The 245,000-nt window shown below is 45.8% G+C and overlaps 1 protein-coding gene across 3 annotated transcripts; it reads right to left on the bottom strand.

The window, feature by feature from the left end:
* Positions 1–70,514: 70,514 nt before the first annotated feature.
* LOC115118172 (2-(3-amino-3-carboxypropyl)histidine synthase subunit 1-like) lies at positions 70,515–215,306 on the bottom strand. 3 transcript variants are annotated; one of them, XM_065000362.1, is made up of 12 exons: positions 215,238–215,306; positions 214,446–214,595; positions 199,948–200,011; positions 165,655–165,776; positions 146,205–146,359; positions 143,805–143,926; positions 116,803–116,871; positions 110,911–111,067; positions 108,725–108,825; positions 96,131–96,209; positions 73,322–73,456; positions 70,515–72,983 (listed from the first exon to the last, which is right to left on the bottom strand). In XM_065000362.1, exons 1-12 carry the CDS (start codon positions 215,287–215,289, stop codon positions 72,885–72,887), a joined length of 1,305 nt encoding a protein of 434 aa, XP_064856434.1. In that variant the 5' UTR covers positions 215,290–215,306; the 3' UTR covers positions 70,515–72,884. The 3 variants fall into 3 exon arrangements, with proteins under 3 accessions (XP_064856434.1, XP_064856435.1, XP_064856436.1); XM_065000363.1 differs by having other exon boundaries at positions 70,515–72,980; XM_065000364.1 differs by lacking the exons at positions 70,515–72,983; positions 73,322–73,456 and adding an exon at positions 99,053–99,290 and having other exon boundaries at positions 96,130–96,209.
* Positions 215,307–245,000: the final 29,694 nt, after the last annotated feature.

Below are 245,000 nucleotides of genomic sequence, written 5' to 3'. Positions count from 1 at the left end.
AGAAATTTGTGGAGTGGTTGAAAAACGAGTTTTAAAAGCCAGTATATGCATATAAGCCAGTATATGCATCAGAAGCCAGTATATGCATATAATTAGTAGATTTGGATAGAAAACACTCTTAAGTTCTGTGAGTTTAACAGAACTGATTTGGCAAGCAAAACCCAGAGGACAAACCATCCAGGAAAACATTTGAGGTCACTCTCTTTTCAATTACTTTTCAATGGAAAGCTAGAATTCTGAGGCAGTTGCTTGTAGTTCCTATTGCTTCCACTAGATGTCAACAGTCTTTAGAAATTGGTTGATGTTTTTCCTTTGAGAAATGAAGAAGTAGCCCTGTTCAGAACGAGGGTCGAGTGAAGTGTACTGTTGTGGTTGAGGCTCACGACCTGAAAGCACGCTCCACTTTGTTTTCCTCCGGTATTGAACACAGTTTATTCCGTCTTAAATTTTATCGATTATTTACGTCTAAAAATACCTAAAGTTGGAATAGGAAAGTTGTTTGAAATGTTTGGATCAAATTTACAGGTAACTAATTAGATAATGTGTAGTCATGTTGCGGGAGTTGGAACTGGTGTATTTTCTGAATCAAACGCGCCAAATAAATGGACATTTTGGGGATATAACGACAGAATTCATCGAACAAAAGGACCATTTGTGATGTTTAATGGACATATTGGAGTGCCAACAGAAGAAGATCTTCAAAGGTAAGGCATATATTATATGTTATTTCTGACTTTTATGTTGTCCCTAGTGGGTTGAATTATGATTTTCATGTGTATGTTTGATGGGGTGCTGTCCTCAGATAATAGCATGGTTTGCTTTCGCCATAAAGCCTTTTTGAAATCTGACACTGTGGCTGGATTAACAAGAATTAATCTTTAAACCCATGTATAACACTTGTATGATTTATGAATTATTATTACGAGTATTTCTGTTTTTGAATTTGGCACGCTGCTATTTCACTGGGTGTTGTCAAATCAATCCCGTTAACGGGATTGGGGCGGCAAGGGTTCACTAAGAAGTTAATGACTTCAACCTAAGTGTATGTAAACTTCCGACCTCAACTGTATATATATATATATATATATATATATATATACACATATATATATATATAATATATACATATATATATATATATATATATATACACACACACACACATACACATACACGTGCACATATACACAAGCGTTACTGAGCGTTACCTACACACGGTATGACCCTGTGTGTTGAGTGTTATATATATATACACACATACACACACACACACACACACACACACATATATACACATACACACACGCGCACATATACACGACCGTTACTGAGCTCCACATCCTGCTGGGGTCGAGGCCAACAGTGGAGCAAGTGCCCAGACACTGCTGCCAGCCCCAGGGATGGATGGAGAGAGAAAAATAAGGAAAATAAGGAGACAGGGAGAGATGGAGGGAGGCAGGGGGCCTGGTGCTAAGAGACTGCTACCAGCTGGGGTGGACATTCTACATTCTGGACATTCATCTCTGACCTGAGCATGACCCCTATTATCCATTAGCTGATTGGACAACCAGCACTACCCATAATGCACTGCTGTACACCTGGATTCTCCTATGATTGAGTGTAGTCTGGCCCAGGAGTATGAAGGTGAACGGAAAGGCACTGGAGCAATGAACCGCCCTTGTCTCTGCCTGGCCGGTTCCCCTCTCTCCACTGGGATTCTCTACCTCTAACCCTATTACAGGGGCTGAGTCACTGGCTTACTGGTGCTCTTCCATGCCGTCCCTAGGAGGGGTGCGTCACTTGAGTGGGTTGAGTCACTGACGTGATCTTCCTGTCTGGGTTGGCGCCCCCCCCCCTTGGGTTGTGCCATGTGGGGGCTGAGCTTTAGCAGTGTGGGTGGGGTTTATCCTGCCTGTTTGGCCCTGTTCGGGGGTATCGTCGGATGGGGCCACAGTGTCTCCCGACCCCTCCTGTCTCAGCCTCCAGTATTTATGCTGCAGTAGTTTATGTGTTGGGGGGCTAGGGTCAGTCTGTTATATCTGGAGTATTTCTCCTGTCTTATCTGGTGCCCTGTGTGAATTTAAGTATGCTCTCTCTAATTCTTTCTTTCTTTCTCTCTCTCGGAGGATCTGAGTACTAGGCCCATGCCTCGGGACAACCTAGCCTGATGGCTCCTTGCTGTCCCCAGACCACCTGGCCGTGCTGCTGCTTAGGTTCCAGCTGTTCTGCCTGCGGCTATGGAACCTGTTCACCGGACGTGCTACCTGTCCCAGACTTCTATTTTCAACTCTCTAGAGACAGCGGGAGCGGTAGAGATACTCTGAATGATCGGCTATGAAAAGCCAACTGACATTTACTCCTGAGGTGCTGACCTGTTGCACCCTCGACAACCACTGTGATTATTATTATTTGACCCTGCTGGTCATCTATGAACATTTGAACATCTTGGCCATGTTCTGTTATAATCTCCACCCGGCACAGCCAGAAGAGGACTGGCCACCCCTCAGAGCTTGGTTCCTCTCTAGGTTTCTTTCTAGATTCTGGCCTTTCTATGGAGTTTTCCTAGCCACCGTGCTTCTACACCTGCATTGCTTGCTGTTTGGGGTTTTAGGCTGGGTTTCTGTACAGCACTTTGAGACATCAGCTGATGTAAGAAGGGCTTCATAAATACATTTGATTTGATTTGATATGTTCCAGGGTTTATTTGTAGCAGTACAACCATTAGAGGACAAAATCACAGCAAGTATAAAATTTATAATAAACCTAAATAAGTCTGAAAGCAAATGTATCCACTTAGTCACATGATTGCTAGACGTAATCAGCCTGACGGCACAACTGTGTGAACATTCACTGGTCGAAGACATACAGTGCATTTGGAAAGTATTCAGACCCCTTCACTTTTGTCACATTTTGTTACATTACAGCCTTACTCTAAAATTGATTAAATTATTTGTTTTTTCCTCATCAATCAACATACAATACCCCATAATGACGAAGCAAAACCAGGTTTTAGACATTTTTGCAAATTTACTGTATAAAACACAGAAATATCACATTTACATAAGTCCTCAGACCCTTACTCAGTACTTTGTTGAAGCACCTTTGGCAGCGATTTCAGCCTCAAGTCTTCTTAGGTATGTAACTACAATCTTGGCAAACCTGTATTTGGGGAGTTTCCCCCATTCTTCTCTGCAGATCCTCTCAAGCTCTGTCGGGTTGGATGGGGAGCGTCGTTGCACAGCTATTGTTAGGTCTCTCCAGAGATGTTCAATTGGGTTCAAGTCCAGGCTCTGGCTGGGCCACTCAAGGACATTCAGAGACTTGTCCCGAAGCCAGTACTGCGTTGTCTTGGCTGTGTGCTTAGGGTCGTTGTCCTGCTGGAAGGTGAACCTTCGCCACAGTCTGAGGTCCTGAGTACTCTGGAGCAGGTTTTCATCAAGGATCTCGCTGAACTTTGCTCCGTTCATCTTTCCCTCGATCCTGACTAGTCTCCCAGTCCCTGCTGCTGAAAAACATCCCCACAGCATGATGCTGCCACCCCCATGCTTCACCATAGGGATGGTGCCAGGTTTCTTCCAGGCGTGATGCTTGGCATTCAGGCCAAAGAGTTCAGTCTTGGTTTCATCAGACCAGAGAATCTTGTTTCTTGTGTCTTTTGGCAAACTCCAAGCGGCTGTCATGTGCCTTTTACTGAAGAGTGGCTTCCGTCTGGCCACTCTACCATAAAGGCCTGATTGGTGGAGTGCTTCAGAGATGGTTGTCCTTTTGGAAGGTTCTCCCATCTCCACACCTCCCTACACACGGTATGACCCTGTGTGTGACCCTACGACCACAGTATGACCCTACACACACACACACACACACACACACCCTGTGGTGGTTCCCTATTTTTGAGAGAGGAACCAGCACTGCCCGGGTGGTGCCAGTATGTCTCAGTGTAGCAGCTATGAAGCTCATAACCACCCTCACCCTCTCTCCCTGCCCAGACCCAAACCACAAGCCAATACCCACAAGCCAGAAAAGCATGGACTGAAACCCATCACACACACACAGACTGCTGGCATACACACACACACACACACACACACACACACACACACACACACACACACACACACACACACACACACACACACACACACACACACACACACACACAGTCTAACCACACATATCAAAGACAGAGGTAGATTTATGGAAAATGAGACCAGTGAGTATGGTTTCTCTCTCTCTTCTTTCTCCTTTTTATTCATCCACCCCTTTGATGGCACTGAGAGTTCAGCTGGGTCACAGCAGGCTGCTGGGGGGTGCTGCTGCTGCTTCACTACAGATATGAGACAACAGGCACACACTGACATTTTGTATTTTGTCCATTGACTGCACAACACGACCTAGGGATGGGAACTGGAGATGATGACTGGGCTAAAATGTCTTCTGTCATATGGTGAACACACAGATGCGTGTATGTGTGTGTGGGAAGACTGGCTTGCTGACCACCACTTTCTACAAGTGTGTCGAGTCTGTTCAGGACTCAACACACAGGGTCATAATGTGTATGTGATGTGTCTGTGTTCAGGGCCTGAAGCTAGGTTTGAGCCCAAAGCAGGCCCTTATATAGAGCGCTGGAGCTGTTTTCTCTCCCTCCTCTCTCTCCTAAAGCGCTGCAAGGTCAGAAGAGACCATCCCTCCAAGTCAACATATTTACATATTTGTAGCGATGCAGGATATTTCGCCGAGCGTTTGGCAGGCTGTGGCCAGTGAGGGGCTGTTGAGAGTGGACATCTGTGGCAGGCTGTGGCCAGTGAGGGGCTGTTGAGAGTGGACATCTGTGGCAAGCTGTGGCCAGTGAGGGGCTGTTGAGAGTGGACATCTGTGGCAGGCTGTGGCCAGTGAAGGGCTGTTGAGAGTGGACATCTGTGGCAGGCTGTGGCCAGTGAGGGGCTGTTGAGAGTGGACATCTGTGGCAGGCTGTGGCCAGTGAGGGGCTGTTGAGAGTGGACATCTGTGGCAGGCTGTGGCCAGTGAGGGGCTGTTGAGAGTGGACATCTGTGGCAGGCTGTGGCCAGTGAGGGGCTGTTGAGAGTGGACATCTGTGGCAGGCTGTGGCCAGTGAGGGGCTGTTGAGAGTGGACATCTGTGGCAGGCTGTGGCCAGTGAGGGGCTGTTGAGAGTGGACATCGGTGGCAGGCTGTGGCCAGTGAGGGGCTGTTGAGAGTGGACATCTGTGGCAGGCTGGGGCAAATAAGGGGCTGTTGAGAGTGGACATCGGTGGCAGGCTGTGGCCAATAAGGGGCTGTTGAGAGTGGACATCGGTGGCAGGCTGTGGCCAATAAGGGGCTGTTGAGAGTGGACATCGGTGTCTCAGCTCTACTCTGCTCTCTCACCTTTACCACCCACCAGACCACTGCTCATCTCTTCTCACTCAACCCTACAGAGGTGCTGATCAATTAGACACACAAATAAGCAATGCCAAGCTCACTTATTCTGTTGATGTGGGATCTCTCTCTAGTCATCAGCATCATCATCATTCTCATTCTCATTATCCTCATAATCATCATCATGAAAAAAACGAAAATGTAATTCATTCAGTGACAGGATACATGGACTGAAGGCCTACATCAACTTCTTTAAAAAAGCATCATAAATCCAGTGGAGGCTGCTAAGGGGAGGGCGGCTCATAATAATGTCTGGAAAGGATTAAATGGAATGGCATCAAATACATGGAAACCATGTGTTTGATGTATTTAATACCATTCCACTAATTCTGCTTCAGGCATTACCATGAGCCCGTCCTCCTCAGTTAAGGTGCCACCAACTTCCTGTGCATAAATCTATGGAGCCCGATTTAGTGTTGTAAAGTACTTAAGTAAAAATATTTTAAAGTACTACTTACATTGGCAAGAAAAATAATGTGAACCCTTTGGAATTGGAAATACATTTTGATCTGATCTTCATCTAAGTCACAACAATAGACAAACATAGTATGCTTAAACTAATAACACACAAATTATGAAAATGTGAGTTTGCTTTTTTCACAAGAAGCATTGCCTGATGTGAACCAGGCCTCGAACAAAAGAGATCTCAGAAGAAGAATTGTTGACTTGCATAAAGTTGGAAATGGTTACAAAAGTATCTCTAAAAGCCTTGATGTTCATCAGTCCACAGTAAGACACGTTGTCTATAAATGGAGAAAGTTCAGCACCGTTGCTACTCTCCCTAGGAGTGGCCGTAAGGGAGACGACTGCAAGAGCACAGCGTAAAATGCTCAATGAGGTTAAGAAGAATCCTAGAGTGTCAGCTAAAGACTTACAGAAATCTCTGGAACATGTTAATATCTCTGTTGACGAGTACGATACGTAAAACACTAAACAAGAATGGTGTTCATTGGAGGACATCACAGAAGAAGCCATTGCTGTCCAAAAAAAACATTGCTGCACGTCTGAAGTTTGCAAGGGGTTCACATACTTTTTCCACCCTGCACTGTGAATGTTTACACAATGTGTTCAATAAAGGCGGCAGGGTAGCCTAGTGGTTAGAGCGTTGGACTAGTAACCGGAAGGGTGCAAGTTCAAACCCCCGAGCTGACAAGGTACAAAATCTGTCGTTCTACCCCTGAACAGGCTGTCATTGAAAATAAGAATTTGTTCTTAACTGACTTGCCTAGTTAAATAAAGGTAAAATAAAAAGACATGAAAATGTATAATTGTATGTGTTATTAGTTTAAACACAGACTGTTTGTCTATTGTTGTGACTTAGATGATGATCAGATTAAATTGTATGACCAATTTATGCAGAAATAAGTAATTCCAAAGGGTTCACATACTTTTTCTTTCCACTGAATTTTTTTGTGCTTTACTTACTATTTATATTTTTGACAACTTTTACTTCACTACATTCCTAAAGAAAATAATGTACTTTTTACTCCATTTTCTCTGACACCAAAAAGTGCTTGTTACATTTTGAATGCTTGAATGCTTAGCAGGACAGGAAAATGGTCCAATTCACGCATTTATCAAGGAATAATCTCTGGTCATCCATACTGCCTCTGACTTGGCCGACTCACTAAACACAAATGCTTAGTTTGTAATGATTGTCTGGCTAACCATAAATAAAAAACAAGAATTGTGGCGTCTGGTTTGCCAAATAAGCATTGTGAAATCATGTATACTTTTGATACTTAAATACAGTGAGGGGAAAAAGTATTTGATCCCCTGCTGATTTTGTACGTTTGCCCACTGACAAAGAAATGATCCATCTATAATTTTAATGGTAGGTTTATTTGAACGGTGAAAGACAGAATAACAACAAAAAAATCCAGAAAAAAACCGCATGTCAAAAATTTTAAATTGATTTGCATTTTAATGAGGGAAATAAGTATTTGACCCCCTCTCAATCAGAAAGATTTCTGGCTCCCAGGTGTCTTTTATACAGGTAACGAGCTGAGATTAGGAGCACACTCTTAAAGGGAGTGCTCCTAATCTCAGTTTGTTACCTGTATTAAAGACACCTGTCCACAGAAGCAATCAATCAATCAGATTCCAAACTCTCCACCATGGCCAAGACCAAAGAGCTCTCCAAGGATGTCAGGGACAAGATTGTAGACCTACACAAGGGTGGAATGGGCTACAAGACCATCGCCAAGCAGCTTGGTGAGAAGGTGATAACAGTTGGTGCGATTTTTCGTAAATGGAAGAAACACAAAAGAACTGTAAATCTCCCTCGGCCTGGGGCTCCATGCTAGATCTCACCTCGTGGAGTTGCAATGATCATGAGAACAGTGAGGAATCAGCCCAGAACTACACAGGAGGATCTTGTCAATGATCTCAAGGCAGCTGGGACCAGAGTCACCAAGAAAACAATTGGTAACATGTTCCACTGGATGTCATAAGGTGAAAGCACCCATTTGTAAGTCGCTCTGGATAAGAGCGTCTGCTAAATGACTTAAATGTAAATGTAAATGTAACACATTACGCCGTGAAGTACTGAAATCCTGCAGTGCCCGCAAGGTCCCCCTGCTCAAGAAAGCACATATACATGCCCATCTGAAGTTTGCCAATGAACTTCTGAATGAATCAGAGGACAACTGGGTGAAAGTATTGTGGTCAGATGAGACCAAAATGGAGCTCTTTGGCATCAACTCAACTCGCCATGTTTGGAGGAGGAGGAATGCTGCCTATGACCCCAAGAAACCATCCCCACTGTCAAACATGGAGGTGGAAACATTATGCTTTCGGGGTGTTTTTCTGCTAAGGGGACAGGACAACTTCACCGCATCAAAGGGAAGATGGACGGGGCCATGTACCGTCAAATCTTGGGGAAGAACCTCCTTCCCTCAGCCAGGGCATTGAAAATGGGTCATGGATGGGTATTCCAGCATGACAATGACCCAAAACACACGGCCAAGGCAACAAAGGAGTGGCTCAAGAAGAAGCTTGGGGAAGAACCTCCTTCCCTCAGCCAGGGCATTGAAAATGGGTCATGGATGGGTATTCCAGCATGACAATGACCCAAAACACACGGCCAAGGCAACAAAGGAGTGGCTCAAGAAGAAGCACATTAAGGTCCTGGAGTGGCCTAGCCAGTCTCCAGACCTTAATCCCAAAGAAAATCTGTGGAGGGAGCTGAAGGTTCGAGTTGCCAAATGTCAGCTTCGAAACCTTAATGATTTGGAGAAGATCTGCAAAGAGGAGTGGGACAAAATCCCTCCTGAGATGTGTGCAAACCTGGTGGCCAACTTCAAGACACATCTGACCTCTGTGATTGCCAACATGGGTTTTGCCACCAAGTACTAAGTCATGTTTTGCAGAGGGGTCAAATACTTATTTCCCTCATTAAAATGCAAATCAATTTATAACATTTTTGACATGCGTTTTTCTGGATTTTTGTTGTTGTTATTCTGTCTCTCACTGTTCAAATAAACCTGCCATTAAAATTATAGACAGATCATTTCTTTGTCAGTGGGCAAACGTACAAAATCAGGAGGGGATCAAATACTTTTTTTCCCTCACTGTATATTTGTGCAATATTTACTTTTGATACTTAAGTATATTTAAAAACATACTTTTAGACTATTACTCAAGTAGTAGTTTAAAGGGTGACTTTCACTTTTACTTGAGTAATTTTCTATTAAACTACAGTATCTTTACTTTCACTCAAGTATGACAATTGGGTACTTTTTCCACCACTGGCCTTTCCTATGCACTTCTCAGTAGTTAGTATTCAGACTTACCTTCTGCAGGTGTGTAACAGCCTTTGCAGGCGTGGTTGGTTTGCATGGAATGAATACATTGGGTGTGTTCGAGTGGCCAGCCTAACGAAGCCGACTGTAGACGAAAGTCGGCGAGTTAAATCAGGCGAGGTGCATCTTCAACAGCAGAAAGTCAGACACCAACAGCAAGGCTCAGATCAACATGGTAGTGTCAAACATAGCTACTATTGTTTATAAACCATTTTCTTTATTCATGTCCAAATAAATGTGTCTACACCACCATATCACACACTCACAAACTGAGAATGTAACAAGTGTGCAATGAATTGGTTAGTGAGAGGTGTCAAAAACACTTATTTGTTATCCCCTGTACCTTTAGAGTCACTCCAAAGTTGGTTCCTGTCACGTCTTTGGACACCTTTGCGTGGATAAAACAGCGATTGGTTGATAGATAATAGGTAATGGCTGCATGGTACAGTGGGGAGAAGCAACTGCAGCGATCACATGATTTTTGTAAAGTTCATGTGGTCAGGATTTTTACCCATAATACAACACACATCTTGACAAAAGTGATCTGCTCAAATGCGCCCATTTACAGCAACCGCTGAAAACCCTCCCACTTGCGGGCCAATAGGTTCTCATGGAGTTTTTATTCAATAGGGTTTTCAGGACATTTGTCTAAAGCCATCCCTTTTAATTTGGCATACCTTAAATTCTAATTTTCTCAACACTTACTACAACAGGGCTCTCCAATCCTGTTCCTGGAGAGCTACCCTCCAACCCTAGTTGTAACTAACCTAATTCAGCTTATCAACCAGTTTATTATTAGAATCAGATGCTCTAGATTGGGGTTGGAGTGAAAACCTACAGGATGGTAGTCCTGCACTAGAATATATGGAGAGAACAGTTCAGAATATTAGGCATCTGTCACATTGTTATGAAGAGATTCGGGAGACAGGCGCAGGAATGCGTATTGTTTTTTTTATTAAGACCAAATTACAGCGTGCCGTGTAAAGGCACTGGGACGAAGACCAAACAAACACGTAACAAAACACAGGGTAGTAACCCTGTTACGCTCGTCGTCTTATGATAAATGACCTGACCAAGGTGCAGCGTGGTAGGTGTACATTCTCTCTTTATTTGAAAACGCAACACTGGGAAAAAACAATGAACGTCACATTCTGACCTTAGTTCCTTTATTTTGTCTTTATTTTAGTATGGTCAGGGCGTGAGTTGGGGCGGGCAGTCTATGTTTGCTTTTCTATGTTGGTTTCTGTGTTCGGCCTAGTATGGTTCTCAATCAGAGGCAGGTGTTGTCAGTTGTCTCTGATTGAGAATCATACTTAGGTAGGCTTTTACCACCTGTGTTTCGTGGGTGTTTATTTTTCCGTGTTAGTGTTTGTGCTACACGGGCCTGTTTCGGTTTTGATTACTTCACGTTTATTGTTCTGTTCAGTGTTCGCTATTCATTAAAAAACTATGAACACATACTACGCTGCGCATTGGTCCTCCGATCCTTCATACTACTCCTCTTCGTCAGAAGAGCGAGGAGTACCTCGAATGCATAACACATGGGGACACCTGTAATCATCTGCGCAATCCACAATGGCATGAAAGCCAAAACACACAGCACAGATACTCACACGACCAACGGACATTGTAACAATAATGGACGGCCCAATGGAAACCAAAGGGCACACTTATACAAGTACTAATCAGTGGGAATAGGGGACAGGTGTGCGTAATGAAAGTTCCGGCGGGATCCGTGACAGGATCAATGAAAGAAAGCCATGAAAATACACACATATTTGTCTCCTTTTCAGCACCAATTGGTAGAAAAAATACTCTTATCTGTATATTATTTAGGGTTAGGAAATTATTTATGAATAATAAAAAAATTGGTTTGGAAAGCCTTTATGCACAAAAATATTTGTGAATGAAAAATACAGTGGTTGTAACGATCTTCTTCATCTGATGAGGAGTATGAAAGATCGGACCAAAGTGAAACAATGAACATCGAAACAGTTCTGTATGGTGAAACACAGACACAGAAAACAACTACCCACAAACACCAGGTGGGAACAGGCTACCTAAGTGTGGTTCTCAATCAGAGTCAACGATTGACAGCTGCCTCTGATTGGGAACCATACCAGGCCAAACACATAGAACTATAACACACAGAACAAACATAGAATGCCCACCCCAACTCACGCCCTGACCAAACTAAAATAGAGACATAAAAAAGGAACTAAAGTCAGGACGTGTCAGTGGTTTGATTCATCCTGAAAGTTGCCATATTCAATTGTTCAAGTTTGGCGCTATACTGTCATTTGCGCATGGCTACAGAAGCCCACAGCCAAATTTCATCCCAAGTTATAAGGCCAGCATTTCATAAACTTCATTGTGGAAAAGGTGATACGTTGATATACTTCAGTTTGCTGCCATTTGACTGATTTCACATTTGTCTCCAGCGATCACAAGGTAAAATTGATCTAAAACAATTGCACTTTCTATTTACAATCCACGTATCCAAATGGCTTACTCTTTTACCTAGATCTTATCAATAGCTCTTATCAAGTTGTAAATTACAGTGCATGGAGAATGCTGTTATTTCAATCAGGAAAAAGAAAGTAGACACTGTTCCACTTGGAACCGACAGGTTGCTAGACCTTTTTAATTGTTTATTTGCCGGTAAAGATGGTGGAATTATTAGGGAGTTAAGTTAAGATCTCAACCCCAATGAATAGTATGAATGGCATGCAATTATCATGCTTAAATTCAAGGTCAGAATATGCGTTGAGAGGAAAATGCATAAAAAGGCAATTATGTTCCATTTATGCGCTTAACTCGGGTAAGAATCGGCCCAAAAGAGCGTATCTTAGTTTCTAACATTGAATGGAGATATAAAACATGATGGAGTGGACCCTGTATGGTAGTGACACACCATGTCACATCTTGCCATATCAGCTAATAGGACCTTGGAGCAGGCCCAAGGAGGTGCCCTGGGGAACACCACACAGCCTCGCCTTGCCCTCCCTCCCCGCTCCCTTCACCCTCATAGCTCTCCCTAAGAACATAGCTCCATGTTGCTCTTGGCAGAACTCTGCAGGCAGTCCCTGCGTGCCTGAAAACCAGCGCTCTCCTCTTCACCTAGCTCGGCTCTGCAACCAACAGGCACACATTTCTCACATTGATGCTTTCTGTGAACAGACACACAGGCTCCCAGTCAGTCAAAGGACAGGGTGGGACAGATATGTCCACTCACTTACAATACACTCACATCCTCCCTCTCTCTCTCTTTCTCTCTCTCTCCCTCCCTCCTCAGTCTCAAACTTTCTCTCCTCCTCTCTCCCTCCAACTCTATCGCTCTCTTTTACTCTCTCTCCCTCACTCTCTATCCACATCCGTTTCTCTGGTGGTTTCTTGCCCTTTCACTCTGAGTGCGAGAGTCAGCCAGCGGCGAGGGGTGCAGGTGTGTGTAACTGTGGCCTGATCAGGGGGAACTGAAGTCTAATCTGAGAGTGTCTGAACTAATGGTGAGGAAACCGGGTGTCTGGCAGGGAAACACTGTGTCACTGCACAGTGTCAGTTAGAGGGCACAGAGATGACACAGCCAACAGGGCAGACACATACACAGTATCCTTCAGAAAGAAAACTGTTTCAGTACAAGTGTAAGTTAAGGACAACGTCAGAGGGCAGTAGTCACTCACTAACTATGCAAGCATGGGACGTTGCCATGGTAGACGCTGTGATAGAAAGGGTGTCCCTGTGTGTATGGACAGGAGAGAGAGAGTAGGACAGGAGGGGGGGGGGGTATGAGAGAGAAAGGGAGAGAGAAAAAGAGAGAGATTGAATGCACACATGTAAGTGTGTTGAGTGTTTATAAGACGAACTAGGTTCAATTCAACCAGCAGGAATTGAACCCATTTGCCTTCAACAACAGAGGATGGACGTGTAACCTCTATCCCACACACCGGGATATTTGGCACAAGGACCATTTATATTTATTCTTTCATTTATTTTTTCTAAACTTTGATTTAGACTTTATTTCCTCTGTGAGTCCAGGGTCTGGGCATTTCAACATAAATGAACGTTCTCAGAAAATAGAGGGAAGGAGGGAGAGAAAAGAACGGAGGGAAAAAAAGAGAAAAAGCAATCTGTCTCTTGGGTGCCCTTCTTGCCATCCCATTTCCTATGCATCTGGTCTGTGTTTGTGCGGAGAGCGAGAGGGGGAGAGGGAGGGAGGGCCGTCTGGGGCCGATTAATAACCAGTGATTTATAGCAACTTTTATAGAATAATACAATAAAAATGTGTGAGTACGTGTGTGAGCGCAAGTGTGTGTGCATGTGTGTGTGCGTGCATGTGTGTTTGTATGTGTGTGTGCTCGCCCGAGCGAGAGTGCACACAATGCTTTTCTAATTCCAGGGAATCAAAAACAAATTATCAATGAAAAAAACAGAGCATGATCGGGGTAAATTGGGCACAGATGGAGGCAGGAAATAAAAGGAGAGAAAGAGGAGAGTAGCGGAGGAGAGGAGAACCATGAGGAAAGAGGGTTACCAGAGAGTGTGGAGGGCAGGGCAGGGTGAAGATATGATTGAGGGAGGGAGGGCAGAGAAGGGGGGGGTGAGTGAGAGGACAGGGGCACATTGGGGAGAGGAGAGAAGGAAAAGAGGAGAGTGGGAGGAGAGAGATCAGGGTTCTCATGCCCTGTGCAGAGGAAATGGGCTGAAAAGGGGGGTGAGTGTGTATGTGTACAGTACGTGTGTGTACAAATGTGTGTGTGCGTGTGTGAGCAGAGTATCCTGGTGGGCCATGAGCTGAACAGACCCTTTGGCACAGTGCTGTCAGGGCCCCTCTCACAACACAGTTCCAAAACACACACACACACACACACACACACACACACACAGCTGGCCTGGCAATGCAGCTCCGGTGATGGACCACTCTCACATCCATCAATCCATCCAAAGACATGGCTTTTACAGTTAGCTCATTAGGGTTAATGTTGTAGCATCAGCTCTCCTCTTCCATCCACATGTGTGTTTTTAGTGTCTGTGTGTGTCATACTGTACTCTGATACTCCCCCAAACCCTTTGAGCTAAACTACAGGCTGAACTCTGAACATTAAGACTGAGGCAATGCTGAGGCACTGTGGGCTACATGGGGTGCATTTACAAGCAATTAGACCACCCAGCAAACAGGGGACGAATTAAGGACATCTTGGGGACCATGACACAACCTCCTGACGTTTCGGGGATGCCCTAATGACTCATTTTTGTTTGCAGGGCCATGACCTTCCAGAAATACTGACAGGGTGTGTGTGTGTGGTGTACATACATACATACATACATACATACATACATACATACATACATATACATACATACATACATACATACATACATACATACATACATACATACATACATACATACATACATACATACAGACAGACAGACAGACAGACAGACAGACAGACAGACAGACAGACAGACAGACAGACAGACAGACAGACAGACAGACAGACAGACAGACAGACAGACAGACAGACAGACAGACAGACAGACAGACAGACAGACAGACAGACAGATTACAGCTGTTGAATGGGCAGGAAGTTACATGGTTCTTGTTAAGGTATGAGGCTAACCCTACCCTGGAGAGACAGAGAGGACAGTGGGATCCTACTATAAGCAAAGCCCAGTATGAATGACTTCCTGTGCCGAGGGTCTGGACTGTGGCATCTGTCAGAGAGGGGAGCCCTCCCTTCATCCCTCGACCTGTTTCCCAATCCCCTCTGACCGTGGGCTGAATCACACAGTGTCTCAGCACAGTATACTGGCAGATCCACCCATTCACTAGGCCCCAAGTGCACCCTCCCCTCCTCTCCATCCCTCCCTCTATCCCCCAATCCCTAGGCACTGCCACCCACACACCAGTTCCCGTTGTTGTCCATGCCCCCTCGCCTGGCCCTCTCTCTGGCCCCGTAGGAGGGTAGGAGGGGACTGAGAGGAGGAGTGGAGGGGGTGGGTAGTTATTGGCAGAGAACGCCCTTCCTTCACTGGAAACTCCATCAGTGGGTGAATCACTCTCATCTGAGCCCTCTACTGAACCAGAGTGAATGATAGCAGAGCACAAGTTTAGCTTGCATTCTCTCTCTCATTGTTTTGCCACCTCTCTCTCTCTCTCTCGCTCTCTCACACACACGCACACGCACACACACACACAGTGACATTCATACCGACACTAGCACACACAGATACATGCATATGCCTATACATCCATAAAGTGTCATACAGTACGTCCCCAATATTACACCCAGTTTCACAATTACAATATTTTCTCTTTCACTCATAGAAAACTGACAAACAGTTGCGCTTTAAGTTCTCTCTTTCCCACACTCTCAGTTCTCTCAGCTCTCTGTTACACACTGAGAGAGGGGCCCATGGCCATATCATGTTCCCACACACAGGTCTCAGCTAGACATTCACACTGAGTAGACCGTCACACATTATACATGTACTGTCACTGAAAAGGCACCAGCCTTCACATGGGCATACAGTATAATGATTATTCAACAAAAGCATATTAACAGGTGTGTGTGTGTGAAACAGAACACACATTTATTCTCAGGCTCAGGTGACCACAATGGTTGCATGGGGCGAGTACGTGCCGATCTGCCCGTGTGTATGTGTCTAAGAGCCCTGAGTGTGGCTGCATATGGCTGCGTACCTGTGACCACACCAAAGCAGACGTGCTGCCATGAAGAGAGAAAAAGAGATAGATAGAGAGAGAAACGGAGAGAGGCAGACATTAGAGGCGCTGAGGGATATGGGTACACACACCCACAGGTTTCACTTCTGCCTGGTGTGGCAGCACAGCACACTCTCGAAACACTTTGCACCCGGGTTAAAGGTTCACACACAGGTCAGGGCACACACATATATGCACATACACACATACAAAACGATGCACAAATATACCCACCTAAACCCATCCGATTACATGCAGTGTATAGTATGCACACAGTATGCACACCTGCGCTTATCAACTATAGAATCAAACAAGCACCTATATGCATAGGTAATAACTATTCAAATAACATATGCATATAGGTGCTTGTTTGATTCTATAGTTGATAAGAGCAGATGTGTATACTCCGCGTATACTGTGTGTATACTGTGTGTGTACTGTGTGTATACTGTGTGTGTATACTGTGTGTGTATACTGTGTGTGTACTGTGTGTATACGGTGTGTGTATACTGTGTGTGTATACTGTGTGTGTACTGTGTGTATACTGTGTGCATACTCTGTGCATACTGTGTGTGTAGTGTGTATACTGTGTGTGTGTACTGTGTGTATACTGTGTGCATACTCTGTGCATACTGTGTGTGTATACTGTGTGTATACTGTGTGTGTACTGTGTGTATACTGTGTGTGTACTGTGTGTATAGTAAGGTTGGGAACTGCTCTGGGATTGATACCACACAATTGAAGAGTGACGAGAAGGCCTTTAGGACACACACACACACACAGCTCTGGGTAGCAGCAGAAGGAAGATGTGACTGTGCCAGTGTCTACAAGCTTGTTGCTCATTATGCAGTGGGAGAACCAAATCTGTCACAATCACAGGCAGAGTTGGGGAGAGTCCACATCCACAGAAGGGGAACTAGACCCTGGGAATTGTGCAGGGTTGTTAAGGAGGAGGGGCAAGGGGTGAGTGTGTGTGTGAGTTCAGTGCCTGATTACCATGAGTTAACATTAGTTTGAGTTGATTTCTTTCCACTTCCTGAATGTTTGAGGTGTGTTGAAATGCTGTGAGCACATGCCTGCCTTGGTAACTATGAAACAAGTCAGGTGGATAGAAGAACACTGTCTGCCTTGGTAACTATGAAACAAGTCAGGTGGATAGAAGAACACTGTCTGCCTTGGTAACTATGAAACAAGTCAGGTGGATAGAAGAACACTGTCTGCCTTGGTAACTATGAAACAAGTCAGGTGACTAGAAGAACACTGTCTGCCTTGGTAACTATGAAACAAGTCAGGTGGATAGAAAAACACTGTCTGCCTTGGTAACTATGAAACAAGTCAGGTGGATAGAAGAACACGGTCTGCCTTGGTAACTATGAAACAAGTCAGGTGGATAGAAGAACACTGTCTGCCTTGGTAACTATGAAACAAGTCAGGTGGATAGAAGAACACTGTCTGCCTTGGTAACTATGAAACAAGTCAGGTGGATAGAAGAACACGGTCTGCCTTGGTAACTATGAAACAAGTCAGGTGGATAGAAGAACACTGTCTGCCTTGGTAACTATGAAACAAGTCAGGTGGATAGAAGAACACTGTCTGCTACACATGTTGCTATTTGTGTCTCTGGGAAAGGGTTTGTTTTCTCTGTGAATTTGACCTAATTTCTGTGTGTGTGTGTTTGTGTTTAACTATCCTTGTGGGTGCCAGAAGTCCTCACAAGGATAGTAAAACAAGGAACATTTTGACAAGTTGGGACATTTTGCTCGTCCCCATGAGGAAAAATGCTATTTTAGGCTTAGAGGTTAGAATTAGGGTTAGAATTAAGGTTAGGGTTAGGAGTTACGGTTAGGTTTAGGAGTTAGAATTATGGTTAGAATTGAGATTAGGGTTAGGAGCTACGGTTAGGTTTAGGGTTAGGAGTTACGGTTAGGTATAGCTTTAGGGTTAGGGGTTAAGGTTAGGCTTAGGCTTAGGCTTAGGGTTAAGGTTAGGAGTATGGTTATGTTAAGGGTTAAGATTAAGGTTAGATTTAGGGTTAGGGAAGATAGGATTTTGGATGGGAATCAATTATTTGGTCCCCACAAGGTTAGCAATACAGGCTTTGGAGTCTGGTCAGACTGGCCAGACTTCAACAACCTGTGCAACCCGACTGGAGTGGAGCTCAGGTGGACACGGACTGATATGTAAACTGAGCCAGTGACGGCCTCTGATGCAGTTGTGGCAGATCGCGGTGTTGTTGTGGAGACTTCTGTCACCCATGATGGAACATCTCATCCTACATGCAGGACAACACTCCTCGGTAGCAGACGGATACAGCTACTATAACACTGGACTGGCCTGAGGCTGCAGGGGAAACTCGCTGCTCGGGACTGTGATGTCCACTCTGTCTCCCATTCCATGTACCAGAATGCTGCCATTGGCGAGGACATTCTCGCAGTGGGCTGCTCATTGGACGGCTAATAGAGCAGGCCTTTGCATAGAAGCTGCTTAAATACCAGCCCCTCGTGGCGCTTGGACAGCCTCAGGTGGAGGTACAAGCTGGTGGTGCTGATATTTGGAAGTCTCGGCCACGTACACAGGCTTGCAGTACGTTGCTTCCAGAAGTCCTCACAAGAATAGTAAACCAACAAAACATTCGGAGAAGTGAGGACATTTTGGCATAGGGGTTAAATTTAGAGTTAGGGTTGGAATTAGGGTTAGGATTAGAATTAGGGGTTAGGTTTAGGAGTTAGGGTTGGAATTAGGGTTAGGATTAGAATTAGGGGTTAGGTTTAGGAGTTAGGGTTAGAATTATGGTTAGGATTAGGAGTTAGGGTTAAGGTTTGGTCCCCAAAAAGTCCTCACAAGTATAGTAAGACATAGTTGTGTATGTGCATACATATGTTATAGGATGTATGTATTGAAACCGACCCTGAGTGTGTGTGTTTGTTTGAGTGTGTGTGTCTGAGCGTTGGCCAGGGTGAGAGCAGCAGTGGTTGTGGAGGGGTGAGGGTGAGAGAGGCTATCCCTTTCTCATGGCCTCTTAGTCCCCTCTGGTCCCCATTCCAGCTCTGCTATTGGTCAACACTCAGACACTGTCACTGAAACCAACCGCACACTGCACACACTCATCCCCTCAGGGGAGGCAGGGAGGGAGGGGAGAGAGAGAGAGGGGGAGAGAGAGCGAGAGAGAGAGAGAGAGACAGAGAGGGAGTGGGAGAGAGAGAGAGAGGGGGGGGGAATAGTGTGTGAGATGAAAGAAGGAAGGTGAGCTGCACGTCAGTGTATCAGTCAGTGTAGTGGTGGATGATGTATATGACCATGTGTCTGTGTGTCAGAGAGTCAATGTGTCAGTGTAGCCTGAGAGCCGCTCACAACCATACCCTCTGTCTCTGACAAAGGAAGACCATGCCATCTGCTGGTGAAAGAGAGAAACTACACCCTCATGATTCTCATCAAACTGTATGTAAAACTCAAGAGGCCTCTTTTGGATGGCCATTGTATCTCAATGGGTTTAAAGCAGAAGTAGCAAACAGAAAGAGAGAGACCTGTAGATCTTACAGACCCAATGTCTGGTTTCAGACAACCACTGACTGAGGAAGGCTAAAGTGGTGTGAGGAACGCAAAAAAAGAACATTAGGAAATACAAACAGTAACCACAAATTATGGGGCAAATTTAGAAAGATGACATATAGTGAGAAAGCATCAGGGGTCAAATTGAGGGGGAAATGTGTGGTAACTGAAATGTTCGGAAAAACACATTTTATTACAGTATGTATTCTGTATGTTCGATTTGACTATTTGCTGGTTTAGATGGCAGTCAGTGCTGCAGCCTGTAGCTCTAGGGATGGGTGTCTTAGGTGACTCACATTAGTCATTAGAATCCACTTGTAAGTGAAATTCACTAAGCCCTCAGCACATTAGAGGCAATAAGTTGGAGTGTCTCTCAGGGTGTATGGGCACAGCCATTACTCAAGGCTAACGCTTAACACAGTATTTAATATGCACAGTCATATCCCTAGACATTACCACAACACTGACTCAGACCAGAGAGGATGAAAACAATAGCTTACACAGTAGCCTCTCCTGAGCCACCATAAATCACCTACAGTATCAACACAAGATAAGAGGGTTTCCATATACTATACACATACTAGTAGGGTGTATATAGAAGCACTCAGACAGCAGTATTATAGCAGTGTTCTGCAGTGTTAGTACAAGGGCCCAGGTTGTATATACCTATAGTCACCTGTTAAATCCCAGGGCTGAAGTGTAAAACTAACATGACTCAATAATCCACGCCTTCTGGGAATTATATAAAATCCCAAAATTATGGGAGGAGTTCGAAAGTTGTCTGTCAGAGGGATCCAACTGACAATCTCTTAGAAAAATATAAACTATTGGAACCAAGACTTAAAAAGAACTGATATTGGCACAAGATGGAGGGAATGATGGAGCATAACTAACTAAATGACAGTTTACAAAAATGTACGTTTAATCCAGTATAAACTCATGTATATAATTTATTATAAAAGAGATCAAATTCAGAAATGCTAAAGCATAAGTGTAAAACTAACAATGACTCAATAATCCATGCCTTCTGGGAATGCTATGAAGTCCAAAAGTCATAGGCAGAGTTAGAAAGTTGACTGTCAGAAGTATTAGAATGTAAACGTACTGTTAATCTGTCTGTCTGCATATTTCAAGACATGAGAGAAAAGACATGAGGGTGCAGTGACATACCCGATGGGCTGGACGATTCTCTTCCAATCACTAATCTTGAAAAAGAACAAAGTAAAAAGTTGGAAATGTATAAATCTGTCCTTCAAACCATCACGTTCCCCTAATAATCCCCAGTTTACAATTGGCTCATTCATCCCCCTCCTCTCCCCTGCAACTATTCCCCAGGTCGTTGCTGCAAATGAGAACGTGTTCTCAGTCAATTTACCTGGTAAAATAACGGATTAAAACAAAACAAAAACAGCTTCACCTGAAATGCTTTCCCAACAGTCTTTAAGGAGTTCCCACATATGCTGAGCACTTGTTGGCTGCTTTTCCTTCACTCTGCGGTCCTGTCTCATCCCAAACCATCTCAATAGGATGGCATATTGCTGCAAAATGCTGTGCTAGACATGCTGGTTAAGTGTGCCTTGAATTCTAAATAAATCACAGACAGAGTCACAAGCAAAGCACCCCCACACCTCCTCCTCCATGCTTCACGAATACATAAAAACTATGAAATAACACATATGGAATCATGTAGTAACCAACAAAGTGTTAAACAAATGAAAATATATTTTATATTCTTCAAAGTAGCCACCCTTTGAGTTGATGCCAGCTTTGCACATTCCTGGCATTCCCTCAACCAGCTTCATGAGGTAGTCACCTGGAATGCATTTCAATTAACAGGTTGCCTTGTTAAAAGTTAATTTGTGGAATTTCTTTCCTTCTTAATGCATTTGAGCCAATCAGTTGTGACAAGGTAGGGGCGGTATACAGAAGACAGCCCTATTTGGAAAACAAGTCCATATTATGGCAAGAACAGCTCAAATAAGCAAAGAGAAACGACAGTCCATCATTACTTTAAGACATGAAGGTCAGTCAATACGGAAAATGTCAAAACCATCAAGTGCAATGATGAAACTGGCTCTCATGAGGACCGCCACAGGAAAGGAAGACCCAGAGTTACCTCTGCTGCATTCATTATAGGTACCAGCCTTAGAAATTGCAGCCCAAAATAAATGTTTCACAGAGTTCAAGTAACAGACCAGTTACAACTGATTGGCTCAAATGCATTATTAAGAAGGAAAGAAATTCTACAAATGAACTTTTAACAAGACACACCTTGTAGCGGGGTGCGTAATTTGCGGCAGAGAAGTCAGGCGCAGGAGAGCAGAACTGGGTAATAACCTGAGATTTATTAAGCAAAACCAAAGGCATTAAGAACAACAAGATCAATGGACACAAAATTAACCCGTTGTGCGCTCACGGGGAACGTGCACAAGCACTACAATAAACAATCCTACACAAAGACATGGGGGGAACAGAGGGTTAAATACACAACAAGCAAATGAGGGAATTGAAACCAGGTGTGTGGAAACACAAGACAAAACAAATGGAAAATTAAAAGTGGATCGACGATGGCTAGAAGACCGGCGACGCTGACAGCCGAGCGCCGCCCGAACAAGGAGAGGACCCGACTTCGGGGGAAGTCGTGACACACCTGTTAATTGAAATGTATTCCAGGTGACTACCTCATGAAGCTGGTTCAAACGTTTGAAGGAAAAGCAGCCAACAAGTGCTCAACATATGTGGGAAGTCCTTCAAGACTGTTGGAAAAGCATTCCAGGTGAAACTGGTTGAGAGAATGCCAAGAGTGTGCAAAGCTGTCATCAAGGCAACGGGTGGCTATTTGAAGAATCTCAAATATAAATATTTGTTTAACATTTTTTTGGTTACTACATGATTCCATGTGTTATTTCATAGTTTTGGTGTCTTCACTATTACGCTACAATGTAGAAAATAGTCACAATAAAGAAAAACCCTTGAAAGAGTAGATGTTCTAAACCTTTTGACTGGTAGTGTTTTTATAGATATATACATATATATATATATATATATACAGTGGGGCAAAAAAGTATTTAGTCAGCCACCAATTGTTCAAGTTCTCCCACTTAAAAAGATGAGAGAGGCCTGTAATTTTCATCATAGGTACACTTCAACTATGACAAACAAATGAGGAAAGAAAATCCAGAAAATCACATTGTAGGATTTTTAATGAATTTATTTGCAAATTATGGTGGAAAATAAGTATTTGGTCACCTACAAACAAGCAAGATTTCTGGCTCTCACAGACCTGTAACTTCTTCTTTAAGAGGCTCCTCTGTCCTCCACTCGTTACCTGTATTAATGGCACCTGTTTGAACTTGTTATCAGTATAAAAGACACCTGTCCACAACCTCAAACAGTCACACTCCAAACTCCACTATGGCCAAGACCAAAGAGCTGTCAAAGGACACCAGAAACAAAATTGTAGACCTGCACCAGGCTGGGAAGACTGGCATATGTGGGTGCATAGTGATACACGATTGGCTGGACGATGCTCTTCTCACCCATTATCTTTAAAAAATGAATACTTAATAACTAGCAATCAACACAATGGAAAAATCATATGCTTCACCCCCCCAAAAAAAAAATCCCGGTGCTGGGCTAAGCACTGGCCCAAAAACACACTCACTGAGAATAAATCATGGACCATTCAATGTATTCCTCACACATTCTGAAAAGTGTAGCGGCCTTGCCTTTGTGCGAGTGCAAGTGCTGACGAGAGGTGGTAACCATGGCAATGGCCGGCATGGAGCTGCTGTCTCTCTCTCAGCTAGGGAGAGTATGAGTCATGATGCTTATCAGCTTCCTGCGGACACCAACAACTTACACTGACCCCCCCACATCTCATTAAATGTTGTTTGTGTGTGTGTGTTGAAAACATGTGTAACCATCTATGTGATAAACAAAATTACAATAATCGTTATAACAGTTTTTATTCCAGCTAAGATTACACTGTATAGTGGTTGACACATTCTTGTGGTAGTAGAAAATTGGCAGTGTGCTGACAGACGGTTTACTCAGAGCTGATATGAAATTCACAGCATAGCATGATTTTTATGCAGTGAAAGCCATGTCCTTTTCGATTTGAGAGTCTGTTCACATGAGATTGACCAGATGCAGGGAACCTTCGCGATGCTCAGAGATAACCTAACCTCAAACATCCTATGAGTGTGTGAAATGACATCTAAGACACCCGTTTCACATTAAACTGTCTGCTGCTGTCCTGTGTAAGTGGTGGAACTAGTCTAAAAGTGCTCATGTGTGTATTTCCAGCCACCCACACATCAACACACACAGAACACACCAGACCAGGTTGTGGCTAGATGGACCACAAGACCATCTTCCAGTCAGCTAGCCATTATAAACCCTTGTGACATGAGACAGACTGACTAATACTGCCACCACAACACACACTTGAAGGATCATCTCTGTGTGTCTCTGTGTACAGGTGAAGGATCATCTCTGTGTGTCTCTGTGTACAGGTGAAGGATCATCTCTGTGTGTCTCTGTGTACAGGTGAAGGATCATCTCTCAGTGTCTCTGTTTACAGGTGAAGGATCATCTCTGTGTGTCTCTGTTTACAGGTGAAGGATCATCTCTCAGTGTCTCTGTGTACAGGTGAAGGATCATCTCTGTGTGTGTCTCTGTGTACAGGTGAAGGATCATCTCTCAGTGTGTCTCTGTGTACAGGTGAAGGATCATCTCTCAGTGTCTCTGTTTACAGGTGAAGGATCATCTCTCTGTGTGTCTCTGTGTACAGGTGAAGGATCATCTCTCTGTGTGTCTCTGTGTACAGGTGAAGGATCATCTCTGTGTGTCTCTGTGTACAGGTGAAGGATCATCTCTCAGTGTGTCTCTGTTTACAGGTGAAGGATCATCTCTGTGTGTCTCTGTGTACAGGTGAAGGATCATCTCTCAGTGTGTCTCTGTTTACAGGTGAAGGATCATCTCTGTGTGTCTCTGTGTACAGGTGAAGGATCATCTCTGTGTGTCTCTGTGTACAGGTGAAGGATCATCTCTGTGTGTCTCTGTGTACAGGTGAAGGATCATCTCTCAGTGTGTCTCTGTTTACAGGTGAAGGATCATCTCTGTGTGTCTCTGTGTACAGGTGAAGGATCATCTCTCAGTGTGTCTCTGTTTACAGGTGAAGGATCATCTCTGTGTGTGTCTCTGTGTACAGGTGAAGGATCATCTCAGTGTGTCTCTGTGTACAGGTGAAGGATCATCTCTCAGTGTGTCTCTGTTTACAGGTGAAGGATCATCTCAGTGTGTCTCTGTGTACAGGTGAAGGATCATCTCTGTGTGTCTCTGTGTACAGGTGAAGGATCATCTCTCAGTGTGTCTGTGTGTACAGGTGAAGGATCATCTCTGTGTGTGTCTCTGTGTACAGGTGAAGGATCATCTCTCAGTGTCTCTGTGTACAGGTGAAGGATCATCTCAGTGTGTCTCTGTTTACAGGTGAAGGATCATCTCTGTGTGTCTCTGTGTACAGGTGAAGGATCATCTCTGTGTGTCTCTGTGTACAGGTGAAGGATCATCTCTCAGTGTGTCTCTGTGTACAGGTGAAGGATCATCTCTGTGTGTCTCTGTGTACAGGTGAAGGATCATCTCTCAGTGTGTCTCTGTGTACAGGTGAAGGATCATCTCTGTGTGTCTCTGTGTACACTTGAAGGATCATCTCGGTGTGTCTCTGTGTACAGGTGAAGGATCATCTCTCAGTGTCTCTGTTTACAGGTGAAGGATCATCTCTCTGTGTGTCTCTGTGTACAGGTGAAGGATCATCTCTGTGTGTCTCTGTGTACAGGTGAAGGATCATCTCTCAGTGTGTCTCTGTTTACAGGTGAAGGATCATCTCTGTGTGTCTCTGTGTACAGGTGAAGGATCATCTCTCAGTGTGTCTCTGTTTACAGGTGAAGGATCATCTCTGTGTGTGTCTCTGTGTACAGGTGAAGGATCATCTCAGTGTGTCTCTGTGTACAGGTGAAGGATCATCTCTGTGTGTCTCTGTGTACAGGTGAAGGATCATCTCTCAGTGTGTCTCTGTGTACAGGTGAAGGATCATCTCTCAGTGTGTCTCTGTTTACAGGTGAAGGATCATCTCTCAGTGTGTCTCTGTGTACAGGTGAAGGATCATTTCTGTGTGTCTCTGTGTACAGGTGAAGGATCATCTCTCAGTGTGTCTCTGTGTACAGGTGAAGGATCATCTCTGTGTGTGTCTCTGTGTACAGGTGAAGGATCATCTCAGTGTGTCTCTGTGTACAGGTGAAGGATCATCTCTGTGTGTCTCTGTGTACAGGTGAAGGATCATCTCTCAGTGTGTCTCTGTGTACAGGTGAAGGATCATCTCTCAGTGTGTCTCTGTTTACAGGTGAAGGATCATCTCTGTGTGTCTCTGTGTACAGGTGAAGGATCATCTCAGTGTGTCTCTGTGTACAGGTGAAGGATCATCTCTCAGTGTGTCTCTGTGTACAGGTGAAGGATCATCTCTGTGTGTCTCTGTGTACAGGTGAAGGATCATCTCTCTGTGTCTCTGTTTACAGGTGAAGGATCATCTCAGTGTGTCTCTGTGTACAGGTGAAGGATCATCTCTCAGTGTGTCTCTGTGTACAGGTGAAGGATCATCTCTCAGTGTGTCTCTGTGTACAGGTGAAGGATCATCTCTGTGTGTCTCTGTGTACACTTGAAGGATCATCTCGGTGTGTCTCTGTGTACAGGTGAAGGATCATCTCTCTGTGTCTCTGTGTACAGGTGAAGGATCATCTCAGTGTGTCTCTGTGTACAGGTGAAGGATCATCTCTGTGTGTCTCTGTGTACAGGTGAAGGATCATCTCTCAGTGTGTCTCTGTGTACAGGTGAAGGATCATCTCTCAGTGTGTCTGTGTACAGGTGAAGGATCATCTCTGTGTGTCTCTGTTTACAGGTGAAGGATCATCTCTCAGTGTGTCTCTGTTTACAGGTGAAGGATCATCTCTGTGTGTCTCTGTGTACAGGTGAAGGATCATCTCAGTGTGTCTCTGTGTACAGGTGAAGGATCATCTCTCAGTGTGTCTCTGTGTACAGGTGAAGGATCATCTCTGTGTGTCTCTGTGTACAGGTGAAGGATCATCTCTCTGTGTCTCTGTTTACAGGTGAAGGATCATCTCAGTGTGTCTCTGTGTACAGGTGAAGGATCATCTCTCAGTGTGTCTCTGTGTACAGGTGAAGGATCATCTCTCAGTGTGTCTCTGTGTACAGGTGAAGGATCATCTCTGTGTGTCTCTGTGTACACTTGAAGGATCATCTCGGTGTGTCTCTGTGTACAGGTGAAGGATCATCTCTCTGTGTCTCTGTGTACAGGTGAAGGATCATCTCAGTGTGTCTCTGTTTACAGGTGAAGGATCATCTCTGTGTGTCTCTGTGTACAGGTGAAGGATCATATCTCAGTGTGTCTCTGTTTACAGGTGAAGGATCATCTCTGTGTGTCTCTGTGTACAGGTGAAGGATCATCTCTGTGTGTCTCTGTTTACAGGTGAAGGATCATCTCTCAGTGTGTCTCTGTGTACAGGTGAAGGATCCTCTCTGTGTGTCTCTGTGTACAGGTGAAGGTTCATCTCTCAGTGTGTCTCTGTGTACAGGTGAAGGATCATCTCTGTGTGTCTCTGTTTACAGGTGAAGGATCATCTCTGTGTGTGTCTCTGTGTACAGGTGAAGGATCATCTCAGTGTGTCTCTGTGTACAGGTGAAGGATCATCTCTGTGTGTCTCTGTGTACAGGTGAAGGATCATCTCTGTGTGTCTCTGTGTACAGGTGAAGGATCATCTCTGTGTGTCTCTGTGTACAGGTGAAGGATCATCTCTCAGTGTGTCTCTGTGTACAGGTGAAGGATCATCTCAGTGTGTCTCTGTGTACAGGTGAAGGATCATCTCTGTGTGTGTCTCTGTGTACAGGTGAAGGATCATCTCTCAGTGTGTCTCTGTGTACAGTTGAAGGATCATCTCTCAGTGTCTCTGTGTACAGGTGAAGGATCATCTCTGTGTGTCTCTGTTTACAGGTGAAGGATCATCTCTGTGTGTGTCTCTGTGTACAGGTGAAGGATCATCTCTGTGTGTCTCTGTTTACAGGTGAAGGATCATCTCTGTGTGTCTCTGTGTACAGGTGAAGGATCATCTCTGTGTGTCTCTGTGTACAGGTGAAGGATCATCTCTCAGTGTCTCTGTGTACAGTTGAAGGATCATCTCTCTGTGTGTCTCTGTGTACAGGTGAAGGATCATCTCAGTGTGTCTCTGTGTACAGGTGAAGGATCATCTCTGTGTGTCTCTGTGTACAGGTGAAGGATCATCTCTCAGTGTGTCTCTGTGTACAGGTGAAGGATCATCTCTCAGTGTGTCTGTGTACAGGTGAAGGATCATCTCTGTGTGTCTCTGTTTACAGGTGAAGGATCATCTCTCAGTGTGTCTCTGTGTACAGGTGAAGGATCATCTCTCAGTGTGTCTCTGTTTACAGGTGAAGGATCATCTCTGTATGTCTCTGTGTACAGGTGAAGGATCATCTCTCAGTGTGTCTCTGTGTACAGGTGAAGGATCATCTCTGTGTGTCTCTGTTTACAGGTGAAGGATCATCTCTGTGTGTGTCTCTGTGTACAGGTGAAGGATCATCTCTCAGTGTGTCTCTGTGTACAGTTGAAGGATCATCTCTCAGTGTCTCTGTGTACAGGTGAAGGATCATCTCTGTGTGTCTCTGTGTACAGGTGAAGGATCATCTCTGTGTGTCTCTGTGTACAGGTGAAGGATCATCTCTGTGTGTCTCTGTGTACAGGTGAAGGATCATCTCTGTGTGTCTCTGTGTACAGGTGAAGGATCATCTCTGTGTGTCTCTGTGTACAGGTGAAGGATCATCTCTGTGTGTCTCTGTGTACAGGTGAAGGATCATCTCTCAGTGTGTCTCTGTGTACAGGTGAAGGATCATCTCAGTGTGTCTCTGTGTACAGGTGAAGGATCATCTCTGTGTGTGTCTCTGTGTACAGGTGAAGGATCATCTCTGTGTGTCTCTGTGTACAGGTGAAGGATCATCTCTGTGTGTCTCTGTGTACAGGTGAAGGATCATCTCTGTGTGTCTCTGTGTACAGGTGAAGGATCATCTCTGTGTGTCTCTGTGTACAGGTGAAGGATCATCTCTGTGTGTCTCTGTGTACAGGTGAAGGATCATCTCTGTGTGTCTCTGTGTACAGGTGAAGGATCATCTCTCAGTGTGTCTCTGTGTACAGGTGAAGGATCATCTCAGTGTGTCTCTGTGTACAGGTGAAGGATCATCTCTGTGTGTGTCTCTGTGTACAGGTGAAGGATCATCTCTCAGTGTGTCTCTGTGTACAGTTGAAGGATCATCTCTCAGTGTCTCTGTGTACAGGTGAAGGATCATCTCTGTGTGTCTCTGTTTACAGGTGAAGGATCATCTCTGTGTGTGTCTCTGTGTACAGGTGAAGGATCATCTCTGTGTGTCTCTGTTTACAGGTGAAGGATCATCTCTGTGTGTCTCTGTGTACAGGTGAAGGATCATCTCTGTGTGTCTCTGTGTACAGGTGAAGGATCATCTCTCAGTGTCTCTGTGTACAGTTGAAGGATCATCTCTCTGTGTGTCTCTGTGTACAGGTGAAGGATCATCTCAGTGTGTCTCTGTGTACAGGTGAAGGATCATCTCTGTGTGTCTCTGTGTACAGGTGAAGGATCATCTCTCAGTGTGTCTCTGTGTACAGGTGAAGGATCATCTCTCAGTGTGTCTGTGTACAGGTGAAGGATCATCTCTGTGTGTCTCTGTTTACAGGTGAAGGATCATCTCTCAGTGTGTCTCTGTGTACAGGTGAAGGATCATCTCTCAGTGTGTCTCTGTTTACAGGTGAAGGATCATCTCTGTATGTCTCTGTGTACAGGTGAAGGATCATCTCTCAGTGTGTCTCTGTGTACAGGTGAAGGATCATCTCTGTGTGTCTCTGTTTACAGGTGAAGGATCATCTCTGTGTGTGTCTCTGTGTACAGGTGAAGGATCATCTCTCAGTGTGTCTCTGTGTACAGTTGAAGGATCATCTCTCAGTGTCTCTGTGTACAGGTGAAGGATCATCTCTGTGTGTCTCTGTGTACAGGTGAAGGATCATCTCTGTGTGTCTCTGTGTACAGGTGAAGGATCATCTCTGTGTGTCTCTGTGTACAGGTGAAGGATCATCTCTGTGTGTCTCTGTGTACAGGTGAAGGATCATCTCTGTGTGTCTCTGTGTACAGGTGAAGGATCATCTCTGTGTGTCTCTGTGTACAGGTGAAGGATCATCTCTCAGTGTGTCTCTGTGTACAGGTGAAGGATCATCTCAGTGTGTCTCTGTGTACAGGTGAAGGATCATCTCTGTGTGTGTCTCTGTGTACAGGTGAAGGATCATCTCTGTGTGTCTCTGTTTACAGGTGAAGGATCATCTCTCAGTGTGTCTCTGTTTACAGGTGAAGGATCATCTCTGTGTGTCTCTGTGTACAGGTGAAGGATCATCTCAGTGTGTCTCTGTGTACAGGTGAAGGATCATCTCTGTGTGTCTCTGTGTACAGGTGAAGGATCATCTCTCTGTGTCTCTGTTTACAGGTGAAGGATCATCTCAGTGTGTCTCTGTGTACAGGTGAAGGATCATCTCTCAGTGTGTCTCTGTGTACAGGTGAAGGATCATCTCTCAGTGTGTCTCTGTGTACAGGTGAAGGATCATCTCTCAGTGTGTCTCTGTGTACAGGTGAAGGATCATCTCTGTGTGTCTCTGTGTACACTTGAAGGATCATCTCGGTGTGTCTCTGTGTACAGGTGAAGGATCATCTCTCTGTGTCTCTGTGTACAGGTGAAGGATCATCTCAGTGTGTCTCTGTTTACAGGTGAAGGATCATCTCTGTGTGTCTCTGTGTACAGGTGAAGGATCATCTCTCAGTGTGTCTCTGTTTACAGGTGAAGGATCATCTCTGTGTGTCTCTGTGTACAGGTGAAGGATCATCTCTGTGTGTCTCTGTTTACAGGTGAAGGATCATCTCTCAGTGTGTCTCTGTGTACAGGTGAAGGATCCTCTCTGTGTGTCTCTGTGTACAGGTGAAGGATCATCTCTGTGTGTCTCTGTTTACAGGTGAAGGATCATCTGTGTGTGTGTCTCTGTGTACAGGTGAAGGATCATCTCTCAGTGTGTCTCTGTGTACAGTTGAAGGATCATCTCTCAGTGTCTCTGTGTACAGGTGAAGGATCATCTCTGTGTGTCTCTGTGTACAGGTGAAGGATCATCTCTGTGTGTCTCTGTGTACAGGTGAAGGATCATCTCTGTGTGTCTCTGTGTACAGGTGAAGGATCATCTCTGTGTGTCTCTGTGTACAGGTGAAGGATCATCTCTGTGTGTCTCTGTGTACAGGTGAAGGATCATCTCTCAGTGTGTCTCTGTGTACAGGTGAAGGATCATCTCAGTGTGTCTCTGTGTACAGGTGAAGGATCATCTCTGTGTGTGTCTCTGTGTACAGGTGAAGGATCATCTCTCAGTGTGTCTCTGTGTACAGTTGAAGGATCATCTCTCAGTGTCTCTGTGTACAGGTGAAGGATCATCTCTGTGTGTCTCTGTTTACAGGTGAAGGATCATCTCTGTGTGTGTCTCTGTGTACAGGTGAAGGATCATCTCTGTGTGTCTCTGTTTACAGGTGAAGGATCATCTCTGTGTGTCTCTGTGTACAGGTGAAGGATCATCTCTGTGTGTCTCTGTGTACAGGTGAAGGATCATCTCTCAGTGTCTCTGTGTACAGTTGAAGGATCATCTCTCTGTGTGTCTCTGTGTACAGGTGAAGGATCATCTCAGTGTGTCTCTGTGTACAGGTGAAGGATCATCTCTGTGTGTCTCTGTGTACAGGTGAAGGATCATCTCTCAGTGTGTCTCTGTGTACAGGTGAAGGATCATCTCTCAGTGTGTCTGTGTACAGGTGAAGGATCATCTCTGTGTGTCTCTGTTTACAGGTGAAGGATCATCTCTCAGTGTGTCTCTGTGTACAGGTGAAGGATCATCTCTCAGTGTGTCTCTGTTTACAGGTGAAGGATCATCTCTGTGTGTCTCTGTGTACAGGTGAAGGATCATCTCTCAGTGTGTCTCTGTTTACAGGTGAAGGATCATCTCTGTGTGTCTCTGTTTACAGGTGAAGGATCATCTCTCAGTGTGTCTCTGTGTACAGGTGAAGGATCATCTCTCAGTGTGTCTCTGTGTACAGGTGAAGGATCATCTCTGTGTGTCTCTGTTTACAGGTGAAGGATCATCTCTGTGTGTGTCTCTGTGTACAGGTGAAGGATCATCTCTCAGTGTGTCTCTGTGTACAGTTGAAGGATCATCTCTCAGTGTCTCTGTGTACAGGTGAAGGATCATCTCTGTGTGTCTCTGTGTACAGGTGAAGGATCATCTCTGTGTGTCTCTGTGTACAGGTGAAGGATCATCTCTGTGTGTCTCTGTGTACAGGTGAAGGATCATCTCTGTGTGTCTCTGTGTACAGGTGAAGGATCATCTCTGTGTGTCTCTGTGTACAGGTGAAGGATCATCTCTGTGTGTCTCTGTGTACAGGTGAAGGATCATCTCTGTGTGTCTCTGTGTACAGGTGAAGGATCATCTCTGTGTGTCTCTGTGTACAGGTGAAGGATCATCTCTCAGTGTGTCTCTGTGTACAGGTGAAGGATCATCTCAGTGTGTCTCTGTGTACAGGTGAAGGATCATCTCTGTGTGTGTCTCTGTGTACAGGTGAAGGATCATCTCTCAGTGTGTCTCTGTGTACAGTTGAAGGATCATCTCTCAGTGTCTCTGTGTACAGGTGAAGGATCATCTCTGTGTGTCTCTGTGTACAGGTGAAGGATCATCTCTGTGTGTCTCTGTTTACAGGTGAAGGATCATCTCTGTGTGTCTCTGTGTACAGGTGAAGGATCATCTCTCAGTGTCTCTGTGCACAGTTGAAGGATCATCTCTCTGTGTGTCTCTGTGTACAGGTGAAGGATCATCTCAGTGTGTCTCTGTGTACAGGTGAAGGATCATCTCTGTGTGTCTCTGTGTACAGGTGAAGGATCATCTCTCAGTGTGTCTCTGTGTACTGTTGAAGGATCATCTCTCAGTGTGTCTGTGTACAGGTGAAGGATCATCTCTGTGTGTCTCTGTTTACAGGTGAAGGATCATCTCTCAGTGTGTCTCTGTGTACAGGTGAAGGATCATCTCTCAGTGTGTCTCTGTTTACAGGTGAAGGATCATCTCTGTGTGTCTCTGTGTACAGGTGAAGGATCATCTCTCAGTGTGTCTCTGTTTACAGGTGAAGGATCATCTCTGTGTGTCTCTGTGTACAGGTGAAGGATCATCTCTGTGTGTCTCTGTTTACATGTGAAGGATCATCTCTCAGTGTGTCTCTGTGTACAGGTGAAGGATCATCTCTGTGTGTCTCTGTGTACAGGTGAAGGATCATCTCTCAGTGTGTCTCTGTGTACAGGTGAAGGATCATCTCTGTGTGTCTCTGTTTACAGGTGAAGGATCATCTCTCAGTGTGTCTCTGTGTACAGGTGAAGGATCATCTCTCAGTGTGTCTCTGTTTACAGGTGAAGGATCATCTCTGTGTGTCTCTGTGTACAGGTGAAGGATCATCTCTCAGTGTGTCTCTGTTTACAGGTGAAGGATCATCTCTGTGTGTCTCTGTGTACAGGTGAAGGATCATCTCTGTGTGTCTCTGTTTACATGTGAAGGATCATCTCTCAGTGTGTCTCTGTGTACAGGTGAAGGATCATCTCTGTGTGTCTCTGTGTACAGGTGAAGGATCATCTCTCAGTGTGTCTCTGTGTACAGGTGAAGGATCATCTCTGTGTGTCTCTGTTTACAGGTGAAGGATCATCTCTGTGTGTCTCTGTGTACAGGTGAAGGATCATATCTCAGTGTGTCTCTGTGTACAGGTGAAGGATCATCTCTGTGTGTCTCTGTGTACAGGTGAAGGATCATCTCTGTGTGTGTCTCTGTGTACAGGTGAAGGATCATCTCTGTGTGTCTCTGTTTACAGTTGAAGGATCATCTCTCAGTGTCTCTGTGTACAGGTGAAGGATCATCTCTGTGTGTCTCTGTGTACAGGTGAAGGATCATCTCTGTGTGTGTCTCTGTGTACAGGTGAAGGATCATCTCTGTGTGTCTCTGTTTACAGTTGAAGGATCATCTCTCAGTGTCTCTGTGTACAGGTGAAGGATCATCTCTGTGTGTCTCTGTGTACAGGTGAAGGATCATCTCTGTGTGTGTCTCTGTTTACAGGTGAAGGATCATCTCTGTGTGTCTCTGTGTACAGGTGAAGGATCATCTCTGTGTGTCTCTGTTTACAGGTGAAGGATCATCTCTGTGTGTGTCTCTGTGTACAGGTGAAGGATCATCTCTCAGTGTGTCTCTGTGTACAGTTGAAGGATCATCTCTCAGTGTCTCTGTGTACAGGTGAAGGATCATTTCTGTGTGTCTCTGTGTACAGGTGAAGGATCATCTCTGTGTGTCTCTGTGTACAGGTGAAGGATCATCTCTGTGTGTCTCTGTGTACAGGTGAAGGATCATCTCTCAGTGTGTCTCTGTGTACAGGTGAAGGATCATCTCAGTGTGTCTCTGTGTACAGGTGAAGGATCATCTCTGTGTGTGTCTCTGTGTACAGGTGTAGGATCATCTCTCAGTGTGTCTCTGTGTACAGTTGAAGGATCATCTCTCAGTGTCTCTGTGTACAGGTGAAGGATCATCTCTGTGTGTCTCTGTTTACAGGTGAAGGATCATCTCTGTGTGTGTCTCTGTGTACAGGTGAAGGATCATCTCTGTGTGTCTCTGTTTACAGGTGAAGGATCATCTCTGTGTGTCTCTGTGTACAGGTGAAGGATCATATCTGTGTGTCTCTGTTTACAGGTGAAGGATCATCTCTGTGTGTCTCTGTGTACAGGTGAAGGATCATCTCTGTGTGTCTCTGTTTACATGTGAAGGATCATCTCTCAGTGTGTCTCTGTGTACAGGTGAAGGATCATCTCTGTGTGTCTCTGTGTACAGGTGAAGGATCATCTCTCAGTGTGTCTCTGTGTACAGGTGAAGGATCATCTCTGTGTGTCTCTGTTTACAGGTGAAGGATCATCTCTCAGTGTGTCTCTGTGTACAGGTGAAGGATCATCTCTCAGTGTGTCTCTGTTTACAGGTGAAGGATCATCTCTGTGTGTCTCTGTGTACAGGTGAAGGATCATCTCTGTGTGTCTCTGTTTACATGTGAAGGATCATCTCTCAGTGTGTCTCTGTGTACAGGTGAAGGATCATCTCTGTGTGTCTCTGTGTACAGGTGAAGGATCATCTCTCAGTGTGTCTCTGTGTACAGGTGAAGGATCATCTCTGTGTGTCTCTGTTTACAGGTGAAGGATCATCTCTGTGTGTCTCTGTGTACAGGTGAAGGATCATATCTCAGTGTGTCTCTGTGTACAGGTGAAGGATCATCTCTGTGTGTCTCTGTGTACAGGTGAAGGATCATCTCTGTGTGTGTCTCTGTGTACAGGTGAAGGATCATCTCTGTGTGTCTCTGTTTACAGTTGAAGGATCATCTCTCAGTGTCTCTGTGTACAGGTGAAGGATCATCTCTGTGTGTCTCTGTGTACAGGTGAAGGATCATCTCTGTGTGTGTCTCTGTGTACAGGTGAAGGATCATCTCTGTGTGTCTCTGTTTACAGTTGAAGGATCATCTCTCAGTGTCTCTGTGTACAGGTGAAGGATCATCTCTGTGTGTCTCTGTGTACAGGTGAAGGATCATCTCTGTGTGTGTCTCTGTTTACAGGTGAAGGATCATCTCTGTGTGTCTCTGTGTACAGGTGAAGGATCATCTCTGTGTGTCTCTGTTTACAGGTGAAGGATCATCTCTGTGTGTGTCTCTGTGTACAGGTGAAGGATCATCTCTCAGTGTGTCTCTGTGTACAGTTGAAGGATCATCTCTCAGTGTCTCTGTGTACAGGTGAAGGATCATTTCTGTGTGTCTCTGTGTACAGGTGAAGGATCATCTCTGTGTGTCTCTGTGTACAGGTGAAGGATCATCTCTGTGTGTCTCTGTGTACAGGTGAAGGATCATCTCTCAGTGTGTCTCTGTGTACAGGTGAAGGATCATCTCAGTGTGTCTCTGTGTACAGGTGAAGGATCATCTCTGTGTGTGTCTCTGTGTACAGGTGAAGGATCATCTCTCAGTGTGTCTCTGTGTACAGTTGAAGGATCATCTCTCAGTGTCTCTGTGTACAGGTGAAGGATCATCTCTGTGTGTCTCTGTTTACAGGTGAAGGATCATCTCTGTGTGTGTCTCTGTGTACAGGTGAAGGATCATCTCTGTGTGTCTCTGTTTACAGGTGAAGGATCATCTCTGTGTGTCTCTGTGTACAGGTGAAGGATCATATCTGTGTGTCTCTGTGTACAGGTGAAGGATCATCTCTCAGTGTCTCTGTGTACAGTTGAAGGATCATCTCTCTGTGTGTCTCTGTGTACAGGTGAAGGATCATCTCAGTGTGTCTCTGTGTACAGGTGAAGGATCATCTCTGTGTATCTCTGTGTACAGGTGAAGGATCATCTCTCAGTGTGTCTCTGTGTACAGGTGAAGGATCATCTCTCAGTGTGTCTGTGTACAGGTGAAGGATCATCTCTGTGTGTCTCTGTTTACAGGTGAAGGATCATCTCTCGGTGTGTCTCTGTGTACAGGTGAAGGATCATCTCTCAGTGTGTCTCTGTTTACAGGTGAAGGATCATCTCTGTGTGTCTCTGTGTACAGGTGAAGGATCATCTCTCAGTGTGTCTCTGTTTACAGGTGAAGGATCATCTCTGTGTGTCTCTGTGTACAGGTGAAGGATCATCTCTGTGTGTCTCTGTTTACATGTGAAGGATCATCTCTCAGTGTGTCTCTGTGTACAGGTGAAGGATCATCTCTGTGTGTCTCTGTGTACAGGTGAAGGATCATCTCTCAGTGTGTCTCTGTGTACAGGTGAAGGATCATCTCTCAGTGTCTCTGTGTACAGGTGAAGGATCATCTCTGTGTGTCTCTGTGTACAGGTGAAGGATCATCTCTGTGTGTGTCTCTGTGTACAGGTGAAGGATCATCTCTGTGTGTCTCTGTTTACAGTTGAAGGATCATCTCTCAGTGTCTCTGTGTACAGGTGAAGGATCATCTCTGTGTGTCTCTGTGTACAGGTGAAGGATCATCTCTGTGTGTGTCTCTGTTTACAGGTGAAGGATCATCTCTGTGTGTCTCTGTGTACAGGTGAAGGATCATCTCTGTGTGTGTCTCTGTGTACAGGTGAAGGATCATCTCTCAGTGTCTCTGTGTACAGTTGAAGGATCATCTCTCTGTGTGTCTCTGTGTACAGGTGAAGGATCATCTCTCAGTGTCTCTGTGTACAGGTGAAGGACTGTAAAGACCCAGCGGTTTGATCCAGAAGCTTCCAGCATTAGATATGAGCAGCAGATAAAGGCAGTATGAAAGACTAGCTGCTCCAGCCAGCCAAACCTCATCCACACCTCAGCTACAGTACAACTGGTTTGGTAACCACACATCCATCCCTCAGATCGAACTCCATACCATGGCAGCACAAGAATGAAGAGTAGTGATAAAATCAATATTCATTTGATGCCTGTTTGAAACATGTACCATCAGACTGCTTGTAATACGTATGGGTTTTACATGTTCTCAATAACTGTTCATGGAGAGAACATACTTAAGTAAACACGTACACACTAGCATTCATCCTTTGCCACACCATAATCCCCACCTCAACCCATCCATAAGAGTCCAGAGTGGGGTCCACAGAGAGGTCAGTCTGTGTGTGTGTGTAATGGTACAACGAAGTCTCAGCACACTCGGAAGAACAGCTAACCACAGAGAGTTAAAGCAGGTCACCCTGATAAGAGCACAACCAGTGGACCAGATAAGGATGCCAAAACACAGCTCCACTTCTCTCTGCTCTGATACAGAGAAAAGATAACAGAGCACAAGTCTACTGCTGCTCAGCACATGACTCCACATCCATGTCCTCACTAAAGATACCTTCCAGCCACCTCTCTATGGGCCCAGCAGCAGTAGCTTAGCTCCACGGAGGAGTCAATTGCAGAGGTTTTGCAGTAAAGATTGGAGGTGTCCATGTCAACTGGTGAGGTAGAGCACAATGGTTGTTAGGCCAGCAGTAGTATTCTAGTCTAATTAGCTTCATGACCAGTGCTTCAATGGCCGCACAGCAGGGCCAACTGTGGTAGGGAGAGTTAGAGGACGAGGAAATGGTATCATAGTCAGTCTAACAACAACGCATTTGGGATTTCATAAATGTCCCTGTAAAATGTACTGTAATTCATTAAAGCAGGTAATACTCTGAGTTGTGACACAGCCTGTTTGATGAACCCAACAAGGATCAAACTCAGAGTCATCCAGCGTTATCATACATACAGTGCCTTGCGAAAGTATTCGGCCCCCTTGAACTTTGCGACCTTTTGCCACATTTCAGGCTTCAAACATAAAGATATAAAACTGTATTTTTTTGTGAAGAATCAACAACAAGTGGGACACAATCATGAAGTGGAACGACATTTATTGGATATTTCAAACTTTTTTAACAAATCAAAAACTGAAAAATTGGGCGTGCAAAATTATTCAGCCCCCTTAAGTTAATACTTTGTAGCGCCACCTTTTGCTGTGATTACAGCTGTAAGTCGCTTGGGGTATGTCTCTATCAGTTTTGCACATCGAGAGACTGAAATTTTTTCCCATTCCTCCTTGCAAAACAGCTCGAGCTCAGTGAGGTTGGATGGAGAGAATTTGTGAACAGCAGTTTTCAGTTCTTTCCACAGATTCTCGATTGGATTCAGGTCTGGACTTTGACTTGGCCATTCTAACACCTGGATATGTTTATTTTTGAACCATTCCATTGTAGATTTTGCTTTATGTTTTGGATCATTGTCTTGTTGGAAGACAAATCTCCGTCCCAGTCTCAGGTCTTTTGCAGACTCCATCAGGTTTTCTTCCAGAATGGTCCTGTATTTGGCTCCATCCATCTTCCCATCAATTTTAACCATCTTCCCTGTCCCTGCTGAAGAAAAGCAGGCCCAAACCATGATGCTGCCACCACCATGTTTGACAGTGGGGATGGTGTGTTCAGGGTGATGAGCTGTGTTGCTTTTACGCCAAACATAACATTTTGCATTGTTGCCAAAAAGTTCAATTTTGGTTTCATCTGATCAGAGCACCTTCTTCCACATGTTTGGTGTGTCTCCCAGGTGGCTTGTGGCAAACTTTAAACAACACTTTTTATGGATATCTTTAAGAAATGGCTTTCGTCTTGCCACTCTTCCATAAAGGCCAGATTTGTGCAATATACAACTGATTGTTGTCCTATGGACAGAGTCTCCCACCTCAGCTGTAGATCTCTGCAGTTCATCCAGAGTGATCATGGGCCTCTTGGCTGCATCTCTGATCAGTCTTCTCCTTGTATGAGCTGAAAGTTTAGAGGGACGGCCAGGTCTTGGTAGATTTGCAGTGGTCTGATACTCCTTCCATTTCAATATTATCGCTTGCACAGTGCCCCTTGGGATGTTTAAAGCTTGGGAAATCTTTTTGTATCCAAATCCGGCTTTAAACTTCTTCACAACAGTATCTCGGACCTGCCTGGTGTGTTCCTTGTTCTTCATGATGCTCTCTGCGCTTTTAATGGACCTCTGAGACTATCACAGTGCAGGTGAATTGATACGGAGACTTGATTACACACAGGTGGATTGTATTTATCATCATTAGTCATTTAGGTCAACATTGGATCATTCAGAGATCCTCACTGAACTTCTGGAGAGAGTTTGCTGCACTGAACGTAAAGGGGCAGAATAATTTTGCACGCTCAATTTTTCATTTTTTGATTTGTTAAAAAAGTTTGAAAAATCCAATAAATGTCATTCCACTTCATGATTGTGTCCCACTTGTTGTTGATTCTTCACAAAAAAATACAGTTTTATATCTTTATGTTTGAAGCCTGAAATGTGGCAAAAGTTCGCAAAGTTCAAGGGGGCCGAATACTTTCGCAAGGCACTGTATGTCAGATGTTGATCTGTCAATGAGGGGGTTTCATTGGGATGTGATAAAATAACATAGAACATAATGAGAGTCAGTGTGAAGTCAGTCAGTCAGTGTATGTGTGACAGATAAACATATATTTCCATATAGATCTGGCTGTGAAAACACCAGGATATGTTACACTGGATGGTGTGCGGGGACGTGCCTTACTGCTATTCTCACACACACACACACACACACACACACACACACACACACACACACACACACACACACACACACACACGAGGCAATAAACATGCAGGAAGCCATGCATTTACAATGATTGTTATATAATCTCACACTCAATAATCTCAATCCTTATACTGTCTATAACAATTAACACACAACATCCGAGCTGGTATTTTCATCAATGATAAACCACACATTACTCCTTCCACATAACCGGGCCGTCCAGATATTCACAAGACCCCTTAACGAGCTATGATACAGTAGTATCAAGCAGCAGATTAAATAGCAGATAACCACATTCATCTGCATAATACCTCTCAGATATAACATTAACACTGAACCACTCAAATGTCCAACACATGGTGATCATTTAGACACACATACAGGGAAAAGGTTTCTAGCCAGAGGAAGATTGATTCTGATGACTCATAGAAAATAAATATTTTATCACTGCAAGCTTCACAATCACGACTGTTTTCAATGTGGATTTCAGGAGACAATATTTTTCAACCAAATACTGCATTTCTCATTTGTGTCATCTATATCATATTCAAGTGTACACATATTCTAATGATAATGTAATTCACATAGACTATGATCAAGAAGGCAGACTAATATAGGTCTTCATCTCTCTCTCTAAAAATAAGCATGTTTACCCAAGCTTTTTTACCTTTTAAACACACAGAAGGAATGTGAATAACATCGTGTATAATAGATGATTAGGTAAAGATATGATAACAATCACCCCCATCCCCCCATGGAAAGAGACTGTAAACCTGAGAGATACAAGGCATGAAGCAACGCAGGCTGCTGCTTTTAGATCCCATCATTTGACTCCATACATTCATATTTCTTGTTAAGGAGGCCCGTGACATTTATGGCAGGAAGAGGGCCTTCCAAGGGTTTGAGGGCATGGCAGCAGTAGTGGGGCTGAGGCTAGGGCCAGGACTGGAACTGGGCCCTTGGGAATCGGTACGACGCGCTGGAGCCAGGAGCCTCTGTCCTGACACTCAGACACATACTCAGACAGCTATACACACACACACACACACAGACGCAAGCACGAAGTGCATAGATGCACATACGCACACACCATCTCCCTGCCAATCACAGTGGGTTTCCTCCGGACCATGAGGATCCAGCAGTTATTCCAGACAAACAAAACAAATCACAGCTTAACTATGACGGGGTTACACACATTTCTTAGGGCGGAATCCTCAACATACAGCACGCTGTTTGGCAAACACAGTCACACTCTACAATATCTCCCTCTGTGAATATGTGTATGCTAATCCTAAAGCCTACTTTTAGCTTCCTCATTTGATAGAAAATGGGACGTGTCATATATGACTTACACTTGTGGTACAGTAGTGTCCCATAGACTATAATGATGCAGAGAACATCCAATCATCCCACCACTGATTGACTTGGTATCTCTTTTAATGACAGTTGGCTGGGGCTGCAACCGACCGTGTGAGTGCACTGACAGGGCAGAGGCCAGAGGTACTTCCACATTGGCAACAGCACAGCACTCGCTAACCACACAACACCACTTCTGCTACCTCTTCTGGGACAAAAGGTCTCCTTCGCAGACATGCTCTCATACCTACTTTCACTTCTATCAATTTGACTCTGCATAAAGTGTTTACACTAGCAGATACAGACTATATATTTTGCTTCAGTGTTCTCGTTGCAAAAGTATGACCTTTGGTTGACATTACTGCAGTCTTTAATGGATCCCATGCTGTCACAGGGCAGTGGTCTCATCATCGGTGACAATTGTTAACCATACTACTTCATGACCAAGAACCAATCCACATCCTCACAAAATGTTATCTTTTAAAAATGGTATAGTAGTGCGTCACATCTAGGCTTTCCATCAGACAAACATACTATGAATACAACCTTAGGGTTCAGAAGAGGCTGAGATCACTGAGGGAAAACTGATGAAGGAACAAAGTGGCGTTTTGCTCCTCTTTATAAAATGCTTATAAAAGCTTTATCACAGGATACATTAATATATTCACACCCAAATAAAAATCACCCCACTTAACAAATGTGCTTTCATAAGAGAAAACATATTTTTGACTCTGTGTGTGCATCAGGTAAGTGAAACTGGTCACAGGGGCTACTACACTACACCACAGAAGCCAACAGCTAAAGGTCTTGACCCTTGGTCAGCTGAGAAGCCTTGTGTGTGGGACTGAAACAGCAGCAGCATGCAAGAAGAAAAAACCCCAGGCCTCTGCTGGTCGCTGGCTGCCTGTGTGGCTTCCCCCTCGGTCTCTGCTTCCTTGTCTGCAGGGGAAGTGTGATGGTGCCAGGGTGCAGTAGTTTATGAGTTGGTCTCAACCAAACTCACCACATTCCCACCGGCTGGAGGCATGAGGACGTGACTCTGGCCATGCTGCAGAAGCAGCCAGACCACAGGTCACGTGCAGTTGTACACACACACACGAACGCACACACACCCACACAGTAATTTCCTCATAACGCCGGCACACTGGGAGACGCAAATACATACATGAACTAATACCGTAAATCATCCTCTACATACTTCATATCAAACATGAACAATCATTTATGTCAACATATTCAATGCCAAAATATTGGTAATATTGGTGTTACAGCGCCAATGAGAGGAGCCATTGGATCACTCAACAACTGTCCTTCAACAACCACCTCCATCTCTGCCTCTGCCCACCAAACCCATTCCAACTGGTCTGGCTCAGTAGAGGACATTGCGACTGTATTCCAAATGACACACTCTGCCCTATATAGTGCACTTCTTTCAACCAGAGCCCTAAGGGTCCTGGTCAAAAGTAGTGCACTATATATGTTATAGTGTGTCATTTGGGACACAAAGGGATTAGAGAAATGTTGACCCCTCCATATTCAAATCTCTATGTTCTCACCCTGGCCAAATCATGTTTCCTAACTGCAGTATATTATCATGAGATTTATGGAGGATGGACATAGCGAATTCCAGTGGCCGATCATATATGGCTCACAGACAAGGGGTGGTTGTTTGAAAGCGTCATATTTGTAAGATAGACCCACATTTTTAAAGAAAATTACTTTACCAATGTGCCCCACATGTGACCACAATGATCATCAATAACTGTCCGTGATGCCAAAAGTCACTTTGGTGATTCAAATAATTTCATGATTTCCTCATTTCAATACCAAAGAAAATAGCAGAGCTTGAGAGACACCATAAAGAGACGCACTCCTATAAAGGGTGTGTTGGCATATCCTTCCTGTGAAGTTGTGAGGTTGACCACAGGGTGATTACACACCCAGGACTGGTGGTGTGGTGAGAGCTGTGCGGCAGCAGCCAACCAGCCAGCCAGCGATGGTTTGGATCATAACACTAAATCATCTCCTATCACAGCCATATCTGATGTTCCCATGGTAATTATGCTATCTAGCCACCACTATCTTTAAGACCACTGTCACTAAAGGAATGTGCTACAAGATGGATTCCATTTCAACAAGTGGGCAAATGCAGTACAATGATTCACAGACAATCACAGTAAAAATGTAGATGTTTTCACCCCCCACAGAACCTTTAGGCCCAATGTTAAGAAGTATTACATTTCATATTTGTCGCCAGTGTTAGAGCCAAATCATAAGACAGTGGTTAGTGGGTGTTGGGGGTGTTTGTTTTTTGCCCTTCAGCGCGGATAGAACATTAGCATTTGAATCTGTAGAGCCCACGTTATCAGGAAAGGTGTTATGTTGTGTAGCAACAGCAGTCAGTCGATAGTGAAGTGTAAGGACAAATCTGGCCTCCACTCCATGTAGATCTGAGCTCCTGGCCTTAAGCTATCTGAGTCAGGCTACAGAGGACTCCTAGTTGGGTGCTTCTGGAGGAGAGGAAATCGAAATCGTATCAATAATTCAAGCAAGCCAAGGCCAATGAATCTTTTTGAATTAGTTTGGTTTGCAAGTGTCAAAGTAAACGATCCTCCAGTTTAGAACGTTCCTTCAGGCCTAGACTGACACCTAATGGTGAACTAAGTAAATCTCACTTCAAAAAGAGGAATATGAGCCTAGGCACACACAAAGTACTGTTAGAAAACTAATTCAATTATTGAATCAATCAATCGGATTAAGTTGTCTAAAATGGTCTATTTATAAATACATACATACATACATACATACATACATACATACATACATACTGTACATACATACTGTACATACATACTGTACTAGTCAAAAGTTTGGACACCTAGTCATTCAAGGGTTTTTCTTTATTTTGACTATTTTCTACATTGTAGAGTAATAGTGAAGACATCAAAACTGTGAAATAACACATAAGGAATCATGTAGTAACCAGAAAAGTGTTAAACAAATCAAAATATATTTTATATTTCAGATTCTTCAAAGTAGCCACCCTTTGCCATGATGACAGATTTGCACACACTTTGCATTCTCTCAACCAGCTTCACCTGGAATGCTTTACTAACAGTCTTGAAGGAGTTCCCACATATGCTGAGCACTTGTTGGCTGCTTTCCTTCACTCTGCGTTCCAACTCATCCCAAACCATCTCAATTGGGTTGAGGTTGGGTGATTGTGGAGGCCAGCTCATCTGATGCAGCACTCCTTCACTCTCTTTCTTGGTCAAATAGCCCTTCCACAGCCTGGAGGTGTGTTGGGTCATTGTCCTGTTGAAAAACAAATGATAGTCCGACTAAGTGCAAACCAGATGGGATGGCGAATCACTGCAAAATGCTGTGCTAGCCATGCTGGTTTAGTGTGCCTTGCATTCTAAATAAACCACGGACAGTGTCGCCAGCAAAGCACCCCCACACCATCACACCTCCTCCTCCATGCTTCACGGTGGGAACTACACATGCAGAGATCATCCGTTCACCTACGTCGTGTCTCACAAAGACACAGAGGTTGGAATTTAAATCTTAGATTTGGACTCATCAGACCACAGGACAGATTTCCACCGGTCTAATGTCCATTCCTTGTGTTTCTTGGCCCCAGAATGTTTCTTCTTATTATTGGTGTCCCTTTAGTAGTGGTTTCTTTGCAGCAATTGAACCACGAAGGCATGAATCACACAGTCTCCTCTGAAGAGTTGAAGATGTGTCTTACTTGAACTCTGTGAAGCATTTTTTGGGGGTGTCATTTATGAGGCTGGTAACTCTAATGAACTTATCCTCTGCTGCAGAGGTAACTCTGGGTCCTCCTTTCCTGTGGCGGTCCTCATGAGAGCCAGTTTCATCATTGCACTTGATGGTTTTGACATTTTCCGTATTGACTGACCTTCATGTCTTAAAGTAATGATGGACTGTCGTTTCTCTTTGCTTATTTGAGCTGTTCTTGCCATAATATGGACTTGGTCTTTTACCAAATTGAGTTATCTTCTGTATACCAATCCTACCTTGTCACAACACAACTGATTAGATCAAATGCATTAAGAAGGAAAGAAATTCGACAAATGAACTTTTAACAAGGCACACCTGTTATTTGAAATGTATTTCAGGTGACTACCTCATGAAGCTGGTTGAGAGAATGCCAATTGTGTGCAAAGCTGTCATCAAGACAAATGGTGGCTACTTTGAAGAATCTGATATTTAGATTTGTTTAACACTTTTCTGGTTACTACATGATTCCATATGTGTTATTTCATAGTTTTGTCTTCACTATTATTCTACAATGTAGAAAATAGTAAAAATAAAGAAAAATCATTGAATGAGTAGGTGTCCAAACTTTTGACTGGTACTGTACATACATACATACTGTATATACAGTACATACAGTAGATACATACATGTATACAGTACATACAGTAGATACACACATATATACAGTACATATATAGTACATATATACAACAGATGGAGGTGTTAGAGAGAGAGAGAGATCACAGTGCTTTATAAAAAAAACAGCACCTTTCTGTTTCTCTGTCAAGGTTAGCCAGGGAAGATAATAAATACATTGATGTGTGAGCATGTGTTTGTGCATGTGGGGAAGGAAGGGGGAGGGGTGACTCATCAAGATGAGTCATGTGCTGTGTGTGTGGAGGGCGAGGGGAGGGAGGAGGGGAGGGTCACAGGTCCAGCATATACAAAAGGAGGAAGTGATGTGTGACAAAGGAACAAAGGAACATTGAATGATAATGGCCTGAACAGCTTCCAAGGGCATAATATCTGGTGACCATATTATGCAGATCAAGTAGACATTAATCAGAGACATCCGCAGCAAATCTCATTTCATTTCATGAATCTGAGGCTCCTGTACACATCACATCCAATTTGTAAGTCGCTCTGGATAAGAGCGTCTGCTAAATGACTTAAATGTAAATGTAAATGCATATGAGAGGAACCCTAAATGATTTCACCTCAGGAACTGAAACTGGGGACTGGGACAAGTGAAAGCAAAATGTCTGGGGCCCCTTACATAACAGTTTGATAGAAAAACCCAGGTGATGTGTTTATGTCTTGAGGCACTGTGTGTGTGGACAGTGATATTTATGGTTCGATGGAAACAATTAAATACATTTTCATCAAAGCATTTCATACACACACCACACTCCTGCCTTTCACTCAGAGCTTTCAATCCCTCCCCCTCGCCCTCCCTCCCTTCTCTCTTTCCCCTGGAGAATAGGTGCAGATGAAAGGCTGACGTATTTCCCTGATGCCAGTGCTCTCACTTTCCATCTCCCTCGTCTCTACATCACTCCCTCCATCTTAAGCCAGAAAGTCACCCACCCATCTACATGACAGGAAACACATCATGATTTCGTGCTCTATACATTTGACTATATAGTCCCATAGTGCAAAAATAGTGAAACATTGATGTAGTTTGGGTCTGAAATATCAGATATACTATATAGACAAGCGAAATTAGAAAATGTGATTTGAGGAGACATTTTCTAGTTGTTGGAGATCAGAGAGCATCGCTACATGGTTTCAAAGTTATTACTTGCTAGGCAATAATTTGTCATAAACTAAGTCAGACTTGGCGACTACTTTCTCCAAATGTAACTTTGTCTCGTCGTGAGTCGTGAGTCAGTGGTAGGAGGGAGTCTACCCTTAGCAAAGGCGTTTCTGTCTTACATAAATGACACCAATGACAAACACACCTACACAGTTTGGCATTGCTAACGGTCTATGCTGGCTGTATGACTCAGTGACAGGTGTTAGCAACATGAAGGTACAGCAGCCTTCTAATCTACCCCATATGGAATACTGACAAGTAGTGGGGCGATGATGACTAGCTACAGTACACTGACTATGGTGTTTCTCTCACCTCTCCTCAGTCAGTCACGTCTTTTACATCCAGGCTGCCTGCCTTCAGGTGATCCTTGTTAATTCATTATCACTCACAAAAAGAACAGTGGTATTTCAGAGGAGAGAAGAGGAGAGAGGAGCTGTGGGAAGGAGAGGAGCTGAGGAGTGGACAGGGTGGCAGAGAGGGAAGGAGAGGAAAAGAGAGGTTGGACTAGGGAAGGGGAGGGAAAGAGGTTGGGGTAGGGAAGGAGAGGGAAAGAGGTTGGGGTAGGGAAGGAGGGGGAGGAGAAGAGAGGCTCTTAGGAGAGGGTAGGGTAGGGAAGGAGACAAGAGGAAATGAGAGGGGAGGGGAGGATAGGGTGGGAGAGAAAAAGAGCGGAATGGAGAGGAAGGCAGAGAGGAGTTGAGGAGTGGGTAGGGAAGGAGATGAAAGGAAAGGAGAGGGGAGGAGAGGAAAGGAGAGGGAGACAGAAAGGAGCTGAGGAGAAGAGAGGGAGAGAGGGAGGCAGAGAGGAGCTGGGGAGAGGAGGGAGAGAGTGAGGTAGAGAGGAGCTGAGGAAAGGAGAGAGAGGCAGAGAGAAGAGGGAGGCAGAGAGGAGCTAATGAGAGGCAAGGAAAGGAGAGGGAGGCAGAGAGCAGCTGAGGTGAGGAGAGGAAAGGAGAGGGAGGCAGAGAGAAGCTGAGGAGAGGAAAGTAGAGGGAGGCAGAGAGGAGCTGAGAGATGGAGAGCGAAGGAGAGGAAAGGAGAGAGAGGCAGATGAGCAGGAGGGAGGCAGAGAGGATCTGAGGAGAGGAAGTTATAAATGAATGGTTGATCTTTCTCTCACTGGTATCTGGATCTCCTGATGGGCTGCCCCCAGGTGGTGATGGTAGGCAATAACACATCTGCCATGATGACCCTCAATACGGGGGCCTCTCGGGGGTGCGTGCTTAGTCCCCTCCTGTACTCCCTGCTCACCCACGACTGCGTGGCCACGCACAACTCCATCATTAAGTTTGCTGACGACACAACTTTGGTTGGATTGATCTCCGATGATGATGAGACAGCCTATAGGGAGGTCAGTGACCTGGCAGCGTGGTGCCAAGACAACAACCTCTCCCTCAATGTCAGCAAAACAAAGGAGCTGATCGTGGACTACAGGAAAGCACGCACCCCCATCCACATCGACGGGGCGGTAGTGGAGAGTTCCTCCACATCACTAAGAAATTATCACGGTCAACACACACCAACAGTCGTGAAGAAGGCACTCCAACGCCTCTTCCCCCTCAGGAGACTGAAAAGATTTGGCATGGGCCCTCAGATCCTCAAAAGGTTCTACAGCTACACCATTGAGAGGATCTTGATTGGCTGCATCTGACTGCAAGGCGCTACAGAGGATAGTGCATACGGCCCAGTACATCACTGGGGCTGAGCTCCCTGCCATCCAGGACCTCTATACCAGGTGGTGTCAGAGGAAGGCCCTAAAAATTGTCAAAGACTCCAGCCACCCAAGTCATAGACTGTTCTCTCTGCTGCCACACTGAAAGCGATACCAATGCACCAGGTCTGGAACCAACAGGACCCTGAACAGCTTCTACGCCCAAAGCCATAAGACTGCTAAATAGTTAGTTAAATAGTTAACCAAATAGCTACCCAGACAATCTGCATTGACCCTTTTTGCACTAACTTCTATGACTCATCACATACGCTGCTGCTACTATTTATTATCTATCCTGTTGCCTAGTCACTTTATCTATACCTATATGTCCATATCTACCCCCTGTATATACAGTATAGACAAGTTATACTACTCACTGTGGATTTATTTCTCTATCTTTCTCTCTGCATTGTTGGAAATAGCCCATAAATAAGCATTTCACTGTTAGTCTACACCTGTTGTTTATGACGCATGTGACAAATCAAATCAAATAAATTACTTATTGATACAGTATATCCCTTGGCTATGTTTTGTTGCACTACTCTGCAGATAGAGGGGAACAATTGTCAATGTTTTGCTTCAATGTAGGTAAAGCTACAGCTCCAGAGATTTGATGTGCGTGTGTGTGTGAGAGAGAGAGCGAGAGATGGAAGGAGGAGAGGCAATGCAGAATACTGATGAGTGATGTTCCGTTCTGTGTGAGTGACGCGATGAGGGAAGGTGGAGATGAGGGGAGGTGGAGATGAGGTGGAGATGAGGGGAGGTAGAAATGAGTTGGAGATGAGGGGAGGTGGAGATGAGGGAAGGTGGAGATGAGGGGAGGTAGAAATTAGTTGGAGATGAGGGGAGGTGGAGATGAGGGGAGGTGGAGATGAGAGGAGGTGGAGATGAGGTGGAGATGAGGGGAGGTGGAGATGAGGGGAGGTGGAGATGAGGTGGAGATGAGGTGGAGATGAGGGGAGGTGGAGATGAGGGGAGGTGGAGATGAGGGGAAGGTGGAGATGAGGGAGGTAGAAATTAGTTGGAGATGAGGGGAGGTGGAGATGAGGGGAGGTGGAGATGAGGGGAGGTGGAGATGAGGTGGAGTGGGGCAGCAGGAGCTATGCTGGTGAATGCTGAGCCCTGTAGGGTCCCTCCCCTCTGCAGATGATGTGCATGTAACCAGCAGCAGGGAGGAATGAACAGAGCCAGGCTGGGGGGAGAGAGAAAGAGAGATTCACTAGTAATGCGGAGAGAAAATGACACAGGGGATGGGGTGGGTGCTCAACACGTACAGAAAGTGGCTTCCCCAATCCTTGCCTCTCTCTCTTTCTGACAGCTAGATGTGACTAGTGCTGCATTGGCAAACATTCTGTTGTAAGGAAATGGGGGGGGGGTAAAGGTACAACCTGCATTAAGAGAAAAGGGGGAAGAGATATATGATGCTGAAGATCACACAGAGAGATTGGAGATGAGGTCCTAAGGAGTAGCAGGGAGGCAAAGCAGACCCGGTGACATATTTCCATTATGCTTCATTCATAATCCCCTTAAGAGTGAACGTGTATATGTACAGTGGGGCAAAAAAGTATTTAGTCAGCCACCAATTGTGCAAGTTCTCCCACTTAAAAAGATGAGAGAGGCCTGTAATTTTCATCATAGGTACACTTCAACTATGACAAACAAATGAGGAAAGAAAATCCAGAAAATGACATTGTAGGATTTTTAGTGAATTTATTTGCAAATTATGGTGGAAAATAAGTATTTGGTCACCTACAAACAAGCAAGATTTCTGGCTCTCACAGACCTATAACTTCTTCTTTAAGAAGCTCCTCTGCCCTCCACTCGTTACCTGTATGAATGGCACCTGTTTGAACTTGTTATCAGTAAAAAAGACACCTGTCCACAACCTCAAACAGTCACACTCCAAACTCCACTATGGCCAAGAACAAAGAGTTGTCAAAGGACACCAGAAACAAAATTGTAGACCTGCACCAGGCTGGGTGATGATGAAAATTACAGGCCTCTCATCTTTTTAAGTGGGAGAACTTGCACAATTGGTGGCTGACTAAATACTTTTTTGCCCCACTGTAGGTATGAATAAGAGAACTGACCAGCAGTACCGTTGATATAGCATGACTTATTAAAGGCTTCAACTCATCTACAACATCTTAGGTTTCTCTCTGAGATAGCTATTACTGTAGTTTTAGGAGGGATGTGTTATATGCTCCATTGAGAATGGGGGAAGAGGGGTTAACTGTTAAGATATCTCGGGTGTAGGAAATGAACAATTCCACTCGGACGGCGAGAGATGGTAAAAGAGGGAGAGAATTGAGAGACGGAGTGGAGAGATGAAAGCGATGGTGTGAATGAAGAGGACAAATGAAAGGATGTCTATCCACCATGTCAGAGCTGACTAAGCAATACTACTACACACTGGCCCTGTTCAATTAAACATGTAGGTTAACTACATTTCCCCGAAAGTTTTCTTATAAAAAAACGCACAATTAGATCCATTTTCTTACAGTATACAATGTCAGTTCTGACTAAAACCGTCAGAATGCACTTTGGTTAAATATGGTTCACATTGATCTGGTATACAAAGTAGAAGCATAGCTCTATACAGTTCTATAGCTTCCCAGAGGTGCCTCTAGATATTAGATGGCATTATGTGATATCTGCAGGGCTGAAGAGGGAAAAGAAGAGGTGAACTCAGTGACTTTACATATCATTTTCTTAACCACTTACCAGTGCTTTCAAGAACTTCCCTTTACTCATCTATCGTCCCTATTTCGCTGTTATAAGACTTCACCATATATAGTGTCAGTGTATTTTCTACCCCTCAGTATCCCCTGCACTTTTACTCCCTCCCTGTGTCGCTTCCTACCTTCATTACTAATGAATCATCTGTCTCTTCCTCCATCCTCTCCCCTCTTTTCTCAGACACTGCAGACTTTCTCACTAAAACTCATTACAGACATCAGCAGCCAACCAGAGTAGGAAGAAAACACAAATGATCCTAGATATGTAGAAAGAGTGGTGGTGAAAGTGATAGATAGAGAGAGGAATATACAGATAAAGAGGAGATAAAGAAAGTGAGAGCGAGAGAGAGAGAGAGAGAGAGAGAGAGAGAGAAAGTGACAGAGAGGTGTCAATACCAAATGAAGAATATAATAAAAGCTTGGCAGTCTGGTTGACAGCATTATGAATAAATTACTAACAAGTGTAAAATATCACATGTACAAGTAATGAGAAGATTCTTTACTAAATACAGTTTCCGACAAGATCTCAAATCCAAAATGCTGGAGTATAGAGCCAAATGTACTATTTAAACACCGTTGTCCAAATACATAGGTTGGGGAGGATAAATGCAGAGCTATCTAAATGGTCATTTCACTTTTGAAATGTGCCCTGCCCTTTGTGAGTTTCCGAGGGCTGGCCTGTCGGTAAATTGCATTTATTAAACACACTTGTAAATATCTGGCATACAGTATTTCAATTAATGAAGCCAGAACACATATTCTACAGTAAATATCTAATTTAAGATTATGACTGAACTTGATTTGGTCAGTGACAAATACAGGATACGCATTGATGATCTGTGTTGTTTACCAATACCTCCTCCCCATAACAAATACCATCATCACAAATAGGTCAAAGCCAGAGGGATTATTAAGGATCCCACTTGAGGGATATCTCTTCTGAGTAATCCATGATTTCTCAGAGCTGTGATCTACAGAGGAGAACAGGCTGTGTCCCAAATGGCCTACAGGCCTGCTCAAAAGTAGTGCACTATATAGGAAATAGGGGGCCATTTGGGATGGTTCCATGGTTTTTGAGAGGTGTAATGAGAATAAGAGGTTTTACCCATATATTGATTGGTGATTGGAGAGGTTGGTGCTAGTTAAATCTACGGCTCAGGTTACAGACACGGTTTACTATCACATAGTCACTTTACCCATCTATGACAGTTGAATAGCCTGGATTAAATAACATTTAATGGGAATCCAATGAGGATGGTTCATGTTAAATGGTTCATGTTAAAATGACCTGTAAAACAGTGTTCATACTGTTTATTGTTAATTCTTCATACACACTTATTAATGTTATGCTTCAGTTTTTGTTACAATTACACAGCAATGATTCATGTTGTTACATATTACCTGTAAATTAAACATGATGACTTCCTGTTATATCACAGGATTTCGTGTCTAATTAATTACAGCTTGCTGATGAGACAACACTACCCCCCACAAATAATTCATTTAAAATAAAATAAAAGGTTGGGGGCCACCAGATATCATATGAACACGTCATAAGCAATGGCAAAATGTGTAGAATTGCAGGAAATTAGCTTTAACAGGCAACTTTGGCTCAGAAAAACAGTCCAACTTCACATCTTTCTCATTTGGGGTGTGCCCTTGGTTGTTCATCAATGTGTCATTCTGGTCATGCACACCACGACCGATGTAACCAGTTCATTAGCTAAGCAAGCCACTTGTAGCGAGCCAGTAACTCCTCCAGTGTGATGTACTGTATAGGCAGTAAGTCAGGAAGCAGGTTGAAAAAGAGAGTTTAATAATAAGACAAGGTAGTGTACTGAATATGAAAACAAACCAATACTGCATGAAGACTGAGGCTACTGAGGGATAAATAAAGGGAATGTAATCAAGGTGATGAAGAAGTCCAGGTGTGCGTGATGATGGTTGCCAGGACCGGTGGTTAGTAGACTGGTGACGTCGAGCGCTGGAGAGGGGGAGTAGGCGTGACAGTACCTCTCCCCTACGCGCGGGTCTAGCCACAGGACAACGTCAGCCAGGAGGATGGCCACAAGGGCGAGGAGCGGGCCGGTTCAGACAGCGGAGATGGGACCCAACAGCGTTCCTCTGGACCGTACCCCTCCCAATCCATCAGATACTGAAGCCGACCCCCACAACGTTGGGAGTCCAGTAGGGACCTGACAGCATAGGCAGGGGTCCTATTGATGTCCAGGGGAGGCGAATGTGTATTGCAGGGGACGGCATCAGCCAGGGGACAAGGATCCACTGTCTTGACGAGGGAAACATGAAAAGAGGGTGAGATCCTGTTGTTGTTGGGGTGTTGCAAACAGAAAGTTACCTCGTGTTCCAAACCTCCTGGGGCCGGAACCACTTGTCCACAACAGGGGCTTCGGTCTGGCTCGTTGTCCATGGGGCCAGGGCCAGCTGATATCCCAGGACGCACTGGAAGGGAGTCAGACCGGTGGAGGAGTGACAAAGTGAGTTCTGGGCGTACTCCCCCCCCCCCCCAGGGAAGGAACCGGGCCCACTCCCCCTGCTGGTCCTGACAGTAAGTTCTAAGGAACCTCCCCAACTCCTGGTTGGTCCTCTCCACATGCCCGTTGGACTGCCCGTTGTACCCGGATGTGAGGCTGGCCGTGGCCCCAGCTTCCTCCAGGTTGGAGACAACTTCCTCCAGAAGTCCATAGTGTGGGAAAACCTTCTGGAACAGTTCCTCAGCGACCTGGAGAGTGGTAGGGAGACCAGAGAGAGTGATAAAATGGCAGGATTTGGAGAATCTGTCCACAACAACCATAATAGTGGTAAATCCATCAAACGGAGTGAGATCAGTGACGAAATCAATGGACAGATGAGACCAAGGCCTCTGAGGCACCGGAAGGAGTTTCCCTGCTGGAGAACTTTGGGGAGATTTGGTTTGGGAGTTGACATAATGGGTGACGTCCTGCGCCAAGGTGGGCCACCAGTACTTATCACAGATGGATTGAATTTTGTGGGTGATACCTGTGTGTCCAGCGGAGAGCGATGTGTGTCCCCAGGTCAACAGCTGATCTCTTACTCCCGTGTGGACATAGATGCGTTCGGGAGGGCAGGTAGCAGGAGTAGGTTCCCTCTCCAGAGCCAAGCGGATGTCCACATCTACGTCCCAAAGCACAGTGCCAACGATACAGGAGGCCAGGATGATGGGCTGGAGGGCACTTACAGGACTCTAAGCGGACGTAGAACAACAGGGTACGGGAAAGCAGGTCTTCCGGCATCCTGGTGCCCAGGCGGTGATTTTCATCCTCGACCAGGAGATGGTGGGGTTATGATGTTGGAGACACGGGAGGCAGAGTTTGACTTTGTGTATGGGTGTGGTGATGATGAGGAAGGGAAGGCTTTTCTGGTGCTTTGGTCCCACGGTGAGGGTGAGGGGTGCTGTGATGTGTGTGATTGTGCCGGATCCCAATGGTCGATTATCCAGGGCTTGGACTGGAAAAGGAGAGGACAGCGTATACGAGGTTATGTTCAGGGAGGAGGCAAGGGCCTGGTCAATGAAATTCCCCGTGGACCGGAGTCCACTAGAGCTGTAGAGACAACACCTGAGGGACAGCCAGCCAGTGAAATGGAAACCAGAAAGGGTTTGGCGGAAAATGATATTGGAATACTCATGCCTACCCTGGGAGAAGGAAGCTCACGGGTCCGCCCCTCAAATCAAATGTTATTTGTCACATACACATGGTTAGCAGATGTTAATGCGAGTGTAGCGAAATGCTTGTGCTTCTAGTTTCGACAATGCAGTAATAACCAACGAGTAATCTAACCTAACAATTCCACAACAACTACCTTATACACACAAGTGTAAAGGGATGAAGAATATGTACATAAAGATATATGAATGAGTGATGGTACAGAACGGCAGAACAATATAAACATATGAGTGGAATTGTTTAAAGTGGCTAGTGATACATTTTTTACATCAATTTCCATTATTAAAGTGAGCTGGAGTTGAGTCAGTGTGTTGGCAGCAGCCACTCAATGTTAGTGGTGGCTGTTTAACAGTCTGATAGAAACTGTTTTTCAGTCTCTCGGTCCCTGCTTTGATGCACCTGTACTGACCTCGCCTTCTGGATGATAGCGGGGTGAACAGGCAATGGCTCGGGTGGTTGTTGTCCTTGATGATCTTTATGGCCTTCCTGTGACATTGGGTGGTGTAGGTGTCCTGGAGGGCAGGTAGTTTGCCCCCAGTGATGCGTTGTGCAGACCTCACTACCCTCTGGAGAGCCTTACGGTTGTGGGTGGAGCAGTTGCCGTACCAGGCGGTGATACAGCCCGACAGGATGCTCTCGATTGTGCATCTGTAGAAGTTTGTGAGTCTCCTGAGGTTGAAGAGGCGCTGCTGCACCTTCTTCACGACGCTGTCTGTGTGGGTGGACCAATTCAGTTTGTCCGTGATGTGTACGCCGAGGAATTTAAAACTTACTACCCTCTCCACTACTGTCCCATCGATGTGGATAGGGGGATGCTCCCTCTGCTGTTTCCTGAAGTTCACGATTATCTCCTTTGTTTTGTTGACGTTGAGTGAGGTTATTTTCCGACACCACACTCCGAGGGCCCTCACCTCCTCCCTGTCTCGTCGTTGTTGGTAATCAAGCCTAACACTGTAGTGTCGTCCGCCAACTTGATGATTGAGTTGGAGGCGTGCATGGCCACGCAGTCGTGGGTGAACAGGGAGTACAGGAGGGGGCTCAGAACGCACCCTTGTGGGGCCCCAGTGTTGAGGATCAGCGGGGTGGAGATGTTGTTACCTACCCTCACCACCTGGGGGTGGCCCGTCAGGAAGTCCAGTACAGTACCCACAGGGCGGGGTCGAGACCGAGGCTTGATGACGAGTTTGGAGGGTACTATGGTGTTAAATGCTGAGCTGCAGTCGAACAGCATTCTCACATAGGTATTCCTCTTGTCCAGATGGGTTAGGGCAGTGTGCAGTGTGGTTGCGATTGCGTCGTCTGTGTACGTATTGGGGCGGTACGCAAATTGGAGTGGGTCTAGGGTGTCAGGTAGGGTGGAAGTGATATGGTCCTTGACTTGTCTCTCAAAGCACTTCATGATGACGGAAGTGCTTTGAGAGACTAGTCAAGGACCATACGTCTAGACAACCCTCTGCCCTAGAGGACCAGGGCTGGGACTCACCAGATAACGCTGAAGCTGGTGGCCCTCCTGGCCGCAATAGGAACTAAGCCCCAGCTGTCTCAGGTGACGCCGCTCTGCCGTGGAGATGTGTGTGGCTCCTACCTCTATGGGTTCAGGCTCTGCCTCAGTACAGCCAAAGGAGGATGATGAGGAGAGAGGTAGGCGCCGGCGCTCCCGAAGAAGGTTGTCTAGACGTATGGCCATCGCGATGAGCGTGACCAAGGAAAGGTTGTCATCCAGGCACGCTAACTCTGTCTGGACCTCCCCGCACAGTATGGAATAAACCAAATCAAACTGTATTTGTCACATGTGCCGAATACAACAAGTGTAGACTTTACCGTGAAATGCATACTTATAAGCCCTTAACCAACAGTGCAGTTCAAGAATAAATAAATATTTACCAAGTAGACCAAAATAAAAAGTAATAATAATAATTTTAAAAAAAATAGTAACACAATAAGAAAAACAATAATGAGGCTATATACAGGGGGCACCGGTACCAAGTCAGTGTGCAGGGGTACAGGCTAGTTGAGGCAATCTGTACATGAAGGTGGGGGCGAAGTGACTATGTATGTATAGTCACTTCGCCCCCACCTACATGTACAGATTACCTCAACTAGGTAACAAACAAACAGCGAGTAGCAGCAGTGTACAAGAGGGATGGGGGGGGGGGGGGGGTCAATGTAAATTGTCTGGTGGCAATTTTTATGAATTGTTCAGCAGTCTAATGGCTTGGGGGTAGAAGCTGTTGAGGAGCCTTTTTGGTCCTAGACTTGGCACTCCGGTACCACTTGTCGTATGGTAGCAGAGAAAACAATCAATATATTAAGTGACTGGAGCCTCTGACAATTTTATGGGCGTTCTTCTGACACCGCCTATTATATAGGTCCTGGATGGCAGGAGGCTTGGCCCCAGTGATGTACTGGGCCATTCGAAGCGAATCTCTGTAGCGCCTTGCCTGTCGGTGATGCAACCGCTCAGGATGCTCTCGATGGTGCAGCTGTAGAACCTTTTGAGGATCTGGGGGCCCATGCCAAATCTTTTCAGTTTCCTGAGGGGGAAAAGGTTTTGTGCCTTATTCACAACTGTCTTGGTATGTTTGGACCATGATAGTTTGTAGAGTGATGTGGACGCCAAGGAACTTGAAACTCTCAACCCGCTCCACTACAACCCCGTCAATGTTAATGGGGAACTGTTCCACCCGCCTTTTCCTGTAGTCTACGATCAGCTCCTCTGTCTTACTCACATTGAGGGAGAGGTTGCTGTCCTGGCACCACACTGCCAGTTCTCTGACCTCCTCCCTATAGGCCGTCTCATCGATGTTGGTGATCAAGCCTACCGCTGTTGTGTCGTCAGCAAAATGAATGATGGTTTTGGAGTTGTGTTTGGCCATGCAGTCGTGGGCGAACAGGGAATGCTGTTGATGTGAGCCGTGACCAGCCTTTCAAAGCACTTCATGGCTACCAACGTGAGTGCTACGGGGCGGTAATCATTTCGGCAGGTTACCTTTGCTTCCTTGGGCACAGGGACTGTAGTGGTCGGCTTTAAACAAGTAGGTATTACAGACTCAGTCAGGGAAAGGTTGAAAATGTCAGTGAAGACACTTGACAGTTGGTCCGCACATGCTTCGAGTATACGTCCTCTTAATCCGTCTGGCCCAGCGGCTTTGTGAATGTTGACCTGTTTAAAGGTTTTGTTCACATCGGCTACTGAGAGGGTTATCACACAGTCATCCAGAACAACATTGCTTGCCTCGAAGCGAGCATAAAAGGCATTTAGCTCGTCTGGTAGGCTCGCATCACTGGGCAGCTTGCGTCTGGGTTTCCCTTTGTAGTACGTAACAGTTTTCAAGCTCTGCCACATCCGACGAGCATCAGAGCCGGTGTAGTAGGATTCAGTCTTAATCCTGTATTGATGCTTTGCTTGTTTGATGATTTGTCTGAGGGCAAAGCGGGATTTCTTATAAACGTCTGGATTAGTCTCCTGCTCCTTGAAAGCGGCAGCTCTAGCCTTTCGCTCGATGCGGAGGTTGCCTGTAATCCATGGTTTCTGGTTGGGATATGTCACTGTGGGGACGACGCCATCGATGCACTTAATGATGAAGCCGATGACTGACGTGGTGTATTCCTTAATGCCATTGGATGAATCCCGGAACATAGTCCAGTCTGTGCTAGCAAAACAGTCCTGAAGTGTAGCATCCACGTCATCTGACCATTTCAATATTGAGTTAGTACTTCCTGCATGTAAGCAGGAATCAGGAGGATAGAATTGTGGTAAGATTTGCCAAATGGAGGGCGGAGGAGAGCTTTGTATGCATCTCTGTGTGTGGAGTAAAAATGGTCTAGGATTTTTTTCCCCCTGGTTACGCATGTGAGATGCTGGCAAAAATTTGGTAAAACTGATTTAAGTTTGCCTGCATTAAAGTCCCCGGCCACTAGGAGCACCGCTTCTGGGTGAGCATTTTCTTCTTTCCTTATGGCCTTATAGAGTTGATTGAGAGCGGTCTTAATGCCAGCTTTGCTTTGTGGTGGTAAATGGACGGCTACGAATAATACTTATTTAAAATTAGACACAAAACAAATCATAAAATTGCACAATTGGTTGAGAGAATGTAAAACGTCAGCCATGTTCTTCGGCGCCATCTTGTAATAGGGTGAAGAGCGCCGGCACATTCTATCCGCTTGAGGCTGCCATGGTCCGGAAGGTGAGGGTGTACTCAGCAGCAGTCTGGGCACCCTGCCGGAGTTGGAATAGTCGCTCACATCCCTCTCTGCCCTCCGGTGGATGGTCGAAAATAGCCCTGAACAGAGCCACGAACCTCTGGTAGGAACCCAGCTCTTCCTCTCCTCTCTCCCAGATGGCTGAAGCCCACTCCAATGCCCACCCGGTGAGCAGGGAAATGACCATGGCAACTTTGGACCTCTCGTGGTGGGGGCTTCCATCTGATGGGCAAAATAGAGGGAGCACTGGAGTAGGAAGTCAAGGCATTTGGATGGGGTGTTGTCATACTTGTCCGGGAAGGCCAATCAGGCATCGCCTCCCTGGCCAGACTGCTGGGTAGGCTGGGGGACTGGCTCGCTGAGACGGCTCGTGCAGAAGGCCCTCCGCTAGTTGAAAGTGAAAACTCTCGGGTGGTTGAGGCGGTGGAGGTTCACCGTGGTGGTTGTGGCGGTGAACCTCTTCCGTAGCCACACCCAGTTGCACCAGCTGATCGTGGTGTTGGCGGAGTAGGTATCCCTGATCACCAATCGTCTGAGGACTTTTTCTTCTGCTGCTTCCATAATACTGAAGCAGTATTCTGTAATGTATATGCAGTGAGTCAGGAAGCAGGTGCTGAAAAGAGAGTTTAATAATAAGACAAGGCAGATGAACAAAACCGCCTTGATTCAGTCTTATGTTGCAAAATAATTTAAAATTGTGTTTTTTACATTGGATAAAAGTAGAAAATGGTATATCAAACAGTTGAGGAACAATGGGAAAGTAATTCTGCTTTGAAAATTGATAAACTTTGATCCCCACTTTTGAGAAAATGGACCTTGAATGTTTTGGTACACTGTACCGGAGAGCTCTTCTTTGTCTACGTCCATTCAGCATCGTTTACACCCTTTTAAGCCTTAGCCCCACCCATCTCTTTAAGGATTCACATGTGAGGCTATGTGCTTAACAGAGTGAGTAGTTTAGTAAACAACCAAAGATTTCAAGACTAAAAGTGATAAAAGTAGTAGCCTACGATAAGGACAAACTCCAGGTAAAAATACACATTATCTCATCCTTGGCCCATATCCTAATCTGACTTTGGTGCAGGTAATGTTGTTCTTCACATTACCGTCTCTGCTAAACACACACTATATCAAATAAAATCCAAGATTATTTGTCACATGCACAGGATACAGAAGGTGTAAATGGTACAGTGAACTCGCATAGTAGCAATATCAACAACAGAAAGTGTCCAGCAAAACAATGAACTGGCATAATTCCAACTCAAACTACTATCAATACAAACATTGTCATAGCTGTAGTATGAATCTCCAGGTAGCTAAAGCTAACCAACTAGGTTCAATGTTGGCTAGCTAACATTAGGCTATAACTTGCAATGCAAATGGATTTCTGAATCTAATAATATTACTACACAGATCATACATGTAATGTTAGTTAGCAAGTCAGCTAGCTAATGTTCGCTAGCTAACTAACAGTACACTTTAACTTGCAATGAAAACAACTTTCTGACAAAATTAGAAATGTATAATATCTGAAGATGTAGCTAGACTCTTACCCGTATGGATGATTACTTCACGGCAGACTGGAACCTTTTAACTCTGCTTTGTTTGTAGTTATATCCCTTTCACACTGACCGTGGCGTATGCAGAAAGTAGCCCATCACTTTTTCCAACTGATCTGTTGATAGCGCCTGCTAAATTCAGGGCATCCATGTTGTTGAGAAAAGTAGCAAAACTTTAGTAGTTCTCAATGGCTAACGTTATATATTTCAAAATGGCGTGGTAGAAAGGATTATCAACACATACTGAGCAGCTCACGTTGTAGACAGAAGCACGCTACATGGCAGACCAATCCAAAGTCATCTCCTGACATGCCCAGCCCACCAATTATCTCAGCCAATCACGACTAATGGGAAGGTTCCTGGCTTTTTCCGTGGCTAAACCAACTAGGCTCGTAATTGAACAATATTTACAGATGGAATACAAAGTTTGTCATTAAGGCACATGAAAGTTCACATGTTTTAGATGGCATTTCTACCACAAAACACGTTTTGATAAATAAAATGTAAAAAAATTACATTCAAATGCCTCTCCTGTGAAGTAGTAAGTTAAACAGTTTTCCTTCTGAGTTTTTAAAAATAAGTATGTTAAAAAGCAGCTTTTCTATGTTGGAATGGTGTGGGCGTACCCCAACAACAGAACGGTGTGGGCGTACCCCAACAACAGAATGGTGTGGGCGTACCCCAACAACAGAATGGTGTGGGCGTATCCCAACAACAGAATGGTGTGGGCGTACCCCAACAACAGAATGGTGTGGGTATATACCGGTCATTCAAAGTATTAATGCGAGTAGACCACTGACTGGCCAGCTCATCCTCCTCAGAATGATGACATCATCCTCTATGAGGAAATAGCAAGCATTTTTGAGTTTGTGTTTTTTTTTAAGTGTTCGTTCTCCAATTGAAGCTTTGGCTACAAATATGAGTATAGGATGAGTTAACGTTCTTTGTGGATGAGTTAACAGAATGTGTTCACTGGACATTTATTTTAAAACTGCTAAATACATTCTCAGCCTCATGGCAACATGTGAAGAGCAGCAGGAAATGTGCATCATATTCTCCATCCTCATGGCAAAATGAAAAGAATAGCATGAGGTGAGCTATAAAACAACACATTTTTATCTCTGTCCTATGGCAAAATGTGTAGAATTGCATGAAATTAGCTGCAAAAATGTATCTCAGACTCATGACTAAATGTGTAGAATAGTATTATAAAACTGCAAATATTTCTCTCTGCCCCATGGCAAAATTGCTGAAATGCAGGAAGTTAGCTGTTTTCCCAACAAACAAAAACAATCCCCGCCCCAAACTTATCCTTCCACTTATACTGTGATTTTAAAATACCCCTCCATATACACCCACCCCCAGAGAGGCATAATAAGTCATATCAAACTGTGTAGAATGTCAGGAAATGCGTTTTAAAATGTCCAAAATGTATCCAAGGGAGGACATCTGGACACAGTCTACTGTTTGTCCCCCCCAATATCTACACCCCAATTTCTCCCCTGCCTCATAGTGCTCATCACTGCCTTTCTAAAAGTGCAAATGAAGGTCCTTACTACACCCCATCCGCCATTCATACCTCTCTCCCTTCCTTCCCTTCTCCTAACGGAACCCTAAAGCGTCCTCCTGTTGACTACATTTCCTCAGTGACGTAGGAGACTACGTACATAATCCATGTAGGTGATGCTTTTCGATGAATGAGTGCCCCCTCCCATCCCCATCACTAGTACTATGGCTTGTCTATAAAAACAGAACGCGGGGAGAGCCCACTTATTTTCACCGGTAGGCTATCCACGATGCAAGGGGGCAATGCATGTGGATCAAACAGAGAAGCTTTCACCTATTACAGATGATCTGAATTTCTGATATTCATAATGATGATGCCTATGGTTTTTATCTAATGCAGTTACATTTCAATTGGTGAGCTACGACCATAAATAGAAGCATAGTTTTCAGCAGAATTGGGTCGGTTTCTACACAAGATGGGTAAGTGGCTTATTTTTGTCAGTGGTTGTTTGCATAATATTTTATATTGATTGTCACAATTGAAATAGTTTGTCAACCACGTTTTAAACAACAACAAATGTAAATCATTCACGACGGTTTAAATCAAGACTAATTTGCAAGCAAAAAGTACTTTATTTCTTCGTGCGAGCCTTTTCCTAAAACTGCGGTAGATATAGAGGCTCAAAGTTACTGCAGTGTGAGTCACTTTGGCGCACATGTGCAGTGACAGTTGATAAAGAGAGACGAATTTCCTGCGTGTGCGCTGACTGCACGTTATTAACCAGCCAGCCAGCATCCCAGACCGACCGCAGATAGCAAATCAATCCCCAGTTGATGCGTTTCTGTTGTTTGGGTACCACCGAGTTAAGGCTATCTGTGTAAAACCCTGTTATTCATTCCCAATATTCAGAGTAGGCTACCACTTCGGTCTTGTTAAAAAGGTAAAGTAGACTAAACAGGAGAATGAGAGAAATATTCAAAATTGCTTTTCATCAACAGGCCAATCATTATAACCTGTAGCCTATACATTAGATTGTAGGATACCAGGCTATTTTACATGTTGACACGACAGAATCGCATCAGAATGTCATTGAGTGCATCATCCTATGTCATTCTACCTGTGCCCGAGTGTTCATGTGATATTCCAGCAGCCTATCTATCGCTTAGGCATTAAGGGACTCTCCATCTCTTCGCCAGGTTTTTTCTCTCACGTTGACATGACATCGTGACGCGTTCTCAATTCTGCGTCATTCCTGCGCACACGGAGACAACTTCCAATCACCGATCAGAAGTCTTTAAAGAGACAGCGCGAGGCGTGACTAGGTCCGCATGCTGCAGTGCGAGCTCACCCTGCTCTGAGTAGAGCGCGGGAGAAGAGGGGGGGTGGGAAGGAGCGCCAGCGCCTGGGGGTCCTTTGAAATCTCCCCAAGGTAACAACTGTAAAACTGCACGGAATGACGACGACTTTGGGTCGAAAAACTATTCTCTCTGCTGATTACAGTCTTCTTCCTGTTGCTGGCTTATATCCACAACAGGTACAGGTGATATGACATTGTAGGCTACTCAGAAGAATAAAGTCCCTGTCTATGCTCCAGTGAAAATTGATCACTAGCTACAGTATCTCTATGGAAAACCGAATAGACAGGATACTTTGAGGTAGACTTCCATTTGATCGTAGCTGTCCATGGTGCTGAAAAGTTACCTAGCCTCTTGCTACTAAAACATTCAATGTCTTCGAAACAAGATATAGTAAACCCTAAGCAGCAAGTGCCTCTGTATGCTCAAAGAAAATAAATGAGTCTGTCCTGTGGAAAACAAAACAGGCTACTCGGACTGAGGTAGCCTCCTGGAGGGGAGCTGAAAGACCAGTACTCTCTTGCTAGTGTCTTGAAACAAGAGGTGTACTATCGAAAAGAAAGTGAGCATTTATAACTTTGAGTTCTCTCTTATCTTCTTAGATAAACCCATATTATATATTCAGTGAAAAACAAATAAAAATAAATACCAATGAACTTTCAAACCATTGAGTCTAAAAATATAAGATAATGTGGGTATCTTGGTCATTATTTGTTCACTACTATGTTGTCACATAACATATTCTCTAGACACAACAGGAGCTATGGCCAGAGTAGGACAAGACAACTACATCAGCACCACTAAGAGCCAGTACACTTACACAGCTTTTTAAGAATGACTTCAAGCTTATTTCTAAAATACCAAAAGTATCAAGTAATTGATAATGTTGCATGGGTTTATGTTTTTGTTCCTATATGTTGTGATATTTCAGATGTAGAAATGCAATGTGATTGCTATTACAGTCAGTGCATCAATACCTTGGCTCTAGACTGCTTACTGCTTAAAACTCATTGTAACAGTCTACAGTCATGGCTACTGACGTCTGGCAAATCTCTACCCCGTCTGCCCACCAGGCCCGTGCAGCTGTCTTCATGTGTATCCCTGGTGGATTGAGTGTCAAAGACAGAGAGCTAACATGTGTAGTTAGATCAAGTGTGAAGGTTCTACTGCAAAGCCCTACTCTGCAGTCTGTGGGGTCCCTCAACACACCAACAAGCCAATCCTCATTCACTATGCGTTTCCACAGTAAATCCTGTTCTCCCGCTGTCTCCATGGTGACCGTGGCATTAGATTGTTACTGTAGCAACAGCACCACTGGTAACAGTCTACAGCCATGGTCGCTAGGGGGCAAACCCGCATCACATTGACAGGGGTGTGTAAGGAAGGCTGTGTGATGAGTTCCTCAGAGAAAGACTGGAAACGTCATCACCTGCAGTGATGCGGTGACCTTTGACCTTAGAAAATGGGTATATTGTTTGAGATTACGAGGTTGTGATGAGGGCACATTGTTTATTACCAGCACTTTGGTGCATGTGCTGACTAGTGTAACACGTCTGTTTAGAATACTGTGATGTGCTAATGAAGCAACCAAGAAATGCAGAGATCTACATTTAGACAAATAGATGGCTTTGTTCAGGACAAGCCTGACATTTCAGCAGTTAGACAGTGCAGAAAGAGCCCAGCCTATTTGCAGTAGCATAATACAGGACATTGATTCCCCCGGCCTGTGAAAGAGAACAATGTGAACTTGATGACTTGTGAATGAAAACAATGGTGTTATCTGGATTCTGATGTATTCTGCCTATTGAGATATTACCCGTAATCATTCAAGGATCCGTCACTGATATATATTAAACACATATCCTTGAGGGGAGAGGAAAGAAGTGCCAGGATCTGATGAAGGAGATGCCTGTAGTTAGTGAGTGTTTCTCATCAGAGCACAGCCCTGGGTTAGGTACACACGTATAAGCTGAAAATGAAAGACAGAGTGAAGCACAGGGAGTACACTGAACTCTAACATGGCATCTATTTTTCACCAGCCCACATAAGCCCTGATAGGAACAGACAGAGCAGTTCTGTAGAATACAGATCACTTCAAGAGCTACAATCATTTCTTCATGAGGATATTGAAGTATGTTTTTATCTCCATTATGTCTGTAGATCTTTTTCTGACTTCCTTCTTTATACAGGTGGTTCTGATCTTCTATTTCTGGTTGTCCTGCTTTTTCTTTACCTAAAAGCTACACAGTTTAATATAAATAAATGTTATGTATTCAATTAGCATTTTATAAAATGATGAACATGCATTTTGTCTGTCATTTTTTAAATGTTTTAATTATTTTTTACTCCTGTTGACCTTTCTGCTTTGGAGTAACGGCATATACAGGTCAAAATAATGGAAACACGAGTAAATGAGGGGTACAAAGTATATGCCCCCATAGGGTGACAATGCCCCCATCCACAGGGCATGATTGGTAACTGAATGGTTTGATGAGCATGAAAATGATGTAAACCATATGCCATGGTCGTCTCAGTCACCAGATGTCAACCCAATTTAACATGCATGGGAGATTCTGGAGCCACACCCGAGACTGCGTTTTCCACCACCACTAACAAAACACCAAATTATAGAATTTCTCATGGAAGAAAGTTGTCGCATCCTTCCAATAGAGTTCCGGACAATGCCAAGGTGCATTGAAGCTGTTCTGGCAGGTTATGGTGGCCCAATACCCTATTAAGACACTTTATGTTGGCGTTTCCTTTAGTTTGAGACCTGTATATGAAGCATCTCAGAGTAGGAGTGGTGATCTAGGATCAGGTGCCCTTTATTCATTGTCATCTAAAAGGCAAAACCGATCCTAAAATCAGCAATACTACTCTGAGACGCTTGATACATAGGGCCCTTGATAGGATCTGCATTACGTACACCTTTAGATGTGGTGTGAACGTCCTCCCAAGGCTGCTAGGCTGAGTGCAGTCCTCATGATTAAGAGTGGCCCTACTCCCTGTACTGTAAGAGGCTACATGCTGACGCTCCACTTTGACAGCACATAAAGTCTTACTGTTCAAAGAGGAGAGATCAGACTGATGGTCGAACAGACAGACAGGGGATTGATGAGCACCAATTCCTTCTACACAGACTATATATACAAAAGTATGTGGACACCCCTTCAAATGAGTGGATTTGGCTATTTCAGCCACACACATGGCTGACAAGTGTATAAAATCAAGAAAACAACCATGCAATCTCCATAGACAAACATTGGCAGTAGAATGGCCCTTACTGAAGAGCTCAGTGACTTTCAACGTGGCACCGTCATAGGATGCCACCTTTCTACAACTGTAAGTGCTGTTATTGTGAAGTGGAAACGTCTAGGAGCAACAACAGATCAGCTGCGAAGTGGTAGGCCACACAAGCCTTAGAACACCATGCACAATGCCAAGAGTCGGCAGGAGCGGTGTAAAGCTCACCGCCATAGGACTCTGGAGCAGTGGAAATGCCTTCTTTGGAGTGATGAATCACGCTTCACCACCTGGCAGTCCGACCAACTAATCTGGGTTTGGCGGATGCCAGGAGAAAGCTACCTGTCCGAATGCATAGTGCTGACTGTAAAGTTTGGAGGAGGAATAATAGTCTGGGCTGTTTTTCCATGGTTCGGGGTAGGCCCCTTAGTTCCAGTGAAGGAACATCTCAAAGCTACAGCGAACAATGACATTCTAGATGATTCTCTGCTTCCAACTTTGTGTTTGGGCAACCTCCTAACAACCTTCCTTTCCTGTTTCAGCATGACAATGCCCCCGTGCAGAAAAGTGAGATCCATACAGAAATGGTTTGTCGAGATCTGTATGGAAGAACTTCACTGGCCTGCACAGAGCCCTGACCTCAACCCAATTGAACACCTTTGGGATGAATTGGAATGCAGACTGTGAGCCAGGTCTAATTGCCCAACATCAGAGCCCGACCTCACTAATGCTCGTGGCTGAATGGAAGCAAGTCCCTGAAGCAATGTTCCAACATCTAGTTGAAAGCCTTCCCAGAAGAGTAGAGGCTGTTATAGTTGCAAAGGGGGGGACCAACTCCATATGAATGACAGTGATTTTGGAATGAGATGTTCAATGAGCAGGTGTCCACTTACCTTTGGTCATTTAGTGCATCTTCAATACATGACAACTTAGGACACTGTGGGTGCATCCCAAAAGGCCCTCTATGGGCCCTGCCCCTGGTCAAAAGGAGTGCACTATAGGAATATGGTGCCATTTGGGATGCAGCCTGTAACAAAGTGAATGGCAGTAGCCTGAATGCCAGTAGTGTCTTCTTACCAGTCCTGAGATAGGCTGACCTTTCAATTGACTGAGGGGCACGACAACCACATGGCAGTAATGCTGTCGACTAGGGATTCCCTGTGTGGACTCTCCATACTTCACCTAGGGGTTGTGTGTGTGTGTGCATTTGCATAAATGCAGGAAAAATCCTTCTCCAATTATTATTATTACTAATGCACTATACCAGTTTACACTATGTCATGTCAGCACTTCAATAATGCCCTAAAGACACAGTTTGTCACTAAGGAGATTAAGTGTGAAAGAGAGTGTGAGGAAATTATTGAATTAAAGAGAAACTATGAGAGAAGAACACAGACAATGAAGCAGTCTTTTTCTACAGGTATTTAAAAGCACTAGAGAGATAATCCATGGCAGCATTGTGCTGGGCTGGCATTTGGCAGGCTGATAAGAGACAGACTGACCTCCCACACAGAATTACTCATATCTTTACAACACTTCATTTTTCCTCCATCAAAGTATTTTATCCAACCTCCTAGCAACCTTCCTTCATATTCCTATCTATTCTGTCCGTGCCCACACACATTCTGCCCACACCCACCAGCTTTTTCTCACATTAACACTTACAGATCCCGGTGGAGCTGAAAACACTGAATAATCATTAGCATTTATGACAATAAACTTCCCCCTCAGTTAACTTCCATCTGATTGTATGCTGATGATACGTGTACTAATTATTTGGAACTGCAAATAAGTTAGGCCAAGATGGTCCTTTTACATTGTATTCTTCCTTGATCAATGTCATCTGACATATCTTACCACTGAACTCTGACTCTGTCTAATTCCATCGTTCCTCCCCTCAGGAATGCCCACATTCAGCTGTTTGTTTTCCTGCCAATGTGGCAAAGGCCTCACCCAGCCCTCAACCTCCCAACCACCCTATGCCAGCCCTCAGCCTCCCACCCCCCCTCTCCCTCTCCCAGCCTCCCCCTCCCACCCCCAAGCTCCCATTAACATTGGGGAAAGTAGACGATACTGGACAGTATTACACATCATACAGTAGCAATCTAATTTGACAGCAATACTCTTCTTTGTAGTGGTATAATATTCTAAATGGAATATACTGTCTCCGGCCACGCTTGCGCTCCTCCAGCCGTGGCTGGCCCAGTCACATTGTCTGGAGTCCACACACACAGCCTCCAAGTCACTTTTGCAGAAAAACAACAAAAACAGAGTTCTCCCTTTGTTGTTGTGCAACTTGTCAAAATAGCAAAAGTGTGTCTGACGTTTGTAGATCTGTTCATATGTCTGTGTGAAAGAAAATAACTTTAACAACCCAGAAAAGAGAAGGATGACAAAATGAAAGAGGTGGAGGGAGGATGGCGCAAATGATAACCAGTCCCTCTAAAGATGTCAGACCCCTGAGTGAATGTTCTGTACACAGGAGGGCAACAGGGACTGATGGGGTCATTGGAGATGAAGGGAGAGCGGAGGGGAAGGAGGCTACTGTGACTCAGCTTCTCCGCTGTCATGAAAATAAATGAGTAGATGAATACATCAAATGGAGTGTTGCCTCTTCCCTAACAGGTGACAAACACACACGACCAGACCAGTTGCGGTCGGTGTCATTTATGATAAGGGAGGACACATATTTTTTTCATGTGCTTATCTTATTTCTATTACAGCATATTGGATGACTGTCATTCATATTCCATACACCCAGCTCAATGTAACAGTGATAAGTTTAGGCTACTACATGATTCTTGAATTTCCCCTATACCCATCATAAGGTTGCTACAACCTAGCCTATGAATGAACGTTTACAATGTAGGTGCATACAGGTCCAGGGAAAATGTTAAGGTCACATTCAATACCCCTTTGCACACTCTTCCCTGTATCTAGCTGATCTAGGGTAGAATCATTAGTCCAACAGTTGCAAACAAGTTTCTATTGGACAAATTCAGTTGTTTATCCCAGTTACGCTCCGTTTGCTTCCGTTTAAGAAACGTTTTTCCACAGCGGAATGAATACACACCTGATCATGAGTAAACATGGTTCACTTTCATAGCAGCCACATTGTATCCCTTCTCGCATCTATGTGCTCCCCTCCTCTCACCTTTTCCCTTCACTTTTGGACTTGAATGCACAACACATCAGCTGTATGTGACCAGGTGAAAAAACCTATACGAGCCAAACCATATCATAACCACTACACACAGCCTACATTGTGGTCACCATATTAGTTAAAGTAACGTCATAGTCAACATAGCTAATAGAACTAATGTGTTAGTAAACCCGCTACAATTATGCAGTAAAGTTAGTGTACAATCAGTAAGCAGTTAATTCATTATCTGATCCTTTGATTGGGTGGACAACATGTCAGTTCATGCTGCAAGAGCTCTGATAGGTTGGAGGACATCCTCTGGACGTTGTCATAATTACTGTGTAAGTCTATGGAAGGGGGTGAGAACCATGAGCCTCCTAGGTTTTGTATTGAAGTCAATGTACCCAGTGGAGGACAGAAGCTAGCTGTCCTCTGGATACACCATGGTGCTACCCTACAGAGTGCTGTTGAGGCCACTGTAGACCTTCATTGCAAAACAGTGTGTTTTAATGAATTATTTGGTGACGTGAATATATTTAATACAGTTTTATCTGAAAAGGATCACTTTTGAAATGTTTTACAATTTTATTTGCATGAAATTCACTGAGGAGAATGGTCCTCCCCTTCCTCCTCTGAGGAGCCTTCTCTGGACCAGAAAAACAAACAAACAAACAAACAAACAAACAAACAAGCACATACTAGGAGTCTGAAAGTAAGTGCAGTTGGTGCAACACATCTTTGGGTTTTACAAAAGTGTTATTTAAGATATACTACAGTGGAGGCTGCTGAGGGGAGGACGGCTCATAATAATGTCTGGAACAGTGCAAATGGAATGGCATCAAACACATAGAAACCATGCGTTTGATATATTTGATACCATTCCACTGATGCGGCTCCAGCTGTTACCCTGAGCCTGTCCTCCCCAATTAAGATCCCACCAACCTCCTGCGATACACTATGACCTATATATTAACACATATATTAAGAGGTCTCAAATGTTTTATTTTATTTGGGGGATATCAATATAATGGTTTTGGGTGACCAACATAGGAACTGGGTTACAATAAACACCAGCTGACCGTACAGCGCAAACTGATAGCAGTCAAACGCCTACGTAATCCATGACACCTGTTGTCTTTGAGAAAGGAAAGGGAAATACCTAGTCAGTTGTACAACTGACTGCATTCAACTGAAATGACTTAGTCACGTGACACATGTGCACAGGAAGCTCATAAGCAGTCAAAAGCAGTCATAACCCCTCCATAACCCCACCCTGGCCATTCCTGCCCTAGGGACAGGAAACGGGGAGCTGCTGGCAGAAGAAACATGATGGCAAAAACATTTGGAGAGAGAGAGGGAGAGGGGGAGGGATGCCAAGGGAGATGGAAGAGAGTGGAGTCACATTCCCCAAACATCTGGAAACAATTACACACACTGAATACAAAAAGCACACAGGGTTCTTGGAAGGACACCCCCAAGCACACTCACCCACTACACTGCCATACAAAACAGTGATAAATCAATCCCCCATGAGCTCTGGTGATTTAGCAGCACTATCAGAGTGGGGCTAAAACACACTGGCTATGCAGATTTCTCCATCTAGTGGCCACTGCCTCCCACTTCATCTCTGGTCCAATGAACCTGTGGTGCAAAATGTCTGACACAATACACCACAGATCATACGGGGAGAATTTTCTCACATAACATGTTTTTCTGCATTTGGCCATATATGTGCATTGGATCAGAGTCTCTGTGGAAGGCAAGTCTGAGAGTAGAGGTGGTGCAAATACTTGGGTTACTTCAGTTACCAAGAAAAAAAGCAAATAGTTTGAAACAGAGGAAGTACTACCTAGACATATTGGTTTAGCATGCTCATTTCTGTCTCCATTTAAAAACATTATTCCGTGCCTGTGCTTAATAAACATATCCCAGGGCTGTGGACAGGTACAGTGCTATAGTGTTTATGTTTTAAAAGATGTAGGTAGGGATTGTCTGTGGGTAAGGATCCAGACACTGGACAATAAAGAAGTAAACAGCGAAGAGAGACACTAGAGAGGATATTCCGTTTGGCTTTGCAATCCACAAAAGTTCTCAGCTTAATTAAGTTTGATATTTTCTCTGCAGATCCTACAAGCATTAGGGAGTGAAGATTCTTTATTTATCTGTTGAATGCAATCTCCTGCCAAATCCCCACCTCCCAATATGTCAATTATACCTCAACTGAAAGAACTCTGTTTTCCAATGCTTCTATTCAAACCAACAAGACAACAGCCAGTAAACAAACACCTTTATAACTCACTAGCTAGCCTTGTGAGGGAAACGCTGAGGTGTCGAGCATGGTGTAATGTGATATTATATACAGTGACGTAGCACATTACCCAATACAACATCGAGGACCTGGGCATCTGGTGGGACCAGCAGTATCTAGCACCTGTGCTTGTGATTCGAATGAGATGTGGCTGTGACTGATCTGAGTAGAAGCTGCAGCACAGCAGGCCTTATCGGGGGGGGGGCTTGTGACATCAGAGAGGTGCCGTACGTGTGACATCAAAGAGACTGTGGTAGATAAAGTAAGGAGATGTACTCAGGGAACCAGCCTAGGCCACATCTCACACACACACACACTGAAAGACTCCTGTCATTAATAAATAATGAGTGGAGAGCAAGTAGTGACTGACTAATACACAACCAGGAGCTCCTGTCTGACACACACTTCTAACTGCTACTGATTGGTAGACATGTTGGTTAAAATATTAAATCTCTCTCTCTCAAACTTTGATGCAGTAAGGTCCATTCCATCAGGACAGTAAATATAATGGAGGGGTATCTGAGGTGAAGTGTCTCTGGTTCTCTGTACTGCTCTCTGTCTCCTGGGGGAGGTGAGGTGTTGAGCAGGGCTCAGAGTGAAAGCCCTCCAGCAGTGGAGGTGTACATGTCATTCTCCCTGACAGCCAAAAGGGGCGCACTGGTTCTGTCCACACAGTTTAGACTGCTGTGAGGGAATGGAGATAGGGGCTGGCTGTGAGCCAGTCTTCTGTAGGGAAACAGTGGGAGAGAGTTAACATTTGGAACTGTGACAGTGCCTACCCCTAATATTACCTACTCCTGATACAATGACAGGAAAACTCACAAGGAATGTTCATAGCAAGGAAATATTCCTCCAAAGGGAATGCATACATTTGATTGTTGATCAAAGAAGTCAAAGAAGAAATGTGAAATCATGAAATGTGTTCTGTTGTCAGTGTACCGCTGGGTGTCACCATGGTGACGCGCTCCCTCTTAGTAAGCGCGTCCATTTAAGGCACATGACACACACACACACACGAGAGGCTTCAAGCATTTTGGACACACTTGGTTTCACCCCCCCCTCACCTGTGTCTGTTTGCGGGTGGGCCGAGCTGGTTGGTTGTCGGGGTGGTTGGGCGCCCATGGCCCCAGGCTCTGATTGGAGTAGAAGTCCATGGGGTACACCTCCTGCCAGCCCACCTGCTGCAGAGCCACAGCTGCCTGGTAGAGGAGAAGAGGGAAGAGAGATCAGAGCAGAGCAGAGAGGACAGGACAGCAGAGGGGAAGACAGGAGAGAAGACAGAGGATAAACATAGATAATCTGCACACACAAACAACACAACCAAGAAAGAGGGCTTCCAGCAATCCATTCATTAGTCCTGTCCTTTTACTACTGCCCAACATACTGCCCAACATACTGCCCAACATACTGCCCATCATACTGCCCAACATACAGCCCATCATTCAGTACATACCGCCCAACATACTGCCCAACATACTGCCCATCATACTGCCCAACATACAGCCCATCATTCAGTACATACCGCCAAGCATACTGCCCATCATACAGCCCATCATTCAGTACATACTGCCCATCATACTGCCCATCATTCAGTACATACTGCCCATCATACTGCCCAACATACTGCCCATCATACTGCCCAACATACTGCCCATCATACTGCCCATCATACTGCCCAACATACTGCCCATCATACTGCCCAACATACTGACCATCATACTGCCCATCATACTGCCCAACATACTGCCCATCATACTGCCCAACATACAGCCCATCATACTGCCCATCATACTGCCCATCATACTGCCCAACATACTGCCCATCATACTGCCCATCATACTGCCCAACATACAGCCCATCATTCAGTACATACCGCCCAACATACTGCCCATCATACAGCCCATCATTCAGTACATACTGCCCATCATTCAGTACATACTGCCCATCATACAGCCCATCATTCAGTACATACAGCCCATCATACTTCCCAAAATACTGCCCATCATACTGCCCAACATACTGCCCATCATACAGCCCAACATACTGCCCAACATACTGCCCATCATACTGCCCAACATACAGCCCATCATTCAGTACATACCGCCCAACATACTGCCCATCATACAGCCCATCATTCAGTACATACTGCCCATCATTCAGTACATACTGCCCATCATTCAGTACATACTGCCCATCATTCAGTACATACAGCCCATCATACTTCCCAAAATACTGCCCATCATACTGCCCAACATACAGCCCATCATTCAGTACATACAGCCCCTCATACTGCCCATCATACTGTAGATACAGCCCATCATACTGAACATACAGACCATCATACTGTACATACAGCCCATCATACTGTACATACAGCCCATCATACTGCACATACTGCCCATCAAACATCCCATCGCACTGTACATCATACAGCCCAATATACTGCACATACTGCCCATCAAACAGCCCATCGTACTGTACATCATAGAGCCCATCAAACTGTACACCATACTGCCCAACATACTGCCCATCATACAGCCCATAATTCAGTACATACAGCACATCATTCAGTACATGCTGCCCATCAAACTATACATACAGCCAATCATACTGCCCATCATTCCATCATTCTGTACATACAGCCCATCATACTACATTAAACTGTACATACAGCCCATCATACTGGCCATACAGCCCATCACTTAAACTGTACATACAGCCCCCATCATAAACTGGCATCATGACACTGTACATACAGCCCATCATACTGTACACACTGCCCATCACAACTGTACATACAGCCTGCCCATCATTCTGCACATTAAACTGTACATACAGCCCATCATACTGCCCATCATACTGCACATTAACATCATACTGCCCACCATACATACAGCCCATCATACTGTACATACAGCCCACCATTAAACTGTACATACAGCCCATCATTCCAGACACACATCAGCCCATCATACTGTACATACAGCCCACCAATCATTCAGCACACTGTAGCCAATCATACAGCCCATCATACTGCCCATCATACTGTACATACAGCCCATCATTCAGTACATACAGCCCATCACACTGTACATACTGCCCATCATAATGTAGATACAGCCCATCAAACTGTACATACATCCAATCATACTGCCCATCATACTGAACATACAGACCATCATACTGTACATACTGCACATACAGCCCATCATACTGTACATCATACTGAACATACAGCCCATCATACTGTACATACAGCCCATCATACTGTACATACAGCCCATCATACTGTACATACAGCCCATCAAACTGTACATACATCCCATCATACTGCCCATCATACTGAACATACTGTACATACAGCCCATCATACTGCCCATCACACTGTACATACAGCCCATCATAATATACATACAGCCCATCATACTGTACTTACAGCCCATTATACTGTACATACAGCCCATCATACTGTACATACAGCCCATTATACTGAACAATACATGTCCATCATACTGTACATACAGCCAATCATACTGTACATACAGCCCATTATTACATTTACATTTACATTTAAGTCATTTAGCAGACGCTCTTATCCAGAGCGACTTACAAATTGGTGCGTTCACCTTAAGACATCCAGTGGAACAGCCACTTTACAATAGTGCATCTAAATCTTTTAAGGGGGTGAGAAGGATTACTTTATCCTATCCTAGGTATTCCTGAAAGAGGTGGGGTTTCAGGTGTCTCCGGAAGGTGGTGATTGACTCCGCTGTCCTGGCGTCGTGAGGGAGTTTGTTCCACCATTGGGGGGCCAGAGCAGCGAACAGTTTTGACTGGGCTGCGCAGGAACTGTACTTCCTCAGTGGTAGGGAGGCGAGCAGGCCAGAGGTGGATGAACGCAGTGCCCTTGTTTGGGTGTAGGGCCTGATCAGAGCCTGGAGGTACTGAGGTGCCGTTCCCCTCACAGCTCCGTAGGCAAGCACCATGGTCTTGTAGCGGATGCGAGCTTCAACTGGAAGCCAGTGGAGAGAGCAGAGGAGCGGGGTGACGTGAGAGAACTTGGGAAGGTTGAACACCAGACGGGCTGCAGCGTTCTGGATGAGTTGTAGGGGTTTAATGGCACAGGCAGGGAGCCCAGCCAACAGCGAGTTGCAGTAATCCAGACGGGAGATGACAAGTGCCTGGATTAGGACCTGCGCTGCTTCCTGTGTGAGGCAGGGTCGTACTCTGCGGATGTTGTAGAGCATGAACCTACAAGAACGGGCCACCGCCTTGATGTTAGTTGAGAACGACAGGGTGTTGTCCAGGATCACGCCAAGGTTCTTAGCGCTCTGGGAGGAGGACACAATGGAGTTGTCAACCGTGATGGCGAGATCATGGAATGGGCAGTCCTTCCCGGGAGGAAGAGCAGCTCCGTCTTGCCGAGGTTCAGCTTGAGGTGGTGATCCGTCATCCACACTGATATGTCTGCCAGACATGCAGAGATGCGATTCGCCACCTGGTCATCAGAAGGGGGAAAGGAGAAGATTAATTGTGTGTCGTCTGCATAGCAATGATAGGAGAGACCATGTGAGGTTATGACAGAGCCAAGTGACTTGGTGTATAGCGAGAATAGGAGAGGGCCTAGAACAGAGCCCTGGGGGACGCCAGTGGTGAGAGCGCGTGGTGAGGAGACAGATTCTCGCCACGCCACCTGGTAGGAGCGACCTGTCAGGTAGGACGCAATCCAAGCGTGGGCCGCGCCGGAGATGCCCAACTCGGAGAGGGTGGAGAGGAGGATCTGATGGTTCACAGTATCGAAGGCAGCCGATAGGTCTAGAAGGATGAGAGCAGAGGAGAGAGAGTTAGCTTTAGCAGTGCGGAGGGCCTCCGTGATACAGAGAAGAGCAGTCTCAGTTGAATGACTAGTCTTGAAACCTGACTGATTTGGATCAAGAAGGTCATTCTGAGAGAGATAGCGGGAGAGCTGGCCAAGGACGGCACGTTCAAGAGTTTTGGAGAGAAAAGAAAGAAGGGATACTGGTCTGTAGTTGTTGACATCGGAGGGATCGAGTGTAGGTTTTTTCAGAAGGGGTGCAACTCTCGCTCTCTTGAAGACAGAAGGGACGTAGCCAGCGGTCAGGGATGAGTTGATGAGCGAGGTGAGGTAAGGGAGAAGGTCTCCGGAAATGGTCTGGAGAAGAGAGGAGGGAATAGGGTCAAGCGGGCAGGTTGTTGGGCGGCCGGCCGTCACAAGACGCGAGATTTCATCTGGAGAGAGAGGGGAGAAAGATGTCAGAGCACAGGGTAGGGCAGTGTGAGCAGAACCAGCGGTGTCGTTTGACTTAGCAAACGAGGATCGGATGTCGTCGACCTTCTTTCCAAAATGGTTGACGAAGTCATCTGCAGAGAGGGAGGAGGGGGGAGGGGGAGGAGGATTCAGGAGGGAGGAGAAGGTGGCAAAGAGCTTCCTAGGGTTAGAGGCAGATGCTTGGAATTTAGAGTGGTAGAAAGTGGCTTTAGCAGCAGAGACAGAAGAGGAAAATGTAGAGAGGAGGGAGTGAAAGGATGCCAGGTCCGCAGGGAGGCGAGTTTTCCTCCATTTCCGCTCGGCTGCCCGGAGCCCTGTTCTGTGAGCTCGCAATGAGTCGTCGAGCCACGGAGCGGGAGGGGAGGACCGAGCCGGCCTGGAGGATAGGGGACATAGAGAATCAAGGGATGCAGAAAGGGAGGAGAGGAGGGTTGAGGAGGCAGAATCAGGAGATAGGTTGGAGAAGGTTTGAGCAGAGGGAAGAGATGATAGGATGGAAGAGGAGAGAGTAGCGGGGGAGAGAGAGCGAAGATTGGGACGGCGCGATACCATCCGAGTAGGGGCAGTGTGGGAAGTGTTGGATGAGAGCAAGAGGGAAAAGGATACAAGGTAGTGGTCGGAGACTTGGAGGGGAGTTGCAGTGAGGTTAGTGGAATACTATATACTGTACTTACAGCCCATTATACTGTACATACAGCCCATCATACTGTACATACAGCACCTCATACAGCCCATCATACTGTACATACAGCCTATTATACTGTACATACAGCCCATTATACTGAACAATACATGTCCATCATACTGTACATACAGCCAATCATACTGTACATACAGCCCATTATACTGTACATACAGCACCTCATACAGCCCATCATACTGTACATACAGCCTATTATACTGTACATACAGCCCATTATACTGAACAATACATGTCCATCATACTGTACATACAGCCAATCATACTGTACATACAGCCCATCATACTGAACATACAGACCATCATACTGTACATACAGCCCATCATACTGTACATACAGCCCATCATACTGAACATACAGACCATCATACTGTACATACAGCCCATCATACTGTACATACAGCCCATCATACTGCACATACTGCCCATCAAACAGCCCATCGCACTGTACATCATACAGCCCAATATACTGCACATACTGCCCATCAAACAGCCCATCGTACTGTACATCATAGAGCCCATCAAACTGTACACCATACTGCCCAACATACTGCCCATCATACAGCCCATAATTCAGTACATACAGCACATCATTCAGTACATGCTGCCCGTCAAACTATACATACAGCCAATCATACTGCCCATCATTCTGCACATCATAATACTGTACATACAGCCCATCATACTGCACATTAAACTGTACATACAGCCCATCATACTGGCCATGACACTGTACATACAGCCCATCATACTGTACACACTGCCCATCACAATGTACATACAGCCCATCATACTGCACATTAAACTGCCCATCATTCTGCACATTAAACTGTACATACAGCCCATCATACTGCCCATCATACTGTACCATACAGCCCATCATACTGCACATTAAACTGTACATACAGCCCATCATACTGTCCATGACACTGTACATACAGCACATCATACTGTACATACAGCCCACCATACTGTACATTCAGCACATCATACCGTACATACAGCCAATCATACTGTACCATACAGCCCATCATACTGCCCATCATACTGTACATACAGCCCATCATTCAGTACATACAGCCCATCACACTGTACATACTGCCCATCATAATGTAGATACAGCCCATCAAACTGTACATACATCCAATCATACTGCCCATCATACTGAACATACAGACCATCATACTGTACATACTGCACATACAGCCCATCATACTGTACATCATACTTAACATACAGCCCATCATACTGTACATACAGCCCATCATACTGTACATACAGCCCATCATACTGTACATACAGCCCATCATACTGTACATACAGCCCATCAAACTGTACATACATCCCATCATACTGCCCATCATACTGAACATACTGTACATACAGCCCATCATACTGCCCATCACACTGTACATACAGCCCATCATACTGTACTTACAGCCCATTATACTGTACATACAGCCCATCATACTGTACATACAGCCCATTATACTGAACAATACATGTCCATCATACTGTACATACAGCCAATCATACTGTACATACAGCCCATTATACTGTACTTACAGCCCATTATACTGTACATACAGCCCATCATACTGTACATACAGCACCTCATACAGCCCATCATACTGTACATACAGCCTATTATACTGTACATACAGCCCATTATACTGAACAATACATGTCCATCATACTGTACATACAGCCAATCATACTGTACATACAGCCCATCATACTGTACATACAGCACCTCATACAGCCCATCATACTGTACATACAGCCTATTATACTGTACATACAGCCCATTATACTGAACAATACATGTCCATCATACTGTACATACAGCCAATCATACTGTACATACAGCCCATTATACTGTACATACAGCACCTCATACAGCCCATCATACTGTACATACAGCCTATTATACTGTACATACAGCCCATTATACTGAACAATACATGTCCATCATACTGTACATACAGCCAATCATACTGTACATACAGCCAATCATACTGTACATACAGCCAATCATACTGCCCATCATACTGTACATACAGCCAATCATACTGTACATACAGCCCATTATACTGTACTTACAGCCCATTATACTGTACATACAGCCCATTATACTGTACATACAGCCCATTATACTGAACAATACATGTCCATCATACTGAACAATACATGTCCATCATACTGTACATACAGCCAATCATACTGTACATACAGCCCATTATACTGTACATACAGCCCATCATACTGTACATACAGCCCATTATACTGTACATACAGCCCATCATACTGTACATACAGCCCATTATACTGAACAATACATGTCCATCATACTGAACAATACATGTCCATCATACTGTACATACAGCCCATCATACTGTACATACAGCCCATTATACTGTACATACAGCCCATCATACTGTACATACAGCCCATTATACTGAACAATACATGTCCATCATACTGAACAATACATGTCCATCATACTGTACATACAGCCCATCATACTGTACATACGGCCCATTATACTGTACATACAGCCCATCATACTGTAAATACAGCCCATTATACTGAACAATACATGTCCATCATACTGTACATACAGCCCATCATACTGTACATACAGCCCATCATACTGTACATACAGCCAATCATACTGTACATACAGCCAATCATACTGCCCATCATACTGTACATACAGCCAATCATACTGTACATACAGCCCATTATACTGTACTTACAGCCCATTATACTGTACATACAGCCCATTATACTGTACATACAGCCCATTATACTGAACAATACATGTCCATCATACTGAACAATACATGTCCATCATACTGTACATACAGCCAATCATACTGTACATACAGCCCATTATACTGTACATACAGCCCATCATACTGTACATACAGCCCATTATACTGTACATACAGCCCATCATACTGTACATACAGCCCATTATACTGAACAATACATGTCCATCATACTGAACAATACATGTCCATCATACTGTACATACAGCCCATCATACTGTACATACAGCCCATTATACTGTACATACAGCCCATCATACTGTACATACAGCCCATTATACTGAACAATACATGTCCATCATACTGAACAATACATGTCCATCATACTGTACATACAGCCCATCATACTGTACATACGGCCCATTATACTGTACATACAGCCCATCATACTGTAAATACAGCCCATTATACTGAACAATACATGTCCATCATACTGTACATACAGCCCATCATACTGTACATACAGCCCATCATACTGTACATACAGCCAATCATACTGTACATACAGCCCATTATACTGTACATACAGCCCATTATACTGAACAATACATGTCCATCATACTGAACATACAGCCCATCATACTGCACATACTGTACATACAGCCCATCACAATGTACATACAGCCCATCATACTGCACATTAAACTGCCCATCATTCTGCACATTAAACTGTACATACAGCCCATCATACTGCCCATCATACTGTACATACAGCCCATCATACTGCACATTAAACTGTACATACAGCCCATCATACTGTCCATGACACTGTACATACAGCACATCATACTGTACATACAGCCCACCATACTGTACATTCAGCACATCATACCGTACATACAGCCAATCATACTGTACCATACAGCCCATCATACTGCCCATCATACTGTACATACAGCCCATCATTCAGTACATACAGCCCATCACACTGTACATACTGCCCATCATAATGTAGATACAGCCCATCAAACTGTACATACATCCAATCATACTGCCCATCATACTGAACATACAGACCATCATACTGTACATACTGCACATACAGCCCATCATACTGTACATCATACTTAACATACAGCCCATCATACTGTACATACAGCCCATCATACTGTACATACAGCCCATCATACTGTACATACAGCCCATCATACTGTACATACAGCCCATCAAACTGTACATACATCCCATCATACTGCCCATCATACTGAACATACTGTACATACAGCCCATCATACTGCCCATCACACTGTACATACAGCCCATCATAATATACATACAGCCCATCATACTGTACTTACAGCCCATTATACTGTACATACAGCCCATCATACTGTACATACAGCCCATTATACTGAACAATACATGTCCATCATACTGTACATACAGCCAATCATACTGTACATACAGCCCATTATACTGTACTTACAGCCCATTATACTGTACATACAGCCCATCATACTGTACATACAGCACCTCATACAGCCCATCATACTGTACATACAGCCTATTATACTGTACATACAGCCCATTATACTGAACAATACATGTCCATCATACTGTACATACAGCCAATCATACTGTACATACAGCCCATCATACTGTACATACAGCACCTCATACAGCCCATCATACTGTACATACAGCCTATTATACTGTACATACAGCCCATTATACTGAACAATACATGTCCATCATACTGTACATACAGCCAATCATACTGTACATACAGCCCATTATACTGTACATACAGCACCTCATACAGCCCATCATACTGTACATACAGCCTATTATACTGTACATACAGCCCATTATACTGAACAATACATGTCCATCATACTGTACATACAGCCAATCATACTGTACATACAGCCAATCATACTGTACATACAGCCAATCATACTGCCCATCATACTGTACATACAGCCAATCATACTGTACATACAGCCCATTATACTGTACTTACAGCCCATTATACTGTACATACAGCCCATTATACTGTACATACAGCCCATTATACTGAACAATACATGTCCATCATACTGAACAATACATGTCCATCATACTGTACATACAGCCAATCATACTGTACATACAGCCCATTATACTGTACATACAGCCCATCATACTGTACATACAGCCCATTATACTGTACATACAGCCCATCATACTGTACATACAGCCCATTATACTGAACAATACATGTCCATCATACTGAACAATACATGTCCATCATACTGTACATACAGCCCATCATACTGTACATACAGCCCATTATACTGTACATACAGCCCATCATACTGTACATACAGCCCATTATACTGAACAATACATGTCCATCATACTGAACAATACATGTCCATCATACTGTACATACAGCCCATCATACTGTACATACGGCCCATTATACTGTACATACAGCCCATCATACTGTAAATACAGCCCATTATACTGAACAATACATGTCCATCATACTGTACATACAGCCCATCATACTGTACATACAGCCCATCATACTGTACATACAGCCAATCATACTGTACATACAGCCAATCATACTGCCCATCATACTGTACATACAGCCAATCATACTGTACATACAGCCCATTATACTGTACTTACAGCCCATTATACTGTACATACAGCCCATTATACTGTACATACAGCCCATTATACTGAACAATACATGTCCATCATACTGAACAATACATGTCCATCATACTGTACATACAGCCAATCATACTGTACATACAGCCCATTATACTGTACATACAGCCCATCATACTGTACATACAGCCCATTATACTGTACATACAGCCCATCATACTGTACATACAGCCCATTATACTGAACAATACATGTCCATCATACTGAACAATACATGTCCATCATACTGTACATACAGCCCATCATACTGTACATACAGCCCATTATACTGTACATACAGCCCATCATACTGTACATACAGCCCATTATACTGAACAATACATGTCCATCATACTGAACAATACATGTCCATCATACTGTACATACAGCCCATCATACTGTACATACGGCCCATTATACTGTACATACAGCCCATCATACTGTAAATACAGCCCATTATACTGAACAATACATGTCCATCATACTGTACATACAGCCCATCATACTGTACATACAGCCCATCATACTGTACATACAGCCAATCATACTGTACATACAGCCCATTATACTGTACATACAGCCCATTATACTGAACAATACATGTCCATCATACTGAACATACAGCCCATCATACTGCACATACTGTACATACAGCCCATCATAATATACATACAGCCCACCATACTGTACATACCGCCCATCATACTGTACTTACAGCCCATTATACTGTACATACAGCCCATCATACTGTACATACAGCCCATTATACTGAACAATACATGTCCATCATACTGTACTTACAGCCCATGACACTGTACATACAGCCCATCATACTGTACATACAGCCCACCATACTGTACATTCAGCACATCATACCGTACATACAGCCAATCATACTGTACCATACAGCCCATCATACTGCCCATCATACTGTACATACAGCCCATCATTCAGTACATACAGCCCATCACACTGTACATACTGCCCATCATAATGTAGATACAGCCCATCAAACTGTACATACATCCAATCATACTGCCCATCATACTGAACATACAGACCATCATACTGTACATACTGCACATACAGCCCATCATACTGTACATCATACTGAACATACAGCCCATCATACTGTACATACAGCCCATCATACTGTACATACAGCCCATCATACTGTACATACAGCCCATCATACTGTACATACAGCCCATCAAACTGTACATACATCCCATCATACTGCCCATCATACTGAACATACTGTACATACAGCCCATCATACTGCCCATCACACTGTACATACAGCCCATCATAATATACATACAGCCCATCATACTGTACTTACAGCCCATTATACTGAACAATACATGTCCATCATACTGTACATACAGCCAATCATACTGTACATACAGCCCATTATACTGAACAATACATGTCCATCATACTGTACATACAGCCCATTATACTGAACAATACATGTCCATCATACTGTACATACAGCCAATCATACTGTACATACAGCCCATTATACTGTACTTACAGCCCATTATACTGTACATACAGCCCATCATACTGTACATACAGCCCATTATACTGAACAATACATGTCCATCATACTGTACATACAGCCAATCATACTGTACATACAGCCCATTATACTGTACTTACAGCCCATTATACTGTACATACAGCCCATCATACTGTACATACAGCACCTCATACAGCCCATCATACTGTACATACAGCCTATTATACTGTACATACAGCCCATTATACTGAACAATACATGTCCATCATACTGTACATACAGCCAATCATACTGTACATACAGCCCATTATACTGTACATACAGCACCTCATACAGCCCATCATACTGTACATACAGCCTATTATACTGTACATACAGCCCATTATACTGAACAATACATGTCCATCATACTGTACATACAGCCAATCATACTGTACATACAGCCAATCATACTGCCCATCATACTGTACATACAGCCAATCATACTGTACATACAGCCCATTATACTGTACTTACAGCCCATTATACTGTACATACAGCCCATCATACTGTACATACAGCCCATTATACTGAACAATACATGTCCATCATACTGAACAATACATGTCCATCATACTGTACATACAGCCAATCATACTGTACATACAGCCCATTATACTGTACATACAGCCCATCATACTGTACATACAGCCCATTATACTGTACATACAGCCCATCATACTGTACATACAGCCCATTATACTGAACAATACATGTCCATCATACTGAACAATACATGTCCATCATACTGTACATACAGCCCATCATACTGTACATACAGCCCATTATACTGTACATACAGCCCATCATACTGTACATACAGCCCATTATACTGAACAATACATGTCCATCATACTGAACAATACATGTCCATCATACTGTACATACAGCCCATCATACTGTACATACGGCCCATTATACTGTACATACAGCCCATCATACTGTAAATACAGCCCATTATACTGAACAATACATGTCCATCATACTGTACATACAGCCAATCATACTGTACATACAGCCCATTATACTGTACATACAGCCCATCATACTGTACATACAGCCCATCATACTGTACATACAGCCAATCATACTGTACATACAGCCCATTATACTGTACATACAGCCCATTATACTGAACAATACATGTCCATCATACTGAACATACAGCCCATCATACTGAACATACTGTACATACAGCCCATCATACTGCCCATCACACTGTACATACAGCCCATCATAATATACATACAGCCCATCATACTGTACATACCGCCCATTATACTGTACATACAGCCCATCATACTGTACATACAGCCCATCATAATATACATACAGCCCATCATACTGTACATACAGCCCATTATACTGAACAATACATGTCCATCATACTGTACATACAGCCAATCATACTGTACATACAGCCCATTATACTGTACATACAGCCCATCATACTGTACATACAGCCCATTATACTGAACAATACATGTCCATCATACTGAACAATACATGTCCTTCATACTGTACATACAGCCAATCATACTGTACATACAGCCCATTATACTGTACATACAGCCCATCATACTGTACATACAGCCCATTATACTGAACAATACATGTCCATCATACTGAACAATACATGTCCTTCATACTGTACATACAGCCAATCATACTGTACATACAGCCCATTATACTGTACATACAGCCCATCATACTGTACATACAGCCTATTATACTGAACAATACATGTCCATCATACTGAACAATACATGTCCATCATACTGTACATACAGCCCATTATACTGTACATACAGCCCATCATACTGTACATACAGCCCATTATACTGAACAATACATGTCCATCATACTGAACAATACATGTCCACCATACTGTACATACAGCCAATCATACTGTACATACAGCCCATTATACTGTACATACAGCCCATCATACTGTACATACAGCCCATTATACTGAACAATACATGTCCATCATACTGTACATACAGCCAATCATACTGTACATACAGCCCATTATACTGTACATACAGCCCATCATACTGTACATACAGCCTATTATACTGAACAATACATGTCCATCATACTGAACATACAGCCCATCATACTGTACATACAGCCCATCATACTGTACATACAGCCAATCATACTGTACATACAGCCCATTATACTGTACATACAGACCATTATACTGTACATACAGACCATCATACTGAACAATACATGTCCATCATACTGTACATACAGCTCATTATACTGTACATACAGCCCATCATACTGTACATACAGCCCATTATACTGAACAATACATGTCCATCATACTGAACAATACATGTCCACCATACTGTACATACAGCCAATCATACTGTACATACAGCCCATTATACTGTACATACAGCCCATCATACTGTACATACAGCCCATTATACTGAACAATACATGTCCATCATACTGTACATACAGCCAATCATACTGTACATACAGCCCATTATACTGTACATACAGCCCATCATACTGTACATACAGCCTATTATACTGAACAATACATGTCCATCATACTGAACATACAGCCCATCATACTGTACATACAGCCCATCATACTGTACATACAGCCAATCATACTGTACATACAGCCCATTATACTGTACATACAGACCATTATACTGTACATACAGACCATCATACTGAACAATACATGTCCATCATACTGTACATACAGCCCATCATACTGTACATACAGCCCATCATACTGTACATACAGCACCTCATACAGCCCATCATACTGTACATACAGCCCATCATACTGTACATACATCCCATCATACAGCCCATCATACTGTAGATACAGCATATCATACTGCCCATCATACTATACTGCCCATCATACTGTAGATTCAGCCCATCATACATGTCATCATACTGTACATACAGCCCATCATACTGTACATACATGTCATCATACTGTACATACATGTCCATCATACTGTACATACAGCCCATCATACTATACTGCCCATCATACTGGACATACAGCCCATCATACTGTACATACAGCCCATCATACTGTACATACATGTCATCATACTGTACATACATGTCCATCATACTGTACTGACCATCATACTGTACATACAGCCCATCATACTATACTGCCCATCATACTGGACATACAGCCCATCATACTGTACATACAGCCCATCATACTGTACATACATGTCCATCATACTGTACATACAGCCCATCATACTATACTGCCCATCATACTGTACATACATGTCATCATACTGTACATACAGCCCATCATACTGTACATACATGTCATCATACTGTACATACAGCCAATCATACTGTACATACATGTCATCATACTGTACATACAGCCCATCACACTGTACCATACAGCCCATCATACAGCCCATCATACTGTACAAAGTTCATAATCAAGGCTTGGGGCCAGTTCCATTCCAGTCATTTTCCATTGAGAACATGTATACGATTTAATTACTGAGCTGCCTGTAGTTGTTCTTTTCAATTCATGATTTCAATTCCTACTCATTTCCACAAATGACTGGCATTGGTATGTCATTGAGGTAGGGAGTGGGCTGATGGAAAAGGCAGAAGTGTTAGTGTTGGCCGAGAAGGAACAGTGAGGGAGAAGAGCACTGTATGGGGCACAGCTTTATTCAGAGAACCATGGGACAATGTCTGACATCACACATGCCAGACAGGTGTCAAAATATTGAGTGGGTGTCACTTTATTTCTACCTACCTAACTGTCTGCTTCCTAAATGGCACCCTATTCCCTTTATAGTGCACTATATAGGGAATAGCCTTCATAGTGCACTATATAAGGAATAGCCTTTATATTGCACTATATAGGGAATAGCTTTTATAGTGCATTATATAGGGACTAGCCTTTATAGTGCATAGCCTTTATAGTGCATTATATAGGGAATAGCCTTTATAGTGCATTATATAGGGAATAGCCTTTATAGTGCACTATATAGGGAATAGCCTTTATAGTGCACTATATAGGGAATAGCCTTTATAGTGCATTATATAGGGAATAGCCTTTATAGTGCACTATATAGGGAATAGCCTTTATAGTGCATTATATAGGGAATAGCCTTTATAGTGCACTATATAGGGAATAGCCTTTATAGTGCATTATATAGGGAATAGCCTTTATAGTGCATTATATAGGGAATAGCCTTTATAGTGCACTATATAGGGAATAGCCTTTATAGTGCATTATATAGGGAATAACCTTCATAGTGCACTATATAAGGAATAGGGTGCTATTTAGGACACACACTGTAGTGCAGAGCAAAACAGGTGTTGGAGAGGAACTAACACACTGCTTTACCATGTGCGAGAATTACTTTGAGCCAATGATTCATACTGGCTATGAATGGCATTAGTGAACATTAAGATAGAGATAAAAAGATAATTAAATTTATAATACAGAAGATTTTCCAATTATCTCTATTAAAAAGACACGGGTCATGGAGAGATTTAATTTGATAAACAATTATGTAAATGATAAACAACTATTGTATTGTACATGTTCTGCCGACAATTTCAATCATTTCCCCTTTGTTATCATGTTAAACCATGTCAATACTAGAGCCTAAACGATACCAGTATTGTGACAAGGAAACAAAACACAAACCGGATTTAATTTTCAGGAAAACAGCCCTAATGCTGGAAATAAACTTCATTTTGTTGTCATCCAGAGTCACATGTATTTATTTACCAAGCTATATCACACACTATTTTACATTCAGCTGGTTTTTAAAGGACCAAAGAGTTGTCTGCTTCATGTTTTCATTTTTTCCATGGAAAGAATATTGCAATACTGGTATCATCACAGCTCTCGTCAATAATGTAATGTATTCTTATCAATCACCCATTTCTCTTTCATCTCTTTCCCCCTTTCCTTTCCTCTCATCTCTACTCTCTTCAGTTCCAATCTATCTCCTCCCTCCCTCTCCCTCTCCTTGTGTAAACTAGCTGCTCCTGCTAATCCCTTCACTGACAGGAGGCAAGTGTGTCTTATTGACTATAAATATAACATGAGACGCTCTGAAAATAACCAATGCTCCCTCTCCACTCATATCTCTCTTCCCTCTCCTCCCTCATATCTCTCTCCTCCCTCATCCACCAATATCTCACTTCCCTCTCCTCCCTCATATATCTCTCCTTCCCATCTCTGTCCACACTCATCCGCCCATATCTCTTCCCTCTCCTCCTTCATCCCCCCATATCTCTCTGCCCGCTCCTCCCTCATCCCTCAATATATCTCTTCCCTCTCCTTCCTCATCCCCCATCTCTCTTCCCTCTCCACCCTAATCCCCCATATCTCTCTTCCCTCTCCTCCCTAATCCCCTCATACCTCTCTTCCTCATATCTATCTCTTCCCTCTCCTTCCCATACCTCTCTTCCTCATATCTACCTCTTCCGTCTCCTCCCTCATTCCCCTATACGTCTCTCCTCCCTCATCTCCCCAGTTCCTAATGCGCCACAGAGGAAAGCAGGGAAAACAGACGCAGATAGTCTATTAGAGAAGAGGTGAATTAACTTATCAAACGTACACACACAAACGCAGACAGCGCAAATAATTCATATGTATTGATAGTATCTGAAAAGGGCCGTCAAGGAAGCCAGGGAACATCTTACTAGAAGGCTTCTGAACACAAATGAACATCATGGAGGGATATTATTACTGGGCGAATCACAGTCACACAGCGTCTGTAGTATTAGTCATTATCATAGCAGCAGCATAAACCGTGCATTATCACAGATATGGAATGTACTGACCTTGGACCATAGCTTAAAATAAGACCATGATGATGCTAATGCCCATAAGACGGGCACCTTTCCCATTAGGAAACTAACCTAATATCTAAGACAATTAGTGTCTTAGTCACAATGTAAACTGTACATTTTAAGCGTATGACTCATTTTTAAACAGTAATGACTGTTAGTGCTTACATTACCACCTCTTCGTGTCTCTAAAATGCAGCCCACCTCATATTCATACTCCTGTGCTTGATATCACTGTGCAACCAAAGCCTGTCTTAAGGGACGCACTACCTCCATAGGAGTACAAAAACAAACATTTGCTTATCATATCCATCTCTTTCTAGTTAGAAAAACAAGCTGCAGCTGGGGTGCAGTGTGGCGAGGCCCCCAGCGAGGGGAGCTGGTCTGCTGTGCTGTGAGAGAACACCAGTCAGTCAGTCAGTGAGAGTGAGAGTGAGAGTGAGAAAGAGAGAGAGAGAGAAAAGTGCAACCATTGAAGAACAAAACACCATTGTAAATACAACCAATATTTATATGTTTATTTATTTTCCCTTTTGTACTTTAACTATTTGCACATCATTACAACACTGTATATAGACATAATATGACATTTGAAATGTATTTATTCTTTTGGAACTAATGTTTACCGTAAATGTTTTATTGTTTATTTCACTTTTGTTTTATTATCTATTTCACTTGCTTTGGCAATGTAAAAATATGTTTCCCATGGCAATAAGCCCCTTAAATTCTAATCGAATTGAGAGCAACAGAGCTGAAAGACAGAACATAGGGGCTCCTACTCAAGAGCTTTGTCCATACCCGCCTCTCTCCCCAGACCCATCCAGCCCACCTCTCTACCACCAGCCCCATCTAGCCAGCCCGCTTCTCTCCCCAGACCCATCCAGCCCACCTCTCTACCCCCAGCCCCATCTAGCCAGCCCGCCTCTCTCCCCAGACCCATCCAGCCCACCTCTCTACCCCCAGCCCCATCTAGCCAGCCCGCCTCTCTCCCCAGACCCATCCAGCCCACCTCTCTACCCCCAGCCCCATCTAGCCAGCCTGCCTCTCTCCCCAGCCCCATCCAGCCCACCTCTCTACCCCCAGCCCCATCTAGCCCACCTCTCTACCCCCAGCCCCATCTAGCCAGCCTGCCTCTCTCCCCAGACCCATCCAGCCCACCTCTCTACCCCCAGCCCCATCTAGCCAGCCTGCCTCTCTCCCCAGACCCATCCAGCCCACCTCTCTACCCCCAGCCCCATCTAGCCAGCCTGCCTCTCTCCCCAGACCCATCCAGCCCAGCCTGCCTCTCTCCCCAGACCCATCCCCCAGCTACCCCCAGCCCCATCTAGCCAGCCTGCCTCTCTCCCCAGACCCATCCAGGCCACCCTCTATCCCCAGCCCCATCTAGCCAGCCTGCCTCTCTCCCCAGACCCATCCAGGCCACCTCTCTACCCCCCAGCCCCATCTAGCCAGCCTGCCTCTCTCCCCAGACCCATCCAGCCCACCTCTCTACCCCCAGCCCCATCTAGCCAGCCTGCCTCTCTCCCCAGACCCATCCAGCCCACCTCTCTACCCCCAGCCCCATCTAGCCAGCCTGCCTCTCTCCCCAGCCCCATCCAGCCAGCCTCTCTCTCCAGCCCCATCCAGCCAGCTCTCCTCAGCCCCATCCAGCCAGCCTGCCTCTCTCCCCAGCCCCAGCCTGCCTGCCTCTCTCCCCAGCGCAATCCAGCCAGCCTGCTCTCTCCCCAGCCCCATCCAGCCAGCCTCTCTCTCCAGCCCCATCTAGCCAGCCCGCCTCTCTCCCCAGACCCATCCAGCCCACCTCTCTACCCCCAGCCCCATCTAGCCAGCCTGCCTCTCTCCCCAGCCCCATCCAGCCCACCTCTCTACCCCCAGCCCCATCTAGCCCACCTCTCTACCCCCAGCCCCATCTAGCCAGCCTGCCTCTCTCCCCAGACCCATCCAGCCCACCTCTCTACCCCCAGCCCCATCTAGCCAGCCTGCCTCTCTCCCCAGACCCATCCAGCCCACCTCTCTACCCCCAGCCCCATCTAGCCAGCCTGCCTCTCTCCCCAGCCCCATCCAGCCAGCCTCTCTCTCCAGCCCCATCCAGCCAGCCTCTCTCCTCAGCCCCATCCAACCAGCCTGCCTCTCTCCCCAGCCCCAGCCTGCCTGCCTCTCTCCCCAGCGCAATCCAGCCAGCCTGCCTCTCTCCCCCAGCCCCATCCAGCCAGCCTCTCTCTCCAGCCCCATCTAGCCAGCCCGCCTCTCTCCCCAGACCCATCCAGCCCACCTCTCTACCCCCAGCCCCATCTAGCCAGCCTGCCTCTCTCCCCAGCCCCATCCAGCCCACCTCTCTACCCCCAGCCCCATCTAGCCCACCTCTCTACCCCCAGCCCCATCTAGCCAGCCCGCCTCTCTCCCCAGACCCATCCAGCCCACCTCTCTACCCCCAGCCCCATCTAGCCAGCCTGCCTCTCTCCCCAGCCCCATCCAGCCCACCTCTACCCCCAGCCCCATCCAGCCCACCTCTCTACCCCCAGCCCCATCTAGCCAGCCTGCCTCTCTCCCCAGACCCATCCAGCCCACCTCTCTACCCCCAGCCCCATCTAGCCAGCCTGCCTCTCTCCCCAGACCCATCCAGCCCACCTCTCTACCCCCAGCCCCATCTAGCCAGCCTGCCTCTCTCCCCAGACCCATCCAGGCCACCTCTCTATCCCCAGCCCCATCTAGCCAGCCTGCCTCTCTCCCCAGACCCATCCAGGCCACCTCTCACCCCCAGCCCCATCTAGCCAGCCTGCCTCTCTCCCCAGACCCATCCAGCCAGCCTCTCTCTCCAGCCCCATCCAGCCAGCCTCTCTCTCCAGCCCCATCCAGCCAGCCTCTCTCTCCAGCCCCATCCAGCCAGCCTGCCTCTCTCCCCAGCCCCAGCCTGCCTGCCTCTCTCCCCAGCCTCATCCAGCCTGCCTCTTTCCCCCAAACCCCATTCAGGCTGCCTCTCTCTCCCCAGCCCCATCCAGCCAGCCTGCCTCTCTCGCCAGCCCCATCCAGCCAGCCTGCCTCTCTCCCCCAGCCCCATCCAGCTTGCCTCTCTCCCCAGGCCCATTCAGCCAGCCTGCCTCTTTCCCTAGCCCCATTCAGGCTGCCTCTCTCCCCAGCCTCATCCAGCCAGCCTGCCTCTCTCCCCCAGCCCGCCTCTCTCTCCCCAGCCCCATTCAGCCAGCCTGCCTCTCTCCCCAGCTCCATCCAGCCAGCCTGTCTCTCTCGCCAGCCTCATCCAGCCAGTCTGCCTCTTTCCCCTAGCACCATCCAGCCAGCCAGCCAGCCTGCCTCTCTCCAGCCCCATCCAGCCAGCCTGCCTCTCTCGCCAGTCCCAACCAGCCAGCCTGCCTCTCTCCCCCCAGCCCCATCCAGCCAGCCTCTCTCTCCAGCCCCATCCAGCCAGCCCGCCTCTTTCGCCCAGCCCCATCCAGCCAGCCTCTCTCCTCAGCCCCATCCAGCCAGCCTGCCTCTCTCCCCAGCCCCATCAAGCCAGCCTGCCTCTCCCCAGCCCCAGCCTGCCTGCCTCTCTCCCCAGCCCCATCAAGCCAGCCAGCCTGCCTCTGCCCAGCCCCAGCCTGCCTGCCTCTCTCCCCAGCCCCATCAAGCCAGCCTGCCTCTCCCCAGCCTGCCTGCCTCTCTCCCCAGCCCCAGCCTGCCTCTTACCCCAGCCCCATCAAGCCAGCCTGCCTCTCCCCAGCCCCTGCCTGCATCTCTCCCCAGCCCCATCAAGAGCCTGCCTCTCTCCCCAGCCCCATCAAGCCAGCCTGCCTCTCCCCAGCCCCAGCCTGCCTGCCTCTCTTCCCAGCCCCATCAAGCCAGCCTGCCTCTCCCCAGCCCCAGCCTGCCTCTCTCCCCAGCCCCATCAAGCCAGCCTGCCTCTCCCCAGCCCCAGCCTGCCTGCCTCTCTCCCCAGCCCCATCAAGCCAGCCTGCCTCTCCCCAGCCCCAGCCTGCCTGCCTCTCTCCCCAGCCCCATCAAGCCAGCCTGCCTCTCCCCAGCCCCAGCCTGCCTGCATCTCTCCCCAGCCCCATCAAGTCAGCCTGCCTCTCTCCCCAGCCCCATCAAGCCAGCCTGCCTCACCCCAGCCCCAGCCTGCCTGCATCTCTCCCCAGCCCCATCAAGTCAGCCTGCCTCTCTCCCTGCCCCATCCAGCCTGCCTCTATCCCCAGCTCCACCGAGCCTGCCTCTATCCACAGCCAGCCTGCCTCTCCCCCTCCATAGCCCCATCAAACCTGCCTGCCTCTCGCCCTTCCTAGCCCCATCTAGCCTACAGTACCTGCCTTTCTCCCTAGTCCCATCTAGCCTGTCTGCCTCTCCCAGCCTGCCTGCCTCTTTCCCCAGCCCCATCCAGCCAGCCTGCCTCTTTCCCCAGCCCCATCCAGCTAGCCTGCCTCTCCCCTAGCCCCATCCAGCCAGCCTGCCTCTCCCCCTAGCCCCATCCAGCCAGCCTGCCTCTCCCCCTAGCCCCATCCAGTCAGCCTGCCTCTCCCCCTAGCCCCATCCAGCCAGCCTGCCTCTCCCCTAGCCCCATCCAGCCAGCCTGCTCTCCCCTAGCCCCATCCAGCCAGCCTGCCTCTCTCCCTAGCCCCATCCAGCCAGCCTGCCTCTCCCCTAGCCCCATCCAGCCAGCCTGCCTCTCCCCCTAGCCCCATCCAGCCAGCCTGCCTCTCCCCCTAGCCCCATCCAGTCAGCCTGCCTGCCTGCCTCTCTCCTGAGCCCTGTCCTCAGTCCCATAAACCCTACCAGCCTGACTGTTACCTGCCTGCTCAGAGACAAGCAGTACTGATGAGCCCCTGCAATGTTAACACCAGAACCAGACATTTTCCCACATTTACCACAGGGTACACAACACCGCCTGCTCCGAGGAAGAAAAGTCATCAGAAGTGTGTGTATGCGTGCACGCTCTTGTCGTGCTTTGATAGTGAAAGACAGCAGCAGACAGTATGGATCGAGATGAGCTGTTGTAAGACGCTTGTTTACCTCATAGGGAGACAGCAGGGGTTTGGAGAAGGCTGTGCCCCAATCAATGGAGAGACGCGGGCAAGCGATCTGGACCCACCTGCAAGGAGAGAGACAGCAGAGAAAGAGGGAGATTGCATTAAAGAGGCAGTGCACATCTCAGATAGCAGGGTGGATAGGTCCATGATGTGAATCTGTGCTGCTGCATTGGGCTGCAGGCAGCTCTGCCTCCACCTGATCTCCTGCATATGTTAGAGGATCTGTCCTGATTCACTCTGAACACAAAACACACTCTACATTCATTCATCATACCAGGGAGAGAAAGAAAGAATGCTGAGAGGAGACAGGGGGAGAGAGGAGGGGAGAGGGAACACAAACAGGGAAACAGGGAGAGGTGCGAAGGTGTGAGAGGACGATGAATAAGAGGTAAGACAAAGAAGAGGGAGAGGTTAGGTGAGCTTGAATAAAAAAGCTGCACTAGCCCAGTCTCCACGGAGCTAGCCTACATAGCAAGACAGACAGAGGGTAGGGGGGCTGGGCGTGTGTTAGAGAGGGAGAGACATTAAGAAAGATAGAGAAGAGGGAGGGGTGATGGAAAAGAAAGGCGAGGGGTTGGCAGTGAGATGTGTTTATCTTAGTGATTGTGAGAGTGAAGGATGAGGAGAATGGATGATGGGAGGATGGAGAGGCAGTGCGGGGTTAAAGGGGTTAGCTTCCACAAATCAATGCTATCCACAGCTCCATCTCCACGGTGACAGCCCCTCCCTGTACCGTCTATCTCCAAACACAGACAGCCACCAGTAATACACCAGACACATTTATGGATTCAGCTGTATTCACATGGACACGGTGAGGAATGAGAGAGCACATATCTAGGTAGATTTCAAGACAAATATATGGATTCAGAATCTGTGCACAGGTGTACAGAAAGTCGTGGAGGGAGAAAGAAGCTAGCTCTAAAACACTGCATCGTGCTTCATCTTCAGGGATACTTTCACAAGTTTAACGTGTATCTCTGCATCCACTCTCGCTCTCCCACTCAGTTTGTATCCTTGTAGCAGTACCGTACTGTGTCTTATATCATAGTCGCTTCCTTGAACAGTACAATTGATTGGGGCTTCACCTGAACCACTGGAGGCCTCACTGCACTCCTCGTCTCTGTCACGATTAACTCAAATATTCCACCCCCTCAGGCAAAACGCATGACATTTTCTCATTTTTAAATCATAATACCTTTTTAGGGGGAAAATATTTCCACAAAAACTTGACGAATTAGTATTCACAAGCCTAATTTGGAAGGCAGCTGAGTCAGATGTTTTCCCTTTAGTCTCAGAGGAGGAAGTTGGGATGCTGACGCCGAGTTCTGATTGGAACAGAACTGTAGTTTTGATATGACCTTTAGGTATTTTCAGACTCTTAGGCTGTGTCCAAAATGGCACCCTATTGGCCCTAGTCAAAGATAGTGCACTATGTAGGGGGCCCTTTAGCCAAGCAAACACAGCAAAGGCATCAGACTGAACGGCCTGAGTACTATCCCCCACTCATTATGGGGGATAGTGTAGCTGAGTGTGTTTATTTTAAAACATGACTGGTAGCCTCAGGAAAGAGGGGTGACCCAGTACTAGCTAAGTAAAGCACAAAATCTGCACAGAATACTTGAAGAGATTTTCTGGTATTTTGTATACTTTTTAGCCAATAGTTCTGAAAGTAGCGCTTACAAGCCAAAAGTGGTCCCTGAAAATGGCACGTGTGCAGATATGTGACCATGTCACTGCTCTCTCTCCCTCCCCCTCTCTCTGCTGTGTCCACCGAGCCAGTGGACCCGCCCTGCAAACTCATTGGATAACGCTGGGCAGGCCTCTTGCTAGCTGTGTACTCAAATTTGGGGGGTGAAGCTCATTGGCTAGAACCTGAATTGCTAGCTGGGAAATGTAGGGAAAATGGCTTTAAGAAAATTGTCGCTTTCAAACTAGGGATTTCGTGGCTAACTGAGGTAAGACAGTAATTCTGCTCATAGAATATGGATGTATGAACTACACATTCACACATCCAGCCCAAAGCAGGAGGTTTAAAACATACTTTCTTAGTAGCAAAAGTACCGGAGCATGTCTTTAAGACAAGCAATGAGTGGATAGGAGTGCAGGAGAGAGAAGCGAAGGATAGAAGATGAGGGAAGAAAGACTGGACAATCCCTACCTCCCTCTTTAGGAACAGTATCTTAACAGATTGGCCTGGGAACATAAGCTGTGCCACGCTGGCTAGGTCCCCAGCATGCCACACAATTCAATTTACAGCCAATATCGGAGCTAAGATCTGCCTAGCGCACCGCAGATCACTCACCACGGAGCATAGACAGAGAGAGATGAATTAAATTGAGAGAGTGAGGGAGGGTGAGAGAATGAGAGAGGAGAAGAAGAGAAAGGGGGAAAGAGACAGAAGAGGGAAACAGAGGGGTTGCTACAGGGAGGTAAAGGTAACTCCAGTCACAGTCAAATCAAATTTTATTGGTCACATACACATGGTTAGCAGATGTTATTGTGAGTGTAGCGAAATGCTTGTGCTTCTAGTTCCGACAGTGTAGCAATATCTTACATGTGATCTAACAATTCCTCAACAACTACCTAATACACACAAATCTAAGTAATAGAATGGAATAAGAATATATACATATAAATATATGGATGAGCAATGACAGAGCAGTATAGGCAAGGTATAAAACATAGTATATACATATGAGATGAGTAATGCAAGATATGTAAACATTATTAAAGTGGCATTGTTGAAGTGACCAGTGATCAATTTATCAAAGTGGCCAATGATTTCAAGTCTGTATGTTGGCAGCAGCCACTCAATGTTAGTGATGGCTGTTTAACAGTCTGATGGCCTTGAGATAGAAACAGTTTTTCAGTCTCTTGGTCCCAGCTTTGATGCACCTGTACTGACCTCGCCTTCTGTATGGTAGTGGGTTGATCAGGCAGTGGCTCGGGTGGTTGTTGTCTTGATGATCTTTTTGGTCTTCCTGTGACATCGGGTGGTGTAGGTGTCCTGGAGGGCAGGTAGTTTTCCCCCGGTGATGCGGTGTGCAGACCGCACCACCCTCTGGAGAGCCTTGTGTTTGTGGGCGAAGCAGTTGCCATACCAGGCGGTGATACAGCCCGACAGGATGTTCTCAATTGTGCATCTGTAAAGGTTTGTGAGGGTTTTAGGTGACAAGCCAAATTTCTTCAGCCTCCTGAGGTTGAAGAGGCACTGTTGCGCCTTCAACACCACGCAGTCTGTGTGGGTGGACCATTTCATATACACGGCTGTGACAATAACAGCGGATAATTATCTTGGGAGATAATATGGACGACATTTGATTGTGAGGAATTCTAGGTCAGGTGAACGAAAGGACTTGAGTTTCTGTATGTTGTTACAATTACACCATGAGTCTTTAATCATGAAACATACACCCCCGCCCTTCTTCTTCCCGGAAAGATATTTATTTCTGTTGGCGCGACGTACAAAGAATCCAGGTGGCTGTATTGACTTTGAGAGCTTATCCCAAGAGAGCCATGTTTCCATGAAACAAAGTATGTTACAATCCCTGATGTCTCTCTGGAAAGCAACTCTTGTCCTAATTTCATCTACCTTGTTATCTAGAGACTGGACATTAGCGAGTAATATACTCGGAAGCGGTGGGTGGTGTGCGTGCCTCCGTAGTCTGACCAGGAGAACGCTCCGTCTACCTCTTCTCTGGCGGCATTGTTTTGAGTCAGTAGTGTAGTGCTGGGAAGTTAATGCCACTCTGATATCTAATAGTTCTTCCCGGCTGTATGTAATAACACTTAAGATTTTCTGGGCTAACAATGTAAGAAATAATACATAATAAAACTAAATACTGCAGATTTTCCTAAGAACTAGAAGCGAGGCAGCCCTCTGTCAGCAACATTTTACGTCTATCTACTACAGCCACTGCCTCTGAACGTGTCCCCATTTCCCCTGTCCATTTCCTAGCAGCCCTCTGGGTGTAGGGGAACAGGACGGAGAGCAGGGTGCCATGCTGATGCCTCAAGTGATGCCCTGTGAAGAAGACCATCAGTAAGTGAATATAATTCTGATGACTCTCTGTGAATGGGGGACCCTGCAGTGAGCTGAGGTAGAGAGAGGATAGCCTGATAAGCAGACCTAATTAAAGGGAAGGGGGGTGCCACACAGAGCTTGCATCCCAAATGGCACCTTTTCCCTATATAGTGCCCTAGAGGCCCTGGTCAAAAGTAGTGCACCAAACAGGGAGCCATTTGGGAGGCAGTCAGGGACGAGCAGGGTTGAGGTGACCACAGGACCCGAAGGGTTCCCCAGTGTTCCCAGTGTGAACTAAGGCACTGTCCACACCCTGCTACATTAGCTTCTCTGCTCCATTAGCCCCAGTAAAAGTTAGCATGCATCCCAAATGACACCCTATTCCCTCTACAGCAAACGGCTCTGGTCAAATGTAGTGCACAATATAGGGAATAGGGTGAAATTTGTGATGCACACTTACGCAGACCTCCCTCCACCTATAAGGCTGCTGCCTTTCAATTATTCTAGCAGCCTGAACCAAGACAGGCAAAAACAATTATCCTCTTCTCTCGATGTCACTTGAGTAAAATAAAAAAAGATTAAATCAGGAATGTTGATTGGCATATGGATGAAAAGGAAATGCAGATGATTTGCGGTAAATTGGCATTAGACATTGCGAGGTATTTACGATCCAGTTGATATAAGTGTGTGTGTGTGTGTGTGTGTGTGTGTGTGTGTGTGTGTGTGCCATATATCTACACAACGGTTCTAAACCAGCCTGGGGACAGTCTAATTACACACTTTAAAGTGTTTGCTAATGGTTTCACTTCTCGAAGTGTGTGTGGTGTGTCACTAATGGGAGAGAAAGGCTGGGGGTGGGCCCTCTCTGCTGCACTGTGTGGGCTAGTACACCTTCCCTCTCTCCCTCCCTTCTCTTTCTGCACTCCTCTCCGCAGCCAGACTGTGCTGCCTTTGATTCTGTGCCCACAGGTAAGCACTGTCCCCAATGTGGGATCAGAACACAAACCAAACTTCCTTTCAAAACTTCCTATTTCTGTCTCCTTCAGGGTGTTTGTGTTTTTGTCTAACTCAGGAATCAATGGAGGTAGAAACTCTCCAGCGAAACTAATTCCAAATACTGGTTGGCTAAATAGAGGAAAGTTCAGAGAATCACAGCCAACACTGAGTTAGTTAGTCTAGTGGTTAAAGTATTTGTCTAGGCTCGTCATCTCCTGCTGTGGGCCAATCTCACTCATCTTGCTGACCATTTCAGATTGCCTCCCGAAAAAGTCAAATCTCATACACCTAACTAACACCCCCCTAGTCACTTCTAGCCCTTTCATACACAGACAAAGACCCCACTAATGTGCCACGCCTGCTTCTTTTATCCTGCCACCTAAAGACTTAGTCATGATTCCTGCATTTTCACAGACCCTATAATCAAAGACCCTATAATCAAAACACAGGTGTCAGGTCTGTGTAAATGCCTTAACACATCCCATTGTTTAACACCTCTCTAATTTGAAATGTAAACTAGGAAGCTCTTTGCCACCTTCTCCTCCCTCCTGAATCCTCCTCCCCCTCCCCCCCTCCTCCCTCTCTGCAGATGACTTCGTCAACCATTTTGAAAAGAAGGTCGACGACATCCGATCCTCGTTTGCTAAGTCAAACGACACCGCTGGTTCTGCTCACACTGCCCTACCCTGTGCTCTGACCTCTTTCTCCCCTCTCTCTCCAGATGAAATCTCGCGTCTTGTGACGGCCGGCCGCCCAACAACCTGCCCGCTTGACCCTATTCCCTCCTCTCTTCTCCAGACCATTTCCGGAGACCTTCTCCCTTACCTCACCTCGCTCATCAACTCATCCCTGACCGCTGGCTACGTCCCTTCTGTCTTCAAGAGAGCGAGAGTTGCACCCCTTCTGAAAAAACCTACACTCGATCCCTCCGATGTCAACAACTACAGACCAGTATCCCTTCTTTCTTTTCTCTCCAAAACTCTCGAACGTGCCGTCCTTGGCCAGCTCTCCCGCTATCTCTCTCAGAATGACCTTCTTGATCCAAATCAGTCAGGTTTCAAGACTAGTCATTCAACTGAGACTACTCTTCTCTGTATCACGGAGGCCCTCCGCACTGCTAAAGCTAACTCTCTCTCCTCTGCTCTCATCCTTCTAGACCTATCGGCTGCCTTCGATACTGTGAACCATCAGATCCTCCTCTCCACCCTCTCCGAGTTGGGCATCTCCGGCGCGGCCCACGCTTGGATTGCGTCCTACCTGACAGGTCGCTCCTACCAGGTGGCGTGGCGAGAATCTGTCTCCTCACCACGCGCTCTCACCACTGGCGTCCCCCAGGGCTCTGTTCTAGGCCCTCTCCTATTCTCGCTATACACCAAGTCACTTGGCTCTGTCATAACCTCACATGGTCTCTCCTATCATTGCTATGCAGACGACACACAATTAATCTTCTCCTTTCCCCCTTCTGATGACCAGGTGGCGAATCGCATCTCTGCATGTCTGGCAGACATATCAGTGTGGATGACGGATCACCACCTCAAGCTGAACCTCGGCAAGACGGAGCTGCTCTTCCTCCCGGGGAAGGACTGCCCGTTCCATGATCTCGCCATCACGGTTGACAACTCCATTGTGTCCTCCTCCCAGAGCGCTAAGAACCTTGGCGTGATCCTGGACAACACCCTGTCGTTCTCAACTAACATCAAGGCGGTGGCCCGTTCTTGTAGGTTCATGCTCTACAACATCCGCAGAGTACGACCCTGCCTCACACAGGAAGCAGCGCAGGTCCTAATCCAGGCACTTGTCATCTCCCGTCTGGATTACTGCAACTCGCTGTTGGCTGGGCTCCCTGCCTGTGCCATTAAACCCCTACAACTCATCCAGAACACCGCAGCCCATCTGGTGTTCAACCTTCCCAAGTTCTCTCACGTCACCTCGCTCCTCCGCTCTCTCCACTGGCTTCCAGTTGAAGCTCGCATCCGCTACAAGACCATGGTGCTTGCCTACGGAGCTGTGAGGGGAACGGCACCTCAGTACCTCCAGGCTCTGATCAGGCCCTACACCCAAACAAGGGCACTGCGTTCATCCACCTCTGGCCTGCTCGCCTCCCTACCACTGAGGAAGTACAGTTCCCGCGCAGCCCAGTCAAAACTGTTCGCTGCTCTGGCCCCCCAATGGTGGAACAAACTCCCTCACGACGCCAGGACAGCGGAGTCAATCACCACCTTCCGGAGACACCTGAAACCCCACCTCTTTCAGGAATACCTAGGATATGATAAAGTAATCCTTCTCACCCCCCCCCTTAAAAGATTTAGATGCACTATTGTAAAGTGGCTGTTCCACTGGATGTCTTAAGGTGAACGCACCAATTTGTAAGTCGCTCTGGATAAGAGCGTCTGCTAAATGACTTAAATGTAAATGTAATGTAAACAGCCTCTAGGTTATGAACATGCCCCTCCCAATTTGCCAGTTGTATGAAAGGGGTATACTTGCAAGAAAGTGGTGAATAAGGGGTTGTTTGAAAGGGGGTCATATAAACATTGCCTTATATTTATTTTGTACATGTAATATACCACATCTTCTGTCTGAAATGGGTATTTCTGATCAGGCCATTACTGGCCCTCTAACACCTCTGCAGAGCCACCTCAGGACCAGTCTCATTACCTGGGGTACTGCTGAGAGCCGTGTAGCACTGAGATAAGCCCTGTAATGTCAGCCGTCACGTCATTCCTATCACGCCTTCCCTGTAACAGAATTCCTATCACGTCTTCCCTGTAACAGAATTCCTATCACGCCTTCCCTGTAACAGAATTCCTATCACGCCTTCCCTGTAACAGAATTCCTATCACTTCTTCCCTGTAACAGAATTCATATCACTTCTTCCCTGTAACAGAATTCCTATCACGTCTTCCCTGTAACAGAATTCCTATCACGTCATCACTGTAACAGAATTCCTATCACGTCTTCACTGTAACAGAATTCCTATCACGTCTTCACTGTAACAGAATTCCTATCACGTCTTCCCTGTAACAGAATTCCTATCACGTCTTCACTGTAACATAATTCCTATCACTTCTTCCCTGTAACAGAATTCCTATCACGTCTTCCCTGTAACAGAATTCCTATCACGTCTTCACTGTAACATAATTCCTATCACGTCATCCCTGTAACAGAATTCCTATCACGTCATCCCTGTAACAGAATTCCTATCACGCCTTCCCTGTAACAGAATTCCTATCACGTCATCCCTGTAACAGAATTCCTATCACGTCATCCCTATAACAGAATTCCTATCACTTCTTCCCTGTAACAGAATTCCTATCACGCCTTCCCTGTAACAGAATTCCTATCACGCCTTCCCTGTAACAGAATTCCTATCACGCCTTCCCTGCGATGCCAGTCCGCCCTTTGGAGTCATATGGCTGAAACGAAAGGGATGATGACTATGTACTGACTGCGAGCCCTTTTGAGTCATCCCTGCTACATCAACCCTGTGATATCATGAACTTTGTGTCTGTCCTGTGACGTGTTTCAGAGCCATGACGCCAGCCTTGTCACACCACTCTACTAACGACTGACTGAGCGACCCCACCCTGCCAGCTCTCTGCATTTCAAAAGCACTTATTTTCCTTCCCTCCCTGAGTACTTAATCTGCGGCCACTGATCTGTCTAAACAGGTGCCTGTGAATCGCCTCGGGTGAGGGGTGTGAATATTTTGCTGGTTTGAGTCGTGCCGGGCTTATGAATTCACTGTTGTGTGTAACTGCCTTGGAGAGTGGTGAGATCAGATCAGAGCCAAAAAAACAAGAACAGCAACCACCTCATTTTATCATGCTCTCTCCCGTTTCAACACAACCTCCTCAACCACCTCATTGTATCATGCTCTCTCCCGTTTCAACACAACCTCCTCAACCACCTCATTTTATCATGCTCTCTCCCGTTTCAACACAACCTCCTCAACCACCTCATTTTATCATGCTCTCTCCCGTTTCAACACAACCTCCTCAACCACCTCATTTTATCATGCTCTCTCCCGTTTCAACACAACCTCCTCAACCACCTCATTTTATCATGCTCTCTCCCATTTCAACACAACCTCCTCAACCACCTCATTTTATCATGCTCTCTCCCGTTTCAACACAACCTCCTCAACCACCTCATTTTATCATGCTCTCTCCCGTTTCAACACAACCTCCTCAACCACCTCTTTTTATCATGCTCTCTCCCATTTCAACACAACCTCCTCAACCACCTCATTTTATCATGCTCTCTCCCGTTTCAACACAACCTCCTCAACCACCTCATTTTATCATGCTCTCTCCCGTTTCAACACAACCTCCTCAACCACCTCATTTTATCATGCTCTCTCCCGTTTCAACACAACCTCCTCAACCACCTCATTTTATCATGCTCTCTCCCATTTCAACACAACCTCCTCAACTACCTCATCTTATCATGCTCTCTCCCATTTCAACACAACCTCCTCAACCACCTCATTTTATCATGCTCTCTCCCGTTTCAACACAACCTCCTCAACCACCTCATTTTATCATGCTCTCTCCCGTTTCAACACAACCTCCTCAACCACCTCATTTTATCATGCTCTCTCCCGTTTCAACACAACCTCCTCAACCACCTCATTGTATCATGCTCTCTCCCGTTTCAACACAACCTCCTCAACCACCTCATTGTATCATGCTCTCTCCCGTTTCAACACAACCTCCTCAACCACCTCATTTTATCATGCTCTCTCCCATTTCAACACAACCTCCTCAACCACCTCATTTTATCATGCTCTCTCCCGTTTCAACACAACCTCCTCAACCACCTCATTTTATCATGCTCTCTCCCGTTTCAACACAACCTCCTCAACCACCTCTTTTTATCATGCTCTCTCCCATTTCAACACAACCTCCTCAACCACCTCATTTTATCATGCTCTCTCCCGTTTCAACACAACCTCCTCAACCACCTCATTTTATCATGCTCTCTCCCGTTTCAACACAACCTCCTCAACCACCTCATTTTATCATGCTCTCTCCCGTTTCAACACAACCTCCTCAACCACCTCATTTTATCATGCTCTCTCCCGTTTCAACACAACCTCCTCAACTACCTCATTTTATCATGCTCTCTCCCATTTCAACACAACCTCCTCAACCACCTCATTTTATCATGCTCTCTCCCGTTTCAACACAACCTCCTCAACCACCTCATTTTATCATGCTCTCTCCCGTTTCAACACAACCTCCTCAACCACCTCTTTTTATCATGCTCTCTCCCATTTCAACACAACCTCCTCAACCACCTCATTTTATCATGCTCTCTCCCGTTTCAACACAACCTCCTCAACCACCTCATTTTATCATGCTCTCTCCCGTTTCAACACAACCTCCTCAACCACCTCATTTTATCATGCTCTCTCCCGTTTCAACACAACCTCCTCAACCACCTCATTTTATCATGCTCTCTCCCGTTTCAACACAACCTCCTCAACTACCTCATTTTATCATGCTCTCTCCCATTTCAACACAACCTCCTCAACCACCTCATTGTATCATGCTCTCTCCCGTTTCAACACAACCTCCTCAACCACCTCATTTTATCATGCTCTCTCCCGTTTCAACACAACCTCTTCAACCACCTCATTTTATCATGCTCTCTCCCGTTTCAACACAACCTCCTCAACCACCTCATTTTATCATGCTCTCTCCCGTTTCAACACAACCTCCTCAACCACCTCATTTTATCATGCTCTCTCCCATTTCAACACAACCTCCTCAACCACCTCATTTTATCATGCTCTCTCCCGTTTCAACACAACCTCCTCAACCACCTCATTGTATCATGCTCTCTCCCGTTTCAACACAACCTCCTCAACCACCTCATTTTATCATGCTCTCTCCCGTTTCAACACAACCTCCTCAACCACCTCATTTTATCATGCTCTCTCCCGTTTCAACACAACCTCCTCCTCAACCACCTCTTTTTATCATGCTCTCTCCCATTTCAACACAACCTCCTCAACCACCTCATTTTATCATGCTCTCTCCCGTTTCAACACAACCTCCTCAACCACCTCATTTTATCATGCTCTCTCCCGTTTCAACACAACCTCCTCAACCACCTCATTTTATCATGCTCTCTCCCGTTTCAACACAACCTCCTCAACCACCTCATTTTATCATGCTCTCTCCCGTTTCAACACAACCTCCTCAACTACCTCATTTTATCATGCTCTCTCCCATTTCAACACAACCTCCTCAACCACCTCATTGTATCATGCTCTCCCGTTTCAACACAACCTCCTCAACCACCTCATTTTATCATGCTCTCTCCCGTTTCAACACAACCTCCTCAACCACCTCATTTTATCATGCTCTCTCCCGTTTCAACACAACCTCCTCAACCACCTCATTTTATCATGCTCTCTCCCGTTTCAACACAACCTCCTCAACCACCTCATTTTATCATGCTCTCTCCCATTTCAACACAACCTCCTCAACCACCTCATTTTATCATGCTCTCTCCCGTTTCAACACAACCTCCTCAACCACCTCATTGTATCATGCTCTCTCCCGTTTCAACACAACCTCCTCAACCACCTCATTTTATCATGCTCTCTCCCGTTTCAACACAACCTCCTCAACCACCTCATTTTATCATGCTCTCTCCCGTTTCAACACAACCTCCTCAACCACCTCATTTTATCATGCTCTCTCCCGTTTCAACACAACCTCCTCAACCACCTCATTTTATCATGCTCTCTCCCATTTCAACACAACCTCCTCAACTACCTCATTTTATCATGCTCTCTCCCATTTCAACACAACCTCCTCAACCACCTCATTTTATCATGCTCTCTCCCGTTTCAACACAACCTCCTCAACCACCTCATTTTATCATGCTCTCTCCCGTTTCAACACAACCTCCTCAACCACCTCATTTTATCATGCTCTCTCCCGTTTCAACACAACCTCCTCAACCACCTCATTGTATCATGCTCTCTCCCGTTTCAACACAACCTCCTCAACCACCTCATTGTATCATGCTCTCTCCCGTTTCAACACAACCTCCTCAACCACCTAATTTTATCATGCTCTCTCCCGTTTCAACACAACCTCCTCAACCACCTCATTTTATCATGCTCTCTCCCGTTTCAACACAACCTCCTCAACTACCTCTGCGTCCCCCGATCTCTCTCTTTCAGACCTTCTGTCCCTCCTTCACCCACTCCTCCCTCACACATCGCAGTACTCATTACTCCACAGTGAGAGGCCAATCTGTTGAGTGTGTGGACTGTGTGTATTTGTGTCTCAAATATACAAATACACACTCCTCCTTTCCTTCTTTCTGTCAGACAGTCATAGAAAACAAAGCAACTGGAGCTTGAAGCACGAGCGGTTGACATTTCACTTAAGAAGCTTTTGGAGTTTTCTATTAAAGACATTTATGACTGTGCCTCACTGGATAACAGAGAGCCTTTCCCTGTGTGTGTGTGTTTGTGTGTGTGCATGCGTGCGTGTGTGAGCGTGTGTGTGTGTGTGTGTGCTGTAGACTCACGCATCCACTTCTGCCATCAGGTCCAGCTTGCTGGGGAAAATCTCAGACAGCAGCACTCGAGTGAAGGACTTGCCAAGAGACTCAAGCTTGGATTCCAGGTGCTATAATGGAGAGAGAAAGTGTGAGAGAGAGAGAGAGAGAAATACAAAGATTGAGGGAGTAATGAGAGTAGGAGGACATAGAGAGAGAGGATGGTCACATTAGCTTTGTGCCGAGTCCACACGAAGAACAAGTATGTGTTTGTGCAGGTCTTGGACTCACAAGGGACCAGGCTGTGTTGCCTGCCTATACTACTACAAACACAGACACACACCCCCACTCCTCCCATTCAATAGATGTTCTGCTGTTCCAGTGGAGGGTCCTTCACAGGTCCTTTAGAGCTCCAAAGTCTAGTGTTTCTTAGTTAGTTAAACAGCTAATAATTAGAATATGGCTAATTAACCCAACTGGCTCTCAATGATAGAGCCCAGCAACACTGGAGAAAACCACCCAATAACATTACTAGATAAAACACATCACCACCCAATAACATCACTAGATAAAACACATCAGCACCCAATAAAATCACTAGATAAAATGCATCAGCACCCAATTACATCACTAGATAAAACACATCAGCACCCAATAACATCACCAGATAAAACACATCAGCACCCAATTACATCACTAGATAAAACACATCAGCACCCAATAACATCACTAGATAAAACACATCAGCACCCAATAACATCACTAGATAAAACACATCACCACCCAATAACATCACTAGATAAAACACATCACCACCCAATAAAATGCATCAGCACCCAATTACATCACTAGATAAAACACATCAGCACCCAATAACATCACCAGATAAAACACATCAGCACCCAATTACATCACTAGATAAAACACATCAGCACCCAATAACATCACTAGATAAAACACATCAGCACCCAATTACATCACTAGATAAAACACATCACCACCCAATAACATCACTAGATAAAACACATCAGCACCCAATAATATCACTAGATAAAACACATCACCACCCAATAACATCACTAGATAAAACACATCACCACCCAATAACATCACTAGATAAAACACATCACCACCCAATAACATCACTAGATAAAAGTGTTGAGCCAGTTCTGAGACTGAACTTCTGTGTTGGTGAACGTCTTTTAAGAGGGCCCGCTGGACCAAGAGTGTTACCACAGAGAGTCAAGACACACACACAGTGCATTAAAAGGTGAGTGGGTGTTTTTCCCCTCAGAACGTCGACTTCAAAAAGATCCCCTAATGGTTAGTATAGAGAGAGGTCAACCTCTGCAGCCTGCCACACTGTGATTCTCTGTTCCCTAGTGGGTTAGTTCTCACCCTTTACTATGACAGCCTGGGTTGTTATCTAAGATTATCCAGTCCTGTCCAGACAAAGGCCTATCACACAACTCAACCACTTAATCTACACATTGGCCCAATGAGGGGTAGAACCAGTGGGACAGATACAAATCCAGCTACTGTTAAAAAAAACAAAAAAACAACAACGTTATTAACTTATTCCAAAAGATTAAGATTAAGTTATTCCAAAATAACGTTTTTTTTTAACAGTAGGAGAGGTTTTCATACAGGTTTGAAAATTGTGGGGGAAAGGTTTGGTTTTAAAATATAATCTGACAGCAAGAGGAGAGGAGAGATGCCAGAGAACGCTATGATTCTCTCAGTCTCACCCCCCCTCTCGATCTCTTCCTTCCAGCATACCAATTAGAGAAAAGGATGAGGCGAGGACGTGGAGGAAGAATCCCAAACAAAGTCAAACACAACGCATGAGAGGAAAACAAGAAGCGGGCAGATCAAACGGAGGAGAGAACAAAGAGAAGAGTGCTGAGAGGAGGAAGGAGGAGGGAAGAAGAGGGCTTGAGAGCAGGCTAGAATGGGATCCAATAACCCCCCCATGTAGGACCGATTAAGAACCCCAGGCACACTCGCACAGAACATCCAAATGCCAACTGTTGGAGGGGTGAGGTTTGGGTTTACACTATAGTCTCCACAGGTGCATTTAGCTGCTTGTCTGAGTAACTAAGAGAAGCTGTGCCCCACAAATTGTATTACACATTATTGCATAAGTGAAGGTCTCAGGGTGTGAGGGAGGGGTAGAATCAGGATAAGTGTGAGATCTCCGGGATACAGGCTCATACCTCCATGACCTTAGGGTTGCCCTGCCGGCCCAGCGTGCCCAGGATCAGGCCCCATCTCTGGGCAGAGCGAGCCTTGTCGATGGCCTGGAGCCGGATGGACCGCATGGCTTCATGGTCATAGTACTCCCTGGAGAATATCTTACTGTACGGGTCGTACCTAAACACACACATACACACGAGTGCACAGACATACACACAAAAGCACAGGCAATCATACACAAACACACAAAACATGCACATTAGTGTGTATTGTTCACAACTGGTATCTACCTCGAGGATAGAAGCGCAAGAAGAGAAAATCCAATCATGAAAATCCATCAAGTATTAAGGCAGTTATATGAGAGAAAAAGAGGCATTTTAGAGAAACAAATCTTTCTCTCTCTACCAGGAGAGCTCAGCTCAGCACATCTTGAGATTATCTTCTTCTTTATTAGAGACCGAGAGGAGGGCAGTAGTGCATACAACAAACACCATCTCATATAAATAGTTTCCCACCAATACAGCTGAGTGGCAATGACACCATAATGACAACCTCCTACAAGGTGAACCACATCACATTAATCCTGTATACAGTCTATTCAGAAAGTATTCAGAGGGTTTTTCTTTAATTTTACTAGTTTGGACATTGTAGAATAGCGAAGACATCAAAACTATATATATGCATATGGAATCATGTAGTAACCAAAAAAGTGTAAAACAAATCAAAATATATTTTCGATTCTTCAAAGTAGCCACCCGTTGTCTTGATGACAGCTTTGCACACTCCTGGTATTCTCTAAACCAGCTTCACGAGGTAGTCACCTGGAATGTGTTTAAATTAACAGGTGTGCCTTGTTAACTTTTTATGCCTGCAGGGGCAGTATTGAGTAGCTTGGATGAAAGGTGCCCATATCAAATGGCCTGCTCCCCAGTCATAGTTGCTAATATTTGCATATTATTATTAGTATTGGATAGAAAACACTCTGAAGTTTCTAAAACTGTTTGGATTATGTCTGTGAGTATAACAGAACTCATATAGCAGGCAAAAACCTGAGAAATTCCACTTCCTGTTTTTTTTCTTCTGGAGGTGGCAGATTTTCAACCAAGGTCTCATTGAAATGACAGCGAGATATGGATGAGTTTTCACTTCCTACGCCTTCCACTAGATGTCAGCAGTCAATAGAACTTTGTCTGATGACTAAATGTGAAGGGGGGTCGATTGACACAGGAAATAGTCACCACTGCCATGAGTGGACCATGCTTTCACCAGGCGCGTTCACAGGGGAAGGACCTGCGTTCCACCGCTAATCTGAAGTCATTCTAATTTTCCGGTTGGAACGTTATTCAAGATATATGTAAACAACATTCTAAAGATTGATTCAGTACATCGTTTCACATGTTTCTACTGACTGTTACAGAACTTTTGGACATTTCGTCACGTTATAGTGGACGCGCTTTGTGACTTTGGAATTGTTTACCAAACGCGCTAACCAAAGTAGCTAATTGGATATAAATAACAGACATTTTCAAACAAATCAAGCATTTATTGTGGACCTGGGATTTCTAGGACTGCATTCTGATGAAGTTCATCAAAGGTAAGGAAACATTTATCATGTATTTTCTGGTTTCTGTTGACTCCAACATGGAGGCTAATTTGGCTACTGTTCTGAGCGCCGTCTCAGATTATTGCATGGGTTGCTTTTTCCGTAAACTTTTTTTGAAATCTGACACAGCGGTTGCATTGAGGAGAGGTATATCTATAATTCCATGTGTATAACTTGTATTATCATCTACATTTATGATGAGTATTTCTGTTGAAACGATGTGGCTATGCAAAATCACTTGATGTTTTTGGAACTAGTGAATCTAACGCGCCAATGTAAACTCAGATTTTTTTTATATAAATATGAACTTGAAGTCATGAAGTCATGAAGTCATGAGTTTCATCTGATGAAGATAATTCAAGGTTAGTGATTCATTTTATCTTTATTTATGCTTTTTGTGAATGCTATTTTTTGCTGGAAAATGGCTGTGCTTATTGTGGTTTGGTGGAGACCTAACATAATCGTTTGTAGTGCTTTCGCTGAAAAGCCTATTTGAAATCGGACACTTTGGTGGGATTAACAACGAGAATAGCTTTAAAATTATATAAGACACATGTATGTTTGAGGAATTGTAATTATGAGATTTCTGTGGTATGAATTTGGCGCCCTCTATTTTCACTGGTAGTTGTCATATTGATCCCGATATCGGGATTGCAGCCATAACAGGTTAAAAGTTCATTTGTTGAACTTCTTTCCTTCCTAATGTGTTTTAGCCAATCAGTTGTGACAAGGCAGGTGTGGTATACAGAAGATAGCCCTATTTGGTAAAAGACCAAGTCCATATTATTGCAAGAACAGCTCAAATATGCAAAGAGAAACGGCAGTCCATCATTACTTTAAGACATGAAGGTCAGTCAATCCGGAAAATTTAAAGCACTTTTAAAGTGCAGTCGCAAAAACCATCAAGCGCTATGATGAAATTGGCTCTCATGAGGACCGCCACAGGAAAGACAGAGACTTACCTCTGCTGCAGAGGATAAGTTCATTAGAGTTAACTGCACCTCAGAATGCAGCCCAAATAAATTGTCCACAGAGTTCAGGTAACAGACACATCTCAACATCAACTGTTCAGAGGAGACTGCTTGAATCAGGCCTTCATGGTCAAACTGCTGCAAAGAAACCACTACTAAAGCACACCAATAAGAAGAAGAGACTTGCTTGGGCCAAGAAACACGAGCAATGGACATTAGACTGGTGGAAATCTGTCCTTTGGTCTGATGAGTCCAAATCTGAGATATTTGGTTGCAACCGCCGTGTCTTTGTGAGACGCTGAGTAAGTAAGCGGATGATCTCTGCATGTGTGGTTCCCACCGTGAAGCATGGAGGAGGAGGTGTGATGGTGTGGGGGTGACACTGTCATGATTTATTTAGAATTCAAGGCACACTTAACCAGCATGGCTACCACAGCGTTCTGCAGTGATACGCCATCCCATCTGGTTTGCGCTTAGTGGGACTATCATTTGTTTTTCAACAGGACAATGACCCAACACACCTCCATGCTGTATAAGGGCAATCTGACCAAGAAGGAGAGTAATGGAGTGCTGCATCAGATGACCTGGCTTCCACAATCACCCGACCTCAACCCAATTGAGATGGTTTGGGATGAGTTGGACCGCTGAGTGAAGGAAAATCAAGATGGTTGGAGAATACCAAGAGTTTGCAAAGCTGTCATCAAGGCAAAGGGCGGCTACTTTGAAGAACTTAAAATATAAAATATATTTTGATTTGTTTAACACGTTTTTGGTAATTACGTGATTCCATATGTGTTATTTCATAGAAAATAGTTAAAATTAAGAAAAAGACTGGAATGAGTAGGTGTGTCCAAACTTTTTTTTTATACATTTGCAAAATGTTTTCGCTATAGTATTGTGTGTAGATTGATGAGGAAAACATTTAATTTGATACATTTTAGAACAAGGCTGTAATGTAACAAAATGTGGAAAAGGGGAAGGTGTCTGAATACTTTCCAAATGCACTGTATTACTGACAATAATGACATTCTGCAATCTACCTCAGACTCATCCACTGTAGTACACTAGTTAGTATACTGTAAATGGAAGACACAGTGCCTGATTAGCTCTTTACACTTGTACCAGTATACGGGTTCAAAATAGCAAATTTGGACACTGAAACGCAATGTTCCCACCAGGAACTAAGCAAATTTCAGGTCTGCTGAGTGCAAACTTGAACGTTGTGATAATTCTGTGCGACTTCCAGTGCGTATTTACTGTGAACACTGAGGCTCTACCCACTTTAAGTTACAGGTTTAACAGAGGTCATGTAGGCTACTGTGGCTATTTGATCATAATGTAGGCCTACCAGGGTGGTCTACCATCAAAAACAATGGAGAAAATGCATCCCATAACATTTTAACATGGAAATAGCTGTTCTATCATTCAGCCTATGGTAGCAGCCAATGTGCGGTGTTCAATGTAGGCCTACATTCCATGAGACTTTTGAAAAAAACATGCAGGACTTGACATGAACCTGTTTATCCACTTGACCTTTTGACAAGGAGTTGACTGAAAATGTTGTTGTTTGATGCAAGAAACCACTTTACAAAATAAAATGCATTATTAATCCCATACCATTATTACAGTTATTATTACAGCAATCCAGGAGAGCGGCGCGGCAGTCCAGGAGAGCGGCGCGGCAGTCCAGGAGAGCGGCGCGGCAGTCCAGGGGAGCGGCTGCGCGGCAGTCCAGGGGAGCGGCGCGGCAGTCCAGGGGAGCGGCGCGGCAGTCCAGGGGAGCGGCGCGGCAGTCCAGGAGAGCTTCGCGTCAGTCTTTGGGCTACCGCTCGCCCGAGCACGCACGCAGCTTAGAGGGAACAGTGCTGATAAGCGTCTAAATTGGAACGCAGTGGTTGCACAGTAACATACAATACATAATGCCGAAGCTCAAGGTCTCCGCTTCACAGCGCAGTATTGGTTTTGACTGACAGCCGTTCTGAACTTGAGCACTGCGCACGACAAGAAGTCCCCCCCCCCAATTAGGCAACTTTTCCACATTTTGGTTGTCAGAGAGGGAAATGCTGTAAATAAAGAGGACTCGATGTATTTTGAAAGATGAGACATTGAGGATTATAACAAATGCCGCTTTGATGTCATACAAGTGTAACGGATGTGAAACGGCTAGCTTAGTTAGCGGTGCGCGCTAAATAGCGGTTCAATCGGTGACGTCACTTGCTCTGAGACCTTGAAGTAGTAGTTCCCCTTGCTCTGCAAGGGCCGCAGCTTTTGTGGAGCGATGGGTAACGATGCTTCGTGGGTGACTGTTGTTGATGTGTGCAGAGGGTCCCTGGGTCATGCCCGGGTATGGGCGAGGGGACGGTCTAAAGTTATACTGTTACACAAGCAAGCCAAACACCTGTTAGTCCAGATGTGCACTTCACATTTCTACATCATAGAACTCATGTAATATACAGTGTCATCGTTCATATTCACAATGCTTGGTGTACAGATACAAGATGACATGGCGTCATACCCTGGGTTGTCCTGAACAGAATGAGCCTGTTTGTGGTATTGTAAAGACATTTGACGGGGAACACGCACCTGAATGCACTCGCGACTCTATTCTATGCACACCAAAATGATCTGCTTCTCTGAATTGCCTTGTGAAAGCCTAACACTGTTAGATCATATTTTGTAACTTAGCTAGCCATGTGGCAATAAAACACGCTTTCAAATCATGCCCAACTGACCAGATTGCAATTTATAATGGACCATTTTTGGAATGCGTAAACAGTAATTGTGTAAATGCAGGGATGCAGGGCTGTGCTCCAAATAAAATGACCAGTCTGCTCGCTCTCGTTCCTCAACAGCACAGCAAGGAGAGCTCAAAATAGTACCTTATAGTTGAAGACTCTTGTTTGAGTCATAAAAGTACATTAAAATGACTTGTACACTGGAGAAGTGTGTGGCCACCTGGAGACACCAGTTAGTCCTCTCACTCAAACCCTTGTCATTATTTTGTATTATATTGCACCTACCCCCAATGTTCCATTAATATTCTTATCATGTTACTGAATGTATCCAGAGTATTTTCTCATTTCGTTATCAACAAATGTGGCGAAAAGTACAGTAAATGTAAATGCTAATAAAATCAACAGTGTAATGTTTGGATTCAGTCTTGTTCCAGATTCATTGTTTTGTCCTCACCTTTAATCTAATAAATTCCCCATTAATCTCCAAACTTATGCATATGCTTTCCATATTTCTTCTGTAAAACTAATTTCAATTTAGCCCTATAGGCCAACTGGAACGACTGTAAGGAGGTAAAGGGTCATTATATGTATGCTATTATTTACCTGTAGGCATGTATCTCTGGGTTGGCAATCATGATGGACTCCAGGTGGAACCTGCCATCTCCCAGGTAGCTATAAATACAAACACAACACACACAGAGGCACAGGATGAGAGAGATACAAACACAGTAAGACAGACACACTCCCTGCATACCTGTGGTGGAACAACAATTCTCTCCCTCCCTCCCTCCCTCCCTATCTGTCCCTCCTCTACACCCCCCCCCACCCCTCTCTCCTGGTGAAACAAAGTGGTCTCAAAGGTCCTATGCCTGGGGTTCAGGGGTTCAAGGTGTGACCAGGGGCTGCTGATGTATAGGAAAACTGCCGCACACCACCCCTGTGATGACCCCATGTTGTTAATCCACTACCAGGCTTTTCAATTAACCCAGGGGTGTTATTAGTCAGCCCACCGAGACCAGTGATGGGGCAGGGTTCAAGGGGCGCACACACACACACACGATGCTATTGGCTGAGTGAGGTGCCCAGGCCTCTGTAACCGTGGCGAGTTCGCAGAGGCCCAAGGGGAGGCGGAGACAATTAGAGGAGTTAATTAGCCAGCGTTTAGGAAAGTGTGTGTGGAACGGGCTGTGGGTGAGCATCCACAGGGACCCCCAGGAGCCACAACTAACCTCCACACAGACAGGCACACATAGACACACACACACAAAATAACACACACCCACGCACTAGTGGTGCGCGGGTTAACTCATAACCTGCAGTCCCCACGGTTATATCTGGGTTTAGGGTCATGAAATATTGTGTGGATGAAGAGCGGGTGGGTTGAATAAAGAGAAAGCGATGCATTAAAAAAAAAAAGTATAATTATTGTGCGATTCACATTTATAGGCTACATTGAGGTTTTTCTTTCATTATTTGTAACTTCCATTAGTGTATAAGCCTAATCTTTAGGGCCTAACTGTACGTGCACCAAATACACGGCAATCCCCAAATACACGGCAATCCCCAAATACACGGCATGCACCAAATACATGGCAATCCCCAAATACACAGCAATCCCCAAATACACAGCAATCCCCAAATACACGGCATGCACCAAATACACAGCAATCCCCAAATACACGGCAATCCCCAAATACACGGCAATCCCCAAATACACGGCATGCACTAAATACACAGCAATCCCCAAATACACGGCAATCCCCAAATACACGGCAATCCCCAAATACACGGCATGCACCAAATACATGGCAATCCCCAAATACACAGCAATCCCCAAATACACGGCAATCCCCAAATACACGGCAATCCCCAAATACACAGCAATCCCCAAATACACGGCATGCACCAAATACACAGCAATCCCCAAATACACGGCATGCACCAAATACACGGCAATCCCCAAATACAAGGCAATCCCCAAATACACGGCAATCCCCAAATGCTTTTGGGAATTTGGGTAGAAAAAGTTCACGTCGATCCACCGAGGCAAAAAGGACATTGTCAGAGTTGAACTAAATAAGAGAAAAGCTGTAAAATTGAGATTTTAAAATAAAGGGAGGGCCAGAACAGTAGTCTAATGTTTGGGAAACATGCTGCGTGCTGACTACAAATTCAACAGTCACAAGATGGGGACATCAAATACGGAATGTCAAAGGACCTATACTGTTCTGTAATCCGCAGTGGCTCGCGTTCATCCATACCCACATATCAGTCAGAGCCGGTCCTAGCCTTTTCCACACATTTTACCATGGGCTGTAGAGAAAATGTTGCAGTTTTAAACTAAGTTTGCTGAAATTCTACAAATTTTGCCATGGGGCAAGATTTTTTTCTCTCTCTCACATAGCCTAATATAATATTAACACCTGCAGAAAAATAATAGATCAAATGTACATTTGTACTTGGGAACATTTGTACTTGGTGAAATGTATTTATTTACCGTCTGTAAAGGTGCTATCTTTATCAGTATCATATTTCAACCACAAAAAGACATGCATCCAAGGCGATCTGAAATCTTGTCAGAAACATGAAGGGTCATTTTCACAGCATTTAATTCCCTTCAAATCTATCAAACTGATGTCATTTGGACATTTTGCACAGAAAATCTTAGCCATTTTTAGTTGTTATGTTATTGCATTTTCTCCCTGGTCTCTAAACGTTTGGCTGCACAAGAGAAGTACGGATAAAATCTAAACTTCATAGATTTCACCTAGATTGAAGCATTCATTCTATAGATGTATGACATTTTCTGGTGAGCAAGGGTTTATTTAGTCTTCTAGGCCAAGATAATCTGCATGTATCTAATTACAGACTAAAATCAACAGACTAACATTTACTAAAAATAGCCTACCAAAATGTTGGCAATTATAAACAAAACATAGCTTAGGTTTAAAAAAACACGGGCCTCAGTTTTTCAATGTATCACATAGTCGGGCGGTTGCGGATGGTTTATTAGCAATTGCGGTTGGGTGAACAAACGGCTGACCCGCGCACCACTAACACGCACACACTCAGTCACTGAGACTAGATTGTGTGCGTGGGGATGTGTGAGCGCGTGTGCATCTGTGTCTTTGTGTGTATAGCAGGGTAAAAGCAGGGTAATTGTGAGCCAAGAAGAAAATGAAAGACGAGTGATGACTACTGTGCCGAGTTCTTGCTTTTCAATAATATACTATGTCCCTCTATAATCACACTGGCTACAATGAGCCTCCTGCTTTTCAACATCACACCCTGTATGTGTTTCTATGCTTTAAGAGGATAGCGATCTATAGCACTCCTATGAGGGCCTTTGTTATCCTATCATTCATAATGCATTGTCCTTTGTAGGAGAGCTGAGTGTTGCTGTGCTATAATAGTGAACACTGTGCTGTATGTCCTGCATTATGCATCAACACATTCTGATTCTGCTCTTAATATGTCTGCAGACATTAGCAGCAGGGCCTGAGAGAGGAGAGCTATGAGTCAGGATTAGATCTGATCTGCTACTAAAGCTATTCCTACAGCTGCTCTGTTCTAAAGCATTCAGACATTTTAACATACTTCTCTTAATTACTGAAATCATATAGATTCTATAATGTATTAAAGACATAGGGCATCTCAGAGACTAATATACCATCCCACAATGTCCCAGCTACACTCAACTGAAGTCATTTCAACTTCTACATAATAGATATCGCAGCAATAGGTCCCTTCCGACGCACTTTTACAAATAAATGTTTGAACACAATAAGAGACAAGCATTTAGGTGACTTATGAGAGACAATATTGGAGGCTGAGAGATATTTCAAACTATTCATGAATGTCAAATCTGGTATATGCAAACTAAAATGAAGTGAAATGTAATCCATAGAGCATGATACTTCAACAGCCCTTATTTCTATGCATTATTACTGACTATAATATTTTGTTGACGCCTCCTGCTGGTTTCCCGTTTCCAGGGTCTGTACTGTTCTGTACTCAGGTATGAGCTGGTTGTATGCTGCCCCTCAGAGCACTGACATGAGGAGAGAGTGAGATGGAGAGGGGGCGCTAGAGAAGGGGAGAGGTGGAGAGAGGGGGAGAAAAGCAGGGAGGGAGAAGGAGAGAGAAAGGGTGAGAGACTCCGGGAGCTAATTCTCAGTCAAGATAATCAATTATTTCTCCCATCTCACCCCCACACGCCCCTATACACACATCAAAGACACTTCACTTTAGATTAATGGGCAAAGTGCAAACACACCCTTGACACACGCACGCACACGGCTTTGCTCTCCTGTGCGACCAGGCTGTTTCCTATAATGGCTGTCTCTCCTCTACTTATCTGGCCAATCTAATCACATACACTGGGAAGGGTGTGTGGGTATCATAACATAAGTACAGCATGGCTATTATTAGGAACCCACTATGTCTTAAAATGCATAGGATTGTGTGTCTATGATAATACACTGGGGTCATTTTCTATGTGTACTCACTGTCGCCTGAGCCTGTTAGCGTGTATGAGCAGGGCTGGGAAGTAACGGATTATTACATGTAACCGATTACAAAAAACGGTAATCTGTTACGTTACCAACAAACATATTGTAATCTGATTACAGATACTTTTGAAAAAGTAACTGATTTATTCTAGGACTACTTTTAAATTCAGAAAGGCTGTTTGCGGAAGAAAATCGACACCTTTGTTTTCTCAATGATAATCAATCAGCATTTGAAATTTGTCATGGTTAAGTTTGTTCCGTCTGAGCGAGTCTGACCGCAAGTCAGAGACAACTATGATGACACACCTTAATGTGTTTGATGGATCGCGGAGAAAGAGCAGGAATAAGCTTCTGTAGGTTTCAGTCCAAGCGGTGTCTTCCAATGGTGCGACTTCTGTCGGCATCCAAAGATTATCCATCTTAAATAAACGCTTGGCGGTAAGGACGACAGCAGTGGTGTAGCCTACAGGCGATGTGGATATCACTTATTGTTGATAGGCTATCTAGATAGAGCATTGATGTGAATCACACTGCTGCTCTTTCATTTAGCTATTTACGCCTTAAGGATTGTGGTGGTTATGGATGTATGTGTAATTTAACAAGTTTAAAATGCCTGTTAATCATTGTTTTTGCAACCTGTGGACAGCCAGTGAAAAACGTGCTCTTGCAACAGCTGCAAAGTGCAGATCCCAGCCTTTGGAATACATGTTTGAGGGAGTTCCTCCCCTTTAAACTTCTCTGTGGTATTGTGCTCCATACTGTCAAAAACATGTTAATATTAAGAAGACCATGAGTGGGGCTTTTATTGCTCAATCTACTTCACGCTGATTAACAACAACAACAAATCCATAGGCTTAATGGACACATGCTTAAACTCACACACTTTTGTGATAGACTTACAGTGCCTTGCGAAAGTATTCGGCCCCCTTGAACTTTGCGACCTTTTGCCACATTTCAGGCTTCAAACATAAAGATATAAAACTGTATTTTTTTGTGAAGAATCAACAACAAGTGGGACACAATCATGAAGTGGAACGACATTTATTGGATATTTCAAACTTTTTTAACAAATCAAAAACTGAAAAATTGGGCGTGCAAAATTATTCAGCCCCTTTACTTTCAGTGCAGCAAACTCTCTCCAGAAGTTCAGTGAGGATCTCTGAATGATCCAATGTTGACCTAAATGACTAATGATGATAAATACAATCCACCTGTGTGTAATCAAGTCTCCGTATAAATGCACCTGCACTGTGATAGTCTCAGAGGTCCGTTAAAAGCGCAGAGAGCATCATGAAGAACAAGGAACACACCAGGCAGGGCCGAGATACTGTTGTGAAGAAGTTTAAAGCCGGATTTGGATACAAAAATATTTCCCAAGCTTTAAACATCCCAAGGAGCACTGTGCAAGCGATAATATTGAAATGGAAGGAGTATCAGACCACTGCAAATCTACCAAGACCTGGCCGTCCCTCTAAACTTTCAGCTCATACAAGGAGAAGACTGATCAGAGATGCAGCCAAGAGGCCCATGATCAATCTGGATGAACTGCAGAGATCTACAGCTGAGGTGGGAGACTCTGTCCATAGGACAACAATCAGTCGTATATTGCACAAATCTGGCCTTCATGGAAGAGTGGCAAGAAGAAAGCCATTTCTTAAAGATATCCATAAAAAGTGTCGTTTAAAGTTTGCCACGAGACACACCAAACATGTGGAAGAAGGTGCTCTGGTCAGATGAAACCAAAATTGAACTTTTTGGCAACAATGCAAAACGTTATGTTTGGCGTAAAAGCAACACAGCTCATCACCCTGAACACATCATCCCCACTGTCAAACATGGTGGTGGCAGCATCATGGTTTGGGCCTGCTTTTCTTCAGCAGGGACAGGGAAGATGGTTAAAATTGATGGGAAGATGGATGGAGCCAAATACAGGACCATTCTGGAAGAAAACCTGATGGAGTCTGCAAAAGACCTGAGACTGGGACGGAGATTTGTCTTCCAACAAGACAATGATCCAAAACATAAAGCAAAATCTACAATGGAATGGTTCAAAAATAAACATATCCAGGTGTTAGAATGGCCAAGTCAAAGTCCAGACCTGAATCCAATCGAGAATCTGTGGAAAGAACTGAAAACTGCTGTTCACAAATGCTCTCCATCCAACCTCACTGAGCTCGAGCTGTTTTGCAAGGAGGAATGGGAAAAAATTTCAGTCTCTTGATGTGCAAAACTGATAGAGACATACCCCAAGCGACTTACAGCTGTAATCGCAGCAAAAGGTGGCGCTACAAAGTATTAACTTAAGGGGGCTGAATAATTTTGCACGCCCAATTTTTCAGTTTTTGATTTGTTAAAAAAGTTTGAAATATCCAATAAATGTCGTTCCACTTCATGATTGTGTCCCACTTGTTGTTGATTCTTCACAAAAAAATACAGTTTTATATCTTCATGTTTGAAGCCTGAAATGTGGCAAAAGGTTGCAAAGTTCAAGGGGGCCGAATACTTTCGCAAGGCACTGTAAACAGCTGCAAATTATCTAGATATTAAAGTGACACAAACAAAAACAAACTATAGGCCTATACCAAATGCAGAATATGGCATACATTTTTTCACATGCAAATAGCACTTTTCGGTGGAGCTCAAAGCATGCCATTCATGAGAGCTGCATTTATTTTTCAAGTCGAAGCAATGAGCCCAATCAGTCCTCCATGACAACAAAATCATAAACAACAGAGAAAGCTAATATTTCTGGGTTATGCTCATGTAAAACAATTTGACTAATATATACTTCCAAGTCCTATTCTTGAAGACCAAGGGGTATTAAATGAATGTTAATGACTGGAATTCTGACAGACTTTGGTAATTAATATAAAGACATAGCCTAAGTGTATTATTATCTGTAGTAAAAAAGCAATGGGTTAGAAGAAGCCTACATAACCACCTGTAAAGTCAAATGCAACATCCATGTATGGCCAGCTACAGTTGAAAGTTTACATACACCTTAGCCAAATACATTTAAACTCAGTTTTTCACAATTCCTGACATCTAATCCTAGTAAAAAAATGCCCTATCTTAGGTCAGTTAGGATCACCAATTTATTTTAAGAATGTGAAATGTCAGAATAATAGTAGAGAGAATGATTTATTTCAGCTTTTATTTATTTCATCACATTCCCGGTGGGTCAGAAGTTTACATACACTCAATTAGTATTCGGTAGCATTGCCTTTCAAATGTTTAACTTGGGTCAAACATTTTGGGAAGCCTTCCACAAGCTTCCCACAAAATGTTGGGTGAATTTTGGCATATTCCTCCTGACAGAGCTGGTGTAACTGAGTCAGGTTTGTAGGCCTCCTTGCTCGCACATGCTTTTTCAGTTCTGCCCACAAATGTCCTATGGGATTGAAGTCAGGGCTTTGTGATGGCCACTTCAATACCTTGACTTGGTTGTCCTTAAGCCATTTTGCCACAACTTTGGAAATATGCTTGGGGTCATTGTCCATTTGGAAGACCCATTTGCGACCAAGCTCAACTTCCTGACTGAAGTCTTGAGATGTTGCTTCAATATCCACATAATTTTCATCCCTCATGATGCCATCTATTTTGTGAAGTGCACCAATCCCTCCTGCAGCAAAGCACCCCCACAACATGATGCTGACACCCCCATGCTTCATGGGATGGTGTGGGATGGTGTTCTTCGGCTTGCAAGCCTCCCCCTTTTTCCTCCAAACATAACGATGGCCAAATAGTTATATTTGTCACGCCCTGGTCGAAGTATTTTGTGTTTTTCTTTATGTTTTGGTCAGGCCAGGGTGTGACATGGGTTTTTGTATGTGGTGTGTAGCTTAGTGGGATTGTAGCTTAGTAGGGTGTTCTGGGAGAGTCTATGGCTGTCTGAAGTGGTTCTCAATCAGAGGCAGGTGTTTACCGTTGTCTCTGATTGGGAACCATATTTAGGCAGCCATATTCTTTGGTTGTATTGTGGGTGATTGTCCTGTGTGTCTTGATGTCCTTGTTAGAGGTTTGTAGACACATGTATAGGCTGTTTTCGGTTTTCGTTTCGTTTATTGTTTTGTTGAGTTTGTGTGTTGATTCGTGTTAAGTTGTTTTATTAAACATGGATCGAAATCTACACGCTGCAGTTTGGTCCGACTCTCCTTCACCAGTAGAAAGCCGTTACAATATTTATGTTTCATCAGACCAGAGGACATTTCTCCAAATAGTACGATCTTTATCCCCATGTGCAGTTACAAACTGTAGTCTGGCTTTTTTATGGCGGTTTTGGAGCAGTGGCTTCTTCCTTGCTGAGCGGCCTTTCAGGTTACGTCGATATAGGACTTGTTTTACTGTGGATATAGATGTTGTTCTGGGATTGATTTGCACTTTTCGCACCAAAATACGTTCAAAAGGAAATAAAAATCTATTTTACAGATGACATTTGCATTGTAACATTGTCGTTATTCTACTAAATTTGAATAATTTGAGTGACAATTAAAAGAACATTCATCATGACAATCATGTGAGCATTATAATAGTATACACAAACTAAAAGTCGTGAAATGTGCTCATAGCTTGACAGCAATAATATATTTAGACTACTTCGCGATTGTCTGGACTTGCTACTAGTAGTAGCCACTAGCCAGCCAGCAGCCCTGGGCGGAGCATTGCACCCTGGGAAGGGAAATGCATTCTGGGACCCATGCTGTGTAAAATCCATTGTATTTCTATGGTGTTTAGACTAATGTAGAAGCTTCAGAAATTAGCTTTAAAATCTTTTCGTGTAATTTTGGAACTAAACTATTTAATACATTAAATTATTTAGCTGTAATGAATAATGAATCATAGGTAATGAATGTCATGTGACCTGATATTATGGCCATAGATGAGCAAATTACCCTGATATTGTATGTATCAAATGACATTGTAAAACAGTTTAGATGTAATTTTGGCTGCTCCGAGTCACCGATATGTTTCGCCAAAGGAAAATTGAGAGGTATTTTTCTGTTATTTAATATGGTGTTGTATTTTTGAAAGACATTGAATATAGAACAGAAGATATTCTTTGTGTTATTTTATTTGTTCGACCAGTTATCAACACATTGTTCAATGTTTAAAAATAATAAAGCCCAGCGGTTATTCAGTGACTTCAGTAATAAAAATAAAAACGTTTTGCAATGGTATCGTTTTGATATCGAGTATAATTTCGGTATCGAGTATCGTTACGGTATCGAGTGATACAAAACCTGGCATCGAAAGTCAAACATTTGGTACCGTGGCAACACTAACACATAGATGACAGAGAGTCAGGGACTGAGGATGGGGAAGGTAGCTTTAACAATGTCTGGGGAAGTGTTGGGTAGGAAGGTAATATATAACAGAAACTGTGTAATGCAGTTCTGACAAACTGACTGTGTAACATAGGTCTGACAGACTGACTGTGTAACATAGATCTGACAGACTGACTGTGTAACATAGGTCTGACAGACTGACTGTGTAACATAGGTCTGACAGACTGACTGTGTGACATAGGTCTGACAGACTGACTGTGTAATATAGGTCTGACAGACTGTGACTGCGTAATATAGGTCTGACAGACTGTGACTGCGTAATACAGGTCTGACAGACTGACTGTGTAACATAGGTCTGACAGACTGACTGTGTAACATAGGTCTGACAGACTGACTGTGTAACATAGGTCTGACAGACTGACTGTGTAATATAGGTCTGACAGACTGTGACTGCGTAATATAGGTCTGACAGACTGACTGTAACATAGGTCTGACAGACTGACTGTGTTTTCATAGGTCTAACAGACTGACTGTGTGACATAGGTCTGACAGACTGACTGCGTAATATAGGTCTGACAGACTGGGACTGTCATCAGACCACATGACCATCTCCGATTCCTCCTCTGGATCATCCAGATGGTCATTGGCAAACTTCGGGCCTGGACATACGCTGGCTTGAGCAGGGGGACCTTGCGTGCGCTGCAGGATTTTAATCCATGATGGCGTAGTGTGTTACTAATGGTTTTCTTTGAGACTGTGGTCCCAGCTCTCTTCGGGTCATTGACCAGGTCCTGCCTGGGCTGATCCCTCAACTTCCTCATGATCATTGATGCCCCACGAGGTGAGATCTTGCATGGAGCCCCAGACCGAGGAGGGTGATTGACCGTCATCTTGAACTTCTTCCATAATTGCGCAAACAGTTGTTGCCTTCTCACCAAGCTGCTTGCCTATTGTCCTGTAGCCCATCCCAGCCTTGTGCAGGTCTACAATTTTAGCCCTGATGTCCTTACACAGCTCTCTGGTCTTGGCCATTGTGTAGAGGTTGGAGTCTGTTTAATTGAGTGCGTGGACAGGTGTCTTTTATACAGGTAAAGAGTTCAAACAGGTGCAGTAAATACAGGTAATGAGTGGAGAACGGGAGGGCTCACAGGTTTGTGAGAGCCGGAATTCTTACTGGTTGGTAGGTGATCAAATACTTAAGTCATGCAATAAAATGCAAATTAATTACTTAAAAATTATACAATGTGATTTTCTGGATTTTTGTTTTAGATTCCGTCTCTCACAGTTGAAGTGTACCTATGATAAAAAATTACAGACCTCTACATGCTTTGTAAGTAGGAAAACCTGCAAAATCGTCAGTGTATCAAATACTTGTTCTCCCCACTAGGTCTGACAGACTGACTGTGTAATATAGGTCTGACAGACTGACTGCGTAAGGTAGATCTGACAGACTGTGAAAGGTAGGTCTGAGACTGTGACTGTGTAAGGTAGGTCTGACAGACTGTGACTGTGTAAGGTAGGTCTGACAGACTGTGACTGTGTAAGGTAGGTCTGAGACTGTGACTGTGTAATACAGGTCTGACAGACTGTGACTGTGTAAGGTAGGTATGACAGACTGTGACTGTGTAAGGTAGGTCTGACAGACTGACTGTGTAATACAGGTCTGACAGACTGTGACTGTGTAATACAGGTCTGACAGACTGTGACTGTGTAAAGTAGGTCTGACAGACTGTGACTGTGTAAGGTAGGTCTGACAGACTGACTGTGTAATACAGGTCAGACTGACTGTGTAATACAGGTCTGACAGACTGACTGTGTAATACAGGTCTGACAGACTGTGACTGTGTAATACAGGTCTGACAGACTGTGACTGTGTAAGGTAGGTCTGACAGACTGACTGTGTAATACAGGTCTGACAGACTGTGACTGCGTAAGGTAGGTCTGACAGACTGTGACTGTGTAAGGTAGGTCTGACAGACTGTGACTGTGTAATACAGGTCTGACAGACTGACTGTGTAATACAGGTCTGACAGACTGACTGTGTAATACAGGTCTGACAGACTGACTGTGTAATACAGGTCTGACAGACTGTGTAATACAGGTCTGACAGACTGACTGTGTAATACAGGTCTGACAGACTGACTGTGTAATACAGGTCTGACAGACTGTGACTGTGTAATACAGGTCTGACAGACTGTGACTGTGTAAGGTAGGTCTGACAGACTGACTGTGTAATACAGGTCTGACAGACTGTGACTGTGTAATACAGGTCTGACAGACTGTGCCTGCGTAAGGTAGGTCTGACAAACTGTGACTGCGTACGGTAGGTCTGACAGACTGTGACTGCGTAAGGTAGGTCTGACAGACTGTGACTGTGTAAGGTAGGTCTGACAGACTGTGACTGTGTAATACAGGTCTGACAGACTGACTGTGTAATACAGGTCTGACAGACTGACTGTGTAATACAGGTCTGACAGACTGACTGTGTAATACAGGTCTGACAGACTGACTGTGTAATACAGGTCTGACAGACTGTGACTGTGTAATACAGGTCTGACAGACTGACTGTGTAAGGTAGGTCTGACAGACTGTGACTGTGTAAGGTAGGTCTGACAGACTGTGACTGTGAAATACAGGTCTGACAGACTGTGACTGTGTAAGGTTGGTCTGACAGACTGTGACTGTGTAAGGTAGGTCTGACAGACTGTGACTGTGTAAGGTAGGTCTGACAGACTGTGACTGTGTAAGGTAGGTCTGACAGACTGTGACTGTGAAATACAGGTCTGACAGACTGTGACTGTGTAAGGTTGGTCTGACAGACTGTGACTGTGTAAGGTAGGTATGACAGACTGTGACTGTGTAATACAGGTCTGACAGACTGACTGTGTAATACAGGTCTGACAGACTGTGACTGTGTAAGGTAGGTCTGACAGACTGACTGTGTAATACAGGTCTGACAGACTGTGACTGTGTAATACAGGTCTGACAGACTGTGACTGTGTAAGGTAGGTCTGACAGACTGTGACTGTGTAAGGTAGGTCTGACAGACTGACTGTGTAATACAGGTCAGACTGACTGTGTAATACAGGTCTGACAGACTGACTGTGTAATACAGGTCTGACAGACTGTGACTGTGTAATACAGGTCTGACAGACTGTGACTGTGTAATACAGTTCTGACAGACTGACTGTGTAATACAGTTCTGACAGACTGTGACTGTGTAACACAGTTCTGACAGACTGTGACTGTGTAAGGTAGGTCTGACAGACTGTGACTGTGTAAGGTAGGTCTGACAGACTGTGACTGTGTAAGGTAGGCCTGACAGACTGACTGTGAAATACAGGTCTGACAGACTGTGACTGTGTAAGGTAGGTCTGACAGACTGACTGTGTAATACAGGTCTGACAGACTGTGACTGTGTAATACAGGTCTGACAGACTGTGACTGTGTAATACAGTTCTGACAGACTGTGACTGTGTAATACAGGTCTGACAGACTGTGACTGTGTAAGGTAGGTCTGACAGACTGACTGTGTAAGGTAGGTCTGACAGACTGTGACTGTGTAATACAGGTCTGACAGACTGTGACTGTGTAATACAGGTCTGACAGACTGTGACTGTGTAAGGTAGGTCTGACAGACTGTGACTGTGTAATACAGGTCTGACAGACTGACTGTGTAATACAGGTCTGACAGACTGTGACTGTGTAAGGTAGGTCTGACAGACTGACTGTGTAATACAGATCTGACAGACTGTGACTGTGTAATACAGGTCTGACAGACTGTGACTGTGTAAGGTAGGTCTGACAGACTGTGACTGTGTAAGGTAGGTCTGACAGACTGTGACTGTGTAAGGTAGGTCTGACAGACTGACTGTGTAATACAGGTCTGACAGACTGTGACTGTGTAATACAGTTCTGACAGACTGTGACTGTGTAATACAGTTCTGACAGACTGACTGTGTAATACAGGTCTGACAGACTGTGACTGTGTAAGGTAGGTCTGACAGACTGTGACTGTGTAAGGTAGGTCTGACAGACTGTGACTGTGTAAGGTAGGTCTGACAGACTGTGACTGTGTAAGGTAGGTCTGACAGACTGTGACTGTGTAAGGTAGGTCTGACAGACTGTGACTGTGTAAGGTAGGTCTGACAGACTGACTGTGTAATACAGGTTCTGACAGACTGTGACTGTGTAAGGTAGGTCTGACAGACTGTGACTGTGTAAGGTAGGTCTGACAGACTGTGACTGTGTAAGGTAGGTCTGACAGACTGTGACTGTGTAAGGTAGGCCTGACAGACTGTAACTGTATAAGGTAGGTCTGACAGACTGTGACTGTGAAATACAGGTCTGACAGACTGTGACTGTGTAAGGTAGGTCTGACAGACTGACTGTGTAATACAGGTCTGACAGACTGTGACTGTGTAATACAGGTCTGACAGACTGTGACTGTGTAAGGTAGGTCTGACAGACTGTGACTGTGTAAGGTAGGTCTGACAGACTGACTGTGTAATACAGGTCAGACTGACTGTGTAATACAGGTCTGACAGACTGTGACTGTGTAACACAGTTCTGACAGACTGTGACTGTGTAAGGTAGGTCTGACAGACTGTGACTGTGTAAGGTAGGTCTGACAGACTGTGACTGTGTAAGGTAGGTCTGACAGACTGTGACTGTGTAAGGTAGGTCTGACAGACTGTGACTGTGTAAGGTAGGCCTGACAGACTGACTGTGTAATACAGGTCTGACAGACTGTGACTGTGTAAGGTAGGTCTGACAGACTGTGACTGTGTAATACAGGTCTGACAGACTGTGACTGTGTAAGGTAGGTCTGACAGACTGTGACTGTGTAAGGTAGGTCTGACAGACTGTGACTGTGTAAGGTAGGTCTGACAGACTGTGACTGTGTAAGGTAGGTCTGACAGACTGACTGTGTAATACAGTTCTGACAGACTGAGTTACAGGTCTGACAGACTGTGACTGTGTAAGGTAGGTCTGACAGACTGTGACTGTGTAAGGTAGGTCTGACAGACTGTGACTGTGTAAGGTAGGTCTGACAGACTGTAACTGTATAAGGTAGGTCTGACAGACTGTGACTGTGTAAGGTAGGTCTGACAGACTGTGACTGTGTAAGGTAGGTCTGACAGACTGTGACTGTGTAAGGTAGGTCTGACAGACTGTGACTGTGTAAGGTAGGTCTGACAGACTGTGACTGTGTAAGGTAGGTCTGACAGACTGTGACTGTGTAAGGTAGGTCTGACAGACTGACTGTGTAATACAGTTCTGACAGACTGTGACTGTGTAAGGTAGGTCTGACAGACTGTGACTGTGTAAGGTAGGTCTGACAGACTGTGACTGTGTAAGGTAGGTCTGACAGACTGTGACTGTGTAAGGTAGGCCTGACAGACTGTAACTGTATAAGGTAGGTCTGACAGACTGTGACTGTGTAAGGTAGGTCTGACAGACTGTGACTGTGTAATACAGTTCTGACAGACTGACTGTGTAATACAGGTCTGACAGACTGTGACTGTGTAATACAGGTCTGACAGACTGTGACTGTGAAATACAGGTCTGACAGACTGTGACTGTGAAATACAGGTCTGACAGACTGTGACTGTGTAATACAGGTCTGACAGACTGTGACTGTGTAAGGTAGGTCTGACAGACTGTGACTGTGTAAGGTAGGTCTGACAGACTGACTGTGTAATACAGGTCTGACAGACTGTGACTGTGTAATACAGTTCTGACAGACTGTGACTGTGTAAGGTAGGTCTGACAGACTGACTGTGTAATACAGTTCTGACAGACTGTGACTGTCTAATACAGGTCTGACAGACTGTGACTGTGTAAGGTAGGTCTGACAGACTGACTGTGTAAGGTAGGTCTGACAGACTGTGACTGTGTAAGGTAGGTCTGACAGACTGTGACTGTGTAAGGTAGGTCTGACAGACTGACTGTGTAATACAGGTCTGACAGACTGTGACTGTGTAATACAGTTCTGACAGACTGTGACTGTGTAAGGTAGGTCTGACAGACTGTGACTGTGTAATGCAGGTCTGACAGACTGTGACTGTGAAATACAGGTCTGACAGACTGACTGTGTAATACAGGTCTGACAGACTGTGACTGTGTAAGGTAGGTCTGACAGACTGTGACTGTGTAAGGTAGGTCTGACAGACTGACTGTGTAATAGAGGTCTGACAGACTGTGACTGTGTAATACAGTTCTGACAGACTGTGACTGTGTAAGGTAGGTCTGACAGACTGACTGTGTAATACAGTTCTGACAGACTGTGACTGTGTAATACAGGTCTGACAGACTGTGACTGTGTAATACAGGTCTGACAGACTGTGACTGTGTAATACAGGTCGGACAGACTGTGCCTGCGTAAGGTAGGTCTGACAAACTGTGACTGCGTACGGTAGGTCTGACAGACTGTGACTGTGTAAGGTAGGTCTGACAGACTGACTGTGTAATACAGGTCTGACAGACTGTGACTGTGTAATACAGGTCTGACAGACTGTGACTGTGTAATACAGGTCTGACAGACTGTGACTGTGTAATACAGGTCTGACAGACTGTGACTGTGTAATACAGTTCTGACAGACTGTGACTGTGTAAGGTAGGTCTGACAGACTGTGACTGTGTAAGGTAGGTCTGACAGACTGACTGTGTAATACAGGTCTGACAGACTGTGACTGTGTAAGGTAGGTCTGACAGACTGACTGTGTAATACAGGTCTGACAGACTGTGACTGTGTAAGGTAGGTCTGACAGACTGTGACTGTGTAAGGTAGGTCTGACAGACTGACTGTGTAATACAGGTCTGACAGACTGTGACTGTGTAATACAGTTCTGACAGACTGTGACTGTGTAATACAGTTCTGACAGACTGACTGTGTAATACAGGTCTGACAGACTGTGACTGTGTAATACAGGTCTGACAGACTGTGACTGTGTAAGGTAGGTCTGACAGACTGTGACTGTGTAAGGTAGGTCTGACAGACTGTGACTGTGTAAGGTAGGTCTGACAGACTGTGACTGTGTAAGGTAGGTCTGACAGACTGTGACTGTGTAAGGTAGGTCTGACAGACTGTGACTGTGCCTGACAGATACAGGTCTGACAGACTGTGACTGTGTAAGGTAGGTCTGACAGACTGTGACTGTGTAATACAGGTCTGACAGACTGTGACTGTGTAATACAGGTCTGACAGACTGTGACTGTGTAAGGTAGGTCTGACAGACTGTGACTGTGTCTAAGGTACAGGTCTGACAGACTGTGACTGTGTAAGGTAGGTCTGACAGACTGTGACTGTGTAAGGTAGGTCTGACAGACTGACTGTGTAATACAGTTCTGACAGACTGTGACTGTGTAAGGTAGGTCTGACAGACTGTGACTGTGTAAGGTAGGTCTGACAGACTGTGACTGTGTAAGGTAGGTCTGACAGACTGTAACTGTATAAGGTAGGTCTGACAGACTGTGACTGTGTAATACAGGTCTGACAGACTGTGACTGTGTAAGGTAGGTCTGACAGACTGTGACTGTGTAAGGTAGGTCTGACAGACTGTGACTGTGTAAGGTAGGTCTGACAGACTGTGACTGTGTAAGGTAGGTCTGACAGACTGTGACTGTGTAAGGTAGGTCTGACAGACTGACTGTGTAATACAGTTCTGACAGACTGTGACTGTGTAAGGTAGGTCTGACAGACTGTGACTGTGTAAGGTAGGTCTGACAGACTGTGACTGTGTAAGGTAGGTCTGACAGACTGTGACTGTGTAAGGTAGGTCTGACAGACTGTAACTGTATAAGGTAGGTCTGACAGACTGTGACTGTGTAAGGTAGGTCTGACAGACTGTGACTGTGTAATACAGTTCTGACAGACTGACTGTGTAATACAGGTCTGACAGACTGTGACTGTGTAATACAGGTCTGACAGACTGTGACTGTGAAATACAGGTCTGACAGACTGTGACTGTGAAATACAGGTCTGACAGACTGTGACTGTGTAATACAGGTCTGACAGACTGTGACTGTGTAAGGTAGGTCTGACAGACTGTGACTGTGTAAGGTAGGTCTGACAGACTGACTGTGTAATACAGGTCTGACAGACTGTGACTGTGTAATACAGTTCTGACAGACTGTGACTGTGTAAGGTAGGTCTGACAGACTGACTGTGTAATACAGTTCTGACAGACTGTGACTGTCTAATACAGGTCTGACAGACTGTGACTGTGTAAGGTAGGTCTGACAGACTGACTGTCTAAGGTAGGTCTGACAGACTGTGACTGTAGGTCTGACAGGTCTGACAGACTGTGACAGACTGTAAGGTAGGTCTGACAGACTGACTATGTAATACAGGTCTGACAGACTGTGACTGTGTAATACAGGTCTGACAGACTGTGACTGTGTAAGGTAGGTCTGACAGACTGTGACTGTGTAATGCAGGTCTGACAGACTGTGACTGTGAAATACAGGTCTGACAGACTGTGACTGTGTAATACAGGTCTGACAGACTGTGACTGTGTAAGGTAGGTCTGACAGACTGTGACTGTGTAAGGTAGGTCTGACAGACTGTGACTGTGTAATACAGGTCTGACAGACTGTGACTGTGTAATACAGGTCTGACAGACTGTGACTGTGTAAGGTAGGTCTGACAGTTCTGACAGACTGTGACTGTGTAATACAGGTCTGACAGACTGTGACTGTGTAATACAGGTCTGACAGACTGTGACTGTGTAATACAGGTCTGACAGACTGTGACTGTGTAAGGTAGGTCTGACAAACTGTGACTGTGTAACGGTAGGTCTGACAGACTGTGACTGTGTAAGGTAGGTCTGACAGACTGACTGTGTAATACAGGTCTGACAGACTGTGACTGTGTAATACAGGTCTGACAGACTGTGACTGTGTAATACAGGTCTGACAGACTGTGACTGTGTAATACAGGTCTGACAGACTGTGACTGTGTAATACAGTTCTGACAGACTGTGACTGTGTAAGGTAGGTCTGACAGACTGACTGTGTAAGGTAGGTCTGACAGACTGTGACTGTGTAATACAGGTCTGACAGACTGTGACTGTGTAAGGTAGGTCTGACAGACTGACTGTGTAATACAGGTCTGACAGACTGTGACTGTGTAAGGTAGGTCTGACAGACTGTGACTGTGTAAGGTAGGTCTGACAGACTGACTGTGTAATACAGGTCTGACAGACTGTGACTGTGTAATACAGTTCTGACAGACTGTGACTGTGTAATACAGTTCTGACAGACTGACTGTGTAATACAGGTCTGACAGACTGTGACTGTGTAAGGTAGGTCTGACAGACTGTGACTGTGTAAGGTAGGTCTGACAGACTGTGACTGTGTAAGGTAGGTCTGACAGACTGTGACTGTGTAAGGTAGGTCTGACAGACTGACAGTACTAGGTCTGACAGACTGTGACTGTGTAATACAGGTCTGACAGACTGACTGTGTAAGGTAGGTCTGACAGACTGTGACTGTGTAAGGTAGGTCTGACAGACTGTGACTGTGTACAGACTGTAGGTCTGACAGACTGTGACTGTGTAAGGTAGGTCTGACAGACTGTGACTGTATAAGGTACAGGTCTGACAGACTGTGACTGTGAAATACAGGTCTGACAGACTGTGACTGTGTAAGGTAGGTCTGACAGACTGTGACTGTGTAATACAGGTCTGACAGACTGTGACTGTGTAATACAGGTCTGACAGACTGTGACTGTGTAAGGTAGGTCTGACAGACTGTGACTGTGTAAGGTAGGTCTGACAGACTGTGACTGTGTAATACAGGTCTGACAGACTGTGACTGTGTAATACAGGTCTGACAGACTGTGACTGTGTAATACAGGTCTGACAGACTGTGACTGTGTAAGGTAGGTCTGACAGACTGTGACTGTGTAAGGTAGGTCTGACAGGTCTGACTGTGACTGTGTAAGGTAGGTCTGACAGACTGTGACTGTGACTGTAAGGTAGGTCTGACAGACTGTGACTGTGTAATACAGGTCTGACAGACTGACTGTGACTGTGTAATACAGGTCTGACAGACTGTGACTGTGTAAGGTAGGTCTGACAGACTGTGACTGTGTAATACAGGTCTGACAGACTGTGACTGTGTAAGGTAGGTCTGACAGACTGTGACTGTGTAATGTAGGTCTGACAGACTGTGACTGTGTAATACAGGTCTGACAGACTGTGACTGTGTAAGGTAGGTCTGACAGACTGTGACTGTGTAAGGTAGGTCTGACAGACTGTGACTGTGTAAGGTAGGTCTGACAGACTGTGACTGTGTAAGGTAGGTCTGACAGACTGTGACTGTGTAATACAGGTCTGACAGACTGTGACTGTGTAATACAGGTCTGACAGACTGTGACTGTACAGGTCTGACAGACTGTGACAGGTCTGACAGACTGTGACTGTGAAATACAGGTCTGACAGACTGTGACTGTGTAATACAGGTCTGACAGACTGTGACTGTGTAAGGTAGGTCTGACAGACTGTGACTGTGTAAGGTAGGTCTGACAGACTGACTGTGTAATACAGGTCTGACAGACTGTGACTGTGTAATACAGGTCTGACAGACTGTGACTGTGTAAGGTAGGTCTGACAGACTGACTGTGTAATACAGTTCTGACAGACTGTGACTGTCTAATACAGGTCTGACAGACTGTGACTGTGTAAGGTAGGTCTGACAGACTGACTGTGTAAGGTAGGTCTGACAGACTGTGACTGTGTAAGGTAGGTCTGACAGACTGTGACTGTGTAAGGTAGGTCTGACAGACTGACTGTGTAATACAGGTCTGACAGACTGTGACTGTGTAATACAGTTCTGACAGACTGTGACTGTGTAAGGTAGGTCTGACAGACTGTGACTGTGTAATGCAGGTCTGACAGACTGTGACTGTGTAATACAGTTCTGACAGACTGTGACTGTGTAAGGTAGGTCTGACAGGTCTGACAATACAGTTCTGACAGACTGTGACTGTGTAATACAGGTCTGACAGACTGTGACTGTGTAATAGGTAGGTCTGACAGACTGTGACTGTGTAATACAGGTCTGACAGACTGTGACTGTGTAAGGTAGGTCTGACAAACTGTGACTGTGTAAGGTAGGTCTGACAGACTGTGACTGTGTAAGGTAGGTCTGACAGACTGACTGTGTAATACAGGTCTGACAGACTGTGACTGTGTAATACAGGTAATACAGACAGACTGTGACTGTAATACAGGTCTGACAGACTGTGACTGTGTAACTGTGGTAGGTCTGACAGACTGTGACTGTGTAATACAGGTCTGACAGACTGACTGTGTAAGGTAGGTCTGACAGACTGTGACTGTGTAATACAGGTCTGACAGACTGTGACTGTGTAAGGTAGGTCTGACAGACTGACTGTGTAATACAGGTCTGACAGACTGTGACTGTGTAATACAGGTCTGACAGACTGTGACTGTGTAAGGTAGGTCTGACAGACTGTGACTGTGTAAGGTAGGTCTGACAGACTGTGACTGTGTAAGGTAGGTCTGACAGACTGTGACTGTGTAAGGTAGGTCTGACAGACTGTGACTGTGTAAGGTAGGCCTGACAGACTGTGACTGTGTAAGGTAGGCCTGACAGACTGACTGTGAAATACAGGTCTGACAGACTGTGACTGTCTGACAGACTGTGACTGGTAGGTCTGACAGACTGTGACTGTGTAAGGTTGGTCTGACAGACTGTGACTGTGTAATACAGGTCTGACAGACTGTGACTGTGTAATACAGGTCTGACAGACTGTGACTGTGTAATACAGGTCTGACAGACTGTGACTAGTAATACAGGTCTGACAGACTGACTGTGTAAGGTAGGTCTGACAGACTGTGACTGTGTAATACAGGTCTGACAGACTGACTGTGTAATACAGGTCTGACAGACTGACTGTGTAATACAGGTCTGACAGACTGACTGTGTAAGGTAGGTCTGACAGACTGTGACTGTGTAAGGTAGGTCTGACAGACTGACTGTGTAAGGTAGGTCTGACAGACTGTGACTGTGTAATACAGGTCTGACAGACTGTGACTAGTAATACAGGTCTGACAGACTGACTGTGTAAGGTAGGTCTGACAGACTGTGACTGTGTAATACAGGTCTGACAGACTGACTGTGTAAGGTAGGTCTGACAGACTGTGACTGTGTAATACAGGTCTGACAGACTGTGACTGTGTAATACAGGTCTGACAGACTGTGACTGTGTAATACAGGTCTGACAGACTGTGACTGTGTAATACAGGTCTGACAGACTGTGACTGTGTAAGGTAGGTCTGACAGACTGACTGTGTAAGGTAGGTCTGACAGACTGTGACTGTGTAATACAGGTCTGCCAGACTGTGACTGTGTAATACAGGTCTGACAGACTGTGACTGTGTAATACAGGTCTGACAGACTGTGACTGTGAAAACAGGTCTGACAGACTGTGACTGTGTAAGGTAGGTCTGACAGACTGTGACTGTGAAATACAGGTCTGACAGACTGTGACTGTGTAATACAGGTCTGACAGACTGTGACTGTGAAATACAGGTCTGACAGACTGTGACTGTGAAATACAGGTCTGACAGACTGTGACTGTGTAATACAGGTCTGACAGACTGTGACTGTGTAATACAGGTCTGACAGACTGTGACTGTGTAAGGTAGGTCTGACAGACTGTGACTGTGAAGGTAGGTCTGACAGACTGTGACTGTGTAATACAGGTCTGACAGACTGTGACTGTGTAATACAGGTCTGACAGACTGACTGTGTAATAAGGCTGACAGAGGTCTGACAGACTGTGACTGTGTAATACAGGTCTGACAGACTGTGACTGTGTAAGGTCTGACAGAGGTCTGACAGACTGTGACTGTGTAATACAGGTCTGACAGACTGTGACTGTGTAATACAGGTCTGACAGACTGACTGTGTAATACAGGTCTGACAGACTGTGACTGTGTGAAGGTAGGTCTGACAGACTGTGACTGTGAAATACAGGTCTGACAGACTGTGACTGTGTAATACAGGTCTGACAGACTGTGACTGTGAAGGTCTGACAGACTGTGACAGGTCTGACAGACTGTGACTGTGTAATACAGGTCTGACAGACTGTGACTGTAATACAGGTCTGACAGACTGTGACTGTGTAATACAGGTCTGACAGACTGACTGTGTAATACAGTGACTGTGTAAGGTAGGTCTGACAGACTGTGACTGTGTAAGGTAGGTCTGACAGACTGACTGTGTAAGGTAGGTCTGACAGACTGTGAAATACAGGTCTGACAGACTGTGACTAGTAATACAGGTCTGACAGACTGACTGTGTAAGGTAGGTCTGACAGACTGTGACTGTGTAATACAGGTCTGACAGACTGACTGTGTAAGGTAGGTCTGACAGACTGTGACTGTGTAATACAGGTCTGACAGACTGTGACTGTGTAAGGTAGGTCTGACAGACTGACTGTGTAATACAGGTCTGACAGACTGTGACTGTGTAATAAAGGTCTGACAGACTGTGACTGTGTAAGGTAGGTCTGACAGACTGTGACTGTGTAAGGTAGGTCTGACAGACTGTGACTGTGTAAGGTAGGTCTGACAGACTGTGACTGTGTAAGGTAGGTCTGACAAACTGTGACTGTGTAAGGTAGGTCTGACAGACTGTGACTGTGTAATACAGTTCTGACAGACTGTGACTGTGTAAGGTAGGTCTGACAGACTGTGACTGTGTAAGGTAGGCCTGACAGACTGACTGTGAAATACAGGTCTGACAGACTGTGACTGTGTAATACAGGTCTGACAGACTGTGACTGTGTAAGGTAGGTCTGACAGACTGTGACTGTGTAATACAGGTCTGACAGACTGTGACTGTGTAATACAGGTCTGACAGACTGTGACTAGTAATACAGGTCTGACAGACTGACTGTGTAAGGTAGGTCTGACAGACTGTGACTGTGTAATACAGGTCTGACAGACTGACTGTGTAATACAGGTCTGACAGACTGACTGTGTAATACAGGTCTGACAGACTGTGACTGTGTAAGGTAGGTCTGACAGACTGACTGTGTAAGGTAGGTCTGACAGACTGTGACTGTGTAATACAGGTCTGACAGACTGTGACTAGTAATACAGGTCTGACAGACTGACTGTGTAAGGTAGGTCTGACAGACTGTGACTGTGTAATACAGGTCTGACAGACTGACTGTGTAAGGTAGGTCTGACAGACTGTGACTGTGTAATACAGGTCTGACAGACTGTGACTGTGTAATACAGGTCTGACAGACTGTGACTGTGTAATACAGGTCTGACAGACTGTGACTGTGTAGTACAGGTCTGACAGACTGTGACTGTGTAAGGTAGGTCTGACAGACTGACTGTGTAAGGTAGGTCTGACAGACTGTGACTGTGTAATACAGGTATGCCAGACTGTGACTGTGTAATACAGGTCTGACAGAATGTGACTGTGTAATACAGGTCTGACAGACTGACTGTGAAATACAGGTCTGACAGACTGTGACTGTGTAAGGTAGGTCTGACAGACTGTGACTGTGAAATACAGGTCTGACAGACTGTGACTGTGTAATACAGGTCTGACAGACTGTGACTGTGAAATACAGGTCTGACAGACTGTGACTGTGTAATATAGGTCTGACAGACTGTGACTGTGAAATACAGGTCTGACAGACTGTGACTGTGAAATACAGGTCTGACAGACTGTGACTGTGTAATACAGGTCTGACAGACTGTGACTGTGTAATACAGGTCTGACAGACTGTGACTGTATAAGGTAGGTCTGACAGACTGTGACTGTAAGGTAGGTCTGACAGACTGTGACTGTGTAATACAGGTCTGACAGACTGTGACTAGTAATACAGGTCTGACAGACTGACTGTGTAAGGTAGGTCTGACAGACTGTGACTGTGTAATACAGGTCTGACAGACTGTGACTGTGTAAGGTAGGTCTGACAGACTGTGACTGTGTAATACAGGTCTGACAGACTGTGACTGTGTAATACAGTTCTGACAGACTGACTGTGTAATACAGGTCTGACAGACTGTGACTGTGTAAGGTAGGTCTGACAGACTGTGACTGTGAAATACAGGTCTGACAGACTGTGACTGTGTAATACAGGTCTGACAGACTGTGACTGTGAAATACAGGTCTGACAGACTGTGACTGTGTAATACAGGTCTGACAGACTGACTGTGTAATACAGGTCTGACAGACTGACTGTGTAAGGTAGGTCTGACAGACTGTGACTGTGTAAGGTAGGTCTGACAGACTGACTGTGTAAGGTAGGTCTGACAGACTGTGACTGTGTAATACAGGTCTGACAGACTGTGACTAGTAATACAGGTCTGACAGACTGACTGTGTACGGTAGGTCTGACAGACTGTGACTGTGTAATACAGGTCTGAAAGACTGACTGTGTAATACAGGTCTGACAGACTGTGACTGTGTAATACAGGTCTGACAGACTGTGACTGTGTAATACAGGTCTGACAGACTCTGACTGTGTAAGGTAGGTCTGACAGACTGTGACTGTATAAGGTAGGTCTGACAGACTGTGACTGTGTAAGGTAGGTCTGACAGACTGACTGTGTAATACAGGTCTGACAGACTGTGACTGTGTAATACAGTTCTGACAGACTGTGACTGTGTAAGGTAGGTCTGACAGACTGTGACTGTGTAAGGTAGGTCTGACAGACTGACTGTGTAATATAGGTCTGACAGACTGTGACTGTGTAATACAGGTCTGACAGACTGTGACTGTGTAAGGTAGGTCTGACAGACTGTGACTGTGTAAGGTAGGTCTGACAGACTGTGACTGTGTAAGGTAGGTCTGACAGACTGTGACTGTGTAAGGTAGGTCTGACAGACTGTGACTGTGTAAGGTAGGTCTGACAGACTGTGACTGTGTAAGGTAGGCCTGACAGACTGACTGTGAAATACAGGTCTGACAGACTGTGACTGTGTAAGGTAGGTCTGACAGACTGTGACTGTGAAATACAGGTCTGACAGACTGTGACTGTGTAATACAGGTCTGACAGACTGTGACTGTGTAAGGTAGGTCTGACAGACCGTGACTGTGTAAGGTAGGTCTGACAGACTGTGACTGTGTAATACAGGTCTGACAGACTGTGACTGTGTAATACAGTTCTGACAGACTGTGACTGTGTAATACAGGTCTGACAGACTGTGACTGTGTAAGGTAGGTCTGACAGACTGTGACTGTGAAATACAGGTCTGACAGACTGTGACTGTGTAATACAGGTCTGACAGACTCTGACTGTGAAATACAGGTCTGACAGACTGTGACTGTGTAAGGTAGGTCTGACAGACTCTGACTGTGAAATACAGGTCTGACAGACTGTGACTGTGTAATACAGGTCTGACAGACTCTGACTGTGAAATACAGGTCTGACAGACTGTGACTGTGTAATACAGGTCTGACAGACTCTGACTGTGAAATACAGGTCTGACAGACTGTGACTGTGTAAGGTAGGTCTGACAGACTGTGACTGTGTAAGGTAGGTCTGACAGACTGTGACTGTGTAATACAGGTCTGACAGACTGTGACTGTGTAATACAGTTCTGACAGACTGTGACTGTGTAATACAGGTCTGACAGACTGTGACTGTGTAAGGTAGGTCTGACAGACTGTGACTGTGTAAGGTAGGTCTGACAGACTGTGACTGTGTAATACAGGTCTGACAGACTGTGACTGTGTAAGGTAGGTCTGACAGACTGTGACTGTGTAATACAGGTCTGACAGACTGACTGTGTAATACAGGTCTGACAGACTGACTGTGTAATACAGGTCTGACAGACTGTGACTGTGTAAGGTAGGTCTGACAGACTGTGACTGTGTAAGGTAGGTCTGACAGACTGTGACTGTGTAAGGTAGGTCTGACAGACTGACTGTGTAATACAGGTCTGACAGACTGTGACTGTGTAATACAGGTCTGACAGACTGTGACTGTGTAATACAGGACTGACAGACTGTGACTGTGTAAGGTAGGTCTGACAGACTGTGACTGTGTAAGGTAGGTCTGACAGACTGTGACTGTGAGTTCTGACAGACTGTGAGGTAGGTCTGACAGACTGTGACTGTGTAATACAGTTCTGACAGACTGTGACTGTGTAAGGTAGGTCTGACAGACTGTGACTGTGTAAGGTAGGCCTGACAGACTGACTGTGTAATACAGGTCTGACAGACTGGGACTGTGTAATACAGGTCTGATAGACTGTGACTGTGTAAGGTAGGTCTGACAGACTGACTGTGTAATACAGGTCTGACAGACTGACTGTGTAAGGTAGGTCTGACAGACTGTGACTGTGTAATACAGGTCTGACAGACTGTGACTAGTAATACAGGTCTGACAGACTGTGACTGTGTAATACAGGTCTGACAGACTGTGACTGTGTAATACAGGTCTGACAGACTGTGACTAGTAATACAGGTCTGACAGACTGACTGTGTAAGGTAGGTCTGACAGACTGTGACTGTGTAATACAGGTCTGACAGACTGTGACTGTGTAATACAGGTCTGACAGACTGTGACTGTGTAATACAGGTCTGACAGACTGTGACTGTGTAAGGTAGGTCTGACAGACTGACTGCGTAATACAGGTCTGACAGACTGACTGCGTAATACAGGTCTGACAGACTGACTGCGTAATACAGGTCTGACAGACTGACTGCGTAATACAGGTCTGACAGACTGACTGCGTAATACAGGTCTGACAGAGGCTGAGAGTGGGATGGGTTTATAATAATAAAGTCTGAGTCACTCACATGATGGCGTTGAGGTTTCGGTCGAGGCGGGGGGAGGTGCATCCCAGGATCTCTCCAGGGGACAGGGGTCGACACTGGGGAACCACCACCTCATACTCTGGCCTCAGAGCTGCACTCACCGCCTGGGGGGGGGACAAACAACCAATGATAGATGTAAAATAACACCTACATCTTCTCTGTTCACACAAAGTGAGAGGCTGAGAGCGAGTGCCAACAATTTAGGCAAGAAAGAAGAAGCAGCATGCTCGGAGGCGGAGGAATAATTTGTGTTCTTTTAAGTTGGAGGTAAACAGGGAATATGGAGGCTGACCTGACGACCCCCCACTCCATCTTGTATGACCTACACAAACCTACACACACCGTGAGCAAGAGGCGCACACACTCACACACACCCAAACCGCCCCCAACACACAACAAAAACATGACACACACATCAGCACGTCAGCGTGTATAAATAACACTGGTTACATTAGCAGGGGCCTGAACTAGCGTTGGTCATGCACTGACAGAGGGAAGCAGCAGAGAGGAGACGGAGGCGGAAGCTAGCTAAACTGTGGATCTAGAACTGCTTATGTAAAGGCCTGAGATGAGCAGTAGAGTTCACTCACTCCTCCTTTTAAGTCCAAAATAACTGCAGTTGGGTGTTCAAACCCACACTTGAACTGAACTTTAAGAGACAGGCAGGAGTCTGGCTCACGCAGGTGCAGAGCTTCTCTATATACAGTTGAAGTCAGAAGTTTACATACACTTAGGTTGTTAACAAACTATAGTTTTGGCAAGTCGGTTAGGACATCTACTTTGTGGATGAAACAAGTCACTTTACCAACAATTGTTTACAGACAGATTATTTCACTTATAATTCACTGTATCACAATTCAAGTGGGTCAGAAGTTGACATACACTAAGTTGACTGTGCCTTTAAACAGCTTGGTTTTAGAAGCTTCTGATAGGCTAATTGACATCATTTGAGTCAATTGGAGGTGTACCTGTGGATGTATTTCAAGGCCTACCTTCAAACTCAGTGCCTCTTTGCTTGACATCATGTGAAAATCTAAAGAAATCAGCCAAGACCTCAGAATATATTTTTTAAATTTTTTTAGACCTCCACAGGTCTGGTTCATCCTTGGGAACAATTTCCAAACGCCTGAAGGTACCACGTTCATCTGTACAAACAACAGTAAGTATAAACACCATGGGACCACGCAGCCGTCATACCGCTCAGGAAGGAGACGCGTTCTGTCTCCTAGAGATGAACCTACTTTGGTGCGAAAAGTGCAAATCAATCCCAGAACAACAGCAAAGGACCTTGTGAAGATGCTGGAGGAAACAGGTACAAAAGTATCTATATCCACAGTAAAACGAGACCTATATCGACATAACCTGAAAGACCGCTCAGCAAGGAAGAAGCCACTGCTCCAAAACCGCCATAAAAAAGCCAGACTATGGTTTGCAACTGCACATGGGGACAAAGATGGTACTGTTTGGAGAAATGTCCTCTGGTCTGATGAAACGAAAGTAGAACTGTTTGCCCATAATGACCATTGTTGTGTTTGGAGGGAAAAGGGGGAGGCTTGCAAGCCGAAGAACACCATCCCACAAAGCATGGGGGTGTCAGCATCATGTTGTGGGGGTGCTTTGCTGCAGGAGGGACTGGTGCACTTCATAAAATAGATGGCCTCATGAGGTGGGGAAATTATGTGGATATATTGAAGCAACATCTCAAGACTTCAGTCAGGAAGTTAAAGCTTGGTTGCAAATGGTTCTTCCAAATGGTCAATGACCCCAAGCATACTTCCAAAGTTGTGGCAAAATGGCTTAAGGACAACAAAGGTATTGGAGTGGCCATCACAAAATCCTGACCTCAACCCTATAGAAAATTTGTGGGCAGAACTGAAAAAGCATGTGTGAGCAAAGAGGCCTACAAACCTGACTCAGTTACACCAGCTCTGTCAGGAGGAATATGCCAAAATTCACCCAACATATTGTGGGAAGCTTGTGGAAGGCTACCCAAAATGTTTGACACAAGTTAAACAATTGAAAGGCAATGCTACCGAATACTAATTGAGTGTATGTAAACTTCTGACCCACTGGGAATGTGATGAAAGAAATAAAAGCTGAAATCGATCACTCTCTCTACTATTATTCTGACATTTCACATTCTTAAAATAAATTGGTGATCCTAACTGACCTAAGACGGAATTTTTACGAGGATTAAATGTCAGGAATTGTGAAAAACTGAGTTTAAATGTATTTGGCTAAGGTGTATGTAAACTTTAGACTTAAACTGTTGACAGAAATCATGTAGGCTTATATACATGTACACATAAAGACACAAACAGACCCCACACACAAAGAGGCACGTACACACACACACACACACACACACACACACACACACACCTGCAGTGCAGCCACAAACTGGATAGTGCTGACGAGTGCCAGAGAGTGTCCAGGGGGGAAGTTGAACTTGACCGTGTCCAGAAAGTGTGCGTTGTCCATCTGGATATCAACAAACACGTACAGCATCTTAATGCCTGCTGTGGAGTCTATAGGGACTGCAGGGAGACAGACAGGGTTAGGATTAATCATTGAATATGTTATGTTAGTTTTATACCATGGACATGGAGTACTCCTCATATAGCTAGCATTAAACTACAGTCACACACTCACTTTTGCAATAGAGCTGAAACCCTTTCCATGTGAATGAGCCGGCACACACACACGATGTTGGGCGCTTATGCAAATACCTCAGTTATTTTAGGAAGGAGAGGGACACATGCAATTACTATTAATTTCACAGGCCATTTACGCCGGGCCCGCCTGGGCTTAGGAAAGCCAGAGACTTAGGGACAGGGGGGAGCGGGATGGAGGAGGTGGGAGAGAGGGCCGAGGGAGATGGGGGGCAAAGGGCACGGATAAAGAGAGTAGCACCATCTTTGGTTTTGATCATGGTAATTACAGTTCTTCGTGTTACATGCAATTTACATTTACAAATCTTGAGCAAAGGACATTTATGCTGTGATTAAGTAAATGGGCCATTGTCATTTAAACGTTGAAACATTTGTAATGTAGCTCATTTGATGCTGCAGACGTATGAATAAGAGATAAAAGTGGAGAAGGTGCGACAGGGAGAGAGGGATCACAACACTTTACTAGTAGATAGTTTGTGGTTTGATAGATAGAAGCAGAAATGAAGAGGAGATGGGGGACAACACCAAAACAGCTACATATCACAATATTATTTTGGACAATATTATATTGATACTTTGCCTCCAAGTACCGAAATGTTAAAAAATACAAAATACAAAAAAAAATTAAACAATTCAAAAATAATAATAATAATAATACATTTACTAGGTTGCGCTAATTGTCTGGACCTGTGCCAAAACGCTGGTATAATTCATCCTATAGCTTGTTCTCCATCTTATTTGAAATAGTGAGCCAACATGTTTTTAGCACTTTGATTTCCATGGGTGATAAAAACACATTTTCTCATGGTCTCTCGCCTCTCTGCAGCAGACATACACTGAGTACACCAAACATTAGGACAGTTAGTTACACCCCCCTTTGCCCTCAGAACAGCCTCAATTCATCGGGGCATGGACTCAACAAGGTGTCGAAAGCGTTCCACAGGGATGCAGGCCCATGTCGACTCCAATGTTTCCTACAATTGTGTTAAGTTGGCTGGATGTCCTTTGGGTGGTGGACCATTCTTGATGCACATGGGAAACTGTTGAGTGTGAAAACCCCAGCAGCGTTGCAGTTCTTGACACAAACCAGTGCTCCTGGAACCTACTACCATACCCCCTTCAAAGGCACTTACATTTTTTGTCTTGCCTATTCACCCTCTGAATGGCACACATACACAATACATGTCTCAATTGTCTCATGGCTTAAAAATCCTTATTTAACCTGTCTCCACCCCTTCATCTACACTGATTGCAGGGGATTTAACAAGTGACATCAAAAGGGGATCATAACTTTCACCTGGATTCACCTGGTCAGTCTGTCATGGAAAGAGCAGATGTTCTTAATGTTTTGTACACTCAGTGTAGAGTGAGCAATATGTTTGGAACATCACATCGTAATAAAATCTAACCGCAATGAATCTAATCGTGAGAATCACAATACATATCGGCACCTAAGTATCGTGATAATAATGTATCGTGAGGTCCCTGGTTATTTCCAGTCCTTCTAGCTAAAGAAGTGGGCTGGAAGAAAACACATTGTCATTCAATTTTGGGTGGGATAGGGAGAGGTAATGTACTGTATATATTCAAATACAGGGGTAACGGGAGAAAGAGAACGAGAGGATTTGGAATTGTCAATTACCAGGCATCAGGAGTGATAAATGGGTAGCAGTATCAGGAAGGAAGGACAGAGAGAGATGGATAGTAAGAAACAGGTCTAAGTGGGAGACAGAGAGAAGTTACAAATACCAGGTGGTTGGAATGGGGAGATGTTGTGGAACTGGGGACAGACAAGGAGTAAAGACTACACTTGCCCAGCTAGGCAGGCAGACAGACAAACACGTAGGCAGACAGACAGCAGACAGACAGGCAGGGAGGAGACAGACAGACAGCAGGCAGGGAGGAGACAGACAGACAGCAGGCAGGGAGGAGACAGACAGACAGCAGTCCGGCATGTAGACAGAGAGACAGCAGGCAGAAAGGGAGACAGCGGGCAGACAAGACAGACAGACAAGAGGGAGAGGGAATACCAGGCGGCTGGGCTGAGGAGATGATGGGCTGTGGCGGTGGTAAGTGACTAAGGGAACACTGAATGAAGTCTCCAAGCAAAGCAGACAGACGTAGAGAGACATAGGCATACAGCTGCAGCATGTTTACAGGTGCTCCCAAAAACAAAAGGGCACAGCAGTGGGATCGATCCATTCTCTGATCACATTAGCACGGCTTTCTGAGAGCACCTAGTCACTGCAATTAAAGCCACTGCCAATGAGACAGCCCCAACTCACTCTCTTTCATTTGCTCCTCCTTTCTCTTTAACACATTCTCCATTTCTATTACTCACTCCCATACACTCCTTCAAATCACTCACTCACTTATTTTCTCACTCATACAAACACTCAATAAGACATGAGAACATGCCACACATATACATACACACACACCAATGCATGCACACGCAGATGCACACAAAGCAACAGCAGGTGGGACAGAGAGAAAAAAGTCTGAATGAAAGATGACCGGTAACAATAGGAAAAAAAAGAAAAATAGATGGAGAAAGAGAGAGATAGGAGGGAGACAACATTTTCATGTGTCAGTCAAGGAGGGCAGAGTGTCTTTCATCTCCTGCAGTTGACTGACACCTTTAGTTGTGTTGCTGATGAAGCCTCAACACTTCCACTTCATGTGATGCTGACTGCTGTCAGTCAACCACAGCTATAGAGACCTCCTCCACTCCTCACAGAACAGAGAGAACGCAGACCGTCCGCCAAGGTTGGGTCAATTCCATTTCAATTCAGTCAGTTCAGGGAGGACTGCAAAATACTCATTGATAATGATTGGCCGTTTAGATTCTTGGAATTTGTATTTCACCCATCGTGTTTCAAGTACAGGTTAATTTGTTCCCTTCACATGACGTGAATTATATGATTAATACATACAGTGCCTTCAGAAAGTATTCATATCCCTTGACTTATTCCACATTTTCTCACCCATCTACACACAATACACCATAATGACAAAGGGAAAACAGTTTTTTTTTAAATGCTTCCTCTAAATACCTTGTTTTAAATGAAGATATGTATTTCTCACCCTTCCTGTAGGGTCGTGATAGGTCCATTTGCTGTCATCCAGTGGACATGTTGCTCAATTGCCCTCAGCTATGGTTAGACTGTTGTTGTTCATGTTTTGCTGTGTTCTAGTGTACTATAGAACATATTGCTTTCTTATTTTTGCTCTCCCAGTCATATCTAATTAGAACTACCTTTTAGTCTTCTGATACTTCTAGCTTGGAGTTGTATTTTTATGATAACTTAGCTACAGTATTTCACTTTTTAATGTGTATAGTATTGCTTATTAGGTGTGTCCAATCGATTTTGTAACCACTCCCTCTTCTAATTAGGGCTAATTGGAAAAGCTGTTCAAAAGAGGACATTGTATTCTTTTTTTGTACTCCCTGACGAAGGCCATGCAGCCGAAACTCGTTAGTTTAGTAGTTATAGTAGTTTCTATTGAACATGCCATACTAATAAAGGTATTGTAATTAATTATATGAAGAGTGCCTTGGTCCTCCTTTCTTTCCTTTTTGATGTGTTTTTTTTTTAAATGTTTGCAAATGTATTGAAAATGAAAAACATGAATAATTCATTTACATAGCTATTCACACCCGATACCTGTTAGACATGTTAGAATCACCTTCTGCAGTGATTACAGCGGAAGTCTTTCTGGGTAAGTCTCGAAGAGCTTTGCATTGTACAATATTGGCACATTCATCTGTTTATTATTTTTTATTCTTCAAGCTCTGTCAAGTTGTTTGTTGATTATTGCTAGAAAGTCATTTTTAAGCCTTGCCATACATTTTCAAGCCAATTTAAGTCAAAACTGTAACTAGGCAACTCAGGAACATTCAATGTCGTCTTGGTAAGCAACTCCAGTGTATATTTGGCCTTGTGTTTTAGGTTAATTGTCCTGCTGAAAGGTGAATTCATCTCCCTGTGTCTGGTAGAAAGCAGACTGAACCCAGTTTTCCTCCAGGAATTTACCTGTGCTTAGCGCTATTCCGTGTATTTTAATCTCCCCAAAACTCCCAAGTTCTTGACATTTATAAGCATACCCATAACAGGATGCAGCCACCACCATATTGAAAATATGAAGTGTGGTACTCAGTGATGTGTTGTGTTCACCCCAAACATTATGCTTTGCATTAAGGTCATTAAGTTAATTTCTTTGCCACACGTTTTACTTTAGTGCCTTATCGCAAACCGGATTCATGTTTTGGAACATTTGTATTCTGTACAGACCTTCTTTTCACTCTGTCATTTAGGTCAGTATTGTGGAGTAACTACAATGTTGTTGATCCATCCTCAGTTTCCCCCTATCACAGCCATTCAACTCTGTAACTGTTTTAATGTCACCATTGGCCTCATGGTGAAATCCCTGAGCGGTTTCTTTCTTCTCCAACAACTGAGTTAGGAAGGACGCCTGTATCTTTGTAGTGACTGGATGTATTGATATATCCTCCAAAGTGTAATGAATAACTTCACCGTCAAATTAATATTCAATGTCTGCTTTATTACCCATCTACCTATAGGTGCCCTTCATTGCGAGGCATTGGAAAACATCCCTAGTCTTTGTGTTTGAATCTGTGTTTGAAATTCACTGCTCGATTGAGGGAACTTACAGATAATTGTACGTGTGGGATTTAGAGATGAGGTAGTCATTCAAAAATCATGTTAAACACTATTATTGCACACAGAGTGAGTCCATGCAACTTATTATGTGACTTGTTAAGCACATTTTTTACCACTGAACTTATTTAGGCTTGCCTTAACAGAGGGGTTGAGTACTTAGACTCATGACATTTCAGCTTTCATTTTTAATTAATTCGATTTAAAAAATGTAAAACATAATTCCACTTTGACATTATGGGGTATTGTGTGTAGGCCAGTGACACACAATCTCAATTTAATACATTTGAATTCAGGCTGTAACACAACAAAATGTGGAATAAGTCAAGGGGTGAGAATATTTTCTAAAGGAACTGTTCATCATTCTAATGACTTGATATGGTATTGACCCAAGTCCTGATGCCCACCAACTTCATAGATCATTTAATTGTTTTAATACAGCATTTGGACTATAGTGATGAGGGGGAAAAAATTAAATACAGTTACATATTGGGATATTACTTTTGACGATATACAGTATCGTTTTGACAATATCGCCATATTATTTTTGCGCTAGTTGACTCTACCTGCACCAAAAATTCAGTATGCTTCCTTCATAGCTTGTTCTCTATCTTATTAAATAGGGAGCCAATTGTGACTCGTTTCAGGACACTAGGCGTATGTCGCACGTCTCTACTTCACAGGAGAGCCCTTTGAATGTAAACTTTTTTTTAAATCAAAATGATTTTTGATGTTGTTGCAGAAATGCCTTCTGGAACATGTGGACTTAAATGTGCCTGAATAACAAATGTGTATGCCATCTGTAAATACAAATAAAAAATTTAAATTATCAGCCTAGTTGGTTTAGCCATGATTGGCTGAGATAATGAGTGGGCTGGACATGCCGAGAGATGAGTTTGGATTGGTCTGCCACGCTTCTGTCTATTTGAGCTGGTCAGTATGTGTAGGTAAGTCTGTCTAAAGCAGCTATTAAAAAAATATATATATTGTGTAGTAGAACTGCATTAAGTGTTGCTCTCCACTTTCTGGAGGACCGCATTTTGAAATCAGTGGAATTACAGTATGATAGCTAAGAAGATGGAGAAAACACCTGTCTCCGGATAACATCTTCAAACTAAGGGCAACCATGGCATCCGTGACAGAGAGGGAGAAGCGTCCAGAAATGTAAAGTAAACTCACCCCATTCCGTACAAATGTGCGCAACCGCGACATTCAAACGAGGCTGCAAAGAAAACTAATGGGACTGTAGCGACTGTGTTGACATCAAAGTCTGGGGTATGAACTACGTTTCTATTCAAGCGTTGATGGACGCTGACCCTCCGTTACATCGTGACGTGTCATGCCGTAACGTACAGCACGCATAAAGCAACTATTTCTGTCTTACACTCTGCCAGGTGTAGCACTTCTCTCATCGTTTAAAAACAAGAAATGGACAGTGACGGGGTAAGGGGGGATACCAAGTCATTTTTTGCGTCATCACTGCAAGTGATCATGACTCTCAAAAGCCACTGTTAACTTCTGAAGATCACTTTAGCGCCGCCCTAAAAACACGATTCAAACCTTCAAATAGGTATGTAATTACACATTATATAATGTATATAGTGCTTTACTTACATTTTAGAGGCAATAAGGTGATAAGTTGGAAAGATCGAGTGAAAAAAGCTGTTTCCCCATACGACATCTCTACTTCTCACTATCACTCATTAGTTTCACTTCCCCACCCGCCATTTTTAAAAAGACCCGACGGAGCTCATTGCCTTCTTGAATCATGCAGAAACGGGCAGCGTGGAGGTCTCGTCATGGATTTTGTTGGAAAGGGGAGAAATTGTGCTTTACAATGGTATTGACATTACAGTTGATGTGGAAGTACTACGTTTTTTGGGTGCTGAAATGAGGTAAATTGTACGGACCAAGGCGTTGTACAAAAGTGAGTGAGTTTACGTTATACAGTTAAGAAAGCTACCTACATTTTCAGACATTACACATTTCTAGTTTAGTCAAAAAGTCGTTTTAATTTCAAGTTAAAAGTACACTGTTAGCTAGCTAGCTAACGTTAGCTGGCTCGCTAGCTAACATTATGTATATGATCTGTGTAGTAATATTCTTATCTCAGAGCCATTTGCTTTGATAGTTATAGCCTAATGTTAGCTAGCTAACATTGAACCTGGTTGGTCAGCTACCTGCAGATTCATGCAGAGCAGTAACATCATGAGTTGGGATTATGGTTCATTGTTTAGCTAGCTAGCTACATGCCTTACCTAAATACTCCACTATGCAAGTATCCATTTCAATAGAATGTTCATGAATTCATTGCGACACCACCGCTGTTGATAGACGTAGCTGGGAAATTCGCTCTGGCAATCTAGTCCGACTCTCGTCTGAATGCAATGATGCATATTTCTGTTTATGAACATGTATACAAATACCATATTGAGAATTAAGCCTAGTAATCAGCTAGCATACAATAAGTTATACTCATTGTTCTTTTCTTTCTATATTTTAGTTTGACTAATTTTAGTCACTATTACCGTACCTACGAAGCGGTGGCAATAAATCCTCCTTCAACACAGTAGTTGTACTGAGTTTATCTATCTGCTAAGCTTAAGAAGGGGACTCTTTTGCGAGGGCAGAATAAAACGACTCCAATATGCACGTATCCATTTCAATAGAATGTTCATGATGTCACTGCGACATGACAGCTGTTCATAGACATAGCTGGTAAAGAGCACAGAATAACTGACAAATTTACAAATGCTCAACACCTGTTGAATATGGCCGTTGGCAAAAAAATCATAAATTGTTGCCAGCAGCACAGTTGCAGTCACCAAGGCTTTGGATAACATAAAAACAGCCTAACCACTACAGACATTGGTTCGATCCGAGGCTGTGTTGCAGCCGGCTGCGACCGACCGACCCATAAGGCGGCGTACAATTGGCCAAGCATCGTCCGGATTAGGGGAGGGTTTGGCCGGCTGGGCTGTCCTTGTCCCATCGCGCTCTAGCGACTCCTGTGGAGGGCCGGGCGCAATGCATGCTGACACGGTCGCCAGGTGTATGGCGTTTCCTCCGATACATTGGTGCGGCTGGCTTCCAGGTTAAGCGAGCATTGTTTCAAGAAGCAGTGAGGCTTGGCGGGGTCGTGTTTTGGAGGATGCACGGCTCTTGACCTTTGCCTCTCCCGAGACCGTACGGCTGGTGCAGCGATGGGACAAGACCATAACTACCAATTGGATATCACAAAAATTGAGGAGAAAAAGCCTAACCAGCTCTGCTAACGCGAGTAAAATGGTCATGATCTGTGTTCAATACAGGAGGAAAACAAACTGTAGCTTGTTTTCTGGTCACGCACCTCTATCTAACAGTACACTACAAGTGACCCTTGTTCTGAACAGGGCTACTTCTTCATTACACAAAGGAAAAAACCTCAACCAATTTCTAAAGACTGGTGACATCCAGTGGAAGCGGTAGGAACTGAAAGAAGGTCCCTTAGAAATCTGGATTCCCAATGAAAACCCATTGAAAAGAGAGTGACCTCAACAACAACAAAAAATCTGAATGGTTTGTCCTCGAGGTTTCGCCTGCTAAATAGGTTCTGTTATACTCACAAACATGATTCAAACAGTTTTAGAAACTTCAGAATGTTTTCTATCCAAATAAATACTAATAATATGCATATCTTATCTTCTGAGGATGAGTAGCAGGCAGTTGAATTTGGGCATGCATTTCATCCAGATGTGAAAATACTGCCCTCTGTCACCAAGCAAGAGATGGGTGGGGATAAAGCTTAAGAGGGTGTGAACGATGCTGAATGGGTGTAGACAAAGAAGAGCTCTCCAATAGGTACCAAAACATTCAATGGTCAATTTCTCAAAAGTGGGGTTACAAGTTTATCAACTTTCAAAGCAGAATTACTTTCCCATTGTTCCTGAACTGTAGTGTATGATATACAATTTTCTAGCCCTGAGTATCTACTTTTATCCAATGTAAAACACACCATTTCAATTTTTGCTACATAAGACCGAATTGAGCCGGTCGGTCAGAATTTGACATGAGCACTTTTATGTACATGTCTAATCAAGCAGCAGGTAGCCTAGTCGTTAGAGCGTTGGACTAGTAACCGAAAGGTTGCAAGATCGAATCCCCCAGCTGACAAGGTAAAAATCTGTCAGTCTGCCCCTGAACAAGGCAGGTGTTCCTAGACTGTCATTGAAAAGAAGAATTTGTTCTTAACTGACTAGCAAGGTTAAAAAAAATTCTCATGGCTACCTCTTGTCAGAAATACAGTGTAGACATTGTTAATATTGTAAATGACTATTGTAGCTAAAAACGGCTGATTTGTAATGGAATATCTACATAGGCGTACAGAGGCCCATTATCAGCAACCATCTCTTCTGTGTTCCAATGGCACGTTGTGTTAGTTAATCCAAGTTTATCGTTTTAAAAGGCTAATTGATCATTAGAAAAGCCTTTTGCAATTATGTTAGCACAGCTGAAAACTGTTGTTCTGATTGAAGAAGCAATAAAACTGGACTAGTTTAGACTAGTTGAGTATCTGGAGCATCAGCATTTGTTGTGCACCGGGGAAGCCCCGGTGCACAACTGAGCACAGTGACAAGTATATTAGAGTGTCTAGTTTGCGAAACAGACGCCTCACAAGTCCTCAACTGACAGCTTCATTAAATAGTACCCTCAACGTCAACAGTGAAAAGGCGATTGTGGGATGCTGGCCTTCTAGATATATTATCTTGTATGCAAGTGCAGAACACAGAGAGTGGGTGTTGTGTGTCTGTTGGTTGGTTAGAGAGTATGTATTGTTTGCTTGTTGGTTTGTTAAAGCAGTCAGCTGGTGTATTGGATTAATATTCTTGTGGTCAGGTGTGGTATTTGGGAGAGTGAGCCTTGTTCAACTCGTTCTGCCAAGGAGATTTCACAACTATCGATTCAGCATTTCCTGCTATATTGTGCTGCAGACAGGATTGAGAGCAGCGCAGGGAATGAAGGGTCCTTAAGATCTGAACAGGCTTTTCAAAGGACAGCCCTAATGCATGTTTTCCATTGATCGTCTGAGTAAATGTGCTGCTGTCCAGCCTCTAAAGGTCTGACAGGCCTTACAAAGCTGCAGCTAAGCACACATACTGAGCTATTGAGTACTACCCAGAGTCAGGCACTTATAATACAAAACCTACATTCTGTATGTGCTGCTGGTATTGATCTTGCTGTTTTATATAATGGTGTTTGTCTATCATACTTATGCCCTGAGTATGTGTGTGTGTGTGTGTGTGTGTGTGTGTGTGTGTGTCAGAGTTTCTATTCCAGTGCTCAGAAGGACAGAAGTCACATGTAGATGATGATAATGCATCTTAACAGAACACAAAACGCATGTAATGAAGCAGCCAAAGAAATGACATTTTCAAACATAAAAAAATAAAAAAAGATATATTTTTTTGCTAATATATATATATATATATATATATATTTTAAAATAACAGTTGAACAGTTTTTTACATACAGTTGAAGTCGGAAGTTAACATAAACTTAGGTCGGAGTCATTAAAACTCTTTTTTCAACCACTCCACAAATTTCTTGTTAACAAACTAGTTTTGGCAAGTCGGTTAGGACATCTACTCTGTGCATGACAAGTAATTTTTCCAACAATTGTTTAGACAGATTATTACACTTATAATTCAGTGTATCACAATTCCAGTGGGTCAGAAGTTTACATACTGTACACTAAGTTGACTGTGCCTTTAAACAGCTTGGAAAATTCCAGAAAATTATGTGATGACTTTAGAAGCTTCTGATAGGCTAATTTATATCATTTGAATCAATTGGAGGTGCTCCTGTGGATGTATTTCAAGGCCAACCTTCAAACTCAGTGTCTCTTTGCTTGACGTCATAGGAAAATCAAAAGAAATCAGCCAAGACCTCAGAAAAAAATTGTAGACCTCCACAAGTCTGGTTCATCCATGGGAGCAATTTCCAAACACCTGAAGGTACCACTTTAATCTGTACAAACAACAAGTTTAAACACCATGGGAGCACACAGCTCAGGAAGGAAACGCGTTGTCTCCTGGAGATGAACCTACTTTGGTGAGAAAAGTGCAAATCAATCCCAGAACAGCAGCAAAGGACCTTGTGAAGATGCTGGAGGAAAAACAGGTACAAAAGTATCTATATCCACAGTAAAACGAGTCCTATATCGACATAACCTGAAAGGCCACTCAGCATGGAAGAAGCCAATGATCCAAAACCGCCATAAAAAGGCTAGACTACGGTTTACAACTGCATATGGGGACAATGATCGCACTTTTGGAGAAATGTCCTTTGGTCTGATGAAACAAAAATAGAACTGTTTGGTCATAATGACTATTGTTATGTTTGGAGGAAAAAGGGGGATGCTGGCAAGCCGAAGAAGACCGTGAAGCACGGTGAAGCAACCGTGAAGCACAGTGGTGGCACCGTGGGGGTGCTTTGCTGCAGGAAGGACCGGTGCACCTCACAAAATAGATGGCATCATGAGGGATGAAAATGATGTGGTTATATTGAAGCAACATCTCAAGACATCAGAGACAGGAAGTTAAAGCTTGGTCACAAATGGGTCTTCTAAATGGTCAATGACCCCAAGCACACTTCCAAAGTTGTGGCAATATAGCTTAAGGACAACAAAGTCAAGGTATTGGAGTGGCCATCACAAAGCCCTGACCTCAATCCTATAGAACATTTGTGGGCAGAACTGAAAAAGTGAATGCGAGCAAGGAGGCCTACAAACCTGACTCAGTTACACCAGCTCTGTCAGGAGGAATGGGTCAAAATTCACCCAACTTATTGTGGGAAGCTTGTGGAAGGCTACCTGAAATGTTGGACCCAAGTTAAACTATTTAAAGGCAATGCTACCAAATACTAATTGAGCGTGTGTAAACTTCTGACCCACTGGGAATGTGATGAAATAAATAAAAGCTGAAATAAATCATTCTCTCTACTATTATTCTGACATTTAACATTCTTAAAATAAGTGGTGATCCTAACTGACCTAAGACAGGGAATGTGTACTAAGATTAAATGTCAAGAATTTGTTAAAAAGTGAGTTTAAATGTATTTGGCTAAGGTGTATGTAAACTTCCGACTTCAACTGTGCACGCACGCACACACCATACCATACCATACCATACACACACACATACACAGTACCAGTCAAAAGTTGACACACCTACTCATTTCAAGGGTTTTTACATTTACATTTACATTTAAGTCATTTAGCAGACGCTCTTATCCAGAGCGACTTACAAATTGGTGCATTCACCTTATGACATCCAGTGGAGCAGCCACTTTACAATAGTGCATCTAAATCTTTTAAGGGGGGTGAGAAGGATTACTTTATCCTATCCTAGGTATTCCTTAAAGAGGTGGGGTTTCAGGTGTCTCCGGAAGGTGGTGATTGACTCCGCTGTCCTGGCGTCGTGAGGGAGTTTTTCCACCATTGGGGGGCCAGAGCAGCGAACAGTTTTGACTGGGCTGAGCGGGAACTGTACTTCCTCAGTGGTAGGGAGGCGAGCAGGCCAGAGGTGGATGAACGCAGTGCCCTTGTTTGGGTGTAGGGCCTGATCAGAGCCTGGAGGTACTGAGGTGCCGTTCCCCTCACAGCTCCGTAGGCAAGCACCATGGTCTTGTAGCGGATGCGAGCTTCAACTGGAAGCCAGTGGAGAGAGCGGAGGAGCGGGGTGACGTGAGAGAACTTGGGAAGGTTGAACACCAGACGGGCTGCGGCGTTCTGGATGAGTTGTAGGGGTTTAATGGCACAGGCAGGGAGCCCAGCCAACAGCGAGTTGCAGTAATCCAGACGGGAGATGACAAGTGCCTGGATTAGGACCTGCGCCGCTTCCTGTGTGAGGCAGGGTCGTACTCTGCGGATGTTGTAGAGCATGAACCTACAGGAACGGGCCACCGCCTTGATGTTAGTTGAGAACGACAGGGTGTTGTCCAGGATCACGCCAAGGTTCTTAGCGCTCTGGGAGGAGGACACAGTGGAGTTGTCAATCGTGATGGCGAGATCATGGAACGGGCAGTCCTTCCCGGGAGGAAGAGCAGCTCCGTCTTGCCGAGGTTCAGCTTGAGGTGGTGATCCGTCATCCACACTGATATGTCTGCCAGACATGCAGAGATGCGATTCGCCACCTGGTCATCAGAAGGGGGAAAGGAGAAGATTAATTGTGTGTCGTCTGCATAGCAATGATAGGAGAGACCATGTGAGGTTATGACAGAGCCAAGTGACTTGGTGTATAGCGAGAATAGGAGAGGGCCTAGAACAGAGCCCTGGGGGACACCAGTGGTGAGAGCACGTGGTGAGGAGACGGATTCTCGCCACGCCACCTGGTAGGAGCGACCTGTCAGGTAGGATGCAATCCAGCGTGGGCCGCGCCGGAGATGCCCAACTCGGAGAGGGTGGAGAGGAGGATCTGATGGTTCACAGTATCGAAGGCAGCCGATAGGTCTAGAAGGATGAGAGCAGAGGAGAGAGAGTTAGCTTTAGCAGTGCGGAGCGCCTCCGTGATACAGAGAAGAGCAGTCTCAGTTGAATGACTAGTCTTGAAACCTGACTGATATGGATCAAGAAGGTCATTCTGAGAGAGATAGCGGGAGAGCTGGCCAAGGACGGCACGTTCAAGGGTTTTGGAGAGAAAAGAAAGAAGGGATACTGGTCTGTAGTTGTTGACATCGGAGGGATCGAGTGTAGGTTTTTTCAGAAGGGGTGCAACTCTCGCTCTCTTGAAGACGGAAGGGACGTAGCCAGCGGTCAGGGATGAGTTGATGAGCGAGGTGAGGTAAGGGAGAAGGTCTCCGGAAATGGTCTGGAGAAGAGAGGAGGGGATAGGGTCAAGCGGGCAGGTTGTTGGGCGGCCGGCCGTCACAAGACGCGAGATTTCATCTGGAGAGAGAGGGGAGAAAGAGGTCAGAGCACAGGGTAGGGCAGTGTGAGCAGAACCAGCGGTGTCGTTTGACTTAGCAAACGAGGATCGGATGTCGTCGACCTTCTTTTCAAAATGGTTGACGAAGTCATCTGCAGAGAGGGAGGGGGAGGGGGATTCAGGAGGGAGGAGAAGGTGGCAAAGAGCTTCCTAGGGTTAGAGGCAGATGCTTGGAATTTAGAGTGGTAGAAAGTGGCTTTAGCAGCAGCGACAGAAGAGGAAAATGTAGAGAGGAGGGAGTGAAAGGATGCCAGGTCCGCAGGGAGGCGAGTTTTCCTCCATTTCCGCTCGGCTGCCCGGAGCCCTGTTCTGTGAGCTCGCAATGAGTCGTCGAGCCACGGAGCGGGAGGGGAGGACCGAGCCGGCCTGGAGGATAGGGGACATAGAGAGTCAAAGGATGCAGAAAGGGAGGAGAGGAGGGTTGAGGAGGCAGAATCAGGAGATAGGTTGGAGAAGGTTTGAGCAGAGGGAAGAGATGATAGGATGGAAGAGGAGAGAGTACCGGGAAGAGAGAGCGAAGGTTGGGACGGCGCGATACCATCCGAGTAGGGGCAGTGTGGGAAGTGTTGGATGAGAGCGAGAGGGAAAAGGATACAAGGTAGTGGTCGGAGACTTGGAGGGGAGTTGGAATGAGGTTAGTGGAAGAACAGCATCTAGTAAAGATGAGGTCGAGCGTATTGCCTGCCTTGTGAGTAGGGGGGGAAGGTGAGAGGGAGAGGTCAAAAGAGGAGCGGAGTGGAAAGAAGGAGGCAGAGAGGAATGAGTCAAAGGTAGACGTGGGGAGGTAAAAGTCGCCCAGAACTGTGAGAGGTGAGCCGTCCTCAGGAAAGGAGCTTATCAAGGCATCAAGCTCATTGATGAACTCTCCGAGGGAACCTGGAGGGCGATAAATGATAAGGATGTTAAGCTTGAAAGGGCTGGTAACTGTGACAGCATGGAATTCAAAGGAGGCGATAGACAGATGGGTAAGGGGAGAACCACTTGGGAGAGATGAGGATCCCGGTGCCACCACCCCGCTGACCAGAAGCTCTCGGGGTGTGCGAGAACACGTGGGCGGACGAAGAGAGAGCAGTAGGAGTAGCAGTGTTATCTGTGGTGATCCATGTTTCCGTCAGTGCCAAGAAGTCGAGGGACTGGAGGGAGGCATAGGCTGAGATGAACTCTGCCTTGTTGGCCGCAGATCGGCAGTTCCAGAGGCTACCGGAGACCTGGAACTCCACGTGGGTCGTGCGCGCTGGGACCACCAGATTAGGGTGGCCGCGGCCACGCGGTGTGGAGCGTTTGTATGGTCTGTGCAGAGAGGAGAGAACAGGGATAGACAGACACATAGTTGACAGGCTACAGAAGAGGCTACGCTAATGCAAAGGAGATTGGAATGACAAGTGGACTACACGTCTCGAATGTTCAGAAAGTTGAGCTTACGTAGCAAGAATCTTATTGACTAAAATGATTAAAAATGATACAGTACTGCTGAAGTAGGCTAGGTGGCAGTGGCTGTGTTGTTGACTTTGTAGGCTAGCTGGCAGTGGCTGCGTTGTTGATTACGTTACATTGCGTTAAAAGAACGACAATAGCTGGCTAGGTAACCTAGAAAATCGCTCTAGACTACACAATTATCTTTGATACAGAGACGGCTATGTAGCTAGCTATGTAGCTAGCTACGATCAAACAAATCTTTATTTTTACTATTTTGTACATTGTAGAATAATAGTGATGACATCAAAATTATGAAATAATTTATATTGAATCATGTTGTAAGGAAAAAAGTGTTCAACAAAACTAAATATATTTGAGATTCTTCAAAGTAGCCACCCTTTCCTTTGATGACGGCTTTGCACACTTGGAATTCTCTCAACCAGCGTCACCTGAAATGCTTGTCCAACAGTCTTGAAGGAGTTCACACATATGCTGAACATATGCTGCTTTCCTTCACTCTGCTGTCTAAATCATCACAAACCATCTCAATTGGGTTGAGGTCAGGTGATTGTGGAGGCCAGGTCATCTGATGTAGCATCCCATCACTCTCCTTATTGGTCAAATAGCCCTTACACAGCATGGTGGTGTTTTGGGTCATTGTCCTGTTGAAAAACAAATGACAGCCCCACTAAGTGAAAACGCGATGATCGCTGCATCGCTGCAGAGTACTGTGGTAGCCATGCTGGTTAAGTGTGCCATGAATTCTAAATAAATCACTCACAGTGTCACCAGCAAAGCACCCCCACACCACCTCCTCCATGCTTCACGGTGGGAACCACACATGCAGAGATCATCCGTTCACCTACTCTGCGTCTCACAAAGACATGGCAGTTGGAACCAAAAATATCACATTTGTACTCTTCAGGCCAAAAGGACAGATTTCCACCAGTCTAATGTCCATTGCTTGTGTTTCTTGGCCCAAGCAAGTCTCTTCTTCTTATTGGTGACCTTTAGTCGTGGTTTCTTTGCAACAATGACCATGAAGGCCTGATTCAAGCAGTCTCCTCTGAAAGGTTGATGTTGAGATGTGTCTGTTACTTGAACTCTGTGAAGCATTTATTTGGGCTGGTAACACCAATGAACTGATCCTCTGCAGCTGAGGTAACTTTTGGTCTTCCATTCCTGTGGCGGTCCTCATGAGAGACAGTTTCATCATAGCGCTTGATGGTTTTTGTGTATGCACTTGAAGAAACTTTCAAAGATCTTGAAATTTTCCAGAATGACTGACCTTCATGTCTTCAAATAATGATGGACTGTTGTTTCTCTTTGATTATTTGAGCTGTTCTTTTGCCAAATAGGCCTATCTTCTATATACCAACCCTACCTTGTCACAACACAACTGATTGGCACAAATGCATTAAGGAAAGAAATTACACAAATGAACTTTTAACAAGGCACACCCGTTAACCTTTCTAGGGCAGGCGTTCCACTAGCGGAACCCCTCGACAACATTCCACTGAAAAGGCAGTGCGCGAATTTAAAATATATTTTTTTGAAATATGTAACTTTCACACATTAACAAGTCCAATATAGCAAATGAAAGATAAACATCTTGTTAATCTACCCATCATCTCCGATTTCAAAAATGCTTTTTCCCGCGAAAGCACAACATATGATTATGTTAGGTCATAGCCAAGTAAAAAAAACACAGCCATTTTTCCAGCCAAAGATAGGAGTCACAAAAAGCAGAAATATAGATCAAAGGAATCACTAACCTTTGATGACACTCATAGGACTTCATGTTACACAATACATGTATGTTTTGTTCGGTAAAGTTCATATTTATATCCAAAAATCGGAGTTTACATTGGCGCGTTATGTTCAGTAGTTCCAAAACATCCTGTGATTTTGCAGAGAGCCACATCAATTTACAGAAATACTCATAATAAACATTGATAAACGGTATAAGTGTTATTCACAGAATTAAATATATACTTCTCCTTAATGCAACCGGTGTCAGATTTCAAAAAAACTTTAACGTGAAAGCAAACCATGCAATAATCTGAGTACGGTGCTCCGACGACAAATCAAGCCAAATTGATATCCGCCAGGTTGGAGTCAACAGAAGTCAGAAATAGCATTATAAATATTCACTTACCTTTGATGATCTTCATCAGAATGTACTCCCGGGAATCCCAGTTCCACAATAAAGGTTTGTTTTGTTCGATAATGTCCATAATTTATGTCCAAATTGTTGTTAGCGCGTTCAGCCCAGTAATCCAACTTCATGACGCACGAGCAGACAAAGTCCAAAAGCTCCATTACAGTCCATAGAAACATGTCAAACGATGTATAGAATCAATCTTTAGGATGTTTTTAACATAATTCTTCAATAGTATTGCAACCGGAGAATTCCTTTGTCTTCAGAAAAGCAATGGAACGGGAACGCGCGAGACTGAGCTCGTGGCTGCTGGCAGACCCCTGACTCATTCCCCTCTCATTCGCTCCCACATCACAGTAGAGCATCAAAAAAAGGTTCTAAAGACTGCACCGCAGTGTTAGCTGTGGTCTAAGGCACTGCGCCACAGTGTTAGCTGTGGTCTAAGTCACTGCGCCGCAGTGTTAGCTGTGGTCTAAGGCACTGCACCGCAGTGTTAGCTCTGGTCTAAGGCACTGCACCGCAGTGTTAGCTCTGGTCTAAGGCACTGCACCGCAGTGTTAGCTCTGGTCTAAGGCACTGCACCGCAGTGTTAGCTGTGCCTCTAGAGATCCTGGTTCGAGTCCAGGCTCTGTCGCAGCCGGCCGCGACCGGGAGACCCATGGGGCGGCGCACAATTGGCCCAGCGTCATCCAGGTTAGGGGAGGGTTTGGCCGGCAGGGATGTTCTTGTCCCATCATGCTCAAGCGACTCCTGTGGCGGGCCAGGTGTTTCCTCCGACACATTGGTGCAGCTGGCTTCCGGGTTAAGCGGGCATTGTGTCAAGAAGCAGTGCACCTTGGCTGGATTGTGTTGTGTTTTGGAGGACGCACGGCTCTCGACTTTCGCCTCTCCCAAGTCCGTACGGGAGTTGCAGCGATGGGACAAGACTGTAACAACAAATTGGATACCACGAAATCGGGGAGAAAAATGGAGAAAAAATAAATACAAATAAAACATTTGTTGTGTAATGAATGGGTTTATAAAAACATGTTTTCTTCCGGCAGCAACCAGCTGAGGATCTGCAGGAGAAATCCAGCTCAACATAGTCTCTGTGTGCTGTGATAGTTGTGTTGGATAAATAAGATACATGACTAACGAAAATACACACAGGCCAATTTAATTCTGCTAATTAACCTATAGACTGATAAGCCTGACAGTCAAATGTATTTCCATCAATGAATAATAAGCATTATTAAGCAATGGTGTTTTTTCCCCCAGGTAATTTAACAGCTTTCCAATTGGGGGGGGGGGGGCTAACGGAAACCCTGGAGTGTGCATTTATGTTTGCGTATGCTTTAGGGATGGGATTCGATTACTAATGAGTAGATGCCTTGTGTCTGTGAGTTGTGTGTGTGTGTGTGTGTGTGTGTGTGTGTGTGTGTGTGTGTGTGTGTGTGTGTGTGTGTGTGTTTGTTTCTGTGTGTGTGTTTTTGTCTGTGTGTGTGTGTTTCTGTGTTTCTGTCTGTGTGTGTGTGTGTGTTTCTGTATGTGGGTGTGTTTCTGTCTGTGTGTGTGTGTGTGTGTGTTTCTGTCTGTGTGTGTGTTTGTTTCTGTCTGTGTGTGTGTGTTTGTTTCTGTCTGTGTGTGTGTGTTTGTTTCTGTCTGTGTGTGTGTGTGTTTGTTTCTGTCTGTCTGTCTGTGTGTGTGTTTGTTTCTGTCTGTGTGTGTGTTTGTTTCTGTCTGTGTGTGTGTGTTTGTTTCTGTCTGTGTGTGTGTGTTTGTTTCTGTCTGTGTGTGTGTTTGTTTCTGTCTGTCTGTCTGTTTCTGTCTGTCTGTCTGTCTGTCTGTCTGTCTGTCTGTCTGTCTGTCTGTCTGTCTGTCTGTCTGTCTGTCTGTCTGTCTGTCTGTATGTATGTATGTATGTATGTATGTATGTATGTCTGAGAGAGCGAGACTCACTGAGGCAGCTGTGGCCGTAGTGCACCATGAAGTCTGCCCCCAGGGCCCGAGCCGTGAAGTCGTCCACGCAGCAGGCTCCGTACGTCACATCACCCATCACAATGGTGTCTGCCTCTGTGAACCTGGGACAGTCACACACACACACACACACCATGATGAAAACCACTCCTCTGACCTTACATGAGCACAAACTGAACTGTCCCCGTCATTCAACACACACAGCTCAGTCTATTAGCCCCACTGACCTCCCCCTCTCCCTATGGTTACCATGGCGAGTGATACCCCACCTGGCTCCGAGCATCCTGATAGGGTCATCAGGCTCAATCCCCAGTCTCAGCATGTTACCATGTACGGGCTGTCTCTGACTAGGACAAGTCATTAAGTAGATCAATCCTCAGTCTCAGCATGTTACCATGTACTGGCTGTCTCTGACTAGGACAAGTCATTAAGTATATCAATCCCCAGTCTCACCATGCACTGGCTGTCTCTGACAAGTCATTACGTAGATCAATCCCCAGTCTCACCTTGCACTGGCTGTCTCTGACTAGGACAAGTCATTAAGTAGATCAATCCCCAGTCTCAGCATGTTACCATGTACTGGCTGTCTCTGACTAGGACAAGTCATTAAGTAGATCAATCCCCAGTCTCAGCATGTTACCATGTACTGGCTGTCTCTGACTAGGACAAGTCATTAAGTAGATCAATCCCCAGTCTCAGCATGTTACCATGTACTTACTGGCTGCTTCTGAGTGGGACAAGTCAAGTAGAGGGACTAGGAGCGACTCATATGAGTCATACCACTCAGATATAGCTTTACCATCCCTTTATGATTGACATGCCAAACATCAATAGGGCCTATAGAGCAGTCAGGTTGGTTGGTTGGTGGTCCCTGAACTAGAGGTCGACCGATTATGATTTTTCAACGCCAACCGATATTGATTATTGGAGGACCAAAAAAGCCAATACCGATTAAATCGGCCAATTTTTAAAATATTTGTTTTATTTGTAATAATGACAATTACAACAATACTGAATTAACACTTATTTTAACTTAATATAAAACATCAATAGAATCAATTTAGCCTCAAATAATGAAACATGTTCAATTTGGTTTAAATAATGCAAAAACAGTCATATGTGCCATGTAAAATATGTGCCATGTAAAAAAGCTAACGTTTAAGTTCCTTGCTCAGAACATATGAAAGTTGGTGGTTCCTTTTAACATGAGACTTCAATATTCCAAGGTAAGAGGTTTTAGGTTGTAGTTAATATAGTATTTATAGAACTATTTCTCTCTATACCATTTGTATTTCATTTACCTTTGACTATTGGATGTTCTTATAGGCACTACAGTATTGTCAGTGTAACAGTATAGCTTCCGTCCCCCTCCTCGCCCCTTCCTGGGCTCGAACCAGGAACACATCGACAACAGCCACACTCGAAGCATCGTTACCCATCGCTCCACAAAAGCCGCGGCCCTTGCAGCGCAAGGGGAATAACTACTCCAAATCTAAAAGCGAGTGACGTTTGAAACAGTATTAGCGCACACCCAGCTAACTAGCTAGCCATTTCACATTGGTTACACCAGCCATTAGGCTGATAGGCTTGAAGTCATAAACAGCGCTGTGCTTGCGAAGAGCTGCTGGCAAAACGCACGAAAGTGCAGTTTGAATGAATGATTACGGGCCTGCTGCTGCTCAGTCAGACTGCTCTCTCAAATCAGACTTAATTATAACATAATAACACACAGAAATACGAGCCTTTGGTCATTAATATGATCGAATCCGGAAACTATCATTTAGAAAACAAAACGTTTATTCTTTCAGTGAAATACGGAACCGTTCGGTATTTTATCTAACGGGTGGCATCCCTAAGTCCAAATATTCTTGTTACATTGCACAACCTTCAATGTATGTCATAATTTCGTTAAATTAAATTGTGATTAATTGTTTTTTATAACATAAGTTTAATGCTAGCTAGCAATTTACCTTGGCTTCCACTGCATTTGCGTAACAGGCAGATTACTCGTGGAGTGCAATGGTTAGAGCGTTGGACTAGTTAGCTGTGCGGTTGTAAAATTGGAACCCCTGAGCTGACAAGGTGAAAATCTGTAATTCTGCCCCTGAACAAGGTAGTTAACCCACAGTTCCTAGGCTGTCATTGAAAATAAGAATGTGTTCTTAACTGACTTGCCCAGTTAAATAAAAGGTATAAAATATATATATATATACACTGCTCAAAAAAATAAAGGGAACACTAAAATAACACATCCTAGATCTGAATGAATGAAATGTTCTTATTAAATACTTTTTTCTTTACATAGTTGAATGTGCTGACAACAAAATCACACAAAAATTATCAATGGAAATCAAATTTATCAACCCATGGAGGTCTGGATTTGGAGTCACACTCAAAATTAAAGTGGAAAACCACACTACAGGCTGATCCAACTTTGATGTAATGTCCTTATAACAAGTCAAAATGAGGCCCAGTAGTGTGTGTGGCCTCCACGTGCCTGTATGACCTCCCTACAACGCCTGGGCATGCTCCTGATGAGGTGGCGGGTCTCCTGAGGGATCTCCTCCCAGACCTGGACTAAAGCATCCGCCAACTCCTGGACAGTCTGTGGTGCAACGTGGCGTTGGTGGATGGAGCGAGACATGATGTCCCAGATGTGCTGAATTGAATACAGGTCTGGGGAACGGGCGGGCCAGTCCATAGCATCAATGCCTTCCTCTTGCAGGAACTGCTGACACACTCCAGCCACATGAGGTCTAGCATTAGGAGGAACCCAGGGACAACCGCACCAGCATATGGGCTCACAAGGGGTCTGAGGATCTCATCTCGGTACCTAATGGCAATCAGGCTACCTCTGGCGAGCATATGGAGGGCTGTGCGGCCCCCCAAAGAAATGCCACCCCACACCATGACTGACCCACCTCCAAACCGGTCATGCTGGAGGATGTTGCAGGCAGCAGAACGTTCTCCACGGCGTCTCCAGACTCTGTCACGTGTGCTCAGTGTGAACCTGCTTTCATCTGTGAAGAGCACAGGGCGCCAGTGGCGAATTTGCCAATCTTGGTGTTCTCTGGCAAATGCCAAACGTCCTGCACGGTGTTGGGCTGTAAGCACAACCCCCCACCTGTGGATGTCAGGCCCTCATACCACCCTCATGGAGTCTGTTTCTGACCGTTTGAGCAGACACATGCACATTTGTGGCCTGCTAGGGGTCATTTTTCAGGGCTCTGGCAGTGCTCCTCCTGCTCCTCTATGCACAAAGGCGGAGGTAGCGGTCCTGCTGCTGGGTTGTTGCCCTCCTAAGGCCTCCTCCATGTCTCCTGATGTACTGGCCTGTCTCCTGGTAGCGCCTCCATGCTCTGGACACTAAGCTGACAGACACAGCAAACCTTCTTGCCACAGCTCACATTGATGTGCCATCCTGGATGAGCTGCACTACCTGAGCCACTTGTGTGGGTTGTAGACTCCGTCTTATGCTACCACTAGAGTGAAAGCACCACAAGCATTCAAAAGTGACCAAAACATCGGCCAGGAAGCATAGGAACTGAAAAGTGGTCTGTGGTCACCAACTGCAGAACCACTCCTTTATTGTGGGTGTCTTGCTAATTGCCTATAATTTCCACCTGTTGACTATTCCATTTGCACAACAGCATGTGAAATTTATTGTCAATCAGTGTTGCTTCCTAAGTGGACAGTTTGATTTCACAGAAGTGTGATTGGCTTGGAGTTACATTGTGTTGTTTAAGTGTTCCCTTTATTTTTTTGAGCAGTGTATATATATATGTATTTTTTATATATAATCGGAACTTGAAATCGGCCCTAATTAATCGGCCATTCCGATTAATCAGTCAACCTCTACCCTAAACAAGAGTCAATCATCATTGAACAACAGAGCAGCAATCAGTCAGTCAGTCTGCATCAACAGATGAGATATATTAGAGTGTCAGTATGAAGATGCTAAGTGGGGGTTGGGGTAAGTAAGGACAAATAAGGGGGAGGGGGACGGGGTAATAGGGTACTGGGCCAAGTATGGATTTATAGCACATCTGGATGGAAACTGCAGAGGCAGGGTCAATTACAGATGATCTGTCCATCTGTTGTCTTAGCATAAACATACCTTCAACGTCCCTATCCCCAACCCTATCCCCAACTACTACAGAAGGTCTGTTCTGTTTTTCTTTTGCTTGAATATATTAAAAGCAGCTAATTAATTCATTCTGCATCTCATCATCCCTTCCGGGGGATTAAAATGCAAAGTAAAACTCCTAAACACTGAATAAAATGAGTGAATGCAGAAAACTGAGAAAGAGAGGTGTGAATGGATAAAGTACAGAGTGGGGAAAGAGAGAATAGATGAGGAGAGGGGGGTGTTGTGGTTTAGTGACTCTGTTTTGACATATTTAGGCTAGCCAGTATAGGTAGTATTAAAAGTGAGAATAAAGATGAAAACAGGAGTCTGCAACAGACAGTGTAGCATACCCACCAACCCAGTCTGACTGGCTGTCTACTGCTGCCCAGTCCGCAAACTATTAGATACTGGACACAGGCTACAGATGCCATGTCCTCCCTCTCTCCCTGTTTTAATTTCTCTCTTTCACTGGTGTTCATTGTACCTTCAACCTTCAGTTTAATACGAAATAGAGTCTGAACTTTGAACTTTCTCATCTCTCTGTTTACACCCATTTCATTTTCTAATTCCCCCTCCCTTTTTATATCCCTGTCCCTCTCCTCTCTCAGTGCTGGACTACCTTCACCCTCCAGAGGGGTATGGACTCTCTTTATATTTGTTCTCTTCTCCATTCCCCTCTCTCTCTTCCTCTAATGGCTGCTCTGGTGTGAAGGACACTACAGTCCACCTGAGCCTAGTAAAACACAGCCACACGGATGAAGGGAACTCATCCAGTAAATCAATATTGTCCTTCCAAGATATTATTTGCTTATCCTTTCTCTAGTCAAGGTCTTGATTCAGTGTGTGTTGTGTGTGTGACAGAGAGAGAGAGCTGTGCATTCGAGGGATCATGATAATGGGAGACTATGACACTAAGTGTTAGTAGCGCTCTCTGAACAATAGGCTTCCTTAAATCTCATCACAGCTGTTCTTTAAAGCATACTGATGACATTGTTAGAGCCGCATAAATGTATATCTCCCAGCTAAAAAATATATAGGGCATAGGGCTATCCCACAAGACTGCTGAAGAGAGATGCCCTGCAGTCTACCCACCACAGTAGCAGTCTACCCACCACAGCAGAAGTCTACCCACCACAGTAGCAGTCTACCCACCACAGCAGCAGTCTACCCAAAACAGCATTCACAGCAGCAGTCTACCCACCACAGCAGCAGTCTACCCACCACAGTAGCAGTCTACCCACCACAGTAGCAGTCTACCCACCACAGTAGCAGTCTACCCACCACAGCAGCAGTCTACCCACCACAGCATTCACAGTAGCAGTCTACCCACCACAGCAGCAATCTATCCACCACAGCAGCAGTCTACCCACCACAGCATTCACAGCAGCAGTCTACCCACCACAGCAGCAGTCTACCCACCACAGCAGCAGTCTACCCACCACAGTAGCAGTCTACCCACCACAGCAGCAGTCTACCCACCACAGTAGCAGTCTACCCACCACAGTAGCAGTCTACCCACCACAGTAGCAGTCTACCCACCACAGCAGCAGTCTACCCACCACAGCAGCAGTCTACCCACCACAGTAGCAGTCTACCCACCACAGCAGCAGTCTACCCACCACAGTAGCAGTCTACCCACCACAGCAGCAGTCTACCCACCACAGTAGCAGTCTACCCACCACAGCAGCAGTCTACCCACCACAGCAGCAGTCTACCCACCATAGCTGCAGTCTACCCACCACAGCTGCAGTCTACCCACCACAGCAGCAGTCTACCCACCACAGTAGCAGTCTACCCACCACAGAAGCAGTCTACCCACCATAGCTGCAGTCTACCCACCACAGCTGCAGTCTACTCACCACAGCTGCAGTCTACCAACCACAGCTGCAGTCTACCCACCATAGTAGCAGTCTACCCACCACAGCAGCAGTCTACCCACCACAGCAACAGTCTACCCACCACAGCATTCACAGCAGCAGTCTACCCACCACAGTAGCAGTCTACCCACCACAGTAGCAGTCTACCCACCACAGCAGCAGTCTACCCACCACAGTAGCAGTCTACCCACCACAGCAGCAGTCTACCCACCACAGTAGCAGTCTACCCACCACAGTAGCAGTCTACCCACCACAGCAGCAGTCTACCCACCACAGCAGCAGTCTACCCACCACAGCTGCAGTCTACCCACCACAGCAGCAGTCTACCCACCACAGCATTCACAGCAGCAGTCTACCCACCACAGTAGCAGTCTACCCACCACAGCAGCAGTCTACCCACCACAGCAGCAGTATACCCACCACAGCAGCAGTCTACCCACCACAGCATTCACAGCAGCAGTCTACCCACCACAGAAGCAGTCTACCCACCACAGTAGCAGTCTACCCACCACAGTAGCAGTCTACCCACCACAGTAGCAGTCTACCCACCACAGCAGCAGTCTACCCACCACAGCATTCACAGTAGCAGTCTACCCACCACAGCAGCAATCTATCCACCACAGCAGCAGTCTACCCACCACAGCAGCAGTCTACCCACCACAGCATTCACAGCAGCAGTCTACCCACCACAGCAGCAGTCTACCCACCACAGCAGCAGTCTACCCACCACAGCAACAGTCTACCCACCACAGTAACATCACAGCAACAGTCTACCCACCACAGCAGCAGTCTACCCACCACAGTAGCAGTCTACCCACCACAGCTGCAGTCTACCCACCACAGCAGCAGTCTACCCACCACAGAAGCAGTCTACCCACCACAGAAACAGTCTACCCACCACAGTAGCAGTCTACCCACCACAGCAGCAGTCTACCCACCACAGTAGCAGTCTACCCACCACAGCAGCAGTCTACCCACCACAGCAGCAGTCTACCCACCACAGCAGCAGTCTACCCACCACAGCATTCACAGCAGCAGTCTACCCACCACAGTAGCAGTCTACCCACCACAGCAGCAGTCTACCCACCACAGTAGCAGTCTACCCACCACAGCAGCAGTCTACCCACCACAGCAGCAGTCTACCCACCACAGCAGCAGTCTACCCACCACAGCTGCAGTCTACCCACCACAGCAGCAGTCTACCCACCACAGCATTCACAGCAGCAGTCTACCCACCACAGTAGCAGTCTACCCACCACAGCAGCAGTCTACCTACCACAGTAGCAGTCTACCCACCACAGCATTCACAGGAGCAGTCTACCCACCACAGCAGCAGTCTACCCACCACAGTAGCAGTCTACCCACCACAGTAGCAGTCTACCCACCACAGCAGCAGTCTACCCACCACAGCATTCACAGTAGCAGTCTACCCACCACAGTAGCAGTCTACCCACCACAGCAGCAGTCTACCCACCACAGTAGCAGTCTACCCACCACAGCAGCAATCTACCCACCACAGCAGCAGTCTACCCACCACAGCATTCACAGCAGCAGTCAAACCCACCACAGCAGCAGTCTACCCACCACAGTAGCAGTCTACCCACCACAGCAGCAGTCTACCCACCATAGCTGCAGTCTACCCACCACAGCTGCAGTCTACCCACCACAGCAGCAGTCTACCCACCACAGCTGCAGTCTACCCACCACAGCTGCAGTCTACCCACCACAGCAGCAGTCTACCCACCACAGTAGCAGTCTACCCACCACAGCAGCAGTCTACCCACCACAGTAGCAGTCTACCCACCACAGTAGCAGTCTACCCACCACAGCAGCAGTCTACCCACCACAGTAGCAGTCTACCCACCACAGCAGCAGTCTACCCACCACAGCAGCAGTCTACCCACCACAGTAGCAGTCTACCCACCACAGCAGCAGTCTACCCACCACAGCTGCAGTCTACCCACCACAGCAGCAGTCTACCCACCACAGCATTCACAGCAGCAGTCTACCCACCACAGTAGCAGTCTACCCACCACAGCAGCAGTCTACCCACCACAGTAGCAGTCTACCCACCACAGCAGCAGTCTACCCACCACAGCATTCACAGCAGCAGTCTACCCACCACAGAAGCAGTCTACCCACCACAGTAGCAGTCTACCCACCACAGTAACAGTCTACCCACCACAGTAGCAGTCTACCCACCACAGCAGCAGTCTACCCACCACAGCATTCACAGTAGCAGTCTACCCACCACAGCAGCAATCTATCCACCACAGCAGCAGTCTACCCACCACAGCAGCAGTCTACCCACCACAGCATTCACAGCAGCAGTCTACCCACCACAGCAGCAGTCTACCCACCACAGCAGCAGTCTACCCACCACAGTAGCAGTCTACCCACCACAGCAGCAGTCTACCCACCACAGCAACAGTCTACCCACCACAGTAACATCACAGCAACAGTCTACCCACCACAGCAGCAGTCTACCCACCACAGTAGCAGTCTACCCACCACAGCTGCAGTCTACCCACCACAGCAGCAGTCTACCCACCACATAAGCAGTCTACCCACCACAGAAACAGTCTACCCACCACAGTAGCAGTCTACCCACCACAGCAGCAGTCTACCCACCACAGTAGCAGTCTACCCACCACAGCAGCAGTCTACCCACCACAGCAGCAGTCTACCCACCACAGCAGCAGTCTACCCACCACAGCATTCACAGCAGCAGTCTACCCACCACAGTAGCAGTCTACCCACCACAGTAGCAGTCTACCCACCACAGCAGCAGTCTACCCACCACAGTAGCAGTCTACCCACCACAGCAGCAGTCTACTCACCACAGTAGCAGTCTACCCACCACAGCAGCAGTCTACCCACCACAGCAGCAGTCTACCCACCACAGCAGCAGTCTACCCACCACAGCTGCAGTCTACCCACCACAGCAGCAGTCTACCCACCACAGCATTCACAGCAGCAGTCTACCCACCACAGTAGCAGTCTACCCACCACAGCAGCAGTCTACCCACCACAGTAGCAGTCTACCCACCACAGCAGCAGTCTACCCACCACAGCATTCACAGGAGCAGTCTACCCACCACAGCAGCAGTCTACCCACCACAGTAGCAGTCTACCCACCACAGTAGCAGTCTACCCACCACAGCAGCAGTCTACCCACCACAGCATTCACAGTAGCAGTCTACCCACCACAGTAGCAGTCTACCCACCACAGCAGCAGTCTACCCACCACAGTAGCAGTCTACCCACCACAGCAGCAGTCTACCCACCACAGCAGCAGTCTACCCACCACAGCATTCACAGCAGCAGTCTACCCACCACAGCAGCAGTCTACCCACCACAGTAGCAGTCTACCCACCACAGCAGCAGTCTACCCACCATAGCTGCAGTCTACCCACCACAGCTGCAGTCTACCCACCACAGCAGCAGTCTACCCACCACAGCTGCAGTCTACCCACCACAGCTGCAGTCTACCCACCACAGCAGCAGTCTACCCACCACAGTAGCAGTCTACCCACCACAGCAGCAGTCTACCCACCACAGCAGCAGTCTACCCACCACAGCATTCACAGCAGCAGTCTACCCACCACAGCAGCAGTCTACCCACCACAGTAGCAGTCTACCCACCACAGTAGCAGTCTACCCACCACAGCAGCAGTCTACCCACCACAGTAGCAGTCTACCCACCACAGTAGCAGTCTACCCACCACAGCAGCAGTCTACCCACCACAGCAGCAGTCTACCCACCACAGTAGCAGTCTACCCACCACAGCAGCAGTCTACCCACCACAGTAGAAGTCTACCCACCACAGTAGCAGTCTACCCACCACAGCAGCAGTCTACCCACCACATCATTCACAGCAGCAGTCTACCCACCACAGCAGCAGTCTACCCACCACAGTAGCAGTCTACCCACCACAGTAGCAGTCTACCCACCACAGCAGCATACTGCAATATCTACAATTTAAATGACTGCACTGCAGAATATTACTGTATCTAATCAAGCATCCATCTGCAAGAAATAACATTATCATGCCATCTTATTGGTGCTACACATCTCATTATTTCCACTGCGTGACTGAAATACCTGGGTAATAAATGCAAGGAATCTGATTACAGAGCTGAGGTCCCAATGAGAGAAGTGATGCTACCTGGGACCGGGAGAGTAAGTACAGAGCAAAGAGGAGCACAATCCCCCTGTTCCACTGGAGAAGGGCTGAACGAGGGAGAGAAAGGAGGAAAGAGAGAGGGTGGAGAAAGAGAGATGGGGAGAGAGAAAGAAAGAGAACGAGAAAGAGAAGAAAAAGTAGAGAAAGAAAGAGAGAATGAAGGCTATCAGTGTTCACAACAACCCAACCCTCAAGCCCCATCTCACACAACCCTCAAGCCCCATCTCACACAACCCTCAAGCCCCATCTCACACGGGACTTATGAACGATTGGCCGGGATAACAAAGCTCTCCCTCTCCCACCCTCACGTCTCCATTTCCTGGGCATATCAGCTGTAGTTACCATCTCTGGCTCTTGAGCTGAAACATCAGAAGTGAAATGTCATTAAGATGTAATTTAGATGACGAGAAGCCTGTGAACTCCTTGTTAATTAGGGGCCCTCGTTAGCAGACAGTTAGAACAGAGGTCATAGCTAGGTGATTGGAGAGTTGTGGTTGTGCACAGACAGATGCATAAACTCGAATCAGACCAGCATCTTGTATGCATGCATAAACACACTCACTGGACAGCTTGACTAAGGGAACACCAGTGACGATGTATCATTGTAGATCAGCGGGGGGCTTTATTTACATAGCGGATCGATACCGTTCTCTCCCACTGTCAAGGGGAATCACGAGGGTAGCATGAAAGTAGATCCATCCACTTCCCGCTGTCCTCGGGAGATGAAATCCTTGCCTGGCTGCGACAGGAATTTCATCAGAGCCCAGCATGGGAGAAAGAGGGGCCTGTCGGTTTGGGCTCTCTCTCTCTCCGGGTTGAGAACAGCACCACAGCAGACAGACAGACAGACGCAGATTGACAAACTTCCCCATCGTCCTGAATCAGTGCACCACCACACAAACCCTCTCCCTGTCAACCAATGACACTTCTTCCCTTATGACAATTAATTGTTTGCGCTTTAACTAACATGCTGCTTTAAATTTTTTTGATTAGGTGCTGACAGGCGTTGGGTTTGTCACTGAGCCTCTATTACGATGATTCCTGTCACGTTGCGCTCGAGATGGATGGCGTTTTGATGCGGATGTGCATTGAAATATGTTAAGTACTTCTCCCCTCAAGACATACTTGTTGGGCATTCAATCATGATGTTTCAGACACTAGTAGCCAACAGACCAAACACAAGTCTGACTATTTACTACGGAGAGACTTCAAAACACCGACCTGACTTGACAATACAAACAGCTGTCCGTGTGTGTGTGTGTGTGTGTGTGTGTGTGTGTGTGGCGAGTACCTCAAGTCACATCCAACTCCACCAACATTCTACAATACGTCTAACTGTTGTTGTTTGCGAGGGGAATGGACTAATGGAGTTGTACACAGACCACAGTGAGCGGGCTTCAAAAAAGGGTCCAGTCATATGAAACAAAACATTTACCAACAAATGAGCCATTGAGACAGCAGACATAGCAGACATAGCATGCTGTGAGCTCCCTATGCTTGTCTTTAATATGGGCTCATTGCTGTCGCTGTGATTTATGAACAGCAAAAATATTTGAAACTCCCAGCTGTGTGCCGCGGTGCACCCCCCAGCCCGGGGACTGGGAGGGATTGTAAGTATGGGTGGGGGTGTATGCGTGTGCAAGGAAGGAAGGAAGAGGGAGGAGAAAAAGAGAGAGGGAAAAACAGAGGAAGAAGGGAAGAAGGAGTGACCTGGCCTGCTGAGCTTATTGAGAGGAGATTCAGCAACACTTGGAGGACAATGGAATTCAATAAAAAAGCATATTTATTGCTAAAAGCAGAACCAGCGCGTTTTGGCTTTTTGCCTTCGGGGTTTTATTTACTGAGACGGTCATTCCATTCCTAAATGTCTCAAACCCTGAACAATAGCCTACTTTTTCAGACATCCGGTGGAATAAGATCTGGCTTTACAGGGTGGCTCTTTTCAGACAAGGGGATAAATGCAATGCCATAATTTCTGTGAAAGTGACCCAGTTCAATCCCTTGGCGCTGGTTGGGGGCCATGTTGGACAATGGCCACCAGGATCTGTCAAGGCAAAATTGTAAGAGTAAAATCTGTCACCCAGTAGGCCTTTCAGTCCATTAGTGAGCCGTAGCAATATGTGAAGCTAGCCATGTGTCTATGGTGCCCATTCTAGGCGGGTGTTATAACAGTGGAGACAGGAGAGTGGTCTCAGGGGAGAGGTAGACAGCGAGATAAACAGGGTGGTCGCAGGAAGTGCTGACACCCTCTGACAACTTCCCTGAGGAAGTGTGACAGCAGCGTCTGACCAGACAACATACAACACAGTCACATTCAGTAGAAATACCCACACACACACTACGATCATGTATATCACTCAGCCTCTCCTCGTACACACAATCAGGTTACGGGTGTGACATATTTCTATCCTGCACCTGGTGATGGCTCATCTTTTATTTCATTACATTTCAAACAAGAGCTCCTATTCGTCCTGCGTCTGTGAGCAGGGACGGAGGGAGGATATTGGAGGAGAGGAAGAGGCACTTCCCTGGGTAATAGCAGGGCAACTCAGCGGAGAGGAAGCCTCATTATTTTCTCTTTAGAAGAATCAAGTTAGAGAGAAAGGAAAGGCAAAAATATGGAGGGAGAGAGAACGGAGAAAAATGAAAGTCTGTGTCAGAGAGGGAGACAAGAAGAGATGATAGAGAGATGATAGAGGGAGACGAAATGCTAGAGGGAGACAAGAGAGAGATGAGAGAGGGAGACAAGAGAGAGATGATAGAGGGAAACAAGAGAGATGATAGAGAGATGCCAGAGGGAGATGCTAAAGAGAGATGATAGAAGGAGATGATAGAGAGATGCTAGAGGGAGATGAGAGGGAGAGATGATTGAGGGAGACAAGAGAGATGATAGAGAGATGCCAGAGGGAGATGCTAGAGAGAGATGATAGAGGGAGATGAGAAAGGGAGACTAGAGATGATAGAAAGATACTAGAGGGAGACAAGAGAGATGATAGAGGGAGACAAGAGATATATGATAGAGGGAGACAAGAGAGAGATGATAGAGGAAGACAAGAGAGATGATAGAGAGATGCCAGAGGGAGATGCTAGAGATAGATGATAGAGGGAGACAAGAGAGAGAGATGATGGAGGGAGACAAGAGAGATGATAGAGAGATGCCAGAGGGAGATACTAGAGGGAGATGAGAGAGGGAGACGAGAGAGAGATGCTAGAGGGAGATGAGAGAGGGAGACGAGAGAGATGATAGAGAGATGCCAGAGGGAGATGCTAGAGAGATGATAGAGGGAGATGAGAGAGGGAGACGAGATGCTAGAGGGAGACGAGAGAGGGAGACAAGAGAGGGAGACAAGAGAGAGATGATGAGAGATGCTAGAGAGAGATGATAGAGGGAGACAATAGAGATATGATAGAAGGAGACAAGAGAGAGATGAGAGGGAGACAAGATAGATGATAGAGAGATGCCAGAGGGAGATGCTAGAGAGATGATAGAGGGAGATGAGAGAGGGAGAAAAGAGAGAGATGCTAGAGGGAGACAAGAGAGAGATGAGAGAGGGAGACAAGAGAGAGATGATAGAGAGATGCCAGAGGGAGATGCTAGAGAGATGATAGAGGGAGATGAGAGAGGGAGACGAGATGCTAGAGGGAGACGAGAGAGGGAGACAAGAGAGGGAGACAAGAGAGAGATGATGAGAGATGCTAGAGAGAGACAATAGAGATATGATAGAAGGAGATGAGAGAGGGAGACGAGATGCTAGAGATAGATGATAGAGGGAGATGATAGAGGGAGACAAGAGAGAGAGATGATAGACGGAGACAAGAGAGATGATAGAGAGATGCCAGAGGGAGATGCTAGAGAGAGATGATAGAGGGAGATGAGAGGGAGAGATGATAGAGAGAGATGATAGAGGGAGACAAGAGAGATGATAGAGAGATGCCAGAGAGAGATGAGAGAGGGAGACGAGAGATGATAGAGAGATACTAGAGGGAGATGCTAGAGAGAGATGATAGAGGGAGATGATAGAGAGAGATGATAGAGGGAGATGATAGAGAGATGCTAGAGGGAGATGATAGAGGGAGATGATAGAGAGATGCTAGAGAGAGATGATAGAGGGAGATGAGAGGGAGAGATGATAGAGAGAGATGATAGAGAGATGCTAGAGGGAGATGCTAGAGAGAGATGATAGAGGGAGATGATAGAGAGAGATGATAGAGAGAGATGATAGAGAGATGCTAGAGGGAGATGCTAGAGAGAGATGATAGAGGGAGATGATAGAGAGAGATGATAGAGGGAGATGATAGAGAGATGATAGAGGGAGATGATATAGAGATGATAGAGGGAGATGATAGAGAGAGATGATAGAGAGAGATGATAGAGAGATGCTAGAGGGAGATGATAGAGGGAGATGATAGAGAGAGATGATAGAGAGAGATGATAGAGAGATGCTAGAGGGAGATGCTAGAGAGAGATGATAGAGGGAGATGAGAGGGAGAGATGATAGAGGGAGATGATAGAGAGATGCTAGAGGGAGATGCTAGAGGGAGATGCTAGAGGGAGATGCTAGAGGGGGATGATAGAGGGGGATGATAGAGGGGGATGATAGAGGGGGATGATAGAGAGATGCTAGAGGGAGATGCTAGAGAGATGAGAGAGATGCTAGAGGGAAATGAGAGAGGGAGACGAGAGAGAGATGCCAGGGGGAGATGATAGCGCGAGATGATAGAGGGAGAGATGATAGAGAGCGAGATGATAGAAAAAGGGAGATGATAGAGAGAGGGAGATGATAGAGAGAGGGAGATGATAGAGAGAGGGAGGGAGATGATAGAGAGAGGGAGGGGGATGATAGAAAGAGGGAGATGATAGAGAGAGGGAGATGATAGAGAGAGGGAGGGAGATGATAGAGAGGGAGATGATAGAGAGAGGGAGATGATAGAGAGAGGGAGATGATAGAGAGAAGGAGATGATAGAGAGGGAGATGATAGAGAGAGGGAGATGATAGAGAGAAGGAGATGATAGAGAGGGAGATGATAGAGAGAGGGAGATGATAGAGAGAGCGAGATGATAGAGAGAGCGAGATGATAGAGGGAGAGCAGTGATAGAGATAGATGATAGAGGGAGATTATAGAGGGAGATTAGAGAGGGAGATGATACAGACTCAGTGAGCATAGCCTTGCTATTGAGAAAGGCCGACGTAGGCAGACCTGGCTCTCAAGAGAAGACAAGCTATGTGCACACTGCCCACAAAAGGTTGAAAGGTTGAGCTGTACTTCCTAACCTCCTGCCCAATGTATGACCATATTAGAGACACATATTTCCCTCAGATTACACAGATCCACAAAGAATTCGAAAACAACCACGATTTTGATCAACTCCCATATCTACTGGGTGAAATACCACATTGTGCCATCACTATAGCAAGATTTGTGACCTGTTGCCACAAGGTCAACCAGTGAAGAACAAACACCATTGTAAATACAACCCATATTTATGCTTTTTTATTTTCACTTTTGTACTTTAACCATTTGCACATCATTACAACACTGTATAATAATAAGACATTTGTAATGTCTTTATTCTTTTGAAACTTCTGAGAGTGTAATGTTAACTGTTCGTTTTTAATGTTTATTTCACTTTCGTATATTATCTACCTCACTTGCCTTGGCAATGTTAACATATGTTTCCCATGCCAATAAAACCTCTTGAATTGAATTGATAGAGAGAGGGAGATAGAGGAGAACAATATAAGAGCAATGGAGTGAGTTGAAACACAGATAAGGAGGTTGTGTGATGAAGGGGGTGTAAATGAGGTGGTGGAGAGAGAAGAGGAGAGATGAGATGGAGAGATGGAGAGAGAGGAGAAGGCCTCTGCTGGCTGAGTGGATAAGGCAGATGATGGAGAGATGGAGAAAGAGGAGAAGGCCTCTGCTGGCTGAGTGGATAAGGCAGATGATGGAGAGAGAGGAGAAGGCCTCTGCTGGCTGAGTGCATAAGGCAGATGAGCTGTTTGCTCCGGGGTTTGTAATATTAACAGATCTGACATCAGTAATCTGCTTTGCACACACAGAACACAGGAAATACCCTGACAAAAAACTCCCCTCCAAAAATAAATCTGGCAGGGCCACCGTGTTGGATGATGATGATTAAATGTTTCTCTAGTTCTTTCTCTCTCTGAGCATTTTGCTCGACAAAGATTTCTTCCATTTAGCGTTGTAGTACAAACACTATGACTCCCACGTCTTACACCAGGAAAATTGGAAGACAAAACACGGGTGAAAATGACAGACTAATTGTAGTCAGAGAGTGAATGGGTACATTAGATATACTGGTAACGTGGTAACATGGGCGGCAGGCAGGCGGGCAGGGAGGGAGGCGGGCGGGGAGGCGGGCGGGCGGGAAGGGAGGCGGGCAGGCAGGCGGGCGGGGAGGAGGCAGGCAGGGAGGCGGGCGGGGAGGAGGCGGGCAGGCAGGGAGGCGGGCGGGGAGGGAGGCGGGCAGGCGGGGATGGAGGCAGGCAGGGAGGAGGGAGGCAGGCAGGGAGGCGGGCGGGGAGGGAGGCGGGCAGGCAGGGAGGGAGGCGGGCAGGGAGGGAGGCGGGCAGGCAGGGAGGGAGGCAGGCAGGGAGGGAGGAGGCAGGGAGGGAGGCGGGCGGGGAGGGAGGCGGGCGGGAGGGAGGCAGGAGGGAGGCGGGCGGGGGCGGGAGGGAGGCGGGCAGGCAGGCAGGGAAGGAGGCGAGCAGGCAGGGAGGGAGGCGGGCGGGAGGGAGGCGGGCAGGGAGGGAGGAGGCAGGCAGGGAGGGAGGCGGGCGGGAGGCGGGCAGGCAGGGAGGGAGGCAGGGAGGCGGGCGGGGAGGGAGGCGGGCGGGAAGGGAGGCGGGCAGGCAGGCAGGGAGGGAGGCAGGCAGGCAGGGAGGGAGGCGGGCAGGGAGGGAGGCGGGCAGGGAGGGAGGCGAGCAGGCAGGGAGGGAGGCGGGGCGGGGAGGGAGGCGGGCAGGCAGGGAGGGAGGCAGGCAGGGAGGGAGGGAGGGAGGCAGGCAGGAGGGAGGCGGGCGGGGAGGGAGGCGGGCAGGCAGGGAGGGAGGCAGGCAGGGAGGGAGGCGGGCAGGCAGGGAGGGAGGCAGGCAGGGAGGGAGGCGGGCAGGGAGGAGGTGGGCGGGGAGGGAGGCAGGCAGGCAGGGAGGGAGGCAGGCAGGGAGGGAGGCAGGCAGGGAGGAGGCGGGCAGGGAGGAGGCAGGCAGGGAGGGAGGCAGGCAGGGAGGCGGGCGGGGAGGAGGCGGGCAGGCAGGGAGGGAGGCAGGCAGGGAGGGAGGCGGGCGGGGAGGGAGGCGGGCAGGAGGCAGGCAGGAAGGGAGGCGGGCGGGGAGGGAGGCAGGCAGGAAGGGAGGCGGGCGGGGGGGCGGGGAGGGGAGGGAGGCAGGCAGGAAGGGAGGCGGGCGGGCGGGGGGGGAGGGAGGGAGGCAGGGAGGGAGGCAGGCAGGGAGGAGGCAGGCAGGGAGGCGGGCGGGGAGGCGGGCGGGAGGGGGAGGCAGGAGGAGGCGGGCGGGCGGGGAGGGAGGCGGGCAGGCAGGGAGGGAGGCGGGCAGGCTGGGAGGCAGGCAGGCAGGGAGGCGAGCAGGCAGGGAGGAGGCGGGCGGGGGGAGGGAGGCGGGCGGGGAGGGAGGCGGGCAGGGAGGGAGGCGGGCAGGGCGGGAGGCGGGCAGGGAGGGAGGTGGGCGGGGAGGGAGGCAGGCAGGCAGGGAGGGAGGCAGGCAGGAGGGAGGCAGGCAGGGAGGGAGGCGGGCAGGAGGAGGCAGGCAGGGAGGGAGGCAGGCAGGAGGCGGGCGGGGAGGAGGCGGGCAGGCAGGGAGGAGGCAGGCAGGAGGGAGGCGGGCGGGGAGGGAGGCGGGCAGGGGAGGCAGGCAGGAAGGGAGGCGGGCGGGGAGGAGGCGGGCAGGAAGGAGGCGGGCGGGCGGGGAGGCGGGCGGGGAGGGAGGCGGGCGGGGAGGAGGCAGGCAGGAAGGAGGCGGGCGGGGAGGGAGGGAGGCAGGGAGGGAGGCAGGCAGGGAGGCGGGCGGGGGGAGGAGGCAGGGAGGAGGCGGGCGGGCGGGGAGGGAGGCGGGCAGGCAGGGAGGGAGGCGGGCAGGCTGGGAGGCAGGCAGGGAGGAGAGGAGCAGGCAGGGAGGGAGGCGGGCGGGGAGGGAGGCGGGCGGGGAGGAGGCGGGCAGGCGGGCAGGGAGGGAGGCGAGCAGGCAGGGAGGGAGGCGGGCGGGGAGGAGGCGGGCAGGCAGGGAGGGAGGCAGGCAGGGATGGAGGGAGGAGGCAGGCAGGGAGGGAGGCAGGCAGGGAGGAGGCGGGCAGGGAGGGAGGCGGGCAGGCGAGCAGGCAGGGAGGGAGGCGGGCGGGGAGGGAGGCGGGCAGGCAGGGAGGGAGGCAGGCAGGGAGGGAAGGAGGCAGGCAGGGAGGCGGGGCGGGGAGGAGGCGGGCAGGCAGGGAGGGAGGCAGGCAGGCAGGGAGGCGGGCGGGGAGGGAGGCGGGCAGGCAGGCAGGGAGGGAGGCAGGCAGGGGAGGCGGGCAGGCAGGGAGGGGGCAGGGAGGGAGGCGGGCGGGGAGGGAGGGAGGGAGGCAGGCAGGGAGGGAGGCGGGCGGGGAGGGAGGCGGGCAGGAGGCAGGCAGGAAGGGAGGCGGGCGGGGAGGGAGGCGGGGAGGAGGCAGGCAGGAAGGAGGCGGGCGGGCAGGAGCGAGGCGGGTGGGGAGGAGGCAGGCAGGCAGGGAGGGAGGCAGGCAGTGAGGGAGGCGGGCAGGCAGGGAGGGAGGCAGGCAGGGAGGGAGGCGGGCGGGGAGGAGGCGGGGCAGGCAGGGAGGGAGGCAGGCAGGGAGGGAGGCGGGCGGGGAGCCAGGCGGGCAGGCAGGAGGGAGGCGGGCAGGGAGGAGGCGGGCAGGGAGGAGGCAGGCAGGGAGGCGGGCGGGGAGGAGGCGGGCAGGCAGGGAGGAGGCGGGCAGGCAGGGAGGCGGGCGGGGAGGGAGGTGGGCAGGCAGGGAGGCAGGCAGGGAGGAGGCGGGCGGGAGGTAGGCAGGCAGGGAGGAGGCGGGCAGGCAGGGAGGCAGGCAGGAAGGCGGGCGGGGAGGAGGCGGGCAGGCAGGGAGGCGGGCAGGGAGGAGGCGGGCAGGCAGGGAGGAGGCAGGCAGGGAGGGAGGCGGGCAGGCAGGGGGAGGAGGCAGGCAGGGAGGGAGGCGGGCAGGGAGGGAGGTGGGCGGGCGGGGAGGGAGGCGGGCAGGCAGGCAGGGAGGCGGGCGGGGAGGTAGGCGGGCAGCCAGGGAGGGAGGCAGGCAGGGAGGGAGGCAGGCAGGGAGGGAGGCGGGCAGGCAGGGAGGGAGGCAGGCAGGGAGGGAGGCGGGCAGGGAGGGAGGCGGGCAGGGAGGCGGGCGGGGAGGGAGGGAGGCAGGCAGGCAGGGAGGAGGCAGGCAGGGAGGGAGGCAGGAAGGAGGGAGGCGGGCAGGCAGGGAGGCGGGCAGGCAGGGAGGCAGGCAGGGAGGAGGCGGGCAGGCAGGGAGGCGGGCAGGCAGGGAGGCGGGCAGGCGGGGAGGGAGGCGTGCAGGCAGGCGGGGTGGGAGGCAGGGAGGCAGGCAGGGAGGGAGGCAGGCGGGGAGGAGGCGGGCAGGCAGGAGGCGGGCAGGCGGGGAGGGAGGCGTGCAGGCAGGCGGGGTGGGAGGCAGGCAGGGAGGAGGAGGCGGGGGGGAGGAGGGAGGCAGGCAGGCAGGGAGGCGGGCAGGCAGGGCGGCAGGCAGGGAGGGAGGCGGGCAGGGAGGGAGGCAGGCAGGCAGGGAGGCGGGCGGGCGGGGAGGGAGGCAGGCAGGGAGGGAGGCGGGCAGGGAGGGAGGCAGGCAGGGAGGCGGGCGGGGAGGGAGGTGGGCGGGAGGCAGGGAGGGAAGATGGGATGAAGCTTAGACAGATGTTTTCAGTAACACCATTTGATAATCCTTTAACTCCACCAAAAACAAGATCATTACTGATAGGTCTAGTTCGGTGAGCGTATCTCATCTATTTGTTCTGGCAGGTTCTCAAACAGCCTGGGACTGGGTCATTATGCAAAAGCCACAGCTTTATCAACATACAGACCCTCTAAACTCCATAGCATTGCATTCTGAAAGGCGCTTGAATCCAATTTTTAAAAACGAAACAAAATGATATGGCAACTGTTATGGGAATCCAATGTTGTTGTACAGAGCTGGGAGTGGAGAACCCTAGTATGCTTCAATATCATCTATAGAGAGCTTTAAAATAAAATGCAGACATCTATTATGTTATCAGGTTATCAGATCTCAGAACAAGGCGTAAAAGGAGGAACCAGTGGACAGCACAGTGGGACCTTGGAGTGCTGAGGGGACATTAAAGGCTTTTAGTGGTGTTGCAGAGGGAACACAGTTTGATGGAATCTGATCTCAGGTCAGTCACTAGGCTTTAACCCCTCTGCTCAGCCAGAGTTAGGATAACTCATGTCCCTCAGGTTTCTTTACATGATACACTGGTATGGATGCACCTTTTACAGCACAGCTATTTTAAAATCATCAGTTCAGAGACAAAAAAAGGGCATGATATAAAAATGCATGGTGCTTTTCTCACTGGGATGTGCAAATACACTGTCTGCAGCAACAACAAACTGCAATCCAAATCCCCATGCCCAAAAGGGCTATGTACAAGTGAGACAAAATGGTTACAAAGAGCTATCACTGTAGTAATTGATAGTAATATTCTGTCTCTCTCTTCCTACAACCTCCCTATACTATCTATCTGTCACTGTTCCCTCCAGTCATATGACAATTTCTCTCCTCCTTTTCCACAACTGCTCTTAATTTCAAAAACTTGTTTTGGCTTCTCTCCTCCTCCTCTCTTCCCTCCCCCTCTCTCAACATTTCTCATTTTCTCAATCCTTGGCATAGTCCACCGCCGTGCTGCTTTCTAGACCTACTGACATTCTACTACAATATTCTACTCTTCTCTATCCTCCCCTGTTAGACATGACATGATTTTGCTCCCTCATCCCATAAGGTCATCCCTTCATCTTTGCCCTCCCCTCCTCCTTCACACTCTCTCCTTCAGAGGGAGCACAGGGCAGATGTGTAGCTAACCTTTACAAAGCAGGAAGCCTTGTTACAAACGGCTCATTAGGTCCTACAATAGCCTCTCTGCTTTATATGTGGATACTACTGATCTCTGTTCACAAGAATCTGTATTTTCACATTCAGTTCAGATACACACTGAGTGTACAAAACATACCCCGTTCAAAGGCACTTATATCTTTTGTCTTGCCCATTCATCCTCTGAATAACACACATACACAATCCCTGTCTCAGATGTCACATGGCTTTAAAAAATCCTTATTTAGCCTGTCTCCTCCCCTTCATCTACACTGATTGAAGTGGATTTAACAAGTGGCATCAATAAGGGATCACAGCCTTCACCTGGATTCACCTGGTCAGTCAGTGTACAGTATTAACGTTCAGAGATATGAACCTTGTTGCAGTGTGTCCATGTTTAACCAACGGTATTAGAACATGTACATACATGGAACTCTACTTTTCTATTATTCAAATACACAATCAGCCATTGGCCCATTTCCATTTGGCTCACATTGAACTGGCTGTCAACTGCCTGCAATCACTCCAAAATAACATCTTAAAAGCCCAAAACTCATTTTAAATGTGCATGAGCATATGTCCACACATATTCATGTTCCCCTTTGAAATTACAGGTAATATTACGCATCGCTCTGTGTTCAATTATGTCTGCATGTGGTGGGGCTGGAATGTACCGTTGGTCCTAAATGGGCTGACTTAGTGATACAGGAGTGAAATAGGAGAGAGTGGAGAGTAGGCTGGAACCTTGAGTTTCCCGAGCAGAGCACTGGACACTCCGTATCTCACACACACAACGCTGGGCAGACAGACGGAAGGACAAGGGAATATGTTTATTTCATTACTTCATAAATAACCAAGATTCCCTCAAAAACAGCACGCTGATGAGTTCCCTGCTCCGCTCCCTCCGTCTCCCAGTGTAATTAGCTACTGTGGAGTTCTGTCGTCAGCTGCTCACTCGCTCATATTTCATTTAGGTACCGATCCCAAATGACACCCTATTCCCATTACAGTGCACTACATATGACCAAGTTCCATAGGGCTCTGAAAACAAGTCGTGCACTATAGGGTTTAGGTTACCATTTGGGATGTACCCAGGCAGTGTGATGGAGAGAAAGGGCAGACCGTCAGCCTTTCAGGCTCTCTATAAAGCCCATCAACTCCCCATGGAGTTGTACCCCTGGACATACAGACAGCCGGGAGGGACGGCAACAAAGTCTATATGATGCTTTATCTCTGGAGTGCATCGATTGTATTTTCAAGACAGGTCAAGCAATTTCCCAGGTGTTATCTGCCAAGGCATTATATGAGAGCCAGTATATCACCAGCAGCTATCCGCCATCCTCCAGTCAGAGTGGTGATTTAGGTTGGCCAATATAACAGAGTGGTCTATAGTTTGTGGTCCTCCAGGGTTGTGATGGCTGGGATATGGGATACAGGTGTGGGAGGACCCTTTTCCACCTGTGACTTCCTGCAGCAGGCTGCACTCAGAGACTTCTCACTAAACCTGAAATAGCACTGAAAACGTATCTGGTCGTGGGGATGGGAGTGGGCCGGGCATACTATAGCTGCCTGGTCCAGTTTGTGTCTGCCTGTCTCTGCTCAGGGCCCTTAGACCGATGTGATTTGGCGTTTGGGAAGGTAGTGCGGGGGCTGCCAAGCGGGAGAGCTCATTAGTCAGAGAGATGTGTGTGTGTGTGTGTGTGTGTGTGTGTGTGTGTGTGTGTGTGTGTGTGTGTGTGTGTGTGTGCCCGCACAATGGGGGCCCTGCTGCTCTCTACACCCAGTGGGAGCTTCTTATGTAATTGGTGGGGACAGAAGGCCGGGACACACACTGTCACACCCAGGCTCCCGCTACCTACTGCTCAGCTGTGCTGTGGGAGGAACGGAGAGGCTGGGGGGGGCGAGTGATGAGAATAGGGCAGGGAGGCTCCTGCCAGTCTTCCTCTATAGAGGCAGGGCTGACATTTACCATGGAAGGCTGTGGGCTGAGGCTGCTTCTGCTGCTCAGACATACGCTATAGCAGACTAAAATGAATAAAAGTGTCTGAAATTGATCAGGTTCTGGCTGATGAAGCCCCAGGATGGGGTCCAGAGGGATGATGGAGTGACCTGAAAGGTCTGAGACAGCAGGGGCTCTCTGTGTAAGTGTGAATGTGAGAGAAAGAGAAATGAGGCTCTAAACTCCCATTTCATTCACTCTGCTGTCATGGACACAGTGGCAGGTCAATCACTGCCTGTGTTTCATCTGACATGGCATTCAACTGGTGAGGCTGTTGATCTAAGTGGCGTGCTGACATGAAAATAGCCAGAATATCTAACCACTACATTTATAACAAAGGGCCAGTCAATCATAAATAACATTCTCCTGGGCCGGCACAGTGACAAATCTATGTTTGAAAAGCCGAAATATACAAATGACTTCCTCTTTGTTTCATACTGTGAACTGCGTGAGTGTATGAGTCATTGAATAGGGCCCTCTGTTACATAATGCTCTCATGTCATGTACCTTCACCCCCAAGTACAAGAGCCTAGTTATGCCACAAGTCAATATCTCTCTGTTTGGAGGAGGCCCATCTCTTCCGTGCCAGAGAGCAGGTGACAGAGGACATTAAATGTTACTGCCGCCCCCTCTCCCTCTCTCTCCTTCCCAGTCTCCAGGATTAGGCCATGGATGACGACAACAAGCCCTGGCTCTCCACTCCCGGAGCAGCACAGTAAATATTAAAGGAAGTTCATCAAAGTATCATTCAAGGCTGCGGTGAAGACAGATGGCCTGGCATCAAAGGCAATGAAACATATGGCGGGATGACAACACACACCATCGCCCGCCGCCGCCTGTCTGAGTCAGGGATTCTTTCTGTTGTTCTGATCACTTTTCCCTCGCTTCTGTTCTTATCGGTCTGTTTACTTGTTATGCAAGTTGAGTTATGCCTTAAGTTTCTTTGAATGGGTTTGGCAGTTATCAACAGAGACGCTGCACCAACTGGCACCCTATTCCCTACATAGAGCCCTATGGGCCCTGGTCAAAAGTAGTGCCCTATTTAGGGCCCTGGTCAATAGTGCACTATTTAGGGAATAGGGTGCCATTTGGGATGCAACCCGTGTGTAGCTGTATTACAGGCAAGCAGAGGATACAGTGTGAAGTCAGAGCGTGCCTCTTCAACTGGAGCCATTACAGCAGACCTTTACAAGGTTTCTTTGTGGGCCTATCAAAGCCTCTTTAAAGAACAGAAGCAGGCCTGCTTGTGGGAGACATTCTAAATGATCAGTGGAAGCGTGGTGCAGTCTCTCTACTTCTCTGTGGGAGAGAGTATGCTGCAGTCTCTCTACTTCTCTGTGGGAGAGAGTATGCTGCAGTCTCTCTACTTCTCTGTGGGAGAGAGTATGCTGCAGTCGCTCTACTTCTCTGTGGGAGAGAGTATGCTGCAGTCTCTCTACTTCTCTGTGGGAGAGAGTATGCTGCAGTCTCTCTACTTCTCTGTGGGAGAGAGTATGCTGCAGTCTCTCTACTCTGTGGGAGAGAGTATGCTGCAGTCTCTCTACTTCTCTGTGGGAGAGAGTATGCTGCAGTCTCTCTACTTCTCTGTGGGAGAGAGTATGCTGCAGTCTCTCTAGTTCTCTGTGGGAGAGAGTATGCTGCAGTCTCTCTACTTCTCTGTGGGAGAGAGTATGCTGCAGTCTCTCTACTTCTCTGTGGGAGAGAGTATGCTGCAGTCTCTCTACTTCTCTGTGGGAGAGAGTATGCTTACAGGAACAGATAGCCACATATTTTTAGTATGAGCCAATCCTCCATAGTGTGGCTGTACAGACATATACTGTACTGTTGAAAATGAGAGCAGCTTATACAGGCCTACTACTGTCTTTGTTTCAGTGTGTGTCCATGCATGTACATTGCTTCTTCCATGAGCACCTCTGTCCCCTTGTGTAGGCGTTCTCTCTGGCTGTATGTGAGCACTGAGCACTGAGCTGAATCTATATCCTGGCGGTGCCCGTCTCACCTAGTGCCTGTGTGTGAGCGCCTGCGAGCGTGTTCACTCTCATAGTTGACGTGTATTAACTGACTGCATGGGCTAGAATTCAGAGCAGCTTGCTCTCATTAGGCTTTATAGCTGTCCATCCCACCCTCCGTACCCACGGGGCAGCTTAGCCCCTTCATCTCTACACTGATATGGCCAGCTATAAAGCCATGGCCACGCCCCAGTCCAACCCACACCAACTGACGAATGAATATATCAAATCAAATCGTATTGTCACATACACGTGGTTAGCAGATGTTAATGCGAGTGTAGCGAAATGCTTGTGCTTCTAGTTCCAACAGTGCAGTAATATCTAACAAGTAATCTAACAATTGCCCAACAATTACCTAATACACACAAATCTAGAGGAGTGAATGGGAATATGTAAATATAAGTATATGGATGAGCGATGGCCGAGAGGCATAGGCAAGGTGCAATAAATGGTATAAAATACAGTATGTACATGTGATATGAGTAATGTAAGATATGTAAACAGTTAAAGGGGCATTGTTTAAAGTGACTAGTGATCCATTTATTAAAGTGGCCAGTGATTGGGTCTCAATTAAGGCAGCACCATCTCTGAGTTAGTGATGGCTGTTTAATAGTCTGATGGCCTCGAGATAGCAACTACTTTTCAGTCTCTCGGTCCCAGCTTTGATGTGCCTGTACTGACCTCGCCTTCTGGACGATAGCAGGGTGAATAGGCAGTGGCTCGGGTGGTTCTTGTCCTTGATGATCTTTTTGGCCTTCCTGTGCCATCGGGTGCTGTAGGTGTCATGAAGGGCAGGTGGTTTGCCCAAGGTGATGTGTTGTGCAGACCTCACTACCCTCTGGAGAGCCTTGCGGTTGAGGGCAGTGCAGTTGCCGTACCAGGCGGTGATACAGCCCGACAGGATACTCTCGATTGTGCATCTGTAAAAGTTTGTCAGGGTTTTGGGTGACAAACCAAATTTCTTCAGCCTCCTGAGGTTGAAGAGGCGCTGCTGCGCCTTCTTCACGATGCTGTCTGTGTGGGTGGACCAATTCAGTTTGTCTGTGATGTGTACCACGAGGAACTTAAAACTTTCCAACTTCTCCACTGCTGTCCCTTCGATGTGGATGGGGAGGTGCTCCCTCTGCTGTTTCCTGAAATCCACGATCAGCTCACCCAACAGTGGGTGAGATGGAGCCAGGCCCTTACTAGTCACTAAACATCCACATCTGACAGAAACCTCTGCTGACCCCACAGAACGGGAAGGGTGAGTAGAGGTCAGATACAGTATGGTGACCAGGGACACCAACTATCCAACAATGCCTCTGTAGCTAGATCCCCTATTCAAGGGCCAAGCCCATTCCCTAGATTTACTGACAGTGAACTATTGTGACCTGGGAGTCAAATGAGGTTGCCGATGTAATTATTTATACAGAGAAGAGAAGAAACACAAACAACAGCAACTGATGACAGAGGAAAGTGCTCTTTATATAATCTGTAAGATCTGGGTGAGACATGCAGGAGAGAAGGGGGAGGAGAGGTGTGAGGGAGGTGAGGAAAGCAATCATTTGCCGTTAATTGCTCTCATTAGCTGAAATGGGGTGAGATGGGCTGAGGTGATGAGGTGGCTTTAGTTTAGAGGACTCTGGGATGAACACAGTGTATACAGTGTTGGTTTAAGCCCAGATATGAGAGACCACTCTCCTGCTGATAACAGTGCTGCTGATAAGACAGGGCCACTATCTCCTCCTCTCTCTCTCTGAGGGGTGGCCGTACAGGGAGGGACGAAGAAATTAGAGGGAATGAGGGAGGCGTGGCACTAGTGGAGCGATGGAGAGGGGTTAAAAGGAAAGAGGAGGGCTGGGTCGAGGAGGAGGAGAAGGGTTAAAAGGAAAGAGGAGGGCTGGGTCGAGGAGGAGGAGAAGAGGGGTTAAAAGGAAAGAGGAGGGCTGGGTCGAGGAGGAGGAGAAGAGGGGTTAAAAGGAAAGGGGAGGGCTGGGTCGAGGAGGAGGAGAAGAGGGGTTAAAAGGAAAGCGGAGGGCTGGGTCGAGGAGAAGAAGGAGAGGGGTTAAAAGGAAAGAGGAGGGCTGGGTCGAGGAGGAGGAGAAGAGGGGTTAAAAGGAAAGCGGAGGGCTGGGTCGAGGAGGAGGAGAAGAGGGGTTAAAAGGAAAGAGGAGGGCTGGGTCGAGGAGGAGGAGAAGAGGGGTTAAAAGGAAAGCGGAGGGCTGGGTCGAGGAGAAGAAGGAGAGGGGTTAAAAGGAAAGAGGAGGGCTGGGTCGAGGAGGAGGAGAAGAGGGGTTAAAAGGAAAGCGGAGGGCTGGGTCGAGGAGGAGGAGGAGAGGGGTTAAAAGGAAAGAGGAGGGCTGGGTCGAGGAGGAGGAGAAGAGGGGTTAAAAGGAAAGAGGAGGGCTGGGTCGAGGAGAAGAAGGAGGGGTTAAAAGGAAAGAGGAGGGCTGGGTCGAGGAGGAGGAGAAGAGGGGTTAAAAGGAAAGAGGAGGGCTGGGTCGAGGAGGAGGAGAAGAGGGGTTAAAAGGAAAGAGGAGGGCTGGGTCGAGGAGGAGGAGAAGAGGGGTTAAAAGGAAAGGGGAGGGCTGGGTCGAGGAGGAGGAGAAGAGGGGTTAAAAGGAAAGAGGAGGGCTGGGTCGAGGAGGAGGAGGAGAGGGGTTAAAAGGAAAGGGGAGGGCTGGGTCGAGGAGGAGGAGAAGAGGGGTTAAAAGGAAAGGGGAGGGCTGGGTCGAGGAGGAGGAGGAGAGGGGTTAAAAGGAAAGAGGAGGGCTGGGTCGAGGAGGAGGAGAAGAGGGGTTAAAAGGAAAGGGGAGGGCTGGGTCGAGGAGGAGGAGAAGAGGGGTTAAAAGGAAAGGGGAGGGCTGGGTCGAGGAGGAAGAGAAGAGGGGTTAAAAGGAAAGAGGAGGGCTGGGTCGAGGAGGAGGAGAAGAGGGGTTAAAAGGAAAGAGGAGGGCTGGGTCGAGGAGGAGGAGGTGAGGGGTTAAAAGGAAAGAGGAGGGCTGGGTCGAGGAGGAGGAGGAGAGGGGTTAAAAGGAAAGAGGAGGGCTGGGTCGAGGAGGAGGAGAAGGGTTAAAAGGAAAGGGGAGGGCTGGGTCGAGGAGGAGGAGAAGAGGGGTTAAAAGGAAAGAGGAGGGCTGGGTCGAGGAGGAGGAGAAGGGTTAAAAGGAAAGGGGAGGGCTGGGTCGAGGAGGAGGAGAAGGGTTAAAAGGAAAGAGGAGGGCTGGGTCGAGGAGGAGGAGAAGAGGGGTTAAAAGGAAAGAGGAGGGCTGGGTCGAGGAGGAGGAGAAGGGTTAAAAGGAAAGGGGAGGGCTGGGTCGAGGAGGAGGAGGAGAGGGGTTAAAAGGAAAGAGGAGGGCTGGGTCGAGGAGGAGGAGAAGAGGGGTTAAAAGGAAAGGGGAGGGCTGGGTCGAGGAGGAGGAGGAGAGGGGTTAAAAGGAAAGAGGAGGGCTGGGTCGAGGAGGAGGAGAAGAGGGGTTAAAAGGAAAGAGGAGGGCTGGGTCGAGGAGGAGGAGAAGAGGGGTTAAAAGGAAAGGGGAGGGCTGGGTCGAGGAGGAGGAGAAGGGTTAAAAGGAAAGGGGAGGGCTGGGTCGAGGAGAAGAAGGAGAGGGGTTAAAACGAAAGAGGAGGGCTGGGTCGAGGAGGAGGAGAAGGGTTAAAAGGAAAGGGGAGGGCTGGGTCGAGGAGAAGAAGGAGAGGGGTTAAAAGGAAAGAGGAGGGCTGGGTCGAGGAGGAGGAGAAGAGGGGTTAAAAGGAAAGGGGAGGGCTGGGTCGAGGAGAAGAAGGAGAGGGGTTAAAAGGAAAGAGGAGGGCTGGGTCGAGGAGGAGAAGGGTTAAAAGGAAAGAGGAGGGCTGGGTCGAGGAGGAGGAGAAGGGTTAAAAGGAAAGAGGAGGGCTGGGTCGAGGAGGAGGAGAAGAGGGGTTAAAAGGAAAGAGGAGGGCTGGGTCGAGGAGGAGGAGGAGAGGGGTTAAAAGGAAAGGGGAGGGCTGGGTCGAGGAGGAGGAGAAGGGTTAAAAGGAAAGAGGAGGGCTGGGTCGAGGAGGAGGAGGAGAGGGGTTAAAAGGAAAGAGGAGGGCTGGGTCGAGGAGGAGGAGAAGAGGGGTTAAAAGGAAAGGGGAGGGCTGGGTCGAGGAGGAGGAGAAGGGTTAAAAGGAAAGGGGAGGGCTGGGTCGAGGAGGAGAAGGAGAGGGGTTAAAAGGAAAGAGGAGGGCTGGGTCGAGGAGAAGAAGGAGAGGGGTAAAAGGAAAGAGGAGGGCTGGGTCGAGGAAGAGGAGAAGGGTTAAAAGGAAAGCGGAGGGCTGGGTCGAGGAGGAGGAGAAGAGGGGTTAAAAGGAAAGGGGAGGGCTGGGTCGAGGAGGAGGAGAAGGGTTAAAAGGAAAGCGGAGGGCTGGGTCGAGGAGAAGAAGGAGAGGGGTTAAAAGGAAAGAGGAGGGCTGGGTCGAGGAGGAGGAGAAGAGGGGTTAAAAGGAAAGGGGAGGGCTGGGTCGAGGAGGAGGAGGAGAGGGGTTAAAAGGAAAGAGGAGGGCTGGGTCGAGGAGGAGGAGGAGAGGGGTTAAAAGGAAAGAGGAGGGCTGGGTCGAGGAGGAGGAGGAGAGGGGTTAAAAGGAAAGCGGAGGGCTGGGTCGAGGAGGAGGAGAAGGGTTAAAAGGAAAGCGGAGGGCTGGGTCGAGGAGAAGAAGGAGAGGGGTTAAAAGGAAAGAGGAGGGCTGGGTCGAGGAGGAGGAGAAGAGGGGTTAAAAGGAAAGGGGAGGGCTGGGTCGAGGAGAAGAAGGAGAGGGGTTAAAAGGAAAGAGGAGGGCTGGGTCGAGGAGGAGGAGAAGGGTTAAAAGGAAAGGGGAGGGCTGGGTCGAGGAGAAGAAGGAGAGGGGTTAAAAGGAAAGAGGAGGGCTGGGTCGAGGAGGAGAAGGGTTAAAAGGAAAGAGGAGGGCTGTGTCGAGGAGGAGGAGAAGAGGGGTTAAAAGGAAAGGGGAGGGCTGGGTCGAGGAGAAGAAGGAGAGGGGTTAAAAGGAAAGGGGAGGGCTGGGTCGAGGAGGAGGAGAAGGGTTAAAAGGAAAGCGGAGGGCTGGGTCGAGGAGGAGGAGAAGAGGGGTTAAAAGGAAAGAGGAGGGCTGGGTCGAGGAGGAGGAGAAGAGGGGTTAAAAGGAAAGAGGAGGGCTGGGTCGAGGAGGAGGAGGAGAGGGGTTAAAAGGAAAGAGGAGGGCTGGGTCGAGGAGGAGGAGAAGGGTTAAAAGGAAAGCGGAGGGCTGGGTCGAGGAGGAGGAGAAGAGGGGTTAAAAGGAAAGAGGAGGGCTGGGTCGAGGAGGAGGAGAAGGGTTAAAAGGAAAGCGGAGGGCTGGGTCGAGGAGGAGGAGAAGAGGGGTTAAAAGGAAAGAGGAGGGCTGGGTCGAGGAGGAGGAGAAGAGGGGTTAAAAGGAAAGAGGAGGGCTGGGTCGAGGAGGAGGAGAAGGGTTAAAAGGAAAGGGAGGGCTGGGTCGAGGAGGAGGAGAAGGGTTAAAAGGAAAGGGGAGGGCTGGGTCGAGGAGGAGGAGAAGGGTTAAAAGGAAAGGGAGGGCTGGGTCGAGGAGGAGGAGAAGAGGGGTTAAAAGGAAAGGGGAGGGCTGGGTCGAGGAGGAGGAGAAGGGTTAAAAGGAAAGGGAGGGCTGGGTCGAGGAGAAGAAGGAGAGGGGTTAAAAGGAAAGAGGAGGGCTGGGTCGAGGAGGAGGAGAAGAGGGGTTAAAAGGAAAGGGGAGGGCTGGGTCGAGGAGAAGAAGGAGAGGGGTTAAAAGGAAAGAGGAGGGCTGGGTCGAGGAGGAGGAGAAGGGTTAAAAGGAAAGAGGAGGGCTGGGTCGAGGAGGAGGAGAAGGGTTAAAAGGAAAGCGGAGGGCTGGGTCGAGGAGGAGGAGGAGAGGGGTTAAAAGGAAAGAGGAGGGCTGGGTCGAGGAGGAGGAGAAGAGGGGTTAAAAGGAAAGAGGAGGGCTGGGTCGAGGAGGAGGAGAAGAGGGGTTAAAAGGAAAGAGGAGGGCTGGGTCGAGGAGGAGGAGGAGAGGGGTTAAAAGGAAAGGAGGGCTGGGTCGAGGAGGAGGAGAAGGGTTAAAAGGAAAGCGGAGGGCTGGGTCGAGGAGGAGGAGAAGAGGGGTTAAAAGGAAAGAGGAGGGCTGGGTCGAGGAGGAGGAGAAGGGTTAAAAGGAAAGAGGAGGGCTGGGTCGAGGAGGAGGAGAAGGGTTAAAAGGAAAGGGGAGGGCTGGGTCGAGGAGGAGGAGAAGAGGGGTTAAAAGGAAAGGGGAGGGCTGGGTCGAGGAGGAGGAGAAGAGGGGTTAAAAGGAAAGCGGAGGGCTGGGTCGAGGAGGAGGAGAAGGGTTAAAAGGAAAGAGGAGGGCTGGGTCGAGGAGGAGGAGGAGAGGGGTTAAAAGGAAAGGGGAGGGCTGGGTCGAGGAGGAGGAGAAGGGTTAAAAGGAAAGGGGAGGGCTGGGTCGAGGAGGAGGAGAAGAGGGGTTAAAAGGAAAGGGGAGGGCTGGGTCGAGGAGGAGGAGAAGAGGGGTTAAAAGGAAAGCGGAGGGCTGGGTCGAGGAGGAGGAGAAGGGTTAAAAGAAAAGAGGAGGGCTGGGTCGAGGAGGAGGAGAAGGGTTAAAAGGAAAGAGGAGGGCTGGGTCGAGGAGGAGGAGAAGGGTTAAAAGGAAGCGGAGGGCTGGGTCGAGGAGGAGGAGAAGGGTTAAAAGGAAAGAGGAGGGCTGGGTCGAGGAGGAGGAGAAGGGTTAAAAGGAAAGAGGAGGGCTGGGTCGAGGAGGAGGAGAAGGGTTAAAAGGAAAGAGGAGGGCTGGGTCGAGGAGGAGGAGAAGAGGGGTTAAAAGGAAAGAGGAGGGCTGGGTCGAGGAGGAGGAGAAGAGGGGTTAAAAGGAAAGGGAGGGCTGGGTCGAGGAGGAGGAGAAGAGGGGTTAAAAGGAAAGAGGAGGGCTGGGTCGAGGAGAAGAAGGAGAGGGGTTAAAAGGAAAGAGGAGGGCTGGGTCGAGGAGGAGGAGAAGAGGGGTTAAAAGGAAAGCGGAGGGCTGGGTCGAGGAGGAGGAGGAGAGGGGTTAAAAGGAAAGAGGAGGGCTGGGTCGAGGAGGAGGAGGAGAGGGGTTAAAAGGAAAGAGGAGGGCTGGGTCGAGGAGGAGGAGAAGAGGGGTTAAAAGGAAAGAGGAGGGCTGGGTCGAGGGAGGAGGAGAAGAGGGGTTAAAAGGAAAGGGGAGGGCTGGGTCGAGGAGGAGGAGAAGAGGGGTTAAAAGGAAAGAGGAGGGCTGGGTCGAGGAGAAGAAGGAGAGGGGTTAAAAGGAAAGAGGAGGGCTGGGTCGAGGAGGAGGAGAAGAGGGGTTAAAAGGAAAGCGGAGGGCTGGGTCGAGGAGGAGGAGGAGAAGAGGGGTTAAAAGGAAAGAGGAGGGCTGGGTCGAGGAGAAGAAGGAGAGGGGTTAAAAGGAAAGAGGAGGGCTGGGTCGAGGAGGAGGAGAAGAGGGGTAAAAAGGAAAGCGGAGGGCTGGGTCGAGGAGAAGAAGGAGAGGGGTTAAAAGGAAAGAGGAGGGCTGGGTCGAGGAGGAGGAGGAGAGGGGTTAAAAGGAAAGAGGAGGGCTGGGTCGAGGAGAAGAAGGAGAGGGGTTAAAAGGAAAGCGGATGGCTGGGTCGAGGAGAAGAAGGAGAGGGGTTAAAAGGAAAGAGGAGGGCTGGGTCGAGGAGGAGGAGAAGAGGGGTTAAAAGGAAAGCGGAGGGCTGGGTCGAGGAGGAGAACAGGGGAAAGTCAAAGCTTTCAGCCCACTGCGGTTCCTGTTTCTCAACGGTCCATAACTGTGGTATGACAGGCATGGCTTCATACGAGGACACCATGAACTACGTTTCCTGTTTGAAATCAAATACGGGCTCTGATTGATAACCATGTGGAAGCTTCCCTTCCCAAGCTCACTATCCTTTACGTCCATCAACTAACCTCATTAGTATTGAACACACACATAGGAAAGTAATCTACTTTGGATGTGGAGTGATGCAGCCATCTTCTTTTAGATAACCCTTACAGTCGTCACAGCAGAGAGAGAGAGAGAGGCAGAAAGGGGTGAAATGAGAAGATGAAACAACCACAGAAGTCAAGAAAGTCCTTAAACACACAGAGCTCCTCTTTCTACACTTCAAATGCATATTTTAGGTCTAAACTGAAGTGTTTTTCTTTGAGGTTATTACCTTTTTTCAACCAATTTATCAATGTTGCACAAACTTGTTTTGGCACGGCGTAGGCCAAAGCTCAGTGTATACAAGACAAATGACTGAAAAGACTGATGCCGAGGCACTCCAACCCACGGGAAGGTGTGGACTCCTGCATCAGTCTGTGTGAGTGTGTCTGTGTGATGGAGTGTCTGTGTGATGGAGTGTCTGTGTGATGGAGTGTCTGTGTGATGGAGTGTCTGTGTGATGGAGTGTCTGTGTGATGGAGTGTCTGTGTGATGGAGTGTCTGTGTGATGGAGTGTTTGTGTGATGGAGTGTCTGTGTGATGGAGTGTCTGTGTGATGGAGTGTCTGTGTGATGGAGTGTCTGTGTGATGGAGTGTTTGTGTGCAAAAGGGGTCTATGCAGACTGTAACAAGATGTAATTAACAGGAATAATGGCTGTCCCTCCTCCAACCGTGATCGAGTGAAGCGTTGATAGCCGCTCGAGCCCTGGACGCAATCGTGTCTAATTTTCTGCTGAAGACCAGATATGAGCTGGCTGCGGCAGGCAGGGAATGATGATAACACTGGCTGGCTTAATGACTAGAATGGCCATGCCGGCTCAACTTCAACTTAAGCAAGGACGACGACAGCTCCCTCACTCAAGCACCTTCTAAAGCCACCAAAACTTTAACACAAAGTCAAGGGGATCCGTTTCAGGGAGAAACATCAATGCTTTTAGCTAACAACAAATAGATAGAATCTGTTTAATTTTAAAACGAGCACGAGTCACACTTTGAAAACATTAGTGAGTGGTGAGTGTTTGTATGCTGTACCTACCTCTCGATGATGTCAGCGATGACACAGGCAAACATCTGCAGTCCCTCCGGTAGCTGCAGGGCCACTGTGAACAGAGACAGCCAGACAGTCAGAGGTAAGGTTCAGAGGACAAACTAGCCCACCTACACACAGAACTGCAGCTTGAGTGACAACCACGTTATTTAATACATCCTAGACAGTATTTACATGTATATTGTAGCTTATGTTATTACTTTAGAGTGCTTCACTGAGACAGAAGCTGACATTTCAAGGTAATTCTCTCCCATCCATTGCATTACTGTTGTCTTATCTTACTGAGAGATGCACAACAGGAAATGGAAGTGTATCAGCTCTGCTCTGTCTTCACACTTCCCTTTTCTCCTAGCAATCCATTAGTCACCTTTTTTCCACCTGTCTCTGTCAATGACAGCCAACAGCTTCATGAGTCACAGTCACAAACCCAGTCACACACACAAATATCCCTCTCACAATGCAGACCGCTAAGAATCAGGAAACGTTGTGCTTCTTCTCATGCAGCATTAAGATATCATGGAGAAATGGATCAAATCGCTGTGAAATGGGAATCAAGCAGTCACACAAAGGAAGGATTGGTCCTGCTGCTGATGTGAAATGCTGAGAGCAGCATGTGTTTCCAGTAGGACCTTATTTGAGTGTGACACCAGCTAAGACGAATCAATGAGAAATGCTTTCATCGTTGGCTCATTGCCAGGGTTGAGACACAAAATATCACACCTCTTTAAAATGATGCCAACAACTTTACAGAGACAAAATGCTATAAAGAAAGGCATGCTCTCTCAACATGTAGCCTAGTACAGTTTCTCACCCAATGTCCTTCTATTGTTGAGAATGTGCAAGATGTCAGTTGTAAACATGATATAAACATGATGACGTATCAGACATAACACAAATGTTGCTGATATAGAGATCTAGGCTATAGGACATGGAGAAACAGCTACACTTAAAGTCAGAGGAAGAGGACAAGGGGCGGGGTAATATCTACAACTGAGAAATGGCATAAACCCTTTGGGAAAACGTACAGAAAACTGGTCAGACAAACAACTTCTGTGGCGGACCACAATTAAACCCATATTTCAAACACAGACAGCGCGTCACACTGACCAGCATATATCTTTTTTTGTCATTTTTACCGCCTTTGCTCCCAATTTAGTGATTACGATCTTGTCTCATCGCTGTAACTCCCCAGTGGGCTCAGGAGAGGTGAAGGTCGAGTCATACGTCCTCCAAAACATGACCTGCCAAACCACGCTTCTTAACACCTGGTCGCTTACCCTGGAAGCCAGCTGCACCAATGTGTCGGAGGAAACACCGTTCAACTGACGACGGGGTCAGCCTGCAGGCGCCCGGCCCGCCACAAGGGATTGAACCACAGGCTGTAGTGACGCCGCATCACTGCGATGTAGTGCCTTAGACCACTGCACCACTCGGGAGGCCCTGAATGACCTACATTTCTAACAAACATGGTTATTTTTTGTCATAAATTACAAATACTGGAGCCACAGTCAACAGGAAGGCAAAACTTACAAAACTGGGGTTATCATGTACAACATAGATTCACTCAAAACTAGGCTAGAAGGCTAGTTCATCCATCCCTGGCTAAATGCAGGCAGGTGTTGCAGGTTCTGCAATGTTGGCAAATGTACAACACATCCCAGTAGGTCTAATCCTTTTAGTCTTCAATTGATATCACATTAATTTCACATTGGAACAGATCCATTTTGAATAACAAAGAGGCTTTTTCCCCTCACATCAAGCCATTGCGTCCTCCTTGCGCAAATTGGTTATCCAGAGCTGTTGTCTTGGTAACAGACTGATGTCCTTATGTTGGTGTGGTTACATATTGTGCTATGCATACTTATGTAAAGTGCTCAGCATGATTGAATATTTAGCCTTTCTTTACTCAAATGGGATTATACCATAGTGTGATATTTATGTACAAGCCGTTCGTCCACTGTCCTCTGTTTCGCAAATCCCCTTGAATTTGATGTCATTTTCAGTAATTGAAGGAACACTTTAAATGTTTCCCTGCATCAAAGGTAGTGTAACCCAGTCTGCATTTCCTGTGTATGCTGAGATCAATGGGCTGGCTCTAGCAGACACTGGGACTCGTGGAGGCTCTGTTTAAATCAACTTTAGATACATCGGGAAGAGTGTTGACAATGTTTCACTGTCAGACTGACCCTGTCACACATCACCTTGATAAACCATGTGACTACAGTGAATGGACACTTAGACTGCAGTGTCGATAAATATTTCAGGCCTATGTTCACATACTGCAGTGGGTTCCTACAGCAAAGAGAAACAACAAAAACAGGACTGTAGACAACACTGAACAATAAAAAATGGCCTAGGAAAAGTAAAAAGGGGAGCTGACAAAAAGAAAGAATGGCCCTGGAGTGTGATGGATGGAGGAGAGAGGGAAGGAGGAGAGGAGTGTGTCTTTCTGATGAAAGGTTAAGGTATCACTGTGCACCATGTAGACAGGCAGAGACAGGTCATTACCTGGGAAAGGGTGAGTTTATTAACCCAGAAAGGTTTCTAAGCCTCACAACAGCCCTGGCTGACAGAAGCCAAGAGCTCTCTTTCCATCTGATCTCAGTGTACAGGCTCTGCACAAGGGTTTAGAGGTTTAGTGTGTGTTTTGTGTGTGTGTGTGTTTTTACATGTGAGCTAAAATGTCATGAATGTCACAGGAGCATTAACACAAACAAAATGTCAAGAATGCTTGTGTGTTTGTCATTCATCCTCCCACGGACACACGTACCAACATGCACATATGATAGTTTGTGATTGGTTTGAGTGTCGGCCTGTCAGAAAAGGGGATTTCTGTCTGGGAGGTGTCAACAGAGAGTGCAGCAACCAATTTTAGTGAGTGAATGGAGAAAAAGGTCAGCTGAGGAGCTGAAAAAAACAAGTTCACTTCCAAGTCCCCAATCCTGACTAGCCGGGCCCCAGCACTGAGATTTGTACTGTTTCAGATTTGACTTCTGTCTAGTATTAGCATTTATAACAGTGTGGAAGGGGCTTGGGGGGTTGTGTTCAGTTCAGTCTGTACTTCTTCAGCGTAATCGTCAGTTACACTATACTGTGGGGCACATTTCATCTGCACTCAGATTTGTGCTGCTGCAGAAAATAAAAGTTGCCTCAACCTCTGTCTGCAATTAGTGGCTGGCTGCTCTAATAGGACTTCTCCCAGACTCCAAAAAACATCCGTAGACTTGTGTAGATGTAACATAAAGAATTCAGAGGTGTTAAAGGAGAAGACCAGAGGGAAATCATACGTGTCTCTGACTGCTGCTACTAAACTTTTGGATTATTTGCGATGCTGCTCTGTCTCCTCTGAGAGAAACAGTTCTCTGGGTTTGTTTCGCAGCCCTGAGGGAAACATGTTCATGGTTCTTCCAGACACACAAGGTTGTTTTGTCTCTCTGTTCACTTTGCCCTGCCTCTGTTTCCTGCCTTCCACTTTCACAGGTACAATTCAGTATGCAAGGCTGAACAACTATCGTGAGAAAGAGACCATTGCAGGCACGGACAACTCAGCACACAGGGAAGACAAGATTTTTTTTTAAATACAAGGACAACATAGAGAGGAATTGAGGTATGATAAAGTATGTGATCAGTTAAGCTGTAGCGTGTAGTATTTTTATTTTTTGTGTTTTTTAAATTTTTAATTTTACCCCTTTTTCTCCCCAATTTCGTGGTATCCAATTGTTTAGTAGCTATCTTGTCTCATCACTACAACTCTCGTACGGGCTCGGGAGAGACGAAGGTTGAAAGTCATGCGTCCTCCGATACACAACCCAACCAAGCCGCACTACTTCTTAACACAGCGCCATCCAACCCGGAAGCCAGCCACACCAATGTGTCGGAGGAAACACCGTGCACCTAGCAACCTTGGTTAGCGCGCACTGTGCCCGGCCCGCCACAGGAGTTGCTGGTGCGCGATGAGACAAGGATATCCCTACCTTGCCTAACCCGGACGACGCTAGGCCAATTGTGCATTGCCCCACAGACCTCCCGGTCGCGGCCAGTTACGACAGAGCCTGGGCACGAACCCAGAGTCTCTAGTGGCACAGCTGGCGCTGCAGTACAGCGTCCTTTACCACTGCACCACCCGGGAGGGCCCTGGCTGTAGTATTTAACAATAATGGATGGAATATAATAATTCTGTGACTGCTTATGTTCGTCCTATTTCATTGGAAATGTTTTTTGCATATGCCAACTCCCCGAGACAACCTAGGAGAGTGCAATCAATTCACCTTGTCGGCTTGGGAGATTCCAACTAGCAACCTTTCGGTTAGTGGCCCAACGCTCTAACCGATAGGCTACATGCCGCCCAACATGAAATTGCTCCGGCACCACTCCAAAATGTCCTATATTTGGTACAAAGAAGAATAGAAGCATTCTGAGGATACATTTTTTGCCTTAAAAATAATCTGTACATTCTGTTCATTTTCAGACAGAATAGCACAGGTTCTTGAGATCAAATCAAATGTTATTGGTCACATACACATGGTTAGCAGATGTTAATGCAAGTGTAGCGAAATGCTTGTGCTTCTAGTTCTGACCGTGCAGTAATATCTAACAAGTAATCTAATAATTTCACAACAACAACCTTATTCACACAAGTGTAAAGGAATGAATAAGAATATGTACATATAAATATATGGATGAGCGATGGCCGAGCAGCATAGGCAAGATGCAGTAGATGGTATAGAGTACAGTATATACATATGAGATGAGTAATGTAGGGTATGTAAACATTATATAAAGTGTCATTGTTTAAAGTGACGAGTGACACGTTTTATTATATCCAATTTTTTATTTTTAAAGTGGATAGAGATTTGGTTCAGTATGTTGGCGGCAGCCACTCAATGTTAGTGATGGCTGTTTAACAGTCTGATGGCCTTGAGGTAGAAGCTGTTTTTCAGTCTCTCGGTCCCTGCTTTGATGCACCTATACTGACCTCGCCTTCTGGATGATAGCGGTGTGAACAGGCAGTGGCTCGGGTGGTTGTTGTCCTTGATGATCTTTTTGGCCTTCCTGTGACATCGGGTGGTGTAGGTGTCCTGGAGGGCAGGTAGTTTGTGCAGACCTCACTACCCTCTGGAGAGCCTTATGGTTGTGGGCGGAGCAGTTGCCGTACCAGGCGGTGATACAGCCCGACAGCATGCTCTCGATTGTGCATTTGTAATAGTTTGTGAGTTTTTTCGGGAACAAGCCAAATCTTTTCAGCCTCCTGAGGTTGAAGAGGCGCTGTCTGTGTGGGTGGACCATTTCAGTTTGTCCGTGATGTGTACACCGAGGAACTTAAAACTTTCCACCTTCTCCACTACTGTCAATGTGGACAGGGGGGTGCTCCCTCTGCAGTTTCCTCAAGTACACAATCATCTCCTTTGTTTTGTTGACGTCGAGTGTGAGGTTATTTTCCTGGCATCACACTCCGAGGGCCCTCACCTCCTCCCCAACGTCTCGTCGTCGTTGGTAATCAAGCCTACCACTGTAGTGACATCTGCAAACTTGATGATTGAATTGGAGGCGTGCATGGCCACGCAGTCATGGGTGAACAGGGAGTACAGGAGGGGGCTGAGAACGCACCCTTGAGGTGCCCCAGTGTTGAGGATCAGCGGGGTGGAGATGTTGTTTCCTACCTTCACCACCTGGGGGCGGCCCATCAGAAAGTCCAGGACCCAGTTGCACAGGGCGGGGTCGAGACCCAGGGTCTCGAGCTTAATGACAAGTTTGGAGGGTACTATGGTGTTAAATGCTGAGCTATAATCGATGATCAGCAATCTTACATAGTTATTCCTCTTGTCCAGATGGGTTAGGGCAATGGGATTGCGATTGCGTCGTCTGTGGACTAGAGGTCAACCGATTAGGATTTTTTTCAACACCGATATTGAAACTTGGAGGACCAAAAAAGCCGATACCAATTAATCGGACGATTTTTATTTATTTATTTGTAATAATGACAATTACAACAATACTGAATGAACACTTATTTTAACTTAATATAATACATCAATAAAATCAATTTAGCCTCAAATAAATAATGAAACGTTCAATTTGGTTTAAATAATGCAAAAACAATGTATTGGAGAAGTAAAAGTGCAATATGTGCCATGTAAAAAAGCTAATGTTTGAGTTCCTTGCTCAGAACATGAGAACATATGAAAGCTGGTGGTTCCTTTTAACATGAGACTTCAATATTCCAAGGTAAGAGGGTTTAGGTTGTAGTTAATATAGTATTTATAGGACTGTTTCTCTCTATACCATTTGTATTTCATATACCTTTGACTATTGGATGTTCTTATAGGCACTTTAGTATTGCCAGTGTAACAGTTTTGCTTCCGTCCTCTCCTCGGGCTCGAACCAGGAACACATCGACAACAGCCATACTCGAAGCAGCATTACCCATCGCTCCACAAAAGCCACAGCCCTTGCGTAGCAAGGGGAATAACTACTCCAAGTCTCAGAGCGAGCAGCGGGCTCGTAAGCATCGCTCAGTCAGACTACTCTATCGAATCATAGACTTAATTATAACATGATAACACACAGAAATACGAGCCGTAGGTCATTAATATGGTCAAATCCGGAAACTATCATTTCGAAAACAAAACAGAACCGTTTCGTATTTTATCTAACGGGTGCAACGATTGTGCTTTTTTCGCAAATGTGCTTTTGTTAAATCATCTCCCAGCGTTGCATCGATTATATGCAATGCAGGACACGCTAGATAAACGAGTACTATCATCAACCATGTGTAGTTAACTAATGATTATGATTGATTGATTGTTTTTTGTAAGATAAGTTTAATGCTAGCTAGCAACTTACCTTGGCTTCTACTGCATTCGCGTAACAGGCAGGCTCCTCGTGGAGTGCAATGAGAGGCAGGTGGTTAGAGCGTTGGACTTGTTAACCTTAAGGTTGCAAGATTGAATCCAAGAGCTGACGAGGTGAAAATCTGTCGTTCTGCCCCTGAACAAGTCAGTTAACCCACCGTTCCTAGGCCGTCATTGAAAATAAGAATGTGTTCTTAACTGATTTGCCTAGTTAAATAAAGATGTAAAAAATATACATATATTTCTTTTAATTAAAATATATATTTTTTTTAATCGGCAAAATCGGCATCCAAAAATACCAATTTCCGATTGTTATAACTTGAAATCGGCCCTCTCAAAGCACTTCATGATGACGGAATTGAGTGCTACGGGGCAATAGTCGTTTAGCTCAGTTGCCTTAGCTTTCTTGGGAACAGGAACAATGGTGCATGTAGGAACAGCAGACTGGGATAGGGATTGGTTGAATATGTCCGTAAACACACCAGCCAGCTGGTCTGCGCATGCTCTGAGGACGCAGCTAGGGATGCCATCTGGGCCGGCAGCCTTGCGAGGGTTAACACGTTTAAATGTTTTACTCACGTTGACCGCGGTGAAGGAGAGCCCACAGGTTTTGGTAGCAGGCCGTGTCATTGGCACTGTATTGTCGAGCAAAGAAGTTGTTTAATTTGTCTGGGAGCAAGATGTCAGTGTCCACAACGGGGCTGGTTTCTTTTTGTAATCCGTGATTTACTGTAGACCCTTCCACATACGTCTCGTGTCTGAGCAGTTTAATTGCCACTCTACTTTGTCTCTATACTGACGCTTAGCTTGTTTGATTGCCTTGCGAAGGGAATAGCTACACTGTTTGTATTAGGTCATGTTTCCGGTCGCCTTGCCATGATTAAAAGCAGTGGTTCACACTTTCAGTTTTGCGTGAATGCTGCCATAAATCCATGGTTTCTGGTTGGGAAAGGTTTTAATAGTCACCGTGGGTACAACATCACTGATGCACTTGCTAATAAACTCGCTCACCGAATCAGCGTATACATCAATGTCATTGTCTGAGGCTATCTGGAACATGTCCCAGTCCACGTGATTGAAGCAATCTTGAAGCGTGGAATCCAATTGGTCAGACCAGCGTTGAACAGACCTGAGCATGGGCGTTTCCTGTTTAAGTTTCTGTATATAGGCTGGGAGCAACAAAATGGAGTAGTGATCAGATTTGCCGAAAGGAGGGCGGGGGAGGGCTTTGAAAGCGTTGCGGAAGTTAGAGTAGCAATGATCCAGAATGTTGCCAGTCCGTGTCGCGCATTCGTTATGCTGATAAAATTTAGGGAGCCTTGTTTTCAGATTAGCTTTGTCAAAATCCCCAGCTACAATAAATGCAGCCTCAGGATATATGGTTTCCAGTTTACATAGAGTCCAATGAAGTTCTTTCAGGGCGGTCGTGGTGTCTGCTTGGGGGGGATATACACGGCTGTGATTATAATCGAAGAGAATTCTCTTGGTAGATAATGCAGTCGGCATTTGATTGTAAGGAATTCTAGGTCAGGTGAACAAAAGGACTTGAGTTCCTGTATATTGTTATGATCGCACCACAACTCGTTAATCATAAGGCATACACTCCCGCCCTTCTTCTTACCAGAGAGATGTATGTTTCTGTCAGCGCGATGCATGAACAAACCGGGTGGCTGTACCGACTCTGATATCTGGAGTGAGCCATGTTTCCGTGAAACAGAGAATGTTAAATCTCTGATGTCTCTCTGGAAGGCAACCCTTGCTCGTATTCCGTCTACCTTGTTGTCAAGAGACTGGACATTGGCAAGTAGTATACTCGGGAGCGGTGAGTGATGAACCCGTCTACGGAGCCTGACCAGAAGACTGCTCCGTCCTCCCCTTCTGTGGCGTCGTTGTTGTTTTGGGTCACCTACAGGGATCCGATCCATTGTCCTGGGTGGTGGTTCAAACACAGGATCCGCTTCGGGAAAGTCATATTCCTGGTCGTAATGTTGGTAAGTTGACGTTACTCTTATATCCAATAGTTCTTCCCGGCTGTATGTAATAAGACTTAAGATTTCCTGGGGTAGCAATGTAAGAAGTAATACATAAAAATAAAAATAAATACTGGATAGTTTCCTAAGAACGCAAAGCGAGGCGACTATCTCTATCGGCGCCATTACTTTTTACCATGAAAAGTCTGAAATTATCACAGTTGTTACGACGTGCCCTTTTTGGTGAGGATCACAGTCCTCTCTCTCTCTCCCTCTCACACCAAAGGTTTATGACGGTCATAAATAGCTAAAACTCTTTACCCCACTCGGCCAAAAAGAAGGCTGAGAATCCTTTTGTTACCACAGAGAAAGACTTTGCAGTACGGTAACGTCAAAAGGTTGAATAATTGAACAGTATTTCTGTATTCCAAGCAGATGGAATGGTCTGTGGACACTTAAGGAACAGTCATGTCGAGTATGTTTCATTTGGTGACATCATGAAGGACAGGAGACACATTACTGTTTCTTTGTTTGTATACACTTCTCAATTATGAGGTTTGCACCTGAATGTTGTATACAAGTAATGATTAAGTATAAGACTACTTTTGAAAAGATGAAATGTGATGTTAGCTTTCTAAATGAGAGGATGGCTTTTCATATAAAGTTTTAACAAGTCAGTGACCCCCCCGTGAGCACAGATATTTACACCGGCGTAATGGAACGCCCCCTTTTCTATTAAAAGTATAAAACACACTTCCGACAAAATTTACATTAGACCAAAACATACCAGATGATGCTGGTGTGTGAAGTGGTTTAAACTACAACTCTACAAAAGGACAAGACCAGAGAATGTGGAGATCATCAACACGCTGAAATGGTGAAGAAATCTACAAACTAAAGACCAATTATTCAGGCTGCGGCTGTTTACATACTTTAGTCTGTTAAACGCATCCGGTGTAAGAACATTTCCAAATGGTACTCTGACGTATCCATTATAACAACCTACAACCACAAAAGACCTTGGGACTTCTGGGGAACGCAACCAGAGTCTCTCTGATGAACTATTATCCAGCAGACATTCCTGGTCTTGAGCCTCCTTTGCTTTGTCTACCAAGCCATCATATCGGTTTCGTCCACTAGGGACTTTTCCTTGTGTCATGTTAGTACCCAATGTATAACTAATTGTTGTGTGTTTATGTAATTCTGTGATGGATTAGTTAGTTAGTAAATAAATAATTAAGCCAATTTGTATATCACTGATTCATGATCTATGTTAGGGTTCGTGCAGATCTCCAAGGTTTTGCGACATTCAGGAATGAGACTAATGAGGTAACAATACATTAATAGAAGAAGGTTATCAATAAGATAATAAAATATCTGACGAGTTATATTTGGGAAATTTAAACTCTATAACCAACATTTTCCCGTGGTGCCCCGACTTCCTAGCTAATTACTATTCCGTGATTAGTTTAATCGCGTAATAATTACACATAGAGAATTGATTTGATAATATACAGTGTTCACATTTAATGACAGCAAACGCTACGACACAATCAAATCTGAAATTCTGACGTTTCTAAGGAGCTATGGTAACTCTCCAGAACCAAATGTATGCTCACTTAGCTGTTACTTCTGTTTACACTCAACAATTGAGGCTGGGCAGTAAAAACAATGGTGTTTGCTTGCTTCATTTCATTCCATTCCAACAGGAAGTGAAATGACCAAAACAAAGACGCCAATTCAACTGAGGATGAGTGAGAGAGGCTGAGTGGAAGGGGTTCAAAGCCCAGGCAGAAACAGATGGAGGGAGAGAGAGAGGGGTAGAGTGCAGAGTCGATAAGGTGATCTTTGATTTTGCGAGCCCAGAGAGAGAAGAAACTCTCTAATGAAACCAATACAGAACAGAGACATGGGCAGTATCCTTAAAGCCACCCTATCCCAAATAGTACCTAAAGAGCTCTGGTCAAAAGTAGTACAATGTATAGGGAATAGGGCTATTTTCTTCACCATTCCCTCTTGCCCCCTCCATTCTAGCTCTCTATGTGTGATTGTTAGATGAGAGTATCAGTGCCATCAATGTCACCTGTATGGGTGAGTGCAGAGCAAGGGGAACAACCACTCCAAGTCTCAGAGCGAGTGACGTTTGAAACGCTATTAGCACGCACCCCGCTAACTAGCTAGCCATTTCACATCGGTTACACCAGCCTCATCTCGGGAGTTGATAGGCTTGAAGTCATAAACAGAGCAATGCTTGACGCACAACGAAGAGCTGCTGGCAAAACGCACGAAAGTGCTGTTTGAATGAATGCTTACGAGCCTGCTGCTGCCTATCACTGCTCAGTCAGATACTTGTATGCTTAGTCAGATTATATGCAATGCAGGACACGCTAGATAAACTAGTCATATCATCAACCATGTGTAGTTAACTAGTGATTATGATTGATTGTTTTTTATTAGATACGTTTAATGCTAGCTAGCAACTTACCTTGGCTTACTGCATTCGCGTAACAGGCAGTCTCCTTGTGGAGTGCAACGAGAGGCAGGTGATTATAACGTTGGACTAGTTAACTGTAAGGTTGCAAGATTGGATCCCCCAAGCTGACAAGGTGTAAATCTGTCGTTCTGCCCCTGAACGAGGCAGTTAACCCACCGTTAATAGGCCGTCATTGAAATAAGAATGTGTTCTTAACTGACTTGCCTAGTTGAATAACGGATAAATAAAGGTGTAAAAAATAATAATAATAATAATAAAAATAATTGTCCAAAAATACTGATTCTCGATTGTTATGAAAACTTGAAATCGGCCCTAATTAATCGGCCATTCCGATTAATCAGTCGACCTCTAATCACAACCCAATAACACCTAAACTCTCACATCACCATCACAACCTGATAACCCTTTTATCACCATCACAACCCAATAACCCCTCTCATCACCATCACAACCCAATAACCCCTCTCATCACCATCACAACCCAATAACCCCTCTCATCACCATCACAACCCAATAACCCCTCTCATCACCATCACAACCTAAAAACCCTCTCATCACCATCACAGCCCAATAACCCCTCTCATCACCATCACAACCCAATAACCCCTCTCATCACCATCACAACCCAATAACCCCTCTCATCACCATCACAACCCAATAACCCCTCTCATCACCATCACAACCCAATAATCCCTCTCATCACCATCACAACCCAATAACCCCTCTCACATCACCATCATAACCTGGTAACCCTCTCATCACCATCACAACCTAAAAAAAACTCTCATCACCATCACAACCCAATAATCCCTCTCATCACCATCACAGCCCAATAACCCCTCGCATCACCATCACAACCCAATAACACCTCAACTCTCACATCACCATCACAACCAATATCACCTCAACCCTCTCATCACCATCACAACCAAATAACCCTCAACCCTCATCACCATCACAACCTAATAACCCCTCTCATCACCATCACAACCTAATAACCCCTCTCATCACCATCACAACCTAATAACCCCTCAGCCCTCATCACCATCCCAACCTAATAACCCCTCAGCCCTCATCCCCATCACAACCTAATAACCCCTCATCACCATCACAATCCAATAACACCTCACCCCTCTCATCACCATCACAACCAAATAACCCCTCAACCCTCATCACCATCACAACCTAATAACCCCTCTCATCACCATCACAACCTAATAACCCCTCTCATCACCATCACAACCAAATAACCCCTCAGCCCTCATCACCATCACAACCTAATAACCCCTCAGCCCTCATCCCCATCACAACCTAATAACCCCTCTCATCACCATCACAACCTAATAACCCCTCAGCCCTCATTACCATCACAACCGAATAACTCCTCATCACCATCACAACCTAATAACCCCTCAGCCCTCATTACCATCACAACCTAATAACCCCTCAGCCCTCATTACCATCACAACCTAATAACCCCTCAGCTCTCATTACCATCACAACCGAATAACTCCTCATTACCATCACAAACTAATAACTCCTCAGCGCTCATTACCATCACAACCTAATAACCCCTCAGCGCTCATTACCATCACAACCGAATAACTCCTCATCACCATCACAACCTAATAACCCCTCAGCGCTCATTACCATCACAACCGAATAACTCCTCATCACCATCACAACCTAATAACCCCTCATCACCATCACAACCAAATAACCCCTCGTCACCATCACAACCCAATAACCCCTCTCATCACCATCACAACCCAATAACCCCTCTCATCACCATCACAACCAATAACACCTCTCACCACCATCACAACCCAATAACCCCTCTCATCACCATCACAACCCAATAACCCCTCTCATCACCATCACAACCCAATAACCCCTCTCATCACCATCACAACCAATAACTCCTCATCACCATCACAACCTAATAACCCCTCATCACCATCACAACCAAATAAACCCTCGTCACCATCACAACCCAATAACCCCTCTCATCACCATCACAACCCAATAACCCCTCTCATCACCATCACAACCAATAACACCTCTCACCACCATCACAACCCAATAACCCCTCTCATCACCATCACAACCTAATAACTCCTCTCCCTCATCTTTTTATTTCTGTACATTATTTAGTAAATATGTTCTTTAACTCTATTTCTTGAACTGCATTGTTGATTAAGGGCTTGTAAGTAAGCATTTCACGGTAAGTTCTACACCTGTTGTATTCATCTTAGGTGACAAATAAAATTGGATTTGATCAGCATTACAACCCAATAACAACTCAGCCCTCATCACAACCCAATAACACCTCAACCCTCACAACCCAATAACACCTCAACCCTCACAACCCAATAACACCTCATCACCACCACAACCAATAACCCCTCTCACCACCATCACAACCTAATAACCCCTCTCATCAATATCACAACCCAATAACACCTCACCCTCTCATCACCATCACAACCCTATAACACTTCACAGGGGTCTGTCCTGGGGCCCACCCCTGGGTGCACTTTTAGTTTTTTTCCTGAACACTACACAGCTGATTCAAATAATCAAAGCTTGATGATAAGTTTGTTATTTCAATCAGCTGTGTAGTGCTCAGGCAAAAACCTAAAAGTGAACCCAGGGGGGCCTCAGGACCGAGTTTGGGAAACGCTGCTCTAGCAGATATTTGTGAATGTCCTAAAGTTCATAGTTTAGTTTGACGTCCTCTAGCTGTGAGACAACTGCTGACAATAACGTTGATAGGAAGTATTTGAACATGGTACTCCTATGTTCTATAGTAAGAGTTAGGCCTTCTTGGTAAATACCACAACAACACAAGTTACCAGAACAATAACCTTCGAGAAACATACCATTACCTTTTTTTTTGGTTATTGGATCTCTCATTCACTAATGGTGTCTGATATAGATAGACATTAAAACTGCATGATAAAGCATATTCAAGTATTCAGATAGCAAGTTAACTTTCTATATAGCAACACTAGCTATTCTGAGGTTCTCCAGGTTTAAGGTTATCCTTAGCCAGGAACTGATAGACACACCTTATTAGTCTTTTCCAGTAAGGAGTCCACCCGTGGTAAATACTTTATCCAAGCCCTATAGATAGTAGAAAAGTCATGAATAGGCCTATTCTGAGCTTACCTCTCTTAGACGTGGCCTGTCTCACCCGCCAGACTGTCTTGTGGATCTCAAAGTTGTAATTTGAAGGCAAAGCACGGATAGCCTCCTGTAACTCTGGGTCTTGCAGGATTTCATCAGGAATTTGATTGGCCACCCGCCGTGGTCCTCGTACTTGGGGAAGAATCAAATAATTTTACTGAAGGAGATAGTTGACAAACACAGACAAGACAGGAGGCTTCAGATCAAATACGGTGTAGGGGCAGAGTCTCATATGATTATTGGTAATAATTTACATGAAGTTACTCTTCTGAGTTGTTACATATTGTTTTGGTAAGTGCTTTGAAATTCCACAGTCCCTATTCCTCTTGTACAGGCCTAATTATAAAAACCACAACTCCATAAACAATTATAATCCAGTCATAACAAAACGTTAATACAATGCTGTTGTAGTTTATTACAGCATAAATAGGTGCAACCTTCTGCTCAGCAGGGTCCCCCAACTGGTCTCCCATGTTTTCTAAGCAGATGACGAAAGTTAGACCATGGACCTTAAAAACATTTTAAAAAGTGTTCTATAAGTTTAATATATTTCGTTCTTGCAGATAAGTATCAAGTAAATTAGCTAGCTAATCACTCTTTCAAACCATTTGAGTCAGTTTTCCTTGTTATTAGCATTAGCTGGTCGCTAACTTTATCTGTGTCATAATTCTTTATTCATGGTGTCAATTTATTACACTATTTTTTCAAGCATGTTCCGTACACCACGTTCTTGGTTATTTCTCGTGTGATAGCATTTTTATAACGGATATTTACCGGTTGGTTTTTTAGCTGGTACGACTTGCGTTTCGACCGTGGGCGCCGCCATATTTCCGGTGCATGTGGGAACCAGAAAGGCAGCAGTAATCTAATGCAGAAGCCATCGTTGCAGGCGGAACAATCGATGTGAGATAATCGAGTTGCGTGTTGCTGTCTGTGGATCTGAATTTCTATTGACACGAAATCATAGAAAATGTCGCATTTGTTCAGAATGCAATAGAAAATATATGCTTTTTTATTTCATTGACAGTAAGCTTCATTTTTAGTAACATTATCAAATCAAACTTAGTAGGCCTACTGTTCTCTTCTCTTGCCCCATCACAAGTTACAGATGTATGATCTTAATTTGAGCCAGTGTACGTACTGCAGCAGGAAAATAATCTTGCAGCAACAGGAAATGTGAATTATTATGTGGATAATAATTCATGGACATTTGTGTATGGGTTGATTCATTTGTAGTTCCAGCAAATCGAGACTGAAATTTCAAAGTGGAAATTACAAACTTCAGACGCTCATTTGAAACTAAAACACACTACAGTTTTGCTCCTGGGTGGCGCAACAGTCTAAGGCACTGCATCTCAGTGCAAGAGGCATCACCACAGTCCCTGGTTCAAATCCAGACTGTATCACATCTGGCCATGATTGGGAGTCCAATAGGGTGGTGCACAATTGGCCCTGCGTTGTCCAGGATTGGCCGGGGTAGGCCGTCATTGTAAATAAGAATTTGTTCTTAACTGACTTGTCTAGTTTAATAGCAACAAGAAGTGATCAAATTAAGATCCTACATCTGTATGAATAGAGCCCAGTAATTTTCACCTCCTGTCTGTGCCATTGATGTTCAGTTGAGAATCTGGCTATGAATGAGACAAGGAAGGGACAGAAATTACTCACAAAATGTCATGCCTACAAGAATTGAGATAGCTAAAGTGAAAATGACTCTGCCTTATTTAGCAACAACATTTCTGATGTTACCTGCTGCTTATTCCTTTCTTACAGTATGTAGAATAGGCCTATAGCAAGCTACCTTTCTTGAAAGAAAATGTTTAAGACGATGGTGTCTGCTATTGAAGTCTTCCATTAATTATGTTGCACAGTTGTAATTGTAAGTCGGGTCACAACCCACTGGGCACAGACGTCAATTCAACGTCGATTCCACCTTAGTTCAACGTAATTTCTTTGAACAATGTTCATTCAACCAGTGTGTGGCCAGTGGAAAGGCTCATGATCATGGAAACAGTGTTCTATCTGCAACCATTGTTATGAGTTCTCTTACCATTTCAACCGTAATCATTGAGACTAATTGGCTGTGAAAGTTTCTCCTCCTGGGAAAACTACAGTCAAAGTCACACTATGGTACAGGGCACGAGCAGCACAGTAACAGGCCTCCAGCCTCCAAGATCTATCAGTTGGTACCAAAGGATCATTCTAATTGTACAGTGCCTCCGGAAAGTATTCAGACCCCTTGACTTTTCCCACATCTTGTTACGTTACAGCGTTATTCTAAAATTGATCAAATAAAGCGAAAACAGGTTTTTAGACATTTTTGCAAATGTTTTAAAAATAAAAAACAGAAATACCTTATTTACATAAGCATTCAGACCCATTGCTATGAGACTCGAAATTGAGCTCAGGTACATCCTGTTTCCATTGATCACCCTTGATTGGAGTCCACCTGTGGTAAAATCGATTGATTGGACATGATTTGGAAAGGCACACACCTGTCAAGCAAGAACCAAGCCACGAGGTCAAAGGAATTATCCGTAAAGCTCCGATACAGGATTGCGTCGAGGCACAGATCTGGGGAAGGGTACCAAAAATGTCTGCAGCATTGAAGGTCCCCAAGAACACAGTGGCCATCATTCTTAAATGGAAGAAGTTTGGAACCAACAAGACTCTACATAGAGCTGTCCTCCTAGCCAAACTGAGAAATCGGGGGAGAAGAGCCTTGGTCAAGGAGATGACCAAGAACCCGATGGTCACTTTTTGCCAAAAGGCACCTAAAGGACTCTCAGACCATGAGAAACAAGATTCTCTGGTCTGATTAAACCAAGATTGGCCTGAATGCCAACTAGGAGACTAGTCAGGATCAAGGGAAAGATGAACGGCGCAAAGTACAGACAGATCCTTGATGAAAACCTTGATCCCCATCAATTCATCATGTTTTCAGTAATCACCAATCAGTCCCTATCTGATTTAGGACTAGTGTGCTCTGGCCCAATTGGATGGCAGATAAACAACCATCACCATTAAAGGCTAAGTATTTCTACACTGTGTTTTTACCAAAACATAAAAACATAAGCTACACATTTTTCCCTGAGAGAGCGAGAGAGAGAGAGAGAGAGAGAGAGAGAGAGAGAGAGAGAGAAAAAAAAAATGTCCAAGGAATTGGCACACTAGTCCTCAGATCCTCAAAAGGTTCTACAGCTGCACCATCGAGAGCATCCTGACCGGTTGCATCACTGCCTGGTATGGCACCTGTTTGGCCTCCAACCACAAGGCACTACAGAGGGTAGTGTGAACGGCCCAGTACATCACTAGGGCCAAGTTTCCTGCCATCCAGGACCTCTATACAAGGCGGTGTCAGAGGAAGACCCTAAAAATGATCAAAGACTCCAGCCAACCTAGTTATAAACTGTTCTCTCTGCTACTGCACTGCAAGCGGCACCGGAGTGCAGTTCCGGGCAGGGCTCAGTGTGGGCGGAGTCTTATGTTTGACCCCGCCCACCAGTTTATTTGTCGGCCTCAATGTGGGCGGTGTCAAATGTTTGACCCCGCCCACTCTTGACCCCACCCATCTTTTTTTTTGTCAGGTTTGACAGTCACACACTGAATACAAACACACAAGTTTGTGTAAGGCACACGTTCAATACAAACGTATTTCATTTTTGAAGATCGTAAGAAATATTATATAAAGTGGTACCAGCACATGTGTTGTAACACTTTTTACTTCATGCTATATTTGAGACAAGCTACTGATATTGTTGCAGTGAACAACAGACTTGTTATGTATGTCAGGTACTATTCAAATTGTGTTGATAAATGTTATAACTTTGTAATTACATTATTTCATTGAGCATACATAGTTACTACCCATCCTGATTTATAATGTTATTTACTTTCCTCATGAGAATGGAGACAGACTATAACCATGTAGACATACTGACAAGCTGAATGTGCTTTGTACATGAAGTTATACCAGCTCCAGTGAAGAGATCAGAGACTCGGGTGACTTCTACGTCATCTTTACTAAACATAACACAATTAACAATTGAAACAATTAACACAGCAGACAAAATAAGATTTGACCACTTCACTCCTGCTCCTCTAAAGAGGCAGAGAGTCATTTTCTTGTTGTCAACTGCCTCCACATAGAACATTTCATAATCTCTCTGTAACATTAATGGTTCCTTGAGGAGAACATTTGTCTCGTCATCCAGGCCATCATACAACTGTAGTTCTTTAAGGGTTGTAATGTGGTCTTCCCCGTCCATCCCAATTACACTAGGGAGGGGAACAGTGCCTTTAAATGTTTGGAGTTCACATCACCTTGCTACCTCTAGGGTGTCGCTTAGAAGAAAATCTGCTTCCTTGAAGAAAAAGGAAGAATAAATATTAAGAGTAGTGCCTCATTGGGTGATCAAGACGAATTACACCCTACTTTCACAATACCACCATGCAAACAAAAGCCCCTATTACTAAAGGGGTTTTCAGTGATATCTATAACAACTAAACAAGTCATCACAGCTATTATATCTTGCCATGCATCAAGTCTTCAGCATTACACACAGTTGACTACATACCCAGTTCACAGCTCCCAGTTCACCGTGTATTTTTTTCCGGTATCGTTTAGAAAGAAAACAGATTGTGGTCATTAAGTAATGTAAGGGAACCTCTAGGGACGTGTGTACAAGAATGCACCTTACTTTAGCTAATAGCCTATACAGTACCTGTTCCTGCAGAGCTGGATGCTGATGTGACATGCTGTGACTTCATGGGGGGAAGTCTTTTACATCATTCTGAAAAATATATATATATATATATATATATATATATATATATATATATATATATATATATATATATATGTAGAAGACACCCCCCACAGGAATATATTTCAGGATGTAGAAGACATCCCACAGGAATATATTTCAGGATGTAGAAGACATCCCCCAGGAATATATTTCAGGATGTAGAAGACACCCCCCACAGGAATATATTTCAGGATGTAGAAGACATCCCCCAGGAATATATTTCAGGATGTAGAAGACACCCCCCACAGGAATATATTTCAGGATGTAGAAGACATCCCCCAGGAATATATTTCAGGATGTAGAAGACTCCGCCCCCACAGGAAGTCACAGCATGTCACATCAGCATCCAGCTCTGCAGGAGTTTGATGTACAATCCAACAGCGTTTTATACTCCAGCATGCATAACAGTTTTGAACACAGTTGTAACCGAATTTTTGTGTGTGTGTGTGTGGGGGGGGGGTCATAATGGGTTCAAAGAGAACTGCCCCACTGGTAATGTTATCTATGGTTCTGTTTCCATCTGTTTAATGCACCGAATGGGAAATGATGTATCATACATGTATGTAAGTACATACATATTTTACATAGTACATATTACTTTAAATAAAACAGAGCCACAGATCAAAATAAAATAGACAAGTGGTCTAAAACTGAACTACCACTATCCAGATGGGATGAAACCGGGTGCGACTTTCATCTCTCCAGCCAGTGCCATGGCAGGATCTAGAAAGAAAATCTCACTAGCTTGTGGCCTCAGTATCTGTTAAATGTGTTCAAATACAAAATAGACACATTTTGACATACAACTTTCAAACCTATAACATTAAAGCTGTAGGGTGGTTACTGAAAAATCATTGTAATTCTAGCAAAGAATAAGATCGGAAACGAGCAACTTCATTTTACAGTAAACAATCAATAACAAAGGAAAAACTACATTTACTTACACATATTGTCCAATATTTTTCATCCATGTAGGTTAGGTTCGTTTAAGATTCGCTTTCGTTGACGTTGCTACCTTCTACGTGAACCTCAATTTGGGTGACCTTGAAGGAGAAGGGAAGGGTTAAACGCGTTTGACTCCGCCCACATTGATCCCGGCCCGCATCTCGACTATTTGCATTGTCCCCCCTCTCTTTTACACCGCTGCTACTATCTGTTTTTATCATGTATTTTTTAGTCACTTTATTAACTCTACCTACATGTACATATTACCTCAACTAACCGGTGGACCCGCACATTGACTCTGTACTGGTACCCCCCTGTATATAGTCTCGCTATTGTTATTTTTCTGCTGCTCTTTAATTACTTGTTACTTTTATTTCTTAGTCTTATCCGTATTTTTTTTAAACTGCGTTGTTATTTAGGGGCTCGTAAGTAAGCATTTCACTGTAAGGTCTACCTACACTTGTTGTATGTGTGTGACTAATACAATTTGATTTGATTTGACTAGTGATCATTGTCATGTGTCAATCATGCATGTAACGGTACCAACCACATTTCTAAACCAAATTCCAGCATCTCCCAGAGCCTGAAAAAAATAAAGATCTTGATGATAAGGCTAACATGCGAAGAAAACAAGATATTACATTGAGTTACATAAGTTATTGTCTTTTATTTGGCACTTTTAATTTGTGTGTGAATAATACTGCCCTCTATACACGGAATTAGAATGTAGGTGATAATAAGATAATTGTACAATTTTCCTTCAAGTGGAGGGCTGAACATTCAGACTTTGCCAGCAAACACCGGAGAAAACGGAGCAAGCCTACTCAGAGACGGACGGAGAGGGTGCATTGATGAGACAGAGCGGACCCACTGCGCTACTTTCTTTATTCTACCTTAAGGGCAGGATGGCGAAAGTCTACATTCGCTGAGGAAGTGGCGTAAATTGAAAGGTCTTCACAGATAAGACCGGAGAAAGGCAGGAATTTTACTGCAGCTCCCAAACACTACGGGAAAGCGCGGGAATATATTATTGGATTATTTATACGGATCGAAACGCATCAAAATCCACGTTTTTAATGAAGATTTGAGGACCCAGCGCCTTATCCGACTTCAGAGACGAAATTTGAATCTAAATAACTTATTGTGATAAGGAAAGAGTTGAACGAATATGATATGATCCATCCGAGTTCGTTCGAGAAGGAATTTAGATTGCACTTTAAACATTATTAACTCTCTATTTGGAGATAGGCTGTGAGCACAGTCGTTTTGCCCCAAAAATGTGTAATAGCTGTTTTGCATTCATTTGAAGTGAGTGTAAAAATGATGGTTATCAACGATTGAAACGAGCTCTACGGTACCTCTCACAAGCCGAACAGTAGGGTGTTTTGCTTTTGAAATGATATTTTCAATGCATTTGTTCGCAATGCGTAACGTTACTCTTGCGTGTTTTCCAAATCCTGCTTGAAAAGGTCTGTCCCATAGACTAGCCTACTCAACGGGATGAGAGGAGACTAACGTTCGTTGACTATTTTATAGATCACAACTGAATGTGTTGGCTGGACGGCAACCGCGACAAGAGGAGCTACATTAGACGCATCATAAAACAAAGAAACATTTAAAACTTTTATTTTGATAACTTCGAAAATAGAGAGCGCACGTTTAGTCTGGAATACAAGAATAGATGATTCTCAAAAGACAGAGGACGACATAAATCTTCCACCATGTTCAAAGGTGGTAAGTGTGCTTGAACTTTTTATCATCGTCAGTCCGACTGAGTTATTATTATGCCAAAAACACCCTGTGGTTGTTCAGTATTTTCCTTCAATGAATAGTGCGCAAATGCTTAGTTGACTACAAGGTGTTATGTTATCATGTCTGCTGCTATGGGTGATGAAAAATATGTTATGATGATACAGTACACCAGCACGATAGGCTAATGATTCTTGCAGGTAATGGGCGAGAACGTGGCAGTTTATTGCGAGGATGAAATGGTTTCCAGATTTGCACAACATTAAGCCCTGTGTGCGCGAGCCTGGCGGAATGAAATATTCAGACATAGGCCTACCACGAATACTATATTTGATATTAACGGCTGATGCCGCAGTGCAGTTTATGAGTTGTGTCCAGTCTCTGTCTCTCGGATAAGCATTATGTGCGTTGTGATTATAGCATTCTTGGGCATTGATCTAGGGCTGGCTATGTGATATGGACAAGACAGGCGCGGCATAATGCTTTATGAAGGATATATTTGGGTGGTCAGTAACCAGAATAAAATATTTTCCTTTTAAATTGACAGTTGCTCCTGACTTTATATAGAATTCAAACATTGATTTATGCTGACAATGTCACGACTTGAACCACTCCTGACCACACATGAACATACATTAACCCCGTCTATCCCCATGTCATTCCACACGCACACGCACACACGATTTCCATGTTCTCATTGAATTTGTTGCTGAAGAGAACAGTCATATTATTTAACCCTGAGTAGAAATGGTCGAAGAATTCTTAATGCCTTAGTAATACCATTGTAATTGGTCTGCTGGTTTTGATGCGATCTTTCTGATATTTTGCTCCCTTGATTATTTGACTCCTTTGATTGTTTCAATATGAAGATTATATAATTGATTATTGATCCAGGGTTGAAGATGTGACGTCTCTATGATGAACTCACATAGCCAGTAACTAACTGTCTGTGCTTCAAGGACCCTGATCATTATGTCAACTGAACAGACTCTTAGAATGAAGTTAGCTAGGAACTCACTGTTGAGTCTGGAGATGGAGTACCCCATCCACTTAAAACAGGAGGTTACAGATGTAGGATCTTCATTTGAGCCAGATTTCTACAGGAAAATAATCCTGCAGCAAAGAAAATGTGAATTATTATGTGCATTATAATTAATTTCATTTTTGTAGGGGTTGATACATTTTTCGTAAGGGAAAATCAAGTATGGAAAACAAACTTCAGAAGCCTTTTTAAACCTCAAATACACTACACGTTTTACATTTCCTGCATTGCAGGAAAGTTCTCCTGCAACAGGGTGATCAAATTAAGATCCTACATATGTTGTTGAGTGAGTTAGAAGTTAGAGTGTTTTAGTACATAATGTATGACTGAATTCCAGGCCACTCTGCATACTGTCTGTCAGCTGCTGTTTTCATGGTCATGTAAATTTAATTCATTTTACCTCTATTTAACTATGCAAGTCAGTTAAGAACAAAATCTTTTTTTCAATGACAGCCTAGGAACAGTGGGTTAACTGCCTTGCTCAGGGGCAGAATGACATATTTTTACCTTGTCAGCTTGGGGATTTGATCTTGCAACCTTTTGGTTATAAGTTCAACTCTCTAATCACTAGGCTACCTAGTGCCGCTAAATGCTGCTCATGATCATGGTCATTGTATGGCTATTATTGTGGTACACTTTACAGTTGTATTTGCTGTGCAGGATACTAACCCACAATGAGAACACTTCAAATAACATGCATGGCGTGACCAAGATAGTCAGGATGGCTATAAAAAAAAGTGTTTGTTTGGCCAAGAAACATACAATTATTTTATTGCAAATGTACTAACATATTTGCAATAAAATGTCATGACAATTCAAATGATTAATTTGAAAGTTGTGTTGGTACTCTTGAATGTGCTTTCTTGCTTTTGAAGTCAGTCGGCCGTGACCACGCACAATTGACCCAGCGTCGTACAGGTTCGGGGAGGGTTTGGCCGGCCGCGATGTCGTTGTCCCATAGCAACTCCTTGTGGAGGATCCGGCGCCTGCAAGCTGACTTCGGTCGCCAGCTGGACGGAGTCTCCTCCAACACGTTGGTGCGGCTGGCTTCCGGGTTAAGCGAGCAGTGTGTCAAGAAGCAGTGTGGCTTGGCGGGGTCGTGTTTCGGAGGACGCAAGGCTCTCGACCTTCACCTCGGAAGTTGCAGCGATGGGACAAGACTGTAACTACCAATTAGATACCACGAAATTGGGGAGAAAAATACATTAAAAAAGACATTAAAAAAAAAGAAACTCAGTATGCCAAAAATCCCTCCAATCAGAACAGACTGTTGATAAGGCATCAGCCAGTTTTAGCAGGAACAAGTCAGAAGATGTTTGGTGAGTTAGACGTACAGTATATGCCCTGAACAACATGTTGTGGGGAGTCTGGCTGATGCATCCGGCCTGACATTTGGTGAGTGACACATTTCCCTTTCAAATTGAGTTACTGAGAGTGTGGCATGACAGCAGAAGCACTACTCAGGTTGACAAGAGAAGTCATGACTAGCTGTGTAATCATTACCATGTGATTAGTCTCGGAAACCCTGGCTTCACACGTTCTGTTCCAATAGTTTAGTCAACAAGACAAGATTTGAAAGGATGATGCCATGAGAATACCAAGTAATGGACTGGAGCTGAACATGGCATCATGGGTATTGGCATTACACATGTTTTGTCACCCAATGGATGATTTGTATGTAGCTGCACCAGAGTAGTAAGCCTACCAACCTGATCTGAGTTTTGTTGATGTTGTATGGAATCCAAAGTAAGTCTGGTCAATAAGCCGACATGATGTGGAAATGTTCTCTGTCTAGGCGTGCAGTACATTGTCTATGTATGCAAAGTGATGCAGGTGTGCCATGCCAGTCCTATCTGTGTGTGAACAGCATGTGTGTCTGAGTCTACTGTCCCTGTTTTTGGTTTCTGTCCCTATCACTAATCCCTGTATGTGTGGCCCTCTTGCTCAGTGCTAGTGGTCTGTTATCCTTCTCTGCTTCCCTGGGTTGCAGTGTCACAGCTGATGGGATCTGATTACTATGCAGGTTATAAAAGTAAATATATATAAACTCCCAGTCATTTATTGGTTAAACCGTCAACGTTTTGGCTGTGCCTTCTTCAGGGTGACCCTGTGATCAGTGATGCCGAAACGATGGTGTTTTACCCAATAAATTACTGGGAGTTTATGTATGTAGAGCGACTCTTTATTGATTTGTATAGCTTACAGTTTATTCGCCCTTAGTCAGCACCTCTACACTAAATAATTTTATCTGGGTGTGTGCCAACTCAAGGTTTTATTATACTATGCAGGTTATACCATCTCTTTCTTTCTTTCTCTCTCTCTCTCTCTCTCTCTCTCTCTCTCTCTCTCTCTCTCTCTCTTTCTGTCTGTCTGTCTCTCTCTCTCTCACTCTCCATACCCAGTCATCCATGGAACAGACACTGGAGAGATGTGTCAGAGTAGTGCTGCGATAGATAGAGGGAGGTGTGATGTTCACTGTATATACCCTGCTGTGATGTGCTATAATTGCTGGTGCATGTCACTCAGGTTTATAGGGGGGCTGGATACAGTCTTTCCTTGGCCATTTTGAGACTTTCCTGTCTCTACACATTCACGATCTCACCCACTCACCTGAACCCACACACACACACACACACACACACACACACACACACACACACACACACACACACGCGCACACACACACACGCGCACACGCACGCACACGCACACTTGTCCATTGACATTCTGTAAGCACTATACCCACAGTGTTAGTTTGTACTTTTCATTTGTGTTCATCCTCTGCATAAAGCAGACATTCAGATTGACAAGGTTTTTACAAAATATCTTATTGGGAAATGTGTCTGATCAACATAAAGCACTGCTCAGACTCCTATAATCTAATGAATGTACTTTGAGAGAACAAAACATTGCAAATCTAGCAAGATGTCAGCTTGTGCAGCCTAACTGTACTCTGATGTTGAATGAATACTAATTATTTGAACATTGTGATAGTTCTCCCTCTCTAATACAGCATCTAAGACGAACAAAAGCCCAACGCTTCCTTCATCATTCAGCTCCATCACCACAGAATATACAGAGATAATTGTTTGAGCAATCAAATTTAGTAGCATAGAGTAATCACGCTCTGTAAATCATCTCTAATTACGTGCCAGAGTAGTAGCACATTGCCTATTGAGTTGGCCCTGTTGTTTTCCATTACAGGCAGTACATGGTGGAGGGGACAACAGAGAGGATTTACCAATAATGAGCCCAGTAGAACACAATGTAAAGGACTAAGGAAAACACCTGTGGCCCCAGTCAGTCAGCTCTCAGTCTCCTGCCCTGCCTACTCCCAGGGTTCACTGAGTGGGTCCTAGGGAACTCAGCTCAGCCTCACAGCTCCCACTCAGTCAGCTCTCAGTCAGTCAGCTCTCAGTCTCCTGCCCTGCCTACTCCCAGGGTTCACTGAGTGGGTCCTAGGGAACTCAGCTCAGCCTCACAGCTCCCACTCAGTCAGCTCTCAGTCAGTCAGCTCTCAGCAGCACCAGAGAGACAAGCTGATCAAATAACCAACTATCAACCTCTCAGGCATCAAGAGGCCCTCCATGACTATCTGTCTGTCAGAGATGGTTTTTCACCCAGAGATGTGTCCCTGTCTAGAGAGATAATATCATCTCCTAGACGTCACCAGTCACCATTCTAGATACCTTCAGCAGAGGTCTATACTCACAGTCAGGGAGAATTTACATCTATCTTTGTCACTGAAGGACAAACAGCAGTCTGGCCAGAGCTGAAATCACATAGACAGCGCCCTGAGGCAAAGCCTCCTCAGAACAATGATTTGATATCACCATGGATTTACACAGCACAGTATCTGACTCTAAATACCCATCTGTCACTTTATGTGTGGAGAACATTCAGACAGCCAGACCAAATGAGGGAACTTGTTCTGTGACTTATATTTAAAGAGGCCATTTGAATAGAACATAATAATCTTCTAACATGATGTCATGATTGCACTACAGCTTATTGTGATGCAAATTATTCCCGTGGTTGTAGATTGTGGGCTAGGTATGAGGGGTGCTGTGGGTTTAGGGTTGGGTATGAGGGGTGCTGTGGGTTTAGGGTTGGGTATGAGGTGTGTTGTGGGCTATGTATGAGGGTTGCTGTGGGTTTACGGTTGGGTATGAGGCGTGCTGTGGGCTGTGTATGAGGGGTGCTGCGGGTTTAGGGCTGTGTATGAGGCGTGCTGTGGGCTGGGTATGAAGCTTGCTGTGGGCTGTGTATGTGGGGTGCTATGGGTTTAGGGCTAGGTATGAGGCGTGCTGTGGGTTTAGGGCTGGGTATGAGGCGTGCTGTGGGTTTAGGGCTGGGTATGAGGGGTGCTGTGGGTTTAGGGCTGGGTATGAGGGGTGCTGTGGGTTTAGGGCTGGGTATGAGGGGTGCTGTGGGTTTAGGGCTGGGTATGAGGGGGTGCTGTGGGTTTAGGGCTGGGTATGAGGGGGTGCTGTGGGTTTAGGGCTGTGTATGAGGCATGCTGTGGGCTGGGTATGAAGCTTGCTGTGGGCTGTGTATGTGGGGTGCTATGGGTTTAGGGCTAGGTATGAGGCGTGCTGTGGGTTTAGGGCTGGGTATGAGGCGTGCTGTGGGTTTAGGGCTGGGTATGAGGGGTGCTGTGGGTTTAGGGCTGGGTATGAGGGGTGCTGTGGGTTTAGGGCTGGGTATGAGGGGTGCTGTGGGTTTAGGGCTGGGTATGAGGGGGTGCTGTGGGTTTAGGGCTATGTAGACAGGAGTGTAGGGGGGATGTGAAGAGGAGAATATAGAGTGGAGCAAAAACATAAACCTCAGCCTGATCCCTTAAATCTTTCTAAGCTCCCTGAAAAACAGAAAGTGAATCCAGGGTGAGAACAGTGTTGCCAATCCTAATCTGACGCTTGTTTAAAAATGTCTATTTTAAGACTCTCTTCCTGTCTCTTTTGATAACAAAAAAAGAACACACACACACACACACACACACACACACACACACACACACACACACACACACACACACGCACACGCACACACACACAACCACACACACTTGCCCATGCACACTCAAACACACACATATCGATTCTCTAATCTCCCCTTTTTAGCATACCCTCTAATACAAATCAGGGTAGGGCAATACAAAACTTTTGAGCAGGCTGATTTGTCTATTTGTAGTCTATCTGACCCTGTCCATATGAGACATCATCTCAGGTAGTTGACTGAGTACTACTTCTCATTGGAGAGCTGAGGCTTAATCATTAGACTGCTATCCTACACACCTCTGACACTGGCAGTGCATGCCAAACACCTCATTTAGTTGAAGGAGATTCATCCAATCATAGGGCCAGTTACTTAGTGGCCGATACATGATGGTGTTACCATGGAAGCCTCTGGCACTATTCAACAACATGATACTTAACAGAGGATGACAAATAATTACAGAGAGAGAGCGTGAGTGGGTGTGTGTGGGTGTGGGTGTGGGTGTGTGTGAGACGATAGCAGCTCTGACTGGTATGCATGTCACTTATTTCATGAACTGCTGATACTCTGGAAGCCATTTTCACGCTTCCCTGTCAACCATTTCACACCAAATTAGGGCAGACGGCTCTGCATGGCTTCCAAAAGTGGATGTTCTCTTCCTGCAGTATAAGGTCAAACACTCTCCTATTCATGCAGTCTAGAGTTATCTTGAATGATTTAATACACAGTACATTTTAACTGGACGCAGAGGCGGAAAATAAATCTACAAAATTCTCCCTTATCTCAGTTTACCCTTTAGATTCACCTGAGTCTTCAGTAAACATCATCTTCCTGCCTTTGTAATGGAAATGTGATGCAGGGCCAGGCATTACCGGATGATAATGAGGTGAAAGAGACAAACAACCTAAGCCCTGTTGGTTTTTGTAATATGAATAATTCATTTCTGATTAAGTGGCTAATTGGAGTTTAAAGGTCATGTCAATGGGAATGCCATAGATCTTATGAGAGGAGGGGAGGTAGATAGATAAGAGAGAAGGGAGGGACATAGGAAAAGGAGAAGACAGTCCAGTTGACAGTAATCCCAGGTGTTCTCCTGTTACTCTGACAGCTCTTCCTGAGCCCTATTCCCTAGGATACATCACCTTTGTGTGCTGAGGACAGAGATTCAGGCACAGCAACTCCCCTCCGACCTGGGGCATCAGTTTGCCCTTTTGGCATTGAGAGTTAGCACTTCCATAACAAGATGAAAAGGCTCATCACCAGAGAAAGATGAGGAGGTGTGGGGTTTGGATTCACCCGTGTTTGAAGCCTATAGTGACAAGATACAGACATGTAGAACGCTTATATAATACACACATATTACAAACCACACACATGCAGATATGCACACAAACACACACAAGCAAGGACACACCAATTCACTGAGATATACAGTCTTGTATAGTGTGTTACATTCCCTGTGTACTGATTGTGACTCCTTTTAACGATTAATCTTGTTTATTATGCCCCAGTTTAATCTCCCACTCCATCCATGTCACATACAGACCTCATATATCCCAAGATGGTTGACTTGAAAAAAATGGGCTAATTAAGTCTCCAGTTGTAGGCTACCGTATTGGATGCAGTAATGCAATTTCACGATTGCTCCAAAATTATAGCTTCTATACTTGGATTCTCTGCAAAATTAAAAACAGTCCGCAGGGAATTCGAACCATGAAAAACACAAACCAATCTTCTAAATGCAGGAACTACTCTCTCCTCTCCTTTCCTTTCCTTTCCTATCCCTCTCTCTGACTAAGCCCACCTCCTACTCTATAACTCAAATAGCTCTCGTCTCCCCCGTACTTCCCTTCCCTTAATGAGGCAGGGTGCTGTGACAGGCGTGGCTGTAAAGTGCAGAGTGGATATGTTAGGTGGAATGTTATATGTGCTCTTACGGGGCCCCGGCTGTGGCTATGAGGGGCCAATGGGTGTTCAGCTCAACAAAGGGCCCCAGCCTGTGCAGATTAACAGTGGTGCTGTAATGTATTCACAGAGTTGCTTATGATATTGCTGTTATACAGCACTCTCTCTCCCAACATGCACTCCCACTCAAACCTCCAACTGGGAGGATGGGCACCAAAATGACAAGAGATGATTAATTGTGGGATGTCAATTTGAATCCGGTCCGGTTCTATGACTAAAACTAAATGAGTTGACAGGTTTGTTTAAAGAGAGTGTGGTTTGATCTCAGGTACAGAATAGAATGAATGTTCTTGGACTGCAGCAGAAAAGTGTTTTCTTGTGGTTAATATTTGAAGAGAGGAATGATGAGATACTGTCTCCAGATGCTGTCTTGCATAATGGCTTGAGGAGGACAAGTGGATTGTTTGTAGTTGTACATCGGAGCGTTAACTAGGGAGAGGAATCAGTCGTATGTTAAGGACAGGACATTGGGGCTGATGGAATAGTAGTCATTACAGAATATGGGCCAGTCTGTTCTCTCTAGACCCAAGCATTTCTGTATTTATAGACCCCTCTATTGTTTTAGAGCAGGTCTTAGATTCAGTCATTTACCCAAATACAATGTCTTTGTTAACCTTAATAAAGCTCAGACTATGGAGACAGAATGACATGGAATTACTGACCTCAACCCATATTCTCACGTCTGGCCGGTATCACACAGAATGTGGGTTGCTAGTTTTGAGTACCTCTCAATATGCTTTTAAGTCATCCAACATTGGAGTTAAATCTATTTCTGGCACAGAGACTCTCTGCATGCGTGTATACTCTGAATGAGAATTGGGTCCTTGACATTTGCTCATGTTTTCCTCTTCCAACAAGCCTTGCTCTTCAGTGCTGGCAGGCACTAACATTGGTCCAATAGGAGCCTGTTTGAGAGTGGTTGATTAAGACCTTGGCATCACCAACACTGGGTGGCACACACACCATGGAGGTGCCAGGTGCTGTTTTGTGCGGCTGAAGTGTTAATTAGACCTGTACTTGGTAAAGAACACAGGAGCCATGGCTGGGATGTGGCTGGGATGTGGCTGGGATGTGGCTGAGATGTGGCTGGGATGTGGCTGAGATGTGGCTGAGATGTGGCTGAGATGTGGCTGGGATGTGGCTGAGATGTGGCTGAGATGTGGCTGGGATGTGGCTGGGATGTGGCTGAGATGTGGCTGGGATGTGGCTGGGATGTGGTATAGGCTGGGATGTGGTATAGGCTGTGATGTGGCTGAGATGGGATAGGCTGGGATGTGGCTGAGATGGGATAGTCTGGGATGTGGCTGGGATGTGGCTGAGATGGATGTGGCTGAGATGTGGCTGAGATGTGGCTGGGATGTGGCTGAGATGGGATAGGCTGGGATGTGGCTGAGATGTGGCTGGGATGTGGCTGAGATGGGATAGGCTGGGATGTGGCTGAGATGTGGCTGAGATGTGGCTGGGATGTGGCTGAGATGGGATAGTCTGGGATGTGGCTGAGATGGGATAGTCTGGGATGTGGCTGGGATGTGGCTGAGATGGATGTGGCTGAGATGTGGCTGAGATGTGGCTGGGATGTGGCTGAGATGGGATAGGCTGGGATGTGGCTGAGATGTGGCTGGGATGTGGCTGAGATGGGATAGGCTGGGATGTGGCTGAGATGTGGCTGAGATGTGGCTGGGATGTGGCTGAGATGTGGCTGGGATGTGGCTGGGATGTGGCTGAGATGGGATAGGCTGGGATGTGGCTGAGCTGGATGTGGCTGAGATGTGGCTGGGATGTGGCTGAGATGGGATAGGCTGGGATGTGGCTGGGATGTGGCTGAGATGTGGCTGGGATGTGGCTGGGATGTGGCTGAGATGGGATAGGCTGAGATGGGATAGGCTGAGATGGGATAGGCTGGGATGTGGCTGAGATGTGGCTGGGATGTGGCTGGGATGTGGCTGAGATGGGATAGGCTGGGATGTGGCTGAGATGGGATAGACTGGGATGGGATAGGCTGGGATGTGGCTGAGATGGGATAGTCTGGGATGTGGCTGAGCTGGATGTGGCTGAGATGTGGCTGGGATGTGGCTGAGATGGGATAGGCTGGGATGTGGCTGGGATGTGGCTGAGATGGGATGTGGCTGAGCTGGATGTGGCTGAGATGGGATAGTCTGGGATGTGGCTGAGCGGGATATGGCTGAGATGTGGCTAAGATGTGGCTGAGATGGGATAGGCTGGGATGTGGCTGAGCGGGATATGGCTGAGATGTGGCTGGGATGGATGTGGCTGAGATGTGGCTAAGATGTGGCTGAGATGTGGCTGGGATGTGACTGAGATAGGATAGGCTGGGATATGGCTGAGATGTGGCTGGGATGTGGCTGAGATGGGATAGTCTGGGATGTGGCTGAGATGGGATAGGCTGTGATGTGGCTGAGATGGGATGTGGCTGAGCTGGATGTGGCTGAGATGGGATAGTCTGGGATGTGGCTGAGATGGGATGTGGCTGAGTTGGATGTGGCTGAGATGGGATAGTCTGGGATGTGGCTGAGATGGATGTGGCTGGGATGTGGCTGAGATGTGGCTAAGATGTGGCTGAGATGGGATAGGCTGGGATGTGGCTGAGATGGATGTGGCTGAGATGGGATAGGCTGGGATGTGGCTGAGATGGGATAGGCTGGGATGGGATGTGGCTGAGATGGGATAGGCTGGGATGTGGCTGAGATGGGATAGGCTGGGATGGGATGTGGCTGAGCTGGATGTGGCTGAGATGGGATAGTCTGGGATGTGGCTGAGATGGATGTGGCTGGGATGTGGCTGAGATGTGGCTGAGATGGGATAGGCTGGGATGTGGCTGAGATGGGATAGGCTGGGATGTGGCTGAGATGGGATAGGCTGAGATGGGATAGGCTGGGATGTGGCTGAGCTGGATGTGACTGAGATGGGATAGGCTGGGATGTGGCTGAGCTGGATGTGACTGAGATGGGATAGGCTGGGATGTGGCTGAGATGGGATAGTCTGGGATGTGGCTGAGCTGGATGTGACTGAGATGTGGCTGAGATGGGATAGGCTGGGATGTGGCTGAGATGGGCTACCTGGGATGGGCTTACTGGGATGTGGCTGAGCGGATTGTGGCTGGGATGTGTCTAGTATGCCTGCCACAGAGTCAGACTGTGATGGGGTAGTGGCTGTACGAGTGATGTGTCATGCACCTGTATTGTACTCATGATGCACTCTCTCTTTGTCTTTGTCTTTCTCTCTCTCTTTCTCTTTGTCTCTCTCTTTGTCTCTCTCTCTCTCTGTCTCTCTCTCTGTCTCTCTCTCTCTCTCTCTCTCTCTCTCTCTCTCTCTCTACAGTAGTAATCTAACTGTTTTACATTCCGATCACCTAAGTCCTAAGGCAGCCGTTGTGCATTATAATGAATTGCCTTCCAGTGCACTAGGCCAGGGCCACACTCTTGTAAAGACACAGCTACCTTCCCGTGCAGATAAAACTGCCTTGTAAAGATAAGATAAGCATTTCCTCCCAGCTATATCATCTATAGGGGTTATGTTAGATACAAGGCCATCGCTAGGCAACATACTCTACGCTGAGTGTACAAAACATTAGGAACACCTTCCTAATATTGAGTTGCACCCCCTTTTGCCCTCAGAACAGCCTCAATTCGTCGGGGCATTGACTTTACAAGGTGTCGAAAGCGTTCCACAGGGATGCTGGCCCATGTTGACTCTAATGCTTCCCGCAGTTGGCTAGATGTAATTTGGGTGGTGGACCAGCAGTGTTGCAGTTCTTGACACAAACCGGTGCTCCTGGAACCTACAACCATACCCCGTTCAAAGGCACTTAAATCTTTGACCTTGCCCATTCACCCTCTGAATGACACACATACACAATCCATGTCTCAATTGTTTCATGGCTTAAAAATCCTTATTTAACCTGTCTCCTCCCCTTCATCTACACTGATTGAAGTGGATTTAACAAGTGACATCAATAAGGGATCATAACTTTCACCTGGATTCACCAATCTATTTAATGGAGAGAGTAGGTATTCCTAATGTCTTGTACACAGTGTATGTGATGAATAGACAGACATCACAGCACTGTGGTCTTGGAGGGGAGGGAAGGCAAGGCAAAGGCATCTCTGAAAGGGAAAGACATTGATTTTTTTCTTTGGGTATCTAGTGCGGAGCGGGGTTTTGGTTGGCGTTTTAATGGGGGGGCTGTTCTTATTTCTTCTGCCCATCTACAGCACCAGCATGCTGGCAGCAGGGGACCGTGAAAAAGGGCTGCATCCCGACTTGCTTCCATTCAAAAACGGTATAGACAAGTGAGAAAAAATAAGTGTCAGGTTAATAGATAGTCAGTGGCATGCAGTCTCCGTCTCCTAGCTGCTGCTCCCAGTCAACGTCTCAATCACACATCCCTCTGTTCCCCCGGGAGAGGGGGGGAGGGGAGGGGAGGGGAGAGGAGAGGAGAGGAGAGGAGAGAGGAGAGGAGAGGAGGGGGAGGGAGGAGAGGAGGGGGAGGGGAGGGGAGGGGAGGGAGGGGAGAGGAGAGGAGAGGAGGGGGGAGGGGAGGGGGAGGGGAGGAGGGGGAGGGGGAGGGGGAGGGGGAGGAGAGGAGAGGAGGGGAGGGGAGAGGAGAGGAGGGGGAGGGGAGAGGAGAGGAGAGGAGGGGGAGGGGAGGGAGGGGAGGGGAGAGGAGAGGAGAGGTGAGGAGAGGAGAGGAGGGGGAGGAGGGAGAGGAGGGGAGGGAGGGGAGGGGAGGGGAGAGGAGAGGAGGGAGGAGAGGAGAGGGAGAGAGGGGGGGGGAGGGGAGGGGAGGGGAGGGGGAGAGGAGAGGAGAGGTGAGGAGAGGAGAGGAGGGGGAGGAGAGGAGAGGAGAGGAGAGGAGGGGGAGGGGAGGGGAGGGGAGGGGAGGGAGGGGAGAGGAGAGGAGAGGAGAGGAGAGGAGAGGGAGAGGAGGGGGAGGGGAGAGGAGAGGAGAGGAGAGGAGAGGAGAGGAGAGGAGAGGAGAGGAGAGGAGAGGAGAGGAGAGGAGAGGAGAGGAGAGGAGAACACAGTCTGTGTCCCAAGTGGCACCCACTTTCCTATATAGTGCACTACTTTTGACTAAGGCCCATAGGGTCTGGTCAAAGGTAGTGCACTGTATATGGAGTAGGGTTCTTTTTGGGACGCACCCAGAGAAGTCAACAGTCTGACAAAACACACTGCAATTACACAGCTCTGCCCCAACACCCCCAATATAGGATCACAGTCACTATAGAGCCACGCCTGACAGCGTTAACAGCTTGAACTCTGACTAAAATACAAGTCTCTTCATTATAACTCCCACCATGGCAGTTAGCCACAGCCACAGATCCATCTCCTCAGAAAGCAGGCTAATATGCCCTGAGCCGTGATTCGCAGGCCTGACATTAAAGTGTAGTTTGTAAATGTAACTTCATATAGAGGGTAAATACAGCAAAAGTAATCTTCTGTTGCCTGTACGCAGAAACAATAAACAGAACATGTGGACAGAATGTTATATCGCTGAGCCGAGTGGGGGTTACATAAGATTTATGAAGTGTGGAGCCGTAATGATTCTATATAGCTGGGGGATTGATAGCAGTTTGGTGCTCAAGCACTTCTGGCTTGGATGTTAGTTCAGCAGATTTGTCCCTGTCTTCACTAGCACAGTCTTGTCAATTATTTAAAAGAGCAAAACAACAGCCCAAAAAAGACAGCAGCACTTGGTGTTGGAGCATCGTCTCATTTACACATCTAGATTCCCAGGGGAGCGCTCGTACGTTAAGGCCTTAATAAGAACCTGTGTTGTGCTAGTTCATACCACCCTGTGTGTTGTGAGTCCCCTCTCTCTCCATGTCACAGAGAAGAGGAGCGAGGGATGAACAAAGAAGAGCATATTCGTAGGATGGTAACAAAAAAGATTCGTATAACATTTTTTGTTGTGTACATTCTGTGCTGTCAGTGTAGAGGAAGAGAGGTAAAAAAAAGGTTTGTTATTGTGGTGAGTGGAGACGAGACAGGCGAAAGAGAGAGCTGAGAGAGAGAGACCGAGCAAGCGAGCAAGATCGAGAAATGGCAAGAGAGAGATAGACAAAGAGAAGGAGTGAAACAGAGAGAGAGGGAGAGATGGAGGGAGAGAGAGAGATACTGCAAGGACAGGCATTAGGCTCTGTCAGAGCTCTAATGGAAGAAGTAGGTTCTCTGTGTCATGCCTGCTACTAAGGCCTGATGGATCGGGAGGTTAACCGTCGCTGTGAGTTAGCTACACATGGAGCCTCCAGAGTCATGTTCCCACTGTGGCACAGGATCAGTAGGAGCCAGCCAATCACACCAGCCACAATCACAGGATCAGTAGGAGCCAGCCAATCACACCACCCACAATCGCAGGATTAGCGGGACCTGTCCAATATCACCCGCCACAATCACAGGATCCAAAGGCTATATATGCGTCACAAATGGTACCCTATTCACTATATATGGTAGTGCACTATGTAGGGAAGAGGGTGCCATTTGGGACGCAACCTCTGCCTCTTCCCTGAGACCACCTCCTTACCTGGGGTTTGACTGTACTTAACCCAGCTACCTGTCACTGTGGGAAAGGGGCGAGGCCTGATGTATCACCCTTTGAAGATGAAAAGGTGTGTTGGTGATGTTTGGAAGGTGATGGTTTACTGTAAATAGGGTTAAATCAAATCTACTTACATCACAAGCTCCCTGGAGAATATACGTATATATGTTTGACTTTAGAAGATGCTAGTTTAGCTTCCTTATGGCTCCCAATATCATCACATTTGAAACCAAATGTCCATCTATGATACCTCAATCTCTTGCAGAGAAGGGTGTTTGCGGTGTGAAGGAGGCGAAGTTAATAGATTCAGTGACATTGTCAGGGACAGTTTTGAACAAAGCAAGTACAAAGTGTGAGAGAGAGAGAGAGAGAGAGAGGGAGATACAAAGAGAGAGAGAGAAGAGGGGGCTGTGATGATGGTAGTGTTCACTGGGTGATTAAGAGGGGGGATAATGAGGAGAGAGAGAGAGTGAGCGAGGGTGGCTAGATGATTAGTGGCTTTAGTGCACTGGAGTTGTCATTGATAAGAGACACAGGAAGTGCAGTGACCCCTGGGATTGCTGGTGTACTCTATATTTCACAGAGAGAATGAAACTAGCCTTCCTTTGGGAAAGAGCTCCATCACCCAGACACACAAAATGCACTTAGGCGTTAACACAGACACAGACACAGGCACACACTTAAAACACATGCACATGAAACAGTCATGCAGACACACAGACACGGAGCTGTGTCATGCATGACAAGGAAGTAGAGGTGTGGCGTTATGGGGACAGCTTGAGAGAGGATGAATGTTTCATAGTTAAAAATGAGTAACAGCAGAGGAGAACTTGGTTGCAAGGTGTGTGTTTTTTCTCCCAATACTTTCCAAGCCTCTTCTATCTCAAATAACTTCATTATTTACGTTTCTCTTCTCTTGCTCACTGCCGGAAGGTTCTGGGCGAATAGTTTGTGAACAGATAATAAAGATTCATCCAGTTTGTAGCTGTACATATCTTGGGGCTCCCGAGTGGCGCAGCGGTCTAAGGCACTGCATCTCAGAACTAGAGTTGTCACTACAGACAACCTGGTTTGATTCCAGGCTGTATCACAACCAGCTGTGATTGGGAGTCCCATAGGGCGTTTCACAATTGGCCCAGCATCGTCCGGGTTTGGCTGGTGTAGGAAATAAGACATTTTTCTCAACTGACTTGCCTACCTAAATAAAACATAAATAATATATAATCTAGTGGGCTATTCTTATTTGTGAATTTAAAAAGGACTTGACTGCTGCGCTTGTATGGAAACAACAACATTTATAACAGTACCAATATACCAAGACATCAAGTTGAAACTAGCCCAGAACGATATCTCGCTTTAGTCAATATATAAAGCCTGTGGATCGATACAGCTTAGCAGCTGGTCATATAGCAAAGATGACACACAGTCCATCACCTTCAGCTCCAATCAATGGAAAGCATTGTTGGTGAACGTCACCTACCATTCATCAGTGAAGCACTCTAGTTAGACAGATAGGACCATTATCGCAGTGTGTGTGTGTGTGTGTGTGTGAGAGAGAGAGAGAGAGAGAGAGAGAGAGAGAGAGAGAGAGAGAGAGAGAGAGCAACAAAGAAACTTTGATGAACCCCCTTCGGGGCAGATCAGTGTTTCCCCTATATGTATTTAGCAGCGGCGCCACTGCAAAACATAAGATATATATATATATATACACAGTACCAGTCAAAAGTTTGAAGACTAATAGTGAAGACTTCAAACTACGAAATAACACATATGGATGGACTCATGTAGTAACCAACAAAGTGTAAAACAAATCAAAATATATTTTATATTTGAGATTCTTCAAAGTAGCCACCCTTTGCCTTGATAACAGCTTTACACACTCTTGGCATTCTCTCAACCAGTTTCACCTGGAATGCTTTACCAACAGTATTGAAGTAGTTCCCATATATGCTGAGCACTTGTTGTCTCTTTTCCTTCACTTTGCAGTCCAACTCCTCCCAAACCATCTCAATTGGGTTGAGGTTGGGTGATTTCGGAGACCATGTCATCTGATGTAGCACTCCATCACTCTCTTTCTTGGTCAAATTGCCCTTACACTGCCGGTAGGTGTGTTGGGTCATTGTCCTGTGGAAAAACAAATGATAGTCCCACTAAGTGCAAATCAGATGGGATGGCGTATCGCTGTAGAATGCTGTGGTAGCCATGCTGGTTAAGTGTGCCTTAACCAGCATGGCTAAATCACTGACAGTGTCACCAGAAAAGCACCCCCACACCATCACACCTCCTCCTCCATGCTTCACGGTGGGAACCACACATGCAGAGATCATCGGTTCACCTACTCTGCGTCTCACAAAGACACTGCGGTTGTAACCAAAAATCTCAAATTTGGACAAAGCAGACCAAAGGACAGATTCCCACTGGTCTAATATCCATTGCTCGTGTTTCTTGGGCCAAACAAGTCTCTTCTTATTATTTGTGTCCTTGAGTAGTGGTTTCTTTGCAGCAATTCGACCATGAAGGCATGATTCATGCAGTCTCCTCTGAACAGTTGATGTTGAGACGTGTCTGTTACTTGCACTCTGTGAAGAATTTATTTGGGCTGCAATATTTGAGGCTGGTAACTCTAATGAACTTATCCTCTGCAGCAGAGGTAACCCTGGGTCTTCCTTTCCTGTGGCGGTCCTCATGAGAGCCAGTTTCATCATAGGACTTGATGGGTTTTCCAACAGTACTTGAAGAAACGTTCAAAGTTCTTGAAATGTTACGCATTGACTGACCTTCATGTCTTAAAATAATCATGGACTGTCATTTCTTTATGCTTATTTGAGCTGTTCCTGCCTTAATATGGACTGGGTCATTTACCAAATAAAGCTATCTTCTGTATACCACCACTACCTTGTCACAACACAACTGATTGGCTCAAATACATTAAGAAGGAAATAAATTCCACAAATTAACTTTTAACAAAGCACACCTGTTAAATGAAATGCATTCCAGGTGACAATATCATGAAGCTGGTTTAGAGAATGCCAATTGTGTGCAAAGCTGTCATCAAGGCATAGGGTGGCTACTGTGAAGAATCTCAAATATTGTCACGTTCTGACCTCGATTTCCTTTGTTTTGTATTTATTTAGTATGGTCAGGGCGTGAGTTGGGTGGGCAGTCTATGTTTGTTTTTCTAGGTTTTGGGTATTTCTATGTTTCGGCCTAGTATGGTTCTCAATCAGAGGCAGGTGTCATTAGTTGTCTCTGATTGAGAATCATACTTAGGTAGCCTGGGTTTCACTGTGTGTTTGTGGGTGATTGTTCCTGTCTCTGTGTTTGCACCAGATAGGACTGTTTAGGTTTTTGCACATTTATTGTTTTGTTAGTTTATTCATGTATAGTTCCTTTATTAAAGAACATGAATAACCACCATGCTGCATTTTGGTCCGCCTCTACTTCACCACAGGAAAACCCTTACAAATATAAATGATATTTTTCGTTTAACACTTTTTCATTGCTACATGATTGCATATGTGTTATTTCATAGTTTTGATGTCTTCACTATTATTCTACAATGTAGAAAATAGACCAAATAAAGAAAAACCCTTGAATGAGTAGATGTGTCCAAACTTGTGACTGGTACTGTACATTTTTCCCACTTATAGACTGGTTCCATCACAGCAGGCTAAAGCACAAACAGTGGGTTTATTTGTGACTGCATAGAGCACACATTACCCAGACACTCAGCAGCACATTGCTGGGCTATGGAGAAGGCTCATGATTCCATGTGATGATGGCACAATCATCCTATTGATTGGAACAGTGGTGGAAAATCTACCAAATTGTCATGCTTGAGTAAATGTAAGGTTACCTTAACAGAAAATGTCTCAAGTAAAAGTGAAAGTCACCCAGTAAAATACTTCTTGAGTAAAAGTCTAAAAGTAGAGTGGCCTTTTAAAATATATTTAAGTATCAAAAGTTTAAAGAATTTCAAATTCCTTATATTAGGCAAACCAGACACAGCACAATTGTATTTATGTTTTGGCACACTCCAACACATAATTTACAAATGAAGAATTTGTATTTAGTGAATCCATCAGATCAGAGGCAAGGGATGAGCAGGGATGTTCTCTGTTTAGTGAGTCCATCAGATCAGAGGCAAGGGATGAGCAGGGATGTTCTCTGTTTAGTGAGTCCATCAGATCAGAGGCAAGGGATGAGCAGGGATGTTCTCTGTTTAGTGAGTCCATCAGATCAGAGGAAAGGATGAGCAGGGATGTTCTCTGTTTAATGAGTCCATCAGATCAGAGGCAAGGGATGAGCAGGGATGTTCTCTGTTTAGTGAGTCCATCAGATCAGAGGCAATGGATGAGCAGGGATGTTCTCTGTTTAGTGAGTCCATCAGATCAGAGGCAAGGGATGAGCAGGGATGTTCTCTGTTTAGTGAGTCCATCAGATCAGAGGCAAGGGATGAGCAGGGATGTTCTCTGTTTAGTGAGTCCATCAGATCAGAGGCAATGGATGAGCAGGGATGTTCTCTGTTTAGTGAGTCCATCAGATCAGAGGCAAGGGATGAGCAGGGATGTTCTCTGTTTAGTGAGTCCATCAGATCAGAGGCAAGGGATGAGCAAGGATGTTCTCTGTTTAGTGAGTCCATCAGATCAGAGGCAAGGGATGAGCAAGGATGTTCTCTGTTTAGTGAGTCCATCAGATCAGAGGCAAGGGATGAGCAAGGATGTTCTCTGTTTAGTGAGTCCATCAGATCAGAGGCAAGGGATGAGCAGGGATGTTCTTTGTTTAATGAGACCATCAGATAAGAGGCAGTAAGGATGAGCAGGGATGTTCTCTGTTTAGTGAGTCCATCAGATCAGAGGCAAGGGATGAGCAGGGATGTTCTCTGTTTAGTGAGTCCATCAGATCAGAGGCAAGGGATGAGCAAGGATGTTCTCTGTTTAGTGAGTCCATCAGATCAGAGGCAAGGGATGAGCAAGGATGTTCTCTGTTTAGTGAGTCCATCAGATCAGAGGCAAGGGATGAGCAAGGATGTTCTCTGTTTAGTGAGTCCATCAGATCAGAGGCAAGGGATGAGCAGGGATGTTCTTTGTTTAATGAGACCATCAGATAAGAGGCAGTAAGGATGAGCAGGGATGTTCTCTGTTTAGTGAGTCCATCAGATCAGAGGCAAGGGATGAGCAGGGATGTTCTCTGTTTAGTGAGTCCATCAGATCAAAGGCAAGGGATGAGCAGGGATGTTCTCTGTTTAGTGAGTCCATCAGATCAGAGGCAATGGATGAGCAGGGATGTTCTCTGTTTAGTGAGTCCATCAGATCAGAGGCAAGGGATGAGCAAGGGATGTTCTCTGTTTAGTGAGTCCATCAGATCAGATGAGCAATGTTCTCTGGGATCAGAGCAGGGGGATGTTCTTTGTTTAATGAGTCCATCAGATAAGAGGCAGTAAGGATGAGCAGGGATGTTCTCTGTTTTTTGAGTCCATTATATCAGAGGCAGCAGGGATGAGCAGGGGTGTTCTCTGTTTAATGAGTCCATCAGATAAGAGGCAGTAGGGATGAGCAGGGATGTTCTCTGTTTTTTGAGTCCATTGTATCAGAGGCAGTAGGGAAGAGCAGGGATGTTCTCTGTTTAATGAGTCCATCAGATAGTAGGGATGAGCAGGGATGTTCTCTGTTTAATGAGTCCATCAGATAAGAGGCAGTAGGGATGAGCAGGGGTGTTCTCTGTTTAATGAGTCCATCAGATAAGAGGCAGTAGGGATGAGCAGGGATGTTCTCTGTTTTTTGAGTCCATTGTATCAGAGACAGTAGGGAAGAGCAGGGGTGTTCTCTGTTTAATGAGTCCATCAGATAAGAGGCAGTAGGGATGAGCAGGGATGTTCTCTGTTTAATGAGTCCATCAGATAAGAGGCAGTAGGGATGAGCAGGGATGTTCTCTGTTTAATGAGTCCATCAGATAAGAGGCAGTAGGGATGAGCAGGGATGTTCTCTGTTTAATGAGTCCATCAGATAAGAGGCAGTAGGGATGACCAGGGATGTTCTCTGTTTAATGAGTCCATCAGATAAGAGGCAGTAGGGATGAGCAGGGATGTTCTCTGTTTAATGAGTCCATCAGATAAGAGGCAGTAGGGATGAGCAGGGATGTTCTCTGTTTAATGAGTCCATCAGATAAGAGGCAGTAGGGATGAGCAGGGATGTTCTCTGTTTAATGAGTCCATCAGATAAGAGGCAGGGAGTAGGGATGAGCAGGGATGTTCTCTGTTTAATGAGTCCATCAGATCAGTAGGGATGAGCAGGGATGTTCTCTGTTTAATGAGTCCATCAGATAAGAGGCAGTAGGGATGAGCAGGGATGTTCTCTGTTTAATGAGTCCATCAGATAAGAGGCAGTAGGGATGAGCAGGGATGTTCTCTGTTTAATGAGTCCATCAGATAAGAGGCAGTAGGGATGAGCAGGGATGTTCTCTGTTTAATGAGTCCATCAGATAAGAGGCAGTAGGGATGACCAGGGAAGTTCTCTGTTTAATGAGTCCATCAGATAAGAGGCAGTAGGGATGACCAGGGAAGTTCTCTGTTTAATGAGTCCATCAGATAAGAGGCAGTAGGGATGACCAGGGATGTTCTCTTGATAAGTCCGTAAATTGGACATTTTTCTTGTCCTGTTAAGCATTCAAAATGTAGCGAGTACTTTTGGGAGTCAGGGAAAATGTATGTTGTAAAAAGCACATTATTTTCTTTAGGAATTTAGTGGAGTAAAAGTATGTTGTCTATAATATAAATAGTAGCCTCCCGAGTGGTGCAGTGGTCTAAGACACTGCATCCCAGTGCTTACTGTGCCACTAGAGTATCTGGGTTCGAGTCCAGGCTTTGTTGCAGGCAGGCGTGACCGGGACACCCATGGGGTAGCGCATAATTGGCCCAGTGTCGTCCTGGTTATGGGAGGGTTTGGCTGGCAGGGATGTCCTTGTGCACTAGTGACTCCTGTGATGGGCTGGGTGCCTTGCATGCTGTCACCAGGTGCACAGTGTTTCCTCTTGCACATTGGTGTGGCTGGCATCCCAGGTTAAGTGGGCATTGTGTCAAGAAGCAGTGCGGCTTGGTTGGGTTGTGTTTCGGAGGATGCATGGCTCTCGACCTTCTCCTCTCTTGGGTCCATACAGGAGTTGCAGCGATGAGACAAGACTGTAACTACCAATTGGATACCATGAAATTGGGGAGAAAAACGGGTAAAAATATATATATTTTAAAAATAGTAATGTACAGATACATGAAAAAACGACTTAAGTGGTACTTTAAAGTATTTCTTCTTAAGTACTTTACACCACAGGTTTGGAATAGCTATTGGTGCTGTGTGGAAGAGCAGCTGGGATGATGCACTGTGTGTGTGTGTGTGTGTGTGTGTGTGTGTGTGTGTGTGTGTGTGTGTGTGTGTGTGTGTGTGTGTGTGTGTGTGTGTGTGTGTGTATGTGTGTGTGTGACAGTGTGTGTTTGCGTAGTTCTGGGTGTTGCTTCTGCTTTTGGCGGATTCCTACAGTTGGTATTTGCCAAAGTGCTCTCTGAGGCCTCTTCAACCACGACACCCAGCTAACAGGTGTAAACTCTCAAGGAGAACCAAACCAAATGCTTCAACCCTCTCCAGCTCACACACTTCCTGGATCACGCTTCACATCTATACTGAACAAAAATATAAAAGCCACATGCAACAATGTCAAATATTTTACTGAGTTACAGTTCATATAAGGAAATTGGTCAGTTGAAATAAATAAATTAGGCCCTAATCTATGGATTTCACATGACTGGGCAGCAGCGCAGCCATGGGTGGGCGTGGGAGGGCATAGGCCCACCCACTTGGCAGCCAGGCCCAGCTAATCGTAACCTACAAAAAGGATTTATTACAGACAGAAGTACTCCTCAGTTTCATCAGCTGTCCGGGTGGCTGGTCTCAGACCATCCTGCAGGTGAAGAAGCTGGATGTGGAGGTCCTGGGCTGGCGTAGTTACACATGGTCTGCGGTTGTGAGGCCGGTTGGACGTACTGCCAAATTCTCTAAAACAACATTCGAGGCAGCTTATGGTAGAGAAATTAACATTACATTCTCTGGGTACAGCTCTGGTGGACATTCCTGCAGTCAGCATGACAATTGCATGGTCCCTCAAAACTTGAGACATCTGTGAGATTGTGTTGTATGACAAAACTGCACATTTTAGAGTGGCCTTTTATTGTCCCAAGCACAAGGTGCACCTGTGTAATGTTGTTTAATCAGCTTCTTAATATGCCACACCTGTCAGGTTGATGGATTATCTTGGTAAAGGAGAAGTGCTTGCTGACAGGCATATAATCAAATTTGTGCACAACATTTGAGAGAAATAAACTTTTTGTGCATATGGAACATTTCTGTGATCTTTTATTTCAGCTCATGTAACATGGGACCAACACTTTAAATGTTGCGTTTATATTTTTGTTCAGTGTAGTATGCTGC

This window comes from Oncorhynchus nerka, linkage group LG14 (genome assembly GCF_034236695.1).
Source record: "Oncorhynchus nerka isolate Pitt River linkage group LG14, Oner_Uvic_2.0, whole genome shotgun sequence".
NCBI classification, from domain to species: Eukaryota; Metazoa; Chordata; class Actinopteri; order Salmoniformes; family Salmonidae; genus Oncorhynchus; species Oncorhynchus nerka.
The sequence above is the reverse complement of the archived record's forward strand: the minus strand, read 5'-3'. Positions and strand labels throughout refer to the sequence as shown.

Excerpts from the sequence above, each read along its gene's own strand:
- LOC115118172 (XM_065000362.1), bottom strand. The coding sequence starts at position 215,289 with ATGGCGGCGCCCACGGTCGAAACGCAAGTCGTACCAGCTAAAAAACCA. Across the intron at positions 214,596-215,237 it reads ACCAGCTAAAAAACCAACCG|TACGAGGACCACGGCGGGTG; the intron begins GTAAATATCCGT and ends TTCTTCCCCAAG. Across the intron at positions 111,068-116,802 it reads CCAGAGATACATGCCTACAG|GTACGACCCGTACAGTAAGA; the intron begins GTAAATAATAGC and ends GTGTGTGTTTAG.